General features: G+C 38.5%; 4 protein-coding genes and 1 non-coding gene across 7 annotated transcripts; 3 read left to right on the top strand and 2 right to left on the bottom strand.

Moving 5' to 3' along the window:
- Positions 1–19,005: 19,005 nt before the first annotated feature.
- Positions 19,006–29,118, bottom strand: CCNA1 (cyclin A1). Its single transcript, XM_012465515.3, has 8 exons — positions 28,936–29,118; positions 24,194–24,446; positions 23,886–24,010; positions 23,214–23,437; positions 21,901–22,105; positions 20,506–20,619; positions 19,431–19,564; positions 19,006–19,123 (listed from the first exon to the last, which is right to left on the bottom strand). Exons 1-8 carry the CDS (start codon positions 29,098–29,100, stop codon positions 19,072–19,074), a joined length of 1,272 nt encoding a protein of 423 aa, XP_012320938.2. The 5' UTR covers positions 29,101–29,118; the 3' UTR covers positions 19,006–19,071.
- An 82,319-nt stretch (positions 29,119–111,437) lies between these two features.
- SPART (spartin) lies at positions 111,438–148,080 on the top strand. Of its 3 annotated transcripts, none has more exons than XM_064361766.1 (9): positions 111,438–111,558; positions 122,627–123,432; positions 126,837–127,034; positions 129,165–129,320; positions 131,955–132,078; positions 137,593–137,787; positions 139,896–140,054; positions 140,139–140,229; positions 147,250–148,080. In XM_064361766.1, exons 2-9 carry the CDS (start codon positions 122,629–122,631, stop codon positions 147,515–147,517), a joined length of 1,995 nt encoding a protein of 664 aa, XP_064217836.1. In that variant the 5' UTR covers positions 111,438–111,558; positions 122,627–122,628; the 3' UTR covers positions 147,518–148,080. The 3 variants fall into 3 exon arrangements, with proteins under 3 accessions (XP_064217836.1, XP_012320998.1, XP_064217835.1); XM_012465575.2 differs by lacking the exon at positions 111,438–111,558 and adding an exon at positions 111,833–111,920; XM_064361765.1 differs by lacking the exon at positions 111,438–111,558 and adding an exon at positions 112,382–112,503.
- A 7,242-nt stretch (positions 148,081–155,322) lies between these two features.
- CCDC169 (coiled-coil domain containing 169) lies at positions 155,323–227,198 on the top strand. Its single transcript, XM_021669287.2, is given in 9 exon segments — positions 155,323–155,405; positions 157,152–157,231; positions 169,279–169,367; positions 169,370–169,391; positions 169,474–169,514; positions 197,055–197,153; positions 197,353–197,406; positions 202,443–202,519; positions 227,099–227,198. Coding segments are annotated over 9 exon segments (645 nt in total).
- Positions 184,269–184,372, bottom strand: LOC135268822 (U6 spliceosomal RNA). The gene has a single exon (XR_010337158.1). It is a non-coding gene; the product is annotated as a U6 spliceosomal RNA (small nuclear RNA).
- A 16,801-nt stretch (positions 227,199–243,999) lies between the features above and the next one.
- On the top strand, positions 244,000–287,987 carry SOHLH2 (spermatogenesis and oogenesis specific basic helix-loop-helix 2). The gene is made up of 11 exons (XM_012465514.2): positions 244,000–244,076; positions 256,234–256,448; positions 264,610–264,671; positions 264,752–264,856; positions 266,597–266,696; positions 268,855–268,965; positions 281,162–281,309; positions 281,463–281,554; positions 282,213–282,331; positions 285,400–285,656; positions 287,147–287,987. The coding sequence occupies exons 1-11, from the start codon at positions 244,029–244,031 to the stop codon at positions 287,165–287,167; spliced, it is 1,278 nt and encodes a 425-aa protein (XP_012320937.2). The 5' UTR covers positions 244,000–244,028; the 3' UTR covers positions 287,168–287,987.
- Positions 287,988–288,358: the final 371 nt, after the last annotated feature.

Raw genomic sequence — 288,358 nt, 5'->3', positions numbered from 1 at the left:
TGAAAAGCTTTATATACTTCCCAGATATAGCACTTTGTAATTGATTAGATGAGGAGTTGGTGATTGTCTAGAAGAAGTATAATCCTTCCATTCAACCAACCAAATGTGATTGACTCTTTAGCATAAAGCCAGATGCTGGGAGTCCTGGGATGAAATGCATCTTCCCTGTGCTCTAGGAGGGGAGGCAGGCAAGTGGCAGCCGACCATCCTGAGGGACATTTACCTGAAGCTGCCAAGGGAGCCAACACCAAAGATTAGTTCTGAAGAATCACCTCAGAAGTAGCCAAGTGGGGTAGGGAAGTGGCAACTGTTTTTCAAAGAGAGAGACATATGTGGGAGAGACCCAGGGGATGGAGAGTGTGGCCCGCCTGGGGAACGACAGGTTAACTAAAGTGGGTGCTATTTGGGTGGGCAGGGTCTGGTGTGGGAAGGGCCTGTGAACTCTGTATTTTCTCCCAATGTTGATAAGACATCGAAGAATTTGATGCAGGAAAGAGATATCATCAATTTCATTTCAGAAACTCTAGAAACAGGAAAGAGGAAACTGAAGGGCGGTGAGTCAGTTGCTACAGGGATTGATGCAGATGAGAAATGACGGGCAGGGAGAGCAGGAGGTGCAGACAGAGATGGTTTCAGGCCCCAGGGACATAACTCCTGTTATACTTTATTTCGAGGAGAAATTCTAGTTTGACATTTCATCTCACCTTTAAGCACCTTCTCCAGCCCAGCCCTTGCCCTAAATGTCAGAACTGTTGTACAAAATTGTCCATCCCCAAAAGACAGTATGTCAATCTTCCCAAGTACTTTCCCAGCTCTTGCTTTTAGTGCTTGAGGGGGAAGGAGAGGGAGGAGAAATAAGGCTGAAATGAGATGCTGTACTATTATTTAAAGGCCTAAATCCCAATGACCCCTTTCTATTATCCTCAATCATCCTAAAATTGTGCTGTTCTCAAGACAGTTTGCAGTTTGTGACCAGCAGCCAAACTTCTTACCCAAGTACTATCAGGTTTAAGACATATAACAAGGTGAATTCTTGCTCATTTTTTTTTAAGCATTAAAAATTTTCCAGCCAGTCATGGTAGCTCACTGTGGGAGGTTGAGGCAGGAGGATCTCTTGAGCTGAGGAGTTCAAGACCAGCCTGGATGATATGGTGAGACCCAGTCTCAACAAAATACCAAAAAATTAACCAGGCATGGTGGTACATACCTGTAGTCCCAGCTACTAGAGAGGCTGATGTAGAAAGATTGCTTGAGCCTGAGAGGTTGAGGTTGCAGTGAACCTTGATTATGCCACTATACTCCAGCCTGGGCAACACAGCAAGACCTTGTCTCAAAAGAAAAAAAATTTCCACACAATTGGGCAGAATCTCAGATCACTGAATTCCCATGGGCTGATATATGTATCTGAGAGAACATACATTCAATTGACAGAGATTCACTAGCTATATATTCTAATATGTGTTAGAACATAGGCAATTAGCATATCACATCCATTATTTCAGGAATATTACTGCTAAGAAGAGTCTAAGTTAAAGTAAGTCATTTTAAAGGTGACATCTAGATGTGGCAGAAATGGTTAAAAATGGATCAGTAGCTCAAAACTGAAAAATACTGACCCCACCAAATTTATCATTCACTAAAAGACAGAATTTTGAGACACTAAGTGAGATGCCTACTGTGGTAAACACAGACTGTTTATCAACACCGAATTCCCCTTTTGTATTGATCCATTTTTTTTTTCTTTACCTGAGACTGGGTAATTTATAAAGAAAGGAGGTTTAATTGACTTACAGTTCCATATGGCTGGGGAGGCCTCAGGAAGCTTACAATCATGGTGGAAGGCAAAGAGGAAGCAAGCACCTTCTTCACAAGACAGCAGGAGAGAAGAAGCACATGAAGGGGCTTGGAAAACCCCTTATAACACCATCAGATCTCATGAGAACTCACCTGTTATCAGGAGAAGAGCATGGGGGAAACTGCTCATAACCCAGTCACCTCCCACCAGGTCCCTCCCTTGACATATGGGGATTATGGGGATTACAATTTGAGATGAGATTTAGGTGGGGACACAGAGCCAAACCATATCACCTTTCCTCCCAAGCTGCAGCTAAATCATGTCTCCCAGCCTCCTGCAGTGAGAATATGTGTGCCCTCCCCACGTTCTCTCTCTTTCCTCACATACCAAATACAAGAATACAGCAGGGTCTCCTAGAGAAGGATGGTCATGTGGAAACAACGCTCTCTTTCCCCAACACACACGAGAGTGACTTGAGATAAGTCTTTATGGCAGTGGGTCACAGAGATTTGGGAATGGTAATTTAGGGAATTAGCTTACCTAAATGCAACCAGCATCACACAGGTAATAGATAAGTTGGAATTAGGACCCAGATGTCCTCCTTAAGTGTCTTTGTTAAGAATAAATTCCTTGGTGAAAGGAGGAAGCCAGTACTCACCTTTCATTCTCAGTTTGTTTTTTTTTTTCAAAAAAATAAAACTTATTTGACAATCTCTGCCTTTTCATTGAGATGTTTAAAACATTTATATTTAATGTGATTATTGATAGGGTTACATTTCAATTGATCATCTTGCTATTTGCTTTCTTTTTTTTATTGCATTTTAGGTTTTGGGGTACATGTGAAGGACATGCAAGACTGTTGCATAGGTGCACCCATGGCAGTGTGACCCACTGCCTTCCTCCCCATCACATATATGTAGCATCTCTCCCCATGCTATCTCTCCCCAACACCCCACCCCCCGCTGTCCTCCCCTATTCCCCCCAACAGACCCCAGTGTGTAGTACTCCCTTCACTGTGTCCATGTGTTCTCATTGTTCAACACCCGCCTATGAGTGAGAACATGCGGTGTTTGATTTTGTGTTCTTGTGTCAGTTTGCTAACAATGATGGTTTCCAGGTTCATCCATGTCCATACAAAGGACACGAACTCATTGTTTTTGATGGCTGCATAATATTCCATGGTGTATATGTGCCACATTTTCCCTGTCCAGTCTATCATCGATGGGCATTTGGGTTGGTTCCAGGTCTTTGCTATTGTAAACTGTGCTGCAATGAACATTCGTGTGCATGTGTCCTTATAGTAGAACGATTTATAATCCTTTGGATGTATACCCAGTAATGGGATTGCTGGGTCAAATGGAATTTCTATTTCTAGGTCCTTGAGGAATCGTCACACTGTCTTCCACAATGGTTGAACTAATTTACACTCCCACCAACAGTGTAAAAGTGTTCCTATTTCTCCACATCCTCTCCAGCATCTGTTGTCTCCAGATTTTTTAATGATCGCCACTCTAACCGGCGTGAGATGGTATCTCAATGTAGTTTTGATTTGCATTTCTCTAATGACCAGTGATGATGAGCATTTTTTCATACGTTTGTTGGCCTCATGTATGTCTTCTTTTGTAAAGTATCTGTTCATATCCTTCGCCCACTTTTGAATTGGCTTGTTTGTTTTTTTCTTGTAAATCTGCTTTAGTTATTTGTAAATTATGGATATCAGTCCTTTGTCAGATGGGTAAGCTGCAAAAAATTTTTCCCATTCTGTTGGTTGCCAATTTACTCTAATGACTGTTTCTTTTTTTGTTTTTTTTTCTATCTTTGGTGTATTTCTTTATTTATCTATTTATTTATTTATTTTTTATTGCATTTTCGGTTTTGGGATACATGTGAAGACCATGCAAGATTGTTGCATAGGTGCATACGTGGCAGTGTGCTTTGCTGCCTTCCTCCCCTTCACCTATATGTGGCATTTCTCCCCATGCTATCTCTACCCAACTCCTACCCCCCGCTGTCCCTCCCCTATTTCCCCCCAACAGACCCTAGTGTATAGCGCTCCCCTCCCTGTGTCCATGTGTTCTCCTTGTTCAACACCCGCCTATGAGTGTGAACATGTGGTGTTTGATTTTGTGTTCTTGTGTCAGCTTGCTGAGAATGATGGTTTCCAGGTTCATCCATGTCCCTACAAAGGACACGAACTCATTGTTTTTGATGGCTGCATAATATTCCATGGTGTATATGTGCTACATTTTCCCTGTCCAGTCTATCATCGATGGGCATTTGGGTTGGTTCCACGTCTTTGCTATTGTAAACTGTGCTGCAATGAACATTCGTGTGCATGTGTCCTTATAGTAGAACGATTTATAATCCTTTGGATGTATACCCAGTAATGGGATTGCTGGGTCAAATGGAATTTCTATTTCTAGGTCCTTGAGGAATCGCCACACTGTCTTCCACAATGGTTGAACTAATTTACACTCCCACCAACAGTGTAAAAGTGTTCCTATTTCTCCACATCCTCTCCAACATCTGTTGTCTCCAGATTTTTTAATGATCGCCATTCTAACTGGTGTGAGATGGTATCTCAATGTAGTTTTGATTTGCATTTCTCTAATGACCAGTGATGATGAGCATTTTTTCATATGTTTGTTGGCCTCATGTATGTCTTCTTTTGTAAAGTATCTGTTCATATCCTTTGCCCACTTTTGAATTGGCTTGTTTTTTTCTTGTAAATCTGTTTTAGTTCTTTGTAAATTCTGGATATCAGCCCTTTGTCAGTTGGGTAAGCTGCAAAAATTTTTTCCCATTCTGTTGGTTTCCGATTCACTCTAATGACTGTTTCTTTTGCCGTGAAGAAGCTGTGGAGTTTGATTAGGTCCCATTTGTCTATTTTGGTTTTTGTTGTCAATGCTTTTGGTGTTTTGGTCATGAAGTTCTTGCCTACGTCTATGTCCTGAATGGTTTTGCCTAGATTTTTCTCTATGGTTTTTATGGTGTTAGGTCTTATGTTTAAGTCTTTAATCCATCTGGAGTTAATTTTAGTGTAAGGTGTCAGGAAGGGATCCAGTTTCTGCTTTCTGCATATGGCTAGCCAGTTTTCCCAACACCACTTATTAAACAGGGAATCCTTTCCCCATTGCTTGTTTTTATCAGGTTTGTCAAAGATCAGATGGTTGTAGATACGTTGTGCTGTCTCCGAGGCCTCTGTTCTGTTCCATTGGTCTATATCTCTGTTTTGGTAGCAGTACCATGCTGTTTTGATGACTGTAGCCTTGTAGTATAGTTTGATGTCTGATAGTGTGATACCTCCCGCTTTGTTCTTTTTGCTTAGAATTGACTTGGCTATGCGGGCTCTCTTTTGGTTCCATATGAAGTTTAAGGTGTTTTTTTTTCCAATTCTGTGAAGGTCATTGGTAGCTTGATCGTGATAGCGTTGAATCTATAAATTACTTTGGGCAGTATGGCCATTTTCACGATATTGATTCTTCCTAACCATGAACATGGAATGTTTCTCCATCTGTTTGTCTCCTCTCTTATTTCATTGAGCAGTGGTTTGTAGTTCTCCTTGAAGAGGTCCTTTGCGTTCCTTGTTAGTTGTATTCCTAGGTATTTTGTTCTCTTTGTAGCAATTGTAAATGGCAATTCATTTTGATTTGGCTCTCTTTAAGTCTGTTATTGGTGTATAGGAATGCTTGTGATTTTTGCACATTGATTTTGTATCCTGAGACTTTGTTGAAGTTGCTTATCAGTTTCAGGAGATTTTGGGCTGAGACAATGGGGTCTTCTAGATATACAATCATGTCATCTGCAAATAGAGACAATTTGACTTCCTCCTTTCCTATTTGAATACCGTTTATATCTTTTTCTTGCCTGATTGCTCTGGCTAGAACTTCCAGTACTATACTGAATAGGAACGGTGAGAGAGGGCATCCTTGTCTAGTGCCAGATTTCAAAGGGAATGTTTCCGGTTTTTGCCGATTCAGTATGATATTGGCTGTCAGTTTGTCATAAATAGCTTTTATTATTTTGAGATACGTTTCATCGATACCTAGTTTATTGATAGTTTTTAGCATAAAGGGCTGTTGAATTTTGTTGAAGGCCTTCTCTGCATCAATTGAGATAATCATGTGGTTTTTGTCTTTGGCTCTGTTTATGTGGTGAATTACGTTTATAGACTTGCATATGTTGAACCAGCCTTGCATCCCCGGGATGAATCCTACTTGATCATGGTGGATACGCTTTTTGATGTGCTGTTGCAATCGGCTTGCCAGTATTTTATTGAAGATTTTTGCATCTATGTTCATCATGGATATTGGCCTGTAGTTTTCTTTTCTTGTTGAGTCTCTGCCAGGTTTTGGTATCAGGATGATGTTGGTCTCATAAAATGATTTGGGAAGGATTCCCTCTTTTTGGATTATTTGGAATAGTTTCAGAAGGAATGGTACCAGCTCCTCTTTGTATGTCTGGTAGAATTCGGCTGTGATTCCATCTGGACCTGGGCTTTTTTTGGGTGGTAGGCTCTTAATTGCTGCCTTGACTTCAGGCCTTGTTATTGGTCTATTCAGGGTTTCGACTTCTTCCTGGTTTAGGCTTGGGAGGAGGCAAGTGTCCAGGAATTTATCCATTTCTTCCCGGTTTTCTAGTTTATGTGCATAGAGTTGTTTGTAATAATCTCTGATGATGGTTTGAATTTCTGTGGAATCTGTGGTGATATCCCCTTTATCATTTTTTATTGCATCTATTTGGTTATTCTCCCTTTTTTTTCTTAGTAATCTGGCTAGTTGTCTGTCTATTTTGTTGATCTTTTCAAAAAACCAGCTCCGGGATTTATTGATTTTTTGAAGGGTTTTTCATGTCTCTATCTCCTTCAGTTCTGCTCAGATCTTATTTATTTCTTGTCTTCTGCTAGGTTTTGAGTTTTTTGATCTTGCTCCTCTAGCTCTTTCAATTTTGACGACAGGGTGTCAATTTTAGATCTCTCCTTGCTTCTCATGTGGGCACTTATTGCTATATATTTTCCTCTAGAGACTGCTTTAAATGTGTCCCAGAGATTCTGGTATGTGGTGTCTTCGTTCTCGTTGGTTTCAAAGAACATCTTTATTTCTGCCTTCATTTCATTGTTTATCCAGTCAACATTCAAGAGAAAGTTGTTCAGTTTCCATGAAGCTGTGCAGTTCTGGGTTGGTTTCTGAATTCTGAGTTCTAACTTGATTGCACTGTGGTCTGAGAGACTGTTTGTTATGGTTTCAATTCTTTTGCATTTGCTCAGGAGTGATTTACTTCCAATTATGTGGTCGATTTTAGAGTAGGTGTGATGTGGTGCTGAGAAGAATGTATATTCTCTGGATTTGGGGTGGAGAGTTCTGTAAATGTCTATTAGGTTTGCTTGTTCCAGGTCTGAGTTCAAGTCCTGGATATCCTTGTTAATTTTCTGTCTGGTTGATCTGTCTAATATTGACAATGGGGTGTTAAAGTCTCCCACTATTATTGTGTGGGAGTCTAAGTCTCTTTGTAAGTCACTAAGAACTTGCCTTATGTATCTGGGTGCTCCTGTATTAGGTGCATATATATTTAGGATCGTTAGCTCTTCTTGTTGCATTGATCCTTTTACCATTATGTAATGTCCTTCTTTGTCTCTTTTGATCTTTGTTGCTTTAAAGTCTATTTTATCAGAGATGAGAATTGCAGCTCCTGCTGTTTTTTGCTCTCCATTTGCTTGGTAAATCTTCCTTCATCCCTTTATTTTGAGCCTTTGTGTATCCTTGCATGTGAGATGGGTTTCCTGGATACAGCACACCAATAGGTTTTGGCTTTTTATCCAATTTGCCAGTCTGTTTCTTTTGATTGAGGCATTTAGTCCATTTACATTTAGGGTTAATATTGTTATGTGTGAATTTGATACTGCCATTTTGATGCTAGCTTGCTGTTTTGCCCGTTAGTTGATGCAGATTCTTCATTGTGTTGATGCTCTTTACCATTTCGTGTGTTTTTGGCGTGACTGGTACTGGTTGTTCTTTTCTATGTGTAGTGCCTCTTTCAGGAGCTCTTGTAAAGCAGGCCTGGTGGTGATGAAATCTCTGAGTACTTGCTTGTTCTCAAAGGATTTTATTTTTCCTTCACTTATGAAGCTTAGTTTGGCTGGATATGAAATTCTGGGTTGAAAGTTCTTTTCTTTAAGGATGTTGAATATTGGCCTCCAGTCTCTTCTGGCTTGTAGGGTTTCTGCTGAGATCTGCTGTGAGTCTGATGGGCTTCCCTTTGTGGGTAACCCGACCTTTCTCTCTGGCTGCCCTTAGCATTTTCTCCTTCATTTCAACCCTGGTGAATCTGATGATTATGTGCCTTGGGGTTGCTCTTCTAGAGGAATATCTTTGTGGTGTTCTCTGTATTTCCTGGACTTGAATATTGGCCTGTCTTGCTAGGTTGGGGAAGTTTTCCTGGATAATATCCTGAAGAGTATTTTCCAGCTTGGATTCCTTCTCTTTGTCACATTCAGGTATACCTATCAAACATAGATTAGGTCTTTTCACATAGTCTCATATTTCTTGTTGACTTTGTTCATTCCTTTTTACCCTGTTTTCTCTAATCTTGCCTTCTCGTTTTATTTCATTGAGTTGATCTTCGACCTCTGATATCCTTTCTTCTGCTTGGTCAATTCGGCTGTTGAAACTTGTGCATGCTTCACGAAGTTCTCGTGTTGTGTTTTTCAGCTCCATCAATTCACTTATATTCCTCTCTAAGTTGTCCACTCTCATTAACATTTTGTCAAATCTTTTTTCAACATTCTTAGTTTCTTTGCATTGGGTTAGAACATGTTCTTTTAGCTCTCGGAAGTTTCTTATTACCCACCTTCTGAAGCCTGATTCTGTCATTTCATCACACTCATTCTCCATCCAGTCTTGTTCCCTGCTGGTGAGGAGTTGTGATCCCTTGTAGGAGGAGATGTGTTCTTGTTTTAGGTGTTTTCATCCTTTTTGTGCTGGTTTCTTCCCATCTTTATGGATTTATCCACCTGTCGTCTTTGTAGTTGCTGACTTTCTGATTGGGTCTCTGAATGGACATCCTGTTTGTTAATGATGAAGTTATTTCTGTTTCTTAGTTTTCCTTCTAACAGCTCTGTTGTTCATTCAGAGCTGCTGGGCAGGTATGTTTAAGTCTGCTGCAGCAGAACTCATAAACCCCTTTTTATTCCCCAGGTGTTCTGTCCCGGGGAGTTAGGGCTTTATTTATGAGTTTCCACTGTGCTGCTGCCTTTTTTTTTTTTTCCAGGGCTGCCCTGTCTGGCAAGGAGGCAGCCTAGTCACTGTCTGCCTGTAGAGGCTTCACTGAGCTGCTGTGGGCTCTGCCCAGCTGCCGTGTGAACTTCCCTGCAGTCCTGTTTATATGGGTGTAGTTAGAACTGCCTCGGCAATGGTGGCCTGCCTCTGTAATGGTGGTTTGCCTCGGCAACGGCAGGCTGCCTCAGCAATGGCGGACTGCCTCAGCAATGGCGGAGTGCCTCGGTAATGGCGGACACCCCTTTCCCACAGAGCTGGACCATCCCGGGTTCAGCTGTGCTTGCTGTGAAACTCTCAACCCAGAGCATTTCCAATTGTTGTTTTTTTGTTTTTGTTTTTGTTTTTGTGGGGGTGGGACCAGCCGGGCCTGATCACCTGGCTCCCTGCCTCAGAGCCTTTTGTTTTTTAGTTGAACAGGTTGGCTCTCTCCCAGGTGTTCTGGTCGCCTGTTGGAAAGGCACCAGGATCTGTGTGATTTCCCATGTGGTGACCCTCTGTGCCGGCTGAAACAGCAGCACTGAGATCATGGCGTTTTTTTGCCTGGGAATCTCCTGGCCTGGCTCCCTGTTTCAGTGCCCCCCACTTTTTTTTAATCAGATGAATGAGCGACTCTGCCTTCCCGGAGCTTCCCTTGCTGGCTAAGGGGGGGCCCAGTCTCATTTACTCTGCAATGGGAACCGCTATGCCGGGGCGCCGGCAAAACATCTGTGCCAGCCAAAACAGCTGTGCTGGTGACCCATGGGGCTCCTCTGCCTGGGAATCTCCTGGTCCGTGGGCAATAAAAATCCATCTGGAAATGTGGCATCCACTCACCCTCTGGGCTTTCACTGGGAGCTGCAATCCTGACCTGCTCCTAACTGGCCATCTTGGATCTCCCCATTCTCAGTTTCAATTCTCTTAAAAGAATGAGAAGCTGAGAACACCCAAACTGCAGAAAGAACATTTCAAATAACACAAGTTTAAAGTCAGTACCTGTGACCATGAGACACTTATCTCCACAAGTTGATATCAGGATATTATTGTTTGTTTCCATTGCAGACTAAAGCAAGGAGAGAAAAGCCTTTCCAGTAGTGTTGAGCTTAGTCAGATGAACCCAAGTTGACTCCATTCCTTCCCCTCAGCACCTGACCCTGACATCTATCCAACATCCTAACTCCAGTTCAGTTTGAGGCTAGGGCAGCAGAGCACAGAAAGCATCCTGATAGTACTTTCCTCTCATGTTTGAGTCTAACTCCAGCCCCAACTTCTCACCGAAGCAAGGAGACACACAAGCACAGCCCAGCAGATGGTAGGTGCAGAGCGCAGGCTTCCACTCTGAGCTTCAATGTAAGTATCCTGATGCACTGTCTCCATTAGCTGAGTTTGGGTTTGATAAAGACCAGGATCAGCTGCCCTCCCAGACTTGAGTACTGTGCAACTTTGCAACTGTCCATGCAATTAAAAGGAATTCCATTTGTTCCACAGGCAGGGGCACACACACACACACACACACACACAGACACACACACACACACACACACAGACACACACACATATATATGAATGCATATATATATATGTATATATATGTTACAACTACAGCCCATCAGCAGATTTTCTCTGGGATTGTAGTTTTTTGTATTCTCATTCTCCCTTTGCTTGAGAAAAAGGTGGTTTTATTTTATTTTATTTTTTTAAATTTTTTTTTGAGACGGAGTTTTGCTCTTGTTACCCAGGCTGGAGTGCAATGGCACGATCTCAGCTCACCGCAACCTCCACCTCCTGGGTTCAGGCAATTCTCCTGCCTCAGCCTCCTGAGTAGTTGGGATTACAGGCATGCACCACCATGCCCAGCTAATTTTTTGTATTTTCAGTAGAGACGGGGTTTCACCATGTTGACCAGGATGGTCTCAATCTCTTGACCTCGTGATCCGCACACCTCGGCCTCTCAAAGTGCTGGGATTACAGGCGTGAGCCACCATGCCCGGCAAGGTGGTTTTATTTTTGAATGTGATAGCCCATATCCTGTTCATAAAGATGGGATGTCTACAATGGATGTAAGTCCCTGTCCTACAGGTAACATTTAATAGTGCAGGGAAAGAGCAATCAATGTCAAGAGTAAACATGGGGAAAGGTGGAAGGATATTTAGGATAAAACATTAATATAACTATAAATCGATCCAAGATGGCTGATGATTAGCAGCTCGGGCACGTACCTCCCAGTGAAAGCGCAAAGAACGAGAGGACGCCACACTTTCAGACGAATATTAGTTGCTCACGGACCACGAGATTCCCAGTGGAGGAGCTCCACGGGTCGCCAGGGCGACTCTTGTGGCCGGCGTGGCGGTTTTGCTGGTGCCTTAGCACGCCAGTTCTTGGTGCAGAGTCCGGATATTCCCGGGCAGAAAAGCACCATCAATCTTAACACCGCTCTTTTGGCCGGCTCAGTGGATTGCTCAGATTTCGGCGCAGGGAATCAACAAGTTGGACGTCAGAGACCCAGTTAGAAAGTCGGTAATTATAAAGACGACAGACGGACAAATATATAATGAAGGGAAGAAACCAGCGTAAAAAGGTAGAGAATACTCAAAATCAGAATGCCTCTCCCTCTACAGGGGATTGCAATTCCTCATCAGTAACGGAACAAGGCTTAATAGATTACATGGGTGTTCCAATAACAGAAGCAGGTTTCCAAACGTGGGTGATAAGAAACTTCTGTGAATTAAAAGAACTTATTCTAACCCAATGCAAAGAAACTAAGAACCTTGAAAAAAGGTTTGACGAAATGTTAATGAGAATGGACAATTTAGAGAAGAATATAAGTGAATTGATGGAGCTGAAAAACACAACACGAGAACTTCGCGAAGCATGCACAAGTTTAAACAGTCGAATTGATCAAGCAGAAGGAAGGATATCAGAAGTCGAGGACCAGCTCAGTGAAATGAAACGAGAAGACAAGAATGCAGAAAAAAGGATGAAAAGGAATGAGCAAAGTCTCCAGGAAATATGGGACTATGTGAAAAGACCTAATTTACGTTTGATAGGTGTACCTGAATGTGATGAAGAGAATGAATCCAAGTTGGAAAATACTCTTCAGGATATCATTCAGGAAAATTTTCCCAACCTGGCAAGGCAGGGTAATATTCAACTCCAGGTAATACAGAGAACACCACAAAGATATTCTTCAAGAAGACCAACCCCAAGGCACATAATTGCCAGATTTATTAGGGTTGAAATGAAGGAGAAAATACTAAGGGCAGCTAGAGAGAAAGTTCAGGTTACCCATAAAGGGAAACCTATCAGACTTACAGCAGATCTCTCAGCAGAAACCCTACAAGCCAGAAAAGAGTGGGGACCAATATTTAACATCCTTAAAGAAAAGAACTTTCAACCCAGAATTTCCTATCCAGCCAAACTAAGCTTTATGTGCGAAGGAAAAACTAAATCTTTTGCGAACAAACAAGTACTTAGAGAGTTCACCACCACCAGGCCTGCTTTACAAGAGCTTCTGAAAGAAGCACTATACATATAAAGGAACAACCAATATCAGCCTTTCCAAAAATATATCAAAAAGCAAAGAACTTTAACACAATAAAAAATTCACATCAACTAATGGGCAAAACAGCCAGCTAGCATCAAATGCTGGTATTAAACTTATATATATTTTAATTGGATAAAAAGCCAAAACCCATCGGTATGCTGCATCCGGGCCCATCTTACATGAAACAATACACAAAGACTCAGAGAGAAGGAGGAAGATTTACCAATTGAACAGAGAGTAAAAATAAACTAATAAACAAAAAGCAGGAGATGCAATTCTCACCTCTGATAAAGTAGACTTTAAAGCAACAAAGATCAAAAGAGGTGAGGAATGACATTACATAATGGCAAAAGGATCAATGCAACAAGAAGAGCTAACGATTCTATAGATCAACGAGATAGAAAATTAACAAGGATATTCAGAACTTGAACTCAGACCCGGAACAAGTAAACTTAATAAATATTTATAGTACTCTCCACTTCAAATACACAAAACATACATTACCACCTCACACCTATTCCAAAGGTGACTATATAATTGGAAGTAAATCACTCCTCAGTAATCGCATAGCATTTCATAGGTTTAAATTAAATATTGGTTGGCTGTTTGTTTGTTATCTTCTTCCCTTATTCCTTCCTGACTACATCATTAAGTATAATTATCAGTATAAAAGAGGTTTTCAATACCCATTACTAAATTGCATTCTAGCCTGGGCAAGAAAGCAATACTCCCATTCTCTCTCCCTCTTTCTTTTCCTTCTCCCTCCTCCCCATTCTCTCTCTCTCTTTCTCTTCCTTTTTTCTCCTTCCTATTCTCTCTCTCTCTTTCTCTTAAAAAAAAAAAAATAAATAACTATAAATCAGTTGAGAACATTCATGCACTTGCAGTGAGTGGGCTGAAACTACATAACTATCCACCATTCCCCTGTGTGTTTGTTGCAAAGTGGGAATAGCTCTCCCTTTCACCAGTTAGCTACTCAAAGTTCATAGGTAGCAAACAAATTGATGCAAACAATAGTGTCTTGATTGACATGAGCAAACACATGGAGATGCTCAGCAGGATATCCAGCCAGAGTGAAAAGGAGGAGAGACAACTAAGTAGAAGTGAGTACCTGTAGGCCTGAGAAGACACCTACTACTGGGCAAGTGAACCGGCCCATCAGCTCAGTCAATCAACTTACCTGCCTCAGAAAACTTCATCTTCTTCAAGGACATTCCACCCACAGACCCTGCTTTTTGATTCAGTTACCCATGGCCTCCTTCCCAGGTCCCTTGTCATGCTTCTCCCCTTGGGTCTCTCCCCTCACTACTCTGGCTCACTGTGCACTGACCATTTAGTTTTTCAAAACTTACCATCAAGTACAGGAATCACTGATGAAAGACATATTAAACAACTTGCTGCCCACAGTAAGTTTATATTCATCCTATGATGAATAGGGCATCCTCCCTGGGGTTAAAAAAAAAAAAAAAAAAAAAACTCATCCTGGGAGACCTGGGTCTTGGCACATGGGCCTTGCCCTGGATCTAGGATACCAGTGGGGCCACAGGCATGAGCTCTGAGGAGTGCCTCCCCTGCCTCAGGCCCCATCCCCACCATCCACACATGGAACATAAAGCCTGGTCGTGGCACTTTCAGCAAAGAGTATGCATGTCCATTTCCAAGTTTTAGTGGTTAAACATCTAGATACTTTAACTCTGGAGGCAAAAACGTACTGGGAAAACAGAAATGACTGAATAGTTTGAATATATCCATCTAATTTCTTGGGCTTTTGCTCCGGATAAAGGGTTGGCAAATGCTGTTCCTGTAGTTCTCTCTCATGGCCCACTTCAATAAGGGCATCTACGTTCATGGTCATGCATGAGTTCCTCAGAAAGGCCTGGATCTGTCTGAAGCCACAGGTTAAAGAACCTCCAGAGGCAGGCGTGGTACTCCCACACCCACAGCCCTGTCTTAAACCATTTCCATTGGCTGACAAGGAGTGGGGTAGGAAGGAGGTGGAAAAATCAACAGAACAGATAATCATGGTATATTCATATAAGACAATATAATATAAATAACTAGGATTCTACTTATACATATAATACAATAGCATAAATAACTAAGATTCTACTTAATCATATCATCTCAAAAAACAATGCCACCTAAGATACCTATCACTGAAGGATATGAGAAGGAGTCAATAACCATTACATTTTAAAAACAAACATTACTGTTTATGGACACATTCTTATGACATATAGTCATGCATGGCTTAATGATGGGGATATGCTCTGAGAAATGCATTGTTAGGCAATTTCATGGTTGTGTCAATATCATAGCGTGTACTCACACAAACCTAGGTGGGACAGCGTGCTCTACACCTAGGCTGTATGGTATGGCCTCTTGCTCCTAGGCTACACACCTCTACAGCACGTTACTGTACTGAATACAGTAGGCAACTGTAACACAATGGTAAATATTCATGTATCTAAACATATCTAAATATAGGTAAGGTACAGTAAAAATACAGTACTATAATCTTATGGGACTACCATCATACACACAGACTGTTGTTGACCAAACATCATTATGTGGCACATGACTGTATAAAATCTATGCACAAACTTGATCAACACCAAATTCAGGGAAGAAAAATAATAGTGTAAAAGAAGGGACAAACAGGCTGCTATTTCCTCTTAAACTGGGCGGGAGATACACAGGTGATGGCTATATTTCTATTTTTAGATAAAGTATTTCAGAGACACAAAAAAGTACTAAGAAAAGGAAGCCTAAGCTAAGGGCTGGGCCTTTGCAATCAGTGGGTGTGTGTGTGTTGTGGGGCGGGTATGGGGTATGGGGTATGGGCAAACCACTATCAGCAAAGAACATAAAAGTTACCTGTTCAGTCCTATAGTATGATTTTGTCATTAAGAGTCTAAATTTTGCATTCGGTTTTAGAAACAAAAGCTCCTTTGTAAAATAATTCGCAGCGGAGAACCTATTTCTACAAGGTCCCCTTCTAACTGACACAAAACATTCTAAAGAAAGAATATTACCAGTGAAAGAAAATGTTACTTGTCTGGGTCCATTTCAAAACAAACACACATATCATAGGAAAGTGATCAGGCAACACAAATGGGTAAAGAATGAGGGGAAGCTTCCCTGGCCATGTCCAAAGCTTTAAGGCTTGAAAAGCACAAACACAGCACTTCTACCACAAAAACCCTACCCAGAATTGCCCTCAAGCTGGGCATGGTGGCACACACCTTAGTCCCAGCTCCTTGGGAGACTGAGGTGGGAGAACAGTTTAAGCCTGGGTGGTCGAGACTGCAGTGAGCCATGATTGTGCCACTGCACTCCAGCCTGAGCAACAGAGGGAGATGCTGCCTCAGAAACCAATAAACAAACAGCAACAATAACAACAAAAACAGAATTACTCTCTCCCACTCCCCACTGGGGAGGGAGCAAACTGCAAAAGGATAGTTGGAAAGTTCAGCGTGTTCATGCAGTGAACAGGAAAATACAGTCATAAATTAGAGTATGAAATAACAAGTTATTCATCACACAACATAAAAACAGAATTCAGTATTAATACAGGTCCTGTATCCCCTTTGTGAACTGTGTGCAATAAATGTCAAAACATTCAGGGAAATGATTTCTTCATCGGAACCAGAAATGGAGACACCTTGAGAATGTTTATTTGCAGGAAAAAAAAAAAAGTGGGGGAGGGTGGAGGAATTGCTAAAATCTTTTAAGAACCTGTGGGTACTTTAAAATGTGTTAAAGTCTTCATAAACTATGACTGTATTTTTATATTTATTATTTCATTAGAGCTTGAAAGAAACAAAATTTGGAGTGAATCTCAATTTATACTCATTCCACCAAAACCCGTCTGAGTCTAATCTCTTCTATGTAAAGGAATCTAGAAGACATGGATTTCTTATCTTCCTTGAGAGGTTTTGGAGGTAGAAAAAGCAAATCATGTCTGCGGAACTGCCCCATGGAGTCCCCTCTCCAGGTGCCCCTCTGCAAAGCCACCCACAGCCCAGAGGGCACAAGAAATACTGGTCCATGGCCACAAATTCTGGTGATAACAAAAGCACAATGCAATATTCACATTTAATCCCCACTAAGCACAAACCACCCTCAAGGCCAAATCTACTCATTTTTTTTTTCAGTCTTTAAAAGAAATTCAAAACAATTGTTTTGTTTTCCATTTTACCCATCTTACAGCCTACATAAAAGTGCCATTGAAGAGTAACATATATAGGCTGGTCGGATGCATTAGCTCACACCTGTAATTCCAGCACTTTGAGAGATCAAGATGGGTAGATGATCACTTGAGCCCAAGAGTTCAAGCCCAGAAGTTCAAGACCTGCCTGGGCAATATGGCAAAACAAAACAAAAACAAAAACAGAAAACAAAAAATAAAACCCACCTCTACAAAAAATAATAATAATGCAAAAAATTAGCCAGGCGCACTGGGCATCATAGTTCATGCCTATAATCCCAGCACTTTGAGAGGCTGAAGGGCGCTGAAGAGATGAGGTCAGCCTGAACAGCATGGTGGAACTCTGTCTCTACTAAAAATGCAAAAAAAATTAGTTGAGTGTGGTGGTGGACGCCTGTAATCTCAGCTACTTGGGAAGCTGAGGCAAGAGAATTGCTTGAACCAGCGAGGCAGAGTTTTCAGGGAGCCAAGATTGTGCCACTGCACTCCAGCCAGGGTGACAAGAGTGAAATTTCATTGGAAAAGAAAAGAGAAAAAAGGGAAAGGAATGGAAAGGAAAGGAAGGGAGGAGAGGGGAGGGGAGGGGAAGGGGAGGGGATGGAAAGGAAGGGAGGGGAAGGGAAGGGAGGGGGAAGGGAAGGGGAAGGGGAGGGGAAGGGGAAGGGAAAGGAAGGGGAGGGGAGGGAAGGGAAGGAAAGGGGAAGGGAAAGGGAAAGGATGGAAGGGAGGGGGAAGGGAGGGGAAGGGAGGGGGAAGGCGGGGGAAGGGAGGGGGAAAGGAGGGGGAAGGGAAGAGGAAGGAAGGGGAAGGGAGGGGAAAGGAAGGGGAAGGGAAGGGGAAGGGAGGGGAAGGGAGGGGAAGGGAAGGGGAAGGGAGTGGAAGGGAAGGGGAAGGGAAGGAGAAGGGAGGGAAGGGGAAGGGGAAGGGAGGGGAAGGTTGGGGGAGGGAGGAAGGGGGGATGGAGGGGGAGGGAGGGGAAGGGAAGGGAAAGGGAGGGGAAGAGAGGGGAAGGGAGGGGAAGGTTGGGGGAGGGGGGAAGGGAGGGGGAGGGAGGGGAGGGAGGGGAAGGGAAGGGAAAGGGAGGGGAAGAGAGGGGAAGGGAGGGGAAGGGAAGAGAGGGGAAGGGAGGGGAAGGTTGGGGGAGGGGGGAAGGGAGGGGGAGGGAGGGGAAGGGAAGGGAAAGGGAGGGGAAGAGGGGGAAGGGAGGGGAAGGGAGGGGAAGGGAGGGGAAGGTTGGGGGAGGGGGGAAGGGAGGGGGAGGGAGGGGAAGGGAAGGGAAAGGGAGGGGAAGAGAGGGGAAGGGAGGGGAAGGGAAGAGAGGGGAAGAGAGGGGAAGGGAGGGGAAGGGAAGAGAGGGGAAGGGAGGGGAAGGGAGGGGAAGGAAGGGGAAAAGAAAAAAGGAAAGAAAAGAAGCCTATATAGATTAGTGAACTGTAGATCATGAAAGATTGTGAATAATTCAAGCCACACCAATGCTTAGGGTGGAGCTCTCCCAAGAGACACAGTTGGTGGGTTGGGTTTATTATTCTGATGTTTCTTCTGAAGGTGAAATTTGCTTTTTCTACCTCCCAAAGCATCTTCTAAGACAGAAATATATGTTCAATGGGTGCCTAAATCAAACATGATCAGAGACATAATAGCAACCCTGTACAAATGAGCATGCTATCCTCAGATTAGAATTAAATGTCAGTGGCTTCTAAGACGTATGTGACTACATTTGGGCCTCAACCCCTGTCTTACTGATTAAGATGGCAGAGTGAAGCTAGAGGAGGCAGTGCTTATTTATAACCCTTCACCCATCTGTCTCGGCTGTCCCTTCCTTCCTTTACTAATCTGTGGAGAGCTATCTGGGGAATAAAGAAAGAGAAAGGAAAAAAGCTTCAGAGTAGCCATTTACCAAACATGAATATCCCTGGATGCCTCGGAATGCTTAATCCTCATAGCATGTCTGTTTACAAAATCAGTTTTGAAGAATGCTTGAAATAGAGATGACACTTTTAATACTCTCAACAAACGTTCCAGGTGAGTATGTCAGCCATGATCATTAGTAAAAAAGTCTGACACGTGGTTATAAGACAAGCAGTTTATTCTTTTAAAAATGTTGGACAATATTACAAGCTACTAAAGTCTAAGGAAACCTAAATACATTTACATTTTTCAAATGTCATCTATAGCGTAGCAACATTAGTTGATCCAGCCTGCAGAAACCTATGAAAATTAATGGCACTTCTGATGTGGAGGTTAAGGCCCAGAAGTGCTTCCATTTGGAAACTTACTGTAGCGGAAGAACTGCAGGTGGTTCCATGAGAGACACATGCAGGTACCTGAAACAACACCCAAAGCAAGGTCAGCACGAGCCAAGGACTTCGGTTTTATAAAATCTCACTTAGGCCACAGAAAACTTTCCAGTAGTTTTAACAGAATGGAAGGAAGCTGGCTGACTATAAGTATTAAGAGCTAACAAATTATAAATCTAGGTCTCTTCAAATTTATTTGCAAATTTGTACATGTAACCTTATATTTCCAACCTGGCACCAGATATACAATTTAACCTATTTCTAATTCTGACCATTACTATAACCCATCAAGCTTTAAATAGAGAGTTAAGATATGAAAATGTCAGTGACTTACTTTGAAGCCTTATACTTCTCCCTAATTGCTTGCTGAGGTCGATGGGGTATGCTAAGGAACACTTTATGAAGCTCACTCAGACAAGGCACAATTTCGCTTAAAGAATACCCTGTAAATGCAGCAAGGGTTTCTGGCTAATCAAGACAAAAGAAAAAAAATTTCTTCACATAACTTTATATTAGAAATCTGAAGATAATCAATGTGAAATAAAGCAATTAGTTCCTTAGTAAATATCCACATTCATCTCAAAAGAAACCAGAGCCTCCTTCAAAGACTTTAGATGTAAAATATCAGAAAGAACAGCCAGGGCTCTAAATTTTGTCATATTATAAATGTATAATGCTCAATTTGGGGCTGGATCACTTTCCTTGTTCCCTCATGAGTGAAATTTTTACTGGTCCTTATAGAGCCCTGCTTGCCTGCCCATTCTATTTGTATACAAGATGAAAAATTTTTAGTCAAAACACTACAGTGCTGGAATAAGAATTACTTTTAAAAAAGTAAAAGAAAATTAAAAAAAAAAGAAAAGAAAATGCAGCAGAAAAAAGTAGTAGCATTCATGAAAATAAAAGTAGACACCCCACTTCTTTTAGCACAACAGCAAGCCTTCAGAACCAAACCTAGGGGGTTCCATTTCTGATGTTGCCACCTTCTTGGGCAAGAGGCCACACTACCGCCCTGTTGCCTCAAAAGCCTGAGGTGCAATCTTCCGGCCATTCTAATTGGACCCAGGATTTTTTTTTTACCGTAGAGGGTAAAAGTCAACAACTTTTGCTTGAAGCAGTCAATGACTGTACCTCAAGGGCCCTCTATGAATAACAGTGGGCATCGAGGTTTCCAGGCCTGCTTCTGTTGAAGGAGCCTGTGATGTTATCTCCTTGACTTCCTGCAATCTCACTCCTCATAGAGTGAAGCCATAGATTCAAAGCCATAAAGACTGACCTGCAAGATTCAGCAGCATGTTGTGGTCTGCTGTCAAAATGACCGGCTCCTTATTAAACTAACTTTCCCCTTAAGACGCAAGCCCATTCTAGATAGACCTTGGATTTCATCCAGAAAGAAGTTAGAATCTTACCCAAAAGTGCTTGTTCACGGTATAGTTTGCCAGGCAAAAAGCTGCTGCAGCTATCAATGAAGGAAGATATTTCAAGAATGGGTCCGCTTCGAGTAGACTCAGCTCTGCTACATACTAAGCACAAGAGAGGAAAACACATTGGAATTAGAAATGTGACTAAGGTCACAAGTAAGCCTGGAAATGGCAAGGAAATAAATGGTATCTTATCTTTGTTCAATCAGCATCTACAGAAATAGATGCTCAAAATTATTGACTGGGTTAGTAATTGGTATGCCTGCCTATAACAAGAGTAACATTTATGTTGTAGTAAAATGTCTATATATAAGGATTTGGCCTACTCACAAAGTGTAGGTGATAGGTTACTTTTCTTATGCTAGTAGGATGGGTTTATGCTGGTGAGAGACAGTAGCACTGCTCTGGCAGCTGGAATTGAACAGAGATTTTTGCCAAAAGACAAAAACTTTAAAGCTATTAATCTATCAGGCAAATGCATGCAGTTCAGAGACTAGGGCAGCACCAGTGGAAACATCTCATATTAGAAGAAGCATAGCAAGACATGTGGACATCCTTCTTACTCTTTGCAAAGCACAAATACCGGATTATCCTAGATTACGGTGGCTGGAAACTCAGTTGATCAAACCAATACTTTAATGCCTTCAACTAAACTTCTGTAACTCCAAACAACCAATTAACGCTCATTACTTAATATATTAGGATGAGATCAGAACCATATTAAACTACATTTACTTTGTTCACATTCTTTTTTCTTTCTTTCTTTCTTTTTTTTTTTTTTTTTTTGAGACAGAGTCTCACTTTGTCACCCAGGCTGGAGTGCAGTGGCGTGATCTTGGCTCACTGCAACCTCCACCTCCTTGGTTCAAGCAATTCTCATGCCTCACCCTCCCGAGTAGCTGGGACTACAGGCATGCACCACCATGACTGGGTAAGTTTTATATTTTTTGTAGAGACAGTGTTTCACCATGTTGACCAGGCTGGTCTCGAACTCCGGACCTCATGTGATCCACCCACCTCAGCCTCCCAAAGTGCTGAGATTACATGTGGGAGCCACCACGCCCGGCCACTTTGTTCTCATTCTATAAACCTAGGAGGTTTCGCTTGTATGTGGTCTGTATTCAATAAGGGAACAGTTTCCAAGCTTAAATTTTTAAATAGTTGGGTGATTAGACAACCTGTGCCTGCCAAACATAGTCAATAGTAACGCCTTGTAACCAGAAGCTGGGTTCTTAAAATTAGCTCTCTTTCAACACCGAACAGTTTTTCTGGGCCTGTGGAGAAAACACTGAAAAGGAAAGAATAACTGAAGAATGATTGGGAAAGGCTGATTTTTATGCTCCTTGGCACTGGAAGTTCCCAGAAGTCATGTGGCGTACACACCTTAGCCAGGTTCTCTGTTCTGATGCACACTCCTTGTCGCCTCAAGTACTGAAGGAGAAACTGGTTGGTGGTTGGTACCGTCAGATCAAAAGCTAGAACTTTCAGAAGCAAGCGTTCCATTCTTAACAGTTGTTGTTTTGTGTATGTATCATCAGTTATATAGACAAACTCGTCTACTTCGGGAGGATATATCTCTTCATATTTCCTGGGAAAGGAAGAGTTTTTGGAAGTAAAACTTGAAACCCATGGTTCTACTGCCTGTGATACCATAGCCAGGTGTCTCTCCATGACCCTTGCAAACTTACTTTGCAGCCACATATCCGCTTAAATACCACTAAATGGAACAGGGCCATGGAAATATTAAGAGCTTATTTCCAGACTAAGAACATGATTATTACAAGGATATGTTATATTTACTGCTAGGAGTAGTAACAGGAACAATTTCCAACTGAGAATTTTAGGTTTGGGCCTGTGACACACTGAAAGATTCCAAATGACGGACACTATAGGTAAATTCCTACTCATTCTACAGACCTCAAATCATTTCATAGAAAAAAGTGTTAGCATCAACACAATGACAGAAACAAATTCCATAGGCCTCTATTTTTAAAAAAGAAGCTGTTCAACTTTCTCCACTGAATAAGCAAATGATGCTTATAGCCAAGAGATATAGTGATACAATTTTACTATGATCAATTTTTTCCTTCTGCCTTTGTTTCTACTTTCTTTAGGGGAATTCTGGCGTTTTTACGCATTGATAAGGAATGTTTGAGACCAGAAGAACAGAAAAGAAACGACCACTTAGCGATAGGTCACTTAAAGGTACCTCAGCCACAACCCAGCTCTCTTTTCCCACACAATTAGGTAATGTTATGAATGACTGATAGTAACAGGAACCAGTTGAAGTAGTTTATTCACTGTAACCAAATAAACTGTTATTATGAGTCATTTGCTAGGACATGAAGATAGCTTTTTGTAACGACACTGTCTTTAAATAGGACCTCTACTTAGATTAGAAAACAGCCAAAGGCTGCACTGCAAAATAGTTAAATTCGATACTGAATTTGAGCTGATGGCTGCCTTAGTCATGACATTGGACTTGTTGCTAAAAATCTTAACCATGTGATTGGAGAGTAAACGTGGTAAGATTCAGTTTCTCAGTCAACCCTGTGGGGAGGATGATCTTCTATCAAAGGAAACATGAATGGTTTAAATTATCAAGCATTGCATTTCTTCAACAAGAAATGGAGGATAAAAATTCAGTGTTTTGACAGGTGATAGATTCATATTATTCAAGTTGAAAGAACACTTACGAAGCCAAAAGAATAGCTGCCGTTCCTACGAGCTGCAATTTCCCTCTCAGAACAGACATACTTGAAAGGAACCTGTCCAGGAAGTTGACAGCCAGGTACAGAGTCTCTGCTCGAAGCTTATATTCTTCCCCAACCTCCACCAGCCAGTCCACCAGAATCATGCGCATGCCCTCTGTGATGTCCGGTTGCTTCTTCATGTAGTGTGCTTTGGGTCTGTGCCTTATCTGATTGGGGAAAAGGTTTTGATATTTAAATAGCTGCAATTTCAGAAAGATCATTCCACAATACAGTTGCTATTTAAAAATCTCACAAGCAAATGTTGGAAAGATCCTGATTTAGAGCCAAATAAATCTTTATCATAATAAGGAAGTGTAAATTTCTGGTTCTGTAATGTAAATTGGCTAGCAAATACCCTGGGATCGGGGACAGGGGAGAATGGCAATATGAATTATTCCTAAGAGTGAAATATTCAACATATAAATCCTTTGCATCATGTAGAAACAGTCCAAGCAATTGCTACTTGCCATCACAATTAGTTTTTCATAGATATCCTTATGTTTAGCTGTCATAAGAGTGCCATTCACTATCGGTTATGGACCAAGAGTTTATAATTTCTCTTAACAATAAGTGCTTGGCGTCCTGAAGATTGAAGTAGAAGGTACGAAAACTTACTTCAGCTTCTCTAAGGTACTGATAAGTTTCTTCAGCATATTCAGTCACATTTATCACATCTGTGTCAAGATCAGATATATCTTCAGGCTGGGAGTGGAGTGATGAATTTACCAGCATAGGGGAAACTGCAAGAGTTCAACGTTGTCAGATAAGTCATTTAATTTAAACACTTGTTCAGTCCACTAACCCTCCACAGGCAGTTGTGAATATAGTTATTACTTACTGTTTTCCTCTTACTAGTTACTAGCTATTGAATGCAGCAGACATTATAAATACAGGGAGCCATCAGCCATAGACAAGTCAGTTACCTGTGTCAAAATCCAGGTCTGACAGGAACTGCAGGTCTGACTTGAGTGCGATGGTATCTACTCCATACACATCCTCAAACGCCGTCCCCTCTCTGCCTGAGCAGCTGTCTCCATTGCCCTGCTCTAGGTCATCCATGTAGATGTCAAACCCTTGCTTGGGGGGCTCTTGGACCCTGCAATCAGGGAGCGCTTTCTTTCCAGCTGGAGGGAAGGCATTTTCTGATCCAGAAAAACATTTGAGTGTTGTGATCTCCTAGAAAAGGTTTAAATCTTTTGTTAGAGGCCACGTCAAAGACCACAGAGGCAATGTGAATGGGCATGACTCAGAGCAGCAGCCTGGGAAGGTAAGATAAATTCTAAACTGAAAAAATTGACAGTGGCAATTTAATTCCAGAAAATAGATCTTCAAAAGGATAATTTTTCCCCCTTTATCTTTGTCTACATTTGATATATGGAGAAAGAGCTACCTAAATTTTTAATCTATCTCACATAGGTATCGAAGAGAACTGAAGATTATAGAAAACCTATAGCTCTCTTCCAAAATGAAATAGGTACCGCATATAAAAGGAAAATTGTAAATTGGCTTTTACATTTATTGCATCAGAGATTTTTTTAAGTAGTCAGCATAACTCTTGATGCAGCTGCTGAGTTCCTACAATTCCTCTCCTTAAATAAATTTTTTAGCCAGAAGGCCCCTGTAATGTTTTCATTTTATACCCATTTATTAAGAAACACAACAATTTTGGAAACTCATGCTACTAAATTCTCTTATAAGCCATGGAACCTTTATATATGACTTAATGCATTTACTCTTGGGGAAATTTCTCAGTCACTTCTCCTTTTTCTCTACTCTTATAACATGAACAATGGGAACAACTGTGGTGCCACCACAGTGAACAAATACAATGCATCAAACACTGTTGCATATTAAGGTGAGCCATGCTAGATGGTGTGAATGACAGCCGAATCAGGGCAGATGGGCAAGCTCTATGAACTTGAACTATATTTATGCAAATGCTACCTCTGTCTACCACATTAGCATTTTGTTTATAATGTGTCTTGGTGTATACTGTTGAAGGCTACTTCTAAGTTAGTTTGTGGTTCCATAACTTTCCCTTTTATTTATTGAGTTAAATATGTGATTTATGTCTAGTAAGAAAAAGAACAATTACGGTAGCAATGGGGGGAAATCACAAAGACAACGGAGTCATAATCCTAAGTTACTGTAACCAGATAACCAGACTCCAAGTTACTGCTAAGTTTAACTCTTGCTACATAGATACTGTGTCCATAGGCTGAGACATATATTTAATAAACAAATATTTACTATCTACTATGTGCTAGAAGCTTTTCTAGTTGCCCAGATTTACTTTAGCAGTGAGCAAAATGTTGAATAAGGACTACCCCGATGGAGTTTATATTCTACTTGTGAGAGAGGAAGGAAACAAACTAGAAAAGACACAGTAGGAGCAGAGAGAGCAGAGTGAGACAGTCATCATAAAGAAAAGAGAACCCAATGAAGGACTTTCCATAGGCCAATTAAGGATTAGTTTTTATTAATATTATTTTTGGTTTAGTTCACTTGCCAAGGCTGATCTACAAACTGGCTTTTATTCAGAGACAGAAGCCACTGGAATTTTGGGCAAAAGAGAGGTTTAATCTTTTTATTTCTTAAAAGGATTATTCTGGCTGTGCAAAGGTGTGGAGAGTAAGTAAGCTAATCAATTACAAAACTTGAAAATTCTAAGTGAGACACAATAGGGATTTAATCCAGGGAAGTAACTGTAAACCAGGAAAAGCAAAACAGTTGTAGACATTTTAAAAAGTAGAGCTAACAATATTTTCTCATTAGATTAGATGTGGGGTGAGAGAAAAATAAGAATCAAGGAAGACAAAGGTTTGGAGGCTAAATAACAGGAAGGATGGATATTCCGTTTACTGAGATAGGAAAGACTTGGAAAGAACAGTCTGGGAGTAGGGAAAAGGATGGGGATTTTGGTTTACACAAGCCTGAGGTTGCCTATTATATGATCCAAGTGGAGATGCCAAGTCAGCTCCTGAATATGTGAGCCTGCAGTAGAGCTCAGAGGCCTAGGCCACAGACAGAAATATCGGTCATCACCAAATAAATAGTGTTTAAGTCTAGGAGACTAAGAGACTACTAAGGGAGTGAGTGCAAGATTTAGATCAAAGACTAAGCCCTAGGGCACTCTAACTTTTAGAGACTGGATATATAAGTAAGAATCAGGATATCAAAGAATGGCCGGTGAGCTAGGTAGAAAACTTGGAAAGAGTGGTGTTCTACAAGCTGAATGAGAAGAAATTATTTCAAGGAAAAAAGAATGACCAACCATGTCAAATAATACTGATCAGTCGAGGAAGGAAAAGACAACGAACTGAGTGAAAATAGAACAGGAGAAGAACTAGAGACAGAGAGCATTCATTCAACAAAGACTGTGTGCCACGATGGCCAGGCCCAGGCACTGTTCAGTGCATATGTCAAGATATGGCAAACTCTCAAGATGTGTGGTTTTAAATGGGACAGCTTCTGTGCCATTACTTAACTTACTTTAAGCACTTAAATTACTTTAATTGACATAACGCAAACAGTTCCTAGACCTATTTCCTTGGTATGACTATTTCTAGCTGGAAAAGGGACCAGTCAAGGTGATCTTACGAAATCAACTTCTTCCCTGTGGTCCAGATTCCAGGGCTGTAATACTCAGGGGGAGAAATTAGTTGAAAGGTTTTTACAATGGAAAAATGGCAATATATTTGTATGCTTACGGGTTTCACCCAGTAGAAAAGAAAAAAACTAATGAGAAAAAGAAAAGGTGCTAGAGTGACATCCTTGAAGAAACAAGAAGACATGAGTATATTATACACATGGGGGGGCTGACCTCCCATGAGAGCAGGGACATGGCAGACACATAACAGGATGTGGATCACAGAGTATATAGCACACGGGAACATGTGGAGATTCTCTTCTGGTCAATTCTATATTTTTAGGAAAATAGGATACAAAGTCATCGGCTGAGAGTAAGCATGAAGGAGGAGGTTCCTGAGGATTAAACAGAGAAGGAAAGGTACAAAATAGGTTTCTAAGCAGGTTGTAAAGGATAGGTACAGGAAAATGCAGAGGTGGCACCAGGTAACTTAAGAGGTTAGCAATTTGGAATTTAAAATGCAACCACCCAACATAGGCACAACTGACAATTCATAAGAACCAAGTCTCGAGCTTTAAGTTTTAAAAAGAAAACATTGCTAAGCAAATTAAAGTTTGTTAAAACCACTTCCACTCAATTTTCTCCAAAGCTTTGAACAGATCACATGAACAATCAGTAGATGCGGGGCTTCTAATCTAGTTTCTGTCATAACTTTCTTTTGACAGAGGCTTAAACCTTTCAGATGTTCTCACCTACAAAATAGGAAAGGTACAGCTTTCAGTCTGTTAAGGTATCTATGATCAGTTAAGTTCACACAACTAATATCTGAGGGGCCATTACCTGTAAGCACAGCTGCTTATTCAGTACTGGGGAGATGTCTGCTTTCAAATCGCCCTTTTTGGAGTAATCCAGTCTAGCCCGATCTAATCCTGATTTTAATACTATCCCCAATGAACACAGCTAAGATTATCCAGGATTGCTTTAGGCACAGCCTGCATCAGTGTGAACACTGCTCTGACCTGGAGGAATCCAGTTCCAGTTTATTTAGAAGCATTCACATTTCCTTTTAGCCCAGCCCTTAAATTACTTTAATATACATAATCCAAACAGTTCCTAGACCTGTTTCCTTTTTAGTGAAAAAATAACAAAGAAAATTAATCACTATTTCTAGCTGAAAACCTAACCCCTCAAGGTGTTCATAAGAAATCAACTGGCCAGGCATCGTCCTGGCTCACGCCTGTAATCTCAGCACTTTGGGAGGCCAAGGTGGGTGGATCACCTGAGGTCAGGAGTTCATGACCAGCCTGGCCAACACAGTGAAACCCCATCTCTGCTAAAAATACAAAAATTAGCCGGGCGTGGTGATGGGCGCCTGTAATCCTAGCTACCCGGGAGGCTGAGCTGAGAATCCCTTGAACCCGAGAGGCGGAGGTTGCAGTGAGTCAAGACAGTGCCACTGCACTTCAGCTTGGGCGACAAGAGTGAAACTGCGTGTTTCTCTCTCGATCGCTCTCTCTCATACACACACAAAGAGAAAGAAAGAAAGAGAGAGAGAAAGAAAGAAAGAAGTAGAAAAGAAAACGGAAGAGAAGAGAAAAAGAAAAAAAGAAAGCAGCCAGGCGTGGTGGCTCACTCCTGTAATCCCAGCACTTTGGAAGGCCGAGGTGGGTGGATCACGAGGTCAAGAGATGGAGACTATTCTGGCCAACATGGTGAAACCCCGTCTCTTCTAAAAATACAAAAAAATTAGCCAGACGTGGTGGCACATGCCTGTAAACCCAGCTACTTGGGAGGCTGAGGCAGGAGAATCGCTTGAACCCAGGAGGCGGAGGTTGCGGTGAGCCGAGAACGCGCCATTGCACTCCAGCCTGGGTAACAAGAGCGAAACTCTGTCTCGAAAGAAAAGAAAAGAAAGAGAGAAAGAAAAGAAACGGAAGGAACTTCCCCGTAGTCCAGATTCCTGGGTTGTAATACTCAGGGGGAGTTGTAGGTACAAGGGCAAGAGAAAAGTACCTAGCACCAAAGCAGGAGAGTCATTCTCCACAAGCATCATTCCCAGTGCGTCTGCGTCATTACCTGGCCACAGGTCCTCCTGTACTGCGTATTTTCAGTCAGCAGCCCTAGCACTGTCCTCTGCGGGACATCCTGGCCCACCTGGGCTCTGGTGAGTATCTGACAAGCATCGGGACCTCGGGCCACTGTAGCCAGCACCACTCCACTCTTGGGGTTGTTGCAGTGCATTGCCTCAGATTCCACGAGCTGCTGCTACCAAGGAAAGAGAAACAGACAAGCTGGTTAGTCAACCCCGTCCACCCGGGGCTCCAATGACACCGCCAACCACTAGGAGGGAGAGCACCAAGCAATGAGATTAACACCAAAAGGGTGTGAAAGGGTGTGAGCCACCGCACAAGAGATTAAAGCTGCTCTGAATCAAAACTGTCATTTGAATCTCTGAGGGGGGCTTTTTCCCAAGACCGCGTGGAGGGCTGGAAGGAGAGAAATAGTCTGACAAGCCTCCAAGTCGGGATACTAAGCCCCATGTTAACTGCGAGTTGAAATCTGTGAGACCCGCCTAGCCCTACTGAGATACTCATCTCCCCAGACCCCGACCAAAGATCCAGGGTACAGGACTACGGGAAAGCCCGTCTCCGTCCCAAGTGGCAGGCAGGGTGCGGCCCCGCGGCCTCCTCCCACCATACAGGAGGCCCCAAAACCTGCCTAGACCCCAAAGCAGGCCCCGGCGTTATCTTTCTGTGTGCCTGGAGCAATTGGCAAGCGCACTGGAGGATCAGGAGGCCTACAGGGCGGTGCAGGGCGGGGCCGGGAGGGGCAGGAGGGACCTAGTGTCGAGGGATTCCAGCCTGGGCGGCTGCGGGGCTCCAGGCTGAGGCCGAGCTGCCCACCCGCGTCTGTTGAATCGGCCTATCAGCTGCGCTCCCGGGCCTTCGCGGGGGCGTTTCCATGCCGACCGAGGCGGGTGTGAGCGCCCCGGGGCCGCATCGCCATGGCGACCTGCTCACCTGACTCGCTCTGGCTGGACGCGCCGCGACCCCTGGGCGTTCAGGCCCCTGAGGGTCCAACGGGCGGCGGCCTCCAGCTTTCGCTGCGCGTCTCCGCCCGGGCGAGCTGCGGTCTACCGCCGCCGTCGTGACACGTGCCCCCGGCCTGGGAGGGCGGACTCGCCCACCCCACGATTGCCGCGGCTGGGGAAGGGACTGTTTCCGTGACCCGTTCTCCCAACAGCCGCTAACTCCCCTGGCTAACGTCTTCCGCGCGGCCTGCTCCTGAGAACCCTGGCTCGGGAGAGCGACGCGGGGCCCTCGGGGCTGCCCAGGCCGGGGCGCCCTGCACACACCGGCCCGAGGGCGCGGCTCTCTCCGGGTCGGCTCACACATCTGCGTTTCCTGCCTGGCGGCGGCCAGGACACAACGACGCGGCCCCGAGTGCTGTCGCTACGGCGTTGCGCCTCTATCGCTGCGGGTCCTTGCGGGCCGCGCCTGTCCCGCCCGGCTCCCGGTGCCTGTGGCCTGCGAGGTGGGAAAGGAGATGTGGGGTTTTAGGGTCGCACGTGGTGCTCGAGGTCCCCACGAGAGGTCTTCCCCCGCGGGCTCCTGCGCAACTGCGAGAAGCCGGCCTGGGAATGCCAAGATTGTGGCCCAGGAAGAGGAAGGAACGCGGGCAACAGCGCTGGGGCTTGGGACGGTGAGGAGGTCGGTGGCAGCGCTCGGGGTGCTGGGGGCTGGGCGGGCGGCCTGGCCGCTTGGAGTAGGGGAGTCCCTGGGGTCCTTATACTGGGGGCTCCTGGAAACCCGGGGATTCGGACGCCTGCACAGGTGACTGACAAGCCAGGTGAAAGAATCGAACTTTATTAAAAGTATGTATATGTGTATGTATGCACACACACATTACCAGTGCTATAATGTTACTACTTTTGCTTTTTTTTTGAAATATCCATCCCTAAATCTCTAAATCACATCTAAAGTCTATTCAAATAGCCACTTTATGCAAGCAAGATTATCGCTGGTTTTCTAAGTGTGGATTATTAACGTTTTCACCAATCAAACTGAGTGTGGGCATTGTTTTAATGGGAAAATAGAAGTATTCTAACGAAAGCGAGGGTTGAAACCCGTGCAGTTGCGTCAAATATTAAGAGGAAGTTGGGAAGCATCTGGAGAATCAAGGCTGGATGCGGGAGGAAGGCAGAAGCGGATCTTGTTCAACCTGAAACTCATATCTATACGTTTGTCACAGACTTATATTCCTTGAGAGACAGCAGTCCCCCTTGCACCCCGGATTTCCTGTGTCTTTGAAGAAAACACGGGAACTCTGGTAACATCTAGATTGCCGCAACAGAGTCAGAAGCCGACGGGGACCAAATGCTCTGCTTCGAAAGGTGAATGAAAGCATTTCAGTCCTCTTGCCTGGAGCCACTGCCGGATGTTTTCCCGGGAGCCCTCCCCCACCTGCCGACAGTGTTGTGATTTCCTGGGACTCTGAAGGCCTCAGTGGCTAACTCTGTCAGGGACTCCGCAGCAAGTCCTGCCAAGAGCCCGAGTCGCTTGGGAGCGGCCAAGATTGGCTGCGCTCAGACACCTGGTCCTCTGTTCACCCTTTTTCATCTGATTTCCTCAGACAAAATTGACCGAAACCTCACGTTTTCCTTTTCTCCAAAACAGAGGCGATGGCGCAGTGTTTGCTCTTGGAACCTGTGGTTTTGATCCTCTTTTCTGGGATTGAAGCTGAAGCCAGGGTTGAGACCAGGGCGTGTAGGGAATGGAGAGCTCCCGACTCCTGCAGAGGCAGCTCTGAGGTTAGTTTTTCCTAACTCAGCTCTGACAAGGACCAGATGACAAAGCTGCAAAGGTGTCCAGTGACTTTCAGCCGTGTTTAGCCTTAAAAAAAAAAAAAAAAAGCCTTAAAATACATAACCAAATGAGAGCATCGGATAACTTAATACCCCTTTTCTACTGCTTCCTCTTATCTGAATGGCTGCAGCCTAATCCAGCCTTAATCTATAGGAAATAGGATTATTATGACCACCTTTCTTCCCTCTCCATCCACTTTGCTAAACTTGGCAAAGGGAAATGGTTACATAGTTATGATTGGTTTATTGTGCTGTCTTAGAATTCTACATTGTCGTTACAAGCCTCTGGTCATATTTTAAACAGGAGAGTGAGTCAGATAAACTGATATCTATGTGTCCATGTAAATTCAGATACGTGTATAATTTGTGCAATACTTATGGCTTTCTTGGCTTTAAAAACTATCTTCACTAAATGTTGTGTTTGAACAAGTAATAATTTATGACATAAAAACAAATTTAACTGAATAGGTCCTCGATTTTTATTTTAAAAATCTAAACTAAAAATTTGGCCTTAGAATTAAGAACAAAAGGAGCAGAGGGAATAGAAAGAACTTTCTCACAAATTAGGCAGTTTTAGTGAAATGTGTAATTATAATGTTGCTAAATGTATTTATACATTATACATTATAATCTAATCTTGATTTTGCAATGCACATTTATACATTATAATCTAATCCTGATTTTGCTATGCAAATAAGGATTAGATTTGCATAGCAAAATCAGCATTAGAATTCAAAGATAAGTAGATTTTAATTTTTTCCCCATCTTTAAATAAACTATATTTGGTAATATATTGAGAAGTAAACAATATAATTGCAAATACAACTTTCTTTAGTATCTAAAATATTTGGCATAACTTAAATACCAATATAACAGCTTTTTTTAACTTAAAAAGCTCATTGGTCAGCACTTCCAACCTGATAGTGAGTGCTCATCTAGCTTTAACTGTAGGATTAATTTTCAAATTAAGGATGACAGCTGAATTCTTTACTAGGAATTTTTAAAACCCAAAAGCCCTATTCAAATCAGCTCCCTTCCACAAATTACAATTCAGACAATCTTTTCAGTTTGCCAGAAATTACCTGGCATTTCAGAGGCAGTTATTCTATTACATTTGTTCATCCTAGCTAGTAATTAACCTCCTGTTGAAACATTCAGTTTTTGTTAATTATGAAATCAGGTTGATTTTCAGGATACACTGAAAGAGAGATGGAAAAAAACCAGCAAAGTTTATTTTAGGACAAAGGTCCATTTAGGGACATATTTTGCCTCTTCATAACTTGCCTCTGTCATTATCAGGTATACATTTAACTAAGAACATAGCTTAAACAGTAAGATGAGAGACAGATGTTGGAAAGAAACAAGGAACTAGCTGCAATTTGTGACATATTAGCATTTAGCTCTAGGGAAGATGACCAAAGGATTGAGCAAGTCCAGACCAAGACTGCTTCTTGAGAAGCAGTCAAAACTGTACACACCTTAAGAAGCATATTTCATCAGGTTGTGAAAAGTGGATCTCTTAGTATATAATGAATGAAGTAAGTTTTCAGTAAGACTTGTAAGAATTCACCTTCTCTGAGTGCAAATAGTGTGAATACAAACATGAGATTAGACAAAGTCTACCGTTCATTCACTCATTTCACAATGTTTTTTGAGCATCCAATGTATGTCAGGCAGTAGCTGGGTATGAGTATGATAATAATAAATGATCCCTGCCCTCAAGGAGCTGTTGGTCCATACAAGGACATATAACAGATAGTTATGGTGCAGCATAATTAGTATTTATGAGGAATACAGATGTATAAAGGAGGAGCAGTTGGAGCTTAAGAGAAAAGGAACAAGGTGTGTTGCTGAGAAGACTTGGAAGCAGTATCCAGAGCTGATCACTAAGATGATTAAAGTCTTAAAGACAGGGCAGGAAGTATACTCTACATATATCCTAGAAATGGAACACCCAAAAAAACAGAGATTTTCAGTGGTGTTTATCCAGCACCTTCCAAGGGAAAGCATTAAATTATGATGTCCAAAAATATCCCTCAAGACTGTCTCTACGGCTCAGATGCAGACTCCGTGAGCAATTAACTCATCAAGAAGTCAACCTCCCAGGAACTTGGTGAGAGCAAGAAGGTTCTGCTGACGTTACTTACCATTAACGTGCACAACTAGAGGTGCGTTCTTAAAATCAGTTTCCCATGATGTTCATTTGAGGCCTTTCCCAGATTCTGCACCAAGGAAGAAAAAATTTCAGTGGGACAATGCAGTCATTTTCCATTAAAAATAATGGGGAAAGTTATTTTTCATTTCTGTGGGTACGTACATAATAGGTATATATATTTATGGAGTACGTGAGATGTTTTGATACAGGCATGCCATACGTACTAATCACATCATGGGAAATGGGTGTCCATCCCCTCAATCATTTATTCTTTGTCTTACAAGCAATCCAATTATACGCTTTTAGCTATATTTTAAAATGTACAATGAACTTATGGACTACAGTCTCCCTGTTCTGCTGTCAAACAGTAGGTATTATTCATCCTTTCTATTTTTTGTACCCATTGCCACTTCCCCAAGTCCCTGATTATCCTTTTCGGCCTCTGGTAACCATCCTTCTACTCTGTTGTATGTCCATGAGTTCAGTTGTTTTGATTATTAGATCTCACAAATAAGTGAGAACATAAGGCGTTTGTCTTTCTGTGCCTGATTTATTTCACTTGTAATGATCTCCAGTTCCATACATGCTGTTGCAAATGACAGGATTTCATTCTTTTTTTATAGCTGAATAGTATTCCATTGTGTATATGTACCACATTTTCTTCATTCATTCACCTGTCATATACACTTAAGTTGCTTCCAAATCTTGACTGTCAGAAACAGTGCTGCAACAAACATAGGACTGCAGATATCTCTTCAATATATTGATCTCTTATATACCCAGCAGTGGGATTGCTGAATCCTGTGGTAGCTCAATTTTCAGTTTTTCAAGGAACCTCCAAACTGTTCTCCATAGTAGTTGTACTAATTTACATTCCCACCAACAGTATACAAGGGCTCCCCTTTCTCCACATCCTCCCAACATTTGTTATTGCCTGTCTTTTGGATATAAGCCATTTTAACTGGGGTGAGATGGTATTTCATTGTAGTTTTGATTTGCATTTCTCTAATAATCAATGCGGTTGAGCACCTTTTCATATGCTTGTTTGCCATTTGTATATCTTCTCTTGAGAAATGTTTATTCAAATCTATTGCCCATTTTTTTTAATTAGATTATCCAATTTTTTCCTGTAGAGTTGTTTGAGCTCCTTATATATTCTGGTTATTAATCCATTATCATATGGGTAGTTTGCAAATATTTTTTCTAATTCTATGAGTTGTCTCTTCACTTTGTTGATTGTATCCTTTGCTGTGCAAGTGTTTTTTTATTTGATCTTAGCCAAAAGGCTGAGAAGTGATGTGCAGGAGCTTTTTAAACTTGGTGTGATGCAATTGTCCCTGTTTGCTTTGGTTGCCTATGCCTGTGGGGTATTGCTGAAGAAATCTTTGCCCCAACTAATGTCATGGAGATTTTCCCTAATGTTTTCTTGTAGTAGTTTCATAGTTTGAGAGGTCTTATATTTAAGTCTTTAATCCATTTTGATTTGATTTTTGTATCTGACCGAGGACAGGAGTCTAGTTTCATTATTCTGCATGGTGATATCCAGTTTTCCCAGTACCATTTATTGAAGAGACTGTTTTTTCCCTAGTGTGTGTTCTTGGCATCCTTGTTGAAAATGAGTTCACTGTAGGTGTATGGATCTGTTTCCAGGTTCTCTATTCTGTTCCACTGGTCTGTGTGTCTACGTTTATGCCAGTATCATGCTGTTTTGGTTACTGTAGCTCTGTAGTATAATTTGAAGTAATGTGATTCCTCTAGTTTTGTTCTTTTTGCTTAGGAAAGCTTCGGCTATTATGGGTCTTTAGGGGTTCCATATATATTTTGGGATTGCCTTTTTCTATTTCTGTGAAGAATGACATTGGTATTTTGATAGGTATTGCACTGAATCTGTAGATTGCTTTGAGTAGTATGGACAGTTTAACAATATTGATTCTTCCAATCCAATAACATGGAATATTTTCCCATTTTTTGGTGTGCTCTTCAATTTCTTCCATAAGCATTTTATAATTTTCATTATAGAGATCTTTCACATCTTTGGTTAACTCCTAGGCATTTAATTTTATGTGTGGCTATTGTAAATGGGATTGCTTTTTCAGATTGTTCACTGTTGTACAGAAATGCTACTGGTTTTCATATGTTGATTTGTATCCTGCAACTTTACTAAATTTGTTTATAACTTCTAATAGTTTTTTGGTGCAGTCTTTAGGTTTTTTTCAAATATGAGATCATATCATCTGCAAACAAGGATAATTTGACTTCTTCAATTATTTGGATGCCCTTTATTTCTTTCTCTTGTCTGATTGCTCTAGCCATACTTCCCATACCATGTTGAATAACAGTGGTGAAAGTGGGCATTCTTGTTGTGTTCCAGATCTTAGAGGAAAGGCTTTCAGCATATCCCCCATTTAATGTGATGCTAGTTGTTAATCTGTCATATATGACTTTTATTATGTTGAGGTATATTCCTTGTATCCCCAGTTATTTTAGGATATTTAATCATGAAGGGATGTTGAATTTTATAAAATACTTTTTCAGCATCAATCAAAAACCATATGAAATGATCATATGGTTTTTGTCCTTTATTCTGTTGATATGATATATCACAATGATTGATTTGTGTATGTTGAACCATCCTTGCATCCCAGGGACAAATCCTTCATCCTCCACCTTGGTCATGATGGATGATCTTTCTGATATATTGTTGAATTAGGTTTGCTGTATTTTGTTGAGGATTTTTGCATCAATACTCATCAGAGATATTGGCCTGTAGTTTCCTCCCTTGCCTTCCTTCCTTCCTTCCCTTTCTTTCTTTTTTCACTCTTGTTGCCCAGGCTGGAGTGCAATGGTGTGATCTCAGCTCACTGCAGCCTCCTGCGCTCAAGTGATTCTCCTGCCTAAGCCTCCTGAGTAGCTGGGATTGTAGATGCCTGCCACCATGCCCAGCTAATTTTTGTATTTTTAGTAGAGACAGGGTTTTCCCATGTGGTCAGGCTGGTCTCAAACTCCTGACCTTAGGTGATCCACCCACCTCAGCCTTCAAAAGTGTGGGATTACAGGCATGAGCCCACACCTGGCCTGGCCTATAGCTTTCTTATTTCTGATATGTCTTTTTCTGATTTGTGTATCAGGGTAAGACTGGCCTCATAGAAGAAGTTTTGCAGTATTCTTCAATTTTTCAGAATAATTGGAGTAGGACTGGTATTAGTTCTTTAAATGTTTGGTAGAATTCGGCATTGAAGCCATTGGGTCTCAGGCTTTTTTTACTAGGAGACTTTTTATTATGGCTTTGATCTTATTACTTGTTATTGGTCTGTTCAGGTTTTGTATATTTTTTTCCTGGTTCAATCTTCGTAGGTTGTATGTGTCTAGAAGTTTGTCTATTTCTTCTAGCTTTTCCAATTTATTGGCATATAGTTGCTCAAAGTAGCCAGTAATGATTCTTTACATTTCTGCACTATCAGTTGTAATGTCTCCTTTTTTTCATCTCCGATTTTATTTATTTGAATCTTTTCTTATTTTTTCTTAGTTACTCTGGCTAAAGGTTTGTTTTAATTTTCATTTAACTTTTCAAAAAACCAGCTGTTTGTTTCATTGGTCTTTTGTATTTTCTTCGTTTCAGTCCTGTTTATTTCTGCTCTGATCTTTGTCATTTCTTTTCTTCTATTAATTAGGTGTTTGGTTTGCTCTTGTTTTTCTTTTTTTTAATTGCATTTTAGGTTTTTGGGTACATGTGAAAAACATGCAAGGTTGTTGCATAGGTGCATACGTGGCAGTGTGCTTTTCTGCCTTCCTCCCCTTCACCTATATCTGCAATTTCTCCCCATGCTATCTCTCCCCAACTCCCCCTGCCACTGTCCCCCCCACTCCCCCCCAACAGACCCCAGTGTATAGTGCTCCCCTCTCTGTGTCCATGTGTTCCCATTGTTCAATACCCGTCTATAAGTGAGAACATGCGATGTTTGATTTTGTGTTCTTGTGTCAGTTTGCTGAGAATGATGGTTTCCAGGTTCATCCATGTCCCTACAAAGGACGCGAACTCATCGTTTTTGATGGCTGCATAATATTCCATGGTGTATATGTGCCACATTTTTCCTGTCCAGTCTATCATCGATGGGCATTTGGGTTGGTTCCAGGTCTTTGCTATTGTAAACTGTGCTGCAATGAACATTCGTGTGCATGTGTCCTTATAGTAGAATGATTTATAATCCTTTGGATATATACCCAGTAATGAGATTGCTGGGTCAAATGGAATTTCTATTTCTAGGTCCTTGAGGAATCGCCACACTGTCTTCCACAATGGTTGAACTAATTTACACTCCCACCAACAGTGTAAAAGTGTTTCTATTTCTCCACAACCTCTCCAGAATCTGTTGTCTCCAGATTTTTTAATGATCGCCATTCTAACTGGCGTGAGATGGTATCTCAATGTAGTTTTGATTTGCATTTCTCTAATGACCAGTGATGATGAGCATTTTTTCATATGCTTGTTGGCCTCATGTATGTCTTCTTTTGTAAAGTATCTGTTCATATCCTTCGCCCATTTTTGAATGGGCTTGTTTGTTTTTTTCTGTAAATCTGTTTTAGCTCGTTGTAAATTCTGGATATCAGCCCTTTGTCAGATGGGTAGGCTGCAAAAATTTTTTCCCATTCTGTTGGTTGCCGATTCACTCTATTGATTGTTTCGTTCGCCGTGCAGAAGCTGTGGAGTTTGATTAGGTCCCATTTGTCTGTTTTGGCTTTTGTTGTCAATGCTTTTGGTGTTCTGGTCATAAAGTCCTTGCCTACGCCTATGTCCTGAATGGTTTTGCCTAGGTTTCCTTCTATGGTTCTTATGGTGTTAGGTCTTATGTTTAAGTCTTTAATTCATCTGGAGTCAATTTTAGTGTAAGGTGTCAGGAAGGGGTCAAGTTTCTGCTTTCTGCATATGGCTAGCCAGTTTTCCCAACACAACTTATTGAACAGGGAATCCTTTCCCCATTGCTTGTTTTTATCAGGTTTGTCAAAGACCAGATGGTTGTAGTTATGTTGTGTCGCCTCAGACGCCTCTGTTCTGTTCCATTGGTCTATATCTCTGTTTTGGTACCAGTACCATGCTGTTTTGATGACTGTAGGCTTGTAGTATAGTTTGATGTCCGGTAGTGTGATGCCTCCCGCTTTGTTCTTTTTGCTTAGAATTGACTTGGCTCTGCAGGCTCTCTTTTGGTTCCATATGAAGTTTAAGGTGGTTTTTTCCAATTCTGTGAAGAAGGTCAATGGTAGCTTGATGGGGATAGCATTGAATCTGTAAATTACTTTGGGCAGTATGACCATTTTCACGATATTAATTCTTCCTAACCATGAACATGGAATGTTTCTCCATCTGTTTGTGTCCTCTCTTATTTCATTGAGCAGTGGTTTGTAGTTCTTGAAGAGGTCCTTTACGTTCCTTGTTAGTTGTATTCCTAGGTATTTTATTCTCTTTGTAGCAATTGTGAATGGCAATTCATTCTTGATTTGGCTCTCTTTAAGTCTGTTATTGGTGTATAGGAATGCTTGTGATTTTTGCACGTTGATTTTGTATCCTGAAACTTTGCTGAAGTTGCTTATCAGTTTCAGGAGATTTTGGGCTGAGATGATGGGGTCTTCTAGATATACAATCATGTCGTCTGCAAATAGAGAAAATTTGACTTCCTCCTTTCCTAATCGAATACCCTTTATTTCTTTTTCTTGCCTGATTGCTCTGGCTAGAACTTCCAGCACTATATTGAATAGGAGTGGTGAAAGAGGGCATCCTTGTCTAGTGCCAGATTTCAAAGGGAATGTTTCCAGTTTTTGCTGATTCAGTATGATATTGGCTGTTGGTTTGTCATAAATAGCTTTTATTATTTTGAAATACATTCCGTCGTTACCTAGTTTATTGAGAGTTTTTAGCACAAAGGGCTGTTGAATTTTGTCAAAGACCTTCTCTGCATCAATTGAGATAATCATGTGGTTTTTGTCTTTGGTTCTGTTTATGTGGTGAATTACATTTATAGACTTGAGTATATTGAACCAGCCTTGCATCCCCGGGATGAATCCTACTTGATCATGGTGGATAAGCTTTTTGATGTGCTGTTGCAATCGGCTTGCCAGTATTTTATTGAAGATTTTTGCATCTATGTTCATCATGGATATTGGCCTGTAGTTTTCTTTTCTTGTTGAGTCTCTGCCGGGTTTTGGTATTAGGATGATGTTGGTCTCATAAAATCATTTGGGAAGGATTCCCTCTTTTTGGATTATTTGGAATAGTTTCAGTAGGAGTGGTACCAGTTCCTCTTTGTATGTCTGGTAGAATTCGGCTGTGAACCCATCTGGACCTGGGCTTTTTTTGGGTGGTAGGCTCTTAATTGCTGCCTCGACTTTAGACCTTGTTATTGGTCTATTCAGGGTTTCGACTTCTTCCTGGTTTAGGCTTGGGAGGAGGCAAGTGTCCAGGAATTCATCCATTTCTTCCCGGTTTTCTAGTTTATGTGCATAGAGTTGCTTGTAATAATCTCCGATAATGGTTTGAATTTCTGTGGAATCTGTGGTGATATCCCCTTTATCATTTTTTATTGCATCTATTTGGTTATTCTCTCTTTTCTTTTTTATTAATCTGGCTAGTGGTCTATTTTGTTGATCTTTTCAAAAAACCAGCTCCTGGATTTATTGATTTTTTGTAGGATTGTTCGTGTCTCTAGCTCCTTCAATTCTGCTTTGATGTTAGTTATTTCTTGTCTTCTGCTAGGTTCTGAGTTTTTTTGATCTTGCTCCTCTAGCTCTTTCAATTTTGACGATAAGGTGTCAATTTTAGATCTCTCCTTTCTTCTCATGTGGGCACTTATTGCTATATATTTTCCTCTAGAGACTGCTTTAAGTGTGTCCCAGAGATTCTGGTATGTGGTGTCCTCGTTATCGTTGGTTTCGAAGAACATCTTTATTTCTGCCTTCATTTCATTGTTTATCCAGTCAACATTCAAGAGAAAGTTGTTCAGTTTCCATAAGCTGTGTGGTTCTGGGTTGGTTTCTGAATTCTGAGTTCTAACTTGATTTTACTGTGGTCTGAGAGACTGTTTGTTATGATTTCTGTTCTTTTGCATTTGCTGAGGAGTGATTTACTTCCAATTATGTGGTCAATTTTAGAGTAGGTGTGATGTGGTGCTGAGAAGAATGTATATTCTGTGGATTTGGGCTGGAGAGTTCTGTAAATGTCTATTAGGTTTGCTTGTTCCAGGTGTGAGTTCAAGTCCTGGATATCCTTATTAATTTTCTGTCTTGTTGATCTGTCTAATATTGACAATGGTGTGTTGAAGTCTCCCACTATTAATGTGTGGGAGTCTAAGTCTCTTTTCAAGTCTTTAAGAATGCCTTATGTATCTGGGTGCTCCTGTATTAGGTGCATATATATTTAGGATCGTTAGCTCTTCTTGTTGCATTGATCCTTTTACCATTATGTAATGTCCTTCTTTGTCTCTTTTGATTTTTGTTACTTTAAAGTCTATTTTATCAGAGATGAGAATTGCAACTCCTGCTTTTTTTTTGCTCTCCATTTGCTTGGTAAATCTTCCTACATCCCTTTATTCTGAGCCTTTGTGTATCCTTGCATGTGAGACGGGTTTCCTGGATACAGCACACTGATGGGTTTTGGCTTTTTATTCAATTTGCCAGTCTGTGCCTTTTGATTGGGGCATTTAATCCGTTTACATTTAGGGTTAATATTGTTATGTGTGTATTTGATCCTGTCATTTTGATGCTAGCTGGCTGTTTTGCCCTTTGGTTGATGCAGATTCTTCATTGTTTTGATGCTCTTTACCATTTTGTGTGTTTTTGGAGTGGCTGGTACTGGTTGTTCTTTTCTATGTGTAGTGCCTCCTTCAGGAGCTCTTGTAAAGCCGGTCTGGTGGTGATGAATCTCTGAGTACTTGCTTGTTCACAAGGATTTTATTTTTCCTTCACTTATGAAGCTTAGTTTGGCTGGATATGAAATTCTGGGTTGAAAGTTCTTTTCCTTAAGGATGTTGAATATCGGCCCCCACTCTCTTCTGGCCTGTAGGGTTTCTGCTGAGAGATCTGCAGTGAGTCTGATGGGCTTCCCTTTGTGGGTAACCCGACCTTTCTCTCTGGCTGCCCTTAGTATTTTCTCCTTCATTTCAATCCTGGTGAATCTGATGATTATGTGCCTTGGGGTTGCTCTTCTAGAGGAATATCTTTGTGGTGTTCTCTGTATTTCCTGGACTTGAATATTGGCCTGCCTTGCTAGGTTGGGGAAGTTTTCCTGGATAATATCCTGAAGAGTATTTTCCAGCTTGGATGCATTCTCTTCGTCACATTCAGGTACACCTATCAAACGTAGATTAGGTCTTTTCACATAGTCCCATATTTCTTGTTGACTTTGTTCATTCCTTTTTACCCCGTTTTCTCTAATCTTGCCTTCTCATTTTATTTCATTGAGTTGATCTTCGACCTCTGATATTCTTTCTTCTGCTTGGTTGTGCATGCTTCGTGAAGTTCTCGTGTTGTGTTTTTCAGCTCCATCAATTCACTCATATTCCTCTCTAAGTTGTCCATTCTCGTTAGCATTTCATCAAGTCTTTTTTCAAAGTTCTTAGTTTCTTGCATTGGGTTAGAACATGTTCTTTTAGCTCACTGAAGTTTCTTATTATCCACTTTCTGAAAGCTGATTCTGTCATTTCATCACACTCATTCTCCATCCAGTCTTGTTCCCTTGCTAGTGAGGAGTTGTGATCCCTTGTAGGAGGAGAAGTGTTCTGATTTCAGTTGTTTTCATCCTTTTTGCACTGGTTTCTTCCCATCTTTGTTGATTTATCCACTTGTTGACTTTATAGTTGCTGTCTTTCTGATTTTGGTAATTTTTAGTCTGCTGCAGCAGAACTCATAAACCACCTTTTCTTCCCCCCAGGTGTTCTGTCCCAGGGAGTTAGGGCTTTATGATTTTCTGCTGTGTGGTTGCTGTTTTCCCTGCCCACATGGTGGCAGCCTAGTCACACTCAGCCTGCAGAGGCTTCACTGAGCTGCTGTGGGCTCCGCCCAGCTTCCGTGTGAACTTCCCTGCAGTCCTGTTTATATGGGTGTAGTTAGAACTGCTTCCACTATGTTGGCCCGCCCCTGTAGTGACGGAGTCTCTACAGAGCTGGACCGTCCCGGGTTCAGTTGTGTTTGCAGTGGCACTTTTTTTTTGCCTGGGAATCTCCTGGCTTGACTCCCTGTTTCAGCTCCCCTTGCTGGCTAGGAGGGGACGCCGTCTCATCTGCTCTGCCTCCGGAGCCGCTTCATCAGCTGAAGCCGCGGCTCTGAGATTTGTGGCGCTGGCCTGGCTCCCCGTTTCAGCTCCCCTTGCTGGCTTAGAGGGGACTCAGTCTCTCTCACTCTGTACAGGGAGCTGCTGCCCCTGGGTGCAGGCCAAGTGGCTGCACCGTTCAAACCAGCAGCGCTGGCGACCTGTGGGGCTCCTCCACCTGTGAATCTCCTGGTCTGTGGGCAGTAAAAATTCGTCTGGAAATGCGGCGTCCACTCACCCTCTGCGCTTTCTCTCGGAGCTGCAATCCCGAGTTCCTCCTAACCAGCCATCTTGGATCACTTCCTCTTGCTCTTGTTTTTCTAGTTCTTTAAGATGCATCATTAGATTGTGTAGTTGAAGTTTTTCTTCTTCTTTTTTTCCATTTTTTTTCTTTTATTTATTTATTTATTTATTTTTTAAAAATGGGGTTTCACCACATTGGCCAGGCTAGTCATAAACTCCTAACCTTAGGTGATCTGCCTGCCTCGGCCTTCCAAAGTGCTGAGATTACAGGCATGAGCCATCACACCTGGCCGAAGTTTTTCTTCTTTTCAGATGTAGGCACTTAGAGCTATCAGCTTCCCTGAGTACTGCTTTTGCTGTTTAATATGTTGTTTTGACATTATCATGTTTTCAAGAAATTTTTCAATTTCCTACTTAATATCTCCATTGACCCACTGGTCATTCAGGAGCATATTGTTTGATTTCCATGTATTGATTTCTAGTTTTATTCCATTGTGGTCAGAGAAGACACTTGATATTATTTCAATTTTTTTTTCTTTAATGTTTAAGAGTTGTTCCATGGCCTAACATTTGGTTAACCCTTGAGAATCATCCATGTGCTGAAGAAAAGGTTATGTATTCCACAGCCACTAGATGAAATGTCCTGTAAATCTCAATCCATTTGGTCTATAGTGCAGGTTAAATCCAGTGTTTCTTTGTTGATTTTCTGTATGGGAGATATGTCCAATGCTGAAAGTGGAATACTGAAGTCTCCAGATATTACTGTACTGGGGCTATCTCTCTCTTTAGCTGTAGTAATATTTACCTTATGTATCTGGATTCTCCAGTGTTGGGTGCATATACATTTAAAATTATTGCATCCTCTGGCCAGGCGCAGTGACTCACACCTGTATTCCTAGCACTTTGGAAGGCTGAGGTGGGCAGATCACCTGAGGTCAGGAGTTCAAGACCAGCCTGGCCAACATGGTGAAATCCTGTTTCTACTAAAAATACAAAAATTAGCCAGGAGTGGTGGCATGCCTGTAGTCCCAACTACTCAGAAGGCTGAGGCAGGAGAATCACTTGAACCCAGTAGGCGAAGGTTGCAACAAGCTGAGGGCATACCACTGGACTCCAGCCTAGGTAAAAGAGCAAGAATCTGTCTCAAAAAAGAAAAAAAAAAAAAAAAAAGCCTAAAGAATATATATAGTTTTCAGTTGTAAAAATTATATTTGGCTAGAAGATCTCAAACACATATAAATTTTTATAACAATGATAAGTTAACATTGTTTTTTATAACAATAATAAAGTTGTATGCATGAATATGTGTTCTTTTTTTGGCAATTAATATTTTTTCTGACTGAATGAGGCAGGTTGGTGGCTCTATCCATGATATCAGAATTGCTTATTATTATTTTTGGTTTTTATTGACATGGAACATCTTTTTCCATCCATCAGTTTCCATGCTAAACACATTGCCTAATGAATGGTGAAAAAGAATCCTCCTGAAGTACACTGTGCTCTGTATATAAAGAGCACAACACATTTTAATTTATTCTAATGATAGACACAGAGGTTGCATAAATGAGTAACAAAGAGTCTCATGCAAAATTAGTCTTATCTTATAGGAGGCTTTAGTCTTATTTAGTCAAATAATTGTCTACAAGGTAATTAGAGTGAAGCAAATGTTTTCTAAAAAGTCCAGAGAAAGTTCTGGTTAAAAGCCAGGTATGTTTTCAGTTAACTGCAGAAATCAGGAAAGGTTTATTGAAGATGGTGGTTTTGTGTTTAGCCTTGAAATCTGGATCTGGTTTTGATCTGAAGGGTTTGGGGAACCTATTTTAGGAAGAGAGTTTTGCATGAGTAAAGACTCTGAGAAGACGATTATAAGACATGTTATGTGTTATGCTGGTGTTCTATAGCACCTGAGGTTACAGTAAAGGATACACTTTACAGTCAGGAACATTGGGGTAATGTCCTGTTGTATTTTTAAATGCTAGAATAAGGAGTTTGCTGTAGCACTTTTGAACAGAGGAATGATGAAGTTAGAACTATGTTTATAGAAGAACCATCTGAGGGCAATGAGTAGCCCAAGATTTGGGAGTAGGAGATGCTTCAGGAAATGATTGCTAGTGGAAATGACGACCTGAACCAGGATCATGCCATGGACACAGAAAGAACAGGATGCTCAATGAAGTCACTCTGACCATGGAATCTGGATGACTTAGCAGCTGACTGTATGCTGGGTTTGAAAGAGAAAATGGAGACAAACATCATTTTGCAATTTCTAGGTCAGGTTGATGTCCGACTAGTGGAGTTGATCAAAGTAGAAATGCCAGAAGATTAGCTAAATTCTGAAGAAAAATAAAGTGAAGAGCAAGCTTAATTTCAGTCACCTTAATGATAAAGTCTTTTCTAATCGTTGCCCAGAACTGCCACCTTTCCCTCCACTTCCATCCCTACATATATATGAGTTTTGATAACAATAAATTGTACTTACAGAGATTGATTATGGAGCTGGAAATAAAAGTAGATTGATTGTAACATTTGATACAGTGTATCCCCACTGTAAAATAATTATTAGTAGTTAGATGGCTATTCTAGGAAAACCCGTGAAGAGGGTAAGATCAACAGCTTCCTGTCTACCATTTCAGGCCCACTCTCCCATTCAAAAGGCCCCCTTCCAAAATCGTAAGTCTCTTAGCATCATGGACTACATCTTCCTCAATTCTGCAAGCTCTTTTCCTGGCACAGAGCTCAGAACACAGTAGGCACTTCATAAATGTTTGTTGATTAAGTGATTGAATAATAAGATGCAAGTTATGCTTGTTCCAAAAATGAGCAAAAGATGGCTCCTCTATGTTGGTCCGATGGGGTGCTTTTCTTCACTACTGACTAGGACCATTGGTTCAAAAGGCAGCAAACTCAAATTGTTGTACAGCCAATTGTTTTAAATATGGCCCCCATAAAAGCATATTTTTTAGTCATTCAGACTGCATGCTTTGCTTACCCCAGAAACTCCACCGACATCTGTTAGCCTTAGATAAAGCCAAACTCTGAGGCTGTAGAAGATGCAAGTCCATGCTGCTCTTCCTAACTCTCTGACCCAGAGCTTCCCATATGGTAAGGCTGAGGGACATCTCCTAGCCAGATAACCTCCTTTCTCTGTTTACCATTCCCCAGGGACTTCCCTGGCTCTCTTCTCCTTCGGGTGGTAGCCCCACACCATTGTCTCTGGAAGGTCTCCAAGATCACTTGGCTTCACCCCCACCTACACGCCGGCATACAAGCCTGGCTAGCACCACACGAAGAACTTTGTGTACTGCTGCCACCTGGTGGTTATATCTTTCTCCTACCAGCCCCGAAATTACTGATTGCATGACAGTATTGTATGTGTGAGAGAGGAAATTTGATGTATTAAATTGCTTTTTCAAACCTCCGTGTTTCTTTCTTTCTTCCTTCTTAGTAATTTCATATTTTGTCACTCACTGAAAAAATTCTTAGAGCTGGAAAGCTAGGAGGGTACTTGGAGATCATTTCTAATGAAATGATATTTGTCTTATGTAGGTGAGACAACTTGGGTTCAGACCTCTCTCCATCAAATTAAATTTCTAAAAGTGATGCTTTTAGAAGTAAATTAACACTAATGAATTCTAATTCTAGTATTTATACTAAGAAACTAGTCATAAATAGGTTCAAAGGTTTACCTATAGATTTTTTTTAATAATAGAGAAATTAAAAATCATCTGTGTTTTAAATGAAGGAACTTGTTAAATGAAGTGTAGGGCAGTAGTAGTCCCTAGTGACAATTATGCAGCAATAGTCTGAAAAACTATTATAGAGTCATGTAAAATTGTGTAGAGAAAAAGTGACATACAGAAACGTTCATAATACATTTTATGAGATAAAGTATAAAAACAGTAAGTTTAGTGTGTTAGATTTTCACTTAAAATTTTTATATGCTTGGAAGAAACACCAAAAATAAATACCAAATACTGAGTAGTTATCTGTGTGCATCACAGGATTAGATGATTCTAGTTGAATTCACATGGTTTATCTGTAGTTTCTAAATTTCCTATAATAAAAATATTAATTGCTGAATAAGAAAAAATCATTATTAAAGAAGTCAATCATCATGGCAATCTGCAAGATCAGGCGAAATGTGTTATCCACTAGAACTTTCTGGCTGGGCACGGTGGCTCACACCTGTAATCCCAGCACTTTGGGAGGCTGAGGTAGGTGGATCACTTGAGGTTAGGAGTTTGAGACCAGCCTGGCCAACATGATGAAATCCTGTCTCTAGTAAAAATACAAAAATTAGATGGGCATGGTGGTACACACCTGTAATCCCAGCTACTCGGGAGGCTGAGGCATGAGAATTACTTGAACCCAGGAGGTGGAGGCTGCAATGAGCAGAGATTGCCCCACTGCACTGCAGCCTGGGTTACGATGTGAATGATGAAAATCTTCTGTACCTATATTTCCTATGACATGTGGCTACTGAGCATTGGAAATGAAGCCAATGCAACTGAAGAACTGAATTTTTAATTTATGTAGTCACAAGAAGCTAGTGGGAGCCATACTGGTTAATGCACATAGACTATGTGGTAGTTGAGAACAGTCACAGCACATTAAGAGTGATCATGATTAGTCTAGATCTGCTACTGTATATGCAAATGTGTATGTTTTTCTTGACTAGCTTCCCCTAAGTTATTATACCATAAATTGGGATAAAGTGTATCCATAAATGATAACATGAAACCATCTAATTAGAGTAGGGCTTTTTTAAAAAAAAAAAAAAGAAGAAGAAGATCCATTTATAAATGAGCAAGGAGAGTTTGTCCAGAAATTACATTTTGTTTGTTAAAAAACTGCTCATTCCTTTCCAGGATCATGCAATAGTCCAGAAGTAGAACAGGAACAGCTGAAAAATCAATCTGGATTCTGCTAACCTGGCAAATTAGCCCAATTTTTATCATTTAATTTTATAGATATACTATCTACTTAGATCTGCTGAATGCTAGGCCTACATAATAGTTCATGTAAATTGTCACTTAAATTTTGTTTTTCTTACTAAAATTTTGTGACCAAATTCATACCCTCCTTCCATAATTTAAGAATTTGCCTCTCAGATTGACATTCAGGCTTGTGATAGCCTCATTCCTCAGCGGATGCTTCATCAGCACCTAAGATCTGTCCTTATTTAGGATATATTGCTTCATTTCTTGCTTCATGACTGAACAGACCCATTATTTGTGTAAATGAACCTTATTGGAATACAACGAGCTGCCTATATGCTTTCTGGAAAATATAAAATAGATCACTTATGCAGCAGTGTCCTCACAATTCTATGTTTTCATTCTATTGTTATTATACTAACAGGATAATGTGTCTCCTCTCAGACCAATACACTGAGACAGCAGAGTTTGCAGGAGAGACAGTTTAATGATTACGAGGCAGACGAGTGATGGGATAGGAAGAGGCTCTTAATTCCATCTCCCTGAGGTTTTCTGGGTTGCAGTTTTTAAGGGGATCATGGAGAGTAAGGGGCTGGAAAATTGGGGTCATTGACTGGTTAGAGTAAGGGGCATGAAATCTTCAGGATGTGGAAATGGCATCTTTTGGTGAGTCAGTTCTTTGTAGTATCCTTCACAAGGATGGTGTCAGTAGTTTTACTGGTACAGAGTTGTTGAAAGTATATCTCAAATGGAAAACTCAATATTTCACAATGCTTAGGTTATCTATAGAGCAGTTAAGAAAAACAATCGTCTTATGACAAGGTCCAATGATCCTGGGACATTAGGCAGCAGACAATCATGAGGAAGCTGGTCAAAGAGCAAGCTGACCTAATGATTAGTGCGAATGTGCTGCAAGCTTGGTTTATTTTCATTTTGTTTCTCCCCTTCCCTTCTTTTCTGAGTAATTTAATATAATTTATAGGGACAGTTTCACTATTAGAAACAAATAATTTCTATCACTAGTTTCCTTAATTGAGTAGACTTACTTTTTAATAGATTCCAGAGTGCTTTCCTTTGTATATTTATTTACCTAATAAAGCAAGCATACTGTATTGTGATTAAAAATTCTGGAATTGTGATGAGAATAATATTAGGTATTAAGATGATAAGTTTTCAAGTAAAAAGTTTCTGAGAGAAATCTTTACAATTGCAATGAATATGGAAGATATATAGCTATAACTATGACTTTTTTGGCTTTCACTTCCAAAATAATTTATTTATAACAAATTAGAATTTTTTTCTGAAGCTGGTAGGCACAGTTGCTAAAAGGGGAAGAGAAATAGTGTTTGCAAATCGGGCTGGAGGGAACCAAAGGAAATAAGTGAACTAGAGAGATCATTTTAACAGCTTGTTGCCATACCAATCCTTTAGGAAAATAATCTGAAAGCTAATTTACCCAGTCAATGAAAATAAGTTCAGCTAAATAATGATGAAATACTGTGTATTTTATAAGTGGGACTTGGAAATAATGGCATACTCTAAGCAATATTTGAGATAATCAATATAGCAAATATTTTCTTTGTTTCTATTTACTTGCTTTGAATCCACAGTCAACATTTTACCCCACCAGAAGCAGATATTGAACCATGTTTAAGCTGTCTTTGTGTTATAAAAAGTGGACCTTTGATCCTTTTGCTGAAGAAGTATGTGAAAACAAGGTAGAAACTTGCTTTTTTGATATGTCAAGAGGTATAACCAACATAGAAACTTCTGAAATTCTGATTTAACTATTGATTTCAAACTAAGACCACAAAAATAGTGAAGGAGAAACATTCCAGAATGATTGAAGGCCACCAAAAGAAACAAAGGGGAAAACCATCTTAGGCAGGGATAAACAGGGCTGGGCATGTCCTCTCACACTTGTTGGGGTGCAATGCTCTGCCCTCCCTCTAATATTAATAAACTGTAATTTGTTGGGGGTTAATCATCTGTCAGTTCAACAATAGCAATGATTTCTGTATAACAAGTAAAATGCAACTTCTAACTCATATGAGTGATTTAATGATCTGTAGCAACGTATTCCAAGGGTGATTCAGGGTGGAACTAATTTTGAACATATCCATTTAAATTTTGACTTAGATCATTAATCAGAAAGACTTTATTAATCTTTTTTCCTACAAGCCATATATCATCCTTCTCTTCATTTTCCACTTCAAAGGTATACTTTTGGGAAAAGATGGGGATCGTTGTATAAAAACAAAGTTGTACAAAATTTTTTTATTTCCAACTTTTATTTTAAGTTCAGGGGTACATGTGCAGGATGTGAAGGTTTGTTACAAAGGTAAATGTGTGCCACGGTGGTTTGCTGCGCAGATCATCCCATTACCCAAGTACTGAGCCCAGCATCCACTAGCTATTCTTCCTGATCCTCTCCCTCCTCCCACCCCCCACTCTCTGACAGGCCCCAGTGTGTGTTTTTCCCCTCTGTGCCCACATGTTCTCATCCTTCAGCTCCCACTTATACATGAGAATGTGCAGTATTTGGTTTTTTGTTCTCATGTTAGTTTGCTAAGAATAATGGCCTCCAGCTTCATCCATGTCCCTGTAAAGGACATGATCTTCCTCCTTTTTATGACTGCATAATATTCCATGGTATGTGTGTATCACATTTTCTTTATCCAGTCTGTCATTGAAGGGCATTTAAGTTAATTCCATGTCTTTGCTATTGTGAATAGTACTGCAACGAACATATATGTGCATGTATCATTATAACAGAATGATTTATATTTCTTTGGGTATATACTTAGTAATGGGATTGCTGGGTCAAATGGTATTTCTGCCTCTAGGTCTTTGAGGAATTGCCATACTGTCTTCCACAGTTGCTGAACTATTTATGCTCCCACCAATAGCACAAAAGCATTCCTTTTTCTCCACAAACTAATCAGCATCTCGTATTTTTTTTTTTGACTTTTTAATAATAGCCATTCTGACAGGTGTAAGATGGTATCTCATTGTGGCTTTGATGTGCATTTCTCTAATGACCAGTGATGTTAAACTTTTTTCATATGTTTGTTAGTTGCCTGTATGCCTTCTTTTGAAAAGTGTCTGTTCGTGTTCTTTGCCCAATTTTTAATGGGGTTGTTTTTCTTCTCTAAATTTGTTTAAATTCCTTATAGATGCTGGATATTAGAACTCTGTCAGATGAATAGACTGCAAAAATTTTCTCCCACTCTGTAGGTTGTCTGTTTACTCTGCTGATAGTTTCTTTTGCTGTGCAGAAGCTCTTTAGTTTAATTGGATCCCATTTGTCAATTTTTGCTTTTGTTGCAATTGCTTTTGGTGTCTTCATTGTGAAATCTTTGCCTGTGCCTATGTCCTAAATGGTATTGCCTCGATTTTCTTCTAGGGTTTCCATAGCTTTGGATTTTACATTTAAGTGTTTAATCCATCTTGAGTTTATTTTTATATATGAAGTAAGGAAGGGGTCTAGTTTCAGTTTTCTGCATATGACTACCCAGTTCTCCCAGCACCATTTGTTAAACAGGGAATCCTTTCCCCTTTGCTTGTTTTTGTCAGGTTTGTCGAAGATCAGATGGTTGTAGTTATGCAGTCTTATTTCTGAGTTCTCTATTCTGTTCCATTGGTCTCTCTGTTCTTGTACCAGTACCATGCTGTTTTGGTTACTATAGCTTTGTAGTAATAGTGCAAAGTCGGCTAACATGATGTCTTCAGCTTTGTTATTTTTGCTTAGGATTGCCTTGGCTATTTGGGCTCCTTTTTGACTCCATATGAATTTTAAAATAGTTTTTTCTAATTCTGTGAAGAATGTTAATGGTAGTTTGATGGGAATAGCATTGAATCTATAAATTGCTTTGGACAATATGGCCATTTTCATTCATTTCATCCATCTTCCTATCCATGAGCATGGAACATTTTTCCATTTGTTTGTGTCATCTCTGATTTCTTAGAGCAGTGTTTTGTAGTTCTTTAAGAGGTCTTTCACTTTTCTTGTTAGCTGTATTCCTAAGTATTTTATTCTTTTTGTTGTAATTGTAAATGGGAGTTCATTCATAATTTGCCTCTGGCTTGCCTATTGTTCATGTATAAGAATGCTAGTGATGTTTGCACATTGATTTCATATTCTGAGGCTTTGCTGAAGTTGCTTATCAGCTTAAGAAGCTTTTGGGCTGAAACAATGGGGTTTTCTAAAAATAGAATCCTGTCATCTGCAAACAAAGATAGTTTCACTTCCTATTTGAATACCTTTATTTCTTTTATTGTCCTAGCCAGCCCTTCCAATACTATGTTGAATAGGAGTGGTGAGAGAGGGCATACCTGTCTTGTGCTGGTTTTTAAGGGGAATGCTTCCAGCTTTTGTCCATTCAGTATAATATTGCCTAAGAGTTTGTCATATATGGCTCCTATTATTTTGAGGTATGTTTCTTCAATACCTAGTTTACTGAGAGTTAAGATGAAAGGATGTTGAATTTTATTGAAGGCCATTTCTGCATCTAGTGAGAAAACCATGTAGTTTTTGTCTTTAGTTTTGTTTATGTGATGAATCACATTTATTGATTTGTGTATATTGAACCAACCTTGCATCCTGGGAATGAAGTCTACTTGATGATTGTGGTGGATAAGCTTTCTGATGTGCTGCTGGATTCAAAGTTTTGGCAGGATTTTGTGGAAGATTTTTGCATTCATGATCATCAAAGATATTGGCCTGAAGTTTTCTTTTTTTTCTTATTGTATCTCTGCTAGGTTTTGGTATCAGGATGATGCTGGCCTCCTAGAATGAGTTAGGAAGGAGTCCCTTTTCAATTGTTTGAAATAGTTTCAGTAGGACTGCTACCAGCTCTTCTTTATATCTCTCATGGAATTCAGCTGTAAATCCACCTGGTCCTAGGCTTATTAATATTATTATTATTATTTGGTTGGTGGGTTATTAATTACTGCCTCTATTACAGAACTTGCTATTGATATATTCAGGGATTCAGCTTCTTCCTGATTTAGTCTTCAGAGGGTGTAAATGTCCAGGAATTTATCAGTTTCTTCTAGATTTTCTAGTTTATGTGCACAGAGGTATTTATAATGTAGTCTGATGGTTGGTCGTGTTTCTGTGGAGCTAGTGGTAACATCCCTTTTTATCATTTTGATTGTGCTTGTTTGAATCTTCTCTCCTTTCTTAATAGTCTAGCTAGGTCTATCTATTTTATTAATTTTTTCAAAGAGCCAGCTCCTGGATTCATTGATCATTGAAGGTTTTTCATATCTCTATCTCCTTCAGTTCAGCTCTGATCTTGGGGATTTCTTGTATTCTGCTAGCTTTGAGGTTTGTTTGCTCTTGGTTCTCTAGTTCTTCTAATTCTTATGTTAAGTTATTAACTTGAGATCTTTCTAGCCTTTCAATGTGGGCATTTAATGCTATAAATTTCTCTCTTAGCACTGACTTAGTTGCATCCCAGAGACTCTGGTATGTTGTGTCTTTGTTGTGATTAGTTTCAAATAACTTCTTGATTTCTACCTTGATTTCATTATTTGCCCAAAAGTCATTCAGGAGCAGGTTGTTCCAATTTCCATGTAGTTTTATGATTTTGGGTGAATTTCTTAATCTTGAGTTCTAATGTGATTGTGCTGTTGTCTAAGAGACTGTTTGTCATGATTTCAGTTTCTTTTGCATTTGCTGAGGACTGTTTTACTTCTGATTATGTGATCAATTTCAGAGTAAGTGTCATGTGACAATAAGAAGATATATATTCGGTTGTTTCTGGGTGGAGAGTTCTGTAGCTATCTATCAAGTCCACTTGATCCAGAGCTGAGGTCAGGTCCTGAATATCTTTGTTAACTTTCTGTCTCAATGATCTGTCTAACATTGTCAGTGGGGTGTTAAAATCTCTTACTATCATTGTGTGGGAGTTTAAGTCTCTTTGCAGGTCTCTAAGAACTTGCTTTATGAATCTGGCTCCCATATTGGGTGTACAAATATTTAGGATAGTTAGCTCTTCTTGTTGAATTCAACCCTTCACTATCATGTAATGCCCTTCTTTGTTTTTTGATCTTTGTTGTTGTAAAGTCTGTTTTGTCAGAAACCAGGATTGCAACTTCTTTTTTCTGTTTTTCATTTGCTTGGTAAACTTTTCTCCATCCCTTTATTTTGAGCCTATGTGTGTGTTTGTATGTGAGATGGGTCTCTTGAATATAGCACATTTATAGGTCTTGACTCTTTATCCAGCTTGCCATTCTGTGTCTTTTAATTGAAGCATAAAGCCCATTTACATTTAAGGTTAATACTGTCACATGTGAATTTGATCCTGTCATCATGATGCTAGCTGGTTATTTTGCAGACTTCTTTATGTGGCTGCTTCATAGTGTCACTAGTATGTGTACCTCAGTGTGCTTTTGTAGTGGCTGGTAACAGTTTTTTCCTTTCCATGTTTAGTGCTTCCTTCAGGAGCTCTAAAGGTAAGCTTGGTAGTGATGAATTCCCTCAGCATTTGTTTGTCTGAAAAGGATCTTATTTCTCCTTTGCTTATGAGGTTTAGTTTTGCAGAATATGAAATCCTGGGTTGGAAATTCTTTTCTTTAATAATGTTGTATATTGGCCCCCAATCTCTTTGGGCCTATAGGGTTTCCACTGAGAGGTCCACTGATAGTCTGATGGGCTTCCCTTTATTAGGTGATGTAGCCTTTCTCTCTGATTGCCCTTAACCTTTTTTCTTTCATTGCAACCTTGGAGAATCTGATGATTATGTGTCTTGAGGTTGATCTCATGGAGTATCTTACTGGGGTTCTCTAGATTTCCTGAATTTGAATGTTGGCCTGTTTGCTCAGTTGGGGAAGTTCTACTGGATGATATCCTGAAGTATGTTTTCCAACTTGATTTCGTTCTCCCTGTCTCTTTCAGATATCCCAGTGAGTCATAAGTTCACTCTTTTTGTATAATCCCATATTTCTTGGAGGTTTTATGCATTCCTTTTCATTCTTTTCTCTCTAATCTCATCTGCCTGTCTTATTTCATTTGAAAGACAGTTTTCAAGCTCTGAGATTCTTTTTTCTGCTGAGTCTATTCTGCTACTGATGTTTGTGATTGCATTTTGAAGTTCTTGTAGTGGGATTTTCAGCTCTATCAGGTTAGTTATGTTCCTCTCTGAATCGGCTATTTTGTCTGTCAGCTTCTATATTGTTTTATCATGATTCTTAGCTTCCTTGCATTGGGTTACATTGTGGTCCCTCAGCTCAGCAAAGTTTGTTTTTATCCACATTCTAAAGCCCACTTCTGTCATTGCAGCCATCTCAGCATCGGCTCAGTTCTGAACCCTTGCTGGAGAGGTGATGCGGTCATTTGGAGGAAAGGGGGCACTCTAGCTTTTTGAGTTTTTAACGTTCTTGTGCTGATTCTTCTCATCTTTGTGGGCTTACCTACCTTTGATCTTTCATATTGCTGGCCTTTAGATGGGGTTTTCGTTGTTGTTTGTTTCTCTTTTAAGAGTCTGGGTACTCTTCCATAGGGCTGCGGCAGTTTGCTGGGGGTCTGCTCCAAACCCTAGTTGCTTCAATTTCTCAAAACCAAGAGGTATCACCAGTGAAGGCCACAAAACAGCAAAGATGTCAGCTTGCCCCTTCCTCTGGAAGCTCTGTTCTAGTAGGGTACTGACTTGTTCCAGCCCAAATACACCTGTAGGAAATGGCTTGATACCGATTCGGTGGTCTCACCCAGTTAGGAGGAACAGGATCAAGGACCTGCCTCAAGAAGCAGCCTGGCTGTATTTTGGTAGAGCAGCCATGCTGTGTTGGGGATCACTTCGGCTCCCAGTCAGTTTGGGCTCTCCAAGGCCTGCAGGCTGGCCCAGCTGGGATGCACGAACAGCAATGGGGCAGCCCACTCCACTCCTCAGGCACTCTATTTTAGGGAGAAATTAGAACTCTGTCAGCCATAGAATACGGGCGGGGGTAGCTAGAGGCCCCAGCTGGGAGGGCCTGCTCAATGAGGAGGAATGGACTGGGATCCCGTTTAAAAAAGTGTTCTGATCACACCTCAACAAGAAGCACCTCTGCCCCGTCAGCTTGGACTCCCCAAAGCTGCAGGCTGGAATGGCTGGGTCATTCAAACAAAGGTGGCAGCCTGACTTTCTCCCCAAGGCACTCCATCCCAGGGAAAGATCAGAGCTCTGTCTGCAGAATATGAGTGGGGATGGCTGGAGGCCCTGGCTTGGAGGTCCTGCACAGTGAGGAGGAATGGATCAGGGTCCCACTTGAAGAAAAAGTCTGGCCATGTACTGATAAAACAACTGTGCTGTGCTGGGGATTCCTTCCTAGTCAGGACTGTTTGGACTCTCCAAAGCTTGCAGACTGAAATGGCTGAGTTATCCAGATAACAAAGGTGGCATCCCTTTCCTCTCAGGGGCACTCTATTCCAAGAGAGATCAGAGCTCTCTCTGTAGAGTGAGGGCAGGCAGAGGTGGCTGGAGGCCCTGGCTAAGAGGTCCTGCTCAATGAGGAGGAATGGATCGGGGTCCCATTTAAAAGAGTAGCCTGGTCATGTTATGGTAAAGTAACTGTGCTGTGTTGGGGGTTCCCTTCCTTGTCAAGACTGTTTGGATTCTCCGAAGCCCACAGGCTGGAATGACTGAGTTGTCCAAACAACTGTAACCGGGTGTTCCAGGTTCTTGGCCTCCTCTGCCCCAGGAATGAGGGAAGAGGCCCTGGAGGTGCAGTGGGCTTACTGTTTGTATAAATATTACAGACCCAAACAGTTTTGCAGAGAGCAATTTATTACGCAGAGAGAGAAGCAGAGAGAGAACTCTCATGCTGTTATGGGACGGGATTCCAGAGAGGGAAATCTGCACAGGAAGAGAGGAAATCTGCACAGCTCCTACATTGCCGTGGGGCAGGGGATCTGAAGAAAGAGTCTGCACAGGTAAGGGGCAGTGGAGTTTTAACTTTGAAGTTATTCCCACCCCATTCATGTTCTTGTCCAATGAGAGGAGTTCTTTTAAACTTCCTCTGGAGTGATTGATTTTTGACTCTGATACTGGATTGTCTGTTGGGCCCAGAACAGAGGACCTTTCTCACAGATCTTCTTGCAGCCTTTTTTTTTTTTTTTTAAACAAAGGAGCACACCTGAAATTTTACCTAGCCCTTGAGGGAAAGTTAGACAAAGAAATCTAGGTTCCTGGAGAGGAAGGTGGATTGATTCACAGCTGCTATAGAAAAGCCAAAATATAGGGCAGGTTATTTGAAGAATATTATTTGTTTTTGTGTTTTACCAAATTAGTCCTCAGAGAAAAGGAGTTATTTAATGCTATATAGACTAAATGTTTATGTACCCTCAAATTCATATGTTGAAATCCTAACTTCCAAGGTGATGGCATTAGGAGACTGAGTCTTTAGGAGGTGATTAGGTCATGAGGGAGGAAACCTGGATGAAACTTCATGAATGGGATTAGTGTCCTTATAAAAGAGACCCAGAGAGCTCCCTCACCCCTTCTGCTCTGTAAAGACACAATGAGAAGACTGCCACTATGAATGAGGAAGCAGGTCCTCACCAGAGACTGAATTTGCTGGCACCTTGATATTGGAGTTCCCAACCTCCAGAACTGTGAGAAATAAATGTTCATTGTTTATAAGTCACTCACTCTATGATATTCTGCTGTGGCAGCCCAAATGGACTAAGACACTTAATAACCAAGTCCTCTCCAAGACTCTTGTGTGATGGAAGTATTCTTCCAATTACTCTATTTTAATTAGAAATTATTTAGGAAAGACAAATTGGCCTGAAAAGATGTCAATTAGAGCTATATTAGAAATCTTAAAAGGTCATCTAACTGAGCTAATAAAAGAGACAAAGACTTTTAGTACAGATTTGGTAATTACTCTTCCATGTAGGACTTTCAAATTGCAGTGTTGGGATATGGATATAAACAAGATTATTAAGATCAGTTTTTTAATAAAGCAATTCACGTTTGCTTTGTGGAGATAACAAATGTATGTCTTATAGGACAATGAAAAACAATTTTTCTACTGTTTCACAATTGGCTACTCTGTTTTGGAATAAAATTCACAATTATAGTATCATATGCCACTTCAAAGGTATTTTATCTTAAAAGTTGTTTTATCTCAAAATACTTCAAATTGGAAAAATTAGATAGTTCAAATAGTGGCTCTTCCAATAATGAAGACTCCTATGTGAAGATATCAGTGAAGAATTTGAGTAAAAATGTTTCTGAAATGAGAAAAAATATTTCAAAATTGACACAGTTTCATAATATTATTTCAAATATTATTATATAACCAGATTCATATTAACAAGCTCATGTAAACATTGACTATTTTGTTAACATCCATTATGTTCATATATTCATGGTGACCGAAAAGCTTTTTTGAAACTAGAGAACCAGCTCATATTTAGGATTGCCTTTTAATCAGCATATATATTATTTAAAAAGATTAGCTTTCAGTAATTATCCTTGAGTTCAGATCCATAAATAGCATAGTCCGTGTTTATACTAAATTGCTTTCTTTTCCCTTTGCATTATTGTTTGAGAACTAATACACTAATACAGATTTTCATGGAGCAAATGCATCATCAATGTGGTTAATTTCTGAACGCAAGCAACCCAATACAGTACCATACACACAAAGGCCCATTTAACAAAGATTTCACTGAAGTAATTTGGTGGGTCTTACTTAATGTGCATCACAAAGGATTTATGGGATCTTTGGCAAAGAAAGGTTTCTTCTCAATCTGTGGGGTGACTGCAGCCAGAAGAGTAAATGCTAGAAGGCCCATGGTCAGAACTGCTATCTGGAAAGGACCAGATCTACTCATTGTATTCTATTGGAAAAGAACTACAGTGCACCCACCTGTGCAAACTCAGGTCACACCATAAGCTCTCTGTGTATTAGCATTTTTATGCTGAACTAGATGATTATGCTTTTTATGCATTTTAATTAAAATATTGTTATATCTCTATTATAATGAAACTAAGGAAAATACAGTTTCTTTTCTTTTTCAATGTAATGTTAACATTTAAAATAAAAATTTGTATTTTGGTTCATAGGCAGTGACTATGTCTACATATTTTATTTGTCCAATTTTTTTTTTTTTTTTTTGAGATGGAATCTTGCTCTGTCACCTAGGCTGGAGTGCAGTGGCATAATCTCGGCTCACTGCAACCTCCACCTTCCAGCAATTCTCCTGCCTCAGCCTCCCAAGTAGCTGGGATTACAGACATGCACCACTACACCTGGCTAATTTTTTTGTATTTTTAGTAGAGACATGGTTTCACCATATTGGCCAGGCTGGTCTCCAACTCTTGATCTCAGGTGATCCACCTACCTTGGCCTCCCAAAGTGCTGGGATTGCAGGCATGAGCCACCGTGCCTAGCCAATTTGTCTAATTCTTGGCTTCTTGTTTCCTAGAACAATCATAAATGCACTATTATTCTTTCTCCACAGTGTCCAAAGGGTTAGGAATGGCAGATGGTCAGTAGCTTTCTATAGAATGACAAAAGCAATTACTTATTTCTGAAAATGAAGGGAAGTATGTTTTCTATTTTCACTAAATGTGACTGGTGACTTACTAATTAAATTTCACTTAGATCACATTATACAATAATTTATTATTCAAAATAAGTAGATATCATTATTCCTCTTTGAAATGAAGAATTAAATTGAAATTGAATAACTGTCCTGAATGAGGATGACTTTTCAAAAAGGCCACACTAAGATCTCTTTAGAATTGGTATAAGGAACATGAATTAGTATGACAGTTGATTAGGACAATTAAATAATGTTTCAGGATTAATTAGTTATGAAGCTTAGTCTTCCCAGCTATTCTGAATCTTAGTGATATTCTGCTGATACCATTTGTTGAAATATGCCACCCACTTCAACTCTTATTGGTCTCACTGATAGACTGAGTGCTGACAGCACTATTTAATTCTGTGTTATTACTCAACTGTGTCTAAGGATTATAAGACTTTTGTGGAAATTATATAATTATCCTTCAAGCTCTGGGTAGCTGAATCTTTTACCTTATGGGAACATGCACTCTTCAGCAATGAAAATATTTAAAAGGTGGATAAAGTTTAATAAAACTGCTCAGTCAATGAGATGAGTGTCTTTAGAGATAATTTTCCTTGCCAGATTTTAGAAGTAATATAAAATTTATTTTCAAATATTTATCTGCAAAGACTTTTCAGATCCACTTACATCAAGGAGATACCATGGAAACTCCAAGAAAAATAGATTCAAATATTTGGAGGCTTCAGGGATTTTGTTGTTATTTGCTTTGGGGGCAAAGAAAAGCATTCTAGAAAAGGCACCAAATTACAAAAAGTAATGTGCTATCTAATTTGCTTTGAAAAAAATAAAAAGGGTATGTCGTGCTGTTTTGATGATTATTTCTCTTAATTACATGGTCTTCTGGAATTCCAAAGCCATATTATAAACAAGGAGAGTAGCTGATAAAACACATGTATTTGTCATAAATCACTGCTCAAAAATAAAGCTGATAATATCTCTCTCACTTTCGTTTATAACAATGATTAGATGAATGTGCTTGTTATTGAATTTAGCAAAAAAATCATGTTTACTTACTAATATCAAGAATAAGGGATACAAGATGGCTAAGACAGTCTGCCTCTGGCAATAGGGCAGTCAGGTTTTGTTTTTAAACTTTCCTGCAACCAAACACTTAGATACCAGATAAATTTCACAAAAATTCATTTTAAGTGTGTAGTAGACATCACACAAGAGTAAGCAAATACCTAGGGATCTTACATAAAGGGGATTAAAGAGCTAGTCTAGCTCTGAAGCCTCCCCTGACCTAAAGGTATTTGATTAGCAAAAGCTAGAGCTTTGTTTCTTTAATTCTTCTTCTTCTTGTTCTGTAGAATTGATTTATCACTAAGCACCCTGAAAGTCTACATTTGTTTCAGTTTTCATGTTTACAGACAAAGAGCTTTTCTCCCTGATATTAGAATCTCCTTCAACTCCCCCGGAGTTCTACGTATGCTCAAGTGCAGAGGCTGGTTCATGGGACTCTGCCCATAGCTTCCCTCTGGACCCATAGGGATGAGTTAGTGGTTCCCCAAAGTAAATCTAAACAAGATATTCCTGGGAGATTTTTTTGGTACATCTGTTGCTGGACTCTGTCATGGAAACTGATGGAGAACTCCTAGAGAACCATAAATATTTAACAAAATATTTACAAAGAAAGTAGCCAGTTTTCTTCCATTTAATAGCAATCTTCAAACATAAGTGCTGCCATATAAAAGGTGACATACCCTTCACCAAACTACTGAAAAGAACTGAATTTGTATGAAACATTATAAATTAAGATATGAGATGTGGGTTGTGCTAAATGGCTTTTAAGGAATAATCATCTCCTTTAGTCTAAGTCTTTTTCAGGGAAGATATGTGTTGGCCAAACACAGCTTAAACAGTTCTGCTGTGGACTAATTTCAGTGTATTAATACATGTTCATACTCATGCATCAGAGTCAACTTCCTTTAACAATACAAGAAGATACATTTTTTAGGGTGCTAACCAAACACTTCAATTTAAGCACTGATATTTATTACTAAGGGTCAAACTGTACAATTTGTCTTATAACTATCATATCCATGTTATCCTATTATACACCTCTTCCCAATTAATTTCATCATACACAAAATAGTCTTATTTTTGTTCTTTACCCAAAAATGCTATGAAAATACAACCTGACTTCACATGGTTTTTAAATCACAACTCCTGATTTATTTCTATATTTAATGTAAGATTGTCCAGTAGTTATTCCACTGTCAAAGACTTTAGTTCCTTTTAGTGACATGGCACCCACTGAAAACTGACTATTCCTATGCAAAAACACCTCAAATACAGTAAAAAGAACCTTGAATTGTGATGACTGTTCTGGAACAAAAAGGAAAGACTTTTGGCATGAACAAAGCTGAGTTAGATTCCAGGCCTCAACAAACATTAGTACACTCAAAGGACTATGCTCTTTTGCTCTGAGTAGAAAAGAAGAATAAAAAACTGCAGACTCTCAACTGAGAATCTTTACTTATTTATTTTTATTTTTATTTTTTTGAGACAGAGTCTTGCTCTGTTGCCCAGGCTGGAGTGCAGTGGTATAATCTCTCCTCACTGCAACCTCCACCTCCTGGGTTCAAGCAATTCTCCTGCCTCAGCCTCCTGAGTAGCCGGGATTATAGGCACCCACCATGCCTGGCTAATTTTTGTATTTTTAGTAGAGACAAGGTTTCTCCATGTTGGCCAGGCTGATCTCAAATTCCTGACCTCAGGCCATCCACTCGCCTCAGCCTCCCCAAATGCTGGGATTACAGGTGTGAGCAACCACACCCCACCAGGATCCTTAATAATACCCCCGACTTGGATTTATGATTATTATTATACCACCTGCAGCATCCAGGAAACCCTAAACATTTAAAAGAATACCAGATTGGTAGTATCTTGGAGTACCTGGTTAAGGCACCAAAAGATTTCGGATTTGAAATTATCAAATAGATAATAAAAAATAAATGTTATAGAAACCAGGTATCCATTTCAATGTGATTCCTCCAAAGGTATCAAAAATATGAAGAGCTCATAGTCAATGACCAGAAGGTTTCAGAAAGGAATCAAATGTGTAACTTCTAAAATTTAAAATATTATCACTGAAATCAATCCAGTAGATGGGCTAAACAGCAGAATAAACACAGTTGAAGAGCAATTTATTGAAAGCAAAGACAGAACTGAAGAAATTACACATATTATGTCATAAAGAGGCAAAAAGACAGAAATCATAAAAGAGAGATTAAGAATCATGGAGGATAGAATAGGAAAATCTGATATAACTCAGAGTTCCTGAAAGAGAGCATGAATAGAATAGGGAAGAGACAATATTTCAAAATATAAGAGTTAAGCCACTGAATTTACAATGGTGAATTTTATGTTACGTGAATTTCCAGGATGGATTAAAGGCACCCGTTCTTCAGTCTCAGGAAGCACAACAAATTCCAAGTAGGATGAATAAAAAGAAATGTACTACTGAGACACCAGCTGGGGCAGCCAAGGGAGTGCTAGCATCACCCTTCCCTTCACCCCAGGCTGCACAGCTCGTAGCTCTAAAAGAGACCCCTTCCTTTGCTTGAGAAGAGGAGAGGGAAGAGTTGGGTAGACTTTGTTTTGCATCTTGGATGCCAGCTAAGCCACAGCAGGATAGGGCACCAGACAGAGTCGTGAAGCCCTCGTTCCAGGCCCTAGCTCCCAGACCACATTTCTAGGCAAACCTTGGGCCAGAAGGGAACTTGCTGCCTTGAAGGAAAGGAGCCAATCCTGGCAGCATTCATCACCTGCTAACCGAAGAGCCCTTGGTCCCTAAATAACTGACAACAATACCCAGTGTAAGGTTGGCCGCGTCGTGTTGAGTTCGGACACGCCTCCTCCCCTTGCTGGGAGCTCGGACACGCCTCCTTCCCTTGCCGGGAGCTCAGACACGCCTCCTCCCCACCCCGCCGGGAGCCTGGGGAAAAAAGCCCCATCAGGACTTACCTGATACCATCCAGGCCCCACTCCCTTCCATCCGGGTCCCACTCCCCTCCATTTTGTCCCACCCACCTTGGCCACAGCCAATCGGATGCCTCCACTCCCTATAAAACCCCGTGCCTGAGAGGAGTCTGGGCGACTTCTCCGGCCCTTCCTGTCCGGACTGCAGAACCTCGTCCGGGAGCCTGAATAAATTCCCTTGCATTGGATTATTTTCGTGCTGGCCTCAGTTTCTCCGTTTCGTCTTCGGCGAAAACACACCTTACACCCAGATACTACATCAAGGGCCTTGGGTGAGCTCGGCTTCAGGCACCAGCATGGGCACAGCAGGGAAGAGACCAAGTGGGCTCTTGGGATCCCCAATTCTAGGACTTGATTCTTGGAAGGCACTTCTGGAGCTGCTCTGGGCAAGAGGGGAGCCCACTGCCCTGAAGGGTGAGTCCCGGGCCAGGCAGCATTCACCACAAGCTGACTTAGGAGCCCTTGGGCCTTAAGAAAACATTGGCTGGTAGTCTAACAGGACTCCTCATGGCCTGTGGTGATGGTGGCTACTGGGTGAGGCTACTCTGCCTTTGGAAAATGGAAGAAAGCGTGGGAAGGACTGTGTCTTGTGGTTTGAGTGCCAGCTCAACCACAATACAATAGAGCAGCAGGTAGACTTCTAAGGTTTTTGACTTTAGTCCCTGACTCCTGGATAGTACCTCTGAACACACTTGGGGCCAAGGGATCTCACTGCCCTGAAGGGAAGGACAAAGGCCTGGCAGACTTTGCTACCTGATGATTGTAGAGCCCCAGAGCCTCCAGTGAACACAGGCAGAAGCCAGGGAGTCATTACAGTAGGCTGGGGGTGAGATCCAGCTTCAGGTCTGACCCACTGCAGTCATAGTGGGGATGGCCACAGGGGTGCTTGTGTCACTCAACCCGAGCTTTAGGTGGCTCACAACAGAGAGAGAGACAGAGAGAGACTCTGTTTGTTTGGGAGAAAGTAAGGAAAGAGAACAAGAGTCTCTGCCTGGTAATCCAGAGAATTATCCTGGATCTTGTCTAAGATCATCAAGATGGTACCTCTGTGAGTCTATAAGAACCATATTGTTACTGGGCTTGGGGAGCTCCCTAAAGTAGATACATGTTAGAATACAACACCCAAGTCCTTTCCAATATCTGGAAAGCCTTCCCAAAAGGATGACTACAAATAAGCCTAGACACTGATGACTACAATAAATACCTAACTCTTCAACGCCCAGACACCAAAACCATCCAGGAAAACATGACCTTGCCAAATGAACTAAATAAGGCATCAGGGGCCAATCCTGGAGAAAGAGATATGTGACCTTTCAAACAGAAAATTCAAAATAGCTATTTTGAGGAAACTCAAAGAAATTCAAGATAACACAAAGAAAGAATTCAGAATTCCATCAGATAAATTTAACAAAGAGATTCAAATAATTAAGAACAATCAAACAGAAATTCTGGAGCTGAAAAATGCAACTGGCATATTGAAGGATGTATCAGAACCCTTAAATAGCAGAATGGATCAAGCAGAATAAAGAATTAGTGAACTTGAAGACAGGCTATTTGAAAATACACAGTCAAAAGAAACAAAAGAAAAAAGAATAAAAAACAATGAAGCATGTCTATAGGCCTCTTTAAGGCCATTAACTCTTAGATTTGCCCTTTAGTGGTTAAAAATAAAAATCTAAATATAGCCACAAAAGGGCAAATCTAAGAGTTATTGGCCTTAAAGAGGTAGTACAGAAAGAAAATTTATTCAAAGGGATAACAACAGAGACCTTTTAAAACCTATGGAAAGATATCAATATTCAAGTAAAAGAAGGTTATAGAACACCAAGCAGATTTAATCCAAAGAAGACTACCTCAAGGCATTTACTAGTCAAACTCCCAAAGGTCAAGAATAAAGAAAGAATCCTAAAAGCAGCAAGAGAAAGAAACACAAATAACATACAATGAAACTCCAATACATCTGACAGCAGACTTTTTATTGGAAACCTTACAGGCCAAGAGAAAGTGGTATGACATATTTAAAGTGCTAAAGGACAAAAAAAAAAAAAGAAAGAAAGAAAGAAAAACTTTTACCCTAGAATAGTGTATCTGGTGAAAATATACTTAGACATGAAAGGGAAATAAAGATGTTCCCAGATAAAACAAACAAAATTTGAGGGATTTCATCAATACCAGACCTGTCCTACAATAAATGCTAAAAAAAAGTACTTTAATCAGAAAGAAAAAAAAATTAACGAGCAATAAATAATCATGTGAAGGTGTAAAACTCCCTAGCAACAGTAACTACACAAAGCTGGGGTGGCTGGCAAGATGGCTCATTAGGAACTCCTCTTTTTTTTTTTTTTTTTTTTTTAAGTTATTTTATTTTATTTTATTTTTATTTTTTTATTTTTATTTTTATTTATTTTTATTTTTTTATTTTTTTATTGCATTTTAGGTTTTGGGGTACATGTGAAAAACATGCAAGTTTGTTGCATAGGTGCATACGTGGCAATGTGATTTGCTGCCTTCCTCCCCTTCACCCATATCTGGCATTTCTCCCCATGCTATCCCTCCCCAACTCCCCACCCCCCCCACTGTCCCCCCCACTCCCCCATAACAGACCCCAGTGTATAGTGCTCCCCTCACTGTGTCCATGTGTTCTCCTTGTTCAACACCCACCTATGAGTGAGAACATGTGGTGTTTGATTTTGTGTTCTTGTGTCAGTTTGCTGAGAATGATGGTTTCCAGGTTCATCCATGTCCCTACAAAGGACGCGAACTCATTTTTAATGGCTGCATAATATTCCATGGTGTATATGTGCCACATTTTTCCTGTCCAGTCTATCATCGATGGGCATTTGGGTTGGTTCCAGGTCTTTGCTATTGTAAACTGTGCTGCTATGAACATTCGTGTGCATGTGTCCTTATAGTAGAACGATTTATAATCCTTTGGATATATGCCCAGTAATGGGATTGCTGGGTCAAGTGGAATTTCTATTTCCAGGTCCTTGAGGAATCGCCACACTGTTTTCCATAATGGTTGAACTAATTTACACTCCCACCAACAGTGTAAAAGTGTTCCTATTTACCCACATCCTCTCCAGCATCTGTTGTCTCCAGATTTTTTAATGATCGCCATTCTAACTGGTGTGAGATGGTATCTCGATGTAGTTTTGATTTGCATTTCTCTAATGGCCAGTGATGATGAGCATTTTTTCATATGCTTGTTGGCCTCATGTATGTCTTCTTTTGTAAAGTATCTGTTCATATCCTTCGCCCACTTTTGAATGGGCTTGTTTGTTTTTTTCTTGTAAATCTTTTTTAGCTCATTGTAAATTCTGGATATCAGTCCTTTGTCAGATGGGTAGGCTGCAAAAATTTTTTCCCATTCTGTTGGTTGCCGATTCACTCTAGTGACTGTTTCTTTTGCTGTGCAGAAGCTGTGGAGTTTGATTAGGTCCCATTTGTCTATTTTGGCTTTTGTTGTCAATGCTTTTGGTGTTTTGGTCATGAAGTCCTTGCCTACGCCTATGTCCTGAATGGTTTTGCCTAGGTTTCCTTCTAGTGATTTTATGGTGTTAGGTCTTATGTTTAAGTCTTTAATCCATCTGGAGTCAATTTTAGTGTAAGGTGTCAGGAAGGGGTCGAGTTTCTGCTTTCTGCATATGGCTAGCCAGTTTTCCCAACACCACTTATTGAACAGGGAATCCTTTCCCCATTGCTTGTTTTTATCAGGTTTGTCAAAGATCGGGTGGTTGTAGATATGTTGTGTCACCTCCGACGCCTCTGTTCTGTTCCATTGGTCTATATCTCTGTTTTGGTACCAGTACCTTGCTGTTTTGATTACTGTAGCCTTGTAGTAGAGTTTGATGTCTGGTAGTGTGATGCCTCCCGCTTTGTTCTTTTTGCTTAGAATTGACTTGGCTATGCGGGCTCTCTTCTGGTTCCATATGAAGTTTAAGGTGGTTTTTTCCAGTTCTGTGAAGAAGGTCATTGGTAGCTTGATGGGGATAGCATTGAATCTGTATATTACTTTGGGCAGTATGGCCATTTTCACGATATTAACTCTTCCTAACCATGAACATGGAATGTTTCTCCATCTGTTTGTGTCCTCTCTTATTTCGTTGAGTAGTGGTTTGTAGTTCTCCTTGAAGAGGTCCTTTACATTCCTTGTTAGTTGTATTCCTAGGTATTTTATTCTCTTTGTAGCAATTGTGAATGGCAATTCATTCTTGATTTGGCTCTCTTTAAGTCTGTTATTGGTGTATAGGAATGCTTGTGATTTTTGCACGTTGATTTTGTATCCTGAGACTTTGCTGAAGTTGCTTATCAGTTTCAGGAGATTTTGGGCTGAGATGATGGGGTCTTCTAGATATACAATCATGTCGTCTGCAAATAGAGACAATTTGACTTCCTCCTTTCCTAATTGAATACCCTTTATTTCTTTTTCTTGCCTGATTGCTCTGGCTAGAACTTCCAGTACTATATTGAATAGGAGTGGTGAGAGAGGGCATCCTTGTCTAGTGCCAGATTTTAAAGGGAATGCTTCCAGTTTTTGCCCGTTCACTATGATATTGGTTGTTGGTTTGTCATAAATAGCTTTTATTATTTTGAGATACGTTCCTTCGATACCTAGTTTATTGAGGGTTTTTAGCATAAAGGGCTGTTGAATTTTGTCAAAGGCCTTCTCTGCATCGATTGAGATAATCATGTGGTTTTTGTCTTTGGTTCTGTTTATGTGGTGAATTACATTTATAGACTTGCGTATATTGAACCAGCCTTGCATCCCCGGGATGAATCCTACTTGATCATGGTGGATAAGCTTTTTGATGTGTTGTTGTAATCGGCTTGCCAGTATTTTATTGAAGATTTTTGCATCTATGTTCATCATGGATATTGGCCTGTAGTTTTCTTTTCTTGTTGAGTCTCTGCCAGGTTTTGGTATTAGGATGATGTTGGTCTCATAAAATGATTTGGGAAGGATTCCCTCTTTTTGGATTATTTGGAATAGTTTCAGTAGGAATGGTATCAGTTCCTCTTTGTATGTCTGGTAGAATTCTGCTGTGAACCCATCTGGACCTGGGCTTTTTTTGGGTGGTAGGCTCTTAATTGCTGCCTCGACTTCAGACCTTGTTATTGGTCTTCAGGGTTTCGACTTCTTCCTGGTTTAGGCTTGGGAGGAGGCAGCTGTCCAGGAATTTATCCATTTCCTCCAGGTTTTCTAGTTTATGTGCATAGAGTTGTTTGTAATAATCTCTGATGGTGGTTTGAATTTCTGTGGCATCTGTGGTGATATCCCCTTTGTCATTTTTTATTGCATCTATTTGGTTATTCTCTCTTTTCTTTTTTATTAGTCTGGCTAGTGGTCTGTCTATTTTGTTGATCTTTTCAAAAAACCAGCTCCTGGATTTATTGATTTTTTGTAGGGTTTTTCGTGTCTCTATCTCCTTCAATTCTGCTTTGATCTTAGTTATTTCTTGTCTTCTGCTAGGTTTTGAGTTTTTTTGATCTTGCTCCTCTAGCTCTTTTAATTTTGACGATAGGGTGTCAATTTTAGATCTCTCCTTTCTTCTCATGTGGGCACTTATTGCTATATATTTTCCTCTAGAGACTGCTTTAAATGTGTCCCAGAGATTCTGGTATGTGGTGTCTTCATTCTCGTTGGTTTCGAAGAACATCTTTATTTCTGCCTTCATTTCATTGTTTATCCAGTCAACATTCAGGAGAAAGTTGTTCATTTTCCATGAGGCTGTGTGGTTCTGGGTTGGTTTCTGAATTCTTAGTTCTAACTTGATTGCACTGTGGTCTGAGAGACTGTTTGTTATGGTTTCCGTTCTTTTGCATTTGCTGAGGAGTGATTTACTTCCAATTATGTGGTCAATTTTAGAGTAGGTGTGATGTGATGCTGAGAAGAATGTATATTCTGTGGATTTAGGGTGGAGAGTTCTGTAAATGTCTATTAGGTTTGCTTGTTCCAGGTCTGAGTTCAAGTCCTGGATATCCTTGTTAATTTTCTGTCTCGTTGATCTGTCTAATATTGACAATGGTGTGTTGAAGTCTCCCACTATTATTGTGTGGGAGTCTAAGTCTCTTTGTAAGTCTTTAAGAACTTGCCTTATGTATCTGGGTGCTCCTGTATTAGGTGCATATATATTTAGGATTATTAGCTCTTCTTGCTGCATTGATCCTTTTACCATTATGTAATGTCCTTCTTTGTCTCTTTTGATCTTTGTTGCTTTAAAGTCTATTTTATCAGAGATGAGAATTGCAACTCCTGCTTTTTTTTGCTCTCCATTTGCTTGGTAAATCTTCCTCCATCCCTTTATTTTGAGCCTTTGTGTATCCTTGCATGCGAGATGGGTTTCCTGGATACAGCACACTGATGGGTTTTGGCTTTTTATCCAATTTGCCAGTCTGTGTCTTTTGATTGGGGCATTTAGTCCGTTTACATTTAGGGTTAATATTGTTATGTGTGAATTCGATCCTGTCATTTTGGTGCTAGGTGGCTGTTTTGCCCTTTGGTTGATGCAGATTCTTCATTGTGTTGATGCTCTTTACCTTTTCGGGTGTTTTTGGAGTGGTTGGTACTGGTTGTTCTTTTCTATGTGTAGTGCCTCCTTCAGGAGCTCTTGTAGAGCTGGTCTGGTGGTGATGAACTCTCTGAGTTCTTGCTTGTTCACAAAGGATTTTATTTTTCCTTCACTTATGAAGCTTAGTTTGGCTGGATACGAAATTCTGGGTTGAAAGTTCTTTTCCTTAAGGATGTTGAATATCGGCCCCCACTCTCTTCTGGCCTGTAGGGTTTCTGCTGAGAGATCTGCAGTGAGTCTGATGGGCTTCCCTTTGTGGGTAACCTGACCTTTCTCTCTGGCTGCCCTTAGTATTTTCTCCTTCATTTCAACCCTGGTGAATCTGATGATTATGTGTCTTGGGGTTGCTCTTCTAGAGGAATATCTTTGTGGTGTTCTCTGTATTTCCTGGACTTGAATATTGGCCTGTCTTGTTAGGTTGGGGAAGTTTTCCTGGATAATATCCTGAAGAGTATTTTCCAGCTTGGATTCATTCTCTTCGTCACATTCAGGTACACCTATCAAACGTAGATTAGGTCTTTTCACATAGTCCCATATTTCTTGTTGACTTTGTTCATTCCTTTTTCCCTGTTTTCTCTAATCTTGCCTTCTCGTTTTATTTCATTGAGTTGATCTTCGACCTCTGATATCCTTTCTTCTGCTTGGTCAATTCGGCTGTTGAAACTTGTGCATGCTTCACGAAGTTCTCGTGTTGTGTTTTTCAGCTCCATCAATTCGCTCATATTCCTCTCTAAGTTGTCCATTCTTGTTAGCATTTTGTCAAGTCTTTTTTCAAGGTTCTTAGTTTCTTTGCATTGGGTTAGAACATGTTCTTTTAGCTCATGGAAGTTTCTTATTATCCACTTTCTGAAAGCTGATTCTGTCATTTCATCACGCTCATTCTCCATCCAGTCTTGTTCCCTTGCTGGTGAGGAGTTGTGATCCCTTGTAGGAGGAGAAGTGTTCTGGTTTTGGGTGTTTTCATCCTTTTTGCGCTGGTTTCTTCCCATCTTTGTGGATTTATCCACCTGTTGACTTTGTAGTTGTTGTCTTTCTGATTTTGGTAATTTTAAGTCTGCTGTGGCAGAACTCATAAACCCCCTGCTCTTCCCCCCAGGTGTTCTGTCCCAGAGAGTTAGGGCTTTATGATTTTCTGCTGTGTGGTTGCTGTTTTCCCTGCCTACAAGGTGGCAGCCTAGTCACACTCAGGCTGCAGAGGCTTCGCTAAGCTGCTGTGGGCTCCACCCAGCTTCCGTGTGAACTTCTGGGTGTAGTTAGAACTGCTTCCGCTATGTTGGCCCGCCCCTGTAGTGACGGAGTCTCTGTAGTGGCGGGTTGCCTTGGTAGATTGCCCTGGGAACAGCAGGGTGCCTATGGAGAACGCCCCTCCTCCACAGAGCTGGACCATCCCGGTTTCAGTTGTGTTTGCAGTGGCGCTTTTTTTTTTTTTTTTTTTTTTTTTGCTCGGGAATCTCCTGTCTTCTCTCCCTGTTTCAGGTCTTCTTGCTGGGTAAGAGGGGACACCGTCTCATCTGATCTGCCTCCGGAGCTGCTGCGTTGGCTAAAGCCGCGGCTCTGAGATTCGTGGCGCTGGCCTGGCTCCCCGTTTCAGCTCCCCTTGCTGGCTTATAGGGGACTCAGACTCTCTCACTCTGTACCGTGAGCCATTGCCTCAGGGTGCCGGCCCAGCGGCTGCGCCGTTCAAACCAGCGGTGTGGCTCTTCTGCGTGTGAATCTCCTAGTCTGTGGGCAGTAAAAATCAGTCTGGAAATACGGCATCCACTCACCCTCTGTGCTTTCTCTCGGAGCTGCATTCCTGAGTTCCTCCTAAGCGGCCATCTTAGGAACTCCTCTTGTCTGTAGCTCCCAGTGAGATCAATGCAGAAGGCAGGTGATTTCTGCATTTCCAACTGAGGTACCCATCTCATCTCATTGGGACCAGTTAAACAGTGGGTGTAGCCCGAGGAGGGTGAGCAGAGGCAGGGTGAGGCATCGCCTCACCTGGGAAGCACAAGGGATGGGGGAACTCCCTCCCCTAGCCAAGGGAAGCCATGAAGGACTGTACCATGAGGAACCGTGCACCCTGGCCCAAATACTATGCTTTTCCTATGGTCTTCACAACCTACAGACCAGGATATTTCATTGGGTGCCTACACCACCAGGGCTCTCGGTTTCAAGCACAAAACTGCGCAGCCATTTGGGCAGACACTGAGCTAGCTGCAGGAGTTCTTTTTCATACCCCATTGGCATCTGGAACACCAGAGAGACAGAACAGTTCAATCCCCTGGAAAAGGGCTGAAGCCAGGGAGCCAAGTGATCTAGCTAGCAGATCGCACCCCCACAGAGCCCAGCTAGCTAAGATCCACTGGCTTGAAATTCTCGCTGCCATCGCAGCAGTCTGAAGTCAACTTGGGATGCTTGAGCTTGGTGGGGGCAGGGGTGTCCACTGTTACTGAGGCTTGAGTAGATGGTTTTCCCTTCACAATGTAAACAAAGCTGCCAGGAATTTCGAGCTGGGCGGAGCCCACTGCAGCTTGGCTAAGCCCTTGTAGCCAGACTGCCTCTCTAGATTCCTCTTCTCTGGGCAGGGCATCTCTGAAAGAAAGGCAGCAGCCCCAGTCAGGGACTTATAGATAAAACTCTCATCTCCCTGAGACAGAGAATCTGGGGGAAGGGGCAACTGTGGGCACAGCTTCAGCAGATGTAAACATTCCTACCTGCCAGCTCTGAAGACAGCAGCAAATCTCCCAACACAGCACTCGAGCTCTGCTAAGAGATAGACTGCCTCTTCAAGTTGGTCCCTGACCCCCATACCTCCTGACTGGGAGACACCTCCCAGTAGGGGTGGACAGACACCTCATACAGGAGAGCTCCAGCTGGCATCTGGTGGGTGCTCCTCTGGGGTGAAACTTTCAGAGGGAACAGGCAGCAATCTTTGCTCTTTTGTAGCCTCTGCTGGTGATACCAAGGCAAATAGGGTCTGGAATGGACCTCCAGCAAACTCCAGCAGACCTGCAGCAAAGAGACCTGATTGTTAGAAGGAAAACCAACAAACAGAAAGGAAGAGCATCAACATCAACAAAAAGGATGTTCACAGAGAAACTCTATACAAAGGTCACCAACATCAAAGACCAACATCATGGTAGATAAACCCATGAAGATGAGGAAAAACCAGCATAAAAAGACTGAAAATTCCAAAAATCAGAATGCCTCTTCTCCTCCAAAGGATCACAACTCCTTGTCAGCAAGAAAACAAAACTGGACAGAGAATCAGTTTGATGAATTAACAGAAATAGGTTTCAGAAAATTCATAATAACAAACTCCTCCAAGCTCAAGGAACATGTTCTAACCCAATTCAAGGAAGCTAAGAACCTTGAAAAAAGGTTAGAGGAATAGCTAACTAGACTAACCAGTTTAGAGAAGAACATAAATGACCTGATGAAGCTGAAAAACACAGCACAAGAACTTTGTGAAGCATACACAAGTATCAATAGCTGAATCATGAATTGAAAGAAAGGATATCAGAGATTGAAGATCAACTTAATGAAATAAAATGTGAAGACGAGATTAGAGAAAAAAGAATGAAAAGGAATGAACAAATCCTCCAAGAAATATGGGACTATGTGAAAAGATCAAACCTACATTTGATTGATGTACCTGAAAGTGACTGGGAGAATGGAGCCAAGTCTGAAAACACTCTTCAGGATATTATCCAGGAGAACTTCCCAACCTAGAAAGACAGGCCAACATTCAAATTTAGGAAATGCAGAGAACACCACAAAGATACTCCTTGAGAAGAGCAACTCAAGACACATAATCATCAGATTTGCCAAGGTTGAAATGAAGGAAAAAAATTTTAAGGGCAGCTAGAAAGAAAGGTCAGGCTACCCACAAAGGGAAGCCCATCAGACTAACAGCAGATCTCTCAGCAGAAACCCTACAAGCCAGAAATGAGTAGGGGCCAATATTCAACATTTGTAAAGAAAAGAATTTTTTCAACCCAGAATTTCATATCATGAAACTAAGCTTCATAAGTGAAAGAAATAAAATCGTTTACAGACAAGCAAATGCTGAGAGATGTTGTCACCACCAGGCCTGCCTTACAAGAGCTCCCAAAGGAAGCACTAAATATAGAAAGGAAAAACCAGTACCAGGCCCTGAAAAAACATACCAAATTGCAAACACCATTGACACTATGAACAAACTGCATCAACTAATGGGCAAAATAACCAGCTAGTATCATAATGACAGGATCAAATTCACATATAACCATATTAACCTTAAATGCAAACAGGCTAAATGCCCCAATTAAATGACACAGACTGGCAAATTGGATAAAGAGTCAAGACCCATTGGTATGCTGTTTTCTGGAGACCTATCTCACCTGCAAAGACACATATAGGCTCAAAATAAAGGGATAGAGGAATATTTACCAAGAAAATGGAAAGCAAAAACAAACAAACAAACAAACAACAAAAGAAAAACCATAGGTTGAAATCCTTGTCTCTGATAAAACAGACTTTAAACCAAAAAAGACAAAGAAAGGCATTACATAATGGTAAAGGAATCAATGTAACAAGAAGAGCTAATTCTTCTAAATATATATGCACCAAATACAGAAGCATCCAGATTCATAAAGCAAGTTCTTAGAGACCTACAAAGAGACTTAGACTCCCACACAGTAATAGTGGGAGACTTTAACACCCCACTGTCAATATTAGATCAACAAGACAGAAAATTAACAATATTCAGGACTTGAACTCAGCTCTGGACCAAGTGGACCTAATAGACATCTACAGAACTCTCCACCCCAAATACACAGAATATACATTCTCCTCAGTACCACATCACACTTGTTCTAAAATCAACCACATAATTGGAAGTAAAACACTCCTCAGCAAATGTAAAAGAACAGAAATTATAACAATCTCTCAGACCACAGTGTAATCATATCAGTACTCAGAATTAAGAAACTCACTCAAAACCACACAACTACATGGAAACTGAATAGCCTGTTCCTGAATGACTACTGGGTAAATAATGAAATTAAGGTAGAACTAAATAAGTTCTTTGAAACCAATGAGAACAAAGACACAACTCATCAGAATCTCTGGGACACAGTTAAAGCAGTGTTTAGAGGGAAATTTATAGCACTAAATGCCCACAGGAGAAAGAAGGAAAGATCTAAAATCGACATCCTAACATCCCAATTGAAAGAACTAGAGGAGCAAGAGCAAACAAATTCAAAAGCTAGCAGAAGACAAGAAATAACTAAGATCAGAGCAGAACTGAAAGAGAAAGAGATATGAAAAACTCTTCAAAAAATCAATGAATCCAGAAGCTGGATTTTTTAAAAGATTAACAAAATAGACCACTAGCCAGACTAATAAAGAAGAAAAGAGAGAGGAATCAAATAGACAAAATAAAAAATGATAAAGGGGATATGACCATTGATTCCACGGAAATACAAACTACCATCAGAGAATACTATAAACACCTCTATGCAAATAAACTAGAAAATCTAGAAGAAATGGATAAATGCCTGGACACATACACCTTCCCAAGACTAAACAGGAAGAAGTCAAATCCCTGAATAGACCAATAACAGGTTCTGAAATTGAGGAAGTAATTAATAACCTATCAACCAATAAAAAGCCCTGGACCTGACAGATTCACAGCCGAATTCTACCAGAGGTACATGGAGGAGCTGGTACCATTCCTTTTGAAACTATTCCAAACCATAGAAAAAGAGAAACTCCTCCTTAACTCATTTTATGAGGCCAGCATCATCCTGATACTGAAACCTGACAGAGACACACACAAAAAAAGAAAATGTCAGGTCAATATCCCTGATGAACATTGATCCTCTTGTTCATCCCTGATGAACAAAAATCCTCTATAAAATACTGGCAAACTTAATCCAGCAGCACATCAAAAAGCTTACCTACAATGATCATGTCGGCTTCATCTCTGGGATGCAAGGCTGGTTCAACATATGCAAATCAATAAACATAATACATCACATAAGAACCAATGACAAAAACCACGATTATCTCAATAGATGCAGAAAAGGGGCTTCGATAAATTTCAACACCCCTTCATGATAAAAACTCTCAATGAACTAGGTACTGATGGAATATATCTCAAAATAATAAGGGCTATTCATAACAAACCCACAGCCAATATCATACTGAATGGGCAAAAGCTGGAAGCATTTTTTTTGAAAACTGGCACAAGACAAGGATGCCCTCTTTCACCACTCCTATTCAACATAGTATTGGAAGTTCTGACCAGGGCAATCAGGCAACTGAAAGAAAGGGCATTCAAATAAGAGAGGCAGTCAAATTGTCTCTGTTTGCAGATGACATGATTGTATATTTAGAAAACCCCATCGTCTCAGCCCAAAATCTCCTTAATCTGATAAGCAACTTCAGCAAAGTGTCAGGATACAAAATCAATATGCAAAAATTATAAGTATTCCTATACACCAAAGAGCCAAATCATGACTGAACTCCCATTTACAATTGCTACAAAGAGCATAAAATACTTAGGAATATTACTTACAAGGGATGTGAAAGACCTCTTCAAGGAGAACTACAAACCACTGCTCAAGGAAATAAGAGAGGACACAAACAGTTGGAAAAACACTCCATGCTCACGACTAGGAAGAATAAATATCATGAAAATGGCCATACTGACCAAAGTAATTTGTAGATTAAATGCTATCCCCATCAAGCTACCACTGACTTCCTTCACAGAATTAGAAAAAAATAATCTTTAAATTTCATATGGAACCAAAAAATAGCCCATATAGCCATGATAATCCGAAGCCAAAAGAACAAAGCTGGAGGCATCACACTACCGGACTCCAAACTCTACTACAAGGCTACAATAACCAAAACAGCATGTTACTGGTACCAAAACAGCTATGCAGACCAATGGAACAGAACAGAGGCCTCAGAAATAACACCACACATCTACAATCACCTGATCTTTGTCAAACCTGACAAAAAACAAGCAATGGGGAAAGGATTCCCTACTTAATAAATGGCGTTGGAAAACTGGCTACCCATATGCAGAAAACTGAACTGGACTCTTTCCTTACATCTTACACTAAAATTAACCTAAGATGGATTAAAGACTTAAATGTAAGCCCTAAAACCATAAAACCCCTAGAAGAAAACTAGGCAATACCATTCAGGACATAGGCATGGCCAAAGACTTCATGACTAAAACACCAAAAGCAATGGCAACAAAAGCCACAAATGGAATCTAATTAAACAAATGAGCTAATTAAACAAATTGACGAATGCAATCTAATTAAACAAAAGAGCTTCTGCACAGCAAAAGAAACTATCATCAGAGTGAACAGGCAGGCTACAGAATGGGAGAACATTTTTGCAGTCTATCCATCTGACAAAGGGCTAATATCCAATATCTACAAATAACTTAAACAAATTTACAAGAAAAAAAATCCCATCAAAAGGTGGGCAAAGGATATGAACAAACACTTCTCAAAAGAAGATATTTATGTGGCCAACAAACATATGAAAAAAAGCTCATCATCACTATTTGTTAGAGAAATGCAAATCAAAACCACATTGAGATACCATCTCATGCCATTTAGAATGGCGATCATTAAAAAGTCAGGAAACAACAGACGCTGGAGAGGATGTGGAGAAACAGGAACACTTTTACACTGTTGGTGGGAGTTTAAATTAGTTCAACCATTGTGGAAGACAGTGTGGGAATTCCTCAAGGATCTAGAACAAGAAATATCATTTGACCCAGCAATCCCATTACTGGTATTATAAATCATTCTACTATAAAGAAAGTCAGGAAACAACAGACGCTGGAGAGGATGTGGAGAAATAGGAACACTTTTACACTGTTGGTGGGAGTTTAAATTAGTTCAACCATTGTGGAAGACAGTGTGGGAATTCCTCAAGGATCTAGAACAAGAAATATCATTTGACCCAGCGATCCCATTACTGGTATTATAAATCATTCTACTATAAAGACACATGCACATGTATGTTTACTGCAGCCCTCTTCACAATAGCAAAGACTTGGAACCAACCTAAAGGCTCATCAATGATAGACTGGATAAAGAAAATTTGGCACATATACACCATGGAATACTATGCAGCCATAAAGAAGGATGAGTTCATTTCCTTTGCAGGGACATGGATGAAGCTGGAAACCATCATTCTCAGCAAACTAACACAGAAACAGAAAACCAAACACCACATATTCTCACCCATAAGTGGGAGTTGAACAATGGGAACACATGGACACAGGGAGGGAAACATCACACACCAGGGCCTGTCCGGGGTTGGTGTGGGGGGTAAGGAAGGGATGGTATTAGGAGAAATATCTAATGCAGATGACGGGTTGATTGGTGCCATAAACTACCATGCACATGTATACCTATGTAACAAACACCCCTATTTGAGGAATGGCAATAAAGAAGGGTTTATGTGTGAATGAACAAAAGAAAAAGAAAGAAAGAGAGAAAGGAAGGAAGGAAGGAAGGGAGGACAGTGGAGTGAGGAAAACTTTTTAAAAGTTGTTGCCCCACAGTCTGAGTCATATCCCTCTAATGTTCTTTATCAACTAAAAATAAAGGCTATATTCGCTTTTTAAAATTTCTCTGGCTGCTGAATTCTGCTTCTGGAACATGACTTTGCTCTGAAAATATGCAGATAATCCCTAGATGTATAAGGGTTGCATTATCACGATATTGTTATTATTATCAGTATTTATTCATATATTTGGAGCCCAGCACTTGAGCCCAGGAGATCGATACTACAGGATGAAGGAGTAAAACTGTCTTCATGGCCAATAACATTTTACTATTTAGAAATACTATTCTGGTTTACATGGCCTGGCACCTTTCAAAAAAGTTGAGTTTCTCTCCTGGTCTTAAGTGCCAGGGGCTCCAGCTGGATGAAGTATGTTGGTCATTAAGCATCCTCTCTGGAAAACTAAGTATGTGTCTGGGCTTAATGGTGGTGGGACTCACTCAATATGTGGGAAGAGAGGATACTTCTGGAGAATCCTATTATCTTATAAACAGTAAAGGCAAGAAAGGACTTGACAGCTATTCTCTCCCTAGGCTACCTCCCTTGCCTTCTCTGAGACTATGTCATACCATAAGGGACCAATCCTTAATGCTAATTGTCTCAGAAACTCCATGGTAAGTGTATACCATTACGTCACAAATTGCAAAAAGTCTAATCTAGATTTACCAAACAGATAAGAACAACAGTTTCAGCTTTGAATGGATCCAATTCTTAGTAGCTTCTCAGAGGAGTTGTGTTTTTAAACAGCTTCAACTGTTTAAAAGTGGTTATCTTCTTGACTCTCCATCAAAAAGTTAAAAACAATCAAACCTCTGTCTCATTTTGCTCAAGGTTACAACTAAGTGAAAAGCTAAATTTAGAATAGAAACAAAACCAAGAAGCAGATCAGTTCACAAAAGTCACATATCATCATCTCTATAAATAAATAATATTCCTGGCCAGAGTAACTAATTAGGAAGTATCTATCTTTGCATTACAAATGGCAATAGAAATAAATCAGACATTTATACATACAAAAGGAATGACCACTCTCACGGCTCTATCTAATTAAGAAATTAAACATGGCTGGGCACAGTGGCTTAAACCTCTAATCCTAACACTTTGGGAGGCTGAGGAGGATAGATCACTTGAGCCCGGGAGTTCAAGACCACCCTGGGCAACATGCGAAATCTCGTCTCTACAAAAAATACAAAAATTAGATGGGTGTGGTGGTGGTCACTGTAGTTCTAGCTATTCAGGGGGCTGAGATGGGAGCCCAGGAGGTCACTGCTGTGGTAAGTCCAGCACCTGAGCTCAGGAGGTCGATGTATGTTGAGTTCCCACTACACTCCAGCCTGAGTGACAGAGTAAGATCCTATCTTAAAAAAATAAACAAATAAGTAAATAAAAAAACATAAAAAATTTACAAAAATTAATATTCTGGTCTCCACCAATCTATACTAGTAGAAGACACAGAGTAACACTATAGCTCCTGCCCACAGTCATAATTCACAACACAGCTTCTACAGTCAAGGTAATGCATCAAATAACTTTTTTGTGACAGTAGAATCTCTTTAGTAAGTGTATTAGTTCATTTTCGCACTGCTGATAAAGACATACCCAGGACTAGGTAATTTAGACAGGAAAAAGGGTTTAATGGACTTATGGTTCCATGTGGCTGGGAGGCCTCACAATCATGGCAGATGGCAAGGAGGAGCAAGTCACGTCTTACGCGGATGGTAGCAGGCAAAGAGAGAGCTTGTGCAGGGCAACTCTTCCTTATAAAACCATCAGATCTTGTGAGACTTATTCACTCTCACAAGAACAGCATGGGAAAGACCTGCCCCTGTGATTCAGTTACCTCCCACCAGGTGCCTCCCACAACAAGTGGGAATTCAAGATGCGATTTGGGTGGGGACACAGCCAAATCATATCAGCAAGATATTATAGATATTTATTGAAATGTGAAGTGTCAAAAATATCACTAGTGAGCACATTTTAAAAATTTTTTTTGATATAGTCAAGCCATTTTAAAGGGAGGGTTCAAGTTTTATCTAAGCTAGTGAGACCTGAAGCTCAGTCATCTTCACCCCAGATTCACACACATACACATACATGCAGAAACATACCACATGCTACAAACATATGTGCAACTCAAAAACAAAAGTTGTAGATAACTGTGAATGGGAAAGAAATGCCTAATACCTGTGAGGGTCAAGAGTGGGCTAAACTTGGTAGGGCTGAGATAGGCGGCTGGCTTCAGCAAGCAGTTTGCAAATGAAAATTAGATTTTTGACACCAGAGGTGAAATTATGCAGACCCATCAATCACCAGCAACAGCAGCAGCCTTCTGCTTTAGACCTCCTAAGTCATTTTTCTTCCTGCCAAATGCCAAGACCCTCTGTGTGGGCAGAAAGGGAGATGGGAAGGAGCAGGCAGGTAGCAGAAGGCAGTGCTGAAGAACAGATCTTGTTTCCTCACCTTGAGAGAAGACTGCTAACAAGCCCTCATAATTGTTAGTTAGTTTTAATGTTGGCACTCTAACAGAGATTAAGTCATGTAAGTATCTTTTAAAAATCGGTTACAGTTTTTATTTAATACAAATAACCACTCTTTCCTTTTTATGTGCCATACCATACACTTCCCAGAATAATTTATTCTACAGATCTCTCTTTGAAGACAAGAACCTGAGAACAAATTGATTGTCAAGGAGGATTCATTGAAAAGCATTTTCTATAGTTAGTATAAAGTTGTTCTATGTTAATAAGAACTGTCTACCCAAATATCACAAAATGAATCTGTTTACAGAATCCTTTCTTCTACAATTTCAGGCTCATATCCTGCTTAGGGCAAAGATGGAAACTTGGTACAATTATACTATGCTGCATCTCTATTAGCATTAACTAAATGCACTGCAAAGTCTCCACCTTGTCACCCTGAGTTGAGTGGCCTCTCAACCTTCATTGCACGTGCACGTGTGCGCGCGTGCACCTGTGTGTGTGTGTGTGTTTTCTGGGTGCTGCTGGGTTTTGGGATGCAGGGCCATGCTTAGCTCCCCTGAGAGGACATTTCTCCAGGCTCTTGGTCTTTCACTCAACCAAGAATGGGAGAGGAGAGCATGGCACAATGTGCTTGTAAATACCGGACTCAAAAAGTTTTTGTAGAAAAGTGATTTATTTAGGCAGAGAGAGCAAAAGGAGGAGAGAGAAAGAAGCAGCTAGCTCTCACACTGAGTGAGAGAAAGAAAAGCCACTCTCACACTGAGTGAGAAGCGTTCCCAGAGGGGGAAAACCAGAGAAGGAAAGCTCATCTCACACTGAGTGAGAGAATCCAGAAAGATGGAATCCAGGAGAGGAAAGACAGCTTCCACATTGGATGGAAGGGGACCCCAGAGGGGGAATTTCAGGAGAGAGAAAGACGGCTTCCACGAAGGGAGTGTTCGTGGAAGGAGATCCAAACATGGAGTCCAAAGGAGTGTGGAAGAAGGGGACTTTTAATCTGGGAGGAATTCCTACCTACTCCAAGACCCCTGGCCAATGAAAGGAGTTCCTTTGAACTTCCACTGGAGTGACTGACCTTTGGTTCTTGCAAAAGTTTAAAACAAAGACCGTTAAATCTTCTGGATGGAAAGGCATGGGAGGGGGGCATGGTGCTGGGAAGTTCTCGCCTTTAAAACTACACCCCCCTTGTGGACCTGGGAAGAGAACACATTCATTCCCTCATAGGCATGCAGAATTTCTGGCAAAGAGTTTTGGATCACAATGGCTGGGGGATTAAATGGGAATGTGTGCTGGTGGGAGTTCTTAATCTGCCACAAAAATGAAACTAAACAAAGGGGAAATGTCATGCTAGATGTTAAAATGCAAGTTTTACAGAGGCTTGAAATCCTTGCAACGAAATAGTCAGGGAACCAAGAAATCAGTAGGCAATCAATTAGTAATAGATGGAAAGTGCTTCACCACAAAGAAAAACACTACTGCCATCTCAACTTAGTGACAACTGACAAACAGTAGAGGGAAGAAACTATTGCCTGAGGAGCATCATGACTTTAAGGGATTAGATGAGAACATACATTGGAGATACTGTACACATATATATACAGAACATACACACATAGAGAAGATACACACAGAACACACACTGGAGTCTCCTTGGAAGCTGTGCTACCAAGCAGTAGTTTTCTTTTTCTTTTTCTTTTTTTTTTTTTTTTTACTGTATTTCAGGTTTTGGGGTACATGTGAAGAACATGCAAAATTGTTGCATAGGTACACACGCGGCAGTAGTTTTCAAAGTGTGGTCCCAGACTGGCAACATCTGTGTTACTTGGAACCTGTAAGAAATGTTAATTTTGGTACTCCACCTTAGTTCTAGCAACTTTAAAACTCTGGGTTGATGCCCAGCAATATGCATTTTAACAAATCTTCCAGGTGATTCTAAAGCCTACTAAAGTTTGAGAATCACTGGAATTATGTTTCAGTTAGACTTTCATTTTTAGCTGCTTCATCTACATGCAAGGTGTGTGTGTGTGTGTGTGTGTGTGTGTGTGTGTGTGTGTGTGTGTCTGGTGTATGTCTAAAATGTTTTAAAAGGATATTAATCTTTAAATTTTTGCTTGTTTTAATCCAGTGGTGTTAAGAGAAGAAGTAAGAAATACAAAACTGGGGTCAATAAGTAGAAATAAGTAAGCTAAAATGATAGGAAAAAGACCAACAGAAAGATAAATAATTCTTTATTATCTCTTTGGTAATAGTCAAGCATGAGCCCCTTGAAATTCTACTGACGTAAAAATCATATTTGTTTTCATTTGGAAGGAGCTGTTGGAACCTCTGCTGCCACCTTCTCATTTTACAGGTGAGGACCTGAATGGGGTAAGGTTTTACTGACCTGCCAGGTTAGATGGCAAGTTCATGATCCTGGGTCTGAGGAAGATCTCAGATAAAAGTTTAAATTGAGTAGATATTCTTGGTTTGGGAGAAAAATTAAGTGCTTATCCACATTTTTTGAAGTTATGTGAATCATTTAAGTTGTCTTCCTCATCTCCTGGCTCCTGCCAGAGACTGGTGCTAAGATGTGCATGGTTGGAGGAAGACACGCTCTCTCGGGAGGCGACGGCCCAGCAGATGGATCGGCACCACAGACCGTGGCCCCAGCTGCAAGGCTGCCTTTGCCAGGGGAATGAAAGAGTCTTTTCACTCTTGTTTCCTCCCTTCCCATGCCAGGCTCAGCACCAGCACCAGCCCCCACACTCCATCTGTGTATGCTTTCTTCAATCCTGGAAGGAAATCATAAGTGATTTGCCCCAAAAGGATTGCTCTTGAGTGAGTAAAGAGATAAACTTTATTATCATTATTAATCACTACTGCTTTATTTATGCTCTATAATAACTCTCCTTCTTTCTAAAGGTATTGGGCAGGGCCGGAGGAGCTTTATTTTTAAGGGCTGGTTTTCTATTCCATCCCCGACCAGGTCTCAACATCGTCAAAGTTCTATTGTGTATTTTAAACTTAACAGAAAGTTCAGTTCAACAGAAAGGCGAAGGTATGGAGAGTCAGGCCTGAGATCTCCACGGCTTCACTCTTCCTACAGTGTGGAGTTCACTGCCTTGCACACAATTAAAGCTTCATGAATATTTGGTGAATTACTGAGTGAATGTGAGAAGGCAATGAGGGAAAATGACAACATAAAGCAGACCAGAGAGAGAGAGTTCCTGAGAGTTGACTCCTTTGTTTGTTATTTTACCTGTAGCAGTAAAAGCAGTCAGTGGGCATGGAATTACATTAAAGTCACCCTGAAATAAAGGATGGAAATCTGATCTTTATGCATTTCCAGGCCTGGGCAGAGAGATTTTCCTGTGTTTTCTTGCGGGGAAAGTACATTGGGTTTGGAGATGCTCCAAACCAGATTCCAGGCAGTCATCAGCAGCTGGGATAAATCAGTTATCATTCTAGATTAAAATTTAAACTCAAGGGAGGGAAGCATTACACACTGGGGTTGGTGGGGGGCGGGGCTGAGGGAGGGACAGCAGGAGCGGGGAGGCTGGGAGGGATAACATGGGGAGAAATGCCAGTTACAGGTGACAGGGGGACGGAGGAAGCAAACCACCTTGCCAAGTATGTACCTATCCAACAATCCTGCATGATCAGCACATGTACCTCAGAACCTAAAGTACAATTAAAAAAAAAAAGACCTACTCTTTGGTAGTACAACAGATTAACTACGGTCAATAATAATGTAATGGAATATTTTAAAATAAAGAATGTAATTGGTTTGTAAAAAAAGAATTCAGAGCTAACAAAAAGGCATTAATGAAACCACAGCAAAATTTGGAAATGAAATTGTGTTAAATGCCATCATACTTAGATATCTGCTAGTACTAAGATCGTTATATATGATCATGAAGAGTATAAGACTAACATATCAGTTATAGGACAGTTAGGAACATATTACAATACTCTAAATAACTCTACTATTTTTTTCAACTACCGCTTCTGATGTGGCTTTTAAGGGACTAAACGAATTAATACGCTATGTTTTTTCATTTTGCCTGGCCTCTTGCTGTTTAAAGTTTTATAAAAATTGACATAGATAAGATGATGACACTTGGAAGATGAGAGGCAAATGACCTTGGAAGAAAATCAATAGCTGATTTAATTTTTGAGAAAAATACTATTATTTAAAGAAAATGTGCTGCAATTTTTTTTTTTTTTTTTTTTTGAGATGGAGCTTGCTCTGTCACCAGGCTGGAGTGCAGTGGCACAATCTTAGCTCACTGCAATCTCCGCCTTCTGTGTTCAAGTGATTCTCGTGCCTCAGCCTTAAGAGTAGCTGGGAATACAGACATGCACTACCACATCTAGCTAATTTTTGTATTTTTAGTAGAGATGAGGTTTCATCATGTTGGCCCGGACAGTCTCAACCTCCTGACCTTGTGATCCGCTTGCCTCAGCCTCCCAAAGTGCTGGGATTACAGGTGTGAGCCACCATGCCCGGCCAATTTATTTTTTAAATTGTTGTATTTGTGCTTGAAAAATGTAGAGTGAAATATATTAAGCTTTTTAATATTAGCTTTAGTAATGACTAATTGGAAAAATGTAAAACATGTCTATAATATTGGTAGCTTCACTTTTCTTAATACTGAATTTACCCATAGTGACCAACTGATTAAACCAGCAAGGTATCTTAAGTTCTAGCCAACAGTATGACTTCCATGCAATCTACTAGGAAAGGCAGCTTTCTATTGGCAGGGCTTTTTCTTTTTCCTTTTTTTTTTTATGGTACTTTAAGTTCTGGGGTACATGTGCAGATCTTGCAGGATTGTTGCATAGGTACATACATGCCATGGTGGTTTGCTGCCTCCATCCCCCTGTCACCTACATCAGGCATTTCTCCTAATGTTATCCCTTCCCAACTCCCCACCCCCGCTGTCCCTCCCCTAGCCCCCCACCCCCCAACAAACCCTGGTGTGTGACGTTCCCCTTCCTGTGTCGATGTGTTCTTATTGTTCAATGTCTGCCTATGAGTGAGAACATATGGTGTTTCGTTTTCTGTTCTTGTGTCAGTTGGCTGAGAATGATGGTTTCCAGATTCATCCATGTCCCTACAAAGGATAAGGACTCATCCTTTTTATGGCTGCAAAGTATTCCATGGTGTATGTGTGCCACATTTTCTTTGTCCAGTCTACCATTGATGGGCATTTGGGTTGGTTTCAGGTCTTTGCTATTGTAAACAGTGCTGCAATGAATATATATGTGCATGTGTCTTTATAACAAAATCATTTATAACCCTTTGGGTATATACCCAGTAATGGGATTGCTGGGTCAAATGGGATTGCTGAAATTTCCATTTCTAGGTCCTTGAAGAATCGCCATACTGTCTTCCACAATAGTTGAACTAATTTACACTCCCACCAACAGTGTAAAAGTGTTCCTATTTTTCCATATCCTCTCCAGCATGTTGTCTCCAGATTTTTTAATGATCGCCATTCTAACTGGCATGAGATGGTATCTCAATGTGATTTTGATTTGCATTTCTCTAATGACTAGTGATGATGAGCATTTTTCATATGTTCTTTGGTTTCATAAATGTCCTCTTTTGAAAAGTGTCTGTTCATATCTTTCGCCCACTTTTGAATGGGTTTGTTTTGTTTTTCCTGTAAATCTGCTTTGGTTCTTTGTAGATTCTGGATATTAGCCCTTTGTCAGATGGGTAGATTGCAAAAATTGTTTACCATTCTGTTGGTTGCCGATTCACTCTGATGATTGCTTCTTTTGCTGTGCAGAAACTCTTAAGTTTAATTAGATCTCATTTGTCTATTTTGGCTTTTGTTGCCATTGCTTTTGGTGCTTTAGTCATGAAGTCCTTGCCTATGCCTATGTCCTGAATGGTTTTGCCTAGGTTTTCTTCTACAGTTTTTATGGCGTTAGTTCTTATGTTTAAATCTTTAATCCATCTGTAGTTAATTTTAGTGTAAGGTGTAAGAAAAGGGTCCAGTTTCAGCTTTCTGCACATGGCTAGCCAGTTATCCCAACACCATTTATTAAACAGGGAATCCTTTCCCCATTGCTTGTTTTTGTCAAGTTTGTCAATGATCAGATGGTTGCAGATGTCTGGCGTTACTTCCGAGGCTTCTGTTCTGTTCCATTGGTCTCTATCTCTGTTTGGTACCAGTACCATGCTGTTTTGATTACTGTAGCCTTGTAGTATAGTTTGAAGTCAGGTAGCATGATCCCTCCAGCTTTGTTCTTTTTGCATAGGATTGTCTTGGCTATGCAGGCTCTCTTTTGGTTCCATATGAAGTTTAAGGTGGTTTTTCCAGTTCTGTGAAGAAGGTATATGGTAGCTTGATGGGGATAGCATTGAATCTATAAATTACTTTGGTCAGTATGGCCATTTTCACGATATTTATTCTTCTTAAGCAGGAGCATGGAATGTTTTTCCATCTGTTTGTGTCCTCTCTTATTTCCTTGAGCAGTTGTTTACAGTTCTCCTTGAAGAGGTCCTTCAAATCATTTGTTAATTATATTCCTAGGTATTTTATTCTCTTTGTAGCAATTGTGAATGGGAGTTCACTCATGATTTGGCTCTCTGTTTGCCTGTTATTGGTGTATAGGAATGCTTGTGATTTCTGCACATTGATTTTGTATCCTGAAACTTTGCTGAAGTTGCTTATCAGCTTAAGGAGATTTTGGGCTGAGATGATGGGGTCTTCTAAATATACAATCATGTCATCTGCAAATAGAGAAAATTTGACTTCCTCTTTTCCTAATTGAATACGCTTTATTTCTTTCACTTGCCCGACTGCTCTGACTAGAACTTCCAATACTATATTGAATAGGAATGGTGAGAAATGGCACCTTGTCTAGGGCCAGTTTTCAAAGGGAATGCTTCCGGTTTTTGCCTGTTCAGTATGATATTGGCTGTGAGTTTGTCATAAATAGCTTTTATTATTTTGACATATGTTCCATCCATACCTAGTTTATTTAGAGTTTTTTAGCATAAATGGCTGTTGAATTTTGTTGAAGGCCTTCTCTGCATTTATGGAGATGATCATGTGGTTTTTGTCTTTGGTTCTGTTTATGGGATGGATTACGTTTATAGATTTGCATATGTTGAATCAGCCTTTTATCCCTGGGATGAAGTCTACTTGATTGTGATGGATAATCTTTTTGATGTGCTGTTGCATTCAGTTTGCCAGTATTTTGTTGAAGATTATTGCATCGATGTTCCTCATAGATATTGGCCTGAAGTTTTCTTTTTTAGTTGTGTCTCTGCCAGGTTTTGGTATCAGGATGACGTTGGTCTCATAAAATGAGTGAGGGAGGATTCCCTCTTTTTGTGTTGTTTGGAATCGTTTCAGAAGGAATGGTACCAGCTCCTGTTTGTACGTCTGGTAGAATTTGGCTGTAAACCCATAATAAGGAGGGGTAATAATATATTGGCTGGAGAATCACTGAAATTTTGGAGAATATTTTATTTCAGTGATTAATAAACATGATCTCAATATATTCTCTCTCTACCTTTTTTTAATGGTCCTTCTTCCTCAGAAGCCTTCCACATTTGTTTATGTTCATTTGGAAGCTCATTTATGCCTGGTTTGAGCAAAGGACACACCTGTGTTGTTGTTTATTTCTGTATCTCAGCAGCTCATATAGTGCTTAACATGTTGAAAGGGAGAAAAGAATGAACAAATGAAAGAATTTTATTTGTTGTTGACATGTTTAAAAGATGCCCAACTGTTTCCTTGAAAGAAAGTGATAAGCCTTAAAGTTTTATAGCCATGATTATTTTAGTAGGGGCAAAGGTTTACTAATATTAATGTATGCATATTGAATCCTTTTCTTATTTATATTTAGCTCTAAAGCATGTTGCAATGAGAATAGAGAACACACTAATAAATCGTGTGCCTTAAATTTGCAGAGGCAAATGATTATCCATCATGTTCTGAGAATATATAATTTTTTAAAAGCTTAGGAAAAATGATTTTAATATTTTTTTCCATTAGTATATTTAGACCAAAAACTCAGACATATTCTAATTGAACTAGAAGACACTGTGCCAGATGACTGAATCATCACATAGTGAGTGAGAAGATATCACCGGTGAATAGAAGCCCTGCTTCCCTCTCACTTGCTTAAGTAACAAGGCTGGGAATACACTGCCATCTACCTCCCTGTTTGCTTCAGATCTCCTGTTCCAAGAGCAGCTTACAGTGCTTTTTTTCATCCCAATTTAACTATTTTAAGTGTTTTTTTTATAGCTTTAAGGAAAGGAGAGTTTAATAGGCAATAATAAAGGGAGAGGACAGAAGGAAGAAGCTCCCTGGTACAAAGACAGAGGGAAGGGGGCTCCAAAGCCAAAACAGGAGGTCCCCACCTGCAAGGATACTAGCCAGGTATATGTGCAGAGGCTGGAAGAGGTAGTGCTTTATTTGCATTAGGCTCAGGGGATTGGTTTGACTAGGCATGTCATTCATGTAGCCCATGAAAAAGCTGGCCCTCCCAACCTAGCCTTTTAATATGCAAATGCAGGGAGCCATGATGTTCTACATGCATGAGGATATGTGGGGGCAGCCATGTTGCCAGGAAAATGTGTGGAAAGGGCAAGAAGGCCATAGAATCTCCATGTTTGGGTGGACCCTGTTTCTAATGGCCGACATTTATATATCAAAGGTTGCCGGCCTGGCTCTAAGAGCCAGGGCTTTAATACAAGAAACTTTTCTGGAGATGCTTTGAAAAATGAAAACTTCCCATGGATCTCTTTTCCTACAACATTTTCCCCTGTGGAGATGCCACACTAACTGCTGTTAGGGGGTTTTGGGGCAACAACTCTTTCCGGCTACTTCCTGCTGAAAAGGGGCACTGAAGGGGAAGAGCAGCTAGGGCTCCTCCTGGGGTCAATCTAAGGGTCCTCAGAAGAATGGCATGTCCATGTGTGGTTCAGTTTACAGCACCATTTGGAGCTTGACTGCTTCCGTCTGATGACTGAATTTCCTTTCCTGTCCCATGCACCAAAATGATATGGCTCTGATGAGTGGAGGAACACCAGGGTTCTTAGTCCTCATGCCATTTACGTAAAGTGACATGGACGTGTGTGGAGTGGTTTTAAGGAGTGGAGAGTTTAGTAGACAGGAAAGGAGGAAGAAGACAGAAGGAAGAAGCTCTCTTGTACAGAGACAGAGGGAGGGGGGCTCTAAAGCCAAAAGAGAAGGTCCCCCAAGATTTTTATAAATGCGTGTATTTTTACACTCTTATAAACTAATAATTTTTCAGAATGCAGCTGCACTCAAAATTTCAGCTGAAAAGCGAGTTGAGTATTATAAATGGAGCCAGTACTTTGCACATAACAGGTGTGCAAATATTTGATTAATTCATTGAAACTGCTGAACCAGAAATTTGTTTCTATACAGGCAGGAAGTTGAAATAGGGATGAAATGTAAACTTATCTTTGAATTATTGAGGAAGTGTAGAGAAGAAAGGGAGGTATACCAGGTAAGGGTGGTAGTGCTAATGGTGGTAATAATAGTGTGATAATTTTGATAGAGAGACAGGACAAGACTCCATGGAATGTCTGACATTTGAGATGGATCTAATAAGCAAAGAGTTGTGAAATATAAGGTCTATTCCAGAACAGCTGAAAGTGTGGCAGAGCTGGAGAACAGAAGATGTAAAGAGAGAGAAGAAAAAAGAGATGGGGCTGAGTAGAGAAGTCAGACCAGATTTTAGGGAGGGTCTTGAACTCCTTTCTAAAGCATTTAGGTTTCTTTTCCAGGCACTATGGAGTCATTCAAGGTTTTTAAGCAGGAGAGTAAAATAAACAGATTGTGTTTTAGAAAACCCTGGTCACAGATAGAGAAAGCATTAGCACAGAAAGACCAGAGAGAGGAAGCTACTACAGGAATCCAGGTGAGACATGATAAATCTGACAGAGCGGTGGTGGTGGTGAGATGTGTAAAGACATTTTGAAGGTTGAATTTGCAGGATTTGGTGGTTGGCTCTGTATGAGAAGGGGTAAAGAGACTGAGGATGAGCTCTTACCTCCAACATGCTCAGCAATCTAGAGTGAGATGATAGGTCTTTAGTCCACCCATGCATTCCACAAATATTCCAGCTCACCTATTCCATCGCAGACATTGTACTAGATGCTGAAGCTGTGGAGATAAAAAAAAAAAAAAAGTATAGTCATTGTTCTAAAGGCATCCAAAAGTATATACAAATTAAAATTCCTCATCCTTACAAAGTCAAAAAACTAAAGATAAAGCTGGACAAATATTTCAACATACATGACCACTATCTTCATCTATGCTCTATAGAGAAGTGGGTAAGTATCAATAGGCAGTTTACAGGAGAAGAAATCCAGTAAGAGAGACTGGGCTTTACTAATAATCTAAGAGATTTGCAAAAAACAAAACAAAATGAATAACATTTTGGGCAGAAGTCTGGAAGACTGATGAAAAATAATAATAATAACAAAGTAACATATTCCAATTTTATAGACTAGAACACATACACACACACACACACACACACACACAGACACACACACACACAAACAGCAGGGAAAATGAAAAGTATATATACCAAACACTTAACAGTGGTTCATCCCAGAAAATGGGGTTGCAGTTCTGGTAGTTTTTAATTATTCTTTGTGCTTTGCTTTTGGCATTGTACATATATATTTTTATTTACTTTAACCATATGTTGCCCTATAAGCTAAAAATAACCAAAAATGAAATTTCTACTTTGGATAAAATGATGAAGAGAGCAGCATGCAGAGGAGATGGGAGGAGAGCAGTCCTGGCAGCAGAAGGGCACGTGGAAAGGAGTAGGAAGTGTGGGGTGTTGGTGGGAGCCCTTAGCAGTTCAGCATCATGCAACCTCCACTGTCAGAGGGGACAGCCACGGGGAGTCATGCAAAACATGTTTAGCCCTTACCCTGAAAGAGACCAGGAACCAGTGACAGTTTCAGATCAGTAGAGAGACATGGCCCCATGTGCAGATCCCTCTGGGGTGAGTGTAGAGAATAGATGAAGGGGGCTGGTTAACAGCAGAGATGTCACACAGGAGACCTCTGTTAAAACACAGCAAGAGGTAATGAGTCCCCCGTGGCAGGAGGTTTGTGTTCCTTGATTGCCTCAGTGTAAAATCGCGGAGAACAGCATTTATCGCAAAGGCAGATAGATTATGAATCTAGTGAAGGTCAATTTTCAGGGCCCCCCACTTGCACTAGCCCAGATATTTACTTTGGTAAATACTAATTCTAATATTTGTAATCTTCTGTTCTTTTTCTTTAATGGGCCCTGAAACTACACAAGTTTCAGGCCTCATGACACTTGAACCTATTTCTGACAAAGCGTGCGACTGCTATCAGAACAAAGTGAGCTGACCCCTCTAGCGGGTGTGGGGCAGTATCTGGCATGCAGTACCTGCTCTAGGCGTGTTGGCTGTTTTTAGTATGTGGAGGTGAATTAGGGGGACTGGATGCTTCTAAGATGATCCCTAGGAATTCTGACTTGGGCCACAAGGTGTTAATCCCCCAAATAGAGATTATTTAGTTTAAAAATGAAGGAATACAGGTTCAATTTTGGCTATGTTGGAGCTCATTGTGCAGATAAAATAGTCAGTGGGTGTCCAGAAGTAAGCTAGGAAATGGTGAGGTACAGAGCTCAAGAGAGGTTAAGGTTATACATTTGAGATTTATCAAAATAGAAAAGATAGTTACAGTCACCATTACTGATAAGAGGGTCCAGGGATAATGTGGAGAATGAAAACAGAATAGCGTTCAGGACAGAATCCCAGAGAACACAAACTTTTAGCAATCAGGAAGATTGTGATGGTGGTTACATCAATCTATACACAGATATGTAAAACTTTATATTACTGTATATCCTCCCCTACACCCCCAAAAAAGAGTGCATGTAAAAACTGTAAAATCAAAATAAGGCCTGTAGTTTAGTTAAAAATATATACCAACGCTAGTTTCCTGGTTTTCATAATGTACTATGGTTTTGTAAGATGTTATCTTTGATGAAAGTTGGATGATGTATACTCAAAACTATTATTTGTGCATCTTGTTATAGTATTTATTTAAAAATAAAAAGTAAAAACAAAAACCAAAAGCCCAACAGGCTGCAACACTATCACTGCTGAGACCCTGGGACATGTCCATCTTGGCAGAGCTGATTCAAAGTTGCCAGATAGTTCAGAGTTAAATACTGAGTGCTGATATTATTTTATGGCTATCTTGAGCAGTAATCTAATTTCAGGCTAATTTCAAAAGAATGCGACCAGCTGCACAAGCTAAAATAACTGGGACATTCTTGCTAAAATCTGTCTCCGATCAATAAAAACCCTAAATCTTCATGGGAGAAAAAAGATCAAGCAAAGCCAAAGAAGAGTAGATGGGAAAATTCAGAGAAGAGGGAGCATTTCTCTAGAGTTGAGAGAGACAGACAGAGAGAGAGACAGAGAGAGAGAGAGAGAGAGAGAGAGAGAGAGAGAGAGATGCTTATTTAACCCAACACCAGATTTATTCCCAAACACTAGGACAGAGAATTCGATTTAACTCCCATACTCTCATAGAAAAAGTAAATAGGGAAAAATAAAATCAAGTAGAAATCATTTTGGTTGTTATTGTTTTCAGAAAAAGGAATCATTACTAACCTTTAGATTAATCCTATTCTCACAGATCATCAGGCAGATACAACGATTGTTTGAAGTACTTTAGATCCATGCTTCTTAAGGTGTGGTCTGTAGACCAGTCCCTTGGAGCTTTCTAGAAATGCAGCCTCTCAGGTGCCATCCTAGACCTGTTGAATCTGAATCTGTACTTTTTGAATATTCAGAAGATGTGTATGCATGTTAAAGAGTAGGAAGCCCCGATTTAGCCAGTCCTGCCTTTCCACCATGTTGATAATCACCAAGAGAAAATTAGTTAATGCAGAGGACAATTACTGCCAGCATTTTGGAAAATAATCTCACATAACCCAAAAGAACAGTGGAATAAGGTATTAATTTTTAGAATCTCCTAGGAACAAAATATCATTTAAAAAAAAAGTCTCCTTCACATTACAGTCTGCTTTCTTGCTATTGGTTTCAGGCTAGCAGCTGAGGGGCAGCAAGCTGTGGGCTATCTCAGGCACCAAGCCAGCCAGGAGGGTTAGCCTGTGGAGGAGCAGGGCCCATACTTGGCTGACGCCATAAAAGCTTTCTCTTCGCTGTGGTAGGGAGCCCACCTGAGAAGTTCTGGATACATGTTCAGTGCACAGGGGAAAAAGAAACTAGATTCTACATCCTGAGATATGTTCCTCTCTGAGAGCAATGTCTCATTCAGAGCATGATATTGAAATGCACTTGTTTCAATAACTGAGTCACTACTGGACAGTTTGCTTAACAAAGATGTAGTGAATACATTGTCATACAGCTATGACTCGTAAGATCTGGGTGTAGCCACGCCCCTTCACAGCTGGTCACCTCCTAAGCCTCTGTTTCTTCTTCCATAACATGCGTATTGTGTATTTTGTTTTCTTTTGAGATGGAAGTCTCACTCTGTCACCCAGGCTGGAGTGCAGTGGCACGACTGCAGCTCACTGCAACCTCTACCTCCTGGGGGGCAAGCAATTCTCCTGCCTCAGCCTCCTGAATAGCTAGGATTATAGACAGACACCACCATGCCTGACTAATTTTTGTACTTTTAGTAGAGACAAGATTTTGCCATGTTGCCCAGGCTGGTCTCAAACTCCTGACCTCAGGTGATCCACCCAAGTGATCCTCCAAGTGTTGGGATTACAGGCGTGAGCCATCATGTCCAGCTGACATGGGTATTTTTGCCTATTGTCTAGTATGAGGGTTGGAGTGATAACAATGCCTGCCTATAATGGAGCGTCCTAGGCATTACTCAAGGTAATTTTTGCACAGTGTGCTGACAACCTTGAAACATCACACAGGCATAAAATCTTTTTATTATTGATATTCATGCAGTCAACAATTTGTCTTAAAACCAAAGAGCAAAAATGGCAATTGTAAATATCAATAGAGATTACAATAGAGTTATCAGTAATAGCTCTCTTACTATAAGAATGTTGTAGGCCGGGTGCAGTGCTCACGCCTGTAATCCCAGCACTTTGGGAGGTCAAGGCAGGCAGATTACCTGAGGTCAGGAGTTCCAGACCAGACTGGCCAATATGATGAAACCCTGTCTCTACTAAAAATACAAAAATTGGTCGGGTGTGGTGGTGGGTGCCTGTAGTCCCAGCTACTCGGGAGGCTGAGGCAGGAGAATCTCTTGAACCCGGGAAGCAGAGATTGCAGTGAGTGGAAATCACACCACTGTACTCTAGCCTGGGCAACAGAATGAGACTCCATCTCAAATAAATGAATGAATGAATGAATGAATGTTGTAGTATTATTAAAAATGTAAACAGTGGCTATAAATACTTTATAAAGTTTAGAAAGTTTTCAGTTTCAGTTATCCATTAGAATAAAAAGACGGTTTTAGAATGATGCAAAGGGGTCAGGCATGGTGTAAGCACTTTGGGAGGCTGAGATGGATCATCAGAGGTCAGGAGATCGAGACCAGACTGAATAACATGGTGAAACCCCATTTCTACTAAAAATATAAATATTACCTGGGTGTGATGGTGGATGCTTATAATCCCAGCTACTCGGGAGGCTGAGGCAGGAGAATCTCTTGAACTGAGGAGGCAGAGGTTGCAGTGAGCCCAGAATGCATCGTTGCACTCCAACCTGGGCAACAAGGGTGAAACTCCGTCTGAAAATAAATAAATAAATAAATAAATAAATAAATAAATAAATAAATAAATAAATCGATGCAAAGGATTGAAAAAAAATTATATTAATGTTCCCCGGGATTTACAAACTACTCTATGATCTGTTAGGTGAAACCACAGGAAAGTGCTGATATGCTGATAGTTGAACATTCATGTGATTCCACCTAATATTTGCTAACAGTGAGTTTTAAAAATTAATAGCAATTTCCTCTGGTGGTGCTTGTGTTTGAAAAATTTTTGGATTCTATAACTGAACTTGTTTCTTTTAGAGTGTTCAGAAATATCCTGAAAAAGACAAGATTCTTTTGACTATTTGAAGTTCTGTTTAGTTTAATGTATTTTATTCCCAAAAGTTTGAGGTAATACAGATGGCATATATTTTTCAGAAGATTAGAATAAAATCATGTATATGAGTTGGTTTGCTTCCACCTGGAAAGAGTTACATTATATTAATGTTGAAATTGATACAGACAGCATTATGAGGTTAATGTGCAATATCGTTACATCATAAATTTTAGCTCCATGATAGAATGTCTGTGTCTAATGCGAATATTGGAGAAATATGACAACTCCCATGACATTTCTGGACAGAGTTGTCTAACCATCACAGATTTCCAAGTTACTACGGAACTTTAGAGCCTGCATGACATCTCAAAAGTTTCTTTGTCTATGGAGATATTAAAGGACTAACTACCAAGCACAGAAAAGTGTCACTTTCTGGTGAAAGTAGTGCCTACTCTAACATAGCAATATAAATATTGACGTGAAAATTCAGAGCTTGGTGGGGAAAGCAGCAGGAGAAGAAGAATTCTTACCATATTTATGCAGTTAACTAAGTTGATTCACTTGCATATATGGTAAAACACACACCTTTAAAGATTTTCACAGATCTCTAGAAACAGAGAGAGTAAAACCCAAAGGTAGTTATGAGAGTGAAATGAGTTACTAAGTATACAAAGCGCCTAGCACAATGCTCAGTAGTTGGGAGATACTACAAATGCTAGTTCTTTTACTTCTTCTCATTTCTATATGCATAATCCTTCTCTTCCCCATCTCAGGAAATAGTTTCCAGTGTCACACCTAGTCATCTAATCCCCAAATCAGAAAGACACTCTTAACACCTTCCTCTCTGCCTCATACACCTACCCTCAAATCCAGTGAAGTCGCTAGGGAAGCTCTAACACTCATCATTCTAGAACTGCTGATTTCATTTGACATGTTTCCTTAATGGCAATGCAGGAATTTTCTCCAAAGATCAAAAATTAAAGTTTAAAAATTTATTTTTAATTTACCCGAGTGACTGCAGAACAAAATTCAGCATCTACTATGTTCAAAGAGATTTTCTTTCTTTTTCTTTTTTTTAAATTAACAACCTCTTACATAGTGTTTAGTGTTGCAGGCACTATGCTAAGTACCCTATACATACTAGGTCATGAAGCAGTTACTATCACTACCCTCTTTTAGCAGTGAAGACACAGATGGCACAAATAAATACAGCAAACTTGCCCTGGTCATTAAGTTGGCCAGTGGCAGATCCAGAATTTGGACTCTGAATTTGAACAGCTGGCTTCAGGATCTGTGCTCTTGACAACTGCAATCTGCTGTCTCTTGTGGAGTACAGAGCTCTGTGCACATTATTTTACTTAAACCCTAATACAGTCCTATGAAGTTGTTACTGCTTTGTCAACTATGCCAAGTTGGAAACAAGCTTTGAGGGTAAGTGACTTGCGTAAGTTCATGTAGGTAGCGGGTAAGACTGTTAGGACTCAAACAGTTGCATGGGATGGTCCATGCTGTTAAGTATATGTCTATATTTACAGCTAACCTGAAGAGGCCATCTCTAGCCCTAGCAAATTACTCTTTTTTCTAAGATGTTTCAGATTTTCCCAAAGTATATTACCTCTTGGGAATATGATAACCAGCAAGACACTGTGGTATAAGAAAAACATGCTAAGGTTTTAAAATCAAAGGCTCCAGTTTAAATTAGTTTTACCACTTACTAGCCACCAGACCTTGACCGTGTTATGTAACATCAATAAACTCCACTCCATATAATTTTGCGGGGGGGGGGGGGTAGTTTAAAGACAACATAGGGAAACTAATCATTCTGAGCATACAGTGTTCAATAAAATGTTAATTTCAATAAAATAACAGTTCTGAAAACAACCTTTGAGAACCTTGGCTTTGTCTGGTACTTGCTGTGGAGTTTGGAACATATTGCATAAACTTTCTGAGCTTCTACTTCTTAATCTAAGCATAGCCACCTTACTGGTTCATTTGGGGGGAGGTGGTGAAATAGAATGATGAATTAAAAACAGTCAGTAGAAGACCTTCCACTTGGCACCCCAACATAATATTTACTACTCTTATCCCCAACTTAATTTTGCAGAAAACTTAATGGGAACTATTTCTATCTAAAAAAGTTAATTGAATTCCAAAAGTCCTGTAACTTATTCTGATGGAGGAACTTATAGATTTGGCAAGTAGGCTTAATATATACGTAGTTTGTGTGGGCTACTTAAAATAGGATTTTCCTAGCATTTTAATTTCCACTTCTCCAGGACTGCATAAGAAGCACCCTGCTGTTATAATCAAACCTTGTGACTAAATACAGTTCAGTGATACTCAGCTACGCTGTGGTCTGACACTACAGGGACTTTTCTATATGTAAATTAAGGAAGTATTTTGGGTTGCAGAACCGACTTTTTTTTTTTTTTTTGAGATGGAGTTTCGCTCTTGTTACCCAGGCTGGAGTGCAATGGTGCGATCTCAGCTCACTGCAACCTCCGCCTCCTGGGTTCAGGCAATTCTCCTGCCTCAGCCTCCTGAGTAGCTAGGATTACAGGCATGCGCCACCATCCCCAGCTAATTTTTTGTATTTTTAGTAGAGACGGGGTTTCACCATATTGACCAGGATGGTCTCGATCTCTTGACCTTGTGATCCACCCGCCTCGGCCTCCCAAAGTGCTGGGATTACAGGCGTGAGCCACCGCGCCCAGCTAGAACCGACTCTTATAAAAGAGACAAGGATTCTCAAGACCTACTTCTGTCCTGAATGAGAGTTTTTTAAATGGCCAATAGCTTCTTTTTGTTGGTAATAGCAATACAGTACCAATTGTTCAAGCCAAACTGGGACTATAAGGAAAAAAACAGGTAAATTCAACTTCCATTTCTCCTCTTCATATATTAGTCATGACAACAAGTCTTTTCAGCTGTGTTAGGGAGATGATGGTTTTTCAAGTTAGTATTGCTTTATGAAAAAGATCTTGAAAAATATAGCAGCAATTAGAAATCCAAAAAAGGACTAAGAAATAAAGACCATTCATAAAATGAGTATGATTGAATAATTTAAAAAAGAGTTTCTGGGAAGAATTGTTTGAAAATTTTAACTGTAAAAATGTAACTATTGGTGTATTTTTGCCAAATCTCATAAAAGAGCAGGTTTTGCTCTTTTTCTTCTATGAATAGTGACTTTGCTTATGAACTCTTTATGAACTGATGCATTTAAATCTGTTGAGTATTGTGTTCCTGGTAATCAGCTATAATATTATTTGGCCAATCAGGCTTGGATGGACCAGCTCCAAGAACTGAGAGTCCTTCTGGGCCTTGATCTTTCCATCCAAAACCTGCATATTGCCAGTAAAGTGTTAGTTGTTCTGGAATGGGAATCCCCTCAAGACAATCAGGGATGTCCAATAATGAATTCCTGGTGTTCGGTGGATGTTGCCAGCAATTCACCACACATTTATCTTCTTGGCTGCCCCCATAAAGTAATCTACTCACGAAGGGCTAGTGTCTGACTAATGATACAGTGAACCAGCACAAAAGACAGTCTCTTTATTCTTGTGACCAGTTACACAGAATTTAAAAACCTTTTAAAAGTATACAGAGAATACCTAAACATAACCAGTTATTATTTTAATAATGCAGAACTCAACCACTTTGCTGTTTTGCCAAGGAGTTCTTTCACATTCCACTTATAAGTTCCTTTTATAAAAAGACAAGCAGTGTTTAAACAGAAGTTCTGTGGGTAGGACTTGCTATAGGCTGCATAGCGTGGGACATTCCTCTTCTGCCCCGAATCCTGTATTTCAACAAGATCCTTACCAGGGGCCTCAGGGGCTTTTTTCCAAGGTGGCCATACCTTCACATTCTTCTAAGAAAATGACTATTTCCATCAACTAGCCTCTGTACCAGCAAAGATGACTTGTGACTGGTCACGTCTAATCTACACTCCCAGAAAACTAACCCATGAGTGATGGCCATCAACGTGCAAGGGGCTGGAATTATAAAAGTTTCACTCATGCACTACCTCCTTAGGAAGCAGGTCCCAGATAAAACCAACCATCCATCCTGTAAGGCTTCTTCTTATGCATCCTGATTAGGTATACATGGTGGTAAAAGTGGGAGAATTCACAATCTGCCCCACTCCAAGGAGGGATCTTAGCTGCTGGTTTCCTGGACCCCCACAGCAACTACAACCCTGATAACCTAGGAAGTGCAGCCTTTATGAGCAAAGAGACAGCTGCCTTTCTCAAGTGGAGGAGGAGAATCCAAATTAAGACATTCACAAGTTGGTGGGGAAAATAGGTTTGAGTGATAATGATTAAAACTGTTTTTAAAAGCGCTTATCTTTACACTTCTTGAAATAGAACGAAACACATTTAATACACAGAATAATACCACATAAGATATCTCACAAATTTCGATTTGGTAAATAATGCTCACTGTCTAACTTCCATGTATCCTCCCTTACTTATGTTGACAAAAAGAGCCAAACCCTTTAAGCTATTTGAAGAGATTTATTCTGAGCCAAATATGAGTGACCATGACCCATGACACATCCCTCAGGAGGTCCTGAGAACATGTGCCCAAGGTGGTTGAGGTGCAGCTTGGTTTCATACATTTTAGGGAGGCATGAGACATCAATTAAATACATTTAAGAAGTACATTGGTTTGGCTCAGAAAGGTTAGACAACTTGAAGTTGGAGGACTTCCAGGCTATTGATAAATTTAAACATTTTCTGGTTGACAATTGGTTGAGTTTGTCTAAAGACCTGGGATCGACAGAAAGGGGTGTATGGGTTAAGACAAAGGATTGTGGAGACCCAAGTTCTTATTTGCAAAGGAAGCCTTCAGGTAAGTAGGCTTCAGAGAGAATAGGTTGTAAAGTGTTTCCTATCAGACTTAAAGTCTGTGTAGATGTTAATGCCAAAGAGCTATTAGATTAGTGCAAAGGTAACTGCGGTTTTTGCCATTAATGTCAAAAACTGCAATTACATTTGCACCAATCTGATATAATGAGTCATGATCGACCCACACTTCCCATCATGGCCTGAAACAGTCTCTCAGGTTAAATTTTAAAAGAGCCCTGGCTGAGGAGGAAGTCCGTTCAGATGACTGAGGGGAACCTTCGAATTTTATTTTTTGTTTACACTTACTAGAAACTTCTCATTATTTTATTCTTTTGCAGTTTTATGAGATGTTTATAAATTTACTTTGCTTTGTTGTAAGTAACAAAGCAAAAGTAGGAGACAGGTTGGTATGTCATTTTCTGGACTGTTCCATATTCCAAATCTTTATTTTTTTGACTGAAAATAGCTTTCCCTTTCCAGGCCTCACTGAGATTTCAGAGCAACATAATGTGGATACTGAAAACAGATATATGACCTCTTGGGTGTTTTCCATATTTCCTTTCTGGCACTCAGAATCGTATAGCGTCAGCTCTGCCATGAAAACTTAATATAAAATAAATGTTGCAGAGCTAGGCGTGATGGTTCATGCTTGTAATCCTAGCTACTCGGGAGGCTGAGGTGGGAGGATCACTTAAGCCCAGGAGTTTAAGGCCATAGTGAGCTATGATAGTTTCACTGCACTCCAGCCTGGGAACAAAACAAGACGCTGACTCATAAAAGAAAAACAACAAAAACCAAAGTGTTGTGAACCTGTATACCCACATCTGTTCTAAAGATCACTGTGACTTCATTATCAAGCAATTGCCTGATATGAAGCAAGTGCTTAATAAATATTGTTTGAATAACTGAATGAATCAATACAGTCCTAAAAAGCAGACTTACTTTATCTCTCAAGATTTTTGTTGTAAACATTTCTCCTTTTACTCTGTCTTCTTTACTTACATTTTCCGTTTCTAGGTCTAGTTTCCTCTTCAGCTATTGTTAAAAGTATGCCAAAACTGGAATTTATTTTCTTGTGAAAAAAGATTAAAGAAGTGAATCCACATAAAGTAGAATTGGCTGCAAAGAAGAGATACAGCTGGAGATGAATCATGGGTCTCCAAGACCATGCTCACAATTGACGGTTCACTAGGAGGACTCATAGGACTTAGGAAAACAATTATACTCACAGTTCTGGTTTATTACAGCAAAAGAATATATATTAAAATTAGCAATGGGAAAGGTGCATGGGGCAAAGTCCAGGAAAAACCAGGTGTAAGCTCCAGTGTATCCTCTCACAGTGGAATTGCACAGACATGCTTAATTTTTTAGCAATGATGCATGACAACATATGCAAAGTGTTATTAACCAGGGATGCTCACCTGAGCCTTGGTGTCCGGGATTTTTACTGGGGGTCACCCTTACAGGCATGCAGTGCCTGTAGGGTTGACCTCAGCAACTCAGACTCAAGCTCCTACCAAAGCACACGTATAAGGCATAAAAAAACACTCTTATCAGAACAGAATATTCCACAAGTGCAGAGGACAGTCCTGAAGACCAGGCCTTTCTTGGGATAGTGCAGGGTCTAAGCAATCAAGGTCTGCTGAATTATTCACCTTTTCCTGGACAGAGAAAGATGATTGTTTTAAGGCAGGGATGGTCATGGTGGAACACCCTATAATGTAGGAAAAAAAACTCCTTTATGCTTCTTTTGTTATGGTCCTCTACCTACAAAGGACATCAAATAGATGTTACTAATCAACTAATTGGCTGATTAAAACATGACACAGGTTTTCTTTTTAATGACATAGTTTAAAGGGAGGAATACACTATAATTAATCAGCCTTTAACCTGCTAAAATAGATCTAACCCAGTGTCATCTAAGGTCACTCTACTTCATAAAGTCTGTGAGATGGAAAGCATCCTTTGACATCCAGAACAGGCTTGGCTTTCCAGGTGTTGCCAGGAGCTGGCCTGTTACCTCTGTCTAGACTTTGGAGTTACCCAACTGAACATAAACAATTCAAAGAACGTGCAGGTCAGACAAGGCCACTCTGTGACTATTGAAGGATCAAGACAAAAACACAACCACTCTGAAATCATGTCTGAACAGAGTATATGCATGTTGTTGAAACCACAAAAATGGCCAAACGTCCACCTATTTTGGCTAAAACAACTGACTGCTGCTTCTTTCCTAATTACAGATTTGGTATGGCTCTCATCTTTCCTTCTAGATAGGTTTAAAATCTCCAATCATAGAATTACTCCTGATTTCTGACAGCGCCCAACCCAGAGCAAAGCCCAGTTCCTTATACCAATCCAAAATCACCTAACACAAGCCCAAGTGCTGTAATGAGGTCTTTCTAATACCCTTTTACCAAGATGTCTCCTAACTCCCCATGGTATGTGTTCTCCCTCACTTCAATGAGTAATAAACCCAGTTTGCTAAAACCTCTGGCCTCTTGGTTGTATTTGGCTGGAAGGCACTGACATTTGCTTTGAGCTTCCATTCCTACCTCTCCTAGAAAATCTAATGCCTTCTTCAAAATGTCCAAAAGTCTCCCCAGGGGCTTACAGTATCAGGGACGTCTCAGGTTCTGAGTATTTCCTTTCCGTAAGGAGTTCAGTTCATGGGTTCTCTCAGTATCATTCTTGATCTCATTCTTTACATATTTGTCTTGCTCTGTACCATATAAACAAGATGAATGGTGAAACTTTTTTCCTACATTTCTAGCCAAAGCAAAACAAAACAAGACAAAACACAGCATTTTTTGGCAAGCTGCTCTAAAGTATTCAGAAAATGTAGGCTTCATATATCACAACAGCAAAAGCAACCTCAAATTAAAATTTGTAAACTTCGTTCTGAGTCTTTTGTCAGTCTATCATGTTACCTGGCTTTTCCTCTCTTCTCAATTATTTTTTTTTCTATTTTTGAGACAGGTTCTGGTTCTGTCACTCAAGCTGGAGTGCAGAGGTGTGAACACTTGTAGCCTTGACCTCCCAGGCCTGAGAGATTCTCCCACCTCAGCCTCCCAAGTAGCTGGAGCTACGGGTGTGTGCCACCATGCCTGGATAATTTTTATTTTTATTTATTTATTTTGTAGAAACAGGATCTCCCTATATTGCCCAAGCTGGGCTTGAACTTCTGGACTCAAGTGATCCTGCCACCTCAGCCTCCCAAAGTGCTGGGATTACAGGTGCGAGCTACACGCCCGGCCTCTTCTCAGTTTTCATTGCTTCTCATTCCCTCCTCCACTTGTGCAAATCTTTGCTCATTTGTAATGTAGTGACAGTATTACAAAATGCTGCATAAGTATTCTTTCATTTATTTGTCTGATTTTGCCTGTGTCCTTGGGGACTTGTCTTGAATATAGGTGGCTTACCAAGGTATTTTCCTAAAGGAATGCAGTTATCATAAGAAGACATTTGGTGTCTGGTTTATTTTTATTTTTATTTTTTTTTGAGACAGAGTTTCACTCTTCACTCTTGTCACCCAGGCTGGAGTGCAATGGCACGATCTCGGCTCACCGCAACCTCTGCCTCCTGGGTTCAAGCAATTGTCCTGCCTCAGCCTGCCAAGTAGCTGGGACTACAGGCGTGCGCCACCACGCCCAGCTAATTTTTGTATTTTTAGTAGAGACGGGGTTTCACCATGTTGACCAGGATGGTCTGGATCTCTTGACCTTGTGATCCACCCGCCTCGGCTTCCCAAAGTGCTGGGATTATAGGCATGAGCCACCGTGCCCGGCTGGTGTCTGGTTTTAAATCCCACTCCACCACTCTTTTATACATATAGCAGAAAATAAGATAGCCAACCCATTAGCCTATTTATAACATAATATAAAAAGTACGATTTAACTAGTAGAAAGTCAAATTAGGTTAGTAAAAAACGTTAAAAAAAATTGTTTTCTGTTTTTAATCAATATAAGTAAAATTTTGATGCTGCAAAAGAAATAATACTTGAAGATAAATCCTCTCAGCAAGGCAATTTACTTCTATAGAAGGGTGAGGCTCACAGATGGAGCAATGTCAGCGGCACTTGGACAAGGTGGGAAGTGGTACTTATGCCCGACAGGGGTCTTCCCTACTGCTGTGTCCTATTGGCTAGGGTTAGACCACACAAGCTAGACTAATCCCAACTGGCTATTTTAAAGAGAGCAGGGATCTGAGCTGGAATGGCAGGATGGATGTTTTGGTGGGAAGGATGGTTATGGGCAGGTCAGAGCAGGCAGCCAGGGGTGACTTGGTCAAAGAAGGTGACTGGAACAGGTGATGGGAATGAGTCAGGATGGAGCTGGGGGCGGGGGTGGGGGGAGCAAGCTGGGGGAGGAACAGATGTAAACTACTGATTAGAACTGGTGGAGAAGGTTGTTTACTGGAATTACAAGGAAGTTAAACTTTAAAATAGAGAAAGAATAAGAGAGCTGAACATACTGACATACTGATTCTTTGGAGAGAAACTTGGGGTTCACTATAACAAACAGATTGACCATCATCCACTATATTTGGTCTGTAAGAGGAAAATTACACTTTACTAAGAACATCACAATTATTGATCTTTTGTCAAATGCATGTTTTTCATATAATGTAGAGTTTAAGAAAGAAAAATGTAATGAGATCACAGGTCGGAAACTTCTCTCACGTAGAACTTTTAGAACATTATCAACACATTAGTCCTTAACCAGGAGTTTTAGTTTACACCAAGTCATCCCACTGATTTCAACATGAGCTTGGAGCAATTAGGTTATATCACTAGTGATAACCTAAGTTCACTTCATGATATGGATATCCTGACATCTAACTCAATTCATGACTAAAGTAATTTGAACATTTCTCATTTTAATGATAGTCATCATTATATGATATACTCTCTGGGTTTTCTAATACCCACTGACAATATTATATAATAGATGAAAAGAAAAAATAATATATTTTCAGCTAGTGAATAAAAGAAATGACAACCTGAATGAAATTGAATCTAGCATAATTTATGATGAAACTTTTAGCACATTCATCTAACTAAACTACCGGTTTCTACATAAAAGTCTTTGGCATAATCACTCAGGATTTGTAAGTATAATGGATATTGCATGCCTAAAACCCAAATAGGCCTATATCATTCCTAAAGTCTGTTAACAATTAGATTTTTCTCCAGAGAACATTTATGTTATTAAAATAATGTTATGTATAATATTACTGTTTTATTAATGGCACTGTGACAGGGTTACAATAGTATTCACATTTACCATTTTTTGTACAGTGAAGTAAATTCTTTACCAATAGAAAATAACTTCATCAATCTTAAGGAATGCAATTAAACTTTAAAAAAAATTGAGATTTGCTTAGAACCAAATTGCTCTTTGCTAATCTTTAAAGAATGTCAGCAAGAAGAGAAGAAATTCATATATTACTACCAACATTTATTGAGTCCAAACTTCTTTTTTTTTTTTTTTTTTCAAAATTAGAGATGAGGTCTTGCTTTGTTGCCCAGGCTGGTCTTGAACTCCTGGTTTCAAGTGATCCTCCTGCCTCAGCCTCCCAAAGTGCTGGGATTACAGGTGTGAGCTGCTGCACCTGGCTTGAGTGCCAACTTTAAATGAGTTACTTCCATTAATTTAGGTAACCACTCTGTGAGGCAGATTCTATTATCACACCCCATATCACAGGTGAGAAAACAGGCTCAGACGGGTTAAGTGGCAACAACTGTGAATGAAGGTGGATTCAAACTTGGGCTCTTGGATTCTAGAACTAGTGGTCCCAGACCCTCCATTACAAGTATGTGATATAAAAATATCTGACTGTGGTATGCATACCACTGGAGGTATGCAGAAAATTTACAGGGATATAAGATAATCAATATCCAGATCTTAATTTCTTATGTGCTATTTCCTAGTATCTCTTTTCCTACTCCTCCTTTCACATTAAAACTTCTCTCACTCTACACAAGAAATACACAGCCCTCAGCTTCCTAAATCTTACTCTGGTGCATTGCCCAGGGGTAAAAGCCCCAAGAGTGCCAAAATTTCAAAATATTGTTCTCTTCTATAATGGTATGATGGTAATTTTCCTTTAAAAACCTCAGCCACAATTATCCGCTATTTTTAGAGAATTATTATTATTTTTTTTTGAAGAATCTGGTGAGAAAAAAGACAGGGGAGATAAGTTAGAAGTTAAGTGATAGAGGCTGGTCTATAGCCAATTATTCCTATCCTGAGATGGCCAGGTGGAAATGACCAAGTCAAATCTCCTTGTAAACATGCAAGGTATATTCTGGTAAAAAGAGAATGGGGAGTCCTTGTCTATGAAACGCTTTTTAGTAGGGTACACCTGGTCTGTCTAGATGGCGTAAGGTAAATAAACCTGGAATTGATGGATATATTAACACATGGAATGGCCCAGTGGAAACTGTCAGTGTCCACCATACAATTATTTCAGTACAAAACAGAGATAGTTCCTGACTGAAAGAGCTCCATCTGCTTAAGTGATCACTGTCATACCTTACTCAGAGACCTCACCTGCTACATCTAAGCCAGAGCGTGTTCTAATGAATTTGGGGAAGACCTAGGGAGCTGGGTTAGTGGTTTTGGATACTGCCATTATTTTCTTGTGACGGGGTAAAAGCTCTGATTCTTGTCAGTCTGATTTGATAATTCAAGCCTTGTTTTACCTCAGTAAGATATACTAAATGTTAAAAATGGTTTTTCACATGTTTCCAAATATAAGTCATTATTTTCTGCTGATCTCAAGCACCCCTTGGGCCTAAGCAGATCCAAGTTTTGTGATGGTTGCAGCTTTTACAGTTTGGATGGCCTTCTGTAGGAAATGAATAAAAGTGAATTTAAAAATTATGAGTTTTAAAAAGCTGACAACTACTACAGATACCACAAAATCCAGAAAAATAACATCATTCTATCATTCAGGTGCTCAGCACATCCCATAATACTTTTCCCTACCTTTCTTGGTTCTACACTCTGATTGCTTCTTCATATGAAAATGATTTTGCAATATATTCCACAGAGAGAACAGATAATTAAGTTTTTCCTCTAGCATGGTTTATCAAGATTAGGTTTTTAATATAATTTAGGAAAACTTAGTTCAGCTTCATAACTCAGTATTAAGAATACTGCAAATTTTCACAATTGTTACCAAATTTGGAAGGACCACTAATATAGGTTTTGCCCAGGTACTGATGAGCAAACCAAATCCTTTGCTTGTACTTTTCCACAGATTAGCTTCCAGCCCCATCCACTTTACACCTTGTTTCTTCCCCTCCCACATCCTTCTGGTACTGGGCACTGCAGGACACAAACAGAAAGCAATATAATGCCTGACCAGCGTCTTTCTATTAGGGTGCCAGGTAATTCTGCAGTCAGTAGTACAAATATTTCTAGAAGTCAGCACTAGACCACTATGGCCAGCAGTAACTTAACCATACATGGAAGCTACTGTGAACATAAATATATCTCATAAAACAAAAATTAACCACATTGACTTGATTACTGCAGCTTTGTAATAAGTTTTGAAAGTGGAATGTGTCAGTCCTCCAACTTTATTCTTCTTTTTCAAGACTTGTGTGTGTGTGCATGAGGCTATTCTGGGCACTTATATTTCCCTGGATTGTACGAATTTTAGGATCAGCTTGCCAAATTCTGGAAAAAAGTCATTTGGGATTTTGACCGGATTGTTTTGCCTCTGTAGGTCCATTCAAGGAGTGCTGCCATCTTCACAATATTAAGTCTTTCAACCCTTTAACATGGTTTGTCTTTCCATTTATTTAGGTCTTTAAGTTCTTTCAGCAATGTTGTATCGTCTTCAGCATGTAAGTCTTGCACTCATTAAATTTATTTCTAAGTATTTTATTCTTCTTGATATTATGAATGGAATTAATTTCATTTTCGAAATGTTCATTGCTAGTGTATAGAAATACTATTGATTTCTGTATGTAGATCTGTTGTCCTGAATTCTTGATGAACTCACGTATTAGTTCTAACAGTATTGTAGTAAACTCTTTAGGGTTTTCTATACATAACAATTTTTTGTATAGAAAGTCTACATGTTTTAAATACATTCATCTTTATGGCTGTTGGAAATTTTTAAAATTGTATTTAAATGTATATACTTTTTAAATGTAAAGAAGTAGAGTAGATGACTAATAAAAGATTTTCTTTTTTTTGGTGGGGGTGGGGAGGGACGGGATCTGGCTCTGTTGCCCAAAAAGGGGTGCAGTGGCACAATCTCAGTCACTTTCCCCAGCTCAGGTGATCTTCCCACCTCCGACTCCGGAATAATGGGACTACAGGTGCACACCACCATGCTGGGCTAATTTTTTTTTTTTTTTTTTGTATAGATGGGTTTAGTCATGTTGCCCAGGTTGGTCTCAAACTTCTGGGCTCAAGGAATCCTCCTACCTTGGCCTCTGGAGTAGCTGGGACTACAGGCATGAGCCACCAAGCCTGGCCAATATTTGCAAGACTAAAGAAATACAACATTGGGATACAATTTCACAATATGGAATGGAAATATTAGTTCAAGAAGAAAAGAAATGAAGTAAAATTTCTTTCTGTTAAAAGCTTGTTCACATAGTTTTAAAAATTGATGATGTTATATATTAAATTGGTATTTAGATTCCACTGGCTACATTTAAAAGTTATATAACTTTTACTTTAAAATGTTAATTTACAATAAAACAGAAGTTGCCTCTTTTGCAACTATTTAAGTCAGATGGGAAATTTTGATGGTCAACCCAAAAATGTGGAAGAACACAGTCACAGTCTTTTGGGATTCCTTTCGTGGTATAAGAGCAAAATCATTTTGAAACCACTGTATTAATAAATTAATATATTAATAAAGGTTTTGCCTTTTGGGATGACTTACTGCTACCTTTCTGAGATTTGAGGGAAGTACCAAATGGCTCCCAGATTTAAATTTAAAACCCTCTTCCAGTCCAATAGTCCCTGTCACTAATTAATCTTGATTGAATTAATCTGATTAATTCATCTAGAATAAGTCACTGAAATCCTTAGGAAAGTCACTTAACTGGTCTTACGGCCAAGCTGAGTGGCTTATGCCTGTAATGCCGGCACTTTGTGAAACCAAGGCAGGCGGATCATTTGAGGTCAGGAGTTCGAGACCAGCCTGGCCAACTAGAGGTCAAGCGTTGGAGACCAGCCTGGCCAACATGGGAAAACCCCAACTCTACTAAAAATACAAAAATTAGATGGGAGTGGTGGTGCACGCCTGTAATTCCAGCTTCTCTGGAAGCTGAGGCATGAGAATCGCTTGAACCTGGAAGGCAGAGGTTGCAGTGAGCCGAGATCATGCCACTGCACTGCAGCCTGGGCAACAGAGTAAGACTGTCACAAAACAAAACACAACAACAACAAAACTGGTCCTAAATGCTCAGGGAAGGTACATACTGCTTTTTCTTTTTCTTTTTCTTTTTTTCCCTAAGGCAGGCCTATTGAGGAGTTACAAGTCTTTCATCTACAATATTTTACTTATTTAAAAACACTTGTCAAGAGAGGTAAAGTATGTTCATCTTGATTTTTCTCTTTTAGCCTTCCATAATCCTAAATGGTATTGGCACAATTACTTTTGTATCCTGGAGTGAGGAATTAACATTTTTATGATAGTGATACAGACTTTTAACACACACACACACTCCGAGACTTAAAACACATGGTGCAGGCGGGCTTTTGGAAATTATGCTCTGGTTACAGAAGTCCCAAAGCTGAGGCTGCAGAGACATTGACGGGACAGTCAGCCTTTGTCGTCCCTCGTGCACTGTGCCCAGAGCTCCCTCTTGCGGCTACAAGCGCTCACTACCCACTCTCACTTCTAGTCTCTCCCGAGGCCTCGGTTACGCAGGGGAGCAAAGAGATTGCGCAGGCGCAGAACGGCCGACGTGGCCACCGGGGACCGTTTGGGGGTCTGCATGGAGCCGCTGACTCACGAGGTTCTCTCTCGTCTGCCGCCCACGCTCCTTTTCTCCCCCTCTAGAGTGTTACGGTGACTGTTGGGTTCCAAAAGCACGGACGTCCTCCCACGTACCATTTAGAAGGTCAGAGTGGGCAGAACCTAGTCTGAGCAGGCTGGTGACGAGTCGGCTGCTAAGACGCGCGCGTGGGCATTTGCAGCGTGACCGAGGCTGCGGCGGCGGCGCGCTCTGGGGCCTGTGGCGGGAGCGAGGCCGAGGGGCGGGGCGGCGCAGTCGCGTGACGGGGGGCGCTGGAGAGCGCGCGGCCTGGAACTTCTCTGTGGTCCCGGAGAGCGCGCGCGCGAGGCCTTGGAAACCTCAGGACCCGCCCTCGGCGAGCCCAGCGGCTACGCGTGTCCAGGGGAGCTGAAGCTGGTCCGGGCTGTGGCGGCCGCTCGGGGAGCTCTCGAGGCGACGCCAGGGCGCCCGAGGTCTGGAAGGCGCAGGTGGGGCAGCGGGGAGTTCACCCCTGCGCGGTCCCCTGGGTGGGCGGCGTGAGCGTCCCAGGCCCCGCGGACCCCGCGGGGAGGCCGAGCCGGCGAGGGTCACGGGACGAGGGCGGAGGTGGCTGGGGCCTCATCCGAGTATCAGGAAGGGAGCGATTTCGTGAGGGAATAGTTTGAGAAGTTGTTCTGCGTCCCCTTCCCCGCCCCAGTGTCGTGTTTAGGGAACCTTCGGCCTCTCCTCCTTGGACTTTTAGGTTGGAGGGAGTCCTTCCCGCCCGCTTTGCGTCCAGGTTCTTTCGGAGCATCGCTATTCATCCTTCTCCCGGCCCCACCCCCGTTGTTTACTTTGGGTTCGCAGATCTCCCAGTTCTTTCGCCCTCCCGCAGCGCCCACTGCAGTGTCCAGGTTCGGTAGCCTTTCTCTGCAAGGAGGCCCACGAACAACTGCAGTTATATTGGGATGGGTTGAGCGTGATTTGACTCTTTACAGTACATCCCTTCATGCTTCCTAGGGATTGAGCTGCGCGGAGGATCCCTGCGACTTTATTTGTGGGCCTGAGAAAAGTTTCTCTTGGAATGCGCAGGTTCGTGACGCGGCATATTATTGCGTGACCGTAGGGCTGACCCAGTTTTCCGCTTTCTAATTGTAAAGATGTGCTCTAGTGATCCACTGAGGATCCTCGAGGTTGGCTTTATTGTGTTATAATTTAACCACTTTGCGTTCCAGGTTGTTATGGCGTTTGATATAATGGCCTCAGATATTTAAGCATGTAGCAGTTTTTCTTTGGAATTTCCGAAAGTGGGGAAAAAAAGTAATAGAAGACTGTACCCAATTACATATGGAACTGTTTTCTGATTCGCGGTTCTTTATAATCGTAGACTTAATTTGGTGGGTTTATTTGGACCTGTTTGAAACGGGAAGCCTTTCTGTAATGTGCTTTCGGGTCGGCTTCACCTGTGGCACTCTCTGAAACGTCGTTGTGTATGAGTTTCCCTAACAAGCTAGAATGAGTGGGATGCTACGGAGAGAGTGCATACAGGCAATAGACAAAGCCCCCTCAGCTTTTTTGGTAAAGGGTCAGATAGACAGGCATTAGATAAACTACTTCTAGCTCTAGGGAGATAAATGCGGTATTGTTAAAGACCGCTTGTAATGTTGACTGTTAAGTGAGAGTGACATGAGAGTGTTACTACTTTTCAGTGTTTATGGAATCGAACTAAATTGCTAGGTATTTTGATTCAGAATTTTACTTTTGCTCTTGGGTATTTTTTTAAAGAACACACATATAGTTATGTTGAAATAAATGCGTTTTGTTTCTTTTGTTAGAATGTTAAAAAATTAGAATTTAGGTGAACTACTCAGGAATAGATTTTGGTTTGTTCTCGAAGACTTAACACTGTCGTAGGTACTGTTTAATTCTTCAGATTGTCGTTTCAAAGATTTTCTCTTCTGATTGAAATCATGTGATAATAGTTTTTATCTTTTCTGGACACTTGGTTCTTAATTGTGCTTAGGAATAGAATACGATTTTTTTTTTTTAGTCACCATCCTACAATCCTTATTTCTGTAAAATGTATTTTGTGAGACTGGTGAGGATGTAGCAAATCCCAGTCACAAAATAAAAATGTGATATTTTAATATAAACCTTTTTCTTTCTGTGTGGAGATTCCCCAGAGATGAGACTGAAATTGACCATTAGACTTACATGTAACCTATAGATATCCAGGCTCTTCTCCCTGTGTAACCTTTCTTTTCTCTTCAAGATGGAGATGCAGCAAGGAAAGTTATTAAGCAACCCTGTGGAATTAGCCCTCCCACTCCACCCTACACACAGGCACACTCTTCTTTCTCAGTAGCCATCTTGTTTCTTCCATTGACACATTAAGAAATCTTTCATCACACTGTATGCAAAATAAGCTAGAAATAAAGGTATACCCAAGGTAAATATTGCTTCTAGCTATATTCCTTCATTATGCCTTGCTTCTACTTTCAAATGCTACCTATTGAAGACTTAAGCCACATGACTATCTACCATGAGACACTCCGGGTTTTCTTTAACCCTCCCTCACTCTGCCGACTTGTAAACGTAGTAGGAGATTTAGCTTTGGAATCAAATACAGCTTATCTAATTTTCATTTTTGTTTTCTTTTCTTTTTTTTTTTTTTAAGAGACAAGGTCTTGCTCTGTCATCCAGGCTAGCTGGAGTGCAGTGGTACAATCATGGCTCACTGCAACCTTGAACTTCTGGGCGCAAGCTATCCTCTGGCCTCAGCCTCTGCAGTAGCTGAGATTACAGGCGAGAGCTAATTTAATTTTCTTGACAGATAATCTTCTGATCTGTGAACTGATTTGAGTTTATTGTTTACTAGCTCTGTCTTAGGTAAGCTGCTCAGTAGTTATAAAACATTTTTAAAATCAAATATCAACCTCCAAGAGTGAGGATTCGATAACCTTAGAAGGGTTCCAGACACATATAGAGAGAGCTTAACAAAAGATAGTAAATTTTGGTGCTTCTAAGAGCCAGAGACAGACCGTGTCCATTATATCTTTGCCATGTATTATAGTATGAGTGGTTTTTAAAGCAGTACTTTTAATTTGCTTGTGAAACCCCAAATAATTTTTGTAAAACTGTCCCTTTTGCACACTTTTGGTTAACTTATAGCATTTTACATCATACTTTAGTTGAAAAGGATGCAATTTCCCACATGGTATTGATACTGACATTTTAATATACTATTGGTACATCATTCTTTTAATTGTATTCAGTGGAGTATCATATCTTTGTAGTTTTATATATATCACCATCAATTTTTAAAATACATTATATTTTACAAACTTCCTTTTTTCTCTTTTGTCACCCCTATCCCACAGAATATTATCTTAAGGTAATGTATTTTTATGCTTGAAAGCTTTTTATTAATCTTTGTCATACATGCCTTTATAATTTGAACTTTTATAAATTGAACTAAGTTTAAAACTTTTCCTATAATTCTATAAGTTGTAATTTTCTTTTGGGTTGATTTATAAATAGTAACAGTTGATCAGAATAGCATAAATAACTGATGGATTTTAATGAATAATAATTAAGAGTAGAAGTTTACAGGAAATCTGTGTCTTTAATGGAATGGATAGTGGGAGTTGTGCCTAAATTAAAGGAGGGTCTTTGAGCCCTTTGACTATTGTTTGTTGGTAGGAAGGCTTTTCCATCCTGGGGCAGTGTATCATAGTAAGAATCGGAGTGGATGAGAAGTATACCTTTATTTTGTAAAGTGGGAATATTGTGAAAGGATCTCAGGGAAGAAAAACCAGCATGATAACTGGACAGTGGGCATATTCTCAGGCAGATCAGTTTAGTGAGGAGTACTAATGAAAGTAAAGGATTTCGAAGCCTTTTTTTTTTTTTTTTTAATGTTGTTAGTGTATGTCCCATGGAAGACTTTATTTGTCCTGGGGGACACACATCCCCTAGTTTGAAGACCATTTAGAGTGGTGATTCTCAGTGGGGGACGATTTTGCTGCCCAAGGTACATTTGGCAATGTCTGGAGACATTTTTGGTTGTCACAGCTGGGGTGGGGGAGGGGTGCTGCTGTGGGCATCCAGTGGACAGAGATCAGGGATGCTGCTGACAAAGAATTAATTATCCAACCCAAAATGTCAACCATGCCAAGATTGAGAAACCCTGCTTTAGAGAATTTGTTTTGGAATCAGACTATTTAATTCTGTAATCTAGTGCAGGGTCAGTAACTTTTTGTTAAGTGCCAGATAGTAAATATTTTAGGCTTTTGGGGGCCATATATTATCTCTGTTTCACATTCTTCTTTGTTTTTATAACCTTTAAAAAATGCAAAAGTAATTCTTAACTCCAGGGTCTTTCAGAAAAAAAGGATATCTATGGCAATTAATGCTTCCAAACCTCAATTTTCTTCTCTGCAAAGTAGTACTAATAGTAATACTCCTTCAAGAATTGTTTGTAAGGATTGAGATAAACACCTAGCATACTGTCCAGCATGTGTTAAGTGCTCTAAATGATGCGTGGGGATAGTGGTGTCCTATGGTATTTCGCACAAGAGTGGGTACCAAGTCACAGTGTTGTTCAAGATCCTTTTCAAGTCACTTGGACAAACTTAATGATGGCTGGTGAAGTTCCCAGTCAACTCTCAGAAGCCTGTTTAACCTCTGCTGTCTTTCTGCTGTCTTACTCTGAGCCTTCTTGTATCCTGAGGAAGATGGAGTACAAAATGCCTGTCCTGTGGTTTCTTTGGAAAAATGTGGCAATCTTATAACACAACAAGATAGAATTCCAGGAAAAAAGATTGTTAATTTTGATGGAGTGGTGGGGCAGAGCAGATAGTTGGGTTTATGTATAGTCAGTTGTACATGGTATTTTCTAATTGGGTACTGAATATATTCTGTTGACTACCATGAAGTTGTTGCACGATAAGGCTGACTAGTGGTTTATTTTTCAGGCTAGAAAGTATTGCTATATTATTACTAAATGGAAGCTAGAACACAGCTTCTTTGATGCTTCATAGTGTAGATTGCTGCTAAAATAGTCTCAAGTCACTGTAATTCTCCTTTCATAAGTTTTCACGAGATCACAGGAAAAGAATTGCCATGTCTAATAACAGTAGCCACTGGGTACATGTGGATATGGAGCACTTGCAGTGGGGTTAGTTGGAAGTGAAATATCTTTTCAGTGTAAAACACATCAAGTTTCGAAGACTTCATACCAAAATAAAACTAAAATATTTCACTGAAAGTTTTTATATTAGCTGCATCTTGAAATAATGTTTTTGATATATTTGGATAAATAAGATACTATCACTGAAATTAATTTCACCTGTTTATTTTTTACCTTTTTAATGTGGTTGTTAGAAAATTAAAAATTACATGTGTGGCTTGCATTATAGTTCTGTTTGACATAGTTGCTCTAAAGCTTCCATTTACTTTTTTTATATAAGAGTAATTAAGTTTTTTATCATATAGATAGATTTAAGAATTATTTATACAAGACATGCAGTGAAAATCAGAGGTCTCACCACCCAAATCTTACCTCTTCCTCCCAAAGTGAGCTTGTATCATTTTTCTTACACAATTCTTTTGGTCTTTTTGTACCTCTAAACAGTGCAAATATATTGGTACTTTTTCAGTTTTAGGCATCGTCCGTTAACTTCTCAGTGGCAAAAGTGAAGTTTTATCTCTTTCATCCTTTGTCACATGCACATAAACTTTTTATCCATCCCATCTTTCATCTTTTCAATATGTTTGTATCATATTTTTGTTTATATCAAGATTCATTGTGTTTATTATGACACCAATCAAAACTGAAACATTTAGTACAATATGATTACTTTTTATTTCTTGCTTAATATCATTTTCCCTAGAGTTAATTGTCTTGATTTTTATATCCTTAGTTTTTAATTATTACTAATGAAACCCTGAATACTCTCATGGTTGTGTAGATCTTTTCTCAGAACTTACAAACACATTAGGTGTTCTATCAGTTTACTTTCTTAAAGAACTCTTTTCTCTTGTCTCCTACCCCAGCCTGGAGTGTTTGCCTAATTGTTATCTTGGAAACTCATCATCCGTCTTGGGATTCCTTTCATCAAACATGGCATCCATGTAATAACTGAGCATTCACTTTTCTGGGTTTAGAAGTTATTTTTACTCAGAATTATGCATTAAATGTATAATTTTCTTCTTCTATTGTTGGCTTTAAGAAGTTCCTTAGCACTCTTATTATTATTTTTTTTGTATAAGCACTTTAAAGATGATCTTTTTGAGCCTAGCATTCTAAAATTTTGTGGTATGTTTCTTGGTGTGAATTTTTTTTTTTTCTTATTTTTTGCCCATTGGTATTTTTATTTACTTTTCTTTTTTAGAGATGGAGTCTTGCTCTTTCAACTCAGGCTGGAGTGCAGTGTCGTGATTATAGCTCACGGCAGCCTTGAATTCCTGCACTCAAGTGATCCTCCTGCCTTACTTCCTGAGTAGCTCGGACTACAGGCACATGCCTGCATATCTGGCTAATTTTTAAATTTTTTCTTGTAGAGATGGTCTGACTATGTTGCCCAGGATGATCTCCAACTCCTGGATTCAAGCGAGATCCTCCTGTCTCAGCCTCCTAAAGCACTGGGATTACAGATGTCAGCCACTGCACCTAACCTATTGGTCTTTTTTTTTTTTTTTTTTTTTTTTTTTGAGACAGTCTTGCTCTGTCGCCAAGTGCCAGGCTGGAGTGCAGTGGCACAATCTCGGCTCACTGCAATCTCCACCTCCTGGGTTCAAGCAGTTCTCCTGCCTCAGCCTCCCAAGTAGCTGGGACTACAGTTGTGCGTCACCACGCCCAGCTAATTTTTTTATTTTTTAGTAGAGATGGGGTTTCACCATGTTGGCCAGGATGGTCTTGATCTCTTGACCTAGTGATCCACCCACCTCGGCCTCCCAAAGTGCTGGGATTACAGACGTGAGCCACCGCGCCCAGCCCCTATTGGTCTTTTTAAATCAGGAAATTTGTTTTCCAATTCTAGGAAATACTACAAATTATTTCTTTAATTCTCTCATCCCTTATTTTTTCTCTGTTTTCTATTTCTATACTTTTTTTTTTTTTTGGAAGTCTCGCTCTGTCACCCAGGCTAGAGTACAGTGGTGGGATCTTAGCTCACTGCAACCTCTGCCTCCTGGGTTCAAGCATTTCTCCTGTCTCAGTCTCCCGAATAACTGGGACTACAGGGACACGCCACGACACCTGGCTAATATTTTTGTATTTTTAATAGAGACGGGGTTTCACAATATTGGTCAGGCTGGTCTGGAACTCCTGACCTCAGATGATCTAACTGCCTTGGCCTCCCTTATTTCTAGAACTTTTATTATTCAAATGATGTGCCTTATAGACTGGGTCCTAATTTTCTTATTCTTTCCTATTTTTCATCTCTGTCTTTTTGCTCGGCTTTCTGGGCATTTTCTGTAATTGTATGACCTCATCCTTCTTGAATTTTTCCTTCTTGCTTTTAAATATTTAATTTCCCGGAGTTCCTTTTGTCCCTTGAATATCCTGTTTTCAGTGTGCATGCACCGCACCTTTTATTTTAAGGATGCAATATTTTCTTTTTCTTTATGTTGATGTAAATTATAGGGTTTTTCTAAAAGTTTTACTTTTCCTGCATATTGTCCATTTCAACCAAATTACATTGCTCTTATTTTAATCTTTTATACTGGCTGTTTGCCTCATGTTTTGTGATCTTTGACTGTGTTTATGTGTGTGTGTGATGAGGCACTAGAAAGCTGATCTGAGATTCTGTGGGGTGGAACCTATCAACTGTGGCTTCTCAATGGTGAATTACTTGGACAGTTTTCCTAAGGGAACTCTCACTGTCACTATCTGTGGGTCTTTCCTCTTGGTGGTGATCAGATTCCTCAGGAAGATAACTTCCGGTCTCCTTTCTTGAGGGGTACTTGGCAGCCAGAACTCCAATTACCAATTTGTGAGGAAGAAGGTTGAGAGTCTGAATAATCAATGTTCATTTCATTTAATCCCCCTGCTTTTGGTTTTCACCCTTAATCATGCCTAATAGTTTCTTTTTTTTCTTCTTCTTTTTTTTTGAGACGGAGTTTTGCTCTTGTTGCCCAGGCTGGAGTGCAATGGCATAATAATCTCAGCTCACCACAACCTCCGCCTCCTGAGTTCGAAGCAATTCTCCTGCCTCAGCCTCCCGATTACAGGCATGTGCCACCACACCCTGCTAATTTTTTATTTTTAGTAGAGACGGGATTTCTCCATGTTGGTCAGGCTGGTATTGAACGCTTGACCTTAGGTGATCTGCCTGCCTCAGCCTCCCAAATGCTGGGATTACAGGCATGAGGCACCACGGCCAGCCCGTGCCTGATATTTTCTTATCCACACTTTATTTTACATTCTTCTAGATCAAAACACTCAGTCTTTCAGGGCTATAGAGAAACAGTGTCCTGAGTGCTTGGTGTAGGAAATATCGGAGGGTGCTAATTTGTAAATAGGCTTTGGACCAGTCCTCTTTTTTTCAGCTCTATCTCTACTTCCTTTCCATAGGGAGATTGAATTCCATCAATTGTTATGCCTTTGGAGGTTTTTGATGTGATGTAAGTGCAGCTGCTTCTTGATTTTCCCACTGACCGTTTAAGGCTTCTGTTTTCTCAAGTGTATTTTGGGAGTTTTCACTTGTCTGCCTCCTTTTTTGGTACCAGCACTATTGACTTTTCATTCTCTCTCTTTGTCCTTGCGAGTTATGGTTTTATTATTTATCTGTTTTACTGAGAAATCACATAAAATGCATATAGTACCCTGATCTTAAATTTATAGTTTAATGATTTTTAGGTATGTGTACAGTAGTCCTTCCCTCCCCTTAACTAAGGGGGATACATTGCAAGACCCCTAGTGGATTCCTGAAACCATGAATAGTGTGGCACCCAATTGCTTTCAATTGGAACATGTTTCTGTTCATATATAAGCCTTTTCCATCTTAACTAAACACTTACCACATGCTTTGACCATAAGTTTTGCAGTTTGAGGAACAACAGCAAAACTAGTGTGAATTTCTTTTTCCTTCTTTACAATTTCAGGAATAGAGAATGTGTTCTTAACTGTAGAGCTTAGCAACATCAGCATATGATTTTTTTCTTGTTAAGTTGAAAACTTTCACCTTTTTACTTGAATGAAGCACTTCACAGCTTCTCCAGTGTATCCAAATTGCCAGCATCATTACTCTTGCACTTTGGGGCCATTATTAATTAAAAAGAATTATTTGAACCCAACTACCACAAAATTGGGACAGTCGATCTGATAATGAAGATGGCTACTATATTAGTCCATTTTCACACTGCTGTAAAGAACTGCCCAAGACTGGGTAATTTATAAAGAAAAGAGGTTCATTTGACTCACAGTTCTGCATGGCTGGGGAGGCCTCAGGAAATTTAAAATCATGGCAGAAGGTGAAGGGGAAGCAAAGACCTTCTTCACATGATGGCAGGAAAGAGAGAGCTAGCAATGGCTGGGAAAACTGCCTTGTAAAACCATCAGATACTGTGAGAACTCACTATCATGAGAACAGCATGGGGCAAACTGCCCCCATGATCTAATCATGTCCCACTGGGTCCCTCTCTTGACACCTGAATCTCATTACAATTCAAGATGAGATCTGGGTGGGGACATTGCCAAACTCTATCAGCTACTAAGTGATCATCAGAGGGGAGCATAGACAGCATGGATACCCTGGACAAAGGGATGTTTCATGCCCCAGAGGGGCACAGAGAGGAACAAGAGATTTAATCACGATACTGAGAATGTGTGATTTAAAATTTACAAATTATTCATCTGTGCAATTTTCCAATTAATATTTTCAGATCATGGTTGACTGCAGGTAACTGGAACCACAGAAAGTGAAATTGTAAATAATGGGGGACTACAGTACGCCCTTGTAGTCATCACCCACATCAGCAGAAAACATTTCCAAAGGCCATGAGGTTCCCTCCTGTACCTTTGAAGTCTGTAGCCTCCACCTATAAGCACTATTTTGATTTATGTCATATCATAGATTAGTTTTTCCCATTATTTAATTCGTTCATATAGAATCGTATAGTATGTGGTCTCAATATGAAATCTTTTGTATTTGGCTTTTGCTCAAAGAATTGGTGAGATTCATTGATGTTGCAGGCAATCAAGTTTAAATTTTTTTTTCTGTGTATTATTGCATTGCATGAATGAGTGAGCGTTTGAGTTGTTTTAAGGATTTGCCTTTTGTGATTATAGTTGCTGAGTATTGCTGTACATGTTTTTGGCATGCACATGCATCCATTCCTCTTTGTTATATACCTGCAAATAGAAATGCTGGGTCATTGAGTGGGTGAATGTTTAGCTTTAGTAGAAACTGCCAGTTTTCCAAAATGGTGTATCATTTTTCAGCTTTCACAGCAAAGTAGAAGACTTCCACTTGTCTTCACTTAGCACTAGTCAGGCTTACATTTTAGCCATCTGATAAGTGTCTAGTTGGTATCACTGGATTTTAGTTTCACTTTTCTAAGGGAATAGTATGTTGAACACCTTTTCAGATGCTTTTTAAAGATTTTCTTCTGTGAAGTACCTATTCATGCATTTTTCTGATTAAGAAAAATGGTTATTCCTTTTTCATAATTTTCCAAGAGTCATTTTAGTGGGATATGGGGAAGCAACAGGCTGTGTGGGGTAACCTGCCACCTTTAAGTAGAAATCAGGTAACCAAGTTTCATTTACATTTTTTTCTTTTGATTTCTGTTTTCCCCAGTGTGTGATTCAACTCATTTTTTATTGGTTGGATATAATCTGGATTTATATTATGAATTTTAGAATGAGACTTTTGTTTCAACCATAAGGCTGTATGATAGGAAACTATTATAAGAAAGTGGAACAAGAAGATTATTTAATACAAGTATTCTGGTTTATTCTCTTATGTTTTTAAATTAAGGTATTTTGGACCAGGAGTTTTCATTTATTTACCCATTCATCAAATACATATTAAGTGCTTTCTTTATGACAACTCTAATAGTAGGCTTAGAGGATAGTATAATAGTGAACAAAACCGAGATAAGCAAGACACTTGTCCTCTTAAAATACATTCAAGTAGGAAATATGGATACTAAATAAGTAAACAATAACTAAGCAAGATAATTAAATATAATGTTTCCAATTTTGCAGAAATGGAGCAAGAGCCACAAAATGGAGAACCTGCTGAAATTAAGATCATCAGAGAAGCATATAAGAAGGCCTTTTTATTTGTTAACAAAGGTCTGAATACAGATGAATTAGGTCAGAAGGAAGAAGCAAAGAACTACTATAAGCAAGGAATAGGACACCTGCTCAGAGGGATCAGCGTTTCATCAACAGAGCCCGAACACACAGGCCCTGGGTGGGAGTCTGCTAGACATATGCAGCAGAAAATGAAAGAAACACTACAGAATGTACGCACCAGACTGGAAATTCTAGAGAAGGGTCTTGCCACTTCTCTACAGAATGATCTTCAGGAGGTGCCCAAGCTATATCCAGAATTTCCACCTAAAGACATGGGTGAAAAATTATCAGAACCTCAGTCTTTTAGTTCAGCTCCCCAGCATGCTGAAGTAAATGGAAACACTTCAAGTGCAGGGGCAGTTGCTGCACCTGCTTCTCTCTCTTTACCATCACAAAGTTGTCCAGCAGAAGCTCCTCCTGCTTATACTCCTCAGGCTGCTGAAGGTCACTACACTGTATCCTATGGAACAGATTCTGGGGAGTTTTCATCAGTCGGAGAAGAGTTCTATAGGAATCATACTCAGCCGCCGCCTCTTGAGACCTTAGGGTTAGATGCAGATGAATTGATTTTGATACCAAATGGAGTGCAGATTTTTTTTGTAAATCCTGCAGGGGAGGTTAGTGCACCTTCGTATCCTGGGTACCTTCGAATTGTGAGGTTTTTGGATAATTCTCTTGATACAGTTCTAAACCGTCCTCCTGGGTTTCTTCAGGTAAGCCAAAGAAAAATGGAAGCATAATTTGAAATATGTGTACACTACCTCATTTTTATTTGTTAATGTTTGTGTGTCCAGTATAAGTGCAAAAAGATAACAAATTCTACTTTGTTTTTAAATATATTCCATGAAATTTATCAGCCTTGAACATTTGTTTGTGTTTTATTTTCTTTTTTAAAAAAGATATATTAATAGTTTTATTTTGGCATTAAGTTTGTGATGATAAAACTTGAGAAGAGTGGTCATCCTTAAATTTTTAACGCTTTATCTGAAGAAGAAACCTAGTAAGTTTAATTTCAAAAGGGATTTATGTAATTCCTGTGGATGTGTAGCTGTAAATATTCACGTATATTATGAAGACTTAGCTGAGGGTCTGAAATGGGCAAGACCCAGCCCATGGCCCAGAACAGTCGTTCTCTACCGGGGTAATTTTGCCTCCTCAGAAAACATTTGACGATGTCTGGAGGCATATTTGGTTGTCATACTGGAGGTTGATTGCTACTGGCATAGTGGAAAGAGGCCAGGGATGCTGCCACACATTTACACAGGACAGCCCTCATGAACACAAAAAATTATCCTGCCCCAAATCCCAACTATGCCAAGGTTGAGAGACCCTGGTTTAGAAGTAGAGACTGTGGTGCTAATTTAAGATGTACTTTCAACAGTCCAAGCCGATAAATTTACCAGAATGCCCTTGGTCCAAGAGTAAAGAGTGGTGCTACATAAAGGTTGGTGTCAGGGCATTGCTGTGGATTTAGTGAGGTATTCTGAAGATAGTGGTCCAGTGACAACCTGGTTTCAAAAGATTGGATGTAGGTATAGGAAGATGAGTTCTTGAAATGAGGACTGAGTATACGCTGAGTATAACAAAGGAGTTTGCATTGAAGAAAGATCACTATTTAAGCAAAGCACGTGCTTTTATCCACAGTCCAAATAATGTGGTTTAGTAATAGCACAGGCTGTATATATTCCTTTTCTTTTTTGGCATACTCTACTGTTGATTCTTGGGTAGTTTTTATGTGGAGTCAACTTGAAAGTTGTTTAAAGACAGAGGCTTACTAGTGATGTGTGAGGAAGATACTTTGAGGGCTTTATTGAAAGGAAATACTTGATACTGGTCAGGAAGTATATTGTGAATCCTGTAGATTATTTTAGGGAAGGAACCTTAAGGTTTAAAAGAGTAGACTTATTAATTAGGGTTTGTGGTGGGGAATGATAAAAGCTATAATTATTTCTACTAATAGCATTGCATTGCAATGATGAAATTAAAAAATCTTTGGGTCCTTAGCAACTGAAGATGGGGGTAGTGAATGGTGGAAATACTGTACTGGGGTCACATTCACTCATCCATTAAAATGACTTGTATTTCAATACACACTTGTCCTTAGTGCTTTTAATTTTGTTTTTAATCTTTCTCATATCTATATTTTTTGTCCTAAATGAAAACTAAAATTTCAACCAAAATTTAATTTGAGTCTCTTTAACAGGCTCTCATTTACTTCTATTCAGGTATTTGTAGTAGTGTGTCCTTAAAAGGAGTTAACATATGTGTTTACTGAATGTTTTCTTCCTAAAACAAAAAAAAGACTAATAAACCAACTGTATATTAGAAGTTAGATATTTCCTGTGCTAAAAATCACTATTAAAATCACTATTGGTCTAAATAGGAAATTAAAGTAAGGTTCTTTTGGTTTTAGTAGACAGAATTCTAGAAGTTCCAAAAAACATTTTCTCTTGGTTTTAGTTTTAATACCAAATACTTTTTAAACCTGTTAACTCTATAGTTAGTTTATACAGAAATTGGACATGAGCTTGCCCTGTGAAAATGAAACTGGGAAAAATCAGTCTATGGTGGATGAGCTCACCTATCTGTAATATCCTGTCCCAGGAAAGGTCTAGAAAGTGTTATTTTTTTAAAGAAAATTTGGGGATATTCCAGTTCCATTAAGGTGACCAGGATATAGATAATCTTAGAGAAATCATGGAATAGTGAAGAAAAAGAACCTTTCCTAAGTTTTATTTTAGAATAACTTTTACAATTTTTTTTGTCAACTCCATGCTACCACTATTACTTGATTTATATTTTTATACTAAATTATCCCACTCGTCAGTTTCATCTGAATAATAACTGAAATTAAGGGAAATATGTATTTTTTCTAGTACATACTAAAATATATAACTACTCAAATGTTAAAAATTTGTGGATAAGACAGTATTTTAATGATGAGCACAGTTATGTTTTGGTTTCTCAAAGAAAGTATTGCACTAGAAATAAGGCAGCCAGGATGTGAGCTTAAATCTGTGTGTGTACTGGCAAGCTGACCTCCCCAGATGACATTGTAGGAGAGCTTTTGTTATTTTGCTTTGATTTCACAATAGACAATCCATAAACATTAACTTAACCTATTCTGTTATGTCGGGTTCTCTTGGGTTTAGTACAAAAAATTATTCCACGTTGTGAGTGATTGCTGAGTTTCTTACTTTTTTTGAGACACAGTCTTGCTCTGTTGCCCAAGCTGGAGTGCAATGGCACAATCTTGGTTCACTTCAGCCTCCATCTCCCAGGTTCAGGTGATTCTCCTGCCTCAGCCTCCCAAGGAGCTGGAGTTAAGATTACAGACATGTGCCACCACGCCCAGCTAATTTTTGTATTTTTAGTAGAGACGGGTTTCACCATGTTGGCCAGGCTGGTCTTGAACTCCTGACCTTAAGTGATCCACCCCCTCCCCCCATTGACCTCCCAGAGTGTTAGGATTACAGGTGTGAGCCACCTTGCCTGGCCTGTGAATGCTGGGTTTCTAATTAAAATAATTGTTTGGCCTCTCTAGTCTAGACTGCATGTGTTAAAATCAAAGCTCCACTTTTTAGTTGTTGATTCTGAGCAACTTAATTGACCTCTCTGTGCCTCAATTTTTTTGTACATGAAATGACAGTAATAGTAACTGATTTCATAGGATTGTTATGAGCGTTAAATCAGTAAATACTATTATTTCAGTAAATATTTCAAGTAAATAATACCTTAAAATAGTTTGTTTACCACAAAAGGAATATATGATTTGAATAATGAAGGAAACCTTAATTTACTTTGATTATTACTTATTTAAAGCTAGAGTCATTATTGGTTATCACTGGGCTATTTAAGGCCATCAGCTTTAAGATTTTATAATTAGTGGAGTCATGGCATATTTAGCGCAGTCCTTATTGCAGGAAGATTGGACTAGCAAATGATTAATTTTCGAGGGGATTTGCGTATGTTGATGGTTCTATAAAGCCTTTTAAAATATGTTTAAAACTTTAAAGTGTTTATTTTCTAGTGTATAACAATTTTATCAAAATATAAGAGAAAATCTGGTTTCATTCATTTGTATGTATATATTTTTTCTTCTAATGAATCCTTTTAGGTTTGTGACTGGTTATACCCTCTAGTTCCTGATAGATCTCCAGTTCTGAAATGCACTGCCGGAGCCTATATGTTTCCTGATACAATGCTACAAGCAGCAGGATGCTTTGTGGGGGTCGTCCTGTCCTCTGAGTTACCAGAAGATGATAGAGAACTCTTTGAGGATCTCTTAAGGCAAATGTCAGACCTTCGGCTCCAGGTAACTTGTGTGATCATCTTTAGGGTGAAAAAATCTACTTTAACATAAGCACTTCTGCTTTTAGAGAAATTGTAATAACCTCTACTGTGATCAAGGTTGGGAGACTGAAAGTTTATCATTTGTTTGTGTATTCACAGCTACGTGCTTGGAATTTGCTGTAAATAGTGGTTAAGATTGTAAGCCCTAGAGTCAGATTGCCTGTGTATGAATTCAGACTCTTCCACTTAATAGCCGTTTAGCTCAGCTGTTACTGATCTTCTCTACACTTTAATTTACTTATAAAATGGGGTTATAACAATGTCCACCTCATTGGGCTGTGGTGAAAATAAAAAATTGATACATTAAGTACTTATATCAGTGTTAGCAAGTAGTAATGCTCCGTCAATGTTAGCTATTGTGTTCACTACTGTTTTACTGCTCATCTGGAAAAGTGGACTAATGGGACTAAACGGTCATGGGAAGATAATTTTAGCTTTAGTAGATGGGTTATGTTGGATATTTTAAGGGATATGGTTGGCATTCTGAGGAAGAAACAGGTTTTGGTTGAGATAATTATCTTTGTTCCTGTGGTAAATGAAGGCCAAATAGAAAATATGATTTAAAAGATGATCATCCTGAAACTTTCCTTATTTGGCATGTTTCCTCTGTCCACATAAATACCTGTAGAAATAGAGAGTATCTGTTTAACAGGGAATTTGAATACAGTATTATGGAGAGACTTTATTTATGTATTCTTGTAGCAAGAGGGAAAAATATTTTTGATTATGAATATTGACAGTCATTTGGGGTTGAATGAGGTTGGCATTATGATAGTATAATCTTTTATTCTCTCCTTCAATCAGCAGATATTTGGAATTCATTAATCAGGTACTATGTTAAGTGGTGGGATGGGCAAAGTATGAGAACAGAAGACCACAAAGGGTGGGGGGTATAAATATAAAATCGGCCCCTGTTCACCTGAGAATGACCTGGTGGTCAACAAACCAGTATGTTAGCATAGCAGCAGTTATTTAAAAAAATACATGATCCACATACAGAAGTGTGTAACCTCATTATACTTGTGGGGAGGAATTCACAAAGGCAGGAATATGGTCAAATAAGAGTTCATCTTCACTTCACTGAAATGATGCTCTCAAGTATTCACAGACCTAATATATGGAACTATTTCTCCCTTCACCACTATATTAACTGGACCTATATTACTGGGCTTTAGGAAAGAAACTAAGCAGACTTTTAGATTGTACGTTTATTTTCTCTGTTCAATTTTATTTTTTGGTTGTATATTATCTTTAGCTTGCTTTACTGTCCCAGAACTTCAGCTGCAAACGTAAGCTAGTTACTAGCTCTCATTTTGACTCGTTTTTACTCTTAAGCATTCATTCAGCAAAGTGTATACTGTGTAGAAAATTTAAAAATCAACCTTCCAGCTGGGCGTGGTGGCTCATGCCTGTAATCCCAGCACTTTGGGAGGTCAAAGCAGGCGGATCACTTGAGATCAGGAGTTCAAGACTAGCCTGACCAACATGGAGAAACCCCGTCTCTACTAAAAATAAAAAATTAACTGGGCATGGTGGTGCATGCCTGTAATCCCAGCTACTCGTGAGGCTGAGGCAGGAGAATTGCTTGAACCCGGGAGGCGGAGGTTGCAGTAAGCCAAGATTGTGCCATTGCGCTCCAGCCTGGGCAACAAAAATGAAACTCTGTCTCAAAAAGAAAAAAGAAAGTTAACCTTCCAATAATGCATAATAAAGCGGACATGAGTTTTATTAATTGCCTGTAAATTCATTTTGTCTTGTATATGTTACCTAAAATTTATTTGTTAATTGAATTTAAATGTAGCTGCACCTGATTTAAAGATAACTTGTACCAACAACTGCTATAAGTTTTCTTTTATACTTTGTGTTTTGAAACTTACTTAGGCATATGCTATGAACCAAAGAACTCAGAGGTTTGGGGTTTGGTGATAAGACAAAACAAAAGTATAGAGAAAAAAGCAAAGTAGTTGTTATTTATAGACTGCCAAACTGACATTCAAACAAGTATGTCATTTGAGCATAGTGTAATACAGCTGGCAGAAAGTCATCTAAGAAAAATTCTGATTTGAGCTAAGCTTAAACCTTTATTCTCTAGGCCAACTGGAACAGGGCAGAAGAAGAAAATGAATTCCAAATCCCTGGAAGAAGTAGACCCTCCTCTGACCAACTGAAAGAAGCCTCTGGCACTGATGTGAAACAGTTGGACCAGGGCAATAAGGATGTACGTCACAAAGGAAAACGTGGAAAAAAGGTAAGTAAGAGATTAGTGTGTATGTTGTTTTCTAATGGTACCTTTCTTCAGTTTCATATATTTATATGGTCGTATTCCCATATACTAAAGCAAAGAACTTGTGCATAGTCAGCATAGTAATCACTGGCAAAAACAATTAGAATCAGTTGTAATATTTCCCTTTTAAAGTGTGTGTTAAACTATTTTAAAAGATTCTCTGTGTTTGGGAGATAGATTTTTTTCCCAACTATTTGAGAGATTTTATTTATTTTTTTTTTTGAGACAGGGTCTTGCTTTGTTACCCAGCCTGGAGTGCAGTGCTGCAAATACAGCTCACTGCAGCCTTGACCTCCTGGGCTCAAATGATTCTCCCGCCTCAGCCTCCACAAGTAGCACTACAGACATGAGCCACCACACTTGGCCAAAAGATTTTTATATTTGCATTAATGATTCACATAACTTTCTTATTTGTTTTGTGTTGTTCTCTGCCTTCCTATATTCACCAAGAACTTGGGGCTAAATATGCTACTGTCTCTTTTTTTTCTTATATTCTGACACTTTTATTCAGTTTCTTGGTTTTTTTAATGGATGGGCAACAGGACAGAGATTTGATTTTTAATAATACTTTCTTCTTTCATTTCATAGGCTCTGAGTATGTGATATACTCTAACTGGTATATTTGGATTATTGTTCAGGAAATACTGAATGCTAGAATATTAGGCATAGATAGTGGAAAAAGTTTAAATTTCTTGTCTCAATGAATTTACTGTCTAATGGGAAGGACAGATTAGCAAAGAGATCATTTCTATCCAGTGTTGCCATTACATAGAAGATATAGCCTAGCCTAATAGATAAGTGTGGGTGGATGAGTGGTATGGGAAGCAGTGAGTAGCTCCTACAGGACATTATGGCTAAGATGAGTCTTGAAGGACAAAGAAGAGTTGTTTATATGAATAGCAAATTGAAAGGGATTCTAGGCAGAAGTGGTAATATAAGCAAGTGTGTGAATAAAAGAGCATTGTCTTGAGTATCATATAACAGGCATTTTAGTATTGCCTGGAATTCATTGCTGTATTCCATATGGTAAATGCTCAGTAATTATCTTAGGAATTGATGAATATCATGAATATCCTACATTTATTTACAAAGTATTACTGTGGTTTATGTTGAATACCTTAGACCAGCTATATGAGGATATTGGGAATCCAAACTGAGTCCAAGAAATATATTTTAAACACTTTTTTAAAAAGTTAATCACAAGAAACCAAAGTTAAAGGGTACAAAAGAGTATATGGTGAAAAATAAGTCTGCCCCCATTCCTTTCCACTAACCACCTAACTCCCCTGTCTAGACACATAATTTTTTTTTTTTTTCCGAGTCTTGCTCTGTCACCCAGGTTGGAGTGCAGTGGTGTGATCTCAGCTCACTGCAACCTCCGCCTCCCAGGTTTAAGCAATTCTTGTGTCTCAATCTCCTGAGTAGCTGGGATTACAGGTACCTGCCACCATGCTTGGCTAATTTTTGTATTTCTAGTAAAGATGGAGTTTCACTATGTTGGCCAGGCTTGTCTTGAACACCTGACCTCAGGTGATTCCCCCACCTTGGCCTCCTAAAGTGCTGGGATTACAGGCATAAGCCAGCATGCCTGGCCTCAGACACATAATTAATAACTTCTATTGTCCTTCTAGGTATATTTTATGCATAAATATATGTATACACACACATAATATTTAACATAAATGGTGGCATGTAAAACATAATGTTTTGCTCTTTGCTTTTTTACTTAACAGTATATTTGGAAATTCTTCCATATCATTTAGAACTTCATGTTTTAAAATATAATTTCTTTTTTAAAAAAAATCAAATGATATTAAAAAGTATGTACAGTTAAAAGCTTTAGATTTTACTTATGGCTAACTTTTATTCCATGTAGAACTTCTTTTATTTAATGTTGTTATTATATTTTATGTGACATTCTTTGTATTACTGGCCACTTTGACTTTCAAGTTATTTTATAATATTAATACTATGAGGTCTGAGTTAGCCTGCTTCTTATTTTTTAGAATGAGTTCATTTTGCTTTGGGAGTTTGGGTGTTGGCCCAAGCTCTCTTAACAGCTGTTCAGTTAGCAAAGTACAGATATTTCTATGTTCTCCATTTCCACTTAAATGGAATAGCAGATTATTCTGTGTTTATATATTCCTTCTTGTTTCAAATTGGACAGTTGTTTGATCTCTGCCTAAACCATTTTATGAATTCATCTTTGCTTACTGATTGAGTCATTTAACAAAAATCTTTTAATCTCACTGAGTACCATGTACACACTAATCTCTAGGGATGATAACTATCTGAAGGAAATCAGTCTGGTCCAGAAAAGAAAAAAGTCAGTTTAAATGATTTGATAAATCCATATTGGACTTACATTGGAATTTAAATCTTACCAGTCAAGATCTTATGTGGACCAGAACAGTTTTCAACTTCATGGCAATTCTGGTATTAGGCTTTATAAGATCATACTGGTAACTAGGTTGGCTGGAGATACTTTTCATTAATTCTATCTAGTATTTGTTGACTTCATATTTATTATATAATGCTTATAATTTTCACCCCTCTTAGTACTAACTCTTCACATTTTGAAACATTTTTACTATTTAGGCTAAAGATACTTCAAGTGAAGAAGTTAACCTGAGTCACATTGTACCATGTGAGCCAGTTGCAGAAGAAAAACCAAAAGAATTACCTGAATGGAGTGAGAAAGTTGCTCACAACATTCTGTCAGGTATTATAGTAATGTTAACTTTTTCCCTGTCTAACATGAAGCCTTTGGAACCAAATAAAGATACTGTTTATTAGGGAATACTGAGAAAGATAATATTTTGTATTTTGGTTTTAAATAATCAATTTAGAAATAAATGTAGAAGGAACTAGTCTTTTAAAATATCAGATATTGTCATACAGGTATAAATTCTTCCTGGCCTGTTATTCTGTTTTACTATTGGGAAAATGGATAGTGAAAAGCTTCAGGACTCTTCAGACTCTTAATAGTTCTGAATCTAAAATTGGTTACCTTCCTTTCCCCTTTGAAGCTCCCTCTTATTCTCCCCTAACCCCTATCCCTCAGCTGTGGTCAGTGTGTCCCTTCAAAATTTATATATTGAAATCCTAACCCCTGAGGCAATAGTTTTAGGAGGTGGGGCCTTTGGGAGGTGATTAGGTCATAAGGGAGGAGCCCTCATCAGTGGGATGAGTCCCTTATAAAAGGGGTCCTAAAGAGCTGCCTTGTCCTAACTACACAGAAATGTGCAGACATGAGAACATCTGAGGGTTATAGCCAAGCCCTTTGAGAAGTAGTCTCTGGTGTTTAATTATGGTTATAAAGGGCTTCAGATCAATTATTCTGAAACCAGAATGATCATTAGTGACATATGTCTTTCTACGTTAATAGGTTAACGTTTCATGTAGCTTTTTAGCTGTAGTGACTCTCTGATTTATACCTTTTATTTTGTTTTTAAAAAGACATTGCTAATCATCATTCAGTAAGTCAAATTCGTAACTCTATTAAATGGGTCTTGACTCATTTAAACGACTGTCAATTCAGGTTTTCATGTCCGCTAAAATCCACTTTAAAAGATGTATTATAAAGCAGAGGAAATCTTCAACATAAAAAACCACCAAGCTAAAATAATTAGCTACCAGGAACTAATAAAATATTTTTCCGAGTGCCAAAGAACTATGCTTGAGACAAGACAAAAAGATAAAGCCAAATTTTCAAATGTAATTGCATTAGTTAAAATTGACCTTTGAAAGAGATTTACAAAGAAATAGCAATGAAAAACCTTTTCACTTTTACTACCCTACCCCCTAACTTTATAGGCTGCTAAGCATTATTATTCGGAGGCCATTATTCAGAAAACTTGCCTGTCACCGCCACACACTAAATTCAAAGGTCTTTTTCCCAAGTTTTTTGAGTTTATACTGCTATAAGTTTGTTCCATTTACTATTGCTATCTAACATACTGCCCCAAACCCAAAGGCACAAAACCACCATTTGTTTCTGCGGAATTCAGTGAGCCAGGTATTTGGAAAGGTCACAGCAGGAATGGCTTGTATCTCTTTCATGGTATCTAAGGGCTTCATCTAGGAAGACTCAAAGGTTAGCTAGTGACTTGACAGCTGAGGACTGGAATCATTGCTGATACCTCTAGCATCTAGGTTGGGAGATGTCAAAGCCTAGAACTGCCAAATAGAGTGCCTACACATGGCCTCTTGTGGCTGGATTCCACCCAGCATGGTGGCTTTAGGCTAGTCTGGCTTCTATATGGTGACTTGGGGCTTCAGATGTGAATCAACCAGCGAATAGGCAGAAGCTGCATTACCGTTGCTGACATATTCTTGGAAATTTCCATCATCACTTGATTAAAAGCAAGCAACAAGCTTGCCCAGATGCAAGAAATGTGGCATAGACCCCACTTCCCACTGGGATCATATGAATCATATGTCAGGGATCATATGGAAAGATGAACATTCAGAAGAGGAGACACTGTGGTTATCTTTAGAAATTACCAGCTGCCACTAAATCTCAGGCCTCCTAGATACTATGGTTACCACACAGTGGTGCTAAGCAGTAGAGCCAGTTAATCCTTGGAAGAGATCTCTTTGGAAATTTCAAAAGAACTCTCAGCAGTGCCTAATTTTAAAACAAGCAAAAACTATGTTCTCGTAACACTCCAAGGCCTTCTTTGTTACTTACGACCTCTCAGTTTCTTAATGCCAATACCTCTTTTCCTTTTTATCCTGTACCTTCAGGGCTGGGGTTCTAGTAATATCCCTCATAGTTGGTGACTATAAACCATTTAACTGCCGATCAGTATATGTCTCTTTATGAGCTTTTTAATATGTAGAATAAATAACTAGTTCATCAAATGCTTACGGTACAAGGAAAACAAAGGGGGAGGGCAGAAAATAATAAAGATTTACTCTAGGGAAAATGATCTGAATCAAGAGACTATTGTTACCTGACCCATTCAGTCTGAGTACAAAATGAATAACCAGGGATATAAATTGAGCTCATTCGTCTTAGCCCATAGTTGGTGCCTGTCCACTGTCAAAGAATAAGTAAAGATCACTAAAAGCTACTCTGAGGTTTTCCTAATATAAAAAGTGAAAAAAGTAAAACAACCATGCTTCAAGTTTACCTGTATAGGCTTGAGAAACCTAGACTTAACACTTTAAGAAGTCAGGGGCTATACAGTATCAATGGAGTAGGGCCTAGTAAGCTAATTTGTGAGGAGTTAGAGGGTTGCCAACAGTAGACTGATGGAGCCTACCTTTGGAGCAACCTACCTTCAGCCATTCTGAAACACTTTAGAGGTTGTGAGATAGCAAAAGATCATCGAGAGTGTTTGTCCCCTTTCAACCTCCTAATCTTTCCCAATTTAATTTACAGATGGACTCTGGAATGCTAGGCAAACAGTTGACATGGAGTGAGACAGAATGATCACTTTCTGCCTACCTATTCCAACATATCCGAGGGCTGAGAGTGAGCAGAAGGGAGGCAACTCTGATGCCTCCTTGAAGTTTCTCCAAGATTATGTATTTTTTTTTGCTACCATTTTGTGCTTCTAGGCCCTGGCAAAAACTTTTCTATTTTGGTTAATTCAGTCTGTTAAAGAATAGACAAAGAAGTCCTCCTATTCTTCAGTAGATTCTTTGTGGAACTCCATTGGCTTGTACAGTCTTCCAGCTGTCAGATCCACAAAGATCTTTATTCTAGCATAAAGTAAATAAAAAGAGCAAAACATCAACAAGCAATCATATTCAACTTATACTTTGATGGGTATAGGATGGTTAAGTGCTAAGACAAATCATTTCTAGGTTTTTAGAGGACCACATCAAACATAAGATACATATCGTATGATTGGGAATTCAGGAGTAGCCTTGTGGTAGCCAATTTTCTGCCAGTTTTCCACTGCTCTTAGCCAGAAATAAAGAGTATCAAAAGCTGAAAATAGGTCAGTGTTCTAAACTCATATTTCTTGTGATAAAATTATTAAAACTTATCAGGAAAGTTGGGCTCTATGTAGTCTTAGAGGTCAGCTAGCTTTTTACCAGGAGAGAAAGCTGTAATTTGGAACTTCTGGGGTTTTTTCGTTTTTATTTTTGAGACACAGTCTCGCTCCATTACCCAGGCTGGAGTTCAGTAGTGCCATCTCAGCTCACTGCAACCTCCGTCTCCCAGGTTCAAGTGATTGTCCTGCCTCAGCTTCCCGAGTAGCTGGGACTACAGGCACGTGCCACCATACTATGCCCAGCTAATTTTTTTGTATTTTTAGTAGCGACAGGATTTTGCCATGTTGTCCAGGCTGGTCTCGAACTCCTGACCTCAGGTGATCTGCCCACCTTGGCTTCCCAGAGTGCTGAGATTACAGGTGTAAGCGACCATGCCCAGTGAGGGACTTCTGTTTTTAATAACAACTGTAAATGATAGCTTCCTTTTGTTCAGTAAAAGTGGACAGTGTCCTACAAGCTGTAGTAGTTAGGTTTGAGTTAGGTAATTTTAACATCTGCCAGTGTCTCATTTATTCAACAAACATTCATGGTCTGCCATACCTACAGCATTAATTAAGTGCATAGGATGCAAAAGTGAACAGAATCAATCTATAGCTGCATTGTCCATGCCATTTAAAATATCTAAGTAGCTACCAATGAAATATTTCCTCATTTTCTGTTGCTGTGTTTACAGTTTTAACGTATTTACATATGCTATATACTTCCATGGTGATATGTTGTTGATTATTTGCATCTAGAATTTCTCATTAGTGCTATGACTTTTTATCTCATTTCCATTTGTTTTTCCTCAGTCATCATTATACTTCATCCCTTTTATTTCGTGTAGTGTCATTATAGGAGTATAGTCTCCTTTGTTTCATTGTCATTTATTTTACAGTTTCTCAGTTTTCAAGTTCAGCTGGTTTCTTACTTCTTAAAACTTATAAGTTAATCTAAAAAGATAGTTTTTTAAATGACTTCTTCAAGCCTTTTATTGTTTATGGGCGCCTGTTTGTTTGGGTTTGAATCCTTCACTTCCCCAGAAGTTGATTATCAGGTAGGACAGTGTGGGTAGGCTTGGAGCTGGAGGTGGAGATGTTGACTAAAACAGGAAGGGAAACATAAAATTTCTAATTACTTATTACATGCCATTTTTCGTTGTTAACGTTTTAAAATAAACTGGTATGATTTTCACATGATAGCTGAATGCTTACTCATGAGCTGGAGTAATCATATAAAACCATGCCACAGACCTTGAGAGAACATACTTAAGTATTTCGTATGTTCAACTTTGAAAGCTTATTGTTAAGGGTTAGCTAAAAAAGTATTTTCAATTGGAAGTCTCTGGAAAGTAGGGTAATACTTCTTCCCATCTTAGGGGACACTGTTCTTGTATATTTTTTCTTTTCTCATCCCTCTCCCGCTTTTCCTTTGCCCACATTCCCACTGACTCAGGACCTTTTGTCCTCACTAGAGAAGGCCCTTCCATCCTTCTGTTCCTCTGGTGAGCACTTCTGTCATTCAAGCTGTGACAAGCATAAGCAAACCAAAGGGCTAGGGCCCACTGTCATGAGAAATGGCTAAATTATCTGGGCCTCTCTCTTCTCTTTTAGATTTTCTCTCCTCATGCATTTGGGTGTTGCCATGTTTTTGTCATTTAGGTTTATGTAACAAGCTAAACGGTGCTGAGATCCAAGAGTTTGGGTTTAGGATTGGGAAAGGAACAGGACCCCCTGACTAATGCTTTCAGCCTAAAGGAAGTAAGAGTTCTGCCTTGGTGTTTGAGATACAGTTCTTTGATTTCCATTTTGTGATGTTTCTGTCTTTCTCCCTCAGGATTTCATGGGGAAAAGTGGTGCCTGGCCTAAGGCAAAAAGAACAAGAATATCTGGGTTCTTTAGCCAAATCCTATTTTAATGGCACCAAAACTCAAAATTAATACCTAACAGTAATATACTGTGGTAAGTAACATACAGAGATACCTACAAGTTGTCATGGCAGCATAGAGTAATGCAGAACTCTGTCACTGAGTGACATGTGACCTAAGTATTCAAATATTAGTTAGAAAAGGTATATATTCTAGGAAGAAAACTGTAGGTATAAAGTTAGCTTGAAAGTTTATGACATGGCACATTTAGCATCTGATTATCAAACTCCTTTTATTTTTTTCTGGTTGATGTTATTAAAGTGTTTAAAAGTATAATTAGACTAATATTATATAATTTTTAAATTTTCTTTTAAAAAGGTGCTTCCTGGGTGAGTTGGGGTTTAGTCAAAGGTGCTGAGTTTACTGGCAAAGCAATCCAGAAAGGTGCTTCTAAACTCCGAGAACGGATTCAACCAGAAGAAAAACCTGTGGAAGTTAGTCCAGCTGTCACCAAGGGACTTTATATAGCAAAGCAAGCTACAGGAGGAGCAGCTAAAGTCAGTCAGTTCCTGGGTAAAGTAATTCTAGATAACTTTACTTCGTTAAAGTTAAATTTAAAATAATGTCTTCGTCCAGATTTAATCTGCATGTTCATTTAGATGGTTTAATCTCAAGAATAAAGAATTAGGACAAAGCAGTTTCTCTTTGTTATTCATAGTGGGACCTGCAGACCAGCAACATCTCATGGGCCTATCTGGAAGCCTTAGAAATGCAGAATTTTAGGCACAGACACACCTACTGATTCAGAATCTGCATTTTCACAAGATCCGTAGGTGATTCTTATTTGCATATAAAAGTTTGAGAAACTGGTTAAAGGGTTGTTTTGATGTGTTGGAGAATGTGTGTATCTTTGAAAAAGAGTTCTGAATGTACAGTCATGTATTGTTTAATGAGGGGAATAAGTTCTAAGAAATGTGTCATTAGGTGATTTCATCATTGTGTGAACATCATAGTGTATACTCACACAAACCTAAATGTTACAGCCTACTACACACCTAGGCTATATGATATAGCCTGTTGCCCCTAAGCTACAAACCTATACAGCATGTGACTGCACTGAATACTATAAGAAATTGTAACACAAAGGTAAGTATTTGTCTATTTAAACACACGTAAACATAGGAAAGGTACGGTAGGACAGTAGGAGTGCAGTATAAAAGATAAAAAATAGCTTAAAACCTGAGAGAGCACCTACCAGGAATGTCACTTGCAGGACCGGAAGTTGCTCTGAGTGAGTCAGTGAGTGAGTGCTGAGTGAATGTGAAGGCCTAGGACATTACTATACACTATTGTAGACTTTCTAACACTGTACATTTGGGCCACACTAAATTTATTTTAAAAACAAAGTAATTGCACTATGACATTAAGGTGGCTGTGATGTTACTAGGCAATGGGACTTTATCAGCTCCATTATTATCTTATGGGACCACGAAATGTCTGAAATGACCAAAAGGTCATTATGTAGCACAACTGGATGTGAACCCTTGAATCCTTCTAAGGGATATAACATATTCTTTCAAGGAGAACAGTTTATTGCCTAGCAGTTGAGGGTCAAGAGGGAGGGATCTCTTGTTTGAGAAAAGCTGACTTAGTGATTCCGGTGCCAGCCTTCCCAAGCAATATACTTCTAACCCCTTGCTCTTAGAGAATCACAGCACTGAAATTTGGTGTTTTGAGATGGGTAGATAGGACCTTAATGGATTACCATTAAATTTAGTAAAATTATCTTTTTTGATATTTAGTATTTTTTAAATCAGATTTTGGATTGTTTACTTTTATAGAATTAAACACTTTACTGTTACTTCACTGAGATAATGGAGATATTTATTGATAGAAAAATATGAATACACTAGGCTGGGCGCGGTGGCTCATGCCTGTAATCCCAGCACTTTGGGAGGCCGAGGTGGGCGGGACAAGGTCAGAAGATCAAGACCATCTTGGCTAACATAGTGAAACCCCGTCTCTACTGAAAATACAAAAAATTAGCCGGGTGTAGTGGCACTCACCTTTAGTCCCAGATACTCAGAAGTCTGAGGCAGGAGAATCACTTGAACCCGGGAGGCGGAGGTTGAAGGGAACCAAGATTGCACCACTTCACTCCAGCCTGGGTGAGAGAGCGAGACTCTGTCTCAAAAAAAAAAAAGAAAAGAAAAGAAAAGAAAAAGAAAAAGTGAATACATTAAGCTGGAAAAAACTAAAAGTACTGACCAGTCTTGCATTGTAACAGTCAAAGAAAAGGCAGCTGGTTTTCTCAAGCAGAAGTACAAGAACATGTATATCTGAGAGGCAAGGTTATAAACATCAGTAGGCTCTGCAAACACAGCTTTAAAACAAACAAAAGCCTTTGTTTAAAAAATAGCCAGTCTATGCTGCATGCCTATAGTCCCAGCTACTCAGGAGGCAGAGGCAGGAGGATCAGTTGAGCCCAGGAGTCCAAGTCAAGGCCAGCCTGGGCGACATAGTAAGACCTCCACTCTAAACTTCATATCCTTAAGTAGAAATTGTAATATTATATGGTGAAACAATTTTAGATGCTCATTTAAGAATGTTGCAAGATGAGTGGTAAAAATCAAGGGAATAATATATTTTTCCTAAGTTTTCTTTTTTTATGGTCCTATTAGTAGATGGAGTTTGCACTGTAGCAAATTGCGTTGGGAAAGAACTAGCTCCACACGTCAAGAAGCATGGAAGCAAACTTGTTCCAGAATCTCTTAAAAAAGACAAAGATGGGAAATCTCCTCTGGATGGTGCTATGGTTGTAGCAGCAAGTAGTGTTCAAGGTAACAAAGGGGCCCAGCATTTTAACTAGAAATGTCTATTTGCTTTGGACTAGATTTACTTACTTTTAAATATTATTTTTATAGGATTTTCAACTGTCTGGCAAGGATTGGAATGTGCAGCTAAATGCATTGTTAACAATGTTTCAGCAGAAACTGTACAAACTGTCAGACACAAGTAAGTTGAATTTTATCATTTTAATGACTAAATCTCTTGTAGCCTTTGTAAAAATTTATGACAGTGAAGGTATTTCTATTAAGTATCTGATAAAATAATTTTTTTCACTCACTGCTTTTCTTAAATAGGGAGAATAATATTTCTAGTATAATAATAGAATTCTTACCACTTTGCTTTATATTACTAATTGTTACAAACATTTGTTCATCATTACAGTGAAGAATAGGTTTAATTTTTTTAAAAGCTTGGAATTTCTATATACCTTATTAACTAGGTACATGTTTTTGATGGGTGATATCTGCCTGAAAAAACTTGAATTATAATTAAACTCTTATACCCCTTGTTAATATTAGCATACTCTGTATACAGACTGTTAAATTATGTCACATCTTACTTGACTTTGATTACCACTGTACATTTGTATTGGAATGGGTAGATGGTATATCTTCAATTTCATATATCAAGAAATGGACAAACAGAAATGAATGATCTGTACATGCTCACCTGATTAGTTTATGAGTGCTTTTTCATTTGGCCTCAAGGTCTGTCTCTGGAGAGTGGCTGTAAATTCTAGTTCTTCTGTGTTGTGGCTCAAGGGGAAGCTCATCATATTTGCACTGTGCCTTTCACAGGATACTTCTTTATCCTGGCACACCCATGACCAGGTGTCCCTCTGGCAGGGAACTTGTTTATGGCAGACGCCCTTGTGGCTCTTGTCTGACCTGTGTTCAGTTTGTTCCTACTAAGATAGCCACTCTCTAGGAGACCCTGACTAAGAGGAGAGCAAGGTTTGGGTGCATTGCTCAGGTGAGACACAGAGAAGGCAGCACAACCACACACATTAAATAACAGAAGCATTCTATTACAGATCCTTGAGAGAAGAGGGGTACCCACAAAGGCCAACAGGAAGTCTGGAGACAGCAGAGTGCTCAACCAGTATGTGGGTGGGGGTTGAACAGGGAGCACGAGCAAGGGAGAGGCGATTTGTGTGACTACCTTCATGAAGGTCCATGGGTGTTCTTTCTTTGGCTTTCCAGTGGGGCTTGGATTGTCTAGTTTAAAGAAAACAAGTGTGAACAGGGGAACTTATTTACATGACTCTAGTTTTATGTGACTCTAGTGTTGGACCATTGAGTTTCTCGTGGTCAGCAGCTGTGGGGTATGCTGGGTTTTGAGTCAGTGAGATGAGAAACAAGTGGACTGTATTGCAGACAACCACATGGGGAGGGGGAAGTTTTAACTAGGCCAAAGGTGATGGGATGCAGCTAGGTTTCAGGCAACTTATATCAGGCCTAAAAATGAATGCTGAAGCAGCAACTATATAACAAATTTATGACAAATGGTATTAAAGGTGAGATTTAAAGCAGGGTCTTCTGCTTTTAGGTCCTTATCCTTTCTACCTGATTCTACTTTCTTTACACAATACTAGAAGAATCAAGGTCTAAAAACTAAATCTAGTATGAAAGACCTGAGTTGCTTTTTTAGCCTTGAATTATTTTGGATCTTACTATTTAGAAAGAGAAAATAAGAGTAATATTAATAGTATTCACAACTCTTAGTTATTTATGTTAATTATATACTTACTGAAACCATTTAGTTGAGTTTGTATTTTTGTATCAGGCACTGTGTTCATTGCTTTTCATATGTATTATTTATTTTCAACACGTTATCGTCTCCATTTTACAGATGAGGAAACCAAAATGTAGAGTTAAATACCTTGTTAAAGATGACTCTCCTAGTCAGGCACAGTGACTCATGCCTGTAATCCCAGCACTTTGGGAGGCTGAGGTAGGCGGATCACCTGAGGTTGGGAGTTCAAGACTAGACTGAGGAACATGGAGAAACCCTGTCTCTACTAAAAATACAAAATTAGCTGGGCGTGGTGGCACATGTCTGTAATCCCAGCTACTTGGGAGGATGAGGCAGGAGAATCACTTGAGCCCAGGAGATGGAGGTTGCAGTGAGCCGAGATTGTGCCATTGCACTCCAGACTGGGCCACAAGAGCAAAACTCCATCTCAAAAGGAAAAAAAAAAAAGACTGTGCTAGTGAGTAGTAGAGCTGGGATATAAACCAAGTGTTTCTGTCGTTAGATATGCTCTACAGTGCTAATTTCCATCCTTAATTGGTTTGATCTTCTCCGTCTGGGGCAGGTATGCATTTGTTTGAAGATAAGAAATAGGGATTACTTTATTTTTAAATTTTTTTTATAATTTCAGCTATTATAGATTAAAGGGTACATGTGCAGGCTTGTTACGTAGGTATGTTGTGTGAGGTTTGGGGTACAAATGATCCCATCACTCAGGTAGTAAGCGTAGTACCCAATAGATGGTCTTTTAGCTCATAGTCCCCCCTCTCACCCTGCCTAGTAGTACAGTGTCTATTGTTGTCATCTTTATGTCCATGAGTACCCAGTGTTTAGCTCCCGCTTATAAGTGAGAACTTGTAGTTTTCTGTTGCTGCATTTATTTGCTTAGAATAATGGCCTCCAGCTGCATCCATGTTGCTGCAAAGGACATAATTTCATCTTTTTTAGGGCTGTGTAGTATTCCATGGTGTATATGTACCATGTTTTCTTTATGCAGTCCACCGTTGATGGGCATCTAGGTTAATTCCATGTCTTTGCTGTTGTGAATAGTGTTGCATTGAACATACAAGTGCATGTGTCTTTTTGGTAGAACAATTTGTTTACTTTTGGGTATATATCCACTAATGGACTTGGTAGTAATGGATCAAATGGTAGTTCCATCTTAAGTTTTTTGAGAAATCTCCCAACAGTGGCTGAACTAGTTTACATTCTGGGGCATACATACCTTTGAATCAAAGCAATATGGCATATCATCTTGGATTGTCAGTTTTACCAGAAGAGTTTAAAAATAAAACATACAGTAGATCTAAAATTCTTCTGATAGAAATATAAAACTCAAGTCTTTGAACTCACTTCTTGTCACTTGTGGCACTGAACTCTGACTAATATTTTTTCATTGTTTTATGCCCCTAAGGTTACTTTGGATCAGTCATGATTAGAAAAGTAGCAAGAACAGGAGAAAGTCAGAAATGCCTTTAAGGCCAAAAGATTACCATATTAGAAGATAGGAAGTGCTTTGTTGGGTTTGTCCATGTCCTACTCTAATGAAAAAAAAATACCTAACTACAATTAATAAAAGTGAGAGATTCACATAACTAGGAAATACTGAATTTTAATGTAGATTTTGAACTTCTGGTCCTTAATTAGGAGAACTTAATGTGATGAATAGCATATTTTTAACAGTGATTCTCAGCTCATTTATTTCTATTGTATTATTGCTATTATTTTTATCCTTCCAAAGATTCATGGAATTTTTTTTTAAAAAAAGCAGTTAAGTGATAATTTAATAGTTTTGTATTTCTAACTATGAGGACAATTCAGTCTTAGCAGTAATTTAGTTTCTGCTATTAGAAATTTAGGAAGATGGGAGAGGTAGTAGAGAATAAAAGGTTTTATCTAAGTAATACTCTTTCTCACCTGTGGAGCTAATCTGGCCCAAAGTAGAAAATGTCTTTTAAGAGAAGAAACTAAAAGTGTTGAACCAGTAATAACTTATTGATAGAACTGAAGAAATGGAAGAGCTTGTTGTACCTTTGTTTAATTTTGTTCTTACTTATTTACATACACTTAGGTTTATTTATACTGTTCTGTATTTAAATTTACTGACAAAAATTTGATGGAGTGACTATTTGTGGAGTACTCTAATCCAACCGATGGTAGTATAATAAGGAAAATTTGTGTTCTCATTGCCTATGGTAAGCAGTTGCTGCTCTCCAAAGTAGTTATTTTAAATGTGCCTTAATTTTATGCCTGGGAGAAAACCAAATGTATTCTATAAACTTCCTTATCTGATTTCAGGTGGATAAGCCAGTACAGAGGATTAAATAACTATTATTCTTAAAATTTTTAGGTAAATGCATAGAAACTATTAAGATTCAGTTTATTTTTGTGAGTTACATTAATACTTTCATTTGATATTTGGGGATGTGAAGACATACAGGAATAATGAAAAACAATAAGTAATTTTAAACCTGTTACACTTAATTGCAGTATAGTACCTATTCAATAATTCATCACTCTTCTACATAGCTTCTAAGTTTCACCTTTAAACTCCTTTTATTCTACTTTAAGTGTTTAAAGAAGAATAATATAGCTTCAATAAGTTAGATCTATTTTTATTTTCCCCTTGCAATATTTTATCTTTTAATATATATTTGTGGAATGTAAGCTTAATAATATACTTTTTTCTTGTAGAAAATTGACTGTTTTATGTTTTTTGTTACTGTGCTGTAATTAAGTGTAGCAAGTTTATTAGTTTGTTTAGTGAAATTTAATTAAAATTCCCCTTAAATTTGCCCTGGATGAAGGAGTAACTTCAATGGCAGGTGTCATATTACCCAAAACCAGTTCTGTATAACTGAACACATTGGAGAAATTTCAGAAAAATCTGGTTAATTGTAGTTTTGAATCTCATTGACTTATTTAGGGCTACTTTATATTCATTTTTTTTTCAATTGGTAGTGTTAGTATATAAAATCCAAGTTAATGAGCTCTAATTAATTTGTTTAAAAATAAGAGATCAAAAATAAATTTAACTTCCTGCCAGATATATGCTTTCTAGGAGTTTATAGCAGTATAGTTTGAATCTGAAGAAAAAGACTAAACAGTTATTTAGTAAGAGAAGAATAGATGCCTATTAGAAAAACTAGCTCTAAGTCATATTGGAAAGCAGGAGTGATACTTGAGGATATATTAAAAAATACAGCTGATGAAAAGTCATTTTATAGGATATTTAAAAATAAATGTTTAGTATTTTAGACTTTTCAAAGTGCTTTCACACATATACATTATTTTTTTAGATGAAGAGAAACTTGATGAGATGCAAAGAGATAGAAACTTGACCAAGGTCATATGGCTAGTTAGCATTAGAATCTAGTTTTCTGAATATTCTGGTTTTTCTTTTTTTCCCCCAAATTAATAGGAATTGCTACTGAAATTGCAGATAGCCTAGAAAAACAGGCGAAATTAACAGGATGCCAAAATGAATTCATTTTTAGTACATTATTAAAAACAGTGTAGCATTTAGAATTGTGTTACCTATAGAATTATGAGTGCAGTTAGAGGTTATCAAATTGTGTCAGTGGAATAGGGAACATTTCAGAGTCTCAGAAGTGGAAATTTGTAAATATGGAGGATTTTCTATACCTGAAAACACGACTGTGGTGAAATTCTTGAGTTGTGGTGTCACTTCATTGTAGCTCACATGGTCCTGGAAAAGTAAGCCCTCAGGAAAATGGGCTCAACCCAGAGTTACGATCACTGTTTTTCAGTGCTGAAAGTGCTGATACCTCTTTCTTTTTGTGTAGACACAGCCATTACCACCTGACAGTAGTATTTATGACTAAGCCTTTGTTGATAATGAGAAGGCCCCATCAGCAGTGGTGCATCTTTTGCACCATCAGCAAATCCTGTGGAATGCTGAGGGGTTACAAAACAGGGACTGGTTGAAAGCAGTTTAAGGGAGCTTTCCTGTTGACTGGTGAGAAGGCTGCCAGTTAGCAATAGTACAGACTTGGAAGGTTTGACAGACTAGGCTCTGCCATGCACTAGCTTTAATATAATTATTAACATTAGGCAAAGGACAGAATAGAATCATCATCCAGGGGCACTCTTAAGATTACTTCACACCGGGGTTAAAAAAGCCAAGCACAAACAAGCCGATGGGATCACAAACTACAGTTCTAGGCCAGGCTACTTAGTAATAGAGGACTTGTTAATTCAAAAGACAGATCTAGTGTTATATACAGAGTCCAGATAGGGGTCATAAACCATCTAGGAAACTTCACTGTGTTCTGGAGAAAATGTAAGCTTTTGCCTTTTTGTTGTTGTTTGTTGTTTAAACAGTCCTTTATTTGAGGAAACCTATGAACAAGAAAAGCTTTAAAAGCCTGTTACCAAAAAAGGGGTAAAGAATAAAAGAGTAGGCAAATATGTTTTGGTATGCTTATATAAGACCTCAAATTGCATTTTATCATCGAAATAGTATTAAATGCAGATACTCGTTATTATCAATAATAACTACTTTTGTATATGCTTTATAATTTCCCAAGCACTTGCTATGCATTTGATGCTCAAAAGACTGAGGAAGATAGGGCAGGAATTACTGATTTCATTCATTCAGTGAATATTCATTGAATATCAGGCACTATTCTGAATGTTTAGGATACATTAAAGAACAAAGCTAAGATTCTCCAAGAGGGTTTATATTCTAGTGAGACAAGCAAAACATGAACAGTGATAATAAGTTCTATAGTATGTAGAAAGTGGTAAGTTATGGGAGAAGAAAGAGCAGTTTAAAGGGGAACTGATTGGCAAGAGATGGAGGTGGGCATGTGGGAGAAGTCAAACAGGTTAGATAATGAGAAGACTGTAGTTGAGCCAACTTGAAGAAAGTGGGGCAGAGAGCTATGGGAAGTCCAAGCAGAGAGCAGCCAGTACAAAGGTCCTAAGGCCTTTGAATGCTCGCTGGCTCAAGAAACAGCAAGGAGGCCAGTGAGTGTGCAGTAGGGTGGGATTGGAGGAGAATGCCATAGAATCTCTGTTTAAAGACAAACTCAAATTCCTATAATCTAAAAGATGTAGCCAAAAGTCTGGTTAAGGTAGAACTTGAAACTACTTATATGACTGTAGATTAGTTGCTTCTGTGAATATTTTTCCTCATATTTCTAGAAAGGGAGGATTTAAAAAAAGAAATAATGACTGCAGCTAGTCTGAGTTTATTTTCACACACTGTTTTTACTAAAGGAGAAAATACAGCTTTCTCACAGTGTGATTTCATTCTCTGCTATGTTTTAAGTTATTAAATTGAAACCTAAGCTTTGAGTATGCTTTCTGAGATAACACAGTAATCATTTGACTTATTTAATACTAATTCAAAAGACCTTCTTTTATATTTGTCATTTCATTCTACATCCTCTAATCTTTTTGTTAAAGATATGGGTATAATGCCGGAGAAGCTACCCACAATGCCGTGGATTCTGCTGTCAATGTTGGTGTGACTGCCTACAATATTAACAACATTGGTATCAAAGCAATGGTGAAGAAAACTGCCACACAAACAGGACACACTCTCCTTGAGGACTATCAGATAGTGGATAATTCTCAGAGGGAAAATCAAGAAGGAGCAGCAAATGTCAGTGTGAGAAGAGAGAAGGATGAGCAGACGAAGGAAGTAAAGGAGACAAAGAAGAAAGATAAATGATAGAGCGCTGGGAATCACCTATACCAAAGCCTTATGAAATGGATGAAATTTTATTAAATAGACAAATGTGGAATTCCTCACAGATTAACCAGTATTTTTTAAATGTATTCATTCATACAAATTACCTTTCATAAATTTTATGGCATGTCTTCTATTTAAAAGGAAAAGAATAAGTATTCTTGCATCTAATCTTAGAAATATGAAGTTATATTCTCATTTATTTTTTTCCAAATGTAGCTAAAATATTTTTGCAGGTAAAATAAAGCTAATAATATGTGTGCTATTTACACCTTATTAAACCTAATGAACTATTTTTATATCTGCTATATTTCAGAAAGCAAAATTAGTAAACTATAGATTTGCTTAGAATTGGCATATAGTAACCTTAATTCTATTTATAGAAGGAATGACTTAAAGTATTATCTCCTCTTTTTGCACTAATTGTTGATTTTTTTAGATGCTTCTCAAAATTTTCAGTGCATAAGCTAAACAAAAACTTATCCTAAACTAAGAATTCTCAAAAAGACTTGTTCAAAACAGGGAAAGACTGATGAAAAGTAAAATGGACTACATTTGTAACTTACCTGTTTGTTAGGAATAGTCTTTTGGATTTAAAATAAATACAGATAGATTATTAAGTCTTTTGTATTGAGACTGGTATTATTCTCTTATGAACCTAGGAAGTTTGGAGGCATTATTTTATTGTATTAAAATTCAACGTGATTATTATCAGCCTAATTGGATAAAAAAGTACTTTATGAAATTATTTTACCATATCCGCTTCTGTTTTTCCAAAAGGTTAAAACTTGTTTAAAAAAATAAATAAATAAATAAATATATATATATATATATATATATATATATATACATAAACAGAATTGAGTTTACTAATGGTAAATATTTTTATTCTGGGATTCTGTCACTGGAATTTATATTAAAAGACAAGCTTCTAAAAAGGAAAGGTTCTATTCATAATCAAGGTAAAGAATATGAAAACCTTAGGCATAATCCATGGTGGATAGGCATTATGGTTTCCACTTTGGCAGAACGCAGACTATTCACAGACCTGTTTACTTACATAGGCTAACAAACTGTGTAAGTAAATACCTGATGGTATTTTATTTTTGTTTATTGAATTTAAGAGATTGATACTAGTTTTCATAGTTGTAGTCCATTCTAATAATTTCTGATCTTCTTGTGGCTACTTAGCCTTTATTTGAAGCTGTCTGAAGGATGCACTTTGTGAATAAAAAACTCTGAATTGCCTGACCTCAGTATCACATGGACTTACATTTCGGGAACACATAGAACTGATGGAGGCTTTTTCTAAGGCCATGGAAAATGTACTAGTTGTTAAAATGGAAATAAAAGTGAATTGGTAAATAGCTTATGTACAGTCTATGCTTTGTTCACATTTAAGAAATGGAACTTCACGTATTCTCATTTGTGGGAGCTAAAAATTAACGTTGACTTCATGGAGATAGAGAGTAGAATGATGGTTACCAGAGGCCGGGAGGCATTGAAGGGATTGGAGGGAAGTGGAATTGATTAATGGGTACAAAAATATAGTTAGTTAGAACAAATTGATTCTAATATTTGGTAGCCCAACAAGGTGACTACAGTCAACAATAACTTTTTATACATTTAAAAATAACTAAAAGAGTATAATTGGAACGTTTGTAACACGACTGATGAATGCTTGAAGCAATAGATATACCCTTATGTGATGATTATAAATTGTATACCTGTATCAAAATATGTATCCTATAAATATATACACCTACCATGTACCCATAAAAATTAGGCCTGGCACTGTGGCTTATATCTATAATCTCAGCACTTTGGGAGGCTGAGGCAGGCGGATCACCTGAGGTCGGGAGTTCAAGACTAGCCTGACCAATGTGGAGAAACTCCGTCTCTACTGAAAATACAAAATTAGCCGGGCATGGTGGTGCATGCCTATAATCCCAGCTACTTGGGAGACTGAGGCAGGAGAATTTCTTGAACCCGGGAGGCGGAGGTTGCAGTGAGCCAAGATGGCACCATTGCACTCCAGCCTGGGCACTCCATCTCAAAAAAAAAACAAAAAGAAATTAAAATTTTTTTAAAAATTTAAAAAGAAATGGAATGGCAACTAACGGGATGTAAACTTTAAAAAGTTATCTTTGACCTTTGACCAGAGGTCAGCAAGTATCCTCCATGGGCTAAATCCAGATGGCCACCTGTTTTCATAAATAAAGCTTTATGGAGCACAGCCATACCCATTTGTTTACATATTGACTATGGCTGCTGTCTCGTTCAACATGAGAGTTGAGTAGTTGCATTAGAGACTATGTGGCCCACAAGGCTAACATTCACTCTGGCCCTTTGCAGAAAAAGTAAGCTGCCTTAGACTATAGAAAATGGACTTTTCCCACCATTCCACTGAATCATTAGGAGATAGGTGTATTCTAAAGATTTTTTTGTGTTGTAATTGATACATAGATAAAATTGTATATAACATGTAAGGTATGATGAATAACGGACTTAACACTTATAAACTCATCACCTAACTAAAGACATGGAAAGCTGGCAATTACATTTATGTATGTGTTCTTCCTAACTTCTTCTTTCCCACATCATTATTTTTTATTGTTCCTTGCCCTTTTTTTTTTAATTTATTTTTTTTCTTTTTTTTTCTTGCCCTTTTTAAATGACACATATATTCTCCAAACATACTGTTTCATTTTTAAAGATTTCTACATATATTAATGTGAAGTCTTATTCAACTTGCTTTTTTGAGTTTATGTTTAAAATTCATTCTTGTGCTTATATGCATGGATGGTTTAGTTGCTGTACAATATTCTGTGTGAGTATACCACAATTTATTCATTTCCCTATCAGCTAACATTTGTTTTTAGTTTTTGTTGGTAGAAACAGTACACTCAAAAACATTTTTGAATGTCCCCTGGTACACATATCCAAGAGATTTTATACATAAGAGTGGAGTTGTTAGCTTGTCAAGGGTTGGCCAGTTTTAACTTTGCAAAATAATGCCAGGTATTTTCCAAAATGATGATATTCTCTTAGTAGTATTTCCCTTGGCAATGTTTTTCTTGTTAATGTAGCATATATAAAAAAGTATCTCATAGTTTTAACGTGTTTTCCTGATCTCCTTTCCTGACCTTAGTAATTTTTCATGTTCATTTGCCATTCATTTCCTCTACTATAAAATTTGCCTGTTTGTCACTGCTGACAATTTTGCTTTTCACATTTAGGTGTTTACTGAGAATTGTATGTGTGTGTGCAAGATGTAAGGTATCTAATTCTGCCTCCTCCCACCCCCACAGTGGATAATCAATTATCCTCCATTTATTGAATAGTAATCTTTTCTTCGGTAATCTCCCACAGGTCTTTGTATATCAAGTATGAGTGTTTCTGGGCTCAGAGATGTTTGTTCCATCTGTCATTTCCTCTGTTCCTGTGCCACACTGTCATCATTGTAAATAGTAAGTCCTACTGATTGTTAGGGCAAGAGGCTCAATTCCCTCGACCAAATTCTTTAAGAGTATTTTGGCTGATTAAACAAGTTCCATAAGGAGTTTAAAATCTTCCCACAAACATCAGCCCCAGATGGACTTACAGGTGAGTTCTAACATACCTTAAGAAAATGATGTTACATTGGGTGCAGTGGCACACACCTGTAATCTCAACATTTTGGGGCTGAGGTTGGGTAGATCTGTTGAGTCCGGGAGTTTGAGACCAGCCTGGGCAACATAATGAGACCAAAGATATTGTTGGATGTTGTGAATTTTACCTTACTGCGTACTGGATGTTTTGTGTTTCTGTAAGTATTCTTGAGCTTTTGTCTTGAGTTGGGATTAAGTTACTTAGAACCAGTTGGATACTTTTGGATCTTTCTTTTAAACTTCTTAGGGCTAGATATTTTTCCACTCCTAAAGCAAAATCATATGTGTGCCTGATGCCATGTGAATTCAGAGGTTTTCCATTCTGGTGGTTGGCAGCAGGTATTTATTTGCACCTTTGTAAACTGTCCTCTAATCCTTTGTGATGGTTCTTTCCCTGGCCTGAGTACTTGCCCCACCACATGTGTGCATTCATCAGTACTCCACTGCAGAGTGTACCCTGTGGCAGGCCAGGTCTCAGTAACACAGGCCTCCATAGCAACTGTTTTAGTACTGACTGAATGGTTAAATACTAAAAACTAAAAAAGTCAAGGCCCTTACACAAAGGCTAGAATGTAACAAAAGCCCACCAAGAGTTTTACCTGGGCCTTTCCTGGGCCTTAAAACATGACAAAATAACAAAGGAATTCTTAACAGGACCCATTTAGGATTAAACAAGTTTCTTGAGGGTCTGACGGAATCCTGAAACCTCTGGATTAGCAGGAGACAAGGGTAATCACCCCAGCACCTGGACACATTTAGATTAAGTAAATTTACTGATGCTCCAGAGAAAGGTCTTCAGGACTCAGACCTTAGTTGTAGATTAAAAGAAGTTAATCACATGTCTTTAGATGAATGCAGACTTACATGTAGACATAAAGTTTAGAAGGTATATAAGCTCTGGAAAACTTTGTAATTTTGAGTTGGTCTGGTGATAATTTCCAGGCCTTCTCCGTGTAACTGGTTGCATAAATAAAAACTCTCTTCCTCTTCAGTTCATCTATATCTTGTTTTTGGGTCACGAGAAATAGCAGCCCCACTCCCAGTTTAATCTGGGAACACCCTTTGCAGCTCTCTCTAATATCTGCCCGGCAAAGTCTAGCTGCTTGTTCTCCCTAGACTCTTAGAGAAACTCTTTCCTCAACTTAGGGCAACCACCAGCCTCTGCCTGTGTTCCCCCTTTCTGCTTTGTACCCTGGCCTTTGTTTGGAGCTTGCCTCATTTGTGTCCCATCTCTTGGTGATCATTGTCCCTTACTGCCTGATGTTCAATGTCTTCAAAACCATTATTACTCCTTCCCCCAGCTTTTTAGTTATTTCAGGCAAGAGGTAAATTCCTTTATCTCTACAGATCTGTAGTTTCTGTAGCTGTTGACAAACCTGTTTTCTGCTTGTCTTTCTTCTTAATTTCCCACTGTGAGATCCTGCTAACAGACCTTTTTTTTTTTTCTTTTTTAACTGCACTCCAGCTTGGGGAACAGAGTGAGACTCTGTCTCAAAAAAAAAAAAAATTGCATTTCAGATACACAGTCAATAATTTTTTAGTGTAAATATGTCCTAAATAATGTCCTTCTATTTTAGCTGGCAATTCTATTTATAGTACATTTAGGGAATTTTATTGAATTGTTTGAAATGTGTAGGGATAGAAAATATTATCTAATAATTTAATTTCTTGATTTTAAAGGAGTATTAGCTATTTTTAAAAAATTTATTGCGTTTTAGGTTTTGGGGTACATGTGAAGAACATGCAAGATTGTTGCGTAGGTACATACATGGCAATATGGTTTGCTGCCTTCCTCCCCATCACCTATATCTGGCATTTCTCCCCATGTTATCCCTCCCCAACTCCCCACCCGCTGCTGTTCCTCCCCTAGTTCCCCCTTACAGACCCCAGTGTGATGCTCCCTTCCCTGTGTCCATGTGTTCTCATTGTTCAACACCCGCCTATGAGTGAGCTAACACCTTTTTAAGAAATCCTCTGGACTGGGTGCGGTGGCTCATGCCTGTAATCCCAGCACTTTGGGAGTCCGAGGCAGGTCACGAGATCAGGAGTTCAAGAACAGCCTGACCAATTTGGTGAAACCTTGTCTCTACTAAAACTACAAAGAAAAATTAGCCGGGCGTGGTGGCACACACCTGTATTCCCAGCTACTCGGGAGGCTGAGGCAGGAGAATTGCTTGATCCCAGGAGGTGGAGGTTGCAATGAGCAGAGATTGCACCACTGCACTCCAGCCTGGGCGAGAGAACAAGACTCTGTCTAAAAAAAAAAGTCTCTGTACATTTATTGGTTGGATATGTCATCACATAATCTAGTCTTTTTCACTTCATTCACTTCATTTTATTCCGTTTACTTGGTTCTAAGTTGCCCTTTCAGACTTACAGCGAGACAAAATTTTGATAAGCATACCTTCTATGTTAGGGTAATTGACAGAAACAGAACTAATAGGGAGTGTGTGTATAAGAGATTTATTGTAAGGAATTTGCCCATACAATTACGAAGGCTGAGAAATCTCAAGATCTGCAGTTGACAAGTTGGATGGGTGTTCCAGCTCAAGCAGTTTGGCTGTAGGAGCTCCCTCTTGCTCCTGGGGAGTCAGCCTTTTTGTTCTATTCTGTCTTCAGTTGATTGTCTGAGGCCCACTCACATTGGGGAAGACAATGTACTATACTCGTGTACCAATTCAAATGTTACTCTCATCCAGAAACTCTCTACTCAAAAGGTATATATTCATTCACAAGACTTCTGCCCCCAAATTGTTTTCCACACCAATCAATTATCCCATTCTCACTAAAACCTTTGTCTCCACAAACCCTTGTCTAAAGACATTCTTAAGTCTTTTTGTATTTGAGACGTAGTCTTGCTTTGTCGCCCAGGCTGGAGTGTAGTTGCACAATCTCCGCTCACTGCAACCTCTGTCTCCTGGGTTTAAGCCATCCTCCTGCCTCAGCCTCCTAAGTAGCTGCGATTACAAGCACACCCCACCACGCCCAGCTAATTTTCCAGCTAATTTTTGTATTTTTAGTAGAGATGGGGTTATCACCATGTTGGCCAGGCTGGTCTTAAACTACTGATCTCAAGTGATCTGCTGGCCTCTGCCTCCCAAAGTGCTGGGATTACAGGCCTGAGCCACCGGGCCTGGCCGACATTCCTAAGTCTTTAGTCAATAACTTAACTCTTTCAACCAATTGACAATCAGAAAATCTTTGAATGTAGCTGTGACCTGGAAGCTGCCCACATCCCCCATCCCTTCCAATTGCCCTGCCTTTCCGGATGGAACCAGTGTACATCTTAACATTTATTTGATTGATGTTCCATGTCTCCCTAAAATGTATAAAACTAAGCTGTACCCTGACCACCTTGAGCACGTGTTTTCAGCATCTCCTGAGGGCTGTCACCAGCCATTCGTTACTCATATTTGCCTCAGAATAAATCTCTTCAAACATTTTACAGAGTTTGTCTTTTTTTTGTCAAGGAAACTCAGATAAATCAAGGGTAGGATGCAAACTTTGTGGTTAAAAACAGAATGAAATTTCAATTTGCAGTGAGCAGCTCTGAGGTATGTTCATGAACAGCACACAGATGCAAAACAATCTGGAGCAGTCTTCCCGAGTTCAGGAGGTACCTTTTTAAGGCCAGCTCCTCCCGCTCCGACACTTCCAAACCAGCGACTCTAGTGCTTGTTCAACTGAAGCAAAGAAGGGCGCAGCTGTTCTTGGATCCAGCATTTCCCGAACAAGAGGTAAGAGTGAAACCGACTTTGCGGCCCAGGGCAATGTTCAGGAAAACAACCAAAGCCAGCAGGAGGCCAGAAAAAGCAAACGGACCCCTGACACTCCTCTTTGTAGCCGAGGCACATCTAACCCCTGCGTCTTGAGCAACGAGTGTCCCTCGAGCTGTTCTCCAGCGTCGCCCCAACAGACCGTTTCTGTTCCAGCCTACCCAGAATGCCGCCTGCCGCCTGCGGGCGTTCTTTATGACGTCACCACGTGCCTCAGCGGGCCGGCGCGGGAGCTGCAACCGGGATTAGCGGTGGTGACGCTCGTGTTGTACTGACCTTGCTCGCTTCCGGGTGGCCATTCATGTCTTCTACTCTAAGGTGTGCTGAGAGGAAAGGCGCGGGAGGTCTCTAGCCTGACACTATGGAGGAAGAGAAAGGCGACAACTTCGACGGTGTGAGCACCGACCGCTTGAAACAGCAGTTGCTGGAAGAAATCCGCAAGAAGTGAGTCGGGGGTGGCGCGGTGTGGGGTCCCGTCCACGCCCCCCGAGCCTTCACCGGCAGCATCTCTTAGGCCCGACGCCGTTGAGGACGCTGTGAGACCTGCGCCATTATTAACACCTGGGCACATCGGGCGACGTCCCAAAAGTGTTCCATGAGAAAGATTCATGTGCCTCTTTGACTAAGCCTTTGGTATTGTAAGTAGGCAGCTTTGAGGTAAGATGTTCTGCCCTTAGTATCCAATCACATGGATGTATTATACCCATATACTATAAGGCCAGAAGTTGTGTTTGGTTTTGATGTTATCGTAAATCCAGGTTTTCTGTTTAAAATTCCAAAAATTGGCCGGGCGTGGTGGCTCACGCCTGTAGTCCCAGCACTTTGGGAGGCCGAGGCGGGTGGATCACGAGGTCGGGAGTTCAAGACCAGCCTGGCCAAGATGGTGAAACGCCGTCTCTACTAAAAATACAAAAAATTAGCTGGGCGTAGTGGCGGGCGCCTGTAATCCCAGCCACTCCGGAGGCTGAGGCAGAGAATTGCTTGAACTTGGGAGGCGGAGGTTGCAGTGAGCTGAGATGGCGCCGCTGCACTCCAGCCTGGGCGACAGAGTGAGACTCTTATCTCAAAAAAAAAAAAAAAAAAAATCCAAAAATTTTAATGTAGTTATGCGGTTTTTTTTCATCCCTTTAAGGGGAACTTCATAAAATGACAGGTACTAAAAATGTTACTCCTCCTTTATGCTTTTTAAGACAGTATTCATACTTCGTATTAAATTTTTGAAACAGTTTAAGTATTTTTTGGACATACGCCCAACTCCATCCACAAATCCCGTGAAAATTGGACTCTCCTATGTGCCTAGATAGCGTTCTGGGTTTTCCTCTTTTGTAGCTCCAGTCGCAGTATTTTAATTGCCTATTTCTCGTTTTGCTACCAAACTACACGCGTTCTGAGGGCAGGTTCTCTGTATTCCGAGGAATCAGAGGATAAGAGCAAGTACTTGAGGACAGTCCTGAATAAATGCAAACCCCATCTGTTGTCACTCAGTAATTATACAATCTTAGACAAGTTGATTAACCTCTTTAAACCCTCAGTTTACTCGGCTCTAAGACTGGTATATAAATACTTATACCTCCAATAGTTGTTCCCAGGTTGGAATGATATGCACTGTAAAGCACTTAGCATTGGCTTGTAATACGCATCCAGTGGAATTCTGTGGCTGCTATTGCTGTTTTTCTGTTCACTGTTCACGGAATTCTTCAGTATTTAATACAATGCCTTGAACATAATAGGCATTCAAAAATTTTATTGAATAAATGACCCTGTCATATTATGGTAATGTTCTATTTACTGATGTCCTAAATAGCTAACCTTTTAAATTAGTGTTTCTTTTTTTGTTTCAGTTTGTCAGCTGTTACATATTGACCTAGCTATGCCTTTCTGTAATAATGTGCAGTGCCTAATTTGCTTGGTTCTGAAAAACCAGATAACTAACTTCTTTGGGATGATATTTAAGTTGAAAATAAAGGGTTTCCAATAGTTGCCTGGGGGTCTTTGAGTTTAGTGCATATTTGAGTCCTAGAACTGACTAATTGGAAGCCTGCATTTGCCTGATTCTTGTTTCTCAACCAGGACTTCAGTAAATGATGTGTCATAGTAAATTGTTCCTGAAGTAGAAGTGGGTTGCTATGTATTATTTTTTCATGTTATTTTTAATTGAATCGTACTCAACAAAAATATTTTAAATAACAGGAATGCAGTGCAACTCTCAGTGTTTGAACTAAGACACAAGATAGCAGAACTGGAAGCCAAACTGAATACTGACAATGAAGGTATATAAGTAAATATTTATATATATGACTCCTGTATAACTATTGTTCATTTTACCAGGATATCTATAGTGCATTAAATTCCATATATTGAATAATAGTACCAAAGTTTCAGTATGGCTTTTTGGCCACAATAATAATTTATGATAGAGGCTTTAAAACTGATACTTCAGAATATTAAACCTACTACTATTTAATTATTTTTCTACCTTTCAAGTTCAAAATGTTTATTAGCAAAATCTTTGTTACATGATATCAATATATTATTTATTAAAATATCAGTTTTCTATTCAACTCAAGTCATACTCTTCATATCTTAACTTTTGGATTTGGGATATGTTTAAAATCCTTATCTAGCTTTTGACTATTTGTGTTGGAAGAATGTGTGTTTGGTGCAGGGAATGTTGTGTACACACACACTTATATATCTTAAAATTTATGTAAATTTATGTAAATAATGTATGCAAGATACGACCCTGCCATATGTCAGCACTTTGAATGGAATACCTTTGTTTTCCCTGTTCTGAAGAGATTCACTGACTATTGGGAGAAAGTCTCAAACCAGAATGTGGATATGAGAAGTGATATAAGTTCTACATAAGGATAAATGGAAACTTAGGTAAGGGAAACCTAACAGAATTCAGGTGAGGTAATAAAGACAGGCTTTCCAGAACAGGCAGTGCTTGAACTGAATGCTAAAGAACAGGAGGAGTTTATTAGGGTTATCAGGGTGGGCATTTATACTCTTCCTCATTTAGGGAGCCATGAACAAAAAGATTAGTGGCCATATGAGAAATACAATGCCGCTTTCTGTAAGTACCCAAAGTTTTGTTAAAGCTAATTGGCGAATACCGTTTTGTCCCAAGGCTGAAGTAGCTTCCTCTATCTCCATATATATATCTTAGATATAACTGGGGGCAGGCTCTGAGTGTACTTATCAAATAGTAGCATTGGCATGGTAGCTGGAACTTCCTCATGTACCCAGTTACAGAAAAAACAAGGCATGCTCACAGGTACACATGCAGTGCATTAACTATGCACACTAGTAAAACGTGGCTCAGCAAGTTGTACTAGCAGTAGTTCTCAAGAGAAGGAGCTAGTATGTGGGTATCAAGAGAAAAGGTCAGAATCATAGGAAAGAAAGTTCTTTCCTCAGTCGGCCAAAAGTAATGCCTAAGGTGAAGGGCAGAAACATTTTCTCCTTTAAAGCCAGGGATTGTGTCAGGTGAGGTAGTTATTATTATCCCTATTTATGAAAGAATGGAATCCAGGAATACAAATAACCTCTAAGGTCATATAACCAGGGAGTGGCAGAGCCATGACTTGATCCTAAATCATCTATTTACCATGCCTTTAGTAAATGATAATACAACTGCCATCTATATCATACTCAAAACAGTTCTGCTTGTCTATTGCTACATAGCAAACCACCCTATAATTTAGTAGCTTAAAACAACAAATTATCTCATAATTCTGTGGATTAACTGTGGTTCAACTGGATGGTTGTTGATTGGGGTGTCTTGTTCCGTTACAGTCAGGTATACTGAAGATTCAAATGTGCTGGTCTGACACTGGCTTTTGACTGAAAGCTCAGCTAGGGCTGCCTGTCAGAAATGCCTCTTGTACCTTTTTCTTCTCACAGGATGGTGGTTAGGTTCCAAGAGGATGTATCCCAAGAGCAAGCATTCCAAGGGACACAAGTAGAGACTGCCAGGCCAGTCAAGGGCTACTCCTAGAACTGGTGCAGAGGTATATCCACTGTATTCTATTGGTCATAATAGTCACAGATTCAAGGGAGTGGAGAAGTAGACTGCTTTTAAGGGTCGCATTACAGAGCAACACATGGGATGGAATATATTATTGCAGTCATCTTTGGAAAATATAATCTGCCAAAGGAGCATTAAACATAAAGCCATTTGGAGAATATGCTAAGTAATTGATAAAAATGGAACATAGGTCATAATGAGAATGCATTAGGAGATTAGATTAAAGTTTATGAAGGAATAAATCAAGAAGATTGCTTGATACTAATGAATTTACATTTATCCTGAAGGTAGTGGAGCAATGTTAAGGTGTTTGAAAATGAATTTATTATTGGGAATATATGCACACACAACAACTATGGGTACATTCACTGTTCAGATAATTTTTTCACCCTTTTTGCTCTCTTCTCAAATCTCCACCACCTCTCCACTCATTCATACTCTCAGGTATTGAGCTTACCCTCCTCTTTCAAAGAAAAGAGAAGCAATCAGAAGAGGACTTCTGCGTGTTTCTACCCACAAAGCTACCCATCTACCTGCACCCTTGCACATCCTCTTTCCTCTTGTTCCTATGAATGGTCTGTCCTTATTCTCGTCTCAGGTTATCTCCTCCCGTTATGCAGTAGGTCCTATCTACTCGAACCTACTCAAGGTTATTACTCTAGTGATGGCCCTGTTTTCCCTGCTCTGCTGGATCATTCCCAGCAGCAGACAAACATGCTGAATTTATTTTACCTAAAGAACAAATGATAGGCTTCTTTTGGTCTCACTTTTCCCCTTCAACTAACATCCCCTGTCCCTGCCTCATTTACAGCAAAAGTCTTCAAAAGAGTGGTTTTTATTTCCGTTTTCTCATCTGCATATTGTTTGATCTTGCTTGTCACTGGACTAATTTTTATGTAAATGTTAAACACAGACAATTCCAAAGAGCTTTATATTCTCAAAGTCACCTCTTGAAGCCGTTTAGGATTCATAGGAAACTATATGTAGAAAATTTGATTTTATGTTTTAATTTGAATTTCACAACAAAGTTTAGTAATAAGAAAATGTTCAGGTGACTTTTTTTTTTAAGTAAAAAGAATTAGTATTTGTGTAGAGCTTTAAGTGCATTTTTTTTTTTTTAATGATTGAAACCTCACAACTACTCTTTGAAGATAGTATCATCACCTCCATTTTATTAAAAAATGGAGGCCACATGCGGCAGCTCACGCCTGTAATCCCAGCACTTTGGGAGGCCAAGGCAGGCAGATCACCTTAGGTCAGGAGTTCGAGACCAGCCTGGCCAACATGATGAAACCCTGTCTCTACTAAAAATACAAAAAAAATTAGCTGGGTGTGGTAGTGGGTGCCTGTAATCCTAGCTACTTGGGAGGCTGAGGCAGGAGAATTGCTTGAACCCAGGAGGTGGAGGTTGCAATGACCCAAGATTGTACCATTGCACTCCAGCCTGGGTGACAAGAGCAAGACTCAGTCTTAAAATAAAAAAAAATAAAAAAATAAAAAGGAGATTCCAGAATTCTAAATGTCTTTCTCAAGGTTACACGTGGTAAGTGATAGACCTGGAGTTGAATCCAGACCTTCTGGCATCAAATTCCATACTCAGTCTCTACTACTGTTTGCTTTTTAAGCTTAAATTTACTTCTCAGAGTTTTTCCTCTAAAGAAGAGAATCTTGGTTTACTGAGGTTCTGGGAAGTTTGCTCATCTAGATACAGAAGTGGTTAGATTTGCCCGATACGTGCATGATTTTGACTCATTCTCCCTTGAACTAACTCCAATAAGAAGTTTTACCTTCAATCAGCTGAACTGCTCTTGTCAAGGTCACCAGTGATTTCCGGTTTGCTAAAACCAGTGTAAGCTCTAAGTCATCAGTTACTTGACCTACAACTGATCATGACCTTATCCTTAAAACCCTTTGTTCAAGTGGCTTCTAGGACACCACATTCTCTTGGCTGTTTTCCTACCTGCTAGGCACTCATCATTTCTTTTCATCTTCCTGATTTCTAAAACCTTGTGGTGCCCCAGGGCTCAGCCCTCTGAGATTTTCAGTATGTATACCCACTCCTTAGGTGATATCCTCCAGTCACATGGAGGATATCTGTATTCAGTCTGTATATTGACAACATACAAGTTTACATCTTCATCCTGGATTTCTCCTTTGCATCATTTATAGGCAGGTTTCAATGCCCAAATCCCTTTGGCTAGTGGGTAATATATTAATAGATCCAGTATATATTTTTTAAACTTGCTTCAGTAAATGCTAAAAGTTTTTAAATAAAATGCCATTTGTTTTTTGTATTTCAAAACAAGGAAAAGAATGCTTCTGTTTATCTCAAACTAGTATAATAATTAGCAATGAAATAGTAGAGGCATTTCCATCCTTGGGGGAAAAATACCAAAGCTGCCTGCTCTTATTATTAAAATGCAATATAGTTTTGAAAGTTCCAATTAAGCAATAAAACATGAAATAGAAATAAGAGTTGTAGCTATTAGAAAGTGATACAATTATTACAAACATTAGTATATTAATAAAGAATTAGAAAATCATTGGATACAGTAATGAAAGAAATGTTTATTTAAAAAAAACAAATGCCAGCAATAACCAGTTAGAAAATAGGGTTTTAAAATGAGCCTACCCACAATTCCAACCCAAGCTATAAAAGATCTGACAATATCCTTGACAAGAAATATGAGGACTCATATAAAGAGAGAACAGAAGACTATAGCTATAAGGGTATAACAGTTCAGTCCAAATTCTTACTTATTTAACATGAAAGATTTCATACAGGAAACTCTAGAATAAAATGAATTTGGGAAAGCTTTGCAGCATTATTAGCACATGTTTGCTGAGCTTCTGGAGAGTCTTTGTTAGTAAATGAAACGTAACACTGTATATCTTATTGCTACAAAGAGTCTATCTTGTCAGTCTTATGATTTCTATTTTAATGTTAATGCTGGTCATTTGTGCCTAAACTCCAAAGTGGGGGAAAGTATAGTGTGGCATGTCCAAGCCTCCACTTTTCATAACGGTCTGAACTAGTTTTTCAGGTTTCTTTGGGATTCCCTTTGGCCAAGAGGTGGATACATTCAGTCTGTTGGAGGGCTTAGGATTTTAATTTTTTAGTTTATATTCCCCCTTTTTGGGTCAAGGTATGCAGAGGCGGTATCCATAGCTAAGCTTTTATTTTGTCCATCATGCCTCTCAGTGGGACCCGTATTGCCAAGGGACTTAGAGTCAAAAGACTTAGAGCCAATTAAATGTTTTAGACCAGATGGGAGTGGAGGTGAGCAGGCACTCATTAACCTTTAAAACCCCTTTTAGGCAACATAAGGGCCAAAAACCAAAAGTCAAAAAATAATGCTATGAAGTTGACTTATCTATAAATTGTCTGCATTGAGATAGTGTAATCCTGACTTGTAGCAATTAGCTATACAAAACACAACCATTTTGTTCATCTGTTTAGGCATCTGTGTGTCTGTCCTTGATTTGGAGGGTCTTAATGAATTTATCCCTCAAAATCTGGCCCTTACAATTACACACTTCTGAAATAGTCCCTGGGCCTGGAGAGATTTAATAATTTCAAATTCTGGAGGTAAAACAAAATGTAAAGTATTAGCAGTGTTTCAAATAAAAAGGTCATAAGCCCTGCCTATTTCTGATAATTGCAGGAAAGGAAGCTTATTGGTAGCTAAACATTTAAATTATTTAATATCAAGGCACAGAATAAATTACTTTAGATAGAAGCAAAATTATTAAGTGAATCTTAATGTTTTTTGAATACAGGTGTGGCCCTGTGTCTCAAGAAAGTAGTTTACTATGATTATTGTCTTTGCCCAGATCTAAAGATGGGCTTTGGTTAACTTAGATTTGCTGTCAGATGCAGGCAGAACTCAGTGCCTTCTTTAGATGAGATATGTGTACCCAGAGTTAAAACCCTGTAACTTCATAGCACAAGGGTTAGCTAACAGCATCTGATAAGGACCTTTTTAAGGGGCTGGAGATGGTGACACTGGAGTCCATGCCTTGACTGGAAGCTGCAAAAAGATTCTATAACCTTGTAGTGATTAACTTTTATAACTTTGATAAACCCCAGCATTAAGCCAAAGACTTAATTTAGGTTTCAATTTTGAAGATGTTTCTCAAAAATGTAAAGGGCTCAAAAACATTTGATTGAAACAGATCCACAGGTAATTGAAAACTAATAGTTACTCATTTAACCAAAGTGATAATTGAAAGACTTAAAGGCAGTACAGAAGGATAAATCCATGTAACAACTTTCAACCTATTAGGTCTAGGTCTTAGTTTTTCCAAGCAAATAAAAATTGAATAAAGACAACATATGAATTATCAAAATAATTAGATTTTTAATTGCTTAAAGCCAATTAAATGTTTTAGGTCAGATGGGAAAAGTAAAATTTTGCTTCTTACACCAGTTACTAGAAACACAAAGAAAAACCTGCAGTGTGACTAGTTCTCCTCATAGAAAGCCTATTTAGACAACCTGGAAGTTAAACCTGGTGAAAAATGTACTTGAATTTAATCAGACACAGGAAGAATGTGTTCACGGTTCTGAGTATAGCAGAGGAATACATAGTTCTTAGAAACTTAGTAAGAAGTTTCTTGATTACATTGAAAAATTTAAGCCTATCAAGAAAAGCCAAAAGTACAGAATCAAATTATACTGGAGGAAAATATTGCTTTTCTAGACCTTCAAGATAAAACATTTTAGCATCATGCCACAACAATAGAACTAGAGGAAAAATATTACAGTAGCTAATTTAAAAGCTGAAGGAGAGATCTATCATCTCAGACCTTTTCAAGGGGAGAAAAAGCTGAAAGCAGTGAGGCAGCAATAGTTGAACTTCTGAGATACTATTCTGAGAAGTTTTTAAAAGAAACAGATTACAAAATTTTTTAAATATCTTGTAATTTTATTAAGAGAAAAGTAATACCTTAAGAAAACCTTGTCGGCCGGGCGCGGTGGCTCAAGCCTGTAATCCCAGCACTTTGGGAGGCCGAGGCGGGTGGATCACGAGGTCAAGAGATCGAGACCATCCTGGTCAACATGGTGAAACCCCGTCTCTACTAATACAAAAAATTAGCTGGGCATGGTGGCGCGTGCCTGTAATCCCAGCTACTCAGGAGGCTGAGGCAAGAGAATTGCCTGAACCCAGGAGGCGGAGGTTGCGGTGAGCCGAGATCGCGCCATTGCACTCCAGCCTGGGTATCAAGAGCGAAACTCCGTCTCAAAAAAAAAAAAAAAAAAAAAAAAAAAGAAAACCTTGTCTTAGGGGATCAGTCTTAGAAAGACTATTAAAAATAATTTTCTTTTAATTATAGCGAACTTAATATATAAAATATCTTTTATAGTTTTCCTTTTATAAACCTTTTCATAACTTGCACATACCATTTATTACATGCTTGGACTTTCTGACTTGTCCTAAAAATTTTCTCTTTTCTGAATAACCAGCCATTTTATTTAGGACAAGAATTCACTATATAAATTTTTTTCTCATGTAAAATTATTTGCTTTTCCTTATAACCTTTTTATTATAAATACATTTTTATATACACAACTTTGTATCTCTCCCCTACTCACTGATTCTTTTTCACCTTCTTTTATAACTTTTAAATAACCTTTGAATTATTTAAATTACTCTTTTTAAAAAAGGGAGAACACAACTTACAGAATTATATATTAGAAATCTTAGTAACCTTAAATTTTAGTGAAAACTTAGGAAGCAAGAAATCCTGAAGTATTTATCAGGTATCAGGTGTTAGCATTTTTTGGATGAAACCATTCTACAATTTTAGAAATATGTTTTCCCGTATTATCTTAATTGGAAATGTTCCAGAAATCCAAATATTATCTATTGGATTTGAGCACCTATTATTTAATTCAAAATATTTTTAAGATTTTAAATTATACAGAAAGTCCACTTAGAAGCATTTGTCTCATTTACATGTATTCACTTTTTTCATTTTTTAATAGTTTATCTAGATTACTTTTGAAAACTGAGATATTACCCCAAACTAATTATTATTTAAAGTTATTTCCCTATTAACCATTTTAAAAGTCTGAACATTAAATGGTGAACACCTAAGAAACTTAAATGCATTTACTGATGACTCAGAAGATTTAGCTGTTTCATTGAACTAACAATCTTAAATTAGTCCTACTTGTCAAAAAAAAATACACAAAGATTATTCTGTTTTTGGCTGAGTTTAGTTTTAGAACCTTTATGTCAACTCTTGACACCTTAATATACACACTGATACAAATGTAAAACCACTTAGTCAATAAACTCAGGCAAAAATTTATGCAGACAATTTTGAAGACATTTCTCTTTTAGTAATTTTAAAACCAATTTTATTTATTAAAGATTCACATGATCTTGAAAACCATTTGGACTTAATTTTTGAGTACTCATTTACTTATAAGCCAATTTGGTAGCATGCTAGACACAGCACAGAACATAATATATGAATATTACATAAATATATTTAAACATGTATACCTACATGCACAAAGAAAGATCCAATAGCTTTTACCTTGGAACTCTAGCTATGAGACAGCATCACAAACTCACAGACCTACAAAAGATAGCTGGCTACAAGTTCTTTTTCTGACAAAATTGGAACCTGTTCCCATGCTTAAACTTTGTTTGCCCTAATAGGTAATCCAAGGAAATCTGTGAACCAAAATTTTGGGTAAAGCAGTCTCTATGGCATTTTTTTCAAACCCCTTTTACCCTTGTTTTTTTCTTTTCATTCAAACAACTTTCCCATGTTTACATTCTAGTTAGACCGTAAATGAGTCTTAGCACCAGCAGCTTAGTAACAACAGATTTAACGCAGGCAGAAAAGAGGAAGATAGAGACCTTTGGAAGACTGTACTTAACTCTATAGGTTCAGGTTAACTAAATTTGAGCTCTAAATTTTTCTTGCTGTAATTTACCCATCAGCTTAAAATGTACACAAAAATGGGCCATATGTCATCAGCTGGAGTCCCAAAGAGGATGACAAAATCAGGGGCCAGGATGTTGAAAACTGTTTTTCCTCTTCAGTACTGGTTTCCTGGTTTGAACGGGAAAAGAGAAAAAGAAAGGAATGGAGAGTAGAAAGGAGGTCAGGTTTTACATGCAGGAAGGGAGGCTTATGAGCCTTCCAGCCACTGCACAGTACCCCTACCTCTCTTGTTTATCTCCTCTTAGGGAGAGCCTCAGCACCCCAGACCTGCAGGGTGCGGGATGAATCCCTCCCATTTCCTTAAGTCACTAGTCAAGGTAAACTTGTTTCCAGCCAGAGGGAATGAAGGGAGGTTTTGGCTGAGAAGAGTAAGGCTGTAGATGGCTTCTGAGATAATCAGGATAGTGAAGATGGAAAAAGGGGAAAGAGAGATCAGGGTGCACAAAGATCTCACACATGGACAAACAAGTGGTGTGCCTCCAAACAAATCCCTGGTTAAGGGGCTGTGTAGACTCCCAAATCCCTCATTTCAGTTTCAAATGGCTCTCCCCGGCAACTGAGTCAGAACTGAGCAAAGGCCCAAGGGTGCGGCTCAAATACTAACAAATACCAATGCAAAAAATGCTCATATGGTGTTACTGGCAGCCAAGTCTAAATAAAGCAGAGCCCCAGCAACACCCCAAAAGAGGCAGAGGGTGGTCGAGTACACCCTGACTAATGCAACTAGTTCTAAAGTTTGTTAACTTCTCCAGAGGTCACTTTCTTTGCACCAGTGAAGCATTGAAGGTAGCAGGCACCACAGCAGGAAGAAAAGAGAGGATCCCTAAGATGGATTCTCGGCAGCTGCTGAGAAATTCCCTAATATCCTAGCCATGGGTCAGGTAGCCACCAGCAACTAGTATTCACAGGTGGCCCTATGCCCCATCTGATAGAAACCAGACTGGCAAGCTCAGACCCCACAGAATACAGCACTTCCCATTATGGGACACTTAAATTGTAACCGGCAATTGTAAGCACTGATTGCATAGTTCAATTAACAAGAGCTAGGTCTGGTAAAGCGAAAGTGATTTCATTGACCAAAACTAATAATGGAGAAGTGGCCAGATTCCCATCCAAAATAACCATGTCCAATGTCTAGATCAGGTTTTATAGGCAGGAAGAGGAAAGGGAAAAGGAAGGGGGTTTACAAAGGGAAACTTGATATGGAAGGCATGCAGGAGTTGTGCTGGTTATAAAGTCTGTGTGGCTTTGATTTGGTGGCTATGTTGGATCTTTTGTGTTGTCCCATACTGATGTTGGGGTTAATAAAGTCACTTTCTACCAGACCTTGCTCTTATTAATTGGACTCGGCAAGTGGCAAGCAGCTGGATTGCAGCTGGTTACAACTGTGTACTAATAGGTGTCTCTATCATCTATCTGTTTATTTTTTTTTTGAGATGCAGTCTCACTATGTTGCACAGGCCGGAGTGACACAATCTCAGCTCACAGCAACCTCTGCCTCCTGGGTTCAAGCGATTTTCCCTCAGCCTCCCGAGTAGGTGGGATTGCAGGTGCCTGCCACCATGCCCGGCTAATTTTTGTACTTTTTAGTGGAGGTTGGGTTTCACTACATTGGCCAGGCTGGACTCGAACTCCTGACCTCAAGTGATCTGCCCGCCTCAGCCTCACAAAGTGGTGAAATTACAGGTGTGAGCCACTGCGCCTGACTAGCTTGTCTATATTTGATAATCTAAATTTGATGATTGACTTAAAAGTCAATAATACTTTAAAATAAAATGGGGTCAAAATTTATAAACTCTACTCAGATGTGCCAAAAATAAATTGCATTTTTAATTTTTTGGTAATCATTCTCGTCTTGCTCTGAAGTGTCCATTCCCATGGTAGGAAAGGAGATACCATGACAAAAGGAGACTTTAGGTAGCAAGTTATAAAGATGACTCCATAAAGTTGTGCTCTACTTTATTTTTTGGATAAAGGTTTAGAAGTCTTTCAGGGCTTCTCCTTTCTTCTTATTCCTTTCTAAAGCTTTTGGGTTAATGATCTTCAGTTTTAGTATGGGAAGGTATTCAAGCCCAGCCCCTTTCTTTGGTAGACCACATTTGCATGGAGATGAGGGTGTAAGGGGACCTGTGTCAGGGCTGAAGAGGTTGGTAGTGGTATGTGCTGATACTCATTCTCCTTAACTCCTCCACCAACTGTTATGTAGCAGCAATTTTTTCAGACATGTAAAGATGATTTAGAGTTGAAAATGAAGTCATCTTTTTGCTCTCTACAAAGCCTGACTTTAAAGACTTGAAAAAGTTAGCTTTGGGCTTTGAATCTGAACAAAGACCTTTTAATTCTAGGCTGTATTCTCCTTTTTCCCCAGACATCATAAAAATGCTTTGACTTTAATAGCCAAAGGGGTTTAGTGAAAGAAAACTGCTTAAGGTTAAGAGAAAATGCCTGAGAAGATAGCTAAATGCATATGTTCCTTCAGCTTAGCAGTTAAAAGGATATGATTTCAAAGGCAGATAAAACTGAATTTAAAACCCAGTTTCCTTATTTATTAGCTGTGTCATCTTAAGAATGTTATTTGACATCTTTGAGCCTTGGTTTCCTCATCTTTGTAAAATAGGTAACTAAGTTTCTAAAATGAGGATTAAATTAGTTAATGTATGTAAAGCATTGTATGCTTTACACATAGCAGACATATAAGTGATAGTTATAAAGCAGACTTCAGAATTGTTTTCAAAGGAAAAAAGTGAGCATGACATTAGATAGAAGATTAGTGCTGTTTTGGATATTTTGTATACATACTATATATATAAAAACATATATACATATATAAATATATATAAGAATAAAAATATATATATTTCAATATTTTAAGTTTCCTTGGAACTTGAAATATCCATATATATTTATGGATATATATATGTGAGATATATATGAAATACATGAATATTATATATATATATATATATGGGTATTTCAGGTTCGACAGAAAGAAACATGGTCCTGATATTCCCTCTAATTGAATTGTAAGGATGCACAAGGAAGTAAAAGAAAAAAGGGGGTGGGAAGTAAGGAAGAACAGGAATCACAGTAGTTGTGATAAAGTTTGGCTGTGTGGTAACCTGAATGTGGGTCTAATTCTTGCAGTCTGGAAAATCTTACTAACAGAAATACAGACTTGATAATTATTTCCTTCCAGTTGATCTGTATTGCCAATAAAGGCAAGTATAGTAATAGAATAAGGTCAAGTTCTTCATGTTATTTTAATGAATAAATGACAGATGGTGGGTGATCTTGATTTTTTTCCCCGTTTTTACTCAGGTAGTGAATGGAAAACCCGTTATGAGACACAACTTGAATTAAATGATCAACTAGAAAAGCAAATTGTTTCTCTCAAGGTGAAAATAGAAAAAAAATCCATGGAAACTCTTCAGGTACAAAACCAATCGTATGTATATTTTATAAGTTGAGTTAAAACTGATAAAATATTAAGTGCTTATATTTGATTTATTGTAGATAGACTGTCTTCTATTCTTGTCTATGAACGAATGCCAGTGGTGAGTAAAAATATGGTTAAACATAAAGAATAATTAAAGGAAATTGTGTCTATTTTTTTCCAGACATATTTCAAACGGAAGTTTGAAGACTAGGGCAAGGTCCAAATAAAATAATTTTTTCAGGGCACCTGTATGAAGTAACAGGAAATAATTTTTGAGTAGCTATAGGTAGAGCACTAAGTTCAGCTATATTCACAGGTGTCCAGAGGAGCAGAGCATGTATGGATATTGCTTTTTGAATCACTGCCAACCTTCAGTGAAAGATATAGACAAATACTGTGTTTTTGCTAATAATGACTTGAGGAGAAACAAGGATTTTTGCACGCTTGTTATTTTCAATTTAAACGTGCTTTTATTTCCATATCTTGGAAAGGAATTTTTTAATTTGAAAAATTGTGTTTCCCGCCCCCGTCCCCCACTCATAGAGTTGTATCGCCCCCTTGTGGCATTTAAAAATTATTGCTAGGGCTATGTTAAGCTTAGTGCCTTTTCTTAATTGTAGGTACAATTTTATTACTACCTACTGGATATAAAATATTCTGTCTACCTGCTTCTTGATAACTGAGGCTCAGTCCTAACTCAAGAAACTAGTAATAAGTGCTGGTATGACTTGGTAAAATATCTTAAGGCATATCTAAGGATATTATATCTAATTGATTTTTCTAACTACTCCCTGAGACTCTGGAACATATTCATTCTGGCAAAAATACATTTATTTTTCCTGATGTATTTGTGCTATTTTTGAAGAAAATTTGGTTCTCTAAGAGGTTTAATAATTTAGATCCAGAGACAGATAATTATATTTCTTTGCAGTAAAGGACTGAAGAAATGTTAGCACAATGAAGAGTAAGAACACAGACCAAGCAGAAAGGAAAGAGAATGAAAGTTCAGTATAAATAGAAGCAGTTCTGTTTCTCTTCTCTGGACAGATGCTTTCATGAGTATTTGGTACTCATGAATCCAAGGGGGTGTATGTCTAAGCAGCAGAGATTAGAAATCTAGCCAAGGAGTCAGAGATAGAAGTGTCCAAATGTTGAGCAAAAAATATTGGGATCCAAGAATCCTATATCCAGTCAAGAGACCCTCTTAGCTTAGGACACAAGATATGCTAAGTCTTATTCTTTGATATAAAGAATAATATTTGTGAAATTCAGACATATAATTGTGTAATGTAGACATAGTTTTGGTTTCCTATTAGATTGAGTTAGGGAAAAGGGCTTAAATTAGTTGCTTTTGTGGGGTAGAGTATGAACTCAAACAGCATCTGTAAATTTTCTGATTCTTTATTCTTGTTGTAGATTGTTTAGTGTTTAGGAGTAATCTGTACAGACATACTTATGAAATTGATGTGTTAGTTTGAATACTAATTTTGAGTAACTTCAAACTGCAGATTTGCTTTTGGGTAGCAAAAGGATTGGCACTCGTTGCTGACGAGTATATGTGTAATATTTTAAATGTTATTTGACAAAAATATATAAAATGTTATTTTTAAACTAGATCATTAAAGTGGACTTGATTTTAATATAATTTTATCTCTTCTTTATTGTGGTAAATATACATAATGTAAAATTTACCATTTAGCTTTTTTTTTTTTTTTTTTTTTGAGAAAGGGTCTCACTCTGTCACCCAGGCTAGAGTACAGTGGTCCAATCTTGGCTCACTAATCTTCTGCTGACCTCAAGCAGTCCTCCCACCTGAATAGCTGGGACTACAGGCTCACACCACCATTCCTGGCTAAATATTGTATTTTTAGTAGAGACAAAGTTTCACCATGTGTCCCAAGCTGGTCTCAAACTCCTGAACTGAAGCAAACCACCTGCCTCTCCTCCCAAAGTGTGGGATTACAGGTGTGAGCCATGACACTCAGCCTGTTTCAGCCATTTTGAAATGTAAAGTTCACTGTGATTTTAATATTTTGGAAAAAATTATTCACATAAGTGAGAGTGAAGCTTTAGTCTTTGTTCTGATATTAGATTGGTGCCTCCAACCTTTTTTTTCTTGAGGTTCGCTTTTCTCCTCAGAAGAGAAGATAGATTATATTATCTTCTAAGTGTCTTTCAGTAGGGTAATAAAATTTTATTTTAGCATGATGTATCAATTAAGGGTTGCATTTGGCAGAATGTAAGCGAAAGGTTTAAACAAGTGAAGTTTTTTTTCCTTTTTTTTCCCTCATGTAACAGAAAGTATAAGAGGTTTGCAGTCCAGAGGTGGTGCAGTGGCTCTGTAATACCTTGAGGAATCCAGGCTTCCCCTAAGTTTCTACTCTGCCATCCATTTGTTAGTGGCTTTTGTCGTCATGTTTAAAGATGGCTGCTTCCTCTTCTCACCTGCTTCACATGCTCATTCAAAAAACGAAGTAGGTGAAGGTGAAATGGCAAAGGTGAAGGCCAGTCAGGTCTACTCCCCTTCAAAGAGCTTTCTAACATGCTGCACCCAGTTATTCCCCTTAACATTTCATTGGGGGTTAGAACTGTATCATATGGCCACCTTCATGTGTATGAGAGGCTGGGAAATGTAGTGTTTTACTGAATATATAGGAAGAAGAGAAGAGTGGATTGTGGGCATACAGTTGGCTGTATCTGCCACACACAAGGTTATTTAAAATGAAGGCATTTCATTTTAAAGTAATATGTATTCAGTTGACATTATTTGGAAAATAAAAGGCAAAGAAAAAGAATAGCATAAAAACAGTTCTGTTTTTAGTAATTTTTATATGCATACATATTGATTAAAAAGAACAATCAAATAAATGTCAGCCAACAAAGTGAAAAAGGATTACAGCTAGTTTTTGTTGTTTAAAATATCATTATAGCCTTACTGCATGGACAATTTTGAATCCTGTGCTAATCAGGATAATTAAGTCAATGATTTCTTATGTTCTCTTCATGTGGACTTTTCAAGGCTATATTATGTTCCATTGTATTGGAATGCTAATGTTCAATTACTTTTCCCTATAACGGGGTCATTTAGGTTGTTTCTGGTTTTAATTTTGAGTTAAACAAAACCCACAGAGTATATTATGGCAAACAACTCCATATTTTAGTATTAATAAATCTTCAGATCTGTGTCCCTTTTTGACTTTAAATGTCTTCGTGAAAACAATTTATAGAGTTGAGATCCCTTTTGTTCTCCTCTCTGTCTTCTTTTTGCTTCCTCTTCATAGGCAAGGACTACCATAAATTTGGTATATGTTATTTGTTTATTTTTAAATATCTTTCTACATGTTGTATGTATAAAAAGCATCAGGCCAGGCACGGTGGCTCATGCCTGTAATCCTAGCACTTTGGGAGGCTGAGGTGGGTGGATCACCTGAGGTCAGGAGTTTGAGACCAGCCTGACCAACATGGAGAAACCCTATCTCTACTAAAAATACAAAATTAGCTGGGCATGGTGACATATGCCTGTAATTACAGCTACTTGGGAGGCTGAGGCAGGAGAATCACTTGAACCCAGGAGGCAGAGGTTGTGGTGAGCCGAGATCGTGCCATTGCACTCCAGCCTGTGTGACAGAGCAAGACTTTGTCTCAAAAAAAAAAATTATCATACTGTACATATCATTCTTTTACTCGTTAATTCCATTTGTGTTAATAAAGATCTAGTAAATTTTATCAGTTATATAGTCTTTCATTATATGTATATATCCTTAGTACATTTATTAGCCTATTTATGTACATCAAGAGTATTTCAAAATCTCACTATGACAAGCATTGCCACAGTGAATATCCTTACCTGTGTCTTTCAGTTTGAAGTATTCCTCTAGGTTTAGTAAACTTTTCTGTAGATGGATAATAGTAGATATTTTCAGCGTTGCAGCCTTATGATCTTTGATCTCTGCTATAGCTATTCAGCCCTACTGCTGTAGTGTAAAGGGAGCCATAGACAATGCCTAATCGGTGGGCTGTATTCTAAAAAATACTGGTTTACAAAATCAGTCAGAGCTGAATTTGATGTTTAGGCTATAGTTTCTCAGCCCCTGCTTTAAGGCAGTGACCCTTAAATTTTGGAAGGTTGCGGAATCACCTAGGGCACTTCATAAAAATACAAAGGCCAAGTCCTATCCTTCAACCTACTTGATATCTCTGTGTTTTTATTAACTCTTCAGGTAATTCTGATATACACCAAAGTTTGAGAACCACTGCTTCAAGTATACATGTTTTTAGAAGTGGAATTTTAAAATCATAAGATAGGTACATTTTCAAATTATTATAAAGTATTTCTGGGTCAATCTGTCTAAAGACAACCCAGATCTACAGTTAGTTCAGTATGGCTGGAATAAATAAGAGGGGTGATGAGTGATGAAGTTGGAAATATATGCAGAGGCTAAATGATAAAGGGTTTGGTATTCATGTTAGGGAGTGCTCTCCACTCCCCCTACCCCACCCCCTGACGGGCCCCAGTGTGTGTTGTTCCCCTCCCTGTGTCCATGTGTTCTCAATGTTCGGGCCCCACTTATAAGTGAGAACATGGTGGTGTTTGGTTTGCTGACGATAATGGCTTTCAGCTCCATCCATGTCCCTGCAGAGGACATGATCTCGTTCCTTTTTGTGGCTGCATATTATTTCATGGTGTATATGTACTACATTTTCTTTATCCAGTCTATGATTGATGGGTATTTTGGTTGATTCCATGTCTTTGCTATTGTGAATAGTGCTGCTTAATATATACTTTTGTATACATTATATATGTATACTAATTTATATTAAAAATACACATTCTGAGGCTTTCCCCAGAAATCCTCTTTTGGTAGGTCTAGCGTAAGGCCTGGACATTGGTATTTTTTGGCAGGCATCTCAATAGGCTCTATTACAGAGCACAACTTGAAATCAACAGATCTAGGGGATCTGTATCCCTCAGAGAAAGATGTGCAATACGGCCTTGCTTGTGATAAGTTACGGTAATGTCTTATCAGCAAGTCCACCATATCCCTGCAGTCAACTGTATTGCAAAGTGGAAATGTCCTGTTCCTTGACTAATTCAGAGTCATAAAAGTGATGACCCCTATTTTTCTCTTTCTCTAATTTTCCTGTCAGTACTCTCCCCCTTGTCCTCCTCTACACCCAGGCAGCTTGAATCATTTAGGGAAATCTCTCACCAGTGAATATGCTTTGTCAGTCAGATGGATCTTGTTCCTAAAGCTAACAAGACTAGCTGGTGGTGAAAAGAATGGGGGAGAAGGTGTAAAAACAGAAACATTATTGAGGAAAATATTTAATCTCATCTTCAAGCATTCTCTGGAAGACTCTCGATCAATTTGTAGAAAACCAATTCATAGGAAGCCAATTTGCTGAAATCCAAATCCTTGAATAAGTTCTAATGAATATATAATTTTAGTTCATGGCATTTTAAGAAATGTTTGTTGAAAACCCAAACTTAGGGAATGATTTAGCATTTAGTATTATTAGTAAAAATATATTTAGAAAAAGAATGTATTTCAGGTTGTAAGTTCACATACACGAATTATTTTCCTTAAAGCAAGTTTGTTGTTATTGTTGTTGTTTTGTTTTGTTTTGTTTTGTTTTAAGATGGAGTCTTGCTCTATCACTCAGGCTGGAGTGCAGTGTCGCGATCTTGGACCTCCTGGGTCCAAGCAATTCTCCTGCCTCAACCTCCTGAGTAGCTGGGATTATAGGTGTGCGCCACCACACCCGGCTAATTTTTGTTTTCTTAGTAGAGACGAGGTTTCGCCATGTTGGTCAGGCTGATCTCAAACTCCTGATCTCATGATCCACCCACCTTGGCCTCCCAAAGTGCTGGGATTACAGGCGTGAGTCACCATCCCCAGCCAGCAAGTTTTTAGTAAATTTGGAATCCTAGGTAGATTGGTCTCCCTGCAAATCAGTCTTTTGATGAATTGACTTTTTGAAATATTAATCTTTGGCTGTGTCTGTCTTCCCTTCTGACATGTGTTTCAGCTTGCCATAGGACAAACAGGAGAAGAACATATTACAAAAGCAGAGAAGCCTGAAGGAAGAGCTGGTTTTAAGTCTTAGTTCTTTTAAACCATTGGGCCATTGTTTTTATTACACACCTGGCACTTCAGAGAAACAAGACTCTCTCCTCTGTTATTTTCTGTTGTAGTCCATGCCATGTCCTGCTCTCTGACTTCCAGTCTTATTACCCATTGACCTTCTCTATCTTTCCTTCATCCTGATGCCCCACACCATTTTCCTGACTGTGATACTAATTTCTTTCCTTTATTATGATTCAGATTCTTCTTTTAGCTGTGCTGCCTGATGGACATCCAGCCCTATTTAGGTCTTCCTGGGACCCATTGCCTCACTGTACACCCAATTAGTTATGCTCCCACTGGGCTCACTCTGGTGGTTTATGCCTTCTGAAAATTCTTAGAATTTTTTTTCTTTTTTTTTTTTTTTTTTTTTTTGAGACGGAGTCTCGCTGTGTCGCCCAGGCTGGAGTGCAGTGGCTCAATCTTGGCTCATTGCAACCTCCGTCTCCTGGGTTAAAACTATTCTGTTGCCTCATCCTCTCGAGTAGCTGGGATCACAGGCACACGTCACCATGCCCAGCTAATATTTTTAGTAGAAACAGTGTTTCGCCATGTTGGTCAGAGTGGTCTCTAACTCCTGACCTTGTGATCCGCCTTCTTTGGCCTCCCAAAGTGCTGGGTTTACAGGCGTGAGCCACAGCGCCTGGCCAGTCATTAAAATTAATGATTTTAGAGTACTATTGACACACATAAGTATATATTTTTAAAGTATTGAGGTCATTAAAATGATATAACCTCTGAGACTGCCTCCTAAGGTAGACAGCCCTCACTGGGTTTGTATCAGAATGGTCAGTTAGGGGATAGGTACATAGCTTCAAATGACAGAAAGGAAAGTTAGTTTAAACAGATTTTATATGTAAATCTAGTAACAGTGCTGTCCACAAGGGGGCATTTGGTATTTAAGTATGTAGAAGGCTATGTTCTTTCATTGTTGCAGTTGCCTATATTGAAAAGTACTCTATTTCTAGGAGCTGTGCTTAATGAAATTATATTCTCCTGTGCTTAATGAAATTATATTCTCCTGCGTTCAGTGGAGTGACTTTTTTTTAAAAAAACTTTAGTTTTTTGTGTTCTTTAGCAATTATCATTGGTTTAAAAAATAATAAGTAGCTAATAGAGTTTTCTTTCTGCTTTGGACAGAGGTGAGGGACTTTTTTTCCTTCTTTTTGAGATGAAGTTTCATTCTTGTTGCCCAGACTGGAGTGCAATGGCACCATCTTGGCTCACTACAACCTCCACCTCCCAAGTTCAAACGATTCTCCTGCCTTAGCCTCCCAAGTAGCTGCGATTACAGGCGTGCACCACCGTGTCTGGCTAATTTTTGTAGTTTTAGTAGAGATGGAGTTTTGCCATGTTGGCCAGGCTGGTCTCAAACTCCTGACCTCAGGTGATCCACACACCTCAGCCTCCCAAATTGCTGGGATTACAGGCATGAACAACCATGCCTGGCCTGGCGAGGGACTTTTAAAAAGTGTGCTTTATTTCAGGTGTATAAACAGTATCCTGAAATTTCTTACTCTTACCATGTTGTTTTGATCTACTCTTGGAAAATGACCTTTTAAAAGCAAATTAAAACAAGAATGTAGGTGAAATATGTTATTGCTTGGAATGTTAAGAAGTAATTAGTGTCAAAAACAAAACAGTTCTTTTATGATAATAAAAGAATTAGCCTGTGTGTGTGATTTTTGTTGTTAATATCTAGTAGAGTTTTCAGTTTAACTGTGGTGTTGGTCTGTCTTTCCAGGCTGCAGTTTTCTAGTATATTCCCATTGATTTATATAATCAGATAAAAGCAGCTCCTTGGTAGGATCAAGAGCATTAAGTTATGAGTCTTCCACTGAACCGAATTGGAAGTGATGGAATGAGATTGTGTTCCTCTGATAAAACTGTTTTGAAGATATCTAGTTCATTTTGGAGTCAGTAAAATAAGAAGGAACCTTAAAGTTATTGTAGTAACAGTTTTATATTTTTCAGGGATCTCTGGTATGTATATTTATAAATGGATAATTACAAATACATTGTTGTTAATGGTCCAGGTTATTTCATGATTGCTATAGTTTTTTCAAAATCTATAATGTGTTTTTGTCTTCTCCCCAGGATAATTTATTTTTATGCTAGCCTTATCCCCATGATATTGGTACAATGAAACATCCTAACTTCCTGAGTTATAGTATAATTTCAAAGCATAGTATGTTTAAAACACAACTCATAGGAAGCAGGAACAGAGAAGGAGAGTGAAGTGAGTTCCAGGAATTCTGGGCCACACCAGCTGTAACTGTGTTATGGCAGTGCTGAGGCTAACTGCAGAAGAGAAAATACTTTGTGTCTTTATGTTGAGCCTGGAGGGAATGAACAAGACAGAGCTGGGAGACAGAGTCATGTGTTAGAGGCTGGAAGAGGAAACCAAGGTGTTAAAGCTTAAAGATAATAGTGAAGAAAGAAAGAAGGACAAGGCACGAGGTCCACAACTGCTATGAAGCTGCTTCTGAATACATTATCCACATGGTGTCTATAAGGCTATAGAAATTAGTACATTACAAAAAAAAATTTAAATAAAAACATTGATGGAATTTCTAACTCAAATATCAGGGTTAGTTGTTAACAATCTCAAATGTGATCTATTTTAGAATTCACAGTTTTTGAGTATAAAATTATTTTTTTATTTTTAAATCTAGCAGAGTAGTAGAAATATTCTTGAAAGAGTAGTAGTATTGTGCTTTAAAAAATGCACCTAATTGGAATGTTCCTCATTTTAGTCAAAACATTTTTCCACATTTTACTCAAAATGTTTGATGGTTGTGAAACTAGTAAGTAAGGTAGTATGTGTGTGAGGCCTCAGTTAGGAAATTTTTTTAATGCCTATTATAGCTTATAATAGGCATTAAAAAACATAAAAACATAGCATGTTCTCTCTTATATGCTCCTGCCTCACAAACCCATATTCTTCTCATGTATAAAATTCCGAAAGTACTCCTACCTGATAAAATCCAAATAACACATGTAAAATTGGAAAACTGTGCTTAGTGCCATTAGAAATTGAATTTATTGGGGGATAATTGGTGTAAGTAAAATCATAATTTTTGGTAAAGTTTAAAATCAATTTTTGGTAAAATTGAGTTCAAAATGTGAAGAAAATGTTAAGAATAGGTACCCAGGGGCCTGTGTTTACATTTGGATATGATATTTATTAGATAAGAAATGATAGCTGATGATTGAAATGAATGGAGAAGAAGAAAAGAAAAGGAAATCTCAGCAGGTGAATGATTTAAACAAATTTTGGAAGGTTCATAGCTGGAAGAAGAGAAATGGACTTGACAGAAATTGAGGAAGCAACAGCAGTGCCCGCCAAGAAGAGTATCAGTGAGAATAATGCATTCACTCTTCTGACCTGCTTAGTGCTCTACAACTTGGCATGTATGGAAGAAGATAGGGATGAGAAAGGAGCTGGAAACTGGGAGATAGTTGAACATGAACACATGGAGCATTTGGTCACTGGGACCCTTCTGCCATCCCATGCATCCAGTATACTCTCCTTAAGTTAGGAGTCTATCTTCTGGAGAAATTAAACTGCAATAGCTCTGTACTTTGGAGTTTCAGACACAGAGAAGTGTGAGTGAGATAGAGGTCTAAGAATGATGGGATCAAATGAAAATACACAGTCGGAATAATGGAACTCTCAGCTCTCTTTTTCCTGCCCTAATCCATAAAAACAGCAGCTCTGATTAAACCTTATGGGGTAGGAGATTGGAGGATTCCTCAGCAAAAAACCGGAAGTGCCCTTAAGAAAAGTTAGTATGTTGATTGGAAAGAAACAGGAAGAAAAAAAGGAGAGAAAAAATAATTAAAAAAAAAAATAGAAAAGTTAGTGTGGTGACCCAACAATGACCTCACAGACTTCCCAGGACAGGAAGGTTAGGTGAGCACCCTAGGTGCTGGGCTTCAAAATCCATCACTACTTTTGTATCAGGTTTATACTTCCCAAGGGCTATGCTCTGCCTATGATCAAGTGCAATGGAGCAACTAAGGCAGACCCATTTCTGTGAAACATGGGACTCCATTGTTAGCTGACTTTGACTTAAAGTTTACTGATGGCTTTTTTCAAAAATTTTTTATTTCAATGCATTTTGGGGTATGAGGTTGTTTTCTTATTTTCTTTTTCTTTTTTTTTTTTTTTTGGTCACATGGGTGAATTATACAGTGGTAAATTCTAAGATTTGAATGCACCCATCACCTGAGTAGTATAATTTGTCCCTAATGGGTATTTTTTTATCCCTTCCTTTTCTCCCAGCCATACCCTTCTGGGTCTCTAAAGTTCATTATATCACTTTGTATGCTTTTGTATACTCTCAGTTTAGCTCCCACTTATAAGTTAGAACATACGGTTTTTGGTTTTTCACTCTTGTGTTGCTTTGCTTAGAATATGACCTTTCTATTTCATCCAAATTACTGCAAAGTACATTATTTCAGTCCTTTTAATGGCTGAGTGATATTTCATGGTGATATATTTCTTTATCTACTTGTTAGCTGATGGGCACTTAGGTTGATTCCACATCTTTGCACTTGTGAATTGAGCTGCATAAACATACGTGTGCAATTGTCTTTTTTGTGTAATTACTTCTTTTTCTTTGGGTAGATACCCAGTAATGTGATTGCTGGGTCATTTTAGCTCTTTAAGGAATCTCTATACTGTTTTCCATAGAGGTTGTACTAATTTATATTCCCATCAGCAGTGTATAAGCATTCCCTTCTCCTGACATTCATGCCAACATCTATTATTTTTTGACTTTTTAATAGCCATCCTTGCACGAGTAAGGTAGTATCTTTGTGGTTTTAATTTACATTTCCCTGAGGATTAATGATGTTGAGCGTTTTTCCATATGTTTGCTGGCCAATTGTGTATCTTCTTTTGAAAAATATCTATTCATGTCCTTTGCTCACTTTTTGACGGGATTGTTTTTTTCTTGCCGATTTATTTGAGTTCCTTATAGATTCTAGATTCTAGTCCTTTATCAGATGTGTGGTTTGTAAATATTTTTTCCCATTCTGTGGGTTTTGTGTTTACTCTGATTATTATTTTTTTGCTGTGTAGAAACTTTTTGGTTTAATTAGGTCTCATTTATTTATTTTTGTTTGTATTGCATTTGCTTTTTGCATCTTAGTCATGAATTCTTTGCCTAGGCCAATATCTATGAGAATTTTTCCAAGCTTGTCTTCTAGAATTTTTATACTTTCAGGTCGTGCATTTAAGTCTCTGATCCATCTTGAGTTGATTTTTATATAAGGTAAGAGATAGGGATCCAGTTTCATTCTTCTACATGTGGATTGCTAGTTTTCCCAGCAACATTTATTAAGTACGGTGTCCATTCCCCAATTTATGTTTTTGTATGCTTTGTCGAGGATCAGTTGGCTGTAAGTATTTGGCTTTATTTCTGGGTTCTCTATTCTGTTCCATTAATCTGTGTGCCTGTTTTTTATACAAGTACCATGCTGTTTTGGTAACTATACCCTTGTAGTATAATTTGAAGTTCAGTAATATGGTATCTCCAGAGTTAATGCTTTTTGCTTAGGATTGCTTTGGCTATTTGGGCTTTTTTTTGGTTTCATATGAATTTTAGGATTTTTTTTTCTAATTCTGTGAAAAATGATGTTGGTATTTTGATGGGAATTGTACTGAATCTATAAACTTCTTTGGGGAGTATGGTCCTTTTCACAACAATGATTCTTCCAATTCATGAGCATGGGATGTGTTTCCATTTTTTTTGTGTCATCGGTGATTTCTTTCAGCAGTGTTTTGTAGTTCTCCTTGTAGAGATCTCTCGTTTGCTAGGTTAAGTATATTCCTAGTTGTTTGTTTTGTTTTGTTTTGATTTTGCAGCTATTGTAAAAGAGATTGAATTCTTGATTTGATTCTCAGCTTGGTCATTGTTATTGTGTAGCAGTGCTACTGATTTGTATACATTGATTTTGTAACCTGAGACTTTACTCAATTTGTTTATCAAATCTAGGAGTCTTCTGGGAGGAATCTTTAGGATTTTCTTGGTATATGATCATGTCATCTGAAAATAGCAATAGTTTGGATTCCTCTTTTCCAATTTGGATGCCCTTTATTTCTTTCTCTTGCCTGAATGCTCTGGCTAGGACTTCCAGAATTATACTTAATAGGAGTGGTGCAAGAAGGCATCCTTGTCTTGTTCCTGTTCTCAGGGGGAATGCTTTCAACTTTTCTTCATTCAGTATGATGTTAGCTGTGGGTTTGTCATGTATGGTTTTTATTTGAGGTAAGTCCCTTCAATGTCTAGTTTGTTTAGCATTTTTATCACAAAGTGATGCTGGATTTTGTCCAGTGCTTTTCCTGCATCTATTGAGATTATCATATGGTTTTTGTTTTTAATTCTGTTTATGTGATATATCACATTTATTAATTTGTATATGTTAAATCATCCCTGGAATGAAACCCACTTGATCAAGATACATTATCTTTTTGATGTACTGTTAGATTCAGTTAGTATTTGTTGAGGATTTTTGCACCTGTTTTCATCAGGGAAATTGGTCTGTAGTTTTCTTTTTCTGTTGTATCCTTTCCAGGTGTTAGTATCAGGGTGATACTAGCTTCATAAAATGATTTAGGGAGGATTCCCTCTTTCTCAGTCTTTTGAAATGGTTTCAGTAGTATTGATACCAGTTCTTCTTTGAATGTCTGATAGAATTCAGCTGTGAATACATCTGGTCCTGGCCGTTTTTGTTGTTGCTTTTGGCAACTTTTAAATTATTGATTCATTCTCATTGCTTGTTATTTATCTGTTCAAGGTTTCTATTTCTTCCTGATTTAACCTAGGAGGATTATATATTTCCAAGAACTTACTCATTTCCTCTGGGTTTTCTAGTTTGTGCCCATAAAGTTTTTCATAGCAGTCTCAAATGACTTTTTTTTTTTGAGTTGGAGTCTTGTTCTGTCACACTGGCTGGAGTACAGTGACATAATCTCAGCTCACTGCAACCTCTACCTCCTGGTTGAAGTGATTCTCGTGCCTTAGCCTCCCAAGTAGCTGGGATTATAGGTGCCTACCACCACACCTGGCTAATTTTTGTATTTTTAGTAGAGCCAGGGTTTCACCATATTGGCCAGGCTGGTCTTGAACTCCTGACCTCAAATAATCTACCTGCCTCTGCCTCCCAAAGTGCTGGGATTACAAGTGTAAGCCACCATGCCCAGTTTGAATGATCTTGTGTTATTTCTGTGGTATTGTTTGTAATGTTTCTAGTATCATTTCTAATTGAGCTTATTTGGATCTTCTTTCTTCTTTTCTTGGTTAATCTAACTAATGTTCTATTTTGGTTATTTTTTCAAAGAGCCAGATTTTTGTATCATTGATCTTTTGTATCTTTTTGTTTGAATTTCATTTAGTTCTGCTCTGATATTATTTCTTTTTGTAGCTTTGGGTTTAGTTTATTGTTCCTTCCCTAGCTCCTTGAAGTATGACATTAGATTGTCAGGTTGTGCTCTTTCACCCTTTTTGATATAGACATTTAGTGCTATAAACTTTCCTCTTAGCAGTACTTTTGCTGTATGCTAGAGGTTTTGATAGCTTGTGTCATTATTATTCAATTCAAAGAATTTCTAAATTTTTATCTTTATTTCATTGTTAACCCAGATATCATTCAGAAGCAGATTATTCAATTTGCATGTATTTGTATAGTTCTGAGAGTTTCTTTTGGAGTTGATTTCTAGTTTTATTCCTTTGTTGTCTGAAAAAATACTTGATATGATTTCAATATAAAAAATATTGAGATTTGTTTTGTGACCTATCATATGGTCTGTCTTGGAGAATGTTCCATGTGCTGATGAGAAGAATGTATCTTCTGCAGTTGTTGGAAAGAATTTTCTGTAAATATCTGTTAAGTCCATTTGTTCTGGAGTGTCATTTAAGTTCATTGTTTCTTTGTTAGCTTCTTGTCTCAAAGATCTGTCTAATGCTGCCAGTGGTGTGTTGAAGTCTTCCACCATTATTGTATTGCTGTCTCATTTCTTAGATCTAGCAGTAATTCTTAAAATTTAAACATTTTAAAATGTTTTACAAATCTGGTAGCTCCAGTGTTAGGTGCATATACATTTAGGATTGTAATATCTTCTTGTTGGATTAATCCTTTTATCATTATATAGTGACAATCTTTGTCTTTTTTAAATGTGTTATTGTTCTGAAGTCTGTTTTGTCTGATATGAGAATAGCTACTGCTGCTCACTTTTGGTTTCTATTTGCATGGACTATCTTTTTGCATTCTTTTACCTTGAGTTTATATGAATCCTTCCGTGTTAGGTGAGTGTCTTGAAGACAGCAGATATTTGGTTTGTGATTTTTTAATTCATTCTGTATTTTTTAAGCAAGCATTTAGACCATTTACATTCAATGTTAATATTAAGATATGAGGCACTGTTCTCTTCATCATATTAATTGTTACCTAGATAGTTTTTTTCTTCATTGTGTTACTGTTTTATAGATTCTGTGAGTTTTAAGATTTCAAGAGGTTCTATTTTGGTGCATTTTGGGCTTTTGTTTCAAGGTCTAGAACTCCTTTTAACATTGCTTTAGGGCTGGTTTGGTCATGAAAAATTCCCTCAGCATTTGTCTGAAAATGACTTTATTTCTCCTTCATTTATGAAACTTAGTTTTGCTGGATACAGAATTATTGGCTGAGAGTTGTTCTGTTAAAGGAAGTTGAAGATAGGATTCTAATCTTTTCTGGCTTATAAAAATATGAAATTCTTCATGAATTTGTGTGTCATTCTTGCACAGGGGCTATGCTAATCTCTGTATCATTCTAATTTTAGTATATGTGCTGCAGAAGTGAGCACCCTTGATGGCTTTGCCATACTTTACCTAGACTGCATTACATCCTAGGATGCTTCTGCTTTCAGCCAACTTTCTCTTTCACTCCTTTACTAGGGCTCAGACTTGCATTACTGTCAGACCGCACTGCTGGCCTCCTTCTGCTCCCTCTCTATTTTCTTTTATATGGGCATGTCCGATAACATGGTTCTTGCGCATGTAATCCCATCTTAGTGTCTGCTTCTCAGAAGACCACATCTAAAACTAGGAGTACAGATAGTGATATGAGAAAACAGGAGGTAAAGTTGGGATTTGTAACTGGCTCACTCACTGTGTAGCAGAAAAAGGATCTGTTCTGAATGGTAGATGTGACAGCAATAGATCCTGGCCCAGACTGCACTGATGATGACCTTGGAAAATGTCCTGTTAGAGTGGAATACTGTGGAAGAAGCCATGATGCAGGCATTTGCTGCTAAGTTGTGAAACCAGAAAGCCTTAGTGGTAACCTCACAAGAGGCCCTCTATACCAGTAGTGTGGACAGGGTAAAACAACAGCCTAAAGACCTAATTGTGAGAGCTGCAGAGCTCCAGAGGCATCTGAATGCTCAGCTCAGGTAGGTCTGTTATGTGAAGGGCAGGACCCTGATAGGGATGACCAGGGATCCTGAAAACTCTGACAGGACATCTGGATAGATGCCCCTGAGAATCTGGATTCTACAAGTCTACCTGGACCCTCTAGGCATGCAGAGGTGGCCCACCCTTTCCTAGTAAGGGCTAGAAGAGTACCCACTGTGTTGGGAGATGCTGCAGAGGCCTCTTCCCAATAAAACTCTCAGGAGCTGCACCTACCTCCTCCCTGGCTGCCAAGCCAATTAAGAATGGTGCTGTTCAGCATCTCTAATTAAAGAAAGAAAAGCAGGAACAGAGAAGCAGGAGGCTGAGGACAGTCAGTCCAGCAAAAAGCATAATTCTTTACTCATTTCCCAGACCTGAACCAATTTCTAGAATCAGAAACTATTGACCAAAGAGGTAGCTAGATTCCTAAGAAAGGCCCTGCGATACTAGTCAAAGTTTATGTTACGACAGTATCCACAGTCCTCCCAAAAGGGACCTCTGGCCACTTACACAGGTGACTGTACACTGAGGAAACTGAAATAACTAGATCTCTTAAGGATGACTGAACACAGAGTCTGAATTGACATTGATTCTCAAGAGTGGAAATCTATGACCAAAGTCCAAATCACAGTGGGCTCAATGTGCCCACAGACTCTTCTACCCCTGCAGTGATAATTATCTCCATCACCAAGTACATAATTGAAATAGAGGTACTTGACAGTTGAAAGTAACCTCCTTAGGGTCCTTAATCTTTGAAGTAAAAGCTATCATGGTAGGGAAAAGACAAAATAACAACTTCTGAAACTGTTCCCTTCACCAGGCCAAAATTGTAAATCAAAAATATGTCTTATCCCAGGGAAGGCAGTAGGGATTGGTTCCATAATTAAAGACCTAAACGATGCAAATATATTGGTGCCTATCATCACTCTCTTTAATTTGCCAGCCTAATGGCTATAGAAACTTGATGTCTCTTGGGGAAGAACTGTAGGCTTCTGCAGATGTAAACAATTAGTAGCCTCAGTCACAGCTACTTTGCCTGATGTGATATCACTGTCAGAGCAGATTAATAAGGTTTTGGATACAGGAGTATGCAGCTATTGATTTGGAGAATACATTCTTTTCAGTTAGAAAAGGGAATCAAAGTTTGTGACTCTTTGTTTCAGCTAGAATAGGTGTAGAGCTTGAAAGTTGTTGATCTTGTCATTACAACAAGAAAACAGTGAACAAATTGAAAATCAATGACTTTTCTTGGGTCCATTAGAAAATTGAATTTGCAGGGCAAACTCCTACCCTGAAATCCAGATGAACAGGCAAAAGTGGACAGTCACAACTGAGATCTGCTTACCTAAAATGAGAGCTGCTAGAACTTTAAACTGGTAGGTGTACCTAAGTGGTAATTTTGATTACTGGAAGGAAAATAGACACATTTATTATGAAAGTTGGAGACCTCAACATCCCACTGTCAGTGATTGATAAATCAAGCAGGCAGTTGACCTGAACAGTGCTACCAGTCAACTTGATCTAATTGACATTTATTGAATATTCCATTCAACAAGACCAAAACACAGATTCTCTCAAGCTCCCATGTAACATTCATCAAGACAGACCATATTCTGAGTTCCTTATTAGATTCTCAGATTCATAAGGACAGGTTCTGGGTTTGTAATTCTTAGTATGCTGTCCCTAGCACAATACCTGACAAGAGATGCTTGATAGGTAGTTTTTGAATAAATGAATGAATTGTAAAATTAGGCTACAAGACAAAGAATCTGGTCAGGTTGGGAATAGCAGCAAGATATAGTCTAGTCACAAAGGAAGTACAAGTATATTAAAAATTTTTAAGTCTCAAAAGTTAGAATTGCAAATGCACGCCTGAAAGTAACAGAAAACATCCTCTGTCATAGAGACTACTACTTGCTTAATATTCCTAAGACCCTATTTTCATCATGTCATTTCTTAAATAACTTGGAATAGCTTCCAGTTCTTAGACTTCTGAGCCTAACATGTTAAGCTTTCTTTATCCAGTCCTTCCATAGCTTTCCTACTTTGTCTTTTATTTACTGCTCAAATATTTTGTTTTAGCTCTATGACTACCATTAAATAATCATTTCTGATTCAAGTCTATGACCAATATATAGGTTCTTTCACCTCACTTTTTCCATCTAAATCGTCATTTTAGGGACTCTGTAGCCCATGTTAATCAACTTCTTTTAAAAACTTCTGAAGTATTTATTGTCTGTGTTTTTCACATTTTGGCTTTTTATCAGATATTGCCCATAATTTTAACTGCTATTTTGAATTTACTTTTTTGGGGTATGAATTTCTAAAGTTTTGAATCCCATCTAATTCTGGTCGTCTTTAATGCAAAAATAATTTGTGTTCTAGAAAGTTATTTGTAAGCTAACTTTTTTTAGAACTTAGAATACATTTCCATTAAAACTATACTAAAAAGGGTTGGATTCATTTTACATCTATAAATGTATTTAACAAATTATGTAACTGATCTACATTACTATGGTAGCCTAAACTTGGAATTCTTGGAGCAAGTGTCCATATAGCAGAATTTTGAACTACCTCCATCACCCCCTGATTATTCCTTCAAAAGCTCTTCATACTGAGCAGTTTATTTCATAAGGGTTTAATTTTCTATAAAATGACATAAATTAGTCTTTTGTATATGTTTGCCTTTTATTGATTTTCTTCTGGAGCAAGTTTGTGTTTGGGGGAACTGGTTAATTCTAGGAAGGGACCTGGAAACCATTCATGATGCTAGTGTGTAATTAATTTTTGAAGAAGAATAATACCTGCCTGAGAAATACCACCCAATTATGTTTTAACAGGGTTGTTGGTCAAATATATATGGTGGGGACATGTCACTTCTCAGGGATATATTTGTTTTATTACTAGAATTATTTTGAGAGACTGGAACTTGTCCTGTTTCATCTAATTATTCTCTTAATATATTTTTAAAATTCTAAATAAAGAGAAGTAGCTGTGTTTCAGGAAGGTATGAGCTCTAAAGTATCTTGCAGTTTTGCTTTGTGGAGATTTAAATTAGCTGCTTCCATTTTTCTTTGAATGATTCTTTTAATAGATCTAGTGACCTAGATCATGACCAATATAATTGAGAGAATTTGACTTGACGACTTTTTTCCCTTAATTTGCAAGAATGTGAGAACTGATCGGAGTTACTGAAAATGATCAATTATCAGTTCAGGATTAAATTTTAAACCAAATGAGTGTATTATTGCTCTGACCTCTATCTAACCCTTTTCTTCTCTATTTTCCTACCAGTGTTTTGGGGAACTTGATTATAAATTCAACAAATACTATAGCCTCACAATTCCTTGGACTGCTTAATTCCATTAATCCCCCATCTTCCACTCCTTTTCAGCAACCCAGAAAACATGGCCAAACCCTGGACTTTAACATCTCCTTTGTAGAGGACACTTTGGTTTGGTTTGATCAGCATTCCCTCTGCCTTCTTCTAGAACAGAACTCCCTTCCTTCTGCACATTGTATTTTCTCCTTCTTTCAATCATATGTTTTATACCAAAAGAGTTTTCACTGCTTTATTTGTCCCCAGAGCTCATTAGTTTAGAGATGGAGACCTTACATAGCCTGGCCAACCATAGTACCTCTTTTCTACTCTCCCCCATCACCGATCCAGAGCTGCGCACAGAGACATAGCTCAGGAAACCAAGCCCATTGGCTCTGGACCTATAGTTAGATGGCCCTTTTATGCACAGTGCAGAGCCCAGAACGTATTCCTAGGTAAAAATTGCTCTTTAAAGATGCTATGTTGGACTATCCAGTATATATCATTCTTCACCCCTCCAGCCACCTTTATCCTTTCACTTGGGACAGGGAATCTTCAGGTTTTCATGACTGAAGGCTTGAGCCACAATTAAAAGCATATTCGAAGCATGAATTGAATTCCTAAGTATAGTTCAAGGCTGGTAGTACTTTTATTTATTTAGGTATTAGAACTAATCTTTGTGGCATATGTGAGGGGTCAAAGACTACCAGGACAGGGGCTAGTGGGAGACTAGATCCAGCAGTAAATCAATATATTATGTACCTTTTCACACCCAGGAGATGGAGGTGTTCATCATTCATCAGGTGCTGGCACAGGCATGATGGTACAGTTCAAATAGCATTATGTGACAGTTGGTCAAGCTGGCCGTAGAAAATTATTTCCATTCATCTCCTTTCTTTATAAGGATGAGATCACATACCTCCCCAAGGGCTGTGTATTTGGTAATCTGAACACTATGTGCTGAAGTGTTGGCAGAGAAGGTTTAAATGTCAACATAAGTAATTTCTGGGTGGTGGATTCGAGTTGGGTGGGACCAACCATTTCTGGGCAGCATTAGAGGGATAGACAATTATTCCTCTATATGAACTTTCTGAAAAATTTTCTGACATGTGAAAGTCTCTCAGCAGGGTACCTCTTAATGGTTTTCCCGGAATATAAGAGAAAACTAAAATGTGTGGGATGATTAAACAACCCAGACCTAAACAGATTTAGAGTAAATTGGCACCTGGGTCTATTGGGCTAAAACCAACTGACCAATTTACCTGAACTCACAAATGCACAGCAGTAAGTTCCAACAGCAAGTTCCCAATGGCATTTTTCTAACGTTCAATTCTGTGATCTCAGGGCAGGCTCTGGAGGCAAGACTAATCATAAAGAATCCAGCTTTTCTACAGAATGGACACGTTATCTTCTAGTGGTAGTATGGGTTTTCTTTGCTACAGATTTAGCTTTATGCCTAGCATTCTGCCTTCAACTCATAAGCTTTGAGCCACTAATTACGCTAGCTGCCAGTCTTGCATGTCAACCAGTTGACTGTCCAGCAAGTCCTACCTGAAAAGGATGGTAAGATTGTTTTTTTTCCTGCCTAAAGGAGCCCTTTTCAGTAAAAAACAAATGAACAACAACAAAAAAAAAACAAACCAAAAAAAAACTTTCTTCTTAGAACTGATAGATTGCCAAAGTATGTTGCTGGCTGAAGCACTATGGTAGGAAAGGTAAAACTGTAATAGGAACACATGTCAGGATGAATTGTTGCTCTTTTGAGGGTGAAAGGCATCTTGTATAATCAACTTGCCACCAAGCAGCTGATTGATCTTCTTGAGGAATGGCACAGTAACAGGGGCTCATGTTGTCGTCTCTTGTTGGCAGACTAGACATTGAGCAGCAGCAGTACTAGATTAGTATTGATGTGAAGGAAGCCATGCTGTTGAGCTAATGCAAAGTTGCCATCTCAGCCACTGTGGTTACTGTTCATGAGCTCATTGTCCACGCACTGGGGTGACCAAGAACAGAAACTAGATGCTATCTTCTGGTTAAGTCTTTGGTCCACTTGGTTTAATCCTCTTACATAGTGGATGCTCTCTGGTGAAAATTCCTGTGCAATACAGAGATTTCACCTTTTTTCCTACTTTATATGACCATCTGCATACCTCGTTCCCAGATCTCCTCATCCCCAAACATCACGTCAGTACGGATTTCTGCCCTCAGTGAATGTTGTCCAGGTAGAAGGATTATAAGATTCTTGAAAGTTTTTCTACATTTCTATATGTGATACCCAGTAAACTGTGGACTTCTAGGTCCTCTCTGAAAAATCTAAAACAGATGGGGAAGGAGGCTCTTATGAAAAGTAGCATTCAGAAAAGAAAGGTCTAGAGTTTGTGAGGGATGCACTGATACACACAAAAAAGAGAAAAAATATGATCAGGAAAAGGAGATTATAAATCAAGCCAAAGAAGGGAAAGAAGTAGAATGGTAGAATAGGCACTAAGGTTGATAATCAGGAGAATTGTGAGGATATTACAAAGTAGACCAGTTCTGGAAACTAAGACATTAACCTAGATACCCCTCATCACAAATAGCTGGAATTTTTTACATAAGGGTTTGCTTACCTTTATTTCACTAATACCAGGAAACTAGTGTAACTCAGATTGGAAGATAAAAATTATACATTTTAGTTGTACATTTCTCTAACAATTTATAATTATGTATATGGTATTATTGATGTGGATTAAGATAATTCACTATATTTCATCTTTTTTGTGAAAAAGGTGCCATAAACTTTTCCCTGTATTTGGATGCCTATTTGATCCTGTTTTTGTAGATTTCGAAGTTAATTTTCACCAGGAAGTAAAAATTGACTTAAAGTATGCAGTTAACTAATAGGACATCCTCTTTAAATGTCTTTGCCTGTACCTCATTTGTTGCAATGGTAGCAACAGAATGAACACACATATAATAATTGTTTACCCTTTGTGGCCTTTGGGGTCATTTTATCTGGGTTCAGATTTTAGCTCTGCCTTTATCAGCTGCATGTCTTTGAGCCAGTTACGTTATCTCTATAAGCTGCAATTTTCTCAACAGTTAAATAGAAATATATTAGCTATTTCAACTGTAGTAAGGATTAAATGAAATAATCTATGAAAAGCACTTAGGCCCAGGACTCCCAGAGGTTTGGAGGTGGACTGGGCCAGGGCAGGACAAGGGGGCACCTCCATTGAAGTAGGCCATGCCCAAAGGCCACAGGCTGCCCACCCACCTCAGGCAGGCCTGTCAGCCACCCCTCCCCTCCCTGCACACAGTCTCCAGCAGGGCCAGAGAGGCCACTACCTGTTGGGAGTCTGGAGAAGGTGAGGCAGGAGAACAGGGTCTGGAGACAGGGCCCTAAGGCTAACTTGCCCCTGACTTCTTGGAATTAAACCTAAAGGAAAATTTCAGCTGCTGATTGGTCATGAGCCAAGTCTTTACTTCAGCCTCTGATTGGTTATGGCCAAGTCTTCACTTCAGCCTCTGATTGGTCATGGGCCTGTCCTTCATTTGCATAGGGTATAACTCCATTTCAACCTTTGATTGATTGCAGGCCAAGTTGTGGGCCGTCTTCATTTGCATAGGGTGTAACCAACTGGAAGCCTCTAAAGGGTGTTATCAAGCTTTAGTTAATAACCCCAGGGAACATTATATTCAGACCTCTTAAGTCACTTGCTTGAGCCTGCTCCACTCTGTGGAGTGTACTTTTGCTTCAATAAATCTATGTCACTGTCATCCGTTACTTTGTTTGAGTATTTTGTTCAATACACCAAGAAACTGGACAACTTGCAGTCAAGACTTCCCATCCAGTAACAAAGGGAAGCCAAGAAGCAGGTCCTGGGGGAGAGCTCACAATGCTCCTGAAGGAAGCCACGACAAGATGGCAGCTCTGAGCAGGAGACAGGAATGGAGTGACTCAGTTCATTGCCAGAGGGCAGGACGTTGCCTTGTAATTCGACCATCCTGCTCTTGGCCCTCACTATCATGAGAGCTCTCACCACTTTAGTTATGCTGCCTACGCAGACTGTGGTATCCAAGGCAACGGGATCCTGGGAGTCCCTGCGCCTGCCTTTTTGGAAAGAGCAGTGCCTGAGCACAGGAGCACATTTTATATGTGCCTGCAGGGAGCAGGATTCCTCCACAGGCACTCATCCCGGCAGCTTCAGGCTCTTGGTTGTGATTGTTTTCATACCTGTGACAGATGATATAGACAGTTACACCGTAATGTCTGTTAATGGAAAGGGGTCCCAATCTAGACTCCAAGAGAGGGTTCATGGATCTTGCACAAGAAAGAATTTGAGGCAAATCCATTGAGGAAAGTGAAAGCAAGTTTATTAAGAAAGTAAAGGAATAAAAAAATGGCCACTTTATTGGCACAACAGCCCCAAGGGCTGCTGGTTGACTATTTTTGTGCTTATTTCTTGGTTAGATGATAAAGGAGTGGATTATTCATGAGTTTTCTGGGAAGGAGGTGGGAAATTCCTGGAATTGAGGGTTCCTCCCCTTTTTAGGCCATATAGGGTAAGGTCCTGATATTGCCATGGCATTTGTAAACTGTCATGGTGCTGATGAAAGTGTTTTTTAGTATGCTAATACATTATAATTAGCATATAATGAGCAGTGAGGATGACCAGAGGTTACTTTTGTGGTCATCTCAGGTTTTAGTGGGTTTTGGCCCACTCCTTTACTGTATTTTTTTAATTGACAAAGTCTTTGTGACCTGTACCTTGTGCCAACCTCCTATGTCATCCTGTGACTAAGAATGTCTAATCTCCTGGGAATGCAGCCCAGTAGGTCTCAGCCTTATTTTACCCAGCCTCTATTCAAGATGGAGTTGCTCTGGTTCAAATGCCTCTGATAAAACCTCTGTAGAGGAGCAGGACTCAGCAGAAAGACTGGGCCCAGACAGCAGCTGCCGAGCTGATGGAGCCTGCACTCACCCAGTTTGGCCAAAGAAGCCCCCATATGCTCTGTGAAAAAGATTTCCAGAAGCTGTTGTGTCAATAACAGTCTCAAAACAAAAACAAAACCACCAACACTGAAGATCATTCTAGAGTCTGATTTGAAAACTAGGGTCAAATTCTGCAGAGACTTTCAAGTGGCAAGATACCACCCTAGTAGCCAGATCTAAGGTCCCATCCATCACACAGGGAAAATGCTCCATTGGCCATTCCTCAGCTTCTGGTTCTGGTTTCTGAGTTCTCTCATTATTGGAGGTGTTTTAAAGCTAGAGGGACCTTTACCCACTCATTCATTAACAGATCTGAATATGGAGATCAAGAGGGGAAGCCTTAAGTCAGAGTAGCGTCAACATGAAAACAAAACAATGACTGAGCTCTTAGTGTGTACTGGGCATTGGCTAGCTACTGGGGATAAGGAGATGAAGAAAACAGCCCTTTCATCAAGGAGCTCAATCTAGTAAGGTAGACTATTTGTTGGCAGGACCAGGCTTCTGTGAAGCAGAAGGAAACTTGAAATTAGGGTAATGAGCCTCACCAGGGATGGGACACCACACTGCCCCGAGAGAATTATGTGTGGACATAGGGCTATGACATAGCCCTGCTTTGACCCTCTAGCTGTACTGTAGGGCTAGATGGGGCCAGGAGTGGCCCAAGCTAGGGGCTTCCATGAGCTATTTCCACTCCCCCAGGGCATTGCATAGGTAATGTCATTTATATTTGCACAGCAAAATCAAGAACACAGTTTTCTAAAACACCGGGCGCCTCCCCTACCCCCAGCTCAATGGGTGGTCTTCCCTGGTTAGTAGGTCCTTGTTTGTGTTAGAGACAGAATACTCCACAGGGTTCTCAGTGGTCAGCTGTGGCCCACAGGCTACTGGCAAGTGGAAGCAGAGCTGCAGAGTCCTTGGGAGCCACAGAGTGCCTCTGCCTGCCACACAATGCCTACCCAGCTGCTGCCGGCCCACCTGTGGGCAGTAGTAATTAGTGATGTGCAGAATCCTGGGACTAGTGCCGGTGAACCTATGGATGCTCTGGGTGATCCGGACATGTGCTGTTGTGGTGGCCTTTGTGGTCAGGAGATGACATGCAGTGAGAAGAAGGGAAGAGACGGCCCAGAGGGATTCAGCCCAGGGTGAGGTCCATGGAAAGGCCAAAATGTTCCCAGCACCCCAGGCTGGTGGGGCCCTCATATCACCCATGCTGGAGGCCAGTCCTTGACTGCTCCAAACCCTCTGCTTGAGAGGTTCTAAATGAGCAGGTCTTCCCTTCAGGACCTGACTGAGTGATATGGTTTAGCTCTGTGTTCACCCAAATCTCATCTTGAATTGTAATAATCCCCATGTGTCAAGAATGGGACCAGGTGGAGGTGATTGAATCATGGGGGCTGTTTCCCCCATGCAGTTATTGTGATACTGAGTTCTTACCAGATCTGATGGTTTTATAAGTGTCTGGCATTTCCCCTGCTTGCTCTCATTCTCTTTCCTGCTCTCTTGTGAAGAAGTGCCTTCCACCATGATTGTAAGTTTTCTGAGGCCTCCCCAGCCATGCAGAACTGTAAGTCAATTAAACCTCTTTTCTTTATAAATTACCTAGTGCCAGGTATTTCTTCGTAGCAGCATGAGAATATACTAAAACAGTGAGCTTCTGAGAAAAGCATGAAAAAATAGGCCTCCTGAACTTCCCCAAGTGATTGATGCAAAGCACATCCCTCACACTTCACAGCATGGTGGAGAAGATCTGCACAGGCAAACTGCAGATGATCTGAATGACAGCACTGACCATCAGCAACCTGCCGAGCTGCCCAGCCAAGTAATTGCAAGATGGAAGTGACACTTGCAGGCAAGGAAGGAGAAGAAGGAAAGGCCAGAGCAGGCCAAGGCAGGAATGAAACAGCCCATGAATGTTGGAGTGAGGCAACTGCCCTCCCTGGCCCACACCGTGCTGAGCACCCTGCATCTGCTTGAGGGTGGAAAGAGACAATGTGGAGGATCAGGACTTGGCAGCAAAGGGGATCAGGGAAGCAGGACATAGTGGGTCCCCCGGCGTCCCAGGCACAAGTTCCTCTGAAGACTGTGGATGACAATGGTAGCTTAGGTGCATCCTTATTTCCTGAGGGGAGGTTGAGGAAGCAGAATACAATTATGGGAAGAAATCCAAAGAAGGAAAGAACTCACAGGACAAGACCAAAGTCTGATTGGCAAGCAAGTCTTTCCTTTTTTTTTTTTTTTTTGAGACAGGGTCTCACTCTGTCACCCAGGCTGAAGTACAGTGGCGCGATCTTGGCTCACTACAGCCTCCGCCTCCTGGGTTCAAGCGATTCTCCTTCCTCAGCTTCCTCAGTAGCTGGGATTACAGGCATGTGCCACCATGCCAGCTAATTTTTGTATTTTTAGTAGAGACTGGGTTTCGCCGTGTTGGCCAGGCTGGTCTCGAACTCCTGAGCCCAAGTGATCCTCCTGCCTTGGCCTCCCCAACTGCTGGGATTACAGGTATGAACCACTATGCTGGGGAGTAGGCCTTTTTGCAGGGTGCAAAAGCACAGCCTGAGAGGTAGTTCCTGAAGCAATTGCTGACCCTTCCCACTCTGTCTGAACTGCACAAAGAACATGTAATGGGTCCTCAGCAACAGTCCGTGGAGGAGGACACCTGCTGCCTGGACCCTGACCAGAGGCTTCACAAGGTGCATGAAAACTTGAACTGCTTGTATCAGACTGCTACAAGTTGTTCCAAGAACTGGCCCAAGAATTGAAGAAAGACACTTCCAGTTTTCATAGCAAGACCCTCTTCCATGAGAAAACATCTCAGGAAGGCTGGATGACTGCCATGTCCATTGAGAGAGCTCTCTGGGCACTCTGGAAAAAAAATGACCACAACAGGCAGAAGCCAGCTGACTGTGAGGCCATGTTCCAGTCTTTCCAGAGTGGTCCTTTGGTTCCTGGGGCTCTGCCTGCAGCCCACAGGGTCCAGAGGTGCCAGGGGAACCTGGAAGTGCTAGGGCCACCAGAGCTCCCAGGAGGGAGGGAGGTCACGATGTGAGGGCTTGGGTCCAGAGCACCAGTTGATTTGATTCTGTTTTCCCTGTAGCTGGGTCCTGAATGCCCAGAACCTCAGCAGAACATCAGCCAGTGCTGCTCCCTTTAAAGGACTTTTGATTGATCTTGTTAGTTTAGCTACTATTCATTAGTTGATGCTGAAATCACCCTTAGGGAAGTTTGATAGTATTACATTTGTATGATACTGTTTTTCAAATAAAGATTGTTTAATATGGGAAAAAGAAAAGCACTTAGTACAATACATGGCATATTGTTACAGTTAAATAAATATTGTGATTATTACTGTTACTTAAAAAGTACACATCGGTTGGGTGCAGTGGCTCATACTTGTAATCCCAGCACTTTGGGAGGCTGAGGCAGGTGAATCAACCTGAGGTCAAGAGTTCAAAACCAGCCTGGCCAACATGGCAAAACCCTGTCTGTACTAAAAATACAAAACATTAGCTGGCCATGGTGGCAGGCATCTGTAATCCCAGCTACTTGGGAGGCTGAGGCAGGAAAATCGCTTGAACCTGGGAGGTGGAGGTTGGAGTGAGCCGAGATCATGCCATTGCACTCAAGCCTGGGTGACAGAGTGAAACTCCATCTCAACAAAAAAAGAAATAAAAGGACACATCATAGAATTATGAAATCACAGAATGTTAGGTAAACAAGGCATTTGCTAGTGAAGAAATTGTCGTTTCTTATTTTGTTTAGAACATGAGTACATAGAAAATTTTACTATTTGTATTTTCAGGAATCCTTAAACACATTACTTAAACAGCTAGAAAAAGAGAAGAGGACTCTTGAAAGTCAAGTGAAATACTATGCATTTAAACTGGAACAAGAATCAAAGGTTTGTTTTTACTCTATATTTAGTAATTCCTTTGAAACTGCCATTATTTCTAATGTTATCTACAAACCTACTCTGTAATTATCACAAAATGCTTACAAAACTATTTTCTACACTATAGAGACATAAACCTTAACTTAGTCTTGCTAGTATTGCTCATCTTCTCATATGTTGGATTCTTTACTTTCGTATCTTCACATAGGCTTACCACAGGATCAACAATGAACGCTGTACATACCTAGCTGAAATGTCTCAGGTAACTCTTTTTATTTCAAATTCTTAGTGTTTCCTCTTACTATAAATTATATCTTTCACTTTTCTAGATTTTGTTTTTGGTTTCTGAAAGAAGCAGATGTTGGAATTAAGTTTCTAAATATGGAGGGTGAACAGGAAAATATACAACTTGTGTAAAAGGTAAAAATGGCCATTCCTGTAATCCCAGCACTTTGGGAGACCGAGGCGGGCAGATCTCAAAGTCAGGTGTTCAAGACCAGCCTGGCCAACATAGTGAAACCCTGAACCTACTAGAAATAAAAAAAATTAGCTGGCTGTGGTGGTGGGTACTTGTAGTCCCAGCTACTCAGGAGGTGAGGCAGAATAGCTTGAACCTGAGAAGTAGAGGTTGCAGTGAGCCGAGATGGCACCACTACACTCCAGCCTGGGTGACAGAGCAAGACTCCATCTCAAAAAAAAAAAAAAAAAGGTAAAAAGGACATAACAGTTTTCCAGATTAGAAGGTTATTTTTCATATTTGCTTTCTTAATTATCCTTTTAGTTTCACCTGTAATCACTGGAATTCAAACAGGTTGCTGCTATCTCTGTGCTATCATGAAAGTAAAGGCACTTCACTTTATGATTATGCATGATAAGATCTGAGAGATAAGAACTGCTGTTGGTAGAAGTGTGTATTTATAGGACAGGGAGCTGATCGATAAGTTATGAAAGATGTTGCATCTATTTTCAAGCTATTCATTTGCCTTTCCATTTTATTTATGATATTGTTGGTATTGTAGAGTTTTTATTTTGATGTTGTCAGAGCTGTCTTTTATGATTTCTAATGTTATAGTTAAAAAGACCATCTCAATGTTTCATAGCATTCACCACATCTTTTATTACTTGTATAGCATAATATCTGACATTTAACTATTTAATCAGTATTAATCTTATTTTGGCATATGTTTTAGGATTAGGATATAAACTCAGGTTTCAATGTGTGCCATCTAAATGAAAGTGTCCAAAGAGCAGTTGGACATATGTGACTCTCAGGAAACAAAGATTTGAAAATTATTATCATATAAAAAGTGAAGTCATTGAATGAATGAAATGCATTGGGGAGAATACACAGTGGGAAAAGAAAACATAATCTAGGATGTAAGTCTGAAGAAGTTCAGCAGTGACAGTCAAGGGAAGAAGAGCTGAAAAGAGTGTTGGAATCCTGAAGATATAGCTAGGTCAGAAAAGGAGGTAGAGGATTTTGAGAATGAGATTGGCATAAAGAATAATTTGCTAATCACCAATCCGGAATATCTAGATGGATTAATGAAAGGGTTGAGAGGAAGGGCATTAGGTTTGGGGATTAGAGCCAGTAAGGGGATATTTAGAAAATTTTGAGAAAGTCAGGTCTACAGTGGGTAAAGGGCAGTGTGGGTTGTAGTGTTGACTAAGGTAAGTAAGACATTGAGACAAGATAGGATCAGTCCTTGTAGTCTCTTGTCTGTAAAATGGATGATTAGCTTAAACTTCATGGTCCTTGATACTGGGTTGGATACACCGATTCCTCTTAGAACACAGGCACCCTTGTGCCTTTCCTCAGACTATGCGCTTGAATATGCTCCTTCTCATACATGTCAATTCCACTTCCTTCAAGGTCTAGCACAAACATTACCTCTTTATGGGACATGATATGATGAAAAGACCAGACTGTAGAGCCATTGCAAATCTGAATTTGAATCCCAGCTCTGTACTTATTACTGTGTGACCTTTCTGGGCCTTAATTTCCTTCCTCACCTGTGAAAAGGAAATATCAGTATCTTGAAAGGATTTTGTATGTAGAAAAATAATATATGTGAAATACTGAGTGAAATTTCTGGCACATAATAGGTTGTAAATTCCAGGAAATGATGAATATCACTTTCCTGTGTTTCTTTCCTGATCCTCCTAGCCCTTCTCTGTGATAGAGGCACCAGAATTTCTACTTGCCTTAGCCTTCTACCTGGTCCCTTATTGCTGATTTATTTGTTGCTTCACTCAACTGTAGGTTTCTCCCTGAGGTCAGGCAGGGTGACTCATGCTTTCTGTTCCCTTTCGCAAAGAGTGGCAAAAAGTAAATATGCAAAATTGTTTACTGAACTGAACATAAAACAGAATTTATGTTCATAATCATAAGCCCAAGTAATTAAGAAAAAGGTGATATATAACACATTGTTGGAGGATTTTTGTAAGGTTAAAAATAAAGTCTTTTGTCCTCAAAGCAGTCATTTACCTTTGTTTATCTGAAAAATTCACTTATGTGAAATAATCCTACTCTGACTCCACAGGATCACTGAACATACGATAAAAGCCTATTTTAACAGCTTCCCAGGAAGATGTTAATCCTGTCCCCAGTATAAATGTTAATAAGGATTTTCACTCTAGAGTGAATTGTTAATCTTTATAGTGAAGGACAGTTCTAACCATGTGGATACTGTGGTGATTGGAAAGGTTAATGGATGATTTGCAGTTCTTTCCATGCTGAATGTGTAAATAATTTATTCATTGGTAGATAACTAGAGCTATTTGCTGAGTGTGCTGTTTATCCTTCTACTGCTGTCCTTTCTGTGACTTTGTCTCACTCTTGATTCATTGTTTTGAATGAAACTGAGTTTCCCCCTCTCGGGAGTTGTCTGATATGCCCAATGTAATGTAAGTACAGTATGGACATTGCTTTTTAATACATAGGTACACTGCATTACTTAAAGTCAGGCAGAAATACTGATTAGAGTTTTTTGCAACACATAATAAACTTAAGTTTTAGTTTCTATCCTTGTAAATATAAAATTTTAGCAATGGCTCTGAGAGATTGAGAAAAATAATGCTTTTAGCTTACAGATAAGGAATCTGAGGCCTTGCTATTTCATTATCAGGAAGTTCTAATTGTTAAAATTGTTAAAACATCATATGATGCCTCTATTCTCCTTTCCTGAAACTTCCTTAAAACTCATTGGTTTAGTTACATCCTCTGAAGAATAAGAACAAGTCTACACTCCTCCTACATGATAGTTTTTCAAAGATTTGTAAATGACTGTCGGTCTTCCCATAGTTTTTTGTTTTGCTTTGTTTTCTAAGCTAAAATATTAAGTTACATTAGCCATTCCTCATGGCATAGGTTCCAGACTGCCCAAGTATTTCTGCTGACTTTTTGGACAATTCCGTTATTGTTCATTTAAAAATATGGCTCTATAGGTTTAAATTTAGTACTTGAGATATAATCTCAATAGCATAGTTACCAAAGTCTTAACTAACTCTGCCACACCCATTTTTCTTCTCTGCTGCCTGAGTGATCATTCTGAAATACAGATACAACAGTGCTGTTTCCTGTTAAAAACCTTCAATTTGCATTGCCTAGAGGATCACAGCAAAGCTCTGTCATGTGGTCTCCACAGGGTCCTCTCCAACTTGGCTGTGCCTGTCTCTGCAGCATTATTCCTACTAATATCCTGGACTGCATTTAGACCAAATGCTATGTGCAATTCCTGGATATATCTGCTGCTTTATACCTAAGGTCCTTACTGTTCCTTCTACCTAGAATATCCTTTCCCTAGTTCTTAATTGGCTACTCTTCCATGTGAAGCCCTCCCCCACCACCCTCAATCAGCTTCATCTGTATGCTTACAAAGCACCTGTGCACATCTCTATCAAGGCACTTAACTGTAATCACCTATTTATTTTGCTGTTTCCCCAGTAGAACCATGAACCATTTGTCTTTGTACCTGAGTACTTAATGTAGTGGCAGCATACAGTAGTTGCTCAATAACATTAGCTAAATAAATGAATGAATTAATTCCATTTTCTGTTCCAATATACCCAAATCTTTCACTCATATCAAATGATCTATATCTTAGCTCATACACAAAAAGACAGTCTATCAGGTGTGAAACTCAACTTTCCTACTTTTTATTTTCAAATTTATTCACATCTTTATCCACTGTTCCTGTTCTTCCTGTCTTAAAGGAAAAGGATCCCAAACCTGTTCGCCAGTCTGTTGCCTCTAGGACTTACTTAATAATATTCCTTCTTATATTTTTAATCTCTCTTTCATTGCCTTTGGCTTAACCTTTGCTTGTGACATGCTCAACCCTCCCACCAAAACAAAATAAAAACAAACCTTGACTTTACCATTAACTGTCTTCATAAAACTACTACTTTAGCTTTTTCTAAGCCAAACTTCATGAATAAATGAATATGTTCATTGCCTTTGCTTTTTAGTCCTTGATCTCTTTTTATTTCTCTTGTGACCCTGCTATTGTGCTTTCACCCAGTTTATCTCCTATTAGCCAAATATAGCAACTCCTGTTGAAGTTTGGTGAAGCATCTGTGAGGCATTTTACACTGCCAACCATGCTCACTTCTTTGAATACTCCCCACTCTCCCTGACTTGACTTCCATGATAGTATTTTTTCCTGGGTTTTCTTATTGTCTATCTTTGGTGATTGTCCTATCCCTTAAAAGTTGCTTTCTCAAGTTTATGTTATTGATTCTCTTCCTTCTCTGTGTACCCTTAACAAATGATCTCATTCACTCTTGGCTTCAATTGCCATTTCTAAAGTCATCAGCCTCAATTGTTTCTGAATTGCAGATTACATTTATACTGCCTACTAGAAGTCTCCACTTTTATATCCTGGAGGAATTTCAAGGTAGGCAAAAGTGAAAATATTGTTTTTCTATTTCTGCCTCAAAATACTAAAGTTTCTATTGTCTTATGTACCATAATGGCAGGGTGCATGTATTTTCTATATTTAGTGTCTACTACAAGAAATTTTAATGATCTATACCACACAGGTTATATGGTTTTCACAGTTTCCTCCATATTTTTTTTAATAGGTCACATGCACTATGGGGCTGAGATGGGGGATTTCCAGAGTCTTTAGAGGCCTGATAATAATGGAGAAGGTCAGACTTTCCCATTTTTCTCAGCTTCTCTTACACATGCCGCAAAAGAACCTGTGGGAGAGTTAATTGAGAATTGACTCTCTCTCTTATTTCTGAACTCAATTATGAACTAAGAGGATAAACAGTCAAATTTTTGTATTTCAGGGTTCTAGCTTACATCAAGTTTCTAAAAGGCAACAGATGGATCAACTGCCTAGGATGCAACAGAATTTAGTGAAAACGTAATTCTAGCTATATATTTTCTTTCTAATTAATTACATTTGCACATAAATGGCACTGACACAACAGGTGTCCACTACATTTTGGAAGTTGAACTTCTAGGTTTTATAGCAATAATATAAAATAGCAGATGGTAAGAGAATTTAAAGGTTTGTGATCTTTTCCACTATTTGTATACATTTCTTTTTTAGATCCCAGAGGCATTTTTAGTCCTCAAACACGATAATATATTACTTTTTAAGCTAAAATAATATGTATCCAGGAGAGCTTAAAACTACACCATTAACAATGACATAAACACAGGCATACCTTGGTGGTATTATGGGTTTGGTTCCGGATCATTATAATAAAGTGAGTATCACAATAAAGTGAGTTACACAAATTTTGGGGTTCTCAGTGTATATAAAAGTTATTTTTATACCATTACTGTAAGTCTATTAAGTGTGCAATAGCATTATGTCTAAAAACAATGTAGATACCTTAATTTAAAAAGATTTTACACTGAAAAATGCTATTGATTATCTGAGCCTTCAGTGAGTTGTAATCTTTTTCCTGGTGGAGGGTTTTGCCTCCATGTTGATGGCTGCTGACGGATCAGGGTGGTGGCTGCTGAAAGCTGAGGTACCTGTGGAAATTCTGAAAATAGGGCACTGATTTACTGCACCAATTGTCTCTTTTATGAAAGATGTCTCTATTATATGTGTTGCAGTTTGATAGCGTTTTACCCACAGTAGAACTTCCTTCAAAATTGGGGTTAGTCTTTTCAAATTCTGTTGCTACTTTATCGACTAAGTCCATAGAATATTCTAAATCCTTGGCTGTTGTTTCAAAAATGACATCACAGCATCTTTATGAGGAGCATATTTCATCTCAAGAGACCACTTTCTTTGCTCATCTGTAAGAAGCAACTCCTCATCCATTCAAGTTTTATCATGAGATTGCAGCAGTTCATTCAAGTTTTATCATGAGATTGCAGCCTGAAGAGATGACTGAATTACTGTTTCCAAAACATCTACAGTGACTTCCTCCACTGAAGTCCTGTACCCCTCAAAGTCATCTGTGAGGGTTGGAATCATCATCTTCCAAGCTTCTTTTAATGTTGACATTTTTTTACCTCCTCTCATAAATCACAAATGTTCTTAGTGGCATCTAGAATGATGAATCCTTTCCAGAAGGCTTTCTTCCAGACCCATCAGAGGAATCACTATCTATGGCAGGTATAACCTTATGAAATGTATTTCTTAAATGATAAGACTTGAAAGTTAAAATTACCCCTTGATCAGGGCAGCAGAATAGATGGTATGTTAACAGGCATTTAAACAGCATTTATCCCTTGTGTATCTCCCTCAGAGTTCTTGTAACCAGGTACATTGTCAAAGAGTTGTAATATTTTGAAAGGAATCTTATTTTCTGAGCAGTAAGTCTCAACAGTGGGCTTAAAATATTCAATAAATCATGCTGTAAACTCTAAATTCTTGTGCTGTCATCTGGGCTTTATTTCATTTATAGAGTACAAGAAGAGTAGGTTTAGAATAATTCCTAGGATTTTCAGAATGGTAAATGAGCATTCGCTTCAACATAAAGTCACCGGCTGCATTAGCCTTGGACAAGTCAACCTGTTTTTTGATGCTTTGAAGCCAGGCATTGTCTTCTGCTCTGTAGCTAGGAATGTCCTAGATGGCATCTGTTTTCCAATAGAGGCTGTTTGTTCACATCGAAAATCTGTTGGTTAGTGTAGTTGCCTTCATCAGTGATCTTAGCTCATTCTTCTGGAGAATTTGCTACAGCTTCTTCATCAGCACTTGCTGCTTCACCTGGAACTCTTATGTTATGGAGAGGGCTTCTTTTCTTAACTCATGAACCAAGTGGCTGGCTTCCAGCTTTTCTTCTGCAGCTTTCTCACCTCTCTCAGCCTTCAGAGAATCGAAGGGATTTAGGATCTTACTCTTGATTAGGTTTTGGCTTTAGAGAATACTGTGGCCTCTTTGGTCTTTCATCCAGACCACTCAAACTTTCTCCCGAAGGCTGTTTTGCTTCCTTATCATTTTTGTGTTCACTAGAGTGGTGCTTTTAATTTCTTTTAAGAATCTTCCCTTTGCATTTACAACTGGCTTAACTGTTTAGCACAAGAGGCCTAGCTTTCAGCCTATCTCAGCTTTCAACATACCTTCCTCACTAAATGACTAAGCTTATCATTTCTAGCCAAATTAAAGTGAGAGATGTGCAACTCTCCCTTTTACTTCAGCACCACAGCAAGGTTACTAATTGGCCTAATTTCAATATTGTTGTGTCTCAGTGAATAGAGAGGCCCAAAGAGAGAGTGAGAGACCCAGGAATGGCTGGTTGGCAGAGCAGTCAGAACCTACATACCTTTATTAAACAGTTTGCTGTTGTATATGGGCATGGTTCGTGGCTCCCCAAAACAATTACAGTAGTAACATCAAAGATCACTGATCACCATAACAGATGAAGTAATAAAAGTTTGAAATATTGTAAGAATTACCAAAATATGATGCAGACATGAAATGAACATATGCTACTGGAAAAATGATGCTGATAGACTTGCTCAACACAGGGTTGCCACTGATCTTCAATTTGTAAAAATGCAGTATTATTGAAGCACAATAAAGTGAAGCATAATAAGACAAGGTATGCATGAACAATTACAGCATCAGCCCTACTCTAAATATGTTCACTGGAGTGGACACTAAAATAATCATAGATGACAGTGCAGTTTAAACTGTTTTCCTATGTAAACAAAATGAATTTAGGTTACATAAAGAACAGAGGGCCTGGTGCAATGACTCATGCCTGTCATGCAGCACTTTGGGAGGCTGAGGCAGGAGGATTCCTTGAGTCCTCAAGTTCAAGACCAACTTGGGAAACGTAGCAAGACTCTGTCTCTACAAAAAATTAGAAAAATTGACTGGCTGGGGTGATGTGCACTGTAGTCTCAGCTGCTTGGGAGGCTGAGACAGGAGGATCACTTGAGCCCAGGAGGTCAAGGCTGCAGTGAGCCATGATTGCACCACTGCAATCCAGCCTGGTCAACAGAGCAAGACACTGTCTCTTAAGGAAAAAAAACCAGGAATGTTTTGTAAGTTTAGAAGGTTATATATATACACAATTTTCCCTGGTCCTGTACTAAATACAGAAGAATTACTCAGGTAAACCTTCTCTGAGTAACTTTATTCCATGTAGGGGAAAACATTCGTATATAACTTAACATTATAAAAAATGAAGCCAAGTTATGAATCAGCTGTAAGTCAGAATCCTTTTTAAATATAGATCAAGGTAAGAGGCACTCAAGTATAGCAAATTTCTTTGGTGGAGATTAATGAGGTAGCATTAAATATATTTAGTTAGATAAAGTATATTCTTTCTTGAATAGTCAAATGCTTTAAATTATTCATTATCTTTATACATTTTCATTATTGGAAATATAATGTACTTTAAATATTAAAATAAATTCTGACAAAGGACTTCCCTAGAAAAACTATTACACCACTGTGTCAGAGTCCCCAAGACCACTCCCATATTCAGTGATTCATTAGAGGAATTAATAAGGATTGGCAAATTCTTGTACTTGTGTCTAATATATATTTTCCTTTTTTCTTTCTTTATCCAATCCATGTGCCTCACAGGGAATTTATAGCAAAGGAATACAAAGCAAAATCAATGAAGGGATAAGGCACATGGGATGGATTCTAAGAACACTAGGCCCAAGCTTCCAAAAGTTTTCTCCAAATTAGGGTAGCATAGTTAATTTAACTCCAGCAAGGAGTTGCAATAGCAGGTATGACAGTATATGAAGTTTTATCTACCAGAGAAGCTCATTAGATACTTAGCCCCCAGTGTTTCTATTGGGAACAGATCACATAGGCTTCCTCTGCCTGGCATGCACCAGAATTGCAGACTCCCAGAAAGAAAACAGGTGTTCAATATAAACCACATTGTTTGTACAAATAGCATAGGCACAGTGAATAATTCTTTTCATTTGGGAAAAGGTTTATATCAGTTTAGGGAACTGTTTACCCATAAGTTTCCGGATACCAGCCAAGAGCCAACCTCACAAGCAGGCTTTTCCAAAGACAATACTCTCAAGCCTGCTATGTTGACTTTTCTGTACAACCACCCTAAATATTTTTATTAATATCTTGCAGTTCAGATTTATTTTCCAATTTATATCTGTTCTAAAAATATATACCTCTGTTATTCAAATTTGCTTAAATAGTGAAGAGGGAAATATTTCAAAAATGAAAGTTAAACTTCTTTATTATAATCATATATTAGCACATGCACACATATATATCACCAGTATATAGATCTATGAGGGCAGTTTGGTTTTCCATTGAGTATTGCTGGGAGTTGGATCTCTCAGCGAGTAGACTCTTAAAATGGGAATCAGCATGCAGGAAGTTTATTTTATTTACATATTTATTTATTTAGAGATGGAGTCTGGCTCCATCACTTAGGCTAGAGTGCAGTGGTGTGATCTCTGTTCACTGCAACCACTGCCTCCTGGGTTCAAATTATTCTCCTGCATCAGCTTCCCAAACAGCTGGGATTACAGGTATGTGCCACCATGCCTGATTCATTTTTGTATTTTAAGTAGAGCTAGAGTTTCACCATGTTGACCAGGCTGGTCTCGAACTCCTGGCCTCAAACGACCCTCCCGCCTTGGCCTCCCAAAATGCTGAGATTACAGGCATGAGCCACTGCACCCGGCCAGGAAGTTTGAGTGAGGGTTCTTAGGATCAACACCTGTAGGGGAAGGCTAGGAACCAGGTTTGGGCAGAGGGAGTAGGGCTATAGTGCAGCTGCAGTTCCATGTACCAAGCTGATTTATGCATGACTCAAGTGTGGGCCTTTTTCCTCTTGCAGAATGACCCAGACCCTTATCCCTGGGGAATCTGAGCTTCTGTTTATCATGTCCTTTCCAGGTCATGGCTAAGATACTTATCCACTTACTGTCAAAATAGGGCAAGTTAGTACCGAAGGACAACCAAGTAGATCACCTGGATGCCAAACTCATTCCTCCTTACCCCCTTATGTAGCAGCAGCAGCTGTGAATCAGGCTGATAATCAGCTTGTCTGTGCGGCCCTCCACACCACAGGTCTGAACTGAGCTTAAGGTGCTGGTGCATCAAGGTGGATGGCACGGGCTGGGATACATGCCCTTTTAGCTGGTTTGTGCACTCCAGCACTGCTTGTGCTTGATCCCAGATCAATCACTTCCATCTCTGATGACACTTACTGTTGAATAGAGTGCCTGGCATAAATTGGTGTTTAATAATTTTTGAATGAATTTATGACTAAATGGTTAAATGGAGAAAACGTCCTCTACACTCTGAAACTATAATGCAAATCACTCATCTAATAGAAATATTTCTATATCTCTCTAATAATCCAAATTAGGTATATATAATTGGTACTACCTCAAAATATTGCTTTTCTTACTTACTGGCTTAACTCTGGAAATTTTTGTTGATGACTCAAATTTGAGTCTTTAAAGGAAGTTATGGTATTAGGCACCTCACAGAATGGGATAATCAAATGGTCAATGGACATGTGAAGAGAGACTCAGCACTATTACTCATCAGCAGAATGCAAATTAAAACTACAAGATACAACCACAAATTTTGAAGATTGATGATTCCAAGTGTTGTCAAGGATGTGGAGGAATAGGGGATTCTCATACACTGTGGGTAGGAGTATAAATTTCTACAACCACTATGGAATACTGTATTAGTTCGTTCTCACACTGCTATAAACAACTACCTGTGACTCAGTAAGAAAAGTTTAATTGAATCACAGTCCCGCAGGCTGTACAGGAAACATGGCTGGGGAGGCCTCAGGAAACTTACAGTCATGGTGGAAGGGCGAAGGGGAAGCAAGCACCTTCTTCACATGGCAGAGCAGTAGAGAGAGTGAATGGGGAAGTGCTACATACTTTCAAACAACCAGATTTTGTGAGAACTCACTATCACAAGAACACTAAGTGGGAGACCCGCCCAAGGATCCAATTACCTCCCACCAGATCACACTGAAAGTACTCTTTTATAAAAAATATAGTCACTCTCAAGGTACTCTGTTATTTAGAATATACAAACTCTCAAAGTCCTCTGTTCTTTAGAATATACAAACTCTCAAAGTACTCTTTTATAAAAAATGTACTCACTCTAAATGTAATCTGTTATTTATATACTCACTCTCAGAGTACTCTGTTATTTAGAATATACTCACTCTCAAAGTACTCTTTTATAAAAAATATACTCACTCTTAAAGTACTCTTATAAAAAATATACTCTCAAGGTACTCTGTTATTTAGAATATACTCACTCTCAAGGTACTCTGTTATTTAGAATATACTCACTCTCAAAGTACTGTTATTTAGAATATACAAACTCAACGTACTCTTTTATAAAAAATGTACTCACTGTCAAAATACTCTGTTATTTAGAATATACACACTCTGAAACTACTCTTTTCTAAAAAATATATTCATTCTCAAAGTACTCTGTTATTTAGAATATACAGACTCTCAAAGTACTCTGTTACTTAGAATACACAAACTCTCAAAGTACTCTTTTATAAAATAATACTTACTCTCAACGTACTCTTTTATAAAAAATATACTCACTCTCAAAGTACTCTTTTATAAAAAAATATACTCACTCCCAAGGTATTCTGTTATTTAGAATATACTCACTCTCAAGGTACTCTGTTATTTAGAATATACTCACTCTCAAAGTACTCTGTTACTTATAATATACAAGCTCTCAAAGTACTCTTTTATGAAAAATATACTCACTCTCAAAGTACTTTGTAATTTAGAATATACAAACTCAAAATACTCTTTTATAAAAAATATACTCACTCTCAAATACTCTGCTATTTACAATATACAAACTCTCAAAGTACTGTTATTTAGAATACACAAACTCTCAAAGTACTCTTTTATAAAAAATGTACTCACTCTCAAATACTCTTTTATACAAAATGTACTCACTCTCAAAGTACTCTTTTATAAAAAATATACTCACTCTCAAAGTACTCTTTTATAAAGAATATACTCACTCTCAAAGTACCCTTTTATAATAAATACACTCACTCTCAAAGTACTCTTTTATTTAGTATATATTCACTCTCAAAGTACTCTTTTATTTAGAATATACTCACTCTCAAAGTACTTTTTTATTTATAATCTGTCTCAAATTACTCTTTTATTTAATATATGCTCACTCTCAAAGTACTCTTTTTTTTAGAATATACATCTCTCAAAATACTCTTTTATAAAAAATATTCTCACTCTCAAAGTACTCTTTTATTTAGAATATACTCATTCTCAAAATACTCTTTTATACAAAATATATTCACTCTCAAAATACTCTTTTATAAAAAATATACTCACTCTCAATGCACTCTATTGAGAATATATTCACTCTCAAAGTACTCTTTTATAAAAACTATACTCACTCTCCCAGCACTGTTTTGTAAAAAATATACTCACTCTGAAAATACTCTTTTATAAAAAACATACTCACTCTCAAAGTATTCTTTTATTTAGAATATACTCACCCTCAAATTACTCTTTTATAAAAAATATACTCCCTCTCAAAGTACCCTTTTATTTAGAATATACTCACTCGCAAAGTACTCTTTTATTTAAAATATACTCACTCTCAAAATACTCTTTTATTTACAATATACTTGCACTCAAACTACTCTTTTATTTAGAATATACTCACACTCAAAGTCCTCTTTTATTTAGAATATACTCATCTCAATGTACTCTTTTATTTAGAATATACTCACTCTCAAATTACTCTTTTATAAAAAATATACTCACTTTCAATGTACTCTTTTATAAAAAATATACTCACTCTCAAAATACTGTTTTATAAAAAATAAACTCACTCTCAAATTACTCATTTATTTAGAATATACTCACTCTCAAAATACCCTTGTATTTAGAATATACTCACTCTCAAAGTACTCTTTTATAAAAAATATACTCACTCTCAAAGTACTCTTTTTTTAAGAATATACACACTCTAAATGTACTCATTTACAAAAAATATACTATCTCTCAAACTTATATTTTATAAAATATATACTCACTCTCAAAGTACTATTTTATAAAAAATATACTCATTCCCAAGGTACTCTGTTATTTAGAATATACTGACTCTCAAAGTACTCTGTTATTTAGAATATACAAACTCTCAAATTACTATTTTATAAAAAATATACTCACTCTCAAATACTCTTTTATAAAAAACATACTCACTCTCAAAGTACTCTTTTATAAAAAATATACTGATTCTCAAAGAACTCTTTTATTTTGTAAATAACAGAGTACTTTGAGAGTTTATATATTATACATAACAGATTACTTTTAGAGTGAGTATATTTTTTATAAAAGAGAACTTTGAGTTTGTATATTCTAAATAACAGAGTACTTTGAGAGTTTGTATATTCTAAATAACAGATTACCTTGTGAGTGAGTATATTTTTTATAAAAGAGTATTTTAAGAGTGAATATGTATTTTATAAAAGAGTACTTTGAGAGTATGCGTATTCTAAATAACAGAGTATTTTGAGAGAGAGTATATTTTTTATAAAAGAGTACTTTAAGGATTTGTATATTCTAAATAACAGAGTACTTTGAGAGTGAATATATTTTTTAATAAAAGAGTACTTTGAGAGTGAGTATATTTTTTATAAAAGAGTACTTTGAGAGATTTTGTATTCTAAATAACAGAGTACTTTGAGAGTTTGTATATTCTCAATAACAGAGTACCTTGAGAGTGAGTATATTTTTTATAAAAGAGTACTTTGAGAGTGAGTATATTTTTTATAAAATAGTACTTTGAGAGTTTGTGAATTCTAAATAACAGAGTACTTTGAGCATGAGTATATTTTTTATAAAAGAATACTTTGTGAGTTTGTGTATTCTAAATAACAGAGTACTTTGAGACTGAGTATATTCTAAATAACAGAGTACTTTGAGAGTCAGTATAGTTTTGATAAAAGAGTACTTTGAGCGTGAGTATATTTTTTATAAGAGTACTTTGAGAGTGAGTATATTTTTTATAAAAGAATACTTTGAGAGTTTGTGTATTCTAAATAACAGAGTACTTTGAGAGTTTGTATATTCTAAATAACAGAGTACTTTGAGACTGAGCATATGTTTTATAAAAGAGTTATTTGAGAGTGTATATTTTTTATAAAAGAGTGCTTTGAGAGTGAGTATATTTTCTATAACAGAGGACATTGAGAGTTTGTGTATTCTAAATAACAGAGTAATTTGAGAGTTTGTGTATTCTAAATAACACACTAAATTTAGACTGAGTATATTTTATGTAAAAGAATAATTTGAGAGTTTGTATATTCTGAATAACAGAGTACTTTGAGAGTTTGTATATTCTAAATAACAGAGTACCTTGAGAGCTTGTATATTTTATATAAAAGAGTACTTTTAGATTGAGTATATTTCTTATAAAAGAGTACTTTTGGAGTTTTTGTATTCTAAATAACCGAGTACTTTGAGAGTTTATATATTCTAAATAACAGAGTACTTTGAGAGGGAGTATTTTTTTATAAAAGAGTTATTTGAGAGTGAGTTTTTTTTTTTTAAAGGGTGCTTTGAGAGTGAGTTTATTTTTTATAAAAGAGTACTTTGAGAGTTTGCATATTCTAAATAATAGAGTATTTTGAGAGTTTGTATATTCTAAATAACAGAGTACTTTGAGACTGAGTATATTCTAAATAACAGAGTACTTTGAGAGTGAGTATATTCTAAATAAAAGAGTACATTGAGAGGGAGTATATTTTTTATAAAAGAGTATTTTGAGAGTTTGTATATTCTAAATAACAGAGTTCCTTGAGAGTTTGTATATTCTAAGTAACAGAGTACATTGAGAGTGAGTATATTTTTTGTAAAAGAGTAATTTGAGAGTTTGTGCATTCTAAATAACGGAGTACTTTGAGAGTTTGTATATTCTAAATAACAGAGGACTTTGAGAGTTTGTATATTCTAAATAACAGAGTACTTTGAGAGTCAGTATATTTTTTATAAAAGAGTTCTTTGAGAGTTTGTATGTTCTAAATAACAGAGTACTTTGAGAGAGAGTATATTCTAAATAAAAGAATACATTGAGAGGGAGTATATTTTTTATAAAAGAGTACTTTGAGAGTTTGTATATTCTAAATAATTGAGTACTTTGAGAGTGAGTCTATTTTTTATAAAAGTTTACTTTGAGAGTGAGTATATTTTTTATAAATGAGTATTTTGAGAGTTTGTGTATTCTAAATTACAGAGTACTTTGAGGGTTTGTATATTCTAAATAACAGAGTACTTTGAGGGTTTGTATATTCTAAATAACAGAGTACTTTAAGAGTGAGTATATTTTTTATAAAAGAGTATTTTGAGAGTTTGTGTATTCTAAATAACCGAGTACATTGTGAGTTTGTGTATTCTAAATAACAGAGTACTTTGAGTCTTTGTATATTCTAAATAACAGCACTTTAAGAGTAGTATATTTTTTATAAAAGAGTACTTTGAGAGTGAGTATATTTTTTATAAAAGAGTACTTTGGGAGTGAGTATATTTTTTATAAAAGAGTACTTTGAGAGTTTGTGTATTCTAAATAATGGAGTACTTTTAGAGTTTTTATATTCTAAATAACAGAGTACCTTTAGATGAGTATATTTTTTATAAAAGAGTACTTTTAGAGTGAGTGTATTTTTTATAAAAGAGTACCTTGAGAGTTTTTGTAATCTAAATAACAGTACTTTGAGAGTTAGTATATTCTAAATAACAGAGTAATTTTAGAGTGAGTATATTTTTTATAAAAGTGTTATTTGAGAGTCAGTATATTTTTTATAAAAGAGTACTTTGAGAGTTTTTATATTCTAAATAACAGAGTACTTTGAGAGTTTGTATATTCTAAATAACAGAGTACTTTGAGAGTGAGTATTTTTTTATAAAAGAGTATTTTGAGCGTGAGTATATTTTTTATAAACGAGTACATTGAGAGTTTGTGTATTCTAAATAACAGAGTACTTTGAGAGTTAGTATATTCTAAATAACAGAGTATTTTCAGAGTGAGACTCACTATCACAAGAACACTAAGGGGAGATCCACCCCCAGGATCCAATTACCTCCTACCAGGTCACTTCCCCAGCCCAAGGATTATAATTCAACATGAGATTTGGGTCAGGAACACAGAGCCAAACCATATCAGATACATTTAACTTTACTTTCTGTATTTAGCTGATCATTCACCTTCTCTATAACCCAACAATTCTAGTAATATATCAAATAGAATGTCGCATACATTTATACCAAAAGAATAAGAATGTTCATAGCAGCTTTATTCTTGACAGTTCAAAACTGAATATAGCCTAAATGTCCATCAGTAGTGGAATAGATAAAAATTATATATATGTGTATATATATATGAATAATGAAAATAAAAACAAATATAGCTCACACAGCATTATGGATAATTCTCAGTATTGAGTGAAATAGGTCAGAAATAAAAGGATGTGCACAATGTGATCTCATTTAAAGTTCAAAAATAAAATTAAACTGTGATGTCAGAAGATAGGCTAGTAATTATTAATGCCAGTGGGAAGGAAGAAGTAAATAATAATTGTGAGCAACATGCTGGTATCTTCCAGTATGATGATGATAGTCTATTGATTGACCTAAGTGGTGTTTACATCAGTATTTGCTTTATTATAATTCATGGATTGGTACATTTATGATTTGTGAACTTTTAATCAAGTTTCCATGGCTTTTAATATTTGATTTGGTGGATATTCTCATATGTGCTAATTTTAAAATATTGACTTACACAGTTTTCCTAATGTTCAGAACTAATCAGAATATTTGAAAATACCCTAGTAAATGTGAAATTCTCTTTTAAAACTCTAGCAGAAAGGGATAGTGCCTGATTGAATATTAGCTATTACAGTCCTACTATGTAGAATTATGGCCACAAATGAACAATATAACTATACTGCTGTTGAAGGATGTATTCTAGAGATCTTTACATACACCAGTTTGACAAAAGGCTCTTTATGATTAAATGAGAGAAACAGTCTTTTTAGGATAAGTTTAGTAAGTTGCCAAAAAGTCTAGAGAAGTTAATAGATAACTTTTTTGACTGTGACCCATGGCGTATGTTAACTATGAAAAATCATATTCCTGAAAGCAAGGAGCTCAAAACTGATACCATGGGAATAGTTCTTAAAAATAGAAAACTATAGTTTATTTTTTTTCTTGAGTGTGAAACCTCATTTTTTTCTGCTTATGAACAGTTTTAAAGTGACTAAAAGCCCTAAAGGAAGAAAATAACCAAGGAGCAAGCCGTTGGTGCCCTGGAACAAAAGAATCTGAGGGAAATTGATTCTAGGACTTGGTAAGAGACAGATTGTTAGGGGCATATCCTTCTGATTTTTATTTTTTTAAAGCAGCTACAGTAGAGATAACACAAGCAAAATATCCAACATTAAAGGAATAAGTCAATACCTATGTTAATATTAGGAAGTTGCAAAAATTACATTCTAGCAATGAACATTACTGATATAGAAAAACACTTACCTATAATAATAAACCAATTATAGTATAAAATACATTAGTGAAATTATGGATGATTTATATTTACAACTCTTAGATTTTATGTAAGAATATGCATACTTTATAATCATTTTATTTTATTTATTTATTTTTTTTGAGACGGAGTTTCACTCTTATTACCCAGGCTAGAGTGCAGTGGCGCGATCTCGGCTCACGGCAACCGCCACCTCCCGGGTTCAGGCAATTCTCCTGCCTCAGCCTTCTGAGTAGCTAGGATTACAGGCACGCACCACTGTGCCCAGCTAACTTTTTGTATTTTTAGTAGAGACGGGGTTTCACCATGTTGACCAAGATGGTCTCGGTCTCTTGACCTCGTGATCCGCCCGCCTTGGCCTCCTGAAGTGCTGGGATTACAGGCGTGAGCCACCGCGCCCGGCCTATAATCATTTTAAATAATTGTATGTTAAAAGAGAAAAGTCAAGGGACAGTCCAGATAGACTATGGAAATTCTCAAGTCAAAATAGCAGTGTAAATACTGTATAACTAATACAGTACAGTATTTAAAAAAAATAGTAAGAAGCAAGGTGGTACAGTAGTCCTCTCTTATCCAAGGGAGATACATTCCAAAGACCACCAGTGGATGCTGAAACCATGGATAGTACTGCATCCTATGTATACTATTTTTTTTTACATGCATATATCTATGATTAAATTTACAAATTAGGCACAGGAAGAGATTAGCAATAACTAATAATACAACTTAACTATAAAGCATACTGTAATAAATGTTATATGAATGTGTTGTGTCTCTCTCTCAAAATAGCTTTTTGTACTGTAATCACCTATTTTCAGACCATGGCTGACCACAGGTAACTGAAACTGTGGAAAGTAAAACCATGAATAAAGGGGGGACAAGTGTAGATGAAAATCAGCACTGACTTTGGAGCAGATAGACCCATCAGTTTTGCCTCCACTACTTATTATTTAACGTGGCTTTACATAAGTAACCACTCTCAGATTCCATTTTCTTACCCAAGAGATGCAGAGATGAAACCCAAAAAGAATGATAAGTATGAGAATTAGAGGTTATTAAAAAATCCCTAACTCGATAAACATTATCATTACTATAGTACTTTATTGAATATAAAGAATCAGCAAAGTAATAATATATTTATTTGTGAGGACAGAAAAAATATATATGACAGTAATTTGGAACTACAAGTGACTGTTATGCTATTAATAACAAACTTACAGAAGGCTTAGCCACTATTGTTTATTTAAAAACCATAGTACTCAGGACTGTAGAATGGTTTCCCAACTTTCTTAATGGTGACTGACACCATATTGTGATCCCTATACCCACATATATATTTCTATATTTAACAATTTATGAAATACTTTCTCTTACTCTGTGTGATGCATGTTGATATTTCTTTTTCTGTCCTTTTTTCTTTTTTTAAAGAGTCAGGTCTTGCTCTGTAGCCCAGGCTAGATTGCAGTGTCACAATGATAGCTCATTGTAACCCTAAACTCCCAGGCTCAAGAGATCCCCCTGCCTCAGCCTCCTGAGTAGCTCAGACTATAGACATGAGCCACCATGTCTAGCTAATTTTTAAATTTTTTTGTAGAGAATAGAGACAGGGTGTTGCCATGTTTTTCAGGCTGGTCTTAATCTCCTGGGCTCAAGCAGTCTCCTACCTTGGCCTCCTAAAATGCTGGGATTACAGGCATGAATCACTGTACCTGGCCCCTTTTCTGTTTTTTTAATTAATATATGTTCTTTTCCCTCTTCTGTTCTGTTTCCTTTTCTGCTATTTTTATATTGCTATTGTAATTCAGTAAATCAATCCAACTAACGTGCTTTCTGCAGTTTGGAAAACACTGCTCTAAAAGACGTCTAGGAGATTAAACATCTTTTACCATTGAAGTACCTCAGCTTCATCATTAGTGTCATTAGTCAGTTATTATTCAGACATTAGTGCCATCATGTTAGTTAGATCTTTTAGAAATGGGCCATATTTCAAAGCTACTCAAAGCATTCTTAGTGAAATAGAAAATCATTTAGTACTATACATAATAAATATCTATAATGAGCTATATTAATTAAATATAATAATTGAGTGGTTGAGGTTCCATATTTCACCAGAAAAAAAATCATTTTTAAACATCATTAATAAAGAAATTTTTAACAGGAAATGGATTATTCCCAAAGCACATTTTAAAAATATTTTTTATTGAGATATTACTCACATACCAAAAAATTTATGCTTTAGTATACAACTCTGTATCTTTAGTACATTGGAAGGCCGAGGTGGGATGATCACTTGAGCCTAGGAGTTTAAGGCTGCAGTGAGCTGTGATTGTGCCACTGCATTGCAGCCTGGCCAACAGAGCCAGACCCAATTTAAAACAAATTTAAATAAAAATAATAAAGTATACAGATCAATGATTTTTAGTATGTTCATGGGATCATGCAAGCATCACCACTAACTGATTCCAGAACATTTTCATCACCCCAAAAAGAAAGCCTATATGAATGAGCAGTCAGTTCTCAAACCCCCTTCTAGTAAACTCCTCGCAATCACTAATCTGCTGTCTTTATGGTTTTCTCTGGTTTTATTATTTCATATACAGTCAACCATGTGTCCCTTAATGATGGGGACATGTGAGAAGTGTCTCATATGGCAATTTTGTCATCATGCAAACATCATAGAGTGTGCTTACAAAAACCTAGATGGTAGAGCCTACAACACAGCTAGCTATATTGTATAGCCTATTGCTCATAAGTTACAAACCTGTACAGTATATTACTGTACTGAATGCTCTGGCAATTGTAACACAATGGTAAGTATTTGTGTATATAAAAATAGAAGAGGTACAACAAAAATACAGTATTATAATCTTACAGGAATACTGTCATATATGCAGACCATTGCTGCTTGAAATGTTATGTGGCACATTTCCGACTGTGAGAACATACAATATATGGACTTGTATGTTTAGCTTCTGCCACTTAATATAACATTTTCAAGTTTCATCCATGTTGGAACATAAATGAGTTATTTATTCCTTATTGTGGCAGAGTAATATTCCAGTTTTTGTATATACCACATTTTATTTATCCATTCATCAACTGATGGACATTTGTGTGTTTACACCTCTTCACCATTATGAATAATGAACGCTGTTCAAGTTTTCTGTGAACATCCCTGTTCAAGTTTTGTGTGTAAATGTTTTTAATTCTCTTAGGTGCATGCCTAGAAGTAGAATCAATTCCATTCTATTTCTCTTTTTGAGGAACTTCCAAGCTGTTTTCTATAGTAGCTGTACCATTTTATAATCCCATCAGTAATGAATCAGGGTTCCAATTCCTCCACATCATTGTCAACACATGTTGTTCTTTATTTAAAAAAAAATGTTAACAATCCTAGTGGATGTGAAGTGGTATCTTACTATGGTTTTGATTTGCACATTCCTAATGACTAATGATGTTGAACATCTTTTCATGTATTTGTTGTCCATTTCTATACAGACAGCCTTCCATACCCATGGATTCTGCATCCATAAATTCAACCAACTGTGGACCAAAAAAATTGGGGAAACAACAACAATAATAATAATACAATAATAAAAAATAATTTTTAAAAACCCAATACAGTATAACATCTATTTATGTAGCATTTACCTTGTATTATGTATAAGTAATCTAGAGATGATTTAAAGTATACTGGATTATATGTGTACATTATATGCAAATGTGACACAATTTTATATAAGGGACTTGAGCATCTGTGAATTTTTGTATCCATGGGAGTCCTGGAACCAATCACCCTTGGATGTAGAGGGACAACTGTATCTCTTCTTTGGAGAAATGTCTATTCAAGTCCTTTGCCTATTATTAAATTGGTTTGTTTGTCCCTATTATGTTGCATTGAGAGCATTGTATATTCTGGGTACTAGACCTTGTCAGATACAAGATTTGCAAATTTTTTTTCCCATTCTATAGATGATCTTTTTACTTTCTTGATGATATCTTTAGAAACACAAAGATTCTTAATTTTGATGAAGACTATCATCTACTTTTTCTTGGTTGCTTGTGTTTTAGGTGTCATATATAAGACATTATTGCTCACCTATGTTTTCTTCTAAGAGTTTTATACTTTTAGCTCCCTTTTCACCCATTTTTAGTTCATTTTTGTATATGATGTGAGGTAGGGGTTTGATTTCACTCTTTTGCCTGTATTTATTCAGTTGTCCTAACACCACAGGTTGAAGACTATCCTTCCCCAATTAAATGGTTTTGGCACTCTTGTAAAGAAAATAGTTTACCATAACATTTGGGTTTACTCTTAGTGCCTCAGTTTTATTTCATTGATTTATAACACTATCCTTATGCCAATACCATACTGTCTTAATGACTAACTTTTTAGTGAGTTTGAAATCAGGAAGTGTGAGTACTCTAATTTTATTGTTCTTTTTCAAGATTATTTTGGTTATTTAGAGTCCCTTTTATTTCCATGTGGATTTAGGATCCACTTGTCAATTTCTTCACAAAATACAGCTGGTGTTTTGGTAGAGCGAGTGTGTTGAATCTGTAGATCACTTTGGGTAGTATTGCCTTCTTAACAATATTAAGTCTTCCAATCCAAGAACATGGAATTTCTATTTATTTAGATCTTCTTTAATTTCTTTCAAAGATATTTTATAGATTTTAGTGTACAAATCTTGCAATTCTTTAGCTAAATTTGTTCCTTATATTCTTTATGATGCAGTTTGAAATAGAATATTTCATTTTAGGACTGTATATTGCTGGTGTCTAGAAATATAGTTGATTTTCGCATATTGATCTTAAATCCAGAAACCCTGAGGAACTTATTAGATCTCATAAATATGTGTGTGTGTGTGTGTGTGTCTGTGCATATGTATGCCTTAGTATTTTCTGTATACAAGATTATGTCACCTAAATAGAGATCATTTTACTTCTTTTTTTCCTTCTAGTTTGGATGCCATTATCTATTTTTCTTACCTAATTGGCCTGGCTAGAACCGCTCATATTGATGTTGAATAGAAGTGGTAATAGTGAACATTCTTAACTTGTTCTTTATCTTAGAGAGAAAGCTTTTGGTTTTTACATTAAATATGATGTTGGCTGTAGATTTTTTTCATATAGTTATAAAATCAGGTTAGTGCTTAGAAATTTATAGCTATAAATATATTTTTAAAGGAATAATTTCAAATAAAATAAAAACTTCTACCTTATGAAACTTGAAAAATAAGAGCAAATCAAACCCCAAACAAGCAGAAACAAGAAAATAAGCATAATATTTGTCTCATAAACTAAGTTGGAAGGTGTTCTTTCCTATTTCATTTTTATGAAGTGTGCATGAAGGCTTGGTTTTTTTATATGTATGATTTAATGTTGGGTAGAATTTACCAGCAAAGTCATCTGGTCTTGGTCTCTGGGAATTACAATTAACATCTTAATTTATAACAATCTACTTTAGGTTCAAACAAACAATTTCAATAGTGTACCAAAGTTCTGTCCTATATAGCTCCATTTCCTCCACCTTATTTTGTGCTGTATTGTCATACAAATTACAACCTTACATATTTTGTTTCCATTAACAGATTTACAATTATTGCTTCTCATGCAGTCATTTTCTTAATCATTTAGGAGATTTAGAAAGAATTACAAACAAAAACCACATTTATTCTTTTATTTATGTTTACCTATGTAGTTACCTTTACCAGTTTTCTTTATTTCTTCATGTGGATTTGCACTACTATCAAATGTTCTTTTATTTTAACACAAAAGTCTTTACTATTTTTTATAGGGCAGGTTTGCTGATGATTAATTCCTTCTGTTTTTGCTTATCTGGAAATATCTTAATTTTTCTTTTATTTTAGAAGGATAGTTTTTTTGCATATAGAATTCTTAGTTGAAAGTCTTTTCCCCTTAGCACTTTGAATATTTCATCCCACTGCTTTCAGCCTTCATAGTTTCTGATGAGAAATCAGTTGTTACTCCTACTGAAGATTCCTTATACATACCAAGTTGCTTCTTTCTAGCTGCTTTCAAGATTCCCTCTTTGTTCTGGCTTTTGATGGTTTCACAATGATGTGTCTGGATATTGATCTCTTTGATTTATTCTTTTTGCAATTTGTTGGGCTTCTTAAATTTGTAAATCAATGTTTTTAATGATATTTGGGAAACTTTTAGCTATTATTTTTCAAATATTCTCTCTGTCCTTTTCTCTTTACCCTTGACTTCTGGGACACTCATTATACCTATCCTGATATACTTGATGGTGTTTTACAGGTCTCTGAGACTGTTTAGTTTTCTTCAGTGGGGGCCATAGGCTTTTGGCCCCTAAAGTTTGCTCAAAATTACAGATAGGCAGATTTATTAATAGGAGAAAAGGCACACAAATTTATTTAATGTGTATACATGAGAGTCCTCAGAATGACAATCCAACTTCCCAATGAGTTATGGAAACTTAGATACCATTTTGAGGTTATAGAAAGAGTTGGGGCTTAGATTTTGATTTTTAAAAATGTTATGGGAGCCAGGTGAAGAGGCTTGGTGAACAAAGGTGGTCTTCTTATGTAGATAAAGCCACCCTCAGGGAGAATAGATGGTAAATGTTTCTTCTCAGACTTTTAAATGTGTCAGACTTTCCATATCTCCTAGATCTGGGGAAAGGCATAGAAAGGGGAGGTGGCACAACTGCATTAGTGGAGATTCTTCACATTAATGCAAACTTTCCCCACTTAAGACAGCTTTGCAAGGTCATTTCTGCCTGCTGGCCAAGAGACTGACATTTCAAAATATGTCAAAGAAATGTATTTTAGGGTAAAATATTTTAATTTCCTCCACTTTATTCTTTGTTATCTGTTGCTCAAACCAGATGATCTTAATTGGCAAATCTTTTCTGCCTATTCCAATCTGCTGTTGAGCTCTTCTAGTGAATTCTTCATTTCATTTATTTTCATTTTCAACTCCAGAATGCCTGTTTGGTTCTTTTTAAACAATTTCTAACTCTTATTAGTGTTCTTGATTTGGTGAGACATTATTCTCATAATTTCCTCTATAGATACGATTTCCTTTAGTTCTTTTTTTTTTTCTCCTGTTCTTCCTACCTTGTCTTTTAGTAGCATGCCTTTCCACAAGTCTACTTGCAAACAGACCCAGGCATGGTTTAAAGGAAAAGAAAAAAATCTGCCATCAGAGCATCAGACACAGAGATGCAGCTAAAAGTCTCATGATGAACCCCAGGACCCTGCATCTTCTGGCCCCTCTTTCCCTAGCTCCATCCCATGCCAGTGTCCAGCTCTTGTGGTCTCTTTTCAGTTTTTAATGCCTCGAGCTTGTTCCTGCCTCAAAACCTCCACATAAGATGTTCCTTTACAGAGAATGCTCTTCTCATCACTCTTAGTCTACCTAACTCCTTTTCCCTCAGGTCTTGGCTTACATGTTAGTTTCTTCCAGCCCCAATCTAAATGTCATCTCCTTCCACAAAATTCTCTCTCACACTACTCTGTGCTTCTTCACGGTACTTATCATGTGTGTGATTATATATTGATGTGACTTCTCGATTAATGTCCAGCTTCCCAACACACCAAGTTCTATGTGGATAGGCACTGTTTACTTGGCATATAATCCCATACCCAGGACCTAGCCTGGTACCTGGGATGAGGCAGGGGAATGAATGAATTATTATTATTATTATTATTTTTAGAAAGAAAGAAAGAAAAAAAGAATGAAGAAGAGGAAGAAAAAGGAAGAGAAAGAGAGAGAGAGAATGGGAGTATTGCTTTCTTGCCCAGGCTAGAATGCAGTTTAGAAATGGGTATTGAAAACCTCTTTTATACCAATAATTATACTTAATGATGTAGACAGGAAGGAATAAGGGAAGAAAATAACAAACAAGCAGCCAACCAATATTTCATTTAAACCTATGAAATGCTATGCAATTACTGAGGAGTGATTTACTTCCAATTATGTAGTCACTTTTGGAATAGGTGGGAGGTGGTAATGTATGTTTTGTGTATTTGAAGTGGAAAGTTCTATAAATGTTTATTAAGTTTACTTGTTCCGGGTCTGAGTTCAAGTCCTGGATGTCCTTGTTAATTTTCTGTCTCGTTGAGCTATAGAATCGTTAGCTCTTCTTGTTACATTGATCCTTATGCCATTATGTAATGTCCTTCTTTGCCTCTTTTGATCTTTGTTGCTTTAAAGTCTATTTTATCAGAGGCGAGAATTGCATCTCCTGCTTTTCATTTATTTCTTTATTTTTACTCTCTGTTTGGTTGGTGAATCTTCCTCCTTCTGTTTGTTTTGAGTCTTTGTGTATCGTTGCATGTGAGATGGGTCTGGATGCAGCATACCGATGGATTTTGGCTTTTTATCCAATTTGAATATATATGAGTTTAATACTGTCATTTGATGCTAGCTGGCTGTTTTGCCCATTAGTTGGTGTAGATTTTTCATTGTGTTGATGCTCTTTGCTTTTTGATATATTTTTGGAAAGGCTGATATTGGTTGTTCCTTTATATGTATAGTGCTTCTTTCGGAAGCTCTTATAAAGCAGGCCTGGTGGTGGTGAAGTCTCTAAGTACTTGTTTGTTCGCAAAAGATTTAATTTTTCCTTCACTTTTGAAGCTTAGTTTTGCTGGATATGAAATTCTGGGTTGAAAGTTCTTTTCTTTGAGGATGTTAAATATTGGTCCCCACTCTTTTCTGGCTTGTAGGGTTTCTGCTGAGAGATCTGCTGTAAGTCTGATAGGTTTCCCTTTGTGGGTAACCTGACCTTTCTCTCTGGCTACCCTTAGTATTTTCTCCTTCATTTCAACCCTAATAAATCTGGCGATTATGTGCCTTGGGGTTGGTCTTCTTGAAGAATATCTTTGTGGTGTTCTCTGTATCACCTGGAGTTGAATATTACCCTGCCTTGCTAGGTTGGGAAAGTTTTCCTGAATGATATCCTGAAGAGTATTTTCCAACTTGGATTCATTCTCTTTGTCACATTCAGGTACACCTATCAAACGTAAATTAGGTCTTTTCACATAGTCCCATATTTCCTGGAGACTTTGCTCATTCCTTTTTATCCTTTTTTCTCCAATCTTGTCTTCTCGTTTCATTTCACTAAGCTGCTCCTCGACATCTGATATCCTTACTTCTGCTTGATCAATTCGACTGTTTAAACTTGTGCATACTTTGCAAAGTTTTCGTGTTGTGTTTTTCAGCTCCATCAATTCACTTATATTCCTCTCTAAATTGTCCATTCTTGTTAGCATTTCGTCAAACCTTTTTTCAAGGTTTTTAGTTTCTTTGCATTGGGTTAAAACAAGTTCTTTTAATTCACAGAAGTTTCTTATCACCCACCTTTTGAAACCTGCTTCTGATAATGGAACACACTTGCTCTCCATTAAGCCTTGTTCCGTTGCTGATGAGGAACTGCGATCCCCTGTAGAGGGAGAGGCATTCTGATTTTGAGTATTCTCTGCCTTTTTAGGCTGGTTTCTTCCCTTCATTATATATTTATCCCTCTGTCATCTTTGTAATTACTGACTTTCTAACTAGGTCTCTGAGCGGACGTCCACCTTGTTGATTCCCAGCACTGAAATCTGAGCACTCCACTGCACCGGCCAAAACAGCGGTGTTAAGATTGATGGTGCTTTTCTGCCCGGGAATCTCCGGACTCCACACCAAGAACTGCCGCGCTGAGGCGCCAGCAAAACTGCCACGCCGGCCACAAGAGTCACCCTGGCGACCCGTGGGGCTCCTCCGCTGGGAATCTCTTGGTCCGTGAGCAACAAAAATTCATCTGAAAGTGTGGCGTCCTCTCGTTCTCTGTGCTTTCACTGGGAGCTACTAGCCTGAGCTGCTAGTGATCAGCCATCTTGGATCTCTCTCCCTCCTTTAGTTCTTTAAACATATTTTAAAATAGTAGATTTAAAGTCTTTGTCTATTAAGTCTAACATCAGGACTTCCTCAGGGAAAGTGTTTGTTAGTTCCTTTTTTTCTTGTGTAAGAGCCATGTTTTTTTGTCTCTTCTCATATATTGTAAATTTTTTTTGAAAACTAGATGTTTTAAAAAATATAATGTGACCACTCTGTATATTAGTTTCTTTCTCTTCCCCAGGGTTTGTTGTCATCACTGTTTTTGCTGCTGTTTGCTTGTTTAGTGACTTTTTCTGAAATTCTATAAAATCCATATCCTTTGTTGGGGTGGACACTGAAGTCTTTGTTGAGTTAGCTTAGGGATTAACTAATGATTGAACAGATTTCTTTAAATGCCTGGATAAATCTCCTAGCCTTTGCAAATGGACTGTGTGTGTGTGTGTGTGTGTGTGTGTGTGTGTGTGTGTGTGCTGGAGCATGCCTTCAACAGTCGACCAGGCAAATTACAACTGTACCTTATTATTCACATCCTGCTTGTGCGGAGCCTCAAGGTCAGCCAGAGGCAAGAGCTAACTTGGGGTCTTTTCAGGCCTATTCTGAGTATGCACACAGTTCTACGCATACTCACAGTTACACATGTATATGGCCTTCTAGATTCCAAGAAATAAGATGGAGCTTATTAACACTTATTTCTCAGATTTTCCTGTTTTTTTTGAGACAGAGTCTCGCTCTGTTGCCTAGGCTGGAGTGCAGTGGTGTAATCTTGACTCACTGCAACCTCTGCCTCACACTCAAGTGATTCTCATGTCTCAGCCTCTCAAGTAGCTAGGATTACAGGCATGCAGCACCATGCCTGGCTCTAGATAGATAGATAGATAAATTTTAGTACAGGTGAGGTTTAACCATAATGGCCAGGCTGGTCTCAAACTCCCAGCCTCAAGTGATCCACCTGCCTCCCTTAGTCTCCCAAAGTGCTGGGACTATTGGTATGAGCCACTGCCTCTGGCCTCTCAGCTTTTCCTTTTAAGCTTCCTAGTTGAGGCCTATTTTTTGCCTCAATTTTTACCTACTAACTCAGGCAGCTCTGAAATTAAACAATGGTTTCTTATTGTTCCAGCAAATGCCCCTAGGGAAAAGGCTGTTTACACTGGACCATCTCCAAGTCAGGTCAAATAAAGACAGCTTTGTAAGTGGTCTTTCAGGTAGTCACCAGACCGTTTAAATAATGAAAATACTCTTGGAATGAAATAGGTGTTAAAGGAGCTCCAACCCCATTCTGCCCCTTATGGTGTCTGCCAGGCTACTGAGTTTTCACTGCCGTTGTGGGCTGTTGTTTTTCAAGGCTACCATGGAGCTGGAAATGAGAGCCAGGGTAACAGTGGATAGGCATAGGGCAAGTTAAAATGCTACAAAGCTCAGTGTTCGAAGTTTTAGCCATTTGTTGTTGTTATTTTATAAATTTTCCAGGATTGTTGCAACACTTTCATTAATTTCCAGAGTTTTGATAAAGTTGTTCTAATCATATTTGCCAATTTCTCATCACTTTTATGGAGGCGAGAATTTTATCCTTCATTTTTATGAGGAGAAAATAACAGGTTCTTACTCTGTCATGTTTACCACCATCACCCCTTAACTAAGAAAGTTTTTAGGAAATTGAAGTGGACTTTTACTCTCTCAAGTCAGAGTGTAAGGAAGGTTGGCTTTTTAATGGCACGTAGGTCAATAAGGGAAAAAGGATCTCATGGAAATCCAAGAAAAGGAATTCATGGATCTGTCTTATCCTGGGTCTGTCTTATCCCTCATTAGACAGAGCTTTCCACATTAGGGCACCTGACATGCTACCTCCCAGCCTTTGAATTATCTACCCTTAAGCTGAATGCCTCTGTAGCTGTGGTGAAATGATGTGTTATAGCAGAAGGCTGCCTAAGATTGCACTGTAAGCAGAAACTACTCACAGGAAGGTTTCCATGTGAAGGCCTATGGGTGGGAACAAGGTGCAATATACAGTTTGCTCTGTGTGGTCTATAATTTTTTTGTTGAACATAATGGTGACTGAAAAGTTATGATTAACACTTATTATTTCAGGGGAAGATATAATCCAGCTAATCAGAAGATAGTGAGTGCCAAGAGAGGACCAGTAAAAAAGATTACAAGATCAAACCATCTTCCAGAACTCTATCCGTGATTCCAGAACTGGGTGGATTTCTATTTCATCCTTTTTTCCCCCCATCTGTAATATTCAACTTGTGAAATTTATGGTCAGCACTTTTCTTCAGGGAATAAAATAAATAAGAAAGAACGCCAAAATTTTCTTTAGCTCCTCTTCCAGAAATGTGTTCCTTTGTCTGCATAAAAGTAATTTTCTCCAGTGACCCTAAACTAACTCACAAGAAGTGCTTGTGAGTTTTAAAATATCCTAGGAAATCTAAAGGCTGGTGTAATTACAGCTGATTTTAGTAATAGACCCATGATCAGCTCTGATAGTAACATTGCTATTCTATTTGGTTTCTGGTTGGCTGTTAGCTAAAAGTGTGTATTCATAAAACCTTTTTGCCATTTTGGGCTGCATCTTGCTCAGTTTTTTAAATCACAGGTTTAAACAAAGCCGAAAATCAAGTCCATTCTCAATTTTGATTTGAAATATGGTATTGTAGAACAATCTTCAATCATGAATAAACGTATTTGTTGTTTCTACTCTGCCATGAACTTAGGAGATCTTGGGCAAGTCTCTCCACCTCATGTTTTTTTCTCACAACTATAAAATGATTGAAGCAAACTATACACTTTCTAAGGTTTTTTACAATTCTAGAAAAGCAATATTTATTCAATCATACAGTCCTGCCACTTACTTAGCACTGGTGATTTAAGTCATTTTGTGACATGATAATTCATAGCGATGGATGACGGACTAATTCTTTAGACCAAACTGCAAGTGTTCATAATACTCAAGTCCAGAAGTGGAGACAGAATGAGGATAAGAAAAGAGAATTCTTTTGAGGCATTTACAAAACTTATTGAATCCTCTCATTCATGGTAGGACTGTTTTTGTCTTTAGATACTTTTTGTAACTGTCACCTAGGTCTGGAACATATAACTTATTTATCCACTATCATAAGTGAAATCATTGGACTTTAAATTTATAGAAATCACCCAGAGGTAAGTATAGTTTCCAGCTAATGGTGTTCTCACCCTATATCATGCACAAAACCTAAATTCTATTCTGTATCATCAGTAATGAATACCAAATGCATTTCTATAACTACTTCTATAGAAGTTTGTTTTCTTTAAGGAAGAATATATAAATTTAATATAGCCAAAAATATTTTAAATGACTTTAAAATGTAATGCAGAGAAATATAAAGTAACGTTCTGTAAGTTACTCTACAATGGAATTATTTATAAACATTTTCCCCTATTGTTCAGCTAACTATTGATATTAGGTGCCTTGACCCATGTCATTAGACAAACATTAGATTTTTATGTCTTATACCATCTTTCTTAGCATTAGTAGAAAATTAATAATTTAAATACTAATTATTATAGGCTGGGTATAGAGGCTTATACTTGTAATTCTAGTACTTTGAGAGGCCAAGGTAGGCAGATCACTTGAGTCCAAGAGTTCGAGACCAGCCTGGCCAACAGGACAAAACTTGTCTCTACTAAAAAAAAAATATATATATATATATATGAATTATGCTGGAGTGGTTGTGCATGCCTATAATCCCAGCTACTCAGGAGACTGAGGCACAAGAATCACTTGAACCCAGGAGGCAGAGGTTGTAGTGACCTAAGATCATTCCACTGCACTCCAGCTTGGGAAACAGAGCAAGATTCTGTTTTAAAAAATTATTATTATAATTATCAATGAGAAACACTTTTTTATTTCATACAGAGCTAAGCTATTTTGGGGATGATTGAGGAACATTTAAAGTTATCTCAATCACTGGGATGAAATATTAGTTGAACATCTTATCACAGGGACTCTATCACATTTTCTGCTGGAGCTACTTTGGGATACTTTTCAGATGTCATAAAATGTCTGTATTAAACAGAATGATGATATGTTGAGAGAGTATAAAGAACTGAAATGAGGGACTCCAAAATCTGTGTTCTAATATCAGTTTTGCCACTTACAAGCTTCTGACTTTGAGTAAATAACTTTTCATATCCTCAGTTTCTTCCTTTATAGTGTTGGGAATATTTACCTTAATTACTGCCTTGGGATTGCTGTGCAGATCAAGGGTACTTATGACATATCTATTTCTTTATTTCTTTAATAGCCTCATTCCCACTAAAAGGGATGTGAGTTAGCTTTTACTAAATATAGAGGTATCAAAAATAACCTACAAGACAAAAGATGAAAATTAAAATTTAGCAAGAATTTTGTACAAGAAAAGTTTTAGTTTTAAACCTTCTACCAGTCAGTGCAAAGAAGCAATGACTGCTTTCCTTTGTAGAAGGAATATACAAGTAGAGAAAAAGCTGTATCTAGTTCTAAGCTCTGAAGGTAATTTGTCATAAAGAAAATGCAGTTACTGGCCGGGTATGGTGGCTCACACTGCCTATCACTTTGGGAGGCTGAGGCAGGTGAATTGCTTGAGTCCAGGAATTCCAGACTGGCCTGAGCAACATGGCAAAACCCCATCTCTACAAAAAATACAAAAATTGACCAGGTGTGGTGGTGTGTGCCCATAGCCCTGCTTACTCAGAAGGCTAAGGTGGGAGGATCACTTGAGCCAGACCAGGAGGTTGAGGCTGCAGTGAGCCATGATCATGCCACTGCACTCCAGCCTGTGTGACAGAGTGAGACCCTGTCTCAAAGAAAAATTTAAAAGATCTAATTATTTGTTGCAGTAACCACTGCAAAAATGAGTTTAGGGTCTTTGACACTCAAATATGTATTGATTTCAGTATTTGTTTTCTTTTGTTGGAAAGTTCAGAATTCATAAGGCAAAACAATCAGTAAAACAATATATATTTAAAAATTTAAGATATCTAAATGTATTGCAAAATATCAAGACATACCATTTTTAAAAACAAATATTGCTGTGATAAAAAAGATGATGAGTATTGACAAGAGTGTGAAGAACCTGGAAGCTTCATATGTTGCTAGTGGGGATGTAAAATGATGCAGCCACTTTGGAAAACAGTCAGTCCCTCAAAAGGTTTAACATAGACTTACCATATGACACAGTAAGTCTCTTACATATATCCCAAGGGAAATGGAAACCTATGTCCACGTAAAAACATGTACAGGAAGGTTTTTGGCACCGTTATTCAAATAGCCAAGTGGAAACAACCCAAATGTTGATCAGCTGATGATTGGGTAAATAAAATATAGTATATTCAAACAATGGATGTTATTTAGCAGTAGAAAGGAATGAAATGCTGATATATACTACAACATGAGTAAACCTTGGAAACATTAACCTAAAAATAATGGAATAACAAAAGACCATATATTGCGCAATTCCATTTATATGAAATGTCCAAAACAGGCAAATCCATAAAGATAGAAGATAGATCAGTAGTCGCTGAGGGTTGGGGGAAGAGTCGGTGATGGAGAATGACTGCTAATGGGTACAGGACTCCTTTTGGGGATGATGAAAATATTCTAAAATTGATTCCAGTGACAGTTGCACAACTCTGTGAAAATAAAACTATTGTACACTTTAAGTGGGTTGATGGTATGTTTTGTGATTTATACCTCAGGTTGTAAAAAAAAGTTAAATATACATTAACATTTTAATATTAATTAGTAGATAATGTTAATGAAATATTATTTGATCTTTCTCAAAAATATCCTAAAAATACAAAAATGCATCATCACTAGTGCTAATACTGGATATAGAGCTTACTTTTTATTTATGTATTTGTGTGTGTGCGAGTGTGTGTGTGTAAAAATACAATAAACTGGTTGGAATATCTGCTATATTAGCATATTTGTACTTTCACTCTCCTTATTCACATTGCTCCAAACAGCCCCCTCTTAAAACAAGAACTGGACCCTTTAGAGGTCATTTGCTTGGAGACATTGGCTTTCAATCCTGCACGTGTGGCTGGGCCAATTAGAAAACAGGACACACCTTGGATGAAAAGCACTTTAGCTCACCTGCTTACATGGGTCCTTAACCTTAGCTATGTGACAGACTCACCTGAAGAGCTTAAAGTAAAATATTTAGGTGTGAGTACCACTCCCAGGATTGTGATCTCGCATGTATTTCGTTAAGCCTCTCCCAGGAAATTGTGCAGAAAAGATTGGGACCCACTCTGCTGGTTCAGTGTGGCTCCATCTCTCAAACTGAATAAAACTTCTTCCAACTCCCCTCAAACTGACTTCACGTTGGTCTTATTATTTTTACTTTTTTCAGTGAGAGATAAGGATTTTAATTTTTCTTCATTGTTATTTATTTCAAGTCTTATTTTAGACTCGGGGGTACGTGTGCACGTTTGCCACCCTGGTATATTGTATATTGCTGAAGTTTGGGGCACAAATAATCCTATCACCCAGGGACTCAGCATAGTACTCAACAGTTGTTTGTCAATGTTTGCTCTTTTCTCCCTCCAGCCTCTAGTAGTCCTCCGTGTCTATTGTTGCTATCTTTATGTCCATGAGTACTTAGTGTTTGGCTATCACTTGTAAGCAAGAACATGCAGTATTTGGTTTCTTATTCCTGTGTTAATTTGCATAGGAAATTGACCTCTAGCTGCATCCATATTGTTACAAAGGACATGATTTCATTTTTTATGACTGTGTAGTATTCCATGGTGTATTTCAGGAGTGCCTGGCCTCTGTCCGTGGACTGGTACCCATCCATGGCCTGTTAGGAACTGGGCTGCACAGCAGGAGGTGAGCTGTGAGCAAGCAAGCATTACCACCTGAACTCTACCTCCTGTCAGATCAGCAGCAGCATTAAATTCTCATAGGAGCATGAACTCTATTGTGAACTGTGCATGTGAGGGATATAGGTTGCATACTCCTTATGAGAATCTAATGCCAGATGAGAATTTAATGAGTAATCTGAGGTAGAATAGTTTAATCCCAAAGCCATCCCCTCCCCACAATGCAGTCCATGGAAAAATTGTTTTCTATGAAACCATTTTTGTTGTCAAAAGAGTTGGGGACCACTGATGTATATATAGCACATTTTCTTTATTCAGTCCACTGTTGATGGGCACCTAGACTGACTCTATGTCTTTACTATTGTGAATAGTGCTGCAATGCACATGCCAGTGCATCTGTCTTTTTAGTAGAAAGATTTGTATTCTTTTGGATATATTCCCGATAGTAAGATTGCTTGGTCAAAGGGTAGTTTTAAGTTCTTTAAGAAATCTTCAGACTGCTTTCCACAGTGGCTGAACTAATTCACATTCCCACCAACAGTGTCTAAGTGTTCCCTTTTCTCCACAGCCTTACCAGCATCTGTTGCTCTTTGACTTTTTAATATTAGCCATTCAACTGGTGTTAGATGGTATCTTACGGTGGTTTTGATTTACATTTCTCTGATGATTAGTGATGGGGAACGTTTTTTTCATGTTGGTTGGCTGCTTGTATGTCCTCTCTTGAGAAGTGTCTGTTCATGTCTTTTGTCCATTTTTCAGTGGGGTTATTTTTTGCTTGCTGAGTTGCTTTTCTTATAGATTCTGGATACTAGACCTTTGTCAGATGCATAGTTAGTTCATGGATAGCTTCTCCCATTCTATAGATTGTCTGTTTACTCTGTCACTTGTTTCTTTTGCTGTATGTAAGCTCTTTAATTAGGTCCCATTTGCTAATTTTTGTTTTGCTTACAATTGCTTTTCAAACTTAGTCATAGATTATTTCCCAAGGCCATCATCCAGAACGATGTTTCCAGGGCTCAGGTCTATTAGCTCATGCCTATAATCTCAACACTTTGGGAGGCCAAGGCAGGAGGATCGCTTGAGTCCAGGAGTTTGAGACTAGCCTGGGCAACATAGTGAGACTGCCATCTCTACAAAAAAATGAAAAATTAGCCAGGGATGGTGGTGCATGCCTCTGGTCTCAGCTGCTTGGGAGGGTGAGGTGGGAGGATCACTTGAGCCTGGCAAGCCAAGGCTGCAGTGAGCTGTGATCAGGCCACTACACTCCAGGCTAGATGACAGAATGAAGCCCTGTCTCAAAAAAAAAAAGTGTTTCCTAGGTTTTCTTCTAGGATTCTTGTAGTTTGAGGTATCACGTTTAAATCTTTAATTCCATTCATCTTGAGGTAATTTTTGCATATGGTAAAAAATAGGGGTCCAGTTTCATCCTTCTGTATATGATTAGACAGCTATCTCAGCACCATTTGTTGACTAGGGAATCCTTTCCTTATTGCCTATTTTTGTTGACTTTGTTGAAGATTAGATGGCTGTAGGTATGCAACTTTTTTTCTGGGTTCTTTATTCTGTTCCATTGGTCTATGTGTCTGTTTTTGTGCCAGTACCATGTTGTTTTGGTTACTATAGCTTTATAGTATAGCTTGAAGTCTGGTAATGTGTTGCATCTGGTTTTGTCCTTTTTGCTTAGGATTGCTGTGGCTATTTGGGCTCTTTTGGCTCTTTTTTGCTTTCACATGAATTTTAGAGTAGTTTTTCTAGCTCTGTGAAAAATGATGTTAGTAGTTCAATAAGAATAACATTGAATCTTTAGATTGTGTTAGGCAGTATGGCTATTTTAACAATATTCATTCTTCTAATCCATGAACATGGAAGGTTTTTCCATTCATTTGTGTCATCTGGTTTCTTCTGGTGGGGTTTTATAGTTCTCCTTGTAGAGATCGTTCACCTCCTTGGTTAGATTTAATCCTAGGGCTTTCTGTGTATGTCTTTGTGTATATGGCTATTGTACATTGGATCACATTCTTGATTTGGCTCTCAGCTTGAATGTTATTGGTGTATAGAAATGTGACTGATTTTTGTACATTGATTTTGTATCCTGAAACTTTACTGAAGTTGTTAATTAATTCTAGGAGTCTTTCGGCAGAGTCTGTAGCATTTTCTATGTATAGGGTGATATCATCTTTGAAGAGAGATAGTTTGGCATCTTTTCCTATTTAGATGCTTTTTTTTCTGTCTCTTGCCTGATTGCTCTGGCTAGCACTTCCAGTACTATGTTTAATAGAAAGGATCTTATTTTTGGGAAAATTTTCCAACCAAGATTTTGAAATAGTAATGATGAGAGCATTATATGCTAATTGCCAATATTTTCCTTTGACTTGTTTACCTTTAAATAATCCAATTTTTTTGCTTAATGACCTTGTAGAGATATTTATAAAACACCTTTTGATTTTTGACTAGGGCTGGATTTTTTAAAAGATGTATAAAGAGCTATATAACATTGGTTTCAAATAAATTATTTCTACCTTTTAATCATGTTAATTAGTTTTATCAGGTATAGCTGTAGATTCCAAAGCAGTGTTATCTATATCAACTTTAGTACTATTATATTCATATTCTACTGGATAGGAAATTACTTATTTGGGACTAAGAATTATTCTGCAATAGAAGCTTATCAGTAACATTATTTGATTGCTCTTTGCTATGTGCACAAGGGAGTCTCTGTCTAGACTTACATATTAGGTATATTTCTTTTGTTCATAAATTAAATAATTGAGTTATAGATACTAATTTAATATATAAGAAATTTTGATTTTTGATTTTAAATATCAGAATAACCAAATTGTAACAACAAAAGTGCTGGGACTTTGGTATTTAAAAAGGGCAGAGTATACCAGACTATTAAAAACTGGTATTTAAATCACTAAACACAATTGAGGTATGAAAAAAGTACCTTTAAAATAATAAAGCATTACATAAATATGAGATCAGATCATATATTTGACGGTAGGGCACTATTTTTACAGGTTAACATTCACTTAATCTAACTATGAATTAGAAAAAATCTCAAATTTATAGAGTTTATTTAACTTTATTAAAGCAATATGCCAACTCAGTTACAGAAATACAGAAAATATTACTATCTGGAGAACTACTCAATTGTATGTTTATCATCGTTGAAATTGTTTAAGCAGAGATTAGGTGACCATTTGTCAGGAATATTATAGGAAGGATTCCTGTAATGGTGGAAGTGTGGATTTGGTTGCTGTCAGTATGCCTTCCGATACTAAGATTCTGTATTCCCTGCTCATTTATCACACTACAAAACCAGAGACAAAAATAACTTCCTAAAATATATGTTGATTACACCATATAGGCTGTAAATATGAGCTTTCAAAAATGTTTTGTCATTAGCTAAAAACTAACAAAATCAGTTTTATTAGGGTAGTTTTGTGTTTATATTGCATGGTGTTCAATTGAGCTTCTTATATCTGTAGTTTTCAACCATTTGTGGAGAATTTGGGGCCCTTTTTGTGTTGTTCTGCTCTTTCCTTTCCTCCTGGTACTTTAATTACAACCTGTTGTAAACCTTTTGGTTTACAACAAAAATAGCTATGCCTTAGCTATTTTTGTTCCTTTTGGTTCTTTTTTTTAAATATCTTCTGCCACTGTATTTATGTTTTCCTTTAAATAATTGGATAGGTATACAATGGCTGGTTTGTTTTGTTTTGTTTTGTTTTGTTTTGAGACACAGTCTTACTCTGTCACCCAGGCTGGAGTGCATTGGCATGATCTCGGCTCACTGCAGCCTCCACCTCCTGGGTTCAAGTGATTCTCCTGCCTCAGCCTCCCCAGTAGCTGGGACTACAGGCACGTGTCACCACACCTGGCTAATTTTTTGTATTTTTTGTAGAGAAGGAGTTTCACCGTGTTAGCCAGGATGATCTCGATCTCCTGACCTTGTGATCCACCCTCCTCGGCCTCCCAAAGTGCTAGGATTACAGGCATGAGCCACTGCACCCAGCCATAATGGCTGTTTCAACATACTTATTTGCTAATTACAGTATCTTTTTTTACAGTATCTCAGTCTTTCTAGTTACTGATTTTTCTCCTGGTTTGGAGTGTCATTTTCTGCTTCTTATAATATCTACTAATTTTTATATTAGATGTTAGGCATTGATGATTTCATATTGTCGGTTATAGATTTATTCTTTTAGGCAGTTAAATTACTTGCAGTTCAGTTTATTCTTTTCAAGGCTTTGTTAGGGTAAGTATAGAGTGACCTTTGCCCTAGAGAGAGTTTAGCACCATTTCTAAGGCATAGCTATTGTGGGATCGCTGGTAAATTCTGTGAGTGATCAACTGGAACACTCAACTCTAGCTGGTTGGACCTCGGATGCCTCCCAGGCTTGTGTGGCACTCTGCTTGACCTCATAGAGTTTTACTTTAAGCTTATATGTCTAAATATCCAGCCAAAACTCAAGGGGCTCCTAAGTAGATTTCTGGAGTTCTGTTTTTACATACGTTTGCTTTCTGGTACTCTGCAACTTCAGCCACTTCAACCTCCCTGAACTCCACCCTCTGTCTTCTCAACTACATGAAACCACCATGCTTTGCTTGGGAACCCCTAGCCTGCTCTGAGCTCTGTACCTGCAGGTAGAATCTAGAATGATGGATAGGCCTCACTTCTTTTCTCTCAAGCATCATAGTCTTAAGATGCATGTCAATATATCAGTATCTGCAGTTGTTTCACATATTTTTGTCTAGTTTTCTGTTTCTTCACATTAAGAAGCTAAAGTTACTTCTTAGTTACTTGTTACTCTCAAGGCCAGAAGTAAAGGATAAAGCATTAAAATAAAAGCTAAGAAAATATTTTAAAATCTAATATAAAAATCCATTTTGCTATGCATCTGAAACTTTTTTTATGTTATCACTTAAATATGTTTTTCTCACCTCAATCACTGAAATTTGCACTGGATAAAATAACTGAATGGGGCTTTGTGTTACTTTGGTGAGGAGATAAGTGTATTCTGGGAAGAAAGAGCAAAAGGTATTTATTTGGTGATCAAATTGATGGACTATGGCAAAGACTGCTGCTATACACTCACCAAACTGTTTCTTTTTTCTATGGGACACAGAACTAGGCTACATTTCATATGCATGAAACACTTTGTTTACCACTGTGTGATGGTACACACATACTTCTTTGCTTAGTGATATGTGCAAGAAACACTATTTAGTAGTGTGTGGTATGTATGCTACTGTGTTTAGAGATATGGGTGTGAATCACTGTGTGCACCTAGGTGTGACCCTGTGACTGACTTCAGCCCAATATAACCTAGGCATAAGTGATATATGTCATTTCTGTGACTGGCCCATTAAAATCTCCCAGGTGATCCTTCTTAGTTGTGCTTTTAAAAAAAAATTGTGTTATGGGTGGATGTAGAGGGTCTAGAAGCAAATTCCAAGGCCTCAAGGGATAGTAGATCCACAAGGTAGAAGAAACTTGAGTCCCCGAATCACTTCATATAGCACAGGCATTCCCCTCACTTTGCTAATCCTCATTTGATTTTTATGTGAGGGAAAAGGAGATCCTTTTGTATGTTTCTGTGTGTGTGAAGCCACTGAGATTGAGGTTTTACTGGTTGAAGTGGTCAGCCTATGCTCACTTGTATCAAACAGTATTTTTAGTAAAACTTACAGGTATTTAGGTTTTCTTCAGTAGATAATAATATATTTCTTTGCAACTACATGAAGAGATAAATTCAGCTATTCATTGATAGTGATGGCCCCTGGCCTGTTGCATCACTGAATCAGATTCTTGAATCTCAATTCATATATTTAAATTGATTCTAACTCGGTATATTTTCAAGTCTGCTGAAAATAACTAAAACAATGATTTTTTTTAACTAAATCTTTTTGCATTTCCATCAGTGTCTTTCTAGTATGCTGTTCTTTTAAGCCTTAGTACAAATGCTGTAATATCTGATAGCCAAATACTAGCTGGGCCCAAACAACTGTGGAATGTAGCAGTCAGTGTGTAAGCATGGAAGGATGCCCATAATCACTTTTGCTCAGTTGAGGAAGAACGCACAGCATCACTCATCCACAACACTTATAAAATCCCATTGGGAAGATATGGTGAAAGCCCTCTTCACTGGGAATGGGGTTGGTTCCTTTCTTAGGCTCTGACTCTGCTCTTGGGAGGAATGCTCTTGTCCATTTTTTCCCAGTAGCCTCTGGCCACAGTCCACGGGAGTTTCTTCCTTTTTCATCTTCTTACCTACATTCAAAGCAGATGATGAGGTTATGCCCTCTTTTGGGGATGCACAGCTTTCAGAGCTCATATTCTGTTTGAACGAAATTGGGTGTCTAGAGGTGATTTTACAGTTCAAAGGTTTTTTAGTCCTAGTTTATATAAATTCCATCAAAATATTAGTTCTATGTATAATTTCAGAGCATGATTTGTTTCTTTGGCCCATACCTCTGTCTGCCTAATGGAAGCTACCATGCAGGTATTCACATAATTGATAAAGGTGATGTGAAGTTAACACCTATTTATAATCTGATCCTTGCCAGAAGGCTATTAGTGGCCTTTTGTGGCTCAAGACTTTTCTCAGCCTTATCTCTTTCTTTTTGGGATCTAGAAATAGTTGGCCTTTGCAACTCTTTAATGCCCTTCGATGTCCCAAATTTCTAGATTCTTTCTTAGACTCTCCCTATTCCCTTTATTTCTGCTTGCAAACTGGTTAGCTATATTGCAAGCTCATCAATTTATTGTCTTATCAAAGGCAGCCAGTAACATCTAGTACACATGTATTAGTCCATTCTCATGCTGCTAATAAAAACATACCTGAGACTGGGTAATTTATAAAGGAAAGAGGTTTAATTGACTCACAGTTCTAGCATGGCTGGGGAGGCCTCCAGAAACTTACAATCACGGCAGAAGGGGACGCAAACACGTCCTTGTTCACATGGCGACAAGAAAGAAAAGTGCCAAGCAAAAGGGAGAAAAGCCCCTTATAAAACCATCAGATCTTGTGAGAACTCACTGACTATCATGAGAACAGCATCATGGGGGTAACCTCCCCCATTATTCAATTACCGCCCACCAGCTGCCTCCCAGACATGTAGGGATTATGGGGACTATAATTCAAGATGAGAGTTGGGTGGGGACACGGCCAAACCATATCAACACATTATTATTAGTTGTTTTCCCAACATCCTTCCTTTGACCTACAGTCTTAGTAAGCACTTGATCTGCTGTGGCATAACAGGAATCCCAGGCTTCCCATCTCCCGTATTTGTTTCTGTGCCTCTCACTGCAGGCCTGCTAAGTTAATGCCACAAATATTAGTATTTTGTTAAGGCAGCACCTAAATTCATGTCATTAATCTCTCTATTATGACTATAAAAAATAACTCTGAGACCTCAGAGGCTTAACACAGAGGTTTCTCTCTCACACACATCACCATCCATTCTGGTTTCAGCAGTGAAAAGGAGTAAAAATTAACAAAATGGTATTTATATCTGGGGAGACGGAGAAAATGTGAATGAGACACACACATAAGATATTTTAAAATTATTGATACTGTTAGGCTGAGTGGTAGGTACATACACATGCCATATTATTATACTTTAAATCATACATATATAATAAATATACTTGGGTATGTATTTTTTTTTTTTTTTTTTTTGAGACAAGGTTTCTTGCTCTGTTGCCCAGGATGGAGTGCAGTTGCACAATCATAGCTCACTGCAGCCTTGAACTCCTGGGCTCAGTCTCTCAGGTGTATGCCGTCACACCTTATTTTTTTTTTATTTTTGGTAGAGATGATGTCTTGCCATGTTGCCCAGGCTGGTCTAGAACTCCTGGCCTCAAGCATTCCCCCTGGCTTGGACTCCCAAAGCATTTGGATTACAAGCATGAGCCATCTACACCAGGCCTCTCAGCTGACTTTTAAACCATATTATTATACATCAACATATTAACGAGTAAAGTGTAAATGACATTTTTTCCTACTCTACCTCATTCCTCACCTTCACAAACAAGAAGCTTTTCTCCTTTAAGGTGGTCTGACATTTTTGTGCTAAAGAAATTCCTCATAACTTCATACAGCCACAGTTGGCTGTCACTGTGGCTAAAGGAAAATGAGTTCGTTTGTAACTTTGTGATCTCCTCAGACCATAGAACTATAACCAATGACTCCACAGGAGCTGCTTCTACTGCTTCTGCTGTGTTGCTACCCTGAGGGGATGCCCTCACAATGAATCAGTGTGGCATTGCCCAGGCCCACTGTGGACTTTATGTGACATAGCCACTCCTCCATAGTTAGTGTCACTTTGGTTTAGCTCCACATTTTCTAGCAAAGATTTGTGGTTAAAATGAGGCAGATTTAGTAGAACTAAATCCTGTTTTAAAAAGTGAATTAATATACTGAAAGATGAGAAAACTGTCAAGTCTTATTGTAGTCTAATGCAGGGCATGATTAGAAGTTGGTACTATTCTTTGACCTTTGTTACTGCCTAAGGGCAATGGTTCTTAACTCAGTGGGAAAAACTAATCACCTTCTATATGTATCCTAAATACTAGGGTGTGAAATCCAATAAACAATCTCTGCCATACTGTGCTGCTAAAATCAAGTCATAATTGTTAAGCAGAGGTGTGAGATGATGTTAATCTTTTTGAAGTGCCATAACAAAATACATGCTGGGTGGCTTATAAACAGCAGAAATTGATTCTCACAGCTCTGGAGGCTGCGAAGTCCAAGATCAAGGCAGCAGCAGATTCAGTATCTAGGGAGGGCCCACTTCCTGGTTCATAGATGGCAACTTCTCACTGTGCCCTCACGTGGTAGAAGGGGTGAGGGATCTCTTGTGGGCTTCTTTTACAAGGGCACTAATCCAATTTATGAGGGCTCCTCCCCCATGACCTAAGTACGTTCCAAAGATCCCACCTCTTAATACTATCAATTTGGGGATTAGATTTCAAATATGAATTTTGGGGGGACACCAATATTAAATCTTTAGCAGATGAAATTAGTACTACTTTGAAAATTTTCCTGTTGTCTTCTCAGACTAACCACAAAACAAAAGTGTGAGTCAGCCTGTTGTGTGGGAGAAACCCAAGCAAGCACAAGTGTAAGTAGGTGTGCTAACCTCAGACAACGCAGCTGTCAGAACTGTACTTTCAGGTTAGGAGGACTGAGGGAGAGGCAGAAAGGAGGCATGCATGCAGCAGGAGTGGTAGCCTCTTTGATGCAAGGATAACGGAACAGGAAATGTTTTTCAGGCAGAGGTCAGAATCAAAGAATTAAGTGAATTAGCAGCTGGGAAGGATCAAAAGATATATTCCGGGCAGTTCCCAAACCAATGAACTGTGCTCACAGTGGTGTGATGCCAAGTGCTATCCTTTAAGGCAGCATAGGGCTCCTCTATGCTTCAGGTGACTTATCCTATCGACACTACAATTCCAAAGAAAGAAGTTACTCCATCTGCTTGTGTAAATCTTACACTGGGGACTCCTGTGGGACCTCAGGACACTAGTAAGGAATAAAGCTAAGTCTAGAAAGCCAGACTGGAACAAGGTATAATGTGGCCCTAATGCCACACTGAGGAATGGGACTTCATTGCAATAAGCAGAGAAACCCTTGTACATTTTTAAATAGGGAAAGGACAGGGTTAAAACTGACCTTTCCTTCTCCCCATGCAACCACCAACACAATTCACACCAGTTCCAGCTTTGAAATACTGAGTTTGCCATTTTGGTATGTGTAGTATTTTTTCCTTTCCTCCAAACCTCATATTTTCCTTTCTACTACACAAAATTCAAGAATGTGAAAGGTGACAACAAAATTAAATGGTCTGCACTCTATAATTTAGAGGGTTTATATTAATAGCAGAGTTTCTCCACCTCAGCATGAATGCCATTTTGGACCAGATAATTCTGTATTGTAGAGCACTGTCCTGGGCATTGTGGGATGTTTAGCCCATCCCTGAACTCTACTGGCTAGAAGCCAGTATACTACCTGTGATAACAATGAAAAATGTCTTAAGACACTGCCAAATGTCCCTTGGAGGGCAAAATCTTCCCTAGGAAGAGGCATTGTTTTAGAGTAGATGTCTGCTCATTTACAAAGCAAATTTTTTGTTTGTGTGTTTTGTGAGACAGGGTCTCCCTCTGTTGCCCAGCCTGGAGAGCAGTGGGGCAGTCACAGCTCACTGCAGCCTCAAACTCCCAAGGTCAAGCAATCCTTGCACCTTAGCCTCTGGAGTAGCCACCAGTGTGTGCCACCACACCAGGCTAATTTTTTTAGTTTTTGTGGAGACTGGGGTCTCCCTGTGTCTCTCAGGAACCTCAAGTGATCTCACCTTGGCCTCCCAAAGTGCTGGAATTATGGACATGAGCCACCACTACACCTGGCCTTTTTTTTTTTTTTTTTTTAATTTTAGCTTGGAAACAAAAATATCTAAGTTAATTCTTAGGAAGCTTGGACTCATATTGTAGATACAGGAGTAGTTTTTTTTTTCTTCATTTAACACAGTAGTGATGACTTCTCACATAATCTTAGGGGTATTTTTTACTTAAAAGCAATGAGTCCATTTCTGTTTCAACATTGTCTTTTCATTATTAGCATCAGACTTGCTTGTCTAGACCTCTGGAGCAATGGAAACCTGGTGTTTGCGTGTTCAGGGCGCAATGCTCAAAGCTGCCTCATTTCACAGCCTACACCAATGCCTGGGCAGGACTTCACCTTTGGCTTATATTGGTAAGCAAACCACTTCCCTCACAGACATTGATATGGTTACTGTCAGTTCCTGATTAACTGGAAAAGCAATAGAAGCGAAATTTATTACACTCTATTAAGACGTGTACACTTCCAAAAAGTAATGCAGAATGATCCTATCAGTTTATCTGCACCTTTTCTTCCCATCAGAATTGTAGAGAACCACAGCAGTATTTTTGCAGGTTCTCAGGATCTAAATCGGGCCCCCAGGACACAGCAGCAGCTGCTCAGGAACCAGGAGACTTGCCCAGGGACCACCTGCAGCGATGGTTCCCGTAGAGCTCCTCTGTGTTATATGCTCTAGTGAGATCCAGAGTCTGCACTCATCCACAATAACCACCACACTTACAGCAATGGGAAAATCATGGTACATTAGTCAAGACAGACCCAAGGAAGGATCCTCCACGGGTCCTGGCGCTCAACAGGTCTCAGTAAAATGTCCATTGAAACTTGAGTAGAGGGGTTTACATAGTAGCAGCAGACACGAGAAAATTTTATTGCTTCAGTCTCCGTTGAGAAAACAGGGACAGTATTTGTTAAACCACAGCACAACAATGAAGTTTTATTTATTTAGAGACGGAATCTTCACTCTGTCGCCCAGGCTGGAGTGCAGTGGCGCGACCTCGGCGCACTGCAACTTTCGTCTTCCGGGTTCAAGCGATTCTCTTGCCTCAGCCTCCCAAGTAGCTGGGATTACAAGCGCGGGCCAATTTTTGTATTTTTAGTGGAGACGGGGTTTTGCCATGTTGGCCAGGCTGGTCTTGAACTCTTGAGCTCAAGTGATCCGCCCACCTCGGCCTCCCAAAGTGCTAGGATTATTGGCGTGAGCCACCATGCCCGGCTTAACATTTTAAATTTCTTAGTGGCTTGAAAAGAAAGCACTGTAAAAGTATTCGCCTTCCCTATCCTCTACATGTTTGTTTAGAAAATAGCAAAACAAACCCAAGTGTTTACTAATTCCTAACATTTAAACTGGAAAGACTGGCCATAAGAAAAGACTTAATAAAATTGTTAGTCATCCCGAGGTGACGCCTTGCCTCCTCATCTCCAGGCGGGGCAATGAGAGTGACTACGTGGGGCTTGGTGTCATGAGAGCTGCCCTGGAAAGGGAACTTGGGATGCTCAGGCTGCTAATGACGTGGTCTCCTAAGGTCCCCAGGACAACTTGAGCAGTCCCCGCGAGCAGGCCCCGGCCCGGGTACCGCGAGGACCCCTTAGAGCGGCCTGCTTCTCCCCTAGGCGCGAAACCCTGTGGCAGGGCCACTTTAAGGGCGCCCGGGGCGTGCTCGCCCACAGCTGCAGCCAGCAGCCATTACTGCGGCGGCACGCAGCGGCTGTGGAGCTCCTCCTGCTGGGAGGCTACCCCAGGACCCAGCACGTGTGCGGCGGCCATGGCTGCTTCAATTATCTGCCAGGAGCACGGCCGGATCTCGGGCCAGGTAAGAGGCGGAGGAAGGGGAGGCAGCTGCGTTTATAACCTCGCGAGCAGGCCCCGGGCTGGTGGCCCCCTCGGCCCTCAAAGCCCAGCCTGGGGAGCTCTCATTCTGGGGGTACCGCAAGGAGCGGGTAGCAGGAAGGGCCCCTTCCAGGGCATGAGTTCGCCCTCCTGCTGCGCTCTGAACTGGGGAAGCGCGGACTTGGCTTTCGAGGGTGGCCCTGGGTGCTTTTAGGGCCTGAAGTCGCGGGGGTGGGGTGGACGGGGCTGATTTATCTCAGGAGAGGAGGCCATGGAAGAAATAGGACTGAATCGCGTTATACAGAAAACCCAGTGTAAATGAAATTTAAATGAAATATTCAGAGTGAAACTTATCTGGAATCCAAAAATTCCAGATTATATCACATCAATTGCTCAATAAATGTGAATTCTCCAACTTAAAAACGTCTTAGTCCTTGACGTTTGCCCAATTTATTTTTCGAGCAGAAGGCCACTTGTAGCATTGACTACCTAGAACACAATTTAGTATGCACGCTGGGGCTGGTGGCTGGTCAAAAATGTGAATTATTTTTAATATAAAAGTTTCTTTAGACGCGCTGTCTTCCTGCATTGCCCTCTGCACAGTTGGGCATGCTTATTTTCAGTTTGCACGCTGGCGTGGCGTCCCAAAGCGTCCTTCGTGGAGCTTCCACCCAAATAGGCAGCTTTGTGTGGAACCAAAGCCGTGATGGGAAGGGGACCTGCTCTGCACCATCCGCCACCTCCATGGAAAACAAAGAGCCCACTGACCTCTCTTGAAAGCGCTTTATTTTTCAGCCCCTTTAGCAAAGCACAAAATCACTTTTGTAACTGTTTTCAATAAAAGTGAAAGGTGATGATTACCCCACTGGGAGGAAAGCATAGGCGAAACCTCCCCACTCCAGAAAGCAAGGCCAGCTGGGGCAGGGGGCTTTCATCTTAGTATTTTCCACATCTTGATAAATAAGAGAAGGCAAACTTTTGTGCTGAGTTTAGTCTTTTTACCTCTTAGAATGCTCTGCAAACTTAATTTCTCCCCTAAGAGCAAGCTTTTTGAAATGGAATTATAATCACTTTGAAGTAGACTCGTTTAACAGGTTTTCTTAATTTTTCAAGATGGAGGAACCTATTTAAACTCTAAGGAAAAATAGTATTTTATGATGCAGGATTAGGCAAAGCTGCACAAAACGAATTCTGAATGAAATATCTGATTATCTAGTAGAACATTTAATTGTGGTTTCCTCCCCTTAAGAGAGTGTGGAGCCCCAACTGACTTCTTTGTGTGCCTTTGTGAGAAGAGCGAGTTGCCCAGTTTCTCCAGATAGAGCTGTTTAAGTCCCTTGACTCCTGGGGAAACTGAAGGCCCACAATTGCCTCCTGAGAGCCTCAGCCCTGCAGCTGCTGCTGATTGTGGGCTACGCTGCTCCTGGTGATAAGACTGACATAAATAACAACTCACTAAAATGTGGGAGTGATTTGCTTTAAGCACTTCAGCACCTGCTGTTACTAATTAAGGGTTTAGCCTGCCACAGATTGCAAATGGAAATCCAGTGTTTTAAAAATTGTAGAGACTGGAGTGCCCTGCATGTTACTGTGATCACAGAAATGAAACAGCGTGGATAAAGTGTGTTGGTGACAATGATGTCGTGTTATTAAAACTGCCCACACTTAAAGGATATGTACCAAGGTGTTAATAGGGCTTACCCTTGAGTGGTGGAATTACAGATACGTTTCTTTTTTGAATTTTTCAGTATTTCCCAATGAATACGTGTTACTTTTGTTTAAAAAGGGATAGTAAGCAATTCAAACAGAAAAAGATATTTCATCAAACGAAGTCTAGCATTGCTTCAAATTATAGTGCTCACAGGTGAAAATCTTAGATGTACTAACAGGCAGTTTTCCAAGCAGAATATACTAGAAACGCTCCTTTTTCATCAGTAGATCTTTTTCATTGCCTGTGTTCATATTACATTGTCAACAAGATATTTTAACTAAATAAATATTCACATTTATGTTGATTATAAAGTATTCTGTTAATTTGAGTTAACTAGAATTGGGATAGTGGACTTGAACAGTGTTCTGATTTGTCTATTAACATTCCAAGTGTGCTATGGCACTGATTTTGTAAGGCAGGGAAAGAAGCATTTGGCAAGAGAGCAAATCCGTTCTTTCCGGAGCTTTATGTCATACCCCCTCTGTGCCATGATGCAAGACACTATGCAAAAACTTCAGACTCCTACACAGAATGGTGGGTTAGTGGTGATTGTTTCTCCTCATCCCTTTCCAGATTGTGTTCCTACCTACCCTCAGATTTCTCCCTACTTCCCAGTACCCATGTTCTGCCCTTCATAACTCTTTCTAGACGTTTTTTTTTTTTTTTTTTCCCCAAAAGGCTGAGAGATTCTGGGGACATTGGGAACTGAGCCTCTGAGGGTAATAGTGCAGTCAGAATGCCATGTGCTAGCTAGGGAAAGACTCAAGCTAGGCATCTGATTTCTGTTATTCTAAAACTTATGCTCTGCAGGAGGTCCTGCTTCCTGAGCAATGTGATTCAAACAGTGCAGAGATCAATTAGATTGAGAGTTGTCTTCAGTGCCCAGCACGGACACATTTTTCCCTCTCCCCAACCCCTCCCCTGCTAGGTTGATTTGATGCTTTCTGTGTTCTTTGTGCTGAGGTTCGGTATTACTTGAGAAAGCATGGCAATAACTACCACCTGCAGGGTATTATACAAACACTTCTCGTAACAATCTTGCAATGTAAGTATTTTGATCTTCCAGATGAAGATCACTTAAGTGTCTTATGCAAAGCCACTGGTAAATAGTTGAACTAAGTGACAGATTCTAGTCTGTCTCAAATGGCTTTGCTCCATTCCCACTGCATCAAGCTGTTGAAAAAGGATTAGTAACAGCCTTGAGTAGAACTGGTCATACTCTAGTCTTCCTGCATTCCAAGGATCAAATGCCATGCTTTCTTATCAGCAGAGAAAAGGGCTCTTAGAATGTAAGCCCCATGAGGGTAAGGACCTTGTCTGTTCACCTTGTGTTCCTAGACCCAGCCCTGTGTTCCTAGACCCAGCCCTGTGTCTGTCCTATAGTAAGGGCTCGATAAATATCTATGGAGAGAATAAATGTCAAGCCTATTTACGCAGATACATAAAGTGGCAGGATATTTTAAAAGAAAAAATAAACTTTACTAATAGGAAGTTTTACAAACTACATCCCACGACACCCTAGTTTATATGTGTTATTGTAGTATGGTTATTAATAGCACCTCCTTTCATTCTCAAAAACGCCTCAGTTTGGAAGATCAATTATATGGTCATCCACCCTAATTGTACTAGATGGGTTATTTTTGGACATTCATATTCACTTCAATTAATCAGGTTAATTAAAAAGCAAAACTATAATTGCTCCTGTTATGATCACTTGTTAATGATTGTTTCATTGTTTGGCTTTGAGTTCACAAAGAATATATTTGTATAGAAGAACTCGTGCTACAGTGGCGATTCGAAAACCATCTGCACTTACAAGCATCACAAAGGCTTAGCCTCCCATACTGCTCCTAAAGTGCTGCTGGAAATGAGGAGTGTTTATAAAATGGAAAGGAAACAACTAGTAGGGCCCCAACACTCTCTACTATAGAAATTCCATATTTCAAAGCTTATTTAAAAGTGTTAAGCTGTCTTCTTGGAATATAGAGTATTGCGGGAGGTAGAAGGAAATAAGGTTGGTAAAGTAGGTTGGTAGCAGGCTATGAAACGCCATGCTAAGGAGTTTCAATTTGTAGTCTGTTTACAGTAGGATAGCACAGGTGAAGGAGATTGACTCATGATGGTGAATTGAGCACACAGGTCAATCTCCCTCTCTACCCCAAACTCCATAGCAGGAGATATTTTCAAAATGTGATGATTCCTTCAAGTAAATATCATGGAAAAATAAGACAGATATTTCAAATTAAAAGATCATCAAGGAGATACAACAAACAAATACAATGCATAATTCTTAATAGGATCTTGGTTTGAACAAAGCAGTTCCTCTCTAAACGATAAAAAAAACCCACAGAAAAATGTGACATTTAGAAAGCAGATGGGGTCCAATTGCAACTAAAACAAAAGTAGAAAAACCACAGCTTACAAGACATAAAGAGAAGAAATGCAGTGATAAAACAATGTTAGTGATAGTCCAGGCTCAGTGTTGACAGAAACAAAGATGAACGTAGCTCAAAGGGTGCTCACCTGGTTTGAATTAGCTGGATGCAGAACACTCAGGGCCAGGTGGGCCCCCTTGATTTACCCCGTGGACTCTTCCAGCTCAGTCCTGCTACCACAGGAGCAATGATGCTTTTAACTTAAGAATAAAGCCCAGGAACTGTTCTCTAAAGAAAATGAACTGTACATGGGATGAGAACTCTTGGTGTGGATAATTTCCAGACTTCTGTAATTGAAAAAGGAAAGGAAAGGTAGTTTTTCCCAGGAGGGAAATAAACTAACATGCTTGGTCTTCAGAGTAAAGCCCACCTTGGCTTGACAATTAGCTGGCGCCAACCTCTCCGTTCTCTAGTGTTTGTATTCGCTTACTCACACCAAACCCATAGTCAGTTGTCTCATTAAAGGAGGCCCCCACTGGGGAAACACCACCCCAAATGCAAGAGAAACTGCCTGTTCATATCCACTTAGTTCTTGATTCATATTTATGTTTGGAAACCAAGGCTTGCCAGACATTAGCAGAACTAGACAAAGGCACAGATAGGACAATTAAAAGGACAGATTTTTAAGGCGCTATAGTCTGAACATTTGTGCCATCTGCAAAATTTATATGTTGAAATCTTAACTGCTAAGGTGATGGCATTAGGTAGGATCTTTGGGAGGTCATAAGGGGGGAGCCCTCATGAATGGGATTAGTGCCTTATAAAAGAGTCCCAAGAACCCTTGCTTCTCTACCATGTGAGGACACAGAGAAATTGCCATGTATAAGCCAGAAATTGTGCCATCACCAGACACTTAATCTGCCAGTACTGGGGTCTTGGACTTCCCAACTTCTGAGCTGAGAAATAAATTTCTGTTGTTTATGGTCTTTTGTCATAGCAGCTCCAATGGACTAGGACATAAAGGAATAGGGAAAAAAAAAGAATAGAAAAAAACTTCTTAAAATTTGCATTTGTATCTGTAGAGAGAATATTACATCCTAAAAAATATTAGGTTATGAAAAATTACTAAAAATATCTTAGAAATTAGTAATTCACATTAAATGGATTGAAATTGAAAAAAAAACCTTAGAAGGACTGAAGACTAAGCCAGTGATCTGGAAAATGAGGAAATTTCTGAGAGAGAATTCGAGGCATGTAGGATCACTTTAAGACAGCCAGCATCACACAGAAGATTTACAAGGAGAGACAAAGACAACAGAAAGGAGGAAATAAAGAAATAATAAAATAAAAATTTTGGAGTTAAAGATCCACTGTGGCCAAGTAGGATGAATAAAGTATATGCTTAAACAAAACCTGGAAACTATCAGAACCCAGAGGAAAAAGAGAAGAGCATCCAAAGAAGAATGAAGCAGCTTATTCTTTTCATTAGCAACTTTGGATTCCAGAAGGAAAGTGATTTTGACCTTAGAAGTGTTTGCTGGGTGAAACTTGCACTGAATTGTGAGAGCACGGTGAAGATGTTTTCAGACATGCTAGGACTCTGATGCTATCAGATAGGCTTTAAAATAATTTTTTGAACTGCAGTTCAATAAAACGAATCCAAGAAAGAAGCAAATATGAGAAACAAGAAACTATAAAAATCAGAGAAACAAATAATTAAGTATAAATGTTAAGTTAATATTGAATATTGATTGGAATTAAAATTCCAGATAGTCATAGCATGAGAAGTGCATGGGGTGGAGGGAGACATGTTAAGGATGCTGCCTCGTTTGGAGAGAGGCTGTAGATTTAGATTAACTCTATATCTTAATTGAAAATGTCTATGTATACTTACTAAAAATTAAGTATTTCTGAGATTTCAGTGGCCAAAGTGGAGTAATTTGAGTAACAAAACAAATGTTAGTATTGGATTATAACCCAAAGAATAAAATGAATGTCCAAAAGTCCTTACTGATTTAAATAAACAATTGACTAAATAAGTAAATGAGGGAGAAGGGACATATCTTCCTTACATGAGATTTCCACATCATAAATGTAGGTGGAAGGAAATAGAAAATCACCAATGGAATGTCACAGTAATAGTTGTTGCGTGCAGGCTCCACGAATGAAGGGCAGGAACATGGGGCATAACTTTACGGAGAAATGGGAGGATTTGCAAAGACTCAAACCATCTTCCCCAACAAATTTATTAATTACAGTGATGGTTTTAACATACATCCCCAATTGTTTGATATTCCTCCATTCAAGAGGTGGTACTTTAGTCCCCTTCCATTGAGTGCGGCTGGACTTAGTGACTCCCTTCTGAAAACAAGAGTGTGGAACGGAAAAACAAGTGACTTGACAATGGAGAAATTTTGCAGACACCATCTTAACCCAGTGACCAAGGTGAACGTCTCTGGCAATCTCCCGTTGATATACGACAACATAAGAAGGGGACACTTGTGTCCATGGTGTTCTACCCAAAATCTATAGTCCGACTCTAATTATGAGAAAATGCCAGACAAATCCAAGTAGTGGGACATTCTACAAAATGCCTGACCAGCACTCCTCCAAAGCCAGAAAAAACTGAAAAACTATTGCATATTAGAAGAAACGAGGAGACATGAGGACTAAGTGCAGCCTGTTATCCAGATGGGATCCTAGGACAGAAAAAGGCTATTAGTGAAAAAATTGGTGGAATTCAAATAAAGTCTGTAGTTTAGCTAATGGTATTATGCTAATATTAATTTCTTAGGGTTTTCTTTCTTGTGGTTAAAAAAATCCCCCACAATTTCTTGGTTTTTATAAACATACTGTGGTTGTAAGATGTTAATATTTGGGGAAGCTGAGTTAGGTGTTTATGAGAACTCACCATGCCCTCTCTGCAACTCTTCTGTAAATCTAAAATTAATTCCAAATAAAAAGACAATTAAGCACTTAAGGAATAGAAATTAGGGATTTCACTCTCAAAATATTATAGGAGCAACAGGATGGAAAAATGAAAATTTGATCAGCCTAGGAGTGGTTACGGGAAAAAAGAAAAAATTACAGTAAATAGGAAGCCTGAAATAACAAATGAAAGGGAATAAGGTCATTTCACATTCAACTGTAAATGTTCACAATTAATTAACATTAGCTAATTCATTACATTACATTAATGAAGTTAATGTACACTAGTTAATGTCAGTAATGTAACTAATTACTCAAATTTATACATTAAAAACTGAAAGGTCAGATTGTAAAAACCATATAAATTCAATTAAAAGCTATTTATAAAAGTCAGAGAAAATCAAGATGGTATAGAAGAGTTCAAAATAAGGGGATATGAAGAACTAAGAGCTGTATGTCGGAAAAATAAAATTTGAGGTGAAAAGCATTAAAGGGCAAGGAGGTATATTTCATATGGTACTATTCTCTACATAGAATCATCTATATATATTATTTAATAACTTACTATATAAACAGATCACATATATTGTTAAATATTATAGTTACATATTTATACAAATATCATTATCATGAACCTTTATGTACTTAGCCCATAAGTATAACCTATGGTTAGAGAAATTGATGGATTGACAAAAGCATAATTAAGGAGATTTTGATATTTCTCTTTCATAAACTGAAAGATCAAATAGACCTAATAGATGCAAAGAAAGAATTAACAAGTTTGCTCTAAAACATATATATAGAGCTCTATGCACAACAGAAAATAGACATTATTTTCAAGTACCCATGGATGATTAACAAAAACTGACTGTGTATTAGGCTATGAAGAAAATGTCAACACATTTTAAAAAGTAGATGTCATTCAAGACATATTCATTGTTGACAATGCACTGAAATAAGAAATGAGCAGCTAACAAATACCCACACAAAAAAATACACTATACCCTTGAAAATTAAAAATATCTTTATAGAGGTATTTAGTAAAAGTCTTAGATTAAAATGGAAATATCAACTGAAATTATAAACTACCAATGAATGAACATGAACTCACTATATATAAAAATTTGTGGTGTACAACAAAATTCCACTAGGAGGAAAATGTAGATCCTCTACTATGCTGCCCAGTCAAACTTTCCACACTGATGAAAATGTGTAATTAAACCATCTGTTAATCCACACTCACCACATGAGGATGCTGAGCATGTGAAATATGCCTAGTGCAACTGAACCAAATTTCAAACTTTGTTTAATTTTGATTAAATAAAGTTGAAATTTAAATAGCCACATGTTTAAATTTAAATAGCCACATGTGGCTAATGTAGTGACCCACACAGTTCTGTATTCACAATAAAGCATTACCAGAAAAAGAAAAACTTAAACTTATTTATAGTTAGGGAGCAAAATGAATTCAACATCAATAATGGATATTATATATATTTTAAAATTAAAACATTAAACATAAATCCATATGAAATGGATTTGTAAAAATGTACATGAACAAAATTCATTTAAGAGAAGGTGGGAAATTTCAATTTGCCATTCATCAATAAGGAACTATAAAACGAAGTATAAGATCCACCTCTATAAATTTCTTCAGAACCTGATTTTCTAGACATGTTTTACCAAAACTTAAGATTCAGATAATTTCTGTGTTTTATAAACTATTCAAGACCATAGATCAATACTTTATTCTTCAAGACTGGCATAACCCAGATACCCAAATGAAATAAGACAATAAAACAAAATTATATCAATATTCACTTATGACCATAGATGCAAAAATCTAAAGGTGAAAGAATTGAATTTATTACATATTATAAATAGGTTTATTGCAAAAATCTAAAGGTGAAAGAATTGAATTACACATTATGAATAGGTTTATCGCAAAAATCTAAAGGTGAAAGAATTGAATTTATTACACATTATGAATAAGTTCATCCCAGCAATGCCATAATGGTTTGACATTAGGAAGTCTATTAATGGAATTCACTACCTAACAGATCAAAGAATAAAAAATAATATACTGAAAAAGCATTTAATAAATATCAACACCCTTTTCTGATGTAAAATTCTTAGCTTCCAAATAGAAACTTTTTTAACTGATAAAAGATATTGATCAGAAATCATCAGTATCATATTTAGTAGTAAAAACATTCGAAATACTCCCACTAAAGTCAGGACCAAGGCAAGAATGCCTACTATCACTCCTGCTATTCACACTTGTTCTGGATGTTCTAGCCAATACATACATTCTGGAAACAGACAAAAGCCTCATTTTTTGAAGGCAGTAGGATTGCCTACCTAGGAAATTGAGAAGAATCAACGGAAATGTATTGGAACTGAACAGAGAGTGCTATAAAGTGCATTATTTGAAGCAAGTTCCTTTATACAGAAATCAATAGCATTTCTATATGTCAGCTGTAATCAATCAGAAAATGTACTGAGTAAGAAAAGAGATCCCCTTTACAGTGACCTCCAAATGTTGAAATACCTGGGAATACATTTACTAGGACACGTGCAAAATTGATATGAAAGTCCATAAAACTGAAGAACATAATAGAAGACCCAAATTCTCTGAGACACATACCTCCTAAATATGGAGATTTAATGTAGCAATGATATTTTCTAATTAACTGTTAAAATAGAGGCAACCGTAATTAAAACTTTAACAAGGTTCCTTGAAAAACTGATTGTAATTTCTGTTGGAAGAGAGATTGTTGGAAAATATCTAATAACCAAATAGAAAAATAACAAGGAAGGAACCATATGCTCTATATCAAAACACACTATAAAGAGCTAGTAATTAAGCAGTGTGGTATTAACCAGGAATAGGCAAATAGATCAATGGATCAGAATGAAGTCCAGAAACACACACCAACACACACCCCTACCTGACATTGTGAAAACTTCTCTCATGAAAACACTGAGAGGTTAGTCTGTTCAGTAATCCTCTTGGGTCAATTAGTTCTGTATTTTCAAAAAAATGAAAGCAGATACCTACCTCATATTAATTACCAAATAAACTCCAGCTAGCATAAAAAGCTAAATTCCAAAATAAACCCTTAAAAGTATTAGAACACTCTACCAAAGCATATTTTAACATAAACAGAGATGGCTTTGAAAGCAAGATAAAATTCACCAAAGCCATGAAAGAAATAATAGATTTGTCACTAAATATTAAATACTTATTAGTGACAAGAGACCTTATAATCAGAATTAAAGGCAGAGTGACAGACTGGAAAAAAAAAGTAGTTGACTAATATCCAATCTATATAAACTCCCACAATGCAATAAGAAAAATACAAACCACAAATAGGAAGGTGAACAAAGGGAGTAAATGGGCACGCATAACAAATACGTGATAATAAGATGCAGATTGCCACTAAAATGAAAAGATACTCCATTCAAAAAATGCCAATAAAAAGGATAAAGGTTTTTGCTCGCAATATTGGCAAACATTTTAAAAGGTTTAAGAATAATCAGCCTTATTAAGCGTTTGGGGAAACGAGTACTCAAATATATTGTTTATGGGGATATAAATTTTTGTGTCCTTTGGAGTATGCAAAACAAGTAAAAATTTATTTTCTGATTTTCTAGTTTTGATTGTAGGATATATGCTTATTTGCACAAAGATGTATTTATAAAGGTATTTATTATGGCACTATAATAACATCAAAACCCAACACCAGGAGAATGTCTCAGTCGATTATCATCATCGAAAATAAGGAAGACCGGATGAAGATGACAGATGAGCACATTCACCCCTGATCCCAACAAATAACAGAAAACATATTTTTATGAGAATAAATCTATAACAACCTGGAAAATGGGAATGTTCCCAGTGAATCAGAATGTTTGAGGAATTGTTGAACTATATTGTTAAATGAAAAAACTCACCTCAAAAAATAGTAACAGCCCATTTATGAAAAGCTGTATAGGTGTGTATTGTACTTATATGGTTGACACAAAAATTGTCTGGAAGGATAGATACCAAGCTCTTGACAGCATTTGCTTCTAGAGAAGGGATTGAATTAGGATATGAGAGATGATAAAGGAAGATTGACTTTTTTATAAAAAGAAGGAAGAAAATTAGGTGAGCAGGTAGAAGTGCAGAAGCTTTGCTTACTTTATTCTTGCCTAGTTTCTTGCACCTCACCTGTTCTTTCCTGCAGTCCTCAGGAAACCAGGCTGAAAAGAGAGGGAAGCCCATGGGGGCCATCTGCACCAGCATCCTGCCCTGTAGAGTTGCTTCTTTGACAAGCTGCCTTTCTCTTTGTGCAAGTATTTCCAGCTCCTTCACTCACTCTTTTGGCTTCAACTCTAATCACCTCCCAAATCTGTTTTCTCATATAGGTGTCTATGGCCTGGCATTTCCTATTGTCTTCTATTTCCATTAATTTAAGTGTCCCCATTCTTTGGCATTTTCAGTGGGTTAGTTCATTAGCTGTAGAGAATAAAACAGAGAGAAATAAAAGGTGAAGATGGGAATGCTTTTTTTCCTAATTGAATATACTTGAAAATATCTCCAAATGCAAATAAAGAGCCATTTTGGTTCCTAATATTGAGGTTTGAATAGCACATATATTTCATTGAAAGGACTTTATTTCAGTGTTTCTTAGGATTTAGGAATTTAGATCCTTCTCTGTCCTCTGGAATGTGTGTTTCACCAAAATAAATCATGTGGGAGAGTCACCACTTTGATCCTTTCATCAATAAACAGATTTTCCAGCAGGAAAGACTTTTGGGAAAGTGAGTCATAAGAACTCTGTTGTTTAATAGGATGAGAGAGAAATTTGCAGAAAAACTGAAGTAGAATAGCATCAGTAGGCAAAATGTTTAAAAAAGCATGACCTTCAGATTTTTCCACTACTTCTAGGTACTGAAGATGTGAAATTAATTGTTCCTGTCCTTGAGCTGCTTATAGTTGACCAACTAGCCAGTCAGACTAGAGGTGGAGTCAATCACTGTATTATTTGTGAGCTTTATTTATCTTGTCCTCTCATGCATGACGTTTTCCCTATGCCTAGGTAATAATTATGTGACGCCTCTGCTTCCTTCTCTTTCAGGCAAAGATAGATGTCTTATTAGTTGGAGATGTCACTGTGGACTACCTGGCTGATATGGTACAGAAATTTTTTTCAAACACAGCTGAAGTCACCATCACCATCAGTGACATGAAGGAGGCAGCAGCACTTTTGGATGATTGGACATTCAATGTGGTTTTCTTGAAGATGCCTTCTTCACTAAGCGCTGAGGAGCTAGAAGCCATCCAGTTAATTAGGTAAACTTCCAAAGCCTTGACCCTGTATCTTTAGAATCGTTTTTCAAAAACCCATTTTTATAAAAATCCTAAAAAGATGATATATTTCTATTTTACTTTTTAAATTGAGGGTCCAGGAAGTGGCTCATGACTGTAATCCTGGCACTTTGAGAGGCCAAGGCAGGAGGATTGCTTTAACCCAGGATTTCAAGACCTGCCCGGGCAACAATAGTGAGACCTCTTTCTCTACAAAAAATGTAAAAAATTAGCTGGGCGTGGTGGCGTGCACCTGTAGTTCCAGTTACTTGGGGGCTGAGGTGGGAGGATTGCTCAGGAGTTTGAGGCTGCAGTGAGCTATGATCATGTCACTGCGCTCTACCCTGGACAACAGAGTGAGGTGCTATTTCTAAAAAAAAAAATGAGGGATATTTTCATGGGGAGATTCTATATACATGTTATTATTTCCGGTTTGTGGCATTTTATTATGAGAATTATTTTAACTTTTAAAGTAATAGGTATGGATTAGAATGTAAGAATCAATTGGTCATAGAAATTTATTTAGTATGCAATGCTTATGTTATTTCCACATGTAACTCTTTTTTAATAACTGTATCATTAAAATGGTGCATCTTTTCAGACTTCATTAATTGTAGTGGCAGACACTAAAGGAAGTGAGCACTCTTATCTCTCTGTTCTGTCAGCTGGGGCCTGAGGTGTCTCCTGGAGCCTTGAGGCCCTCTGGATTCGTTGGGTCCAGAAACCACCACCTCCAGTGTGGTCATTTCGTCTTGTAGCTCCATGCAAGTTCTGCTTCTCTCTTTTTTTTTTTTTGAGACAGAGTCTTGCTCTGTCACCCAGGCTGGAGTGGCACTATCTTGGCTCACTGAAACCTCCACCTCCCAGGTTCAAGCAATTCTTCTGCCTCAGCCTCCTGAGTAACTGGGATTTCAGGTGCACACCACCACACCCGTCTAATTTTTGTATTTTTAGTAGAGATGGGGTTTCACCATGTTGGTCAAGGCTGATCTCGAACTCCTGACCTCATGATCCACCCGCCTGGGCCTCCCAAAGTGCTGAGATTACAGGTATGAGCCACTGCAACTGGCCAGGTTCTGCTTCTTTTTAACCCACTCCAACTCTAGAAAATTGGAGTTCAGTGGTGGGAGAGTTAGATTCTTCCCTGCCACTTACGATATATTTAGATTGGGTTAGATTAGAACAAATTTGTTCTCCTTCCAGGAAATACTTGATAGACAAAGTGGAATTGTCAATTAAATTGGAACATACGAGAGTTTGTCAGAATTACAAAACAGGCCTTTTTTGGCTAACAGAGAAAATTCAGAGACAATATTTTGATCCCTGAATAAAGGGGCAAGCAGATTATGTTAAGGGAAAAGAAAAGTTGGAATGAGAAGCCCAAACCACCAAGTTACTTATTAAACAGAGAGACAGACAGACAGAAACTACTCTTGGGGTTTCTTAGAACAACTGGTCTCCTGCATTTCTTTTGGCTTTCTGCTAGGCACATGAACTCTAGACACACCAGGCAAACTATCTACCTCAAAGTGAATTCCACTTCTAAAACCTGTTGTGAACTATCCTCCTTCTGAGAATATGCTTATTTTATTACAGACCTTAAAAAAAATAGAATTTCTTGGCTGAGGACTCATCATAATATCTCATTTATATTGTATTTTAAAATTTTTTACAGCAGCTACATGAGGCAGGTGGAGCAGGATTTTATTGTCCCTACTTGACAGATCAGAAATCTGAGGCTGAAGTGACTTGCCTAAGACCACATGGCTCATTTTTACAAAACTCAGACTAATTTTATAAAACTAGATTAGAACTCTACGCTTCCCTTCATTTTCTTTCTAGAAGTCTGTAATTAATTGACTTTTGTATTGAAGCCACCTCTTTTTTCACCTCTGAGGTTCAATATTTGCCAAGCTGGGTATAAACCAAACATAGATAATGGTTTTGAAAGAACCCTGGTCTCTCTATTTCAAGACTAGGACCCTAGTTATCCCTCCCTCAATGGAGTAAAGCTTTGCATTTGCTCACTGTTAGAGCTACCTTTTGAACAAGATAAGAATGAATTTCTATTTAAGAGCCAGCTTTATGTTTAGTTGCAGATATCAAAACCTAGGAGGTTAGAGGAGAGAATTTCTTGTCTGATACTCACCTTGGCAACTTCTGTTGCCCTGAGTAATGTCGCTTAAGATTTCTTAGCAGAGAAAACAAAGTTGATGAAGGTACTGAGTGTATAGCTATACAAATGGCAGTTCTGTTATTTTGCCTTAAAAGAAAGCATTTGTTTGAAAGAAAACAAATACTTTGTGGAATACACCTGGATTTGTATTCCTTGTTTGTCCCTGTTGCACTATTCCCAATACCCAGTGAAGGTCTTGACTACTAGCAGGTGTTATCTGCCTTGCTGTAGCTCCAGTGAATGACTGGATGAGTGGGAGAAGTGCCATCCTAGGCAGGCCATGCCGTCTCACTTTTTTGCTCCTCTCTGAAAAGGGACAGAGTTGTTTGGTTTTGTGCGTGTGCGTGTGTGTGCGCCTGTGTGTGTGTGCATGTGTGTGTGTAAGCTTTGCTTTCATGGTGCCGTCCTCAGAGGCTATGAATGTCTCTGAAGTTCTCTTTCCTGCCCTCAGAATTGTTATGAGTTTGTGATTTGTTGAATTGTTTAAACCCTTGTAGAGAGTGTTTCCAGTTTTCCACCTGTGGTTTTTCTTATGGTAATGAATCCTGTACACATACTGCCCCATTTGTAAGGAGTTTAAACCTTCATCTATCCTAAAGCACTATACCTTTTGAGTTTGGGCTATATTTAATGACTAAACCAAAATGAAGAGCCTGGCTCTGCTTTTCTTCTGATGTATTTAAAATTTTTCTCTTTAGATCTTTGTCGTTGTCTTGTAATATCTCAAAAGCTGTGTAGGTCTAGGAAAAGGTACAACTGCTTGCCTTATTCTTCTTTCTCTAGGAGCTTTATATCTCCTGTCAATGAATGAGGAATTTATGATAGAATGAAAGTGGATATATATATTTTCATCGTTAGAGCACATGATCACAAATCTATATATCTGTAATGTATGTCATATGGATTTTTATTGCAAATAAGAATGAAGTTTAGTCTGTTAGCCATAATCTTAGATTTATTTTAGAATAACATGAAAGCAGCCTCCTTTTGATTCTTAAATTTAACCTTACAAAAGATTAAAAGATTCTTAACTTTTAATCTTACAAAACTACATTTTTGGCTTGGTGCTAATGATTGATTGACTTTAATCATTCATAAAATATCAGTACTTTACAGTACTAATAGCTCAAGAATTATGGTACATCTCACTTACAGGTTAGCATTCCTAATAGTAATGCCTAATTTGTTTTCATCTCATGAATGTATTGAAAGAGTGCATTTTTATTGAGCAGATGAACTCAAACACTACCCAGTGGTAACATATTTTAAGATCATCTTAGGATTCATATGCTTAACCCCAGAATTCCGGGGACATTTCACTCTTGGCTTAGATAAGTTCTCAAAATTGAGCCATACTCAAAGGGCAGATCCTTCATAATTCAGACACATCCTGATACTTATCTTCCAAAGACAGGTACAGAAAATTTAAATATGTTTTAAACTCATCAGTATATGGGGAGTTGTGGTTTTCTTCTCCATGAAACGATTCTGCAGTTACGATTCTGTGATTCTCATGAGCTCAGAGCAGTTTAGCAACAGGAAAGGCATGCAGGCTGTGGCTCCATCTGCTCCGTCAACAAATCAAGTTTGAATCTGATTTCATTTCTCCCCCGTGTAGTTTCAGTTGTCTTTCCAGCTAACTGATCACTAAGAAAACCCAATCTTGTGAGCCTCAGAGATCTAAGTTGTCCTTTTATGTCTCCAAGACATCCTTGACTTGACAATGTAGCTCATTAAATCTTATTAAGCAGTTTGCATGTCCTACTCCTCTGAATGTCTGACAATAAACACAATAACAGCAAAACATCTAAGTAGCTTTACTAAAGCCTTTCTCCTCTAAATTGGTGGAGGAAGTAAGCAGGAACTGAGGGCAACTCTAGGTCTTTATAACTTCTAGCACCACGTCACATGGTGAATGCTGCAGCAGGAACTCTTCTGCAGAGAACCGAGTGGGAAGAGGGCAAACCAGCCTTTGCTATTAGCCAGAATAAACTATCAGAGCTTAATTAAGTAATTGACAAAGAACGTTCTTTGTTACAAGTTCTGTATACGTCATACCAGGCTAGTTTGGCTGCATTTAGCCCTTGCACAGAATAATGGATAACTGTACTCAAAAAGGCCACAACCCAAAGATGATACTGACTTTTGTCCCTTGAAGTCCTATGGCTCTAAGAGAAGTAAATGTAGAAATTTCCACAGTCTTCATAGGGACTTATAACACCACTTTGGCCCTCTTAGATGACAGATTTCAGAGGCCGGGGCTTTTCTGAGACCCTTTGATCAGCAGAGTGTACAAAACAAAGATCACACTTGTATATGATCTTTGTTTTTTCAGCTACCACAGACAGACCTGGGGATGGGGGCGAGACAGCAGGTGGGTGCTGCTGCAGGTTGAGCTGATGCTGGTTCCAGTTCCAGAGGGCACTGCAGGCAGGCATAGGAATAGAACCAAGAATACTGGTATCCAATCTCAAAAGTGAGGTGTAGCCTCAGGAAACATTTCAACAGTGCAATCATGAAACATGAGGGAAAATGAATTGTCCCCAAATGAATTGCAAAACACAAGACATTTAATTGAGAAGGTCTCAGAGCCTGCAATTTGATTTTGGTATATAGAACAGGAAGTAGTATTAGTTGGTGTGGATAAAAGTGATTTTTATTTTGTTTTGTTTTTGCATTGCTTAGTTTTGTTTCAAGGAATATTCATTCACGAAAAAGAGACCATTTTCGGGTTGATCCTGGAAACTAGAACTCTTTTAGCTTATTGATTTGTAGGGAATGTGAATGAGCAGCTGAGCTTAAGATCAGAGTATTGGATTCTGGGAACTCTATCGATTGCTAGAGTCCCTATACAGCAGGGGGAGTGTGTGTTTGGTAATTGATTCTATGCTAATAACAGAAATCCAAGAATCCCACCTCTGTCAGATATAAAGCTTGAAATTTGAAAGTTATCAGGGCCTATAAATTCATATATCCAAATCTAACATATTTTTGTGTCAGTAAAATCAATTTTCAAATTTTTGAAATATCAGATCATTTTCAAAAATGGGCATAGGAAGATTTCTAAAAGTAAACAACCTGTTTTTAAAAAATTATTTAAATGTATTTAACTTATCTTGAATCCACTATAAAGTATTTTTTATTTTAACAGTTAAACAACCCAATAATTTTCTTTCAGTGGTCCCATCTGCTCAGTCCATTTTTCCCTTCTACTTCTCTTTCCTCATTCTGTTGTCCATACCTCCATTATAATCCACACTTTCTCATCACTTAAAAAATACATACAAGGCTAGCCACAGTGGCTCTTGCCTGTAATCTCAGCACTTTCGGAGGCTGAAGCTGGAAGATTGCCTGAGGCTAGGAGTTTGAGACCGGCCTCAGCCACATAGTGAGAACCCATCTCTACTAAAAATACAAATAGCCGAGTGTGATGGCACACACCTGTAGTCCCAGCTACCTAGGAGACTGAGGTACAGGATCGCTTGAGCCTGGGAGGCTGAGGCTGCAGTGAGCCTTGACCATGCCACTGCACTTCAGCCTGGGTGACAAAGCAAGACCCTGTCTCAAAAAAAAAAAAGTTGACCGACCTACCTACCTACCTACCTGTCTGTCTGTCTGTCAAAAAAAGAAATCTAAATATCTATAATGTATATATTTATTTTGATATATATATATATGAAATGCTGGCATCCTGGCATCCTGGCAGGTGTCATTCTGATATCCCTATTCCCTCCATGTCACCACGCCACCCACACCAGTGTAGGAAGTGCCTTTCTTACCTCCACATTTGGTAGACCAGGCAAACTCTATCCTCCCTCCTGCATATGCCTATTTTGATGACAGTATATTTCTGCCTGAGTTTCTCATTTCCTCATAGAAACCGTATATTCTTTCCTTTCTTCTAAGAAAGGAAAGAATATACGGTTTCTATGAGGAAATGAGACCCTATTGAGATCTATTCAGACTTGATTCTGTGCTATGAATTCTGAGCCTTAACTCCCCAGAATTCATAGCACAGAATCAAGTCTGAATAGATCTCAATGGGGTGTCACCTTTTCTTCATAATCCTACTATTCTGAAGTAATTAGTTTAGTAAATACTCTGAAATATTTAATTTTGCCAAAGATTTGCAAGTATGCCTGCTTTCCTTACCATCAGCTCTTGCCTGGGTCACTGCCATAGGGTCTCTCCAGTCTACCCCATGTTACCCTTATCAGCGCATCCCATCATAGGCAGAGTGGTCCTTCTGAAATGCAAATATAATCATGTTGGTTGCTCCTCAGTTTCATAATCTTCCACTGCCCGTTTTTCTTCGATACCAAACCTTTCCTGTGGGCTAACAAGTCTTCTGTGAGCAGAGCCCACCCTCCCTCACTCTTTGGTCTCCACTCATGCTTTTTGTCCTCAGATGCCCTGTGCCAGAGCTGTCCTGGACATCTTGCACCTTCTCAAACTCACCTTGTTCTCGACTACCCCAGCGCTCCTGCATATGCCGTGACCTTTGCCCAGAATGTTCTGTGCTGCACATCTGCTTTCTGCCCTCCCCCTCTCCCCAGCCTTTTTTGTTTCTAGCCAGCACAAAGTGTTGACTGCCTGGAAGCCTCCCCCAAGGCTGCTGAGGCAGGTTGGTGCCCAGGTGTGGGCCCCTATTGGCCCCTTTGGCTTTCATTCCCAGCATTGGACACATTTTTAGCTACAAAATTATCTAGAGTGATTTGTTTAATGTCTTTCCTCCCCAAGACTGCTAGCTGTGTGAGAGCAGAAACCTTGTCTGCCTGTTTACCATGATATCCCCCAGAGCCTAGCACAGAGCTGGCACATAAGAGGTTCTCGATATGTATGACTCAGATATGTAAATTATATTAATATGTACTGTAATTTGAGATATAGAATGTATACTTTCTTCCTAACACTTATACAGTGGGGGTGCTCCCAGTTCTTGTTTTAATGAATAAATAATAACCATATATAACCACATGCTAATAAATGATGTTTTTAAGTATTTGAGAATAGTTTGTTTTTCTTAGGTAGTTTTAAACTGTTCTCTTTAAAGTCTCTTTCACAGTCACATTCTCCTTGAAAATCATTTCCTTTTGGCTAATGCCAAGGCTCAGTATCCATCCAGTTATCAGAATTCCAGACTTACTGTACTGACTTTAGTAAACTATAATGCCACTTTAAGAAAAAAGTTTTATTTGAAAAATTTCAAGACATAAAAGGGAAGAGAATATAATAATACACCCATAATGCAGACTCAGCAGTTACCCACATCTGGCTCATTGTGCTTTTCTCTGCCTTCCCACCGCTGCCCACCAGTGGATTATTTTAAAACAAATCTAAAATACCATTTTATTTCATCCATAAATACTTTGGTACCTCTCTAAGGTGAAGACTCAAAGAATAACCACAAAACCCATATTATACCTGAAAATTAATAATCACTTCTTAATATTGTCAAATATCCCATCAACATTCAGATGTCCCTGCTTATCTTATGATTTTTTAAAATCTGTGAGTTTGTAAATATCAGGATTCAACTTTCTCTTTTCCCTTTTTTTGGTCTGTTATTTAAATAAATATATATATGTATGTATGTATATATATGTTTTTTTTAAAGGAGTCATTTGTCTTACAGAATTCCTCCCATTCTAGATTCTGCTTATTTGTTCCCATGGTGTTCTTTAAAATGTTTCTTTCTTTCCAGAAATTTCTTGTAAACTGATGATTGATCAAAAATTTGGATAAGGGTTAGGCTTTTTTTTTTTCATTTTTAAGAAAAAGTGATTCATCTTTTTCCTCAGTGATTTGAGATGGCACTTTTACTAAATTTCCGTATTAATGATATTATTTTAAATTCTAAAGAAATGAAGAAAATCACTGTAGTTTGTTCCTAGTAAGCTAAACTCCTGAATCCCATTGTTTTGAATAATGATTTTGCTTCATTTTAACATTTTTTTTTTCCTCTCTCAGATTTGGCAAAAAGAAAAACACAGATTCGCTGTTTGTTTTTATAATCCCTGAAAATTTTAAAGGTATGTACCTGCTAAATTTAGTATTTGTTTTTTCTTTAAATAGAAACCATAAGGTCAATATTTAATATAAAGATTCTCAGGTTGTATTTCAGGGCATGGAGGTGATATGACTTTAACTGAACCACTGACAATGGAAAAACTGAATATTGTGATAAAATACTGGAAAACATGTCTCTCAAACACTGGTGAGTAAAAAATTTCTAAAAGTTTGAAAATTCTAATTAAAATCTTTGAAAACTATGTGTACGCAATCTGACAAAAACAAGCATAAATAAAATAAAGAGAGAAATATATGTTATTTGCCTGCAAAGAAAAAAAAAAACATCTTCAGAAGTTTAGAGTGTGTTGGCAAATACAGTGCTGTGGTAGGCACAGGGTTTTGAGTGGGGGGTTGGGAGCAGAATTGTGTAACTATTTTTTTCTATTTTGGTAGCTTAGCTACCATCATTTCTTACTCATTAAAATGGAATTAACCATGCTGTATCATTGCGTGATTATCTAAAAGCCAGGGGCACTAACCTACAATTGTATTGTACTTTCTACTTTGCAAAACACTTGCATATAAATTATTTTACTTCTTAAAGTTAATAGGGTAAGTTGTCCTTTCTATTTTACATTTTAGAGGCAAAGGATTAATGTCAATGCTTCAACTAGACCTCAGGTTTCTAAACTCTTTGCCTATTGTATTATGCAGATCATCGGTATCTAAACACTTAAACTAATTAAATTAGCTTTCATTCGGCTTGTGAAAGGACAGACTCCAATTACGGAAATTAAATTCTACTGGAATCATTATTGGTCTGTGACTATTTTTGGTCTTTCTAGGCCTGGGATACGAGATAAGAAATCTTTTAAAATTAAGATGATGTTAAATTGGGACAATTATTGATCAAATGGTACAAGGTTTTGGTTATGTAAGATGAACAAATTCTGGGGCTCTAATATACCACAGTGTGACTGTAGTTAACAACGCTGTATTGTCTACTTGAAATTTGCTAAGAGGGTAGATCTTACGTGTTCTCATCGCCAAAAAAGGTAACTAGATGACGTGATGGATATGTCAATTAACTTGATTGTGGTGATTATTTCACAACGTACTTGTGTATTATCAACTCAAGTTGTACATCTTAAATATGTGCAATCTCAAATTCTCAATTATGCTTTAATAAAGCTGGGACATTTTTTAAAATAAAATTATAAGATTTTTTCTTAAAGTGGGCCTGAGAGACACTTCCTGGATTATCCTGTGAGAATGATTATGCGGGATTCAGTGTAACACTCCTTTCTTAATGTTCTTTTTTAATATTCAGATGAATGAGTCTGTTTGTGACATTCCAGTGGCTCCCAGACCTTGCATTTCCTCCTGGAAATGGCCAACCATGGTGACCAAGGGCTTTTGCAACCTCTTCTTATTTGGTTCTTGGTGAAACAGAGCAGCTGCTCATCACCCACCCATGTCCTTCTGTTGGTTATGACCACGTCAGCTTCCAGTTGTCTTGTCTTTGCTCCAAGGATGAGCAGCTGCAAAAAAGGAAAAAAAATTTTCAGATGCTATATTTTGACATTGCAGCTGCTTATTGAAGACTCATGCATGGTTTTTGTCTCCTGACATTTACCTATAAATAGGAACTTGATAAATAAACTCAGTTGAATGTGTTTTAAGCACACCTGTTGCTAAGTTACTAGAATCTGGTTTAAAGGTATGGGGGTGAATAACATAGAGTATTTTAGTTTTTGCTTCTAACCTAGGTGGTTTTATGCTTCACAGAAATCTGTAAATTGCTTTTAGTTTTAAAAGTACTGCTTTGTAAAATCGATTGAGTAAAAGACGACAATCGCATTAAGGATTAGGGCTTGTGTGTTTGATTAGCATCATCTCCTTAAGTGATTTTATAAATAAAGAGTCCCCCTCTCAAAACTTTCAGTTAAGACTGAAAATGCTACTGGGCCAGAAGAACCTGGATTGCTCCTGCAGAGGTCTTACAGCGAACACCTGGGATATTTTTCTACTAATCTATTTGCCTGGTTAGTTTTTGTACCTTTTCATAATAGCAATGTTTTTAGAGGACTTACTGATTGTGGCTATTTTGTGGAAGAGGGATGCAGTGTTTGCTCTACTTAAGGATCCCGAGCTGGCACCATGGGTACACATTGCAGAAGTATTCACCTCAATAAAAGGAAATACTTCGTAAACAATTAGAGTTGACCACAGGGGAGCAGGTCAAATTGTAAGGTAGTGAATTCCCCATTATTGGGGAATATGATCAATATTAGAGTCTGTGTTATCACTAAGCAAAGTTAAATCACAACAGTGGTACTTAAACTTTGTAAAAACAGTGAATTCCTCAAGCAGAAATTTTACGTAGAACCCCAATATTTAAACAGATAAGAACAGTCTCACCTGTTATACACCTACCACTCAGCTTCTTCCTGTTATCTTTCTTGAATTCATGAACCTATACCCCCAGTTACTGAAAATCATCCTTTAAAAAGGATTTAGTTTCTTTTTCATACCTCATGTAGCTTTTGGAATAGCATTCTTTGGTATACAAGGCAAGTTTTAGTGTGTGTCTCTGTCTCCTTGTGTGTGTGTGTGTGTCTGTCTGTCTGTCTCTCTCTCTCTCTCTCACACACACACACACACACACACACACACACACACACACACAGATATTAGAACTGGCATTCAAATCTGCATTGGGTAGGCAGTTGAACCGGGGATCAGACTCTTCCAATGCTAGTATTCTTATAAAATTGAATTTTTGTGAGTTTCTTCCCTTCACTTTAAGCTGATTTCCAAGGAGGTTTTAAGTACAGCCTAGGGATACAAAGAATGGACATAACTGCTGAGGGCATGGGTACTGATGATGGTGAGAATTTTAAGTTAGTCACTTCCAGAATTTGTAGAATGTGGCCATCTACTGTTTTGAACAAGAAAGGGACTTGGCAGTCAGTAAGTGTGGTTAAACCGAAGCTGACTGGTAACTCAGAGATACCAACAGCTTTCTTGGTCTTATTTAACATTTTAATCTTGAAGAGGCTTGCTGTGTTAACCCTTATCTAGGATATGGGGTTGGGAAAGGTTTTGGAAGGCTTCCTGATTTTCTTACATTACTTGAAACTGCTTTTCTTTTTAAAAAGGTTTTTCTGACTACATAGTATGCATGTGCTTTTTGATCTCTACTCATCTTGAATCTTTCTGTCTTTCCTCAGCATCCTACCTCTATAAATAAAAATTTCAAATCAAGTTATATCTCTTAGGATAGAGGAAATAGGATTAGTTTGCAAGTTTCTTAGATTAATATATTTTTAAATCAGAATACCTAAAGAAGTTCTGCAAAAATAGTAGAGCCAGAAAATGTCCATTAAATGACGAATTTTTTTTTTTTTTTTTTTTTTTTGAGACGGAGTTTCGCTGTTGTTACCCAGACTGGAGTGCAATGGCTCAATCTCGGCTCACCGCAACCTCCACCTCCTGGGTTCAAGCAATTCTCCTGCCTCAGCCTCCCGAGTAGCTGGGATTACAGGCGCGCACCACCATGCCCAGCTAATTTTTGTATTTTTACTAGAGACAGGGTTTCACCTTGTTGACCAGGATGGTCTCGATGGCTTGACCTCATGATCCACCCACCTCGGCCTCCCAAAGTGCTGGGATTATAGGCGTGAGCCACCACGCCCAGCCTAAATGACAAATTTTTAAATGGAGGGAACCTGGGCTTTGCTGGTTGGGTTGGACTAGGGTGTATCTTGACCTTCTAATCCTTTATGTTTTTTCCTATAATGTACTTTTCCTTCTGAAGGGTGGATAAAGTCTATATGACTTTATATATATGGGGTGTGTGTGTGTGTGTGTGTGTGTGTGTGTGTGTATGTATATATGTTATAGTCATAATTGATGAGGTCAGAATGTTTTAATCCTGCTTATATCTATTGTTAACAATTTATTTTAGAATTTTGATCAGTCATTGAATTTAGGATGATTTTGGTAATATATTCTTTTGAAATTTTAAAATAAACATTCTGCACCAAATATATAAGATAAGGTGCTTTGACACTATTGCCCCTTTGTATGAAGCAAAAGACTTAGAGAAGCATCCTTTGTTTAGTATATTGGTGTGTATTGTTTAATTTTACCTGATGATTTTCCCTTTTAATGTGTGGTATGATTTTCTCTTGTTTCTAGCCCTGAATCTCTAAGAAATGGCAATGGGCTTGAATTAAATGCTTCATTGTCAGAGTTCGAGAAAAGCAAGGAGATTTCTCTTCTTCATTCAAGCAAGGAAAAACTAAGAAGGTGAATTTTAATATAGCACTTTTTAAGCATTATTGTTTTGTAGGGAGAAATTACTTTCATGAATTTTATAATTTTTTTTGTAATATTATTAAAAGTATAAGTGAAACTAGTAAACTCACAAAAATTCAATAAATAGATGCCACTCACTCAGCCATGTAGTCATTCAGTAAACATTTCTGAGTCTGCAGTGCGTGCCAAGGAATGATTGGAGAACTGAGATAAAAATAAGTCTCTACCTTCAAAGGTGTTCTCAGTCTAGTGCTCAGACAGACTTCTAAATAGGCTATTAAGTAGAAAATGATGCTTTTTAATACATCTCATGTTGAGAACACAAAGTAAGGACATTAGGAAAGTTTTCTAAGACAGAATAAGGGGACATCAAAGGCTTTCTTGAGATGGCAGTAACTAAATTGAGCTTTTGACAAGTTTCTATTAATTTGATTTGGAAGTCAGGGAAGGGTATTTTATTTATATGGAGGGAATAATAGGTACAGAGGCTGGCAGTCTTAGAGAGTACAGTGACTTTATGGAACTGCATGTATGTCCATATGGTTGGCTATCAGGACACCAGCAGGAAGAGGCAAGAGATGAGAGGTAGTAGGTAGGGGCTGGATATTTCATGCTATGAAATTTGAACTGTAACCTGGTCTGTTGGGCAGTTACTAAAGGATTTTAGCAAAGGAGTGATATGAGATTTATACCTTAGAATGAACACTCTAATAGGATGTAACACAGTGAATTGTGTCTGGAGGCCAGAAGGAGTCTGTGATAAGAAATGATGATTTCACTTGAAACAAAGGGAAACTTGAGCTTTGCCATAAATGAACACTTTTCCAGGACTAGACAAGTCTTACAAATTCAGGAAAGGTAGACAGGCAGTTCTCAGAGAGTTCCAAGTTGTCTCTGGCCCAGATACCTTTCCCTGTGAGTCCTTATTTGCTTGAGACACATTTGTACAAAGGAGAGCCTCAGGTAGACATCTGTACCTTGTTTCCAATCTTAGAGGGAAAATGCTGTCTTTTATCATCACATATGATATAAGCTATAGGCTTTTGTGCATGCTTTTGTATCAGCTTAAAAAATAGTTCCCTTTTAGTCCTAGTTTAGCATTTTATCATGAATGGATGTAAAATTTTGTCAGTCTTTTTTTCTCTAGTAAGATGATTATTTCTCCTCTTGTTTGTTAAGATGCTGATTATGACTGATATTTTTTAAATGCAAAACTTAACTTTGTCTTAAGGTATACTTAATTTTTATTTACTGCTAGATTCCATTTGCTAATATTTTGTTAACAATTTTTGCATCTATGTTTATGAAGGATATTGGTTTGTAGTTTTCTTACAATATCTTTATCTCATTTCTGTATCAGGGAAATGCTGGCCTTATAAAACCAAATGGAAAGTCTTCCATTTCTGAAAGAATTTGTATAGAAATGGTATGTTTGATAGAATTCAACAATGAAGTCATCTAGGCTTGGAATTTTCTTTATGGGAAAGTTTTAATTACAAATTCAATTTCTTTAATGATTATAGGACTAAACGGCCTATTTTTTCCTATCTCAGTTTGGTTAATTTATGTTTTTCAAGAAATTTGTCCATTTAAGTGTCACATTTATTTGACAACATGATCTTATTATCATTTTAACATCTATAGGTCTGTTATGATGGCTTTTTCATTCCTGGTATTGATAAATTGTGTTTTCTGCCTTGTTTCTTGATCAGCCTAGCAAAAGTTTTCTCAGTTTTATCAGTTTTATTGATTTTTTTTCAGTGAACCAGATTTTGAGTCATTGATTTTCTATATTAGCCCATTTCTTTTATTTCATTGATTTCTGCTCTTTGTCTTTCTATACTTTGCTTTTATTGATTGACTGATTGCTTGAGACAGAATCTTGCTCTGTCACCCAGGCTGGAGTGCAGTGGTGCAATCTCAGCTCACTGCAACCTCTGCCTGCCAGGTTCAAGCGATTCTCCTTACTCAGCCTCCTGAGTAGCTGGAATTACAGGCATCTGGCACCACACTCGGCTAATTTTTATATTTTTAGTAGAGATGGGGTTTCACCATGTCGCCCTGGCTGGTCTTGAACTCCTGAGCTCAAATGATCTGCCCATCTCGGCCTCCCAGAGTTCTGGGATTACTGGCGTGAGCCATCGCTCCCGGCCTCTATACTTTGCTTTTTTAAAAAAAGGTCTTTGAAAATGTGGCACATATACACTATAAAAAGAATGCGTTCATGTCTTTTACAGGGACATGGATGAAACTGGCAATCATCATTCTCAGCAAACTAACACAGGAACAGAAAACCAAACATCACATATTCTCACTCATAAGTAGGAGTTGAACAATGAGAACACGTGGACACAAGGAGGGGAATATCTCACACACCAGGGCCTGTGGCAGCGGGGTAGAGGGAAAGAGGAGGGACAGCATTAGGACAAATACTTAATGCATGCACGGCTTAAAACCTAGATGATGGGTTGATGGGTGCAGCAGACCACCATGGCACGTATATACCTATGTAGCAAACCTGAACGTTCTGCACATGTATCCTAGAACTTAAAGTATATTTTTAAAAAGTCTTTGTAGGTAGAAACTTAGATCATTGATTTTAACCTTTTCTTCTTTTCTAATATAAGCAGTTAAAACTAAAACTTTTCCTTTATAAAGGTTTTTCTGTAAGCATTGCTTTAGCGGCATCTCATCAACTTGGACATATTTCCACATCATTCCATATCATTCCATATCATTCCATATTTCCATATCATTCACTTCAAAATATTTTCTCATATCCCCTGTGATTTTTTTTTCTTTTCATTAGTAACTGTTTAGAAGTGTATAACTTAAATGTTTGGAGACTTTCTAGGTATTGATTTATAATTTAATTCTGTTGTCATCTGAAAACATACTATGTAAGTTTTCTGTCCTTTGATATTTTCTGAAACTTGTTTTATGGCCCAAAGTATGGTCTGCCTTGATGAATGATGTTCCATATGCATTTGAAAAGACTGCATTATTCTTCTGTTTGGAGGGTGTAGTGTTCTATAAATATTAATGAGGTAGAACTGCTTGATAGTGTTTTTCATATATTCTGTACCCTTATTATATTTTTGAGGGTTAAATTTTTCAGTGACAACTCTTTATCCCTTTCTTTCTGAGAGTTTTTGCTTCATGTAGTTTGAGACTCTGTTAGATGTCTGTCTTGCTGAATTGATCCACTCATCTTGAGGAAATGATAATGCTAATTTATCTATCCTAGTACTCCCTATCTTAAAAAATCTACTTTGATATTAATACAGCTTTCTTGTGATTAGTATTTGTATGGTTTTTTCTAACCTGTATGTGTCTTTATATTTAAAGAGTGTCCCTTGTAAATAGCATGTAGTTGAATCTTGTTTTTATTTTTTATTTACTCATTCTGACAGTCTTTGTGTCTCTGTTGTTCATTTGGAATGGTTAGCTCATTTTCATATAATATACTTAAGTGTGGTTTTGGATCTACAATTTTTCTATTTGTTTTCATTAATCTATTGTTTTCCCTTTCTTCGCATTACCTGCCTTCCTTTGGATTTACCAAGTATACTTTAACATTTCTTTTAATCTCTTTTATTGATTTTTTAGCTAAAACCAATTTTTATTGGTTGCTCTAGGGATTATGATATACATCCTTAACTTACCATAGTCTACCTTGAATTGACATTATGTCCTTAAAATACAACAGCATATTTCTATTTACCTTCTTCCACTTTTTGTTATTGTTGTCATATATTTTACTTTTGCGTATGTTATTGTGTTAGTTTATTCTTGTGTTGCTATAAAGAAATACCAGAGACTGAGTAATTTATAAAGAAAGGCATTTAATTGACTCATGATTCTGTAGGCTGTATAGGAAGCATAGCGGCTTCTGTTTCAGGTGAGACCTCAGGAAGCTTACAATCACGGCAGAAGGCAAAGTGGAGCCAGTGTGTCACATAGTGAGAGGAGGAGCAAGAGAGAGAGAAAGGAGAGGCCCCAGACTCTTTTAAACCACCAGATCTGCATGAACTGAATGAGAACTCACTCATCACCAAGGGGATGGCACTAAGCTAAACCCCATGAGTCACCAAACACCTCCCACCAGGTTCCACCTCCAACACCGGGCATCACATTTCATCATAAGATTTGGAGGGGACAAAACATCCAAGCCACATCAGTTATCAACCCTGCATTGTTAATAGTTTTACTTTAAACAGTAAGCTGTTGTCCAGTTATCTGATAGTGTACAAAAGATTACTCTAAAACTTGGTAGTGTAAATCAACAAACTGTTTATCATATCTCATGATTTTGTGAGTCACCAGTTTGGGCAGGGCGTGGCTCTGTGATTACTCTCTGTGTGGTGTTAACCATGGCACTCCATGATGTTCAGCCAGCAATTGGCCTGTCTGGAGATTCCAACACAGCATCATCTACAAGTGTGGTCCTCTGGTGGGTATGGATGCAGGTTGTGCTCAAATGGGCTGTTCTTCCCTGTGGTCTCATCACTTCTCCACATGGTCTCTGCAGCAAGCTAGAAGGACCTCTTACATGAAGCCTTAGGATTCCATGAGACCAGTATCAAAGCTACATCTTCTGAAATGCTAGTCCCGGAACTTTCATAGAGTCACTCTCCAGATATCTTTTGGGTAAAGCAGGCACAGGCCAGTGAAGATTCAAGGGGAGAGGAAATGGACCTGACTCTTCATTGGAAAAATAAGTAATTTTCAGTCACTGTAATCTTAACTCTTATTTGCAGTAAAACAGGCTCTTCACTATAGACAAGGTTTTGTCTGAGTTGCAAAAATTCTCTCCCCATGAATTTCCCTTTATTACCATCCTTTGCTCCTGCATTCCCCGCTTAATCTTGGCTGCCACAATCAGAGGGACAGAAAGTACAAGGGCACTGTTTTCTTGCTTCTGTAATAGAAATCTTAGCAGTATACAGCTGTTCTAGGCCTGTCAAATAAATGTATGCTATTGGTTTTTAAAACATGAATAAATTAGAAAACTACCCTTTAATATATGTCACCATATTTAGCATGTCTTAGACTCTTCACTTGTTTGTGCAAATTATATTTCCATCAGATATTATTTCCCTTTGTGTAAGATAAAGACATCTTCAAATAAAAGACAACTTAGATATTTTGACACCAGTGGACCTTCAGGGTAAGAAAGCTGAAGGAAATTCTTTAGGCTGAAGGGAAATAATACCAAATGAAAGCTAGGATCACCTGAAGGACTACATAGCACCAAAAATGACAAATTTCTAAGCAAAAACAAGCATTTTCCATTTTAAACTATTTAAAATACTTAAAACTGTTATTAGCAAAAATTATAGCAATGTATTAGGGGTTTATAATATAGCTATAGTACATATGACTATTATATGAAGAATGAGTGGGATAAATGCACTTGTATAACTTTAGCGGTTATACATTTTATGTGATGTCATAAAGTATTAACTCCAGACTATGAAAACTTCAGATATATATTGTAATCCCTAGAGCAACCCTAAAGAGATAGGCAAAATGCATTGCTATGAAGCCGAAAGATAAATTAAAATTGGATTTTTAAAAATATTCAAAAAAGAGGGCAGGAAGGAGGAACAGAAGAGTAAAAACGCAGAAGAGACTACAGGGGAAAACGGCGTGATAGACCTTTATCCAACTGTATCCAACTTATAGGCAGAAGTTTTCAGAATAGATCAAAACATGCAAAAGCAAGACCCAGCTATCTACTGTCTATAAGAGGGAAGCTTTGAATATAAAAAAAAATTAATAGAAATATATCCATTGTGGAAACACGAAATATAAGACAATCAGATGGGCAATGTTAATATCAAAGTAGATTTGAAGACAAACAGTATTATCTGAGGTAAAGAGGGGCGTTTTGTAATGATAGAAACATGAACTTTCAGAATGATATTAAAATCACAAATAGCACAGGATGGTAAGAACTTCAAAATACTTGGATCAAAAATTTACAGAATTAAATAGACAAATAGATAATTTTAAAACAACTGCTGGAGTTTTAACACTCCTCTCTCAGCAATTTATAAAACTAGACACCAAAACATTGGTCAGCTCTAGAAATTGTGAACACCGCTCACCACCTTGATCTCATGAATATTTATAGAGCAACACTCGGAACAACTGCAGCAGAAGATTCCTTCTCAATGGCACATGGTACAGTCATAGACAGACTGTATATTGGGGGACAGGGTGTATATAAGAAGTTTCAATACATTCGAAAGAGTTGAATTAATAAAGATGTGTTCCCTGACCACAATGAAATTAAATTAGAAATCGGTAAGAATAAGATTTAAAGGGAAATCTTAAATATGTGGAAATTAAAAAAAAAAAACTTCTAAGTAATCCATGGGTTAAAAAAAAATCACAAGAAAAATTAGAAAATATTTCAAAGTGAATTTATTGAGAAGAGAATGTATCAGCAAACTACCATGGTACACTTTAGCTGTGTAACAAACCTGCATGTACTGCACATGTGTCCTGGAACTTAAATTTTAAAAAAAGATATTACAATATATCAAAGTTTTAAAATAAACTACAGCAAAGTTTAGGGAAAACATTGTGGCTTTAAATGCTTATATTAGAAAAGGCAAAAGGTCTAAAAATCAGTGATATAAAGTTCTGTCCTAGGAAGAAAGACAAAGTAAAACAAAGTAAACCCAAATAAGTGGGGTGGTGAAGGGGTAGGAGGCTGGGAGAGAGACAGACACAATAATCACAATCATGAGTGAAAGAGGGATGATCATGATAGCTGCTATAAATATTTAAATACAGAAGAGTATACTTTGAACAGTTTTAGGCTAGTAAATTCAACAACTTAGATATACTGGATACATTCTTGAAAATCACAATTTATCGAAACTGATACCAAATGAAGCAGAAAATCAGAATAGCTCTATATTTACGAAATTGAACTTGTTACCAAAACCTTACCAAAGAGAAAACACTCAGATGGTTTTACCAATGAATTTCAGCAAGGCTTTAAAGAAGTAATACCAATCTTAAACATGTTCTTACAGAAATGGGAGGAGGGAATAATTCCTAACCCCTTTCATGGGAACAACATAACCCTAAGCCTGACAAAGACATTATTTATAAAGAAAATTACAGACCAGTATCCCTCATGAACATAGGAGCAAAAATACTTAATATAATTTTAGCAAATTGAATCAAGAAATATATAAAGATATAATGTATCATGACCACATCAGGTTTATCCTAGAAAAGCAAGACTGGTGTGACATTCAGAAATCAACCAGTGGGGCTGGGTGTGGTGGCTTATACCTGTAATCCCAGCACTTTGGGAGGCCAAGGTCGGTGGATCACTTGAGGCCAGGAGTTCAAGACCAGCCAGGCCAATATGGCAAAATCTTGTCTTTACTGAAAATATAAAAATGTTGCCAGGTTTGGTGGTTCACTTTGTAATCCCATGCCTCGTGAGGCTGAGGCATGAAAATCGCTTGAACCCAGTAGGCAGAGGTTGCAGTGAACTGAGATGGTACCACTGCACTCCAGCCTGGGTGACAGAGTGAGACTCTGACTCAAAAACGAAACAAAACCAAAACATCAACCAATGAAATTCACCACATTAACAGAATAAAGGAGAAAAACCATGTGATTAACAAATTCTGAAAACATATTTCACAACGTTCAATTTACCATTATTATTTTAAAAATACTTTCAGCAAATAGATGTGGAAGATAACATCCTCAATTTGTTAAAAGGCAGCTATAAAAAAACTTATAATTAACATTGTAGTTAGTGATAAAATGTTGACTGCTCCTTAAAAAGATCAGGAACAAACTAAGGGTGCCCATTCTTACCATTTCTGTTCATTATCAAATATATAATCCTAGCCATTGCAATTAGGCAAGATAAAGAAATAGACATACAGATTAGAAAGGAAGAAGAAAAACTGTCTTACTATATGTAGATGGCATGACTAGGTATAAAGCCAAAGTCCTAAGACATTTACGAAACAGCTACTAGAGCTAAAGAACCTTATCTTCTGTAACATGGTTGCAGAAGATAAGGTACAAAAATCAATGGTATTTTATATACTAACAGCAAATAATTATAAAATGAAAATATAAATATGACATTTAAAGTAGAATAAAATAGCTTTAGGATACTTAGGAACAAAGCAAAAAATGATCCGTACATTGATCATTCAAAATGTGACTATGAAAAGTTAAATAAAAACTATATCATGCTTTATACCATAATTATGGTATAAAAGATTCACTATTGTTAAGATGTCAGTTCTCACCAAATTGAAACATAACCTTATTTGAATCCAAATCATAATGCCAGCAAGTGTTTTTCTATAAAAATTGACAAGATGATTTTACAATGTATGAAAAGGACTTAGAATATCCAAAGCAATTTTGTAAAAGTACAATAAAGTAAAAGGACTTAAACTATCTAACTTCAAGACTTATTATAAAGCTACAATCACCAGTAGGTAACTGGCATAAAAGTTGACAAATAGATCAATGGAACACAATAGGCCAGCACTGAATCCACATATTTATGGTCATTTGATTTTCAACAAAAACACTAAAGCAAATATTTTGGGAGAGAAAAATCTTTTTAATAAATGATGCTAGAACTGGATACCCATCTGGAAAGAAAATCAACCTTTACCCCTTACCTCACATCATATAAAAAAATTAATTCAAGGTGAAGCATAGTCAGAGCTGCACTGTAAAGCTAAAATTATAGAGCTTCTAGGATGACAGTATTCAGTAGAATCTCCTGCTGTCTTAAAAATTATATCTTCATCATCTAATACAATAGCCACTACCAACATGTAGTTATTGAGTATTCAAAATGTGGCTATTGCAACTTAGGAAATGAATTTTAAATGTATCTAATATTAATTCATATTTATTAATTAAATTTAAATAGACTCAAGTCTACTGACTACTATATTGAGCAATACAGTTCTACAAGAAAATAGGAGAATGTCTTCATGAGCTGAGAATATGCAGATGTTCTTTAGACAGGACACAGAAAGCAATAACCATGGTGGGGGGAAGAGAGAGAGAGAGAAAGGAAATAAATTGGATTCATCAAAATTTAAAACTTTTGCTATCAAAAAGTTTTAAGAAAATAAATACAAAAGCCGCAGACTGGGAGAAAATACTTGCCAAACAGATATCTGACAAATCCTGGTATTCAGGATGTGTAAAGAACTGCTAAAAATAAAAAATAAAAAGACCTGCAATTCAGTTAAAATGTAGGTAAAATGTCTGCATGGACACTTCACAAAGGAAGCTATACAAGTGCCCAAAAGGCACAGAAAAAAGTGCTCAATATCATTAGCTGTCAGGGAAATGCAAATTAAAGCATAATGAGATATTACTATGTATACCCCAGAAAGGCCAAAATGCTAACATTAAAACTGATAATATTAAATATCATCAATGATTTGGAACAGGAAGTCTGATACATCGATGGTGGAAGTGTAAAATGGTACCACTTTGGTGTGGTAAAAATTCTGCCTATCATGTGGTAAAACGTATAAAATGGCCTATCATTTCTATTCCTAGATATTACCCAAGAGAAATAAAACCATGTGTTCACAAAAAGACATCCAGAATGTTCTAGCAGCCTTATTCGTAATAACCCAAAACTGGTAACAGCCCAAGTGTTCATCAATAAGATAATAGATAAGCAAACTGTGGCATATTTATATGTATTCCACAACAGTATTCCATAGTATATAAATATGCCACAGCTTGCTTATCTATTATGGAACACTGTTGTTCAGTGAAAAGGAGCAAACTGCGATATGGTTAGCCACATAGATAAATCCCAGAAACTTTAAAGCTGAGCGAAAGAAGCTTTACAAAGTAATACACACTGTACGATTTTATTTATGTGCTGGTTGAGGACAGGCAAAAGTAATGTGGGATGGAAAAAATATCAGAATTGTAGTTGCCTTACAGGGTTAGGGGATGGTATTGACTGGGAAGAAACAAGGGACTTTCTGGGGTTGTGATAATGCATTTTCATTTGTAATTAAAATTTTCATTATATATGTATTTCAGATACATACAGTTGTATGTATTTGTCCAAACTTACAGAATGGGACTTAGTGTGTATTTTGTTTTATGTAGTGTTTACCTGAAAATAAAATAATTTGAGCTCTAGCTACTGATACATTTAGGCATGTAATGTGCTTATGTCTACAACTTACCCTGCTTTAGTATATGTAAATATGTTGACATATGAACAGCGGGATGACACATATATAATAAAGCAGATACTGGTTGAGCATCCCTAATCTGAAAATCTGAAGTCTGAAATGTTCCAAAATCAAACTTTTTCAGCACTGACACGTGATAGTGACAACTTTTCTTTCTGATGGTTCAGTGTATACAAACTTTGTTTCAGGTACAAATATTGTATAAAATTACCTTAGGCTATATACATATGGTATAAAACATAAATGAATTCTCTGTTAAACTTGGGTTCCACCCCCAAGATATCTTATTATGTATATGCAAATATTCCAAAATCCAAAAGAATCTGAAATCTTAAACACTTCCCCAGGCATTTTGGGGAAGGAATACTCAACCTGTACAGTAAATGTTAACTGTAGACCCTTAAGTGATGAGTATATAGGTGTTCATTATATAATTCTTTCAAATTTTCTCTATGATTAAACTTTTTATAATGTTGAAGAAATTTAATATTTTAATATATTATGAATATGACATATGCCTAGCAAAAACATATGGAAAACATAGAAAATAAAGAGAATAAAAATGATCCCTCATCCAGCCATCTGGAAATAACTGTACTGGATGTTTTTGCCTTCAGTCTTTTCTCCTGGGCTTCATTTTTACTTTGTTGAGTGGCTAGGATTATATTTTATATGCTGTTTTGTGTCCTACTTTTCCCCAATAAGCTTTATAACATATCACTTCCACTGCCAGGTGACATTCTGTTGAACTAATGTGCTGTAGCTTACTTAAGGCATCCTCCTATGTCGTGTGTTGTTTTCCATATTTTACTAAAATATTGCTCTGATGGGCTTCTGTGTATACGCACTGTGCTCTGTGTTTTAGATTCACTCCTTAGGATGGATCCTTGTAAGTGGAAGTACCATTTCAAAGGGTATGAAAAGTTTCAAAGCCCTTCACACACATTGTCAAATTGTTGGCTCTTCCGTCCTTCCCTTCCCAGATTAATTCCTGAGACACCCCCACAGAGCCCCCAAAGCTCCTCAGAGGTAAATGAGAACACCACTGAGACAGAATATTTGAGTTATTCATCGGCTATATGTCAAACTAGGTTTTTAAATTTAATTTCTCTGCCATTCTGGTGTTTACAGAGGTTTAGTAACTTGCCTAATGTCTCAGTAATAACAGAACCACCATTCAACCCTGTAGATGTCAAGGTAGTATTCAGCACAAAACAAGGGCTTAAAAATGTTTATTAAAAGAGCACATGGTTGAATGAAGCTGCCAAGGGCTTAAATCAATTAGATCTACATTTCCCGTCTATTCTCCTTCAGAGCTGTGAGAGACAGGTTAGTTTCTTTCTAATACCTGCATCCTGGTGTACTCATTCTGTCTATACCTACCTCATGTAAAGGAAGCAGCCTTCTGATTTTCCTTTTGTTCAGGCCATGAAGCTGTGTGTTGCAAGATGCTAGTTGATCTTGTTGGAAATGCGGTCTAGGTCCCAGGGACGTGAAGATCCTGACTGCTCTTTGCCTTCTAGGCTTCTAGTGTGAATCGCAAAAGGATTTTTACATAGTGTGCAGTTCTCTGCCCGGAGGGCAGAGTGGTCTGCACGTTTCTGTAGGCAGCAGTGTGTGGGAAGGGTGCTTTCCTCAGTGAGTGGGCATCCTGCACTCTGCAGCAGGCCTGAGGTGGGAGTGCTGGGGCTGCCATCAGCACACACTTGGGCAGTGGTTCTTTGTGCAGTGGGCATATGCGTAGGCGCCCCAGGAAGCTGTGATTTCAGGGACTGTGAGGGCTGCTGGCTTGTAGGGACATAGTCTTTCTCTGAAATGGAGACTAGATAGGGAGGGGGTGGTTCCTTTACAAACATACCTAGAGGAAGGGTTGTTTGTCTTTGGGTACAAGGAAGAAAATGAGACTAATTATTCTTTATGTATTGCAATTCTCTGTCCAGAGAAAGAATCAAGTATTGCTGTGAGCAGCTGCGTATTCTCTTGCCGTATGTAAAGGGGAGAAAGAATGATGCGGCTTCAGTTCTTGAGGCAACAGTTGATTATGTGAAATATATCCGGGAGAAAATTCCTCCAGCTGTTATGGCCCAGGTATTAGACTCCCAAAGTTTGAATTTTATCCTTATAGACAATGCTTTAACACTACAATTTTACTTCTTTTAATTTTTTATCATTGAAAGTATGTGTCTTTGTACATATGTAAAAATGTCAGTATCTACCTAAATACATTTCTGTATATTTCAGATTACAGAAGCACTTCAAAGCAACAAGAGATTTTGTAAGAAACAACAAACACCCATCCAGCTGTCTCTCCCAGGCACGGTCATGGCACAGCGGTATGATAAGGGCTCTTGTGAATCTGAAGTCTGCTAGTTATTTTCCTCCCATGTTGATGCTAAACATGTAGAAACTGATTCCATCCACTGTGAAAGCGCAGGGGTTTATCAAGGGTCAGTGAATTTTTCTCATTGCTGATGTGTATCATTTCGTTACAGTGATAAGCACAGGAAAAAGTCTCAGGTCCATGGACCTTTCATCACGTGACTCACCCTTGCTTCTCCTTTTGTTATTTCTGAGGTTCTTAAAATGAGCTTTGCCCCTTGTGAGTGTAGGGATGGTGGTGGTCCAGCAGGGATGCGATGGCTTCTGGTGTTCCTCTGGAGGTCTGAGGCCCTGGAGCCATCCAGCCCTATTTCAACTACTGGTTCTTAAAGCAGCTTACTAGGGCAAAATGTGGCTTCCCAAATGATCCTTTTGTAGATTAATCAGAATATGTAAACAAGGAGAAACTGTGGAGAAAAAAGCATATCATTCTTGCACATTCTAAGGAATCATCATGGGTCCTGTGCAACTCTTTGTTCATATGTAAATAATCCATAGTTGAGGCTTTGTCAGTGTTTTTAGAACTTATATGATAAAAGGGCAATTGAACTCAGCAATGTTCATATTGTTTTCCCTGAATAATACGCAAAGAATTTTTTCTATCCTTTCAAGGGAAAATAGTGTGCCGAGTACTTACTCTCCTGGGAGAGGGCTCCAGTTCCTGTCTAACACGTGCTGGAATGTGTGCTCCACTCCTGATGCAGAGGGCTCTTTGGATGAAGCTGTGAGAGGTGAGCTTTACCTAACATCTGTGCCACTTACAGGGGGACCTGCATTGCCTTACAAACCCTTGAGCTCCTGGGCATTCACCACCATAAACAGGGAATCCAGGGGAGCTGATGAGTCCTTCTGGTGTTGTCAACCTCAGGTACACAAGGTGGCGACGGGCGTTTAAATAGTGTTATGCCAGAAACTGGGCTCAAAATTGACCGTAATTACCAGAAAGCTCATCTTGTTGATGAATGATAAGCACGCTGGTGACTTTGTTTATAATATGAATAGAATCTCAGGGGAGGGGAAGTATTCATATTATTTCAGGACTGACTGTGCCCTGAGCATTTCACATGTTAATTTATTTACCTCCTTCATGCCTTTGCTTCCATGTCACCTCTCATTGAGTTCTTCTCAGCCACCCGGATAAAACTGCACATTCCTCCCCACCATAAACATGACGCAGGGGACTCCTCATCCACTTTCCCTGCTGTATTTGTCTTGATAGAACTCACTGCCTTCTGCTATTCTTTACTTGTGTGTTTTGTTTGTTGCCTATCTTCTCCCATTAGAATGTCACCTCCATGAAGGCAGGGGATTTTTTGGCCAGTTTTATTCATTGCTATATTTCTAGTACTTAGAACAATGACCAGCACACAGTAGGGGCTCAAGAAATTTCATGATATGAATATTCATTGTGGAACAAATGCTTTCCCTTTTGTTTTCCTCTATTTTTTTCCATCTTGATATTTCAAGTACATGGCCATGTCTAGGTTTATGTAACACATATAATAAAAATGCCTCTGCATAACAAAAATGTTTTTGTTATGCGGAGGCATTTTTGTTTTATGTGTTACATAAGCCTAGACATGCCCATGTACTTGAAATAACAGGATGGAAAAAAAAAATAGAGGAAAAGAACACAGCTAGCAGGTTGTGACTTTTTAGTATTCCTGAAGGTAAAGTTACTATCCATCGAGAAACCAGGAAGATATGGACCTCTTGACATGAATGTTAGATGCTAGATGACAGGACTGCCTCTCTCCTCAGCCTCTCGGTCCTAGGTGACACTTCTGACTTCCTCCAAGAAGCTCTGCTCTCACTCAGCACCTCCCCTGTGCCAGGAGTGCCCTTTCTCCCTCACCTGCCCTGGTTAGCACCAGGTCCATCCCTAGTTCTCAGCTTAAATGTCCCTGCCTCAAAGTTGGGGACACAGAGATGAGTGAAAGGCAGTTCTTGTTCTTATGGAGCTCACAACTTACTGGTAGAAAGGGTCACAAAAGCAAAATATGGTTTAGTCGTGTAAGTGCTGTAGTAGAGGTACCCTGCATAGATGGGATGTGGCGGAAGCCGTGGGAACAAATGAAGGTTATTTGGGATGCTGTCTAAAGTCAAAAGAGAAGGAGCCCCCAGATAGAACCTAGCCCTGATTCTTCGTATCATCAAAGAATCCTCAGGGTGTTATTTTAGTCAACTTAGACTTCTCTCCTGACCTAGAGGAGAAAGGAGAAGAGAAAAAAAAGTCGCCATAAGCCATGGTTAATCTACTTAAAGTAGCAGTGGCTGAATGTGACGTGGAATGATTAAATCAGCCCAGATTAAATCAGATAGAGGTCAGGCCACAGGCATATGCCTGTCAATGTTACTTTTTGTACGTACAATACTATTTATGTCTTATAGAAACTCTGAAACACTCCTTTCATGGCAGTGAGTTCAGGCCTGTCTATGCCCCAGCATTTCAAGGCACTGCCTCCCCTAAGGATACAGATCTCGGGAAGCCAGAGATATGCAAGGACCACAGACCTGTGGCTTGTTCAAACCCTAGGAGGCCTTGAAGGTTAAGGAGTCAAAACTTACATTTTTATTGGATTTAAATACATTTTTACATTCGAAAACCAGTTCAGATCCTTTACTAACCCGGCTAAGATAATCACTGTGTTCATTTTTTAATGTATTTTCTTCAAGTCTTCTTCCAGGTGTATTTTTCTATAATAGTAATCGTTGGACATCCCGTTTTGTTTCCTGAATTTTTTTGCTTAACTTTGTGTCATGCATATATTTGTTGTTACGCATCATTCATGATTTTAATGGTTTTAATCATTTATCAAGTGATTTATAGAGTACTTTTCTTAGCCATTTTCCAGTCACTACATTTAGCATTTCCAGTTTGAGGGGAGAGTGATTTTTTACATCATGTGATAGGAAATATTTTTCCATATATGGGGTTTTCTATATTTTGGACTTTTCGTTGGACTGGATTCCTGGAAGAGTGATGGGTGAGTTAGAGAACAGAGAACATGAATGTATGTATAGCTCTTAATGCATGTTGCCAAGTTGTTTTGGAAAGAGGATCAGAGAAGTTGCAATCAGTTAAGTCTTCCAAATTTCACTTTCACCACCCACGTTAGAAAATGCTAGAGAAGTTAAATGACCACCCAAAGTCCCAAGGTTTCTGTGCTGAGCCTGCTCTGTAACACAGACATGTTTTGACCTTATCGGCTTGCCTTTTTCTGTTATTTTTTATAAATCTCTGTATACATTTGCTTAAATTATTTTTTCACAAACATTTCAGATACATCTGTATTTAAAGTAGACATATTATTACATTATTTTACTTTCAATATTATTAATATCCAGTAGAAAATAAATATTCATGGTATTGTTTGAGGTTACATTGTTCATATTATATATTAATTTTTTTTCTTCTAGTTACCATGTAGAATATAGCTATATAATGATATAAAACAGTCTGCTGAATGGAATTGTTCTTTCCAACCTTTTTACTTGCTTCAGAGAGAGTCAATTTTGATTGACATGCACGTTCACATGCATCAAAAGGCACAGGGATCTTCTGCTTCTCTAAAATCTGTCTTTTAATGGCACATGAACACTAATTTATCCTGTGTATATTGCACTAAATGTCACAATTAGAAAGTTCACTTTGATTTTCTGTCAGCATTTGAGTGTAGTGGTAGTACAAATTTATAATGCGAGGAAATGAAATAGCAGTCAGTTTATGCCAAATATGGTCGTTCCGAATTACAGAATTGTGGATACTCACCCATATTTGTTTTCTTTCTCATTAAAGGTCCGTTAAGCTCCACCTCAGAGAATGCTGTTGGTGATCACTATAAAACTCACATTCCCAATGCAGCGCTCTCTCTGAATTCCTTCCATACTGTCAGATATTATTCTAAAGTCACCCCTTCCTGCGATGAAACTGCCGTAACAAATCAGAACATTTCAATTCATTTACCTTCAGCTGTGCCCCCGGTCTCAAAGCTTCTCCCTCAGCACTGCACTTCTGGGTTGGACCAGACGTGCACTACCCATCCCAACTGTCTGGTAAGTTTTCAGGGGTCCATGGATCAGATTGGACCTTTTCACTCCAGCCAGCAGAAGCCCCTTACCTGCATTTTGTTGTTGCTACTCAGGTTGGAAGGCTGGTACCTAAGAGCTTGATTCTGAGTCTCTCTACCCTGATGGATGAAAAGGAGGTGCGGTCAACCCAGGCTCTCACTCCCCATGCTGCAGGACTGGTGTCTCAACATCCAGAACCAGTGAAGCTGGATGGGACTGTGCTAGTTTGACGGTGACCAGGTGGAACCTGATCTCCCCTAGCACTGATTCCCTACCCCCTCCCCCTCCACTGCTTCTACCCAGAGCTTCTGCAGCAGCACATCCCATTTTACCACCCTCATCCTCATCTGGCCCCATAGCCAGCCACTGCTTATCTCTTAGGTAGGCAGCATCACTCACACTGCATCAGAAAGTGCTCTTCCAGTCACCATCCTGGCTGTTTTCAGATACCAGATGTCCTCCTACAGCAGATATTTACAGAGCACCCATCATGTTCTGACATTGAGCTTGCCATTGTGCTAATAATGTAGTATACTAAGGTAGACACTATCCCTGCCCTCACGCAGCTTTGATGTTAATGGGATGCAGACAAAGAAGCAGGAATTACGATATGGTTGAAGCGGGTAGGAGGAATGCCCCACTATACATGCCAGCTAGACGTGGGTGAGGTTAGCGACTGCTCGCCCCTGGAGAAATACCTTCCATGCTAATATCTAGCCACTAAGAATTAGCCAGGTAGAGGGGTGAGGAATCAGGAGAGAGGAGGCAAGAGCAGTCCTGTCAGATGGACCAGCATATGAAACAGTCATACCTGCATTGTTTGGAAGAACTGTCCAGTGCTAGAGGAAGACTCAAACCAGATTGGGCTACTTAAAGTGGACTTCTGTTAACTTTAATATAGTTGCTAATGCTTTTGCATATTAACAATAGCTAATATGTTTTGAGCACTCAATAACTAATAGTGCCGAATACTCTATGTACTTACTGTACATGATCTAATGAGAATCCCTGAGGTGATCCTTTGAAGGTAGATATTGTTATAATCTCCATATGACATCTATAAAATGGGAATAATAGTGACCTTCCAAAAGATATTTGCAAGTTAAATATTCTAAAGAGAATTGCAAAGAAATGTTAAAATATGCAGTGTCTACAGATATCGTAATTTTGCTAATGATCATTAGTATCCAATGGAAAGACTAGGGTAAATGAAAGAAAAGATTACAATATTATTATATTTTAATTGTTGACCTATACTTACTCGGTGTGGGTTTTGTTGGAGAACTGTTGTGAGAAAATAATTATTTTTAATACAAAAACATATTTGAAAACTTGTAATCTTATTCACCTGAGGATTTCACATAGTTTTGCAAATCATTTCAGATTGTTTTGGGATATAGAAAATACAATCGTGACATTATGAGTAAGAATGGGCGAGGCTTCAATTAATGTGGGTTTTTCCCCCTTCTTTGCAGCAACAGTTTTGGGCATATTAAAAGCACTTGTTTGAAATTCACACTCTCAACCACCTACTGGGCGCAGTTTGACAATCTAGGAAAAGTGGAACAAAGAATGATTTTGAAAGCTCCACCCAAAGACCTAATATCAAAGAGTTAGCATGGTCTGCCTTGTGATAAATGCACTCAAAGCTTCCACAGATAGAAAGACCAGCAGCAAAAAGCTGGTCGCACGCTGTCACTCATCTTCATACACACTTGGATCCCTGCCAGCCAGAGAGCTACAAGAACAAATGACCTCAGTGACCTACACTCTCTCTTCTCAAAAAATATTCCACAATTTATGAAAAAAAGCATGCTATAAAGAAGATCCATGTAGATGTGATAAAGTGGTAAGATTGGGAAGGTGTGTTGATATCTTGTATCACTGAGTACAGATACTGCAACTTGACTCTTATTTTTAGTATCCCCGTGAATTACTGTCACTCATTTCTAGGTGGTGTCTTTTCCTTATTTGACATTTTAGAGAGTTTCCTTCTTCACTCACCATCCAAACTAAGATACCCAGAGAGATGCTGAAAGAGGGGTTTACCTCCTCACTTGACTACTAATGAATAAATTGATGTGTGTTTTTGCATTTCACAATCCCTTGAGTGAAACAATGGCTAATAGGTAAATATTTCTTTCAGGACCTTTAGTTACAGACTAGCCGGTCTTTTGTTTTTCATCTCTTCCTCCCTGTGGGTATTAGAAAGGACAGTTGAAAATAAGGGGGAAAAAAAGGTTTGTTTTATATTTCACTGAAATGTTCTTATACATAAGTTTTATTATTAAATAAAATATTCAGTTTTCACCCTGAACATTGTAATCCATTTTTGTTTTGTTTAATAAATATATGTTCTCTCTTTAGTAGTACTATGTAGGGAATTTAATTTCCTAGAGTTTTGAGAAGCTTAAAAATTACTGTAGGCGTAGCCTAATTCTCATGTCAAATTTTACAACTTTTCTTTGAGGATGCCAAAATGATGTAATCTGTACATGTTTGACATATGTTATAAAGGAACAAGAAGTTTCCAACTAAGGTTTTATTTTTCTTATTAAAAACAGGTGCTTGATTCTTCATCCCCTTTCCTTTAGGAATAATTGCTTTGACATTGGAAGGGAACCTGCTAAGGTATTTTGGACACTGGGACTACTGCCTGTGTTCCCGGCTGGTCTTAATTGTTGCTG

Source organism: Aotus nancymaae, unplaced genomic scaffold (genome assembly GCF_030222135.1).
Source record: "Aotus nancymaae isolate 86718 unplaced genomic scaffold, 86718_ANA_hifiasm-v0.15.2.pri h1tg000043l, whole genome shotgun sequence".
In the NCBI taxonomy this organism is placed as follows: Eukaryota; Metazoa; Chordata; class Mammalia; order Primates; family Aotidae; genus Aotus; species Aotus nancymaae.
This window is presented reverse-complemented; position numbering and strand designations above follow the sequence as displayed.

Coding starts and splice junctions, on each gene's coding strand:
- CCNA1 (XM_012465515.3), bottom strand. CDS start 29,100: ATGCACTGCAACAACCCCAAGAGTGGAGTGGTGCTGGCTACAGTGGCC. Junction 22,106..23,213: donor GCAGCTATTCTTTTGGCTTC/GTAAGTGTTCTT, acceptor TTCCTTTCCCAG/GAAATATGAAGAGATATATC. Junction 19,565..20,505: donor CCGTGAACAAGCACTTTTGG/GTAAGATTCTAA, acceptor TGTCTTGATTAG/CCAGAAACCCTTGCTGCATT.
- SPART (XM_064361766.1), top strand. CDS start 122,629: ATGGAGCAAGAGCCACAAAATGGAGAACCTGCTGAAATTAAGATCATC. Junction 123,433..126,836: donor GTCCTCCTGGGTTTCTTCAG/GTAAGCCAAAGA, acceptor GAATCCTTTTAG/GTTTGTGACTGGTTATACCC. Junction 140,230..147,249: donor GTACAAACTGTCAGACACAA/GTAAGTTGAATT, acceptor TTTTTGTTAAAG/ATATGGGTATAATGCCGGAG.
- SOHLH2 (XM_012465514.2), top strand. CDS start 244,029: ATGGCTGCTTCAATTATCTGCCAGGAGCACGGCCGGATCTCGGGCCAG. Junction 256,449..264,609: donor GAAGCCATCCAGTTAATTAG/GTAAACTTCCAA, acceptor TTCCTCTCTCAG/ATTTGGCAAAAAGAAAAACA. Junction 264,672..264,751: donor AATCCCTGAAAATTTTAAAG/GTATGTACCTGC, acceptor AAAGATTCTCAG/GTTGTATTTCAGGGCATGGA.